The following is a 288,358-nucleotide window of genomic DNA, read 5'->3' on the forward strand; positions in this document are numbered from 1 at the left end:
GATGAGCTCATTGACAAGTTGGCTTCTGCCAAATATTTGAGCACATTTGACTTGACAGCTGGCTACTGGCAAATCAGGTTAGCTGAGGAGTCTAAAGCCAAGACAGCATTTTCTACCCCTAGTGGGCATTATCAATTTGTGGTGATGCCCTTTGGTTTGAAAAATGCACCTGCCACCTTCCAAAGGTTGGTGAATCAAGTCCTCACTGGGTTGGATGACTTTTGCGCAGCATATCTGGATGATATTGCTGTCTTTAGCTCCACCTGGGAGGATCACCTGGTCCACCTGAAGGAAGTGCTTGAGGCTCTGCAGAAGGCAGGCCTCACTATCAAGGCAACAAAGTGCCAGATAGGGCAGAGTAAGGTTGTATACCTGGGCCACCTTGTAGGTGGAGGCCAAGTTCAACCACTGGAGAGTAAGATCCAGACCATCAAGGACTGGTCCCCTCCAACTACCCAGACTTAAGCATGGGCGGAAAATCCGTTTCGCTCGCGGATTTTGCGGATTTTCGGTAAATTCGCAATCCGCGAGATTTGCGAATCTCCCGCAAAATCCGCAAATCCGCGAGCAGCGGATTTTGCTCGCACTGTTCGCGTGAGTTCGCGGCTTCCCAGTACAACTTCGCGCCCCGCGAATAAGTGCAAAATTGCAGAAATACGATCTTAGCAAAACTGAAACTACTTACCAGGTTCAAAAGTTCAGGCTCATCATTAGTAGCCATTTCCTGTAGTGCTTCCTGAGGGGCCCCTCCAGAGTTCAGTTGCCAGTTGCAACTATTATGTGACCCTGCTCTGAACCTCAGAATAGTTACACATATGCCACAAAGGTCCTGAATTACAGCTAAGGGAGACAAGCAGGAGCCAGGCTGGAAGTTCAAATCCATTAATCAGCCCCTAATTCATTATTGTCAGTTGGGGCAGGGCAGGTGTTGTAACTAATTTTGCAACAATGAAAGCACTTAGCAAGTGCAAAAGATCACTAATCAGGAAGCACTAAGGAAGCAGGTGCCAGCTAAAAAAATATTCTGTGACACATTAATCAGCCCCAAATTAATTCAGGTCACTTGAGGCAGGGAAGGTGTGCTTGCGTTGCCACAATAATGTACACTGACTGGACAACCAGAGGGTGCTGTGATGAAACAGAGGGTGGCATGGGTGGGCCAGAGGGTGGCATGAGTAGTCAGAGAGTGGCAGTGGTGACAGAGAGTGGCAGTGATGAAGAAGAGTGTCCCAAACAGGCTGGACACGTAGAAACAACAAGTTCGCGAAACTTGCGACCCGACAGGTAAGTTCGCAATTTGCAAAATTGTACAAAACCCTCGCGAACTGGCAGAAACCCGCGCAAACACAAAAAAAAAAATCCGCAAATTCGCGAGAATTCGCGGATTTTGCGGATTGCGAGTTCGCAAATCCGCAAAATTCGCGAACGCGAGATTCGCAAAATTCGCCCATGCTTACCCAGACTCAGGTCAGAGCTTTCTTGGGCCTGACTGGGTACTACAGGAAGTTTGTTAAGAACTATGGGTCCATTGTGACTCCTCTTAATGATCTGACATCCAAGAAGATGCCCAGAAAGGTTCAGTGGACAGAAAACTGTCAAAAGGCATTTGATGACCTGAAGAAGGCCATGTGCTCTGCACCTATCCTGAAGAGTCCTGACTACTCAAGAGAGTTCATTGTCCAAACAGATGCTTCTGAGTTGGGAGTGGGAGCAGTGCTTTCACAGCTTAATGTAGATGGCCAGGACCAGCCCATTGCTTTTATTAGCAGAAGGCTGACCCCCAAAGAAAAACGTTGGTCAGCTATTGAGAGGGAGGCCTTTGCCGTGGTGTGGGCCCTGAAGAAGTTGAGACCATACTTATTTGGCACTCACTTCAAGATTCAGACCGACCATAAGCCCCTCTTATGGCTTAATCAGATGAAGGGTGAAAACCCCAAACTACTCAGGTGGTCCATTTCCCTACAGGGGATGGACTTTACAGTGGAGCACCGCCCAGGGACTGACCATGGCAACGCAGATGGTCTCTCCAGGTACTTCCACTTAGAACATGAAGACACAACTGGTCAAGGTTAGTCTAATGTCCCTGCGTTTGGGGGGGGGGTTGTGTAGGAAAGTAGGGTCTGCTATCCTATGGTCACCCCAAATTTTTGCTTTTTGCTTCACTGGTTTATGACTTACTGTGGCTGTAGGCCTGCTAATCAGACCCACAGCCTGCTGTTCTCTCTCTAAATTACAGCCAATGCACCCTAGGTGCATTACGAATTGGAACTGGTTCACCTTATTGGCCCCTGTAACAGTGTACCCTAGGTACCCAGGGCATAGGTGTTTCCAAGGCCTACCAGGGGCTGCAGCATGTATTATGCCACCCCTGGCCTGGCCTCCATATTTGACACAACTGGCTGATCACTCAGCTGGGGTAAGTTGGTGTAATCACCTCTTACTTAGATATAGTATCCCTATATCTAACCTTAAACTGGACACATATGTTCCTATCAGCCACTCCTAGGGAAGGCCTCATCAATCCTGGAGGCAGAGTGCCTGGAAATATGTGAGATGGGGCTCTAGCATGAGCTGAGCCTGTCTGCAGCTGTCGGGAACCACTCCCTTAGCTGTTCCGGGATATTGCCATACCATATACTCTTAAGTGCATTATAATCCTCGCGGTTATTTGCTATCTTTGGTTTGGCTTTATCAAAACATGTCGAGTAAGGTGTCATACGAATTGGAATACTATCCCCTCGACAGTTCTGTCGACGGGGATAGCATTCCACCCTTCTAGAGGGACACGACATGTGTGTAGCCTTAACCCCGGTTAAAGTTAACCAGAGCCTCAGCATCACAAAATGGATGCTGCCACCACAGACACAAGTCTGGCCTCCTGCTGCTGGGAGTCCTTCCAGCGAGGGAGGCTTGGACAAAGGGTTTCCTGCCTTGGGAGGTGCGAGCACCACCCCAGACAGGGTTTTGTGTATTGGGTAGGACAGGGCTGAATAGATTGAGACATGCCCGGGGCACACAAGGTGTCCCCGTGCATAAACCAGTCCAAACCGGTCCTGGGACTTTCCAGACCCAGGCCTGGCGAGGAGCTGGACAAAGGAAAGGGGGTGTAACCGCCCCCCTTCCTGGTCCCACCCAGAGGAGGCACCTAGTAGGTGATCCACCCCTCAGATTGGGAATAAGAGTGGGAGCAGTGCCATTGCACAGCAGATCATCCTGAAATCAACTTTAAACAAAGAAGAAGACTGGACTTCGACATTCTGCTGCACAGAAGACTGAAGAGAATCTCCCTTGTGGCCTAGGAGTGGCCACCCTATGAAAGCAGGTACCAACCAGCGAATCGACGTCTGCTTTGCCGCCGCCTCCCGCTAGAGCCCGAGCCCAGAGCCTGACAAGACCTAGACTCCCAGACTTTTCACAGCCCGATCCACAGTCCCTGCAAAGAAGGGACCCGTGGAGGCACCGAGAGACGTGGGACCGGACTTCTTGGTAGACACCCGAAGAGCTGACTGCGCAGCATCAGAGGCATCCTCGCCGTTGTGCTTTGGGGACTGAGAACCCCCACCACCGAGCAGCCCTTGCACCGAAGATCAGCCCCCCAGCATCTCCACGATCTGCGTGGGGCCCTTTTGCAGTGTGCCACTTGACGCGCCATCCCGGCCACTAGCCACGTGGTCAGCGGCCATCTTGGCGACGAAACCGAAGAACTACACTGCGGGTCTGGGTGCTCCAGACTTGCCCTAGCTCCTATAAAAAGGAGCACCCGCTCTGACCTTGCTGGTCCGAGTGATAAGCCTTTTTTGACTCCTGCGTGGCTTGCATTAGCCAAGGTCTGTTTGCTCCGATCAAGTAGCCGACACCGCCAACAGCGAGAAGCCTGCGTGGGACAGCTCGTGACCGACTCCTGGACGTCCTCGACCCCCGGTGTCCACGTGGCTGCAGAGAGAAGCTACACCTCAACGCCTGCTTGCACCCGACATCGCCTGGTTCCAATCTGGTTCCACGGTAGTCACTGGCTAGTGACTTTGAACATTGTCCCCTCTGCGTTCAGGTCTTCACAACTTCAGATCCACCCTTGGATCCACCGGAACTCTTCACACGAGCCGCCTGCAGCATCTTCAGCTCCAAGCACCATCGACCAGCGTGACGAAACCCGACACTACTTCGACCCTATGCACCCGCTTCCTGTGGGTGAGGTAACTCAGCTCCGCCGGTGTTCCTACACTGGTACACATCTCTAGGGCCTGTGTCTCACGTTTCAGCTTCCTAGGTCACTTGGAAGGTTCCGAACTAACTAACTTTGTACTTTTTACGCACCATAGACTTTGCATTGGTGAGTGCGTGCACTTTAAACACTGCACCCGAGTCCCGCGGGCCTTTCCCGACTTAGTCACTGCTAATCCCGATCAGCTCCAGCGATTCCCAAGGCCCTAGGCCTGTTTCCTTTTAGATTGGTAGCTCTTATACCACTTTCTTAGTATATGGTTTAGGTGGCCCCTAGGGCTCATCCATATTGTGCAACTTTTGTGTATTTTAAACTGTCTTGTGTTTAACGCTTGTGCTTCTGTGCTCATAAAGAGTCCAGGGGATACTTTTAGTTAATAAATCGATATATATTTTCAATATATATCTGTGTGGTGTCCTTTCATTTGGTATTCAAGGGGGTTGTGTATGGTAATACAGCTGGCTTCACATGCCTTTCAGAGTTTAGCCTAAGACTGCTTTGTCCACGTTACCACTAGGATAACTGGTCTATAAGGTTGACTTACAACCAATCATCATAAGGGTTGCTTGGCATGGTACAAAGTGATCACTAGAATTAGTGAGCATTATATACCAGGCCAACTTCTCACACCAAGGCTCCCACCAGATCAGGCAGGATCTGTGTGGAGCAGGCCGAAGCTCATACAAGAGCAGACAGTGTCTGTCTGAAGCAGGCCTGGGCCCACACCAGAGCAGGCAGTGTCTGTCTGAAGCTGGTGTACGCAAACACCAGAGCAGGCAGTGTCTGCGTTGAGGAGGCCGAGGCTCACACCAGAGCAGACAGGGTCTGTCTGAAGCAGTTCTAAGCTGGCACTGGAGCAGGCAGGGTCCGCAGGCAGTGTTTGTGTGGAGGAGGCCGAGGCTCACACCAGAGCAGGCAGTGTGGAGGAGGCCGAGGCTCACACCAGAGAAGGCAGTGTGGAGGAGGCCGAGGCTCATACCAGAGCAGGCAGTGTGGGGGAGGCCGAGGCTCACACCAGACCAGAGCAGGCAGTGTGGAGGAGGCCGAGGCTCACACCAGAGCAGGCAGTGTGAAGGAGGCCGAGGCTCACACCAGAGCAGGCAGTGTCTGTGTGGACGAGGCCGAGGCTTACACCAGAGCAGGCAGTGCCTGTGTGGAGGAGGCAGAGGCTCACACCAGAGCAGGCAGTGTCACTCTGAAGCAAATCTAAGCTGGCACTGGAGCAGGCAAGGTCTGTGTGGAGGAAGCTGAGGCTCACACCAGAGCAGGCAGTGTCTGTGTAGAGAAGGCAGAAGCTCACACCAGAGCAGGCAGTGTCTGTTCTAAACAGATCTAGACTCGCACCAGATCAGGCAGGATGTGTGTGAAGCAGGCCTAGGCTCACACCCGAGCGGACAGGATGAGTTCAGAGCTGGTCTAGGCTGGCACTGGAGCAGGCCTAGTCTGTGTGAAGGAGGCCGAGGCTCACACCTGAGTACGCAGTGTCTTTGTGAAGCAGGCTGAGGCTCACACCAGGCTAGCGAGTGTCTGTCCGAAGCAGGTCTAGACTCGCACCAGAGCAGACAGGATGTTTACTGAGCAGGTCTAGGCTGGCACTGGAACAGGCAGGATCTGTGTAGAGCAGGCCTAGGCTCACGCCGAGCAGTCAGTGTCTATCCGAAGAAGGTCTACTCTCACGCCAGAGCAGGTAGTGTCTGTCAAAAGCAGGTCTAGGCTCACTTCAGAGCAGACAGTGTCTGTCTGAAGCAGGTCTAGGTTCACACCAGAGGAGGGAGTGTCTGTCAGAAGCAGGTCTAGGTTCACACCAGAGTAGGCAGTGTCTGTATGGAGCAGGTTGTGTCTCACACCAGAGCAGGCAGTGTCTGTACAGAGCATGTTGCATCTCACATCAGAGCAGGCAGTGTTGGTCTTTAGCAGGCCTACGCTCACACCAGAGCAGGCAGTGTCAGTGTTGAGCAGACCTAGGCTCATGTCAGAGCAGACAGTGGCTGTCCGAAGCAGGTCTTGGCTCACACCAGAGCAGGCAGTGTCTGTATGGAGCAGGTTGCGTCTCACTCCAGAGCAGGCAGTGTCTGTCCCAAGCAGGTCTAGGCTCACACTAGCAGTATTCAAAGCAGGCCGGGGTACACGCCAGAGCAGGCCGTGTCTGTCTGAAACAGGTCTACGCTCACGCCAGAGCATGCAGTGTCTGTCCGAAGCAGGTCTAGGGACACACCAGAGCAGGCAGTGTCTGTGTGGATCAGATTTAGGTCCCACCAGAGCAGGCAGTGTCTGTCCGAAGCAGGTCTAAGCTCACACCAGAGCAGGCAGTGTCTGTGTGGAGGAGGCCGAGGCTCATAGCAGAGCAGGGAGGGTCTGTGTGGAGCAGGTCGAGGCTTACACCAGAGCAGGAAGTGTTTGTGTGGAGGAGGCCGAGGCTCACACCAGAGCAGGCAGTGTCTGTTTGGAACAGACCAAGGCTCACCCCAGATCAGGCAGGATCTGTGTGGAGCAGGCCTAGGATCACACAAGAGCAGGCAGGGTCTGTCCAAAGTTGGTCTAGAGTCACACCAGAGCAGGCAGGGTCTGTCCAAAGCAGATCTAGGCTCACACCAGAGCAGGCAGTGTCTGTGTGGAGCAGGCTGCGCCTCACACAAGAGCAGACAGTGTCTGTCTGAAGCAGGTCTAGGCTCATACCTGAGCAGGCAGTGTCTGTCTGAAGCTGGTTTAGGCAAACACCAGATCAGGCAGCGTCTGTGTTGAGGAGGCCGAGGCTCACACCAGAGCAGGCAGTATCTGTCTGAAGCAGGTCTAAGCTGGCACTGGAGCAGGCAGGGTCTCTGTGGTGGAGGCTAAGGCTCACACCAGAGCAGGCAGTGTCTTTGTGGAGGAAGCCGAGGCTCACACCAGAGCATGCAGTGTGGACGAGGCCGAGGCTCACACCAGAGCAGGTGGTGTGGAGGAGGCCGAGGCTCACACCAGATCAGGCTGTGTCTGTGTGGACGAGGCCAAGGCTCACACCAGAGAAGGCAGTGTGGAGGAGGCCGAGGCTCACACCAGAGCAGGCAGTGTGGGGGAGGCCGAGGCTCACACCACAGCAGGCAGTGTGGAGGAGGCCGAGGCTCACACCAGAGCAGGCAGTGCCTGTGTGGAGGAGGCAGAGGCTCACACCAGAGCAGGCAGTGTCTGTCTGAAGCAAATCTAAGCTGGCACTGGAGCAGGCAAGGTCTGTGTGGAGGAGGCTGAAGCTCACACCAGAGCAGGCAGTGTCTATGTAGAGGAGGCAGAGGCTCACACCAGAGCAGGCAGTGTCTGTTCGCAACAGATCTAGACTCGCACCAGATCAGGCAGGGTGTGTGTGAAGCAGGCCTAAGCTCACACCAGAGCAGACAGGATGAGTGCAGAGCAGGTCTAGGCTGGCACTGGAGCAGTCTTTGTCTGTGTGGAGGAGGCCGAGGCTCACACCTGAGCAGGCAGTGTCTGTGTGAAGGAGGTCGAGGCTCACACCTGAGCTGGCAGGGTCTGTGTGAAGGAGGCTGAGGCACACATCAGGCTAGCCAGTGTGTGTAGGAAGCAGGTCTAGACTCGCACTAGAGCAGACACGATGTACTGAGCAGGTCTAGGCTGGCACTGGAACAGGCAGGATATGTGTGGAGCAGTCCTAGGCTTACGCCGAGCAGGCAGTGTCTGTCCGAAGCAGGTCTACTCTCACACTAGAGCACGCAATGTCTGTCCAAAGCAGGACTAGGCTCACGAGAGAGCAGACATTGTCTGTCTGAAGCAGGTCTAGGTTCACACCTGAGTAGGCAGTGTCTGTATGGAGCAGGTTTTGTCTCACACCGGAACAGGCAGTGTCTGTACGGAGCAGGTTTTATCTCACATCAGAGCAGGCAGTGTTGGTATGTAGCAGGCCTTCGGTCACACCAGAGCATCAGTGTCTGTGTTGAGTAGACCATGGCTCATGCCAGAGCAGGCAGTGTCTGTCGGAAGCAGGTCTAGGCTCACACCATAGCAGGCAGTGTCTGTATGGAGCAGGTTGCGTCTCACACCAGAGCAAGCAGTGTCTGTCTGAAGTAGGTCTAGGTTTGCACCAGAGCAGGCAGTGTCTGTCCGAAGCAGGTCTAGGCTCACACCAGCAGTATCTGTTCAAAGCAGGCCGGGGTACACGCCAGAGCAGGCCGTGTCTGTCCGAAACAGGTCTACGCTCACGCAAGAGCAGGCAGTGTCTGTCCGAAGCAGGTCTAGGGTCACACCAGAGCAGGCAGTGTCTGTGTGGATCAGGTTTAGGCCCCACCAGAGCAGGCAGTGTCTGTCCGAAGCAGGTCTACTTTCACACCAGAGCAGGCAGTGTCTGTGTGGAGGAGGCAGAGGCTCATAGCAGAGCAGGGAAGGTCTGTGTGGAGCAGGTCGAGGCTTTCACCAGAGCAGGTAGTGTTTGTGTGGAGGAGGCCGAGGCTCACACCAGAGCAGGCAGGGTCTGTGTGGAGGAGGCCGAGGCTCACACCAGAGCAGGCAGTGTCTGTGTTGAACAGACCAAGGCTCACCCCAGATCAGGCAGGATCTGTGTGGAACAGGCCTAGGCTCACACAAGAGCAGACAGTGTCTGTCTGAAGCAGGTCTAGGCTCCCACCAGAGCAGACAGTGTCTGTCTGAAGATGGTCTAGGCACACACCAGATCAGGCAGCGTCTGTGTTGAGGAGGCCGAGGCTCACACCAGAGCAGGCAGTATCTGTCTGAAGCAGGTCTGAGCTGGCACTGGAGCAGGCAAGGTCTGTGTGGAGGAGGCTGAGGATCACTTCAGAGCAGGAAGTGTCTGTGTAGAGGAGGCAGAGGCTCACACCAGAGCAGGCAGTGACTGTGTGGAGGAGGCTGAGGCTCACACCAGAGCATGCAGTGTGGACGAGGCCGAGGCTCACACCAGAGCAGGCGATGTGGAGGAGGCCGAGGCTCATACCAGATCAGGCAGTGTCTGTGTGGACGAGGCCGAGGCTCACACCAGAGAAGGCAGTGTGGAGGAGGCCAAGGCTCACACCAGAGCAGGCAGTGTGGAGGAGGCCGAGGCTCACACCAGAGCAGGCAGTGCCTGTGTGGAGGAGGCAGAGGCTCACACCAGAGCAGGCAGTGTCTGTCTGAAGCAAATCTAAGCTGGCACTGGAGCAGGCAAGGTCTGTGTGGAGGAGGCTGAGGCTCACACCAGAGCAGGAAGTGTCTGTGTAGAGGAGGCAGAGGCTCACACCAGAGCAGGCAGTGTCTGTTCGAAACAGATCTAGACTCGTACCAGATCAGGCAGGGTGTGTGTGAAGCAGGCCTAGGCTCACACCAGAGCAGGCAGGATGGTGCAGAGCAGGTCTAGGCTGGCAGTGGAGCAGGCCATGTCTGTGTGGAGGAGGCCGAGGCTCACACCTGAGCAGGCGGTGTCTGTGTGAAGGAGGTCGAGGTTCACACCTGAGCAGGCAGGGTCTGTGTGAAGGAGGCTGAGGCACACACCAGGCTAGACATTGTGTGTCAGAAGCAGGTCTAGACTCGCACTAGAGCAGGCACGATGTACTGAGAAGGTCTAGGCTGGCACTGGAACAGGCAGGATCTGTGTGGAGCAGTCCTAGGCTCACGCCGAGCAGGCAGTGTCTGTCCGAAGCAGGTCTACTCTCACACCAGAGCACACAATGTCTGTCCGAAGCAGGTCTAGGCTCACGCGAGAGCAGACATTGTCTGCCTGAAGCAGGTCTAGGTTCACCCCCGTAGTAGGCAGTGTCTGTATGGAGCAGGTTTTGTCTCACACCAGAGCAGGCAGTGTCTGTACGGAGCAGGTTTCATTTCACATCAGAGCAGGCAGTGTCGGTATGTAGCGGGCCTTCGGTCACACCAGAGCATCAGTGTCTGTGTTGAGTAGACCATGGCTCATGCCAGAGCAGGCAGTGTCTGTCCAAAGCAGGTCTAGTATCACACAATAGCAGGCAGTGTCTGTATGGAGCAGGTTGCGTCTCACACCAGAGCAAGCAGTGTCTGTCTGAAGTAGGTCTAGGTTTGCACTAGAGCAGGCAGGGTTTGTGTGCAGCAGGCCTAGGCCCACACAAGAAAAGGCGGGGCGGCCTGCTCTGGTGTGTGGAGTGTGTGGAGCAGGGCGAGGCTCTAGCTAGAGTAGGCAGTGTCTGTTCAAAGCAGGCTGGGGTGCACGCTAGAGCAGGCAGTGTCTGTCCAAAACAGGTCTATGTTTACATCAGAGCAGGTAGTGTCTGTCCGAAGCAGGTCTAGGCTCACACCAGAGCAGACAGGTTCTGTGGGAGCAGGCCGAGGCTCATGCCCAAGCAGGCAGTGTTTTTCCGGAGCAGGTCTAGGCTCACGCTAGAGCAGAGAGGGTCTGTGTGGAGCAGGCAGGGTCTGTGTGGAGCAGACTGAGGCTCACACCAGAGCAGGCAGGGTCTGTCCGAAGCAGGTCTATTCTCACACCAGAGCAGGCGGGTCTGTGCAGAGCATGAGGTGGACAGAGGCAGAAGTATGAAGGAGGTGCCTAGGTGGGAAGTGACTCACTGCAGTAGAAGGCTTATAAATTGAATTTATAATGCTTGCAACACTCAAGACCAGTGCACAATAATCTAAGATCCATGACAGCCTTCCTATTTCCAGTCTGATAAAGGGGGCAATAGTTTCTTCTTTACGTGCAAGATGAAAGGCCTGATCTTCCGAAGAGAAACACATGTCAGGATGTTATTTCTGCAAATGTGACGCATCAGCAAATAAGGAATTAACCCCACATATCTCAGATCACAATCACTCAGGAAACTTCCAGTCATTGGCACATTGCAGCTAGAGCCATCTCTGCGTATCATCATTCTCAGCGGGGCACTGGATAACACTCTCACGCGAGACTGACATGTGACTGATATGGGTCTGATATGCAGCTGACACAGGGCTGATATGTGCCTGACATAAGGCTGACGTGTATTTTTTAATTTTTTAATTTTTTACTGAAGTCCTTTAGAGATATTACTGATCAAAAATACAGAAATCACAATTCATCATAAAGCATATCACGCCTGCAGATACAATCAATAATAACAATTACTTCCATCCTCAATATCCCATATATAAAAATTAGTCAAAGTAAAATCCCCAGATTTTATCAACTTTTCTTACTCCCCCTACCCGCAATGCATACATTTGTTTGCTTTTTCTGACTCTCCTCATTTTCTGTAACCATTCCTGCATGGATGGGATCTGTTCTGACCGCCAGTTCTGCAATAGCAAAGACCTAGCCACTGCCATTGCAAAATACACTAATTTAGCTAGCTGGTCAGAGATCTTGAGATCCGGATCAGAACCATAAAGCATCAATTTTACATTTAAGGAAATCATAATCTTATAATAGGTGTGGAAAAAACAAATATTTCATCCCAGAATACCTTGATTTTTGTAGAGTGGACCATTACATGGGACCAATTGGCCGGAGCATGTTGTAGACATCTAAAACAGTTAGGTGAATGATTTGCATACATTTTAGAAATGGCCGCAAGTGTATGGTACAATAACCATTTACCAAAAAATAACCTTCTACGTAGTGTGTTGAAATTAAATTTGTTAATAGTCCGCCAGGTGTTCAAAGATAATACATGATTTTCTTTTTCCTGTCTTTTTTTAATTGCTTTTTGGCTTAAATCCTCCTCCCTACTCTGCGCTAAACAGCGCTTCCAATCCCCGGGTTTCCTTACACCTTCATTCACAAAAAGGTCGTTAACAAATTGGGCTCTCTGATTAAACTGTGTAGCATCCATTTGCCCCAAAAATGTATAAATCATAGTATAAGACCCGATCAACATAAAGTTCCTGTGGATTAAATGTGCCATCTCTATCAGGGTTATCCATAATCCATTTCTTAAAAAATCGATTACTTTAGTAAATCCTGCCCTGGCCCAATTTTCCACTATCTCTGACCCTCTTTTAATCCCTATTAACGAAAATGTACTGGATAGCAGGGTTGTTGAATTAAACAAGGGAAGAGAATATCTTTTAAACATAGGGCAACGTTTTTTAAAAAACCATAGCATTGTTTTATAGCGGATTAATTTGGGAGATTTAAGTACCTGCAGAGGGGGAGGTATCTGACTTTCTAGGAAGATTAAAATCGAAAAAGAAATTTATAAATACGTTTTGGCCTTGAGTTTGGTTTTTAAATCTCGACAAATACTGTGCGAAATATGCATGATAATAGTCCCTAAGATTTGGCAAAGAGAGACCTCCTTGATCCGATTCCTCATAGAGAGTGCCCATTGCGATTCGGGGTGTTTTTTTCACCCAGACAAAAGCTGAGAACAAAGATTCTACCTTAGAAAAAAAAACTCCTGGCAAAAAACAAGAAATAGTAGAGAACAAAAAATTAAATAAAGGAAGAACGGACATTTTTATCAAAGCAACCCGGCCAAGAATCGACAATGGCAGTGAGTTCCACCGTGCGAACATTACACGGATCTTTTGAAGAAGGGGGTCAAAATTAAGCCTATACAGATCATTGACTGAAGCTGAAAAAAAAAAACAAGATATCTTTTAGGTTTAGTATTCATACAGCAACTTATATCAGAATGCAGTTCTGGATCTCTACCTCCACATACCCAAATTTCCGTTTTCTTTTTATTGATCCGGTATCTCCCCAAAGCTTCAAATTCCTCAAAAATCTGAAGTAGCCTAACTGGTGATTGTAATTCGGGTTTAATTAACAGCATAATATCGTCACCGTATAGTTTGATCTTAGCCATTAAAGGGACAGGTGGGAGAATATGTGCGCAATTCCGGATTGCAACTGCTAAGGGTTCGATAAAAACGCAAAAAGAACGGGTGATAATGGGCAGCCTTGCCTTGTGCCACGCTTGACCAAGACTGACCCAACCATTACCGTGTTTATGATGACATTGGCTTTGGCACCAGAGTAGAGATTCCGAATTAGGTTTATAATTTTATCTGGAATAGAAAAATACTGCAAAATAATAAAAAGTGTATCCTAAACCACCAAATCAAAAGCTTTTTCAGCATCTAATAACAAAATTAACGTTGGAATCCCTCGTGTCTCAAAATAATCTAAAGCTTCAATCAAATAATGCGTGTTTGTGATCAGTTGCCTACCTGCAATAAAACCATTCTGATTAGGATGGATCAGATCTGTTGATATTTGGTTAAAGCGCATAGATAGTAATTTTGTAGCTATTTTATAATCGGAATTTAATAAGGTAATGTGTCGATATGAGTTTGGGTCTTTGGCTTCTTTCCCCTTCTTCAAAAAGCTCACCAAAGTTCCCTCCCGAAATGAATCTGGTATTGGGCCCCCTTCCAGCATAGAATTCAGTAATTGCAAAAAAATATTGGAAACGGCACAAAAAAAGACTTTAAAAAACTCAGCGGTCAGACCGTCTGGGCCACAGGCCTTGCCGTTTGGGAGATCCTTCACTACCAACTCTATTTCTTCCATAGAAAATGGACTCGCCATTGTCGATTGTTCAGTTTGGGAAAGGGAAGGCAATGTGTACTTTCCTAAAAAGTCTGTTAACTTTTGCTGGTCTATATTATGTTGCTGACTGTAAACTGTATTATTATAATGGGTAAGCATTATCTTCCCTATCTCAGCCGAATCTGCTGTGTCTATATGGGTCACTGGGCACCTTAGACCTCTGATCAAATTAGCGGCAGCTTGCTCTCTGACCTGCCAAGCTAAAAACTTCCCAGTAAAATTACTCTCTTCATAACTTTTCTGGGATTGTCTACGTTTTCTGAATCTCAGCGAGGGGTTGCGATATTTCTAAATAAGAACATCCATGCTGAAATTATACACACAGAAGAGGGCGGCTCAGGGCGTTGGTGTTGGGCTACATGTAAAATCCAAAATAGACAGAGACCCATTACTTGTGTAAGCTGTTATGTGCCAGTAGATGATAACGCTAGAGCTTATGAAGATCTTTACTGATGGCGGCAGGAGATATTGTCATCGGAGGAGATTTTAATGTCCTTATGAACTTAACCTTGGATTCAACTACTCAATCAAGAAAGCAGCTCAAGCCTAAATCACTGAAAACTATTCTTAACTATAAAATAACACTAGACCTTTGCGTTAAAAAAAGAATACACATGCTGGTCAGGCAGATTTAAGTCTTCCTCTAGGATTGATTTTTTTCTTGTTTCTAGACATCTTAATTTGCATCAACAGAGGACTCTTCATAACGGGTTCTCTGATCACGCAATGTTAGTCACTGAGTTGGTTTTAGGGAAAAACGTAAAAACTCCTAAACGCTGGGTGTTCAACAAAACATATTTGAACGACGAAATATGGGTCGCATCGTTGAAATTAGAGATCAGAGATTTTGCTTTTCGTAATATTGAAACAGCCCCACTTAATATTGTTTGGGATGCCTTAAAGGTTTTCATTCGTGGCGTTGTTATAGGCAAGGATGAAGCCTCACTGACAGCAGCTAGATCCAATAAGAACTCGTTGGAACAAAGAATACAAGTTTCAATCGATTTGAGGCAGGTGAACCTCTCCAGTAGTATTCAACAACAATTAAATGAAGCAAAACGGGAACTGAGTTCACATTTTTTTACCCAGAGCGAGGAGTTTTTCGTATAAGGCTGAGGTGTATGACACATGCCTGTAATGCAGATGGCAAAGTGCCCACATGTGGCTGACTGTTCCTGACATGTGTCTGACATGAATCTGACAGGAGGCTGACAAGGGTTTGACATGCTGGTGACACAAGGCTGATGCACCTGACATGTGTCTGACATGATGCTGACACATGGCTGATAAGGGTTTGACATGCTTGTGACACAAGCCTGATGCACCCGACATGTGTCTGACATGAGGCTGGCACTTGGCTGACAAGGGTTTGACATTCTGGTGACACAAGGCTGATGCCCCTGACATGTGTCTGACATGATGCTGACACATGGCTGACAAGGGTTTGACATGCTGGTAACACAAGGTTGATTCGATTGATATGTGTCTGACATGAGGCTGACGTGCATGAGAAGTGTCTGTAATGGAGACGCACAGCGCTCACATGTGCCTGGCATGTGGCTGACTTGTGCCTTACAGGTGTCTGGCACGTCGCTGACAAGAGTTTGACATGCAGGTGACACAAGGCTGATGCGCTTGACATGTGGCTGACATGAGGCTGATTTGAGGCTTACACAAGGCTCCTCTAAGGGTAACCTAAACTTTTCATAGGCATACATATCAACCCTCCCGGTTCAGACGGGAGACTCCCGAGTTCAAGGCTAGTCTCCGCCTCCCGATTCCTGCATGAAAAGACTCGGTTCATCTGTGTGCTCAGCTGCCAGGGCCTGGCATTGTCTAATCCAGTGTGTGCACTGCCAGTATCCTGCCCCTGCAGGCCAGTGCACGCAACACTTGCATCACACCCTCTCTACCTGCCATGGCGTTTGCTCCATGCTTCCAACAGGAAAGAAACAAATCATATATGTGCCTTTCTATTACCCGATGGTGCAGCAGCAGACTTGCAGGGCCCATACATGACAGTGACATGAATCAGGCTTCAATAGAAGTCAATGTGGGACATACATTCTCCAGATTCTTTTTTTGGATTCTCCTGCTTTTCTCTTCTATAATGTTGGCATGTATGCATGAACCCCATGTGGGGCTCACAGGAGGCCTCGCTCTGGGCTCGGGGTCATGACAGGGTTCTGCTAAGGTGTTCCATGCAGTGAAAGCACAGACAGGACTGGCTGCACCAGTCGGTGGCCCTGAGCATTGACATGCCAGCCGTCTATAACAAGCCCTTCCCTCCCTGGAAATGAGAACATTTTATCCCCTTGAGATGCGTTTGCTTCCAGCTTAAATATAGTTTGCAAATAATTAGGAAAAGTTACACCACCCACCGCAGGGTCTATGTGTATAAATGACACCATGAATGCACAATATATGAACTTCCGTTGCACTGTCAAAACAATACACTCTGTGTTAACTGTGTGGAATGAAATCCCAAGTAAAACATGCATGAATGTGATCACACATGAATGAATAGAAGAAATGAATACATGAGTGTAATGAGGGGCACATAAGCAAAGAAAAACTGCAAAGCACCACAATCTGCACCACTGTTTGCTGTGCTTCTCCCTAGGTTCTGTCTTCGAGGCGCTTTATTCAGTGGGTTTAAATCCTGCATCTGAGCATCCTTCTGAACTTAGTAAACATCACCAGATCCAAAGCTGAAGTGGGATCTCCAGCCCACAAGGATAGGGCGCAGGGTTCATTTATCAAAAGAAAACCATGCGCAAATGAATAGTTTTTTTGTCCAGTTAACGGGGTCACTAGATTCTGGTGCTTACGCGAGGGGTGCTCGACACAGGTTGTATGAGGCCAGTTGGGGGCACCTAGCTACTTTTAAGAGTCAGTTGTCAGAAAGTGGAATCTCTGTGGTAACTGTCTTCTACAGAACCCAGCACAGGTCTGCTGAGCGCCCTCCATTTAGCCGCCTGTATCTCAGAAATTCACCCTTGATACAGATTTGAGCACTGGAAGCCACTGGGCCTTGGGCACCAACTGACCCATGAGGTCACCAGTTGGACTTTTAAAGAGCCTTTTTGCAGCCTCCTGCTCCCTTTGCCAAGGACATGGGGCCCTCAGCCTGCTGTGTCAGCCGCCCTCAGCCTGCTCTCTCCAGCACTTCTCCCCCACCAATGGACTGCACATGAAGCCGGGGCCACCTGTGGTTTCTTTCTGATGTCAATCTTCTTGTTTTTCCTGCAGTTGTCTAGCCGCACCTGCTTTTCTGGATCCCCCCTTGGGGTTTGGGCGGTCCGCACCTTGATGTGAGTGGCTGTGGCTCATTTCACGCAGGGAGGGCAGTGGTGGATAAGACCATGCGGGAGCCACCCGCTTGGGGCTCCACGCCTTCCAATAAATATTTTGACTTGTGTTTGTCTTTTGCTGCCTAAGGTGAGTTCAGATGTTTTGGGAGCGTTTTTGGAGTGGGCCATGCCACCTTCGAGGTGTGCTGGAGGAGATTTGGTCAATGGGGCCGAGTGAGAGTGGACCAGGCCACCCGCAAGCCGCACCCGGATAAAGCTGGGCCGCTTCAGCAGGGGCGTGGGCTCGCTCTTGGTGGACGGTAGGTGCTACCACCGCACTCGTACCCAGATCTTGCTGCCAATATCTCCAATTGTCACCAAACTGCGTCAGGACCTATTGCCGACCGACCAGCTAGCTGAGAGAGCTCTTCCTCTTCTGTAGTTAGGGGACGCTGTTCTGGATCTGGGCCCTTCCCCCCACTGCTCTAGGAGAGGTGGGAGGTGCTTGAACAAAAGGCTCCCCATAAAGAATATGCAAAAGGAAACAAGGACTTTTGCAGGAAGTGGCCCACTGTGAGCCAAGGTTATACAATCTGGGAGGACAAGAACAAAAACCACTAAGGAATGGCAACAACTGGTCAAGACACTGCTCAGAAGACCAAAGAGGAACCAGCTAACCATAAAATATTGGATACAGGCCTATTACCTCTCAAGGAAAGTACAAATCAAGACAAAAGATACCAGGAAGTGGTCCTGCAGAGATGCTCCCAAACAAACAGAGAGCAGGACGAGCAGATATAGATCAATGTAAACTTACACCACAGCAACAAAAAGTACCAAATGTCAAAACAACAACCTGAAAACTCAGGACCCTGATCGTTCCTCTCACTGCAGCTAAGAGTTGAGGACCAAATAAAATACCCAAATGACCAGATCTTACTAACAACCGAATATATATCGCAAGGTCCTCAAGAATACCTGAATGGAGGAAATGTCCTGAGCCTGATGGCAGCTCTTCCATCTGTCTTTGTGGATCTGCTGTCTGTGGAGCTTGTTAGCCGGGGGGGATAAGAACCGAATCGAAGCAACACTCTCGACTTGGAAGACCGTGGAGACCATTGAATTCATTTAAAACCCAGCCCCAGAGTACGAGGCCTGGGGCATAACACGGGCAAAACCTGTAAAGCCATGCTACCCTGTGCCCCTACTATAGATCTGATAATCACGGTGTAACTCCAGTATACTCCAGTTTACAAAGTGCAAGAGGCAAACTGAGGGACAATGAGTCAGAATCAAAAGCACAAGGGAAGATTCAGTTCAAAGACAGTGGGCCCCGGATGTCACCGCGATGAGAGTGACCCACTGACAACAGCAGAATATCCCAGCAGTCATCTCTAAACCTTTTGTCGCGGAGCATTGCAGGCGCAAAGCACGAACTGCAGGATAACTAAACACCGGATTACTGGGAAAACGACTAACTTGTAGCCCTTCAAGAAACATGGCTGTTCACCCAGTCCAAGTAGCAGGTCACGCCTCCATCATGTGAAAGCAGGAAGATCCAATCGATATGGTTGACCAGAGGATGGCCTCGCCGTTCACATCTCCACTGCATTGAACATCGCGTCTGCCCAAATGCCAACCACAACAATAGACATGCAAAGAGTAACAAGCATTTGCAATGCAATAGGTCTCGCATTTACATGAGTTTGAGCTATTGGCATTGTAAATGACAATGCCTTTTATTTATGTTTTGGTTTTTAGAACCTAAGTCTAAGGCATTGCCATTAACAATGGCAATAGGTTATACTCTTGCTAATTCGAGACCTATTGTTCTGAACTACAGTGCGCGGGGTGGGGAGAAATACATCGATGCTGCTTTAGATGCACTCTAGGTGTTGGAAACGGATGATACTACACCTCTTTTTCCGAGTAGAGTCCACGTCTGGTGAAGCAATGGAGTGAGGGAGTAATAAAAGCATCACCTATATGGAATATCGATAAGAAAAGCATACGAGAGACAGAAGCACACACGGGAGCAACAGAGGGCCGGGGGGTAGGTATTTAGCAGGGTGAGAGGCACACGAGCCACAAGAAAGAAAAATACTTATAAGGTGCCAAATGCGAGACCTATTGGCCATGCCAGTGCTTGTTTATATTCTTTTGTGTTTCTGTTCTATGTAAATTCAGACATTAAATGCAGTAATTGTGTTCCCCATCTGGACTTTTATTAGATTAGGTATATCAAACATAGGTTCAGGTGGGGTAGATACAAGCCAGACTTTCAGTGTAGGCACATATAATACAATAAATCTAATGGAGCTCAAATAGATAGTTAACTTTTAATCTGAAATCTGGCATGGGTTCAGTCCTCCACATTTGATGGGCACCCTTGTTTTAGCACAATTGAGCATGAAAAAAAGTCAGTAATCAGTTATCTTTGTTTTATCAACTTCAAGAGGATGAAAGGCTGGATCAGACATGAATGATCTGTGATATGAAAGTTACTCACAGATTTCTGGAGCAGGCAAACTAAACCACAAAATAATCTTGCTGAAATTAGAACTTGTGACCTATAGACTGCATACATCTGTTCAATATATGCAGAAACAATCAAGCTACTTTATGAGTGTATATAAACCTGTCAATAACAAACTTCGCACAGATCTCAGCAGCGAGCACATTAACACACTGGGCTATCTAACTGGCATTGAAACACATGAAAAACAGATTATATACAGATCACTGCAGCATGCTATGTTTTCTTTGGTAGTGAGTAAAAAAAAATCATGCCCCCAAAGGAGTTTGTGATAGTTGTATGACCCTACAGTGTGAGCGAGTGTGCATCGCGGGTTCTTGTCATATGGCCTATATGAGTAGGCTGGCAGTATGCTGGACATTGATCAGGGAAAGAAGTTAGATGTTAAGGGAAGATATTTAAATGCTCGCTTTCTACCTGAGTCACTTCATGGGCTACTGAACAGAGTCAACATTCGGCTTGACAAGAGTTGAGAAGACAGCTTTAGGGGAAAAGCTACTCCCTCAAGAGACATTGGAAGGTCATGGCCATCTTGCTATTGTGAATAGAGGAAGGCAAGGTATTCGAGAAAAATGGTGCAACTCACAATAAAGCCTAATTCACCAGACTCCAATTTCACTGAGTTGGGTAACACAATACACATCTGTTATTCAGAGCCTTGATGCCCATGGGTGAATGTCTGCTTTAAACTACATATTATGTGGAATGTGAATCCGTTCTAAGTGTATTACAGCATGCACCAGGTTGTTTTTAAGTTTGTTTCAGGACATACTTTCTCTTTTCATTTTCTGTTCATGTGTCCACTCAATAGAGTCCACTTCTGCCTTCCTTCAGACTAGGCCCTGTTTTGGGCCTAGGCCAGAAGGTGCAAACACTGGCCTTTTTCTGCATCCGACAGAACAAACCTTCATTCGACCTCCTTGTATTTCCCATGGCCCTTAATCTTTTGTTTATAGCACATTCAATGAGACCTTGTGTGCAATGTTCAGCAATAGGCCATGATCTAGGCTCCGAGACAGAAGGTAAAATATATTATTTATTCTGTGTCATTAGAGGTTCTGTTTCACAAAATGCCTCCATTGTGAATCTTCAAGTGAGGGAGAATTTTAGATATGCTCTTTCTTTTTGTCATTATAGTTTCTATTACTGACCTGACCAATCCCACTTGGATTTTGTACTAGAGTTCCGAAATCAGAGAACCAGAGCCCAGGATATGGTTGATGCCATGTGCAATATACTGAGACTGAAAGTAAGCATTCGGTTTTCAGACATGCAGTGTTTCCAGTCCATATCAATGTTATTGGCCTTAAAACCCTTTCAAGGCTTCATTTACAATCAATTTCTCCAAATGTTAGCCCTATGATACCAGCAAAGCAATATTTGGTGAAAGGTTGAGATACTAGCAAAGCAATATTTGGTGAAAGGTTGTGAGAAAAGCAAAGCAATATTTGGTGAAAGGTTGAGATACTAGCAAAGCAATATTTGGTGAAAGGTTGTGAGAAAAGCAAAGCAATATTTGGTGAAAGGTTGAGATACTAGCAAAGCAATATTTGGTGAAAGGTTGTGAGAAAAGCAAAGCAACATTTGAGTAAAGGTTGTGATACTAGCAAAGCAATATTTGATGAAAGGTTGTGATACTAGCCATGCAATATTTGGTGAAAGAATGTGATCTGCATTGTGGCTTTATTTTTTGGGATGCCGAGGCCCAATTTTGGTCCCTGCCCAAGTCTGCCCCTGGATATTTGATAGACGACGTCAGTGGGCCTTCTTTACTCCGAGCTCTGCCACCCCAAATCTATCAGTGCTCCCATGCAATAGGTTAAACCTTCTGGGACTGCTCTAAAGCCAGCCGGGGCCAGCTGCTACTCACAGGGCCACCACGAAATGGCTCCGCATGTTCCTTCTTGCTCCTTTCCAGTCATTTGTTTGCCTCGATGAAATTTTTAATGACATTGGTGACACATAGCTGCCAAGGTTTCAGATTGCTATGTGTGACATTTTCTTAATTTCAGTGTAATTATGAGTGACATTTCAACGAATATGAGTGACATTTTCTCGCGAGCCATAGCAAGCAATGAAGACAAGAGAAATATATACATTTCAGAAATTACACTCGTTTGAGCAACAAGGAACTCTAAAACGAGTCACATCATAATCCACAAGCTGTATTACTGAGCAGTGCGCCCCGGTCCTGCCCACTACCTGCCAAACCCTGCTGGTGGCACCATCACCCTACTCGCAGTTTGTTACACAGAGATACACTACAGGCTCTTCTGACTCGGTGATGCTTGAGGCACAGAGAAGTTTCGTTGACAAGCACCAGTGGCTCTCACAATCACCTGACTCAGGTGCGAGCAACTACTAACGCAGCTTACAGTCAGTGGGAAGACAGACTGCTATGTGATGTAAAGTCAGTTCTCAGCTGTAACAGGGCAGACAGGTGGCAGCTCAGAAAAAAATCATGGCTGTGGCACAAGAAAAAAAATTAACTATATCAGGGGTATTGCCAAGCAGGCCTGCGCACATGAACAACAACAAAACAAATAAAGATGCACAGTTAAATTCGGCCTGAAGCTGAAACTTGCACTCCATGAAAACTTCTCAGAAAACGAGCTACTCAACGAGTCTCTATATCGCCTCTGCAACACGTTATGAGATAACTTGCAATTCGAGCCCGCAAGCTGCCCAGATGAACAGACTCTGAGTCCCCTATACACATTTGTTTTCAGAAATATAATGGGATATATATCCTCTTCAACTGGTTCTCCTTTGTGTTCATGAAGGGCAGGTATGAACCATTTATCAGTTGTGCACCCTCCAACATCCGTTATGTTTGGGATTTATGTACCCCTGTGCTTAGTCCCTTTAAAACAGATTGCATGGTTTTAAACAGAAACAAATCTCCATTCCAAAAATTCCACCATTCACGGAACTTCAGGAAGCGTACATTCCGTTCATCCGATCATTGGTATATTCCATACCTTCTCTGCTGCTGTCCGACTTCAGCAAACCCTGCTCAATGCAGACATTCTTGAACCCCATATTGCTGCACAATTCTGGAGGCAGAGGGCAAACGGCCACTCTTACAGTGCCGCCCCTGACAGCCTAAAGTGACTTTGAAGTGCTATTATACCAATGTGTGCAACGCAGCGGGATTATGGCGTGGCCTAGAGCCCCAGCGTATGATGGCAGCTGCGGTTCTGGGAATCCGGTTTTCGGTTACCTGCGTGTTTTGGATGGCTTCGTCAACGGCTCCCCACTGGCTTGGGGCGGGAGGCGCCTTGCGTGCCCTTGGTTTAGTCATCTGACGCCTTTGCACTTTCTTGGCCCAGCACGCCCCCTTTCTATAAATAACCTGTTCAGACCAGCAGGCACCCGTCGGGAGGCTGCCAAGCCGAGAGGCCAATTAATCAAGGCTATAATGGCGATCAGGGGGAATGGCACGCTCTGTTCCCGCGTTCACAGTGCACAGTGCTGAGGGTTGAGCGACTTGGACAACGAGCTCATGTCCTAACAAGTAATTGACAGTCCTAAAACATGCTGCCCTAATTATCGCGTGCTCTGCAGCTTTTATGCCTAATGAACGCGTGGGGCCAGTAATACGCCTGCTCAACACGTCTTCCGGACAGGAGCACTCACCTATAATTAACGCCCAGCAGGTCTTCCGGAGAGGAGCACTCAAATTCGATTTAACGTGCAAAAGCTGTCCATGGGAAGCGCATTCACATACCAGAATCGGCTCGTGGGAAGCGCGTTCACAGAGCAGATTCTGCTCGTGCACTGGTCTGTCTCACTTGGCAGGCATCACAACCACAATAGGTCTCTCTGGCGAGACCTAAAAACTGAGTCAAGCATTCCATGCGTCGAGCTCTCTCTCTCCCGCCTCGCCTACAGCAGAAGAGATACTACTTATCACTAAAGTTGTTTTGCAGATGGGACAATAACAATAACACTCCTTGCCAAGCTCCCCACCTGGCATACGCTCTCAAATGGCATGACATTGACTGTTACATGACGCCATTAAGAGCTATAACGACCTTTCTGCTTCAACCCTGTAAATATGTAATATGTATTAATGTAACCCTAATCGCTTTACCTTTTCTAAATATGTAATTTGTAATGAATATGTTATTTAATTATATGTAACTCTCACCACGAGTAACCGTAGTAGCTATACGTATTGTCACCCACTGACCATATTACTCAAAATTTCTGATGTAAGGTTTTTTCGCTGTATTGACAAGTGCTCTGACACCTCTGGGTAATGTCCATGTTATATAAAAAAAGCATAAATAAATGAACAAACACACAAGAGTGAAGATCATGCAGAATGCTGTGAAAGTGGTCTGATCAGTGCAGAGTGCTGTGAAAGTGCCCTGAGAGGTTCAGAATGCTGTGAAAGTGCTCTGAGAGGTGCAGAGTGCCGTGAAAGTGTTCTGAGAGGTATAGGGTGCTGTGAAAGGGCTCTGAGAGGTGCAGAATGCTCTGAAAGTGATTTGATAGGTGCAGAGTGCTGTGAAAGTGCTCTGAGAGGTGCAGAGAGCTGTGACAGTGCTCTGAGAGGTGCAGAGAGCTGTGACAGTGCTCCGAGAGGTGCAGAGAGCTGTGACAGTGCTCTGAGAGGTGCAGAGAGCTGTGACAGTGCTCCGAGAGGTGCAGAGAGCTGTGACAGTGCTCTGAGAGGTGCAGAGTGCTGTGAAAGTGCTCTGAGAGGTGCAAAGAGCTGTGAAAGAGCTCTGAGGGGCGCAGAGTGCTGTGAAAGTGCTCTCAGATGAATGGTATGCTAATTACTTTGCAGTCCTTTGTGATAGTGGATGATATGAAAAATCTGTACCACTACCATTGCATCCTCCTTCAAGCGCTTTCTTACTTTCAGAGCACTCTACAGAATCATGATGGTTCTGGATCCAGAGCTTAATGAAAAATACAAAAAGTGAACACAGACGGGGTACTTACTGCATGGATTTTTGCCTGCAGCTGAGTTCTGCGCATCACTTGTGTCATGTGAAGTCTGTAACTCAGACCTTTGTTTTTGTTAATGCATGGAATTACCATCACTGAAGATGTTGACCCTCTTCTGATATCTCCTGACATTGTCTTTTTTGTTATGTCAAGGGATGCGGGGGATGGTATTGAAATACAGTACCCTGCCTTCCTTTTACTTATCTTTGTATTTTTACCACTCGTGTATTGTATCATCAATATCAATCATCCATACTTGATACGTCCACGCGTGTTCCGCTTCTTACTTTTCACACATTCACAGTTCTATCATTAAAAAAGTATAAGGAATGGATTATTTATAAAAAGTATACAATATGCAAGAGTGGATCAGAACATGTGTGCCTCACTGCACTACACATTACAACACTTGTGCATATATGTGCTTTAAATGAACCCTTTTCTTTGGAAAAATATTGTACAGAAGTGCACCGTGGTTTTCCTTCATGAAACATTGAATTGAACATAAATGTTTTTCATATGTGCGCCCTTTTGCAGTTTTTTTCCCATTGATTCATTTTTGTATTGATTGTTTTGGTATAAGATTTGTTCTGTGTTTGCTTTGGATTTGTCGTCGTCCACGGGGTTTGGGTTACTGAGATAGAAAGCTCTGCTACAAATGTTCTCTGCTTAGTGCTTTGTTGCACAGTGGCCCCATATAAGCACTACACAATATAGCTGGATGGAGTTTTTAATCATCTTTATGCTTGATGTGTCTGAAGTGGACATCTCTGTTTAAGCAGCTAAAAACAGCAGTGCATGACTCGGCCTTTCATCATTCTGAGGTCATTGAGTAGAAGAGGTGTGGCGCAGCGGCCAGTGTGCCTGACTATGGGGTTCATGGTTCAATCTCCGGTGCCGGCAGTTGGTTCGCCTAGCACCATGTGACTCTGGGCAATATCTCGCTTAATCTTCCCGACGGCCCCCAGCGCCGTGACACCTCTCCGGAGGTAGCTGTGCGCTTTACAAATGCTGGTATTTCATTTGGTTTCACTGCGATGAGTGGCTTTGGAAGCGGGCATGCATAGCACCCACCATTCAAGCGCTTGAACCCCATTGGCGTTGTGCTGTGCTGTATCAGAGTGCGACGCTGGGTTGTAGCAGGCAGCAGTGCCGCTCTCAGCGCAGGCAGCCACCACAGACAACGCAGAAGTTGCTGAGGAAGGCGTGGGTCTCTGTCTGACCCCTGAAGCCGGCCTTGTTTACTTTGCAGTTACACGAGTTGCTGTTATCCTACAAGAAGTAACTGGCTGTGAACAGCCCCCGGTGTGTGTTCAGCATCAATTCCTGCATGTTTTTGGGAGGCGGCTGCGGGCTGGAGGCGGGGGCTTCATGCTTGTCGCTGGCAGTCACAAGCTGTCGGTGTGAAGTTGTTAAGGTGGCTGCGTGGGTTGGGGTTGTGCTGCAGAGATCTGTTTGCACAGTCCAGGCCGCGGTTGTCAATCCTGGTGAGCTCTCGTCTACATGAGGTTGAGGCATAGGTATCTTGGCTTGGATGGGGCTAAATTTCCAAGGCAGTCCGGATTGTTGGTGAAAGTGTTAATCGAAAAGACAGCTCTTCGTATAAACGTTTACATGGACATAGTGAAAACAGTAAATATTGCCCTGTTTATGGAATAAAGTCATATTACAAACGTTTAGTGGCACTGTATCAAAAAACATAAGAGGCGCATTACAGTGAGTGAACACTCCCGCTGTAGCGCACAATGTGAACAGATTTGCTTCTCGGCACACTGCGGAAACGCTTATTATAATATCCTGTTTCTGTTTAGAGCGCCTGACCCTTCCCTGTGGTATTCAAGCCCTGTACTAATTAATTAAGCAAAAGGGGGTGGTGATGGACAGAGTTTCTGAATTAAGCAGAAGCGCTTAAAGCGTGCAGGAGGTCGTAGGTTTGCCACCCTCGCTCCCTGCTTGTGGAACTCTCTCCCGATGGAGTCCCGGAATTGTCAAGACCTCCTCTCTTTCCGGAAAGCCTTGAAGACCTGGCTTTTCAGACAAGCATTTTCATAACTCTCTCCCCTCTATGTTCATGTTATCACTGATCAAAGCGCCAAGCAACCAATCGGTGATAGTGCGCTCTAAAAGTACTTTAATAACATAACATAACATAACAGAATACTCTCACCCAGTCAAGAGATCAGGGCTTGATCCAACACCGTTTTTTAGCTCACTGCACCATCCCAGCTCAGAACCTGGCTATATGCAAATGAGTCTGTCCCTGGCCCAGTGCATCATGGGAACAGGGCAGACCAAACTACCAAGCCAATTCTTTCACTGGAAAGGAAACAAGCTTCCGGGGACCGGTTTCTGGCATTACAGCCGTCTTCCGCCCGGCTTGCTTGAATCCTGATGGTGCAATGAGCAAGGGACTCACGTCTGAGTATACCCTTCCACGCTTATGGTGGACAAAACAGTTAAGCAAAAGGGGGTGGTGATGGACAGAGTTTCTGAATTAAGCAGAGTACTCTCACCCAGTCAAGAGATCAGGGCTTGATTCAACACCGTTTTTTAGCTCACTGCACCATCCCAGCTCAGAACCTGGCTATATGCAAATGAGTCTGTCCCTGGCCCAGTGCATCATGGGAACAGGGCAGACCAAACTACCAAGCCAATTCTTTCACTGGAAAGGAAACAAGCTTCCGGGGACCGGTTTCTGGCATTACAGCCGTCTTCCGCCCGGCTTGCTTGAATCCTGATGGTGCAATGAGCAAGGGACTCACGTCTGAGTATACCCTTCCACGCTTATGGTGGACAAAACAGTTAAGCAAAAGGGGGTGGTGATGGACAGAGTTTCTGAATTAAGCAGAGTACTCTCACCCAGTCAAGAGATCAGGGCTTGATTCAACACCGTTTTTTAGCTCACTGCACCATCCCAGCTCAGAACCTGGCTATATGCAAATTAGTCTGTCCCTGGCCCAGTGCATCATGGGAACAGGGCAGACCAAACTACCAAGCCAATTCTTTCACTGGAAAGGAAACAAGCTTCCGGGGACCGGTTTCTGGCATTACAGCCGTCTTCCACCCGGCTTGCTTGAATCCTGATGGTGCAATGAGCAAGTGACTCACGTCTGAGTATACCCTTCCACGCTTATGGTGGACAAAACAATTAAGCAAAAGGGGGTGGTGATGGACAGAGTTTCTGAATTAAGCAGAATACTCTCACCCAGTCAAGAGATCAGGGCTTGATCCAACACCGTTTTTTAGCTCACTGCACCATCCCAGCTCAGAACCTGGCTATATGCAAATTAGTCTGTCCCTGGCCCAGTGCATCATGGGAACAGGGCAGACCAAACTACCAAGCACAGGGTCAGACTGATTTGCATATAGCCATGTCTGAACTGGGGTGGCAGAGTGGGCTAAAGAACGGTGATGGATTAAACCCAGATCTTTTGACTGGGTGTGAGTGTTTGATTGATTCAGATGCTCCGTCCATCACCACCCCCTTTTGTACCGCTTTTGGCCGCCATAAGTGTGGCAGGGTATGCTCAGACGTGAGTCCCTTGCTCACTTTGCCACTGGATTCAAGCAAGCCGGGCTGAAGACGGCTGGAATGCCAGAAACCGGTCCTCGGAAGCTTGTTTACGGTCCAGGGAAGACATGGCTTGGCAGTTCGGGCTGGACTGTTTCCATGAGGCACAGGGTCAGACTGATTTGCATATAGCCATGTCTGAACTGGGGTGGCAGAGTGGGCTAAAGAACGGTGATGGATTAAACCCAGATCTTTTGACTGGGTGTGAGTGTTTGATTGATTCAGATGCTCCGTCCATCACCACCCCTTTTGTATAGCTTTTGGCCGCCATAAGTGTGGCAGGGTATGCTCAGACGTGAGTCCCTTGCTCACTTTGCCACTGGATTCAAGCAAGCCGGGCTGAAGACGGCTGGAATGCCAGAAACCGGTCCTCGGAAGCTTGTTTCCGGTCCAGGGAAGACATGGCTTGGCAGTTCGGGCTGGACTGTTTCCATGAGGCACAGGGTCAGACTGATTTGCATATAGCCATGTCTGAACTGGGGTGGCAGAGTGGGCTAAAGAACGGTGATGGATTAAACCCAGATCTTTTGACTGGGTGTGAGTGTTTGATTGATTCAGATGCTCCGTCCATCACCACCCCCTTTTGTACCGCTTTTGGCCGCCATAAGTGTGGCAGGGTATGCTCAGACGTGAGTCCCTTGCTCACTTTGCCACTGGATTCAAGCAAGCCGGGCTGAAGACGGCTGGAATGCCAGAAACCGGTCCTCGGAAGCTTGTTTCCGGTCCAGGGAAGACATGGCTTGGCAGTTCGGGCTGGACTGTTTCCATGAGGCACAAGGTCAGACTGATTTGCATATAGCCATGTCTGAACTGGGGTGGCAGAGTGGGCTAAAGAACAGTGATGGATTAAACCCAGATCTTTTGACTGGGTGTAGTGTTTGTTTGAATCAGATGCTCCGTCCATCACCACCCCCTTTTGTACCGCTTTTGGCCGCCATAAGTGTGGCAGGGTATGCTCAGACGTGAGTCCCTTGCTCACTTTGCCACTGGATTCAAGCAAGCCGGGCTGAAGACAGCTGGAATGCCAGAAACCGGTCCTCGGAAGCTTGTTTCCGGTCCAGGGAAGACATGGCTTGGCAGTTCGGGCTGGACTGTTTCCATGAGGCACAGGGTCAGACTGATTTGCATATAGCCATGTCTGAACTGGGGTGCCAGAGTGGGCTAAAGAACGGTGATGGATTAAACCCAGATCTTTTGACTGGGTGTGAGTGTTTGATTGATTCAGATGCTCCGTCCATCACCACCCCCTTTTGTACCGCTGTACTAATTAAAGAAATATGGTTCTCATTATATTCACAACAAAGTGACATAAAAATTGGGAAGAACCTTCCAGGACTCGAATATCTCACTTGAAACAGGCGCTCCACCGACTGAGCTGTCCGGTCGGCGTAGCGTCAATGCCGCCATGCGTGCTGAGTGAGCAGCGTGATGCAAGCTCTCCTGGACACTGACTGAGATAAATGCAAGTCCCTATATATCACTGACCCCTCAACAACCCGTCAACACCTCCAGTCTGCGTTCACCATAAACTCGGTCTGCCGACCTTTGTTGTGTCCGAGGTCAGAGGTTAAAGATTAGAGGCTCCCATATCCTTCCACTGTAACCGTAGCCAATAAAAGGACAAAATAAGGGAGATCTGATCGTAAAGGAACCAAAAATGAGAACGTAAACAATCCGTGTGTTAACGCGTTCTAATTTGTTCTGTTTGCTTTGGATTTGTCGTCGTCCACGGGGTTACTGAGATAGATAGCTCTGTGGGTAAATGTGCCAGCCTGCTGCACAAACCTGCGTGCTACATGTATGTTTCAAGTTCTAAGTCTGGGGTCGCCCACATACCTTTTAACCGTACATGGTCTGGTGAAAGGAGTGGGGTTTTTTTAATTAGGTAATTGCAACACTTGGGTTTTACAGCGCCAAAAAGCCACAGTACCGTAACAACATGGCTGTGTTAGCACTCTATTGTTATATATATATATCAAACTTTAGGCGATATATGCTCTATTTAGGTAAATGTTAGTATAACTAAACATTGCATGTATGCACTGATGAAAGCAAATCAAATGTAGTAAAGGCCTGTGTCACTGTGCAGCACTTTACAAAAATAAAAAAAAGACAATATTCCATCTGCAAGTGAAAAGCCGATACATGTTCCTTTAGATGCACTTTTTGATAGCAGGCAAATGGTGTTTTCTTTTAAAGTCTTTTACCGCAGACTAAGAAAAACATCTTACGTTCCCTAATAAATGGTGTCTGGTAATTCCCTCAAAGGCAGGGCTGTAAAATGTTTCAGAAAGGAAAGAAGAAAAAAACGTATTGTTTGTTCTTCGGGAACTCAAACCAGAGGCCGCCTTATCAGAGCGGAGAGAGTTGTAAATATGGTATTAGCCCTAGGCCAGAGATAACAGACAGGGGAGGGGGAGCGGGGCTTTGGTTTAAGCAAAGAGACAGGGCGGTGCAGAGACGGCTGCACGGGGAGGCCTGTCCCTGGAGCGTGCTGGACCTGGGGCCGGTGAGGCATTCCTGCCTCAGGTGCCCACACCTGAGCACACTTCTGCAAGAGGAGGGCACTGGAGAAGGTTAGGGGCATTTTGAGGGGCTTCTGCTGAAATATTGTACTATAATCGTATTTATATAGCGCGTATTGCATCTGACGAGGCGCTGAAGCGCTTTGAGGCGCGTAACTCCGATTACTACTGTAATCTAGAATGTTTAAAGCGCTTCGTGCCACACTAATGTGGCTGCGAAGCACCCCACTGGCTGCAGGGTACCGATATGCCCTTTTTGGAGTGTATGGGTGATGTTGTATTGTTTGTACTGAAACCTACACCTTAGGTTCTGAGCGCGTGCATGAGGTCTGGAGAATGCACTGAACGTGGTGCACCGAAACGGGACCAGTGCACAAGCGTGAGGTGTTGGGAGCCAATGGAAGGCTAGACAAAAGCCTCCCCCCTTTGTCTGCTTTAGCCAGACCCAACCACTGTGTGGTTGTTACACAAAGAGCCATGTTTCAGATCCATAATTCACTCCAGGTATGCCACAGTCGTCGACTTTTTCCATATTTCATATTAATTAGAGTGTTCGTGTGAATTATGGATTTCAACCAATGTGGAAGCTAGAAAAATAGTTTCTCCACGTGAATTCCTACTCACAAGTCTAGCATGCTCTAAGAGTGGAGAGACTCTAAAATATTCATATAAGAAATATGGGATCTAATTCACTTTGTGTTCTCTAATCAGCGCTAACCCTGGGCGGAGTTCGCGGAGTGGGGCTTCGCGGAGCTACGCGAAGTGGGCGAGAAACTACGCCCACCTCCGCACTCCGCGTAGCCCCACTCCGCAAAACCACTGGCCGCCAGCCCCGCCACCCGCCTCCCTCCCGCCCTCCCTAAATACTTTAAAATAAAGGAATGCAATAATTTTAAAAGCACTTACCTTGCCGCCGCTGCCCGCCGCGTCCCCGGGGCTCGCTATCTTCCGTCTTCTTCAATAATGCGCATGCGCGGGCGGCCGCGCATGCGCATTTTCTCGTGAAAATGCGCATGCGCGGCCGCCCGCGCATGCGCATTACTGAAAAAGACGGAAGACGGAAGATAACGAGCCCCGGGGAACGCGGCGGCGGCAAGGTAAGTGCTTTTAAAATTATTGCATTCCTTTATTTTAAAGTATTTAGGGAGGGCGGGAGGGAGGCGGGTGGCGGCCAGCTACGCTCCGTCTGCGGAGCGTGCGTAGTGCCGCCTGGCTCCGCCAGCTCCGCAAAATGCGGAGTAGGCGGCACTACGCACACTCCGCAGACGGAGCGTAGCTGGCCGCCCACCGTTAATCAGCGCTTGATCCATGAAGACAATCAGAATCCTCGGTGCAATCAGCTGCCCATTGTTGTAGTCTGGCCTTCAGTATAAAACAAGCTGAGGATCGCCGGGCGCGAAACAGCGTGGTGGGAGCGCACGAGACGCAGTGCCGTGAGCGTGCACATCGGCTGTCCCGGCACAAGCTGAAGATCGCCGGAGGAGATAAGTTTACCTCCGAGTCTGCCTGCTGCCGAGACTGACCCGCAGCGAGGACACGTGGAAAGAGCCCGGTGAGTGTGGGGGTGGGGGGGGAGAGAGGGAGGGGATGTGTGTGTGTGCCTGTGTTTGTGTGTGTGCGCCTGTGTTTGTGTGTGTGCCTGTGTTTGTGTGTGTGCCTGTGTGTGTGTGTGTGTGTGTGTGTGTGTGCGCGCGTGCGTGCCTGCCTGCCTGTGCGCATCCACGGCCCCGAATCGCCGCGCGTGCCCCGGTCTGTCTCCCTTGAGAGACATTTCGACAGCAATAGGTCTCGAGAGCAAGACCTAAAAATGGACCATGGATCTAACAAAGCAGTGAGTACAATCATCTCATTAATGGTTATGTGCACCCAAAGCGAGAGAACAAAAAAGCCTTATTCAATAAATTGACAACTGCGATAATGGAAATAAGGGTTGAACACCCAACATGGGAAATAATTAAAACTGGTGATTTTAATTCAAATGTAATACACACATTAGAGGACATGATAATCTAACAGTAGCAAATGCAATATGGGCAGTACAACCTCAAGAACATGCAACCATTAAACAACATGATTTAAGTGGACAGAAACTAGTGACAGGCCTATAACATCTTCGTATGAGATTGTTAAATGGACAAACTCAGCAGGATAGACCCCCAAACTGCACATATCACGGCGCGTATGCCCGGACCATAATGGACTATGCATTTCTTACTCAGACACTGCTTGCCAAAACAAAGGAATTTTCTATCAAATAAACCACCAAAAGCGATCACGCATATCAACATCTTGAACTGACAACTTCCCTACCAAGGCACACAACAGCTCCACCAGAGGCCGGCCAAACAACAACGATCAACCTCAAATGGCTAAGATGGTCTAGTAACTCACTCCCTGAAATAGCTATCAGGGAAAGGAATTGATAACAAACTACGAATCAAGGGAGGGCTCGCTAGTAGAAGCCTGAACTGCCTTTCTAACAAATAAATCTACTAAAGGATGCCCCCATAATAAACCAACCTGGAAGATCAAGGTACAGTCAGTACAAACCTCTGGGTACAAACGCGAGGAGCCTAAGAAAAGACCTAAGAGGTGTAATTAGATCTATAAGAGTCACTGTTGTGTCTAAAGATACATGGGAAAAAATTTAAAAACCTCAAGAAGCAATACAAAAAGCAAATCTGGGAAGACAAAAGAAAGCAATCAGAAAAAGTTTGGTCTAAACGTTTATTTAATGCAAAAAAATCGTTACAGCGGCCAACAAAAGTGACACATTTCTGGGAAAATCCAACCATTCCTTAGCCATGGATCACAGCATAACAATATACCTGTAAGAACTGGGACCTCCAGTTCCCCGGGGGGGTAGCTTGGCTCAAGCAGGTAGGCAACCAGGGGCTTACGTGTAAAGTAGCTACACAACACACTCATCCACTGAGATAATAAGTGCGCGCAATAATGGAGACCACACCAGTACTTTTGATTAAAATCAATAGCTTTTATATAGGATTAGGATCAGGGCAATCAATACATCAGCATTTCCTAGATTATTTCACTAAAGCATTTTCATCATGGGAGCACAGGTAGCAATTCAGTAAATAACATAGCCTGTCGCAATAACCTTTTCATCAAGTAAAGTGGATACTTTCATTAATCATGAACCCGCATTTCAGGCAGTAAGAATGTGCATTTCATCCTATAAGAATAAACAGTTCATTAAAGGTAAATATTTCATTAAATTCCTTCCTCCAGAATAACCATTTCATTGAAGTAGTAAGGGGGTGAGTCAATAAGAATTATAACACATCCCCATAAATATTCTCTGCAGCCCGGCCCAGCAAGTAATTCAGTACAAGGCAGTCAATTAACAGTTCAGTTGGCAGGCATACATTTTTTTTCTAGCAAGTAGTTAACCAACAGTTCCCTATGGAGGAATAACCAACTCATTAAGTACAAAGAACAAGGCACCAGGTAAGTTCACGCATTGGCCTTCAGTCTAGGTAAAAGTTTTCAGTTAGGCCACATTCACCAGTGCATCAATATGTGAACATTTAACTTTACCCCCAGGCAGGGGTTGGTTCTTCCCGTGTTGCCCTCCCAGTGCTTTAAGGGGCCCTGGCCCCGGTCCGGTTTCAAGGGGGCCCAATGCAGGCTCAAAGGCACAGTCTTAGTTCTCCCGGGGGGAGGGGCGTTCCCAGGGCCTCCTGCTACCACCCTGGAGGCCCCGCGTCCATGCGTGATCACCGCCCTCCTCCCCCGGGGGTTACCTGACAACTTCGGCCTTTTCGGCCCTTGCGGTGGTGTCGGCAGGGGAGGGCTCTAGTTCCTCTCCGAGAGCCCTCCGGAGTCTGGCAGGCCTCAGGGGATGAGGGGTCGGTCCGGGGAGGCCTGCGCTCTTCTCGGGCCTCCCTCTGGCCCGGGGCAGCTTCACTCGCTCCGCGCTGGGGAAGGAGGGGCTCTTAGCGCTCACGGAGCCCTCCCCAGCACTCGAACTCCCTGGCCCCGGGCTCGCGATGACGAGAGTGGCCCGGGACTTAGTCAGGCAGTGGCCGCGGCGCCCAAGGGGCGTTTCTAGGAACGCCTCGTCCCCACTACGTGACAAGGGGAAGAAGGCCTCAGGCAATTGCGTCAGGCCCGCGCGGCCTGATAGGAATCACGGCGGCCCTCTCCTGACACCGGGGGCCCCCGTAACAGATCAGACAAGGGGGGCTGGAGGCTCAGGCAATCACGGCGGTGAGTTCAGCAGCGCGCTTTCTTCACACAGCGCTGTGGGGGCAGTTTCGGTCAGATTAACACCGGGGCATATAGCGCGCCTCGGGCAGGCTGGCGCTCTAAGGGAGTAGCACCTCGGGGCAGTTTACTCGACGGTTGCAAAGGGGGCAGATACAGCGCTAGATTGAGGGAGCGCTTGACAGGCAGTCCAGGTAGATAGGCCGGGGAGCCAGGCAGGACAGTGCAGGCCCAGATGGAGACAGAGGGGCGTAGGAGTGGCACAGCACATTACCTGGTCGATCCCCCAGCGGCACGGGTAACACCAGCAAGTAAGCTTCTCGGCACTTGGTTGGTTCTGCGCCCTTATGATGTGGTTTCTTGAAGAGGGGGGGGTTTGAGTTGGAGGCTTGGCAAGTTTCCTCAGATCACTGAAGATGGTACCTGGGTTCCCCTCCCGCCGGGCCAGATCAGTGGGCTAGCCTAGGATACCTCACTCTACTTGGGAGGCAGCACCGCAGCCCTATCACTCCCAGAGGCATAGGTCCCTGACTAGGCTCTACCGCCTATATCTCCTGCGTGGGTCCCCCAGGTCAGTGATGCCCCAACTGCTCTGACAGGAAAGTTTTCCTCCCTTTCCTTATATAGCGACAGTTGGCAGTTGGCAGTGGCAGTTGGTGTCACCTCCCCTGTTCTAGAAGGTTACAGGAGCTTCCCTCATTCTAGCTATGGGCAGGCTGGCAGGCTGGTATCGCAACATTGTTTAAGGGTTCCAGCCAGCTCCTGGCTACTAGAGTGCGTCTACAAAGACCACGCTGCAGTAGCAGGGGTCAGTGGCAGCCATGTTAGGGGAAGAGAGCACCTGCACCTTAACATTGGGAAACAATGGGAAGGTGCCCAGAGACCTAAGGTCCAACAAAAAGAAGGTGGGAAAAATGAGGCAAGGGCGAAAGAAATAGGGAAAGACCACCCTAGGGCTGACAGGTCTAACAATACCCAACCCCAACAAGGCGAAATGCTCATACTACATCTTTAGAACTGGTTGGCTAGGCAATGTGTATGCATTAAACCAGGACCAGGTTGGCTTCCTAGAGTCTTTCTCCGCCTCATTGGCTCTCCACTTGAACAGTCACCTTATCTTGGGGGTGACTTTAATTGTGTTGTGGATGTTGGATCTGACCACTCCCACCCCCCCCTACCGGGGACCCAGCCACACCGTACGGCAGTGGGTTTCCGTACCTGAATGTCCCACTGGGGCCTCGAAGATACATGGAGACTGCAGGATGCCAGGGACAGGGAATACTCCTTTTTTTCACCAGTTCACCAGGTGCAATCTAGACTAGATGCATTCCTCTGTTCCCCGGCCTTTAATAGTTCTGTCTCCCACTCCGAATACCTGGGGCGTACTTTGTCGGACCATAGCCCACTACTAATATCACACCAACCACCGGGGAGGCGTCCCCCGATCCCCTCATGGAAATTGAATCTGTTGTTGCTCAACGATGCCCTCTTCCGGAGCTCGTTACTCACACTTATCAAAACATACTTCCCTATTAATGCTAACACAGCCTCCTCACCCCAGATGGAATGGGAGGCGTTCAAGGTGGTTGTACGGGGCCACTGTATGGGTCAGGTGTGTGGGGCTCATAGGGAACTTCATCAGGAACTCCTGGAATTGGAGGGGACTATTCACAGACTGGATAATCTACAGGTGACGTTGCAGGAAACACAAAAACGTTAAAATGACACACTGGGCAGGTGAGGTGCTACAACTACAAAGATTACCTAGATAAAGTGCAGAGGGAGGAGGGAAGGGCGGGTCGACTGCTGGCGAGGCCAATCAAACTTGAGCCCCTTGCTCGATGTACGACGCTTCTTGGGCCCCCTACAGCTCCACACATTGGAGGCTGAGGCGCGGGAGGAGCTGGGAGACCCGATCACTTTGCAGGAAGTCAAGGCTGCCATCGCGGCGTTGGTGCCTGGTAAGATGCCGGGTCCTAATGGCCTCCTGTAAAAAAGTGGCTCTCTAAATACTGCAAAAACCACAGTTGATGGACAGAATGCAGAACAATGTCATACATTCACCCCAGTACAGAGATCTGGGCCTAAATCCATTGTTTTTTTGCACTCCACACCACCCCAGTTCAGACATGGCCATATGCAAATCAGCCTTGACCCTGTGCCTCATGGGCATAGTCCAGCCCTAACTGCCAAGCCATGTCTTTCCTGGACCGGAATCAAGCATCCTAGGACCGGTTTCTGGCTATCAGCCGTCTTCAGCCAGGATAGCTTGACTCCAGTGGTGTGGAGAGCATGGGACTCACGTCTGAGCATACCCATCCCACTCGGGGTGACAAATGCAAAAACCACAGTTGATGGACAGAATGCTGAACAATGTCATACATTCACCCCAGTACAGAGATCTGGGCCTAAATCCATTGTTTTTTTGCACTCCACACCACCCCAGTTCAGACATGGCCATATGCAAATCAGCCTTGACCCTGTGCCTAATGGGAACAGTCCAGCCCAAACTGCCAAGCCATGTCTTTCCTGGACCAGAATAAAGCATCCTAGGACCGGTTTCTGGCTATCAGCTGTCTTCGGCCAGGATAGCTTGACTCCAGTGGTGTGGAGAGCATGGGACTCACGTCTGAGCATACCCATCCCACTCGGGGTGACAAATGCAAAAACCACAGTTGATGGACAGAATGCAGAACAATGTCATACATTCACCCCAGTACAGAGATCTGGGCCTAAATCCATTGTTTTTTGCACTCCACACCACCCCAGTTCAGACATGGCCATATGCAAATCAGCCTTGACCCTGTGCCTCATGGGAACAGTTCAGCCCGAACTGCCAAGCCATGTCTTTCCTGGACCGGAATCAAGCATCCTAGGACCGGTTTCTGGCTATCAGCCGTCTTCAGCCAGGATAGCTTGACTCCAGTGGTGTGGAGAGCATGGGACTCACGTCTGAGCATACCCATCCCACTCGGGGTGACAAATGCAAAAACCACAGTTGGTGGATAGATTGAAGAACAATGTCATACATTCACCCCAGTACAGAGATATGGGCCTAAATCCATTGTTTTTTTGCCCTCCACACCACCCCAGTTCAGACATGGCCAAATGCAAATCAGCCTTGACCCTGTGCCTCATGGGAACAGTTCAGGCCGAACTGCCAAGCCATGTCTTTCCTGGACCGGAATCAAGCATCCTAGGACCGGTTTCTGGCTATCAGCTGTCTTTAAGACTAATACAAGGCTTCCCCCATTGAGAGGAAGACTCCCCGGTGCACTGCACAATGTAGACTACACAAGTCTAAAGTTTTATAGCAGTGTTCATTCAAAAGTTCAATCCACAAAATTCAGTAGCTTTTCATATTTAATCCATATACATTGTACTTCATGTATAGATCATCAGTTTCAAGATGTGTAAAATATACATAATCCACCAGATTATAATCCAATATTCAATAATCCCAATGCATTTTGGGCTAATGTGAAGCCCTTCCTCAGTGGGCTAATGTGAAGCCCTTCCTCAGGGGATAGCTCTACAAACAAAGGAAACAACGTAATGAGGCCAAATTCATGCACATACCAAGATTGCAAAACCATCAATGTCAATAAAGCAGCTCAAAGTAAAAAGACGAATCTAAACCAAATTACTGAAAAACACAAAGACCAGACTACCCAAAATAGATACCAGAGGTAAGAAAAGGCATAAAAGTGAAGGTCAAAGTTAACGTGTTAGTCCCCATGTCTAAACTGGGGTGGTGTGGAGTGCAAAAAAACGATGGATTTAGGCCCAGATTTCTGTACTGGGGTGAATGTATGACAATGTTCTGCATTCTGTCCATCAACTGTGGTTTTTGCATTTGTCACCCGAGTGGGATGGGTATGCTCAGACATGAGTCCCATGCACTTCATACCACTGAATTCAAGCAAGCCGGGCTGAAGGCGGCTGGAATGCCAGAAACCGGTCCTCGGAAGCTTGTTTCCGGTCCAGGGAAGGCATGGCTTGGCAGTTCGGGCTGGACTGTTCCCATGAGGCACAGGGTCAGACTGATTTGCTTATGGCCATGTCTGAACTGGGGTGGTGTGGAGTGCAAAAAAACGATGGATTTAGGCCCAGATCTCTGTATTGGGGTGAATGTATGACATTGTTCTGCATTCTGTCCATCAACTGTGGTTTTTGCATTTGTCACCCCGAGTGGGATTGGTATGCTCAGACGTGAGTCCCATGCACTTTACACCACTGGATTCAAGCAAGCCGGGCTGAAGTCGGCTGGAATGCCAGAAACCGGTCCTCGGAAGCTTGTTTCCGGTCCAGGGAAGGCATGGCTTGGCAGTTCGGGCTGGACTGTTCCCATGAGGCACAGGGTCAGACTGATTTGCATATGGCCATGTCTGAACTGGGGTGGTGTGGAGTGCAAAAAAACGATGGATTTAGGCCCAGATCTCTGTATTGGGGTGAATGTATGACATTGTTCTGCATTCTGTCCATCAACTGTGGTTTTTGCATTTGTCACCCCGAGTGGGATTGGTATGCTCAGACGTGAGTCCTATACACTTCACACCACTGGTATCAAGCAAGCCGGGCTGAAGTCGGATGGAATGCCAGAAACCGGTCCTCGGAAGCTTGTGTTTGGTCCAGGGAAGGCATGGCTTGGCAGTTCGGGCTGGACTGTTCCCATGAGGCACAGGGTCAGACTGATTTGCATATGGCCATGTCTGAACTGGGGTGGTATGGAGTGCAAAAAAAAGATGGATTTAGGCCCAGATCTCTGTACTGGGGTGAATGTATGACATTGTTCTGCATTCTGTCCATCAACTGTGGTTTTTGCATTTCTCCATATACTGGACCAAAGTAAGGTACAGTGTGCACAGAGTCCACAGTCCCCAGAGGTTTGGCAGAGGTTAAAGTTAGATTTAACCTTACTCTCTAAAGTGGTAGCTTGGTCGAGCAGTAAGGCAGTATCAGAGGACAGTGTAAAGCATTTCCTGTACACACTCAGTCAGCAAATGGTCTCACACACTCAAGAACTGAACTCTAGCTCAATTGTTTTGTATATAAAAATATATAGTTACTTTATTTTAGAACCACAGTAGGTATCATAAAATAATTTATCAGAATGAGATGTTGCAATTGAATACTTTCAAATAGCAGTTGACTTTTAAATGCAATAGTTACAGTTGTTGCAATATGCAACACAAGTTTAAACACAAAATAACATTGAGCTCAATGGAAGTTTTTAAGTAAATGCAATAAAATCAATTTACGATAGTTTCTCTAACTCAGGGCTTGTCCTGGATTCAGCCCTGGTGCATTTCCTGTGAACAGTTGAAAGAAATTGTTTTTGTTACACAGGCGATTTTTAAGGAATATTTGTAAGTTTGGAAATTCGACACTTAGAAGAAATTCTGGTAAAAATCAGACAATGTATTTCTGTGGAGGAAAATTGGGTTAACAGTAAATCACAATTATAATAACTTTTCAAGTTCAGTGCTGTGCTGAAAGATACAGCACTAGCATCTCTCCTGATTGCAGGTGAGTAAATTCGTTTTTGAAGTTCGCACGATTTTTAAAGAATATTTGTAAGTTTGAAAAATCAACACTTAAAAGAAATTCTGAGTGAAACCCAGCCAATGTTACCCTATGGAAGAAATCAAGTTATCGGTCTTTGGGTAAGTACTCGGCTGGCAGAGTTAAGGTTATGGGGGTAGACTCAAGGGTCTCCCAGGATCAGGTAAGTACAGTTGTTACACCCTCAGCGGCACAGGGACAGCCGGGTGCAGAGTGAGTAGGCCCAATGTTATCCTACGGAGGATAGGGGGCCTTCGGTTGGTGGCTGCTAGCAGGCAGGGCACGCGGCTGTGGGAGCTGAGCTCCTGGTCACTTACTCAGGGCAACTGGGGAAGTAGAATATGATAGATGCTGCACTCCCAGTGGCGGCTTGGTGCAGGGTGTGTTTGGGCCTTCGGGCGCCCAATGTATTTCAATGGGAGACTTGGAAGTTAAACAAAGGCTGCAGGCTCGGGGACGGAGATTCTTCTGGTGCGACCACCACTTCAAGAGGTTAGTTGGGATCTTGGAGGATAGGTAGACACCCAGGAGTTGGGCACAGGGGGCCGAGGAGCACCGGGTGCAGTGGTGTCTTTTGGTGTCGGGAAATCTTACCCTAAGCTGGTCGCGGTTGGAGGGGTCCCTTGTGGTGAGTCTGCAGTGGTCGTCGAGGAGGGTCCTTGGGCACTGGATTAGTGGTCACAATCGCCGGGGGAATGTCCTCAGGGTCTTTGTTCACTGAGGCACGGGCCGGGCTCAGCAGGTGCAGACTGTGCTGGATTTGCGGTTTCTTGGCTGGCACCAGAGGTTGTTGCTGTTTGAGCAGAACCACTGCTCATGGGAGTCCCAGTCTTTGGATGAGCAAGGCAGGCAGGTCCTCTGGGGTTTTCGAGGTTGCTGTCCGCAAAAGACGCCGGGGCTTTAGCAGGAGCAGGTTCAAGGATCGACAGGCCTGTAGGGCTGGGGCCAAGTCAGTTGGTGTTGTCCTCTTGTTAGTAGCTCTTCTTTCTTCTTCTTCTTCTTGTTTCAAAATCAGGATCTCAGGAAGGAAGGTTCAGAGTGCCCCTAAATACTTAATTTAGGGGTGCTAAATGTAGGGCAAGGGCAGGGACCAATGGGTCCCTGTCCTGGGGTGAATATACCCCCTATCCTGCCACTCTCCAGTGGGAGGGGGCAGGAGCCTAGCTCTGATTGGGTAGGGTTCCCCATCCTCAAGATGCCGGTAGCCCGGAGTTGTGCTTCACCTCGCCTCTCCCACCTGAGGGGTGGGGTTGGCTGAGGCTGGCACCCCCTCTTTCCTTCCTTTGTTTTTCCCGCGTGTTTTCCCGCCAGAGTGGGGGTCAGAACCAGTGGGGGCCAGTTGCTGAGTACAGCAAGTGGCCTGGAGAAGCTCACAAAAGTGACATGCCTTTGAAGCTTCCCCTGCCCATCCTCGGGAGGAGGCTTGGCACCTCGTCCCAGGATGTGCATAGTTTCAGGCCCCCTAGAGTGGCAGGCTCTTGGCCCAGGGGTCCTGAAACATGTCTGGTGGTGGCAGCCTCGGTAGCCATGCAGTCAGGACACTGGGAGTTGGTTAGATTTCAGGGGGCATCTCTTAGATGCACTCTGTCGTGCATTTGGCATTTGGCATTTTATGGCAGCTGCCTCTTGCCATAAAAACATGCCCATCTTTGGAATCCTTTAGAAAGGAAGTAAAAACGTGGCTGTTCTCTGTATAACTTTAGACACCATTCATGAGATAGAGGATCTATCATAGCGCCAAGACACCCACGGGCATTCGCGCGCTTAACAAATTGACAAATCAAATCAAATCCCACACTGGCATCAGTGCGGGGTTAATGTGCTGAGAAGTTTGATATCAAGCTTCTCAGTCTTCAGTGGAGCCATTATGGTACTGTGGAGTTCGTAATGACAACCTCCCAGCACCATATACTCTTAATGGCATCACTGCACTTACAGTGCCCGAGAATGACCCTGGGTACTGTAGGGGAACAGGGCTCATGCACCTGTGCTCACACCACTGGCATAGTGCACCCAGCCAGAGGGGTGACTGAGGTATGCCAGGGCAGTGTGTTTGTGGGTTTGGTACAAAGGAATGTGTGCCATGTTGACTCTCTGTTTAGTTCTGCACCAAGACACTCAGCCTGCAAAGGCAGTGTGTGTGTGTCAGGGTACAGGGCCCATAAGGGTGGCACAATAAGTGCTGCAGGGGTCTTCTCTGGTCACCATGCCCAGGGACTGACAGATGGCCAGAGATGCCAATTGGGTTGAGGTTTCAACACAGTTTTAGGGAAGGAACACAGGCCCTGGGCACCTGATTGGCAGGAACCCAGGGCACACTCAGTCAAAGTACATTAGCAATTCAGCAAAAAGTGGGGGCATACCATGCAAGAAAGATGGCACTTTCTCACACCTCCCGGCTGAGTTCTATCAGCGCTTCGCCGACATGCTAGCCCCGCACCTGGTTACGTTATTTGCGGAAGCATATGAGGGGGGGGCGGGTTGCCCGACTCCACCCGAATGGTGCTTGTGATCCAGCTCCCAAAGTCCAAGAAGCCAGAGGCTGGAGTGAGGGAGTACAGGGCTCTCTCCAAGCTTAATCTGGATTTTAAGATCTTAGGGTAGGATAGGATAGGATGATATTTATAAAGCACACTAAAACCAAAAGGTTTCAAGGCGCTGGGCGAAACGGAGGAGAGAGTAGCAACAATCAGCTAAAAGGCAAAGAGCCAGGTCTTCAGAAGCTTCCTTAAGGTAATGGTGATAGAAGGGGGCAAATAATTCCAGAGATTTGCAGCCGCCAGTGAGAATGAGCGGCCACCCCATTTGGACCTACGGAGTCTGGGAGAGACAATTTTTTTGATGAGTAGGGGATCTGAAGGCTCTGCCTGGAGTGTACCATTAGAACAAGGTTTTGAGATGTGGTGATTATTTGCTATGCATAGCCTTGTACGCCAAGTTCAGAGCCTTGAAGGAGATGCGCTTCCTGATCAGAAGCCAGTACAAGGCACGGATTCCTTAACTGGCGGACTGGTGTTTCGGGATGTTGAGAATAAGTATAGCTGCAGCATTTTGACCCACCTGAAGCTTGTTCAGACAACCTATGCTAGCATTGAGGTATAATGCATTGCAGTAGTCTAACGGGAGGTAACTAGTGCAATGATGGTGGGCCGATGTAGCTCCGAGGGAATGTACAGCAGCACTTTCTTCAAAATATTAAGAATGTAAAAACAAGTACTAACTGTGCAATTCACCTGGGCGTCAAAAGACAGGCCCTTGTCAAAGAGGACTCCAGGATTTTTAGCCATTTTAACTGAAACAGGAAGGGGACCGCAGGTTGCAAAGTACTGGCGGGCAGGCTACTCCCCCATATGAAGTCCCTCATCCACCCAGTCCAAGATGGAGTTATTACATTACACAGCCCTTCTTATAACCTTCGCAGGCTCTACTCTATACTTTACCATGCGGAATCTCCAACACACCGACGGGTGGCGGTTCTGTTGGTTGACTTTGAGAAGGCTTTCGATGCGGTGGGCTGGGAGTACCTATTTGAGGTGATGCTGCATATGGGTCGGGGGAAGTTTGGGTGCAGTGGGTGCGGCTTCTTAATCGCTCGCCTTCTGCGAGAGTCAAGACAGGTAGAACTATTTCTAGGCAGTATAAGACATTCCAGGGGTCAAGGCAGGGGTGTCCCTTCCCCGCTCCTGTTTGCCCTGGCCATGGAACCACTGGCATAAAGGTTCCACCTGGGGGGGAGGGGCAGGGACTGTCCCTTGGTGGGCAGCGGCACTACGTCTCTCTATATGCGTGTACATGTTGCTATACCTGACGGAGGCGGTTGAGTGTACTGCTGAGGCTTTGCATAACCTGGATGACTTCGCTCGGCTCCCGGACATCAGTGTCAATAAATCCAAGACAAATCTGTTCCTGATAGCGGGTACCATACCCAGACCAGCGACCCAGACCAGCGACGTTGCCAACCGACACTCTCTGGGCTCAGCGCACCTTTAAATACCTGGGCATTCACATTTTTCACAACTTAGATGACATAGAGTTCGGGAACCTGGGAGGGGCGCATAGCTCACTTCGCTCTTGCGTACATTTCTGGTGCATGTTACAATTACCCATCACGGCTCAGACCACCCTGTACAAGATGGCTATGCTGCCCTGGCTGTTGTATGTTTTTGTAAACCTGCCGGTTTTGATACCGAGCAGCTGATTCCGCCCCCTGAATACCCTCTTGCGGGATCTGGTGTGGGGAGACGGTTACCCTAGGATGTCTTTAAAAACTTTACAACGCCCCATGTTGTAGGGTGGACTAGGGGTCCCAAATTTCGAATTCTATATATTGGCAGCCCAGCTGTCGTGGTTGGCACAGTGGGTGGAGGGAGTAAACGAAGGGAGAACTTGCCTGTTGGACCCGGTGTCTAGCCCTAAACTGGTGAGGGCGAAGATATTGCTACCGGCAACACCTACCCCTTACTGCTCCTTGCTGGAGTGCACAGCTTTCCAGAGATGGAGAAGATGTCATGGGGGAGGGCGGCTTCCCACCAAGTACTCTCCCATGCTGCCCCTAGTGGGGCTCCTGCATGGCAACCCACAATCTATATTTACGAGCGACCAACTGGTGCTCTGGTCAGAAGCTGGACTGGACAATGTTGGGGACTGCTATCTAGACAAGGCACTGATTCCATTTGCAGAGCTGGTTGACAATTGCGGGCTCCCCCAGGGTCAGTTTTTACAGTATGAGGCACTAACACGCAAGTTTGCACGCTTATGTGACAGATGGAGGGAAGAAGGAGTAGTTTCTTACCTGTAACTCCAGTTCTGTAGTAGGGGTATCTCTGTTATAGTCATAATCTAGTGAATAGTCCCGCCCATGTGCGTGGACCCCGGAGCAATCAAAAATAATCTCTTAAGCTGTCTTCAGTGTAGTCCTGCATAGACACTTAAGAGAAAATCAACCTGTCCTTTCAGCCTACTAATTTCAACCACTGGCTGTCCGTCTTGCTGGAGGATCCGACACTAGCACTCCTCGCAAAATATCTGATGAGGGGTCTAGCGGATACCAGTTTCTACTTTCCAAAAACCCAGATGACGAGGATCCGCCAATGGGTGGGCTGATGGGTATTTTCATATTTACCTCTCTCCTTTGGACTTTTTCTATACACAATAATTAAGTGTTGAGTATTTCTACAGCATCTTTACAGACCCTTGGCATCTTTCTTGTGCTATGTAATTGTTCAGTTGGGGGACAAGATGCAAGCAGGTCTATAAATACTATTTCCCCTTGGACCCTCTTCATATTTTGTACTTGGTATAACAGAGATACCCCTACTACAGAACTGGAGTTACAGGTAAGAAACTACTTCTGTAGTAGGGGATGTCTGTGTATAGTCATAATCTAGTGAATAGAATGGCAAGCCCATCCCCACAAACAACCCGGCGGTGGAGGAAAAAGACAACACCACTACTGTGCAAACAGATTTCTCAACTAAGCCTGCCCAACCTGAGCATCTGCCCTGGCATCAGAGTCCAGACAGTAGTGCTTAGCAAAGGTATGGACCGACTTCCAAGTGGCAGGCCTGCAGATCTCTGCAATGGGAAAATTTCAAAGCAAAGCTGTTGTAGCTGCTTTGCCCCTGGTAGAATGAGCCTTAGGCTTACCCCCTAAGGTCTTGTTCGCTTTCAGATAACATAGCTGGATACATGACACAATCCACCTAGAGATGGACTGTTTAGAAGTAGCCAGACCAGTCCTGACCGACCCATAGTTAACAAACAATTGGTTGGACCTACGAATCTCCTTGGTCTTATCCAGGTAGAATTTCAACACCCTTCTGACATCCAGGGAATGAAGAGACCGTTCCGCTGGAGTGGAAGGGTTCTGAAAAAACGTTGGTAAAGTTATAGTCTGATTAACATGAAAATCAGAGATCACATTAGGAAGGAACTTAGGGTGAGTACGCATGACAACCTTAGCAGCATGAAATACAGTATAAGGTTCCTGGCAACACAATGCCTGAATTTCACTCACCCTGCGGGCCGATGTAATGGCCACGAGGAATGCAGCCTTCCACGACAGGTGCTGCAGTGAAGTCTTGTGAATTGGCTCGAAAGGTTCCTTCATCAACCTGGACAGCACCATAATCAGCTCCCACGAAGGCGAAGGAAGCCGAACAGGAGGGAAAACCTTCTTCAATCCTTCCAAAAAATCCTTTATCACAGGAATCTGGAAGAAGGATGTTTGCGAAGGGCATTTCCTGTATGCAGTCAATGCAGCGAGGTGAACCTTAATGGAATGGAAATTAAGGCCAGAATGAGCTAGATGCAGAAGGTATGGAAGGATGACATCCTCCTTGCAGGTCGTCGGATCAATAGTTCTTAGACGTGCACCAGATACAGAATCTCTTCCACTTGTAAGCGTAAGAAGTCTTGGTGGAAGGCCTCTTAGCCTCCTTCAATATGTCCATGCAATCCTCAGGAAGATTCAAATGGCCATATTGCATCTCAGGAGCCATGCTGCCAAACTCAACGATGAGAGGTTGGGGTGCACCATCTTCCGCCTGAACTTTGTGAGAAGGTCCAGCCGACACAGCAGCTGCCCGTGTGGTAGGAGCGACCGGTGAAGCAGGTCCGTGAACCACCACTGTCTGGGCCATTCCGGAGCGATGAGGATCATTCGCGCCATGGAATGGGACAGCTTGATGAGCACCGCCGAAATCAGGGGAATGGGTGGAAAAGCGTACAGAAAGCTGTTCGTCCAGCTGATCCATAACGCGTTCCCCAGAGTCCCTGGTTGGTAATACCTCGAAGCGAAGTCGCTGCATTTTCTGTTTTCGGCGGGGGCGAACAGATCTACGTCTGGAGTGCCCCACATGGCGAAGATGTCGTCGAGCACCTTGTCGTTTATGACCCACTCGTGGTTTTCTTGGATCAACCTACTGAGGGCGTCCGCCTGAACATTCTGCACACCTGGCAGATTAGTCGCCGTTATCGTCAATCCTCTGGCTAGCAGCCAGTGCCAGTTTGCCTGCGCTAATAGGGACAGGGTGCACGATCTTCAGCCCCCCTGCTTGTTGAAGTAATACATAGTGGTCGTATTGTCCGTCTGCACAAGCAAGGAGTTTTTCTGGAAGGACGGATGAAAGGCCTTCAGTGCCAAGTGAACTGCTCTGAGTTCCAGGAAATTGATGTGATACGTGGACTCCTCCGGAGACCCCATTCCCTGGATCTGTAGTTGGTCTGAATGCGCTCCCCATCCCTGAGAGACACATCCTTCACGATAGTCTGAGTGGGAATGTCCTTGTGGAAAGGAATCCCTCTGAGGAGATTCTCCGCTGAGCACCACCATCTCAGGGACTGTCGGGCATGAAGCGACAACCGGACCCTGTCGTCCCAGCACCCTCTTTTCTGGTCCCACTGATCCTCCAAACATTCCTGCAGCGGCCTCATGTGTAGGCGCGCATGTGGAGTGAGGAAGATGCGAGAGGCCATCGACCCCAGTAGAGAAGACACCGTCCTCACTGTTGTAGATGGAGCAGCTATGAGAGCCTGAGCCTTCCGAAGGATCGATAAGCGTCTCCTCCGAAGAAGACACGCTTGCTGACAGCGTATTGATGGAGGCTCCCAAGTAGTGGAGGCACTGGACAGGAATCGGGACAGACTTGGACATATTTATGCGCAACCCCAGCTGGTTCAGCAGGACGGCCGTCCTGTTGAAGTGCAATTGTGCTTCCTGGAAGGTGGAGGCCTTGATCAACCAGTCGTCCAGGTAAGGGTAGACAAACACCTTGGTCTTTCTCAGGAGTGCTGCCACCACAGCCATGCATTTCGAAAAAGTCCTGGGTGCAGACTTCAGTCCAAACGGTAGTACGGTGTACTGATAGTCATTGGTGCCGACGAGGAAGCGCAGGAACTTCCGGTGTTTCTGTGCAATGGGCACATGGAAGTACGCATCTTGCAGATCTATCGCGCAAAGCCAGTCTTCCCTCTGTAGCTGAAGATAGATCTGGTGCAAAGACAGCATGCAAAACTTTTCCCTGCGAATCCATTTGTTTGCTTGTCGCAAATCCAGAATGGGCCTGAACTCGTTCTTGTCCTTCTTCTGCACTAGGAAGAAACGTGAGTAAAGACCCTTTCCCCTTTGAGACAGAGGGACGTCTTCTATCGCCCTTTTTCTTAACAGGATATCGGCCTCTGCCTGGAGCTCGCGCAGTTGGAACTGCGAGCAAACCGGTGGAATTGCTGGAGGCGGGCTGGTGAAACAAAGACTGTATCCATTGCAAACAATATTCAGCACCCACTTGTCCTGAGTAATTTTTCTCCACTCTGCCAGGTAATGTTGGATGCTTCCCCCCACCGGAGCGGGTAATGGATGAGGAGGAAGTAGCACCTCACGGCCTAGACCCAGCCGGGCCTTTGGGCATCGAGGAGGACTGCTGGCCGCCTCTGCCTCTCTGTGGCATCTGAAAAGGCCGCCTCTGGTACTGCTGCTGCTGATGTTGCTGCTGGCCAGTTTGACGACCCTGCCCCCCTGCCCTGTGCACCAAAGTCTTCTTCTGCTCCTTCGGCTTCTCCACCCGACGGCCGTCAGGGTTTCAGCCTCCGCCTTCATGCGGGCCATCTCCTCATCGGCGTGTTTCCCAAACAATGTCGCCCCAGAGAATGGCAGGTTGGCTACCCTCTGCTGGGCCTCTGGTTTCAGGGACGTCAGGCGCAACCAGGCATGACGCCTCAAATTTATCTTATGGCAGTAGCCATTGGCAGCCAAGAGCGAGGAATCCGCCGCCGCACTGATCACTTGATTGGACACCAACATGCCCTCGTTGATGATCTCCTGAAAATCCTCCCTCTTGTCCCTAGGGAGATGATCCAGAAAATGCTCTAGGGAGTCCCACAATGACCGGTCGTATCGTCCTAGGAGAGCCATAGCACTAGCGGCTTTCATGGACGTAGCCGCCGTACTGCAGACTTTACGACCCGCAGAATCCGTCTGCCTACTCTCTTTATCGGGGGGAACCGTGGATGATGGAGTAGTAGCATGTTGTTTCCTGGCTGCCGTGACGATCACCGAATCTCGGACCGGGTCCGATCTGAGAAAAGCCGGATCGGAGTCAAGTGGTCTGTATTTCTTTTGCAGCCGTGAGGGGGCGGATCTTGTTGATGCCGGCGTTAGAAACAATTCCATCGCCGGTTCTTCCAGCCCCGGCACCAAGGGCAACAGGGGGCGAGACAGCTGCCGCTTATGTAGGGTCTCGAAGATCACTGACGTAGAGGGTGTAGGCACCGTCAGGGTAATACCCAGCTTCGCCGCTCCTCGCAATAACACTTCCTGAAACAACACAATGTCGTCCACTGGCGACACTCTTGTGTGGGGGGAGTCTGACAGAGTGGGAGAATACGCCCGAGCACTGGACGAATCCGTATGACGGGATCTCGACCTGCCTCTTCTGTGACGACGCCGGGACCATGTAGATGAACGACAACCACTCCTAGAGCCGTGTCTCCACCCGGATTGTGATCTGGAGAGTGATCTGGACCTCCGAAGCCTTGGACGCTCCACCGGCCTGGTCCGGAGTGGAAGCTGCGGAGGCAGAGCCGGAGTCTTCGGCTGTGGCGTCCCCTTAGGTGGTGAAGGGAAGCGCAGCATCGAGACAGACCTTGGAGGAGGCCGTAGCGGAAGAGCCGGAGGGCCATGAGAGTAGTCTTCGGAAGAGGAGGACGAGGAGAAAAAGGAGTCTTCAGAAGTGGAGGAAGAAGTGGTTGAGTGGGATTCTTCTGCTGCAACGGAGGCGTAGGCGACCTTGGCCGAGAAGGGGAGTACATTTGAGAGGACTCGGAGTCGGAAGATCTAACCACTCTCTTCTTCTTTGCAGGCCTTCGCGATGAAGCCCGAGAGGCAGACCTTCTACTAGACGAGCGCCGGCGATGCCGCAAACGGGGGCTCGTAGAAGCAGAGGACCGGCTGACAACCGAGCCCGGGGACGCCGTTCTTGTCCTGGATCGCCTCCTGGAGGTTCACTTCTCCTTTCTGGACGTCGACTTCTTCCTCGACGTCGAAGGCCTTGATGCAGACACATCCCTCGACGCCGACCTCCTTTTCCTCGACGTCGCGTGCCTGCTCCTCGTAGTCAAACTCCTCATAGACCTTGACGGCGAACAGCAATGTCACCTCGACGGCGAGCACCGGCGCCTGGACCCATTACGACGTCGATGACTCCTCGACGTTGATGTAGTTCTCGACGTCGACCTCGTCCGAGGTCTCGACGTCAGCCCCCTCAACGTTGAACGGCGACGCCACTTCGACCCAGAGCCCTGGGTAGACGGGGAGCACACGGTGGTCAACCCTCTCGACGCCGACGTCGAGGCCATTGGCGTTGACGGAGATCTGTGCCGTTTTCTGGCCTTCTCTTGACTGGGGAGCCCCCCCAGAGGCCACAGCAGGGGCAGAGGATTCAGATCCAGTCCTCCCATGCCCAGACCCACCTTGATCCTGAAGTTTCCTCAGCTCCAGGCCTTGGAGCCGGATCCTCTCTCTGTCCCTCTTGGAAAAGGACTGACAGATCTCGCAATCTTCAGGGACATGGGATGAAGGGAGACAGAGGATACTCACTCTGTGGACGTCCGATTTGGCCTTCTTCCTGGCACATTCAGGGCACCTGTCGAGCAATGCAGGCATTTTCTACAGAAAAATGGCACAAAACTGGCAAAAAAAAACAGCAAATGGAAGAAGGAGTAGGCAGACGTCGAGTGAAACACTCTAAACACTTGAAAGGTGTCAAAAATTTGAATTAAACCCTGAAAGGGAGAGCTCAATGCTCCAGGGTCCTGCTAGCAGGAGCCGGAAAAAAGAAATGAAAGTAAAAGGACTATTGCTGTGCATCCTGGGATACTGAGGGTCTCTGGAGAGTTCCTTAAAGGCACAGTATCCCTTTTCCAGACACATAATGGCAGCCTATGGAGCTTGTCTGTCCATCCCTTCCTCTCTATTATTCCAAGGATTTTGTGAAGGGGAAGTTTCTCTATTGGTGAAATTTAGCAGACTGTGTTAAATGTGATATTGGTGGAATATCCTTTGCATTTCTAGTTGAAGTACTGGACAGTGTAGCCTTGTGAATATAGGCTGCATTATTGTCTTTGACTGCACTGAAGACAGTTTAAGAGATTATTTTTGATTGCTCGGGGGTCCACGCACATGGGCGGGACTATTCACTAGATTATGACTATACACAGAGATCCCATACTACAGAACCTGATACACACCCGGTCCTCCATGCTTTATTCACTTTTGGCACTGTGGGTCAGTTGGTGAAATGGCTCTATGCCACACTAATAGAAGCTTCCATCACCCCCTGGACGGGTTGCGGGCACGATGGGACAGAGCCCTCACTGACTCTGAATGGCACAAGGTTTTGCGATACCCAAAAAAGATGTACCAGAACACCTGTTTGCAATATATTCAATTCAACTATACACATATGACCTACATGATGCTCAACCGGCTATATGGAGGGGTAGTGCGACAATGACACAAGTGTGCTTATCCAGATGCATATTTTAGTCATATGACCTGCGAATGCCAAGGGTGGCGTCCTTTCTGGGAGCCAGTGTTGGGTAAAATCAAGGGAGTACTAGGAAGTGTGTTGGCTTCTGCAATGCAGACATGTTTACTGGGCCTCTTTCCCAGGCCGTGTAATTGCATAGTCGGGAACAGGTTGATTCACCTTGCGCTAGGTCTCGCTAAGTGCAGGATAGCGATGGAGCGGAAATCTGCGAGGGGGCCACAGTTAGCGACTTGGAGCAGGGAGGTCATCGCATGGGCCAGAGCAGAGGGCAGAATATTAAGTTGGGAGGAGGCTAAGGGAACGAGAAAGCACCCAATTGCTGAACAGTGGAGAGAGGCTCTGGCCGAGTGGGAGAACCCAGTAGGCTCCAGTAGTGAGGAGGGGAGGCTGGACCACGGATCCCAACCTGGTGGCACTGAACAAGACGTGCTCCCAAGATCCCCGGGGCTCCAATATACAGGGGACTGTGCAGGGGCTTCAGCCTGTTTGGGGCCAGTTAACCGGACACGGATGGAATGCTTGTTGTGGGGCCCCCCTCCCGGACCGGCCCGCGGTTCATTCCTGCTGCCACTCCCTTTGGGTTTTAGTGTTTTAACACATACACACCACTCCTTTGCACAAGTTACCTGTTTTTATCTTGTTTTTTCTTCTCTTTTTCAAATTTTTTGATTTTCTCCTTTCCATGGCTTGAATTCCATTCATAGTATGATATGAATACAATAACGAATGGTATATATATATGATGGATCAAGACTTTGACGGCTATCCGCGTACTAGATGTAATAAAATTGTAATAGTGGAGCAAGCACAGGTGAATGTAACCAGTATTTGATGATGCAAATAACCTTTCAGGCTGCTGTGAATAGCGCAATGGTTACTAAGTTGGGCACCAGGCGACCAACACATCAGCATTATTGTACCAAAAGTAGCTTGGATCACTGGCAGTGCCAGTGAACCAATGTCTGTAATTTTGTACTGCATAACTTGGACCCTTTTGATACTTTGGCCTCCTTCTTTTCCTTTTTGTATCCCGTGCACATTCATGGAGTAGGTGTGTGTGCTGTGTCCACAAGAGGCACAAGTTACACATGGGTGCAGTCCATTGGCCCCAACACATGCAGGAAACCGGCAGTGGCATAAGCACCCTGCCTGTTGGAGAGTTGTTCTTGCACAGTGTTGGGGAAGTGGAGATACTGCATTGTCAGGCTGATGATGGCATCCAAGACAGTGGGGAGGAACCTGGAGAAGGATGCCTGGGAAATTCCAGCCACTCTGGCAGTGGTCGGCTGAAAAGTCACTGAGGCCAGCATGTGCCACACAGCAAGTAGCTTTGTCCATGGAGGAATGTTTGTGCTACGCTAGGATTTGGCCTGCAGCCCTGGTGCAATCTGTGTGAGGAGGCGGAGAATGGAGACCCTTTTTAGCCTGTAATGGGCTCTGACGTCCTCTGACCGCAGGTGTATGATGGTGAATCTCTGGCTGTAGACCTGCTCTCTTCAGTTGCGCTGCCTCTGTGGAGGTGGTGGTGTTCTTGGTGCTCTGAGTTGCAGTATCAGAAACTCCATGACGTCGTTGAGGTTGACAATGATGAACTGGGATTGTCTTCCTTCAATACAGGTGTGTTTGCACCATTTTTAAGACCAGATAAGTATTGACGTTAGAAAACTGCTGCTTTTTTTACTTAGCTGCAGGGAATCATTGTAAATGTTGCGTTGTGTGTTTTGCAGGAGTTTTTACAGGGGAATGCCTACCTTGCATCTCATTTTCGGTAAGTCATGCTAACAGAAGTGGTGCTTTAGAAAAAATCATGTTTACTCTAGAAAAATGCTGCAAACTAGAGATAGGGGCAACTTGTAAATACAGCGATAAACAAATCCTTGTAAATATGCACTAGGTGAGCCTGATAGTCTGTCACTATCATTTCTGGGACAAAGGTAATAACAGTAGTTTGCGGAAAACAGGAATAACTCGAGAACCACAGGCCCCTCATGGCCAAACTCAAGTTACAGCCAATCTTCCAGGTCCAAATCTTTTTTCCCCTAAATGTCTGTATCGCACCCTGTATCACACCCAGGAGCTAATCGTACCATCTGTGTCACCCCCAGTGGTCTAAGCACACCGTCAGTGTCACGCCCAGCAGAAAAAGCGTACCATCTGTGTTATGTCCAGCAGTCCTAGTGACCAACACCTCTTACTGTTTTGATATACCCATGCTGCTGGTAAACTGGGAGCATAAAGAAACCACTTTAGACTAAAAAACTAGATTGAGGTGTCAGCTCTGACAATATATACAATAAATATTTACCTTTCCTAGCGTACTGACTATCGAAAAAGGGTGACAATCACAGCATCGCCTCCAAGGCGGTCTTGCGAGAACTCAGCTAGAAAATATAAGATAGGTAATATGCCAGAGTTCTGCTAGTGGCATTACTTACTTGTTGAGCAAATGTGAATCAGTTCAGGCACGGCCTCGACCTTGCCATGACACAAAGCGGCCATTAGATAATGTGTCCAGATACCCGGCATGGGGAATGCATGATCAATGTGTGGACTGTGTCTTCCTAACTTTATGTGTGCTTTATTGGGGACAATCTCCCTGGATCATTGTGGTGTTGCTGCGCCTATGTGTAGTTTTGACCTGGGATTTCCTGTTCTTGTGTTTGTCCGCTAGCTACGTGCTACCCCACCTGTGATCTGTCAATCAATGACCTCGAGGCCTGGGTCTCAGGGTCGGCCGAACTATGTATTTCTGAGTCAGGGTTGAAATCAAGTTCACATCGGGAGAATTGCTATTTCGTTTTTTTATGCAAATGTATCATTATTCACATTGAGATCAAACTTTTCAACATTAACACTCGTTTTACAGCAACAGTAGTTCAATAGTGCAGAATTATGGAGGGGATTATAGGGCCACTTCTAGGGCCTAATGACGAGTGGCCCTTTCTTTTTGGGCCACTATGCAAGCTGCTGTTCGACCAGTAAACACATCCTTGACTGAACTACTTGTAAAAAAAATGCAATATAAGTGCAGAAATCACACACTTGCATGCTCTCTCTCACACACACACACACACCCTCACAGACACGCATGCTCTCCCACACACCCAAACACCCACATACTCAGACTCACACAAATGTTTTCTCACGCATACACACATGCTTTCTCTCTCACACAACACACTCACAGACATGCATTCTCTTTCACCCACACACATGTGTGCGTGCACACACACAGACACACAAATGCATGCTCTTTCACATACACCCTCACCCCCCACACAGACTCATAGACACACATGCTCTCACACACACCCGAACACATGCATACTCACACACTCACGTTTTCTCTTTTTCTCTCACACACACATGCTTTCTCTCTCACACACAACACACACACATACATGCATGCTCTTCCACACACATGCATGCTCCCTCACACACACACACACACACATACAGTGCACAGTGACACATGAGTTATGTTGGGATGTTGTCTAGGACCTCACCACTTACACACTCTTTAGGATGGAGAGATGGTTATTCTAGCCTGTAATCTTCACCTCATCATCTCCCACTCACGCGCAGATTGCACATTGCTGCAGTCAGCACTTTCTAAGTGGAGTTTCCTGTATCTGTTTTCTAGATTCCTCCCTAGTGGCTCAGAGATGCAGCTCTGCTCATACCCAAGTACCACTCATTGCTTCCTGCTCCTCTGAATATCCTGAGCATCAGTAGAGGCTCCAATGGCATCGAGGAGGGCTCAGAGAAGGAATCAGACTTCTTCTACAGGCACTCTTGATGCAGGTATGCAGGACAGAGGTGAGTAAAATTAATCTGGTTAGTGTCATAAGCTGGGTCTGGTGGCTCAGTGGATTAATGCATCCACTGCAGGGGACTGTGTTTGACCTCATGGTCACAGGTTCAAATCCCGGTGGGTCCTCTCAGACTTTCATTCATCTGAGGTCCATAAAATGAGTACCATTGAGTTGGGCAACAACTCAATGGTACTCATTTATTCAGCACCAAGATGCCTAAGGGTGAACGTGCGCTTTACAAATATATTTATACAGTCTGAACATGGGAGCTGAAGAACCCCTCTTTTATACAGAGGTGTGTCTGATGCAGTCTGGCCAGAGTACAGGGATTATGATCTGCACACGGTCTGTGCAGGACAACTGAAGGAACCACACTTAATGCAGCACACACAGCACAGCAGACAGATGTGATGCGTTGTTTTGCAAAGGAGTGAAGGAAAAAACTTAGCCGGACTGTATCTGCTAGGACTGGCATGTGGCCACCGCGCGACGACAGCCTTGCACTATGGTGCAGGGTGGGTTTGTGCTGTATAGTATAGGATTTGTACTGGAAGTAGACCCTTCTAGTGTGACATCCTACACTTAGCCAACCTAATGAGGATCCCACGAGTGTGGACGCGTGCTGCGCTATGTAGCACATGGGAAACCGAAACATTTCCTCTTTTCAGCGCTTGCTTCAAGGAAGCATAGGCTATGATGCAAAGCCTGGTCTGGATATCTTACTAGATCAGGCTTTTCATTCAAAATATAGGTGTTTGTGCTGACCCAACTAACTACACCCTACGAACGCCCCTTGGTGCAAAGTGGTGCAAATTGATGCAAAGCAGCGTTTAGAGTTTTTTCATCTGAGAAACGAACATCTTTCCAGCACAAAGTACCTGTTCAAGTGGAAAGTAACTGCCTGTGTGCTACTTTGCATTACGTTGAGTCACTTTGCAATGTGGAAAGGTGTTAATAAATCAGTACTTGAGTGTAACTATCCTATCTTGTTACCAACTGACATTGTCATTGGCCCAGCTTTGGCACACAGAGGGACCACAGTCCCGATCTGGCACCAAGTGACATTTACTAAGCTATTGTGCCACACACAGGAGGAACTGGCCAGTGTTTGTACACACTGGGAGTTAATGACTTGTGACTGCTCTCACTGATGGCATGGTGAGGGATCTTCGCCCCAAGTGCGAACATAAAGATAGTGCTCGTAAATGTCCTTTGTGAATTCCCAAAGTTGTAAACTCAGACATCTGCTCTAAGTTTAGACCAAACATCTACTTTAACCTTTGTGAATCGGGCCCTTAGTTCTTGATATTAATCTGCACATGTATCGAATCCCCAATACTGCTTACCATTACATCATCAAGGTATGCATATGTGGGGTTAGAACAGTAAATCTACTTCCCTGCATATGTTCACCTTGATGATATATTGGTAGATGACAATTTGGAATAGATATATGTGCAAGCCAATATTTCCATATGTGATATTTTGATATAAAGCCACTGGCAATCAGCGACCAGTCTGGACAGACAAGACAGCGGCTTATTCTTCAACATGACTGAGAGGCATTGGTCAGCACTGCAAACACTGAGAGGCAACGGTCAGCATTGCAAACACTGAGAGGCATCGGTCAGCACTGCAAACACTGAGAGGCAACGGTCAGCACTGCAAACACTGAGAGGCAACGGTCAGCACTGCAAACACTGAGAGGCATCGGTCAGCACTGCAAACACTGAGAGGCAACGGTCCGCACTGCAAACACTGAGAGGCAACGGTCAGCATTGCAAACACTGAGAGGCAACGGTCAGCACTGCAAACACTGAGCGGCATCGGTCAGCACTGCAAACACTGAGAGGCAACGGTCCGCACTGCAAACACTGAGAGGCAACGGTCAGCACTGCAAACACTGAGAGGCATCGGTCAGCACTGCAAACACTGAGAGGCAACGGTCCGCACTGCAAACACTGAGAGGCAACGGTCAGCACTGGTACATACTAAGAGTCAACAGTCAGCATTGCTAAATACTGACAGGCAATTGTCAGCATTGGCAGAAACTGACAATCAGTGACCAGCATTGGAACACACTAAGAGACAATGACCAGCAATGACCAGCATTGGTACACACTGAGAGGCAATGACAAGCATTGGCACACACTGAGAGGCAATGGTCAGCATTGGCAGAAACTGATAATCCATGGCCAGCATTGGCACACACTGAGTTTCAATGACCAGCATTGGCACACATTCACAATCAATGACCAGCATTGGCACACACTGAGAGGCAATCACAAGCATTGGCACACACTGAGAGGTAATGGTCAACATTGGTATAAACGGGGCAGCTATAGTCAGCATTGGCAGACTGAGTAGGTATATGTAAAGGTCGATATTTCTGTATTTGATATTTTGATATAAACCACTGACAATCAGTGACTAGTCTTGAACACAATGAGATAGTGACTCATTCTTGGTGGACACAGAGAAAATGGTGGATGACGGCATACATTGAGTGGTCATGGTGAACTTGGGCACGCTTTGGCCTGCTTCAAAAGTTTAACTTGAACTTTTTTTGTGTAATTTCACTTTTTGTTTGGTATTCACAAACTAGGAGTTTAGTTTTAATAATAGTATTTTTACAACTATGGTGATTTCACACTTGTGGTGGAGACAGCGCACATAAAAAGACAGACCTAGGGGGTGGCCGAACTGGCCAACATGACGGACGCTCCCTAGCAGCGCTCAACGTGGATTCTCCTCTAATCCATCTTTAATCCTGCCAAATGGTGGCCAACTGACACCCAAAGCACAGCTCTGGCCCCATCGGAACAGAGCCACAACTGAGGCATTTTGAGGCGGGGGTTGTGCCTCGTCGATCGTGACACTACAGACCTGCATGGATAGAGAGAAGAGGTTGTCTGGCTCTGGGCACTCGGCGAACTGACGAGTTCCAGGGGCTGTGGTGGCTCATCGTGATTGGGGCCTATCGGAATGCCCTTCGGGAGGTGCCCTTGGCTCATCTGTCAGGCCTGGCGGTCCCCCCCTTCATTCAGTACCTGAATACAGGTCTGGCCCATTGGGGCCCCACCGCAGATCGAGGCCGGGAGCCTGCTGGTAGGAGCTGGTGTCCGTGTCACTTGATTTCCCAGGGCTGTAGGTCGGCGCTGGTGGGTGCCGATCCCCGTCTAATTAACTGTCACCAGCACTTCCCTTTCCCCCCTTCCTGAAGACTGCTGCAGCCTGAAGTTGTTCTGAACCCCCCCCACACCCCCCTCCCCCCGCCCCCGGCCTGGAATCGTACAGAAGTGTCATTGATTTCTGCAGTGCAGCGGGGGAAGGGCGTGTAGTGGGCCCCCACCTGAGGAATCCCCCGACCAGGTGTTTGGGTCCTGGAGGGCCCAGAAACTTGCTTTACCATCTGCGTCGCCTGTGCAGCCCACCACCAGGTGCTGTACCTGGGCACCCCCTGGGTGGAACTGCCTGCCTACTGCTGAGCCTGGACCATGGCTTGTAGGCAGGGTGAGGTCCCTCTGGGTTTTCCCCCTTTTTCTGCTGTGCATAGTCTTCAATTATCCTTGCGATTTCGATTCGATTTGAAAGCTTTATTCGATCATTTAGTAAACAATCATAAAAGCACACAAAATATTACATACATCACCAATACAAAATTATTAAAAACAATTAGGATAAAATACAGGATTCAGTACGATTTCACGAGGGGTGGAATAACAGCGGCATAGCAGCAATTTATACAGGAAAGGGTATATTCACAATTAGAATTCCATGCTTTTCCTAGTGGACACTGATTTTAGGATGAAGGTCGCAGTATAAAAGCAGACATCCGGAACATCGAGTGCAAATAAAAGCCTCATAGCAGTTGTTACAGTGGACACAGAGTATTTCTTAAAAAGGGGTTTAAGATAAGCGATACGGAGGTGCAAATACAAAGGGCAGATTAGCAAAAAGTGCAACGTGCACTGTTTAGTGGTTCCGTCACATGGACAGGGAGTTGACGTATGTTTTTTCATCAGGGGGAAAGCCACCAGATTATGGACAATGCCTAATCTCAACCTGGTAAGGACAAACTGGTGAGATTGATTAGTAATTACTTTCAGGTACTTGGAAAAGCCATAACCTGCCAGGTTGTTAGAATTGTAAAATAAATGTGAGGTAAACTGGTTACTGGCTTCTCTACGCAGTTTAGCTTTATCTCCCAAAAAGACAAGTTTGAGCTCCTGTTTTGAGATGGTCGTGGCCCTTGCTGGGTCCACGAAAACATCCAGATCAAACAGGTCTTTATATGAAGACAAAACATATTTGAGCCAAGGGATCTGGCTAAATTTATCCAGGCGGAGGCAGTCTTTTATTATTCTCCTAGTGAAGCCTGTTTCGTCCTTGGCCCAGATGGACCTCCAAGCCATAAGGGGCCTCAGTACTGTTAAGTCAGTCAGATATTCCAACCCCACCTCTTTGTGAACGAGCTCATTTGAAGCCGACGTTGGAAGACAAAGAAGCCTCTTTAAGAAGACATTTTCGGCAACTTGCAATTCCCCATGTTGGCAATGTCCCCAGACACCCGAGCCATAGAGTGCCACTGAAGCACATCTATGTCGGTAAACATTTAGCATGTCTAGTGGACGGCGACTGCCTAGTTTAGAAGCAAATCTAAAAACCCCTGAGGCCCCCTCACCCATCTTGGCCTTAATATTTAGGATCTCTGGGGCCCAAGTGCCACTGCTACTGAAAGTAATTCCTAGGTAGCAGAATTTATCCACCACTTCAATTATGTGATCCCTAAACTGGAATGGTCTCAATTTTTTCACCCTTTTCCCGCATGTCATAATAAAAGTTTTAGAATTATTGATTTTAAGTTTCCTCCCCTTAATAAAATCGAAAAAACAGTTCATTAATCTCTGCAGACCTACTGGTGTTCTGGAAAGTAGGACAGTGTCGTTTGCATATAGCAGTACCGGGATCGCTTGACCCTCAACTTGGGGTGCATCAGCTTGAACCTTCTTCAGGTCGGAGTCCATGGCATTTATAAAAAGGGAGAAAAGTAACGGGGCTAAAACACAACGTTGCCTGATTCCTGATTTGACCTTAATCTTTTTGGTACATTCCCCCGCTCGGCCGAAACGGATCTGGGCTGACAACTTATTATATAATCTGGCCAGGAAGTAAATAATTGCAGCAGGGGCTCCCATTTCGAGCAATGTGGACCACAGTAAAGCATGATCCACCAGGTCAAAAGCACTGGTAAGATCTGCGAAGCAGAGGAATAAAGAGCCCTGCTTGGCTTTGGTATATTTGCCAATAATTAAGTCTAGATTGATACACTGCTCGATAGTGCCAAGGCCCTTGCGGAATCCGAATTGGGAATCCGCGAGGATACCATTAGCTTCAGCCCACTCCTCCAAACGTAATAAAAGGACCCTGCTCATTATTTTTAACGATGAATCAAGAAGGGAGATAGGGCGGTAGTTCTTAGCCTCTCCTCTATCTCCCTTCTTGTAAATCGGTAAGATTATAGACTCACCCCATGTAGATGGGGTGCTTTCCTTTACAGATGCTGGTGGGTGCCGTCTAATTAACTGTCACCAGCACTTCCCTTTCCCCCCTTCCTGAAGACTGCTGCAGCCTGAAGTTGTTCTGAAAAACACCCCCCCCCCCCCGGGCCTGAAATCGTACAGCTGTGCCATTGATTTTGACGGGGAAAGAGCATGTAGTGGGCCCCCACCTGAGGAATCCCCCGACCAGGTGTTTGGGTGCTGGAGGGCCCAGAAACTTGCTTTACCATCTGCGTCGCCTGTGCAGCCCACCACCAGGTGCTGTACCTGGGCACCCCCTGGGTGGAACTGCCTGCCTACTGCGTGCCTGGACCATGGCTTGTAGGCAGGGTGAGGTCCCTCTGGGTTTTCCCCCTTCTTCTGTGCATAGTCTTCAATTATCCTTGCATTCCTTGCTGAACAGGTGGGGTGGTGCCCCCCCCCCCAATGGGAGGAGTCTGTGGAGTCACCCACCTTTCACCCATCATCTAGGACCCACTGTGGACCTAGGACTTTCTTGGTGATGACATCCTGGCTCTAAACATGTGTCTCAGTTGGAGGTCCCCTGGACTGGAGATGGGGAGAGTCCTCCCCTTGGCAGTCCTTTCCCTTAACGGTCTCCTGGGAATTTGTAATGTAATGTAATGTATGTGGTCTTGTAAAGCGCACTGCTGCCCTGAGGCGTCGTGGCGCTGTAGACCGCTGGGGAACCCGTCCTGGCTATCCCTGTGAGATGGTCCCTACTGGGTATCTCCAAGGTGAAACCAGGCATCCACGGCAAATGTGGGGGGCCGTTGTGGAGATGAGGCAAGCTAATGCCCAGAGTTGCCGAGTGTGATCCCTGGTTAGAGTAGGAACCGAGGCGAGAATTATCGAGTCCGCTGACCCTGGTCCACGACCCTGCCGCGTCGGGAATTGAACCCTGGTCCCGGGCCGTTCTCTGCTTCCGGGTCTGCCGCCTCTAACCAGTGAGCCACACCACTCCACAGTGGGGATTCCTGGCCCTCATGGGGATGCTTGAGGGCCAAACTCTCAACTTGGTGGTTGCAGCTCTTCTACCGCCTGGGGTTCTGATGGAGAGTGTGATCCCTCTCCCCTGAGCTATTGCCAGGCTGAGGTGAGGCCTCTTATCCGTAAACAACGGCTACGACCAGTAAATCAAGCACACCAAAATTGGAATTACTGGTTTTGTATTTACCTCTCAGTATTTTTCACTTTTTCACTCCAATCTTCGCAGTAGCACTTTGCATAAGGTCCTGAAGAATGCTGTGACACCCTTTCGGGTCCATTAGGCTAAATCATGTAGTCCTGGTTTCATCTGTCACATGCAGTTACATATTTTTCATGCTGCAGGTGCACTGTTTTTAATCCTGACACTAGGAACTAGCAAAAAAAGGTTTTTCGCTCCTGGTAGTTAGTTTAGCATCACTATCCCCACTTTTTGGAAAGAATTTGTCTGCACTGCACCCTTTACCCAACTGGTTTAGTGTCTTCTCATAAAAAACATCCCTGAGCTCCTCCTCACAGTGAGGGGGTTGTAGCCCTTGGCTTCCCAGATGATGAAGCATGCCACCTCGGTGGGATTTTGTCCAAATTAAGGACTCCCCCACTAGTTCCAGGAAATTATTATTATTATTATTATTATTATTATTATTATTATTATTATTATTATTATTAATAAATTACACTTGTATAGCGCTATCTACCCGGAGGCCTCGTAGCGCTCATGACTGACACTTTATTAGCGCGGGAGCAGGGCAGATCAGTGTGCTTTTGCATACAAGTGTGTTTTGAGGGTTTTCCTGAAGGAAAGATGGTTAGTGGTTTCCCGAAGAGATAGGGGGAGGGCGTTCCAAAGCCTGGCCGCGGTATGTGAAAAGGAGCGACCACCCCATCGAGCCTTCTTGACTCTGACGGAGGTGGCCAGCTGAAGGGAGCCAGAGCGGAGGGAACGCACAGGAACGTAGGGGGTGACCAAGGTCTGCAGAATTGCGGGACCAGTGTGATGGAAGGCCTTGTGTAAAATATCGCTGTCTCTTTCCTGTATAGTTTGGCACCGTAGACCCGAGGATTTCTTTTGTTTATTTGTCAATGTATGAGGAATGAATCCTCGCCAGTCTCGAAACTTCCCTTGGACCCACTTCTCATCTGTATATTGAGGTTTTATGCTCCACATGTGGCTCACACTATCTTCTTCCATGATCTATCAAGGGTGCTTTTCGGCCTCCCACAAGGTCTGTCGATAGTGGGCAGACATTTTAATGCGGTCCCTGTCCCAGAGTGGATACTACTGGACCTCCGTCGGTGTCCAGGCGCTCCGGAGCCTGCCGCCTAAGTGATTAGGCTATGGCGCTGGGACTCTGGAACGCATGAAGAATCTGGTACCTGAGACGACGCAAATACATGCACACGTCAGCTGCACATCACTCTCATTACCGTATTGACCTTGTTTTTCAGCCTGCCCTTGACTGCCATGCAATCTCCCATATCCAGATCCTTGCCAGGGGCATATCAGACCATACCCTAATTCTTCTTCATCTTGGTTCCCCTTAGGGAGGGTCTCTGGCCTATGTGGTGGCTTAATGGCTGGTACCTACAAGATATAGACTATGTGCATGCTGTAAGTGTGGAGCTACAAGCATACTTCCACAATAATAAAGGCTCTGTGGCCACCACTGCTACTCTCTGGGCAGCCAGCAAAGCCACGATATGTGGGTTCACTAAAGGACGCATCCGTGTGCAGGAGCCGGCCTACTCTCTGCACATTACCCAGCTTGAGGCCTGAGCCTTCGGCCTTAAGGCCAAACTTGCAACCAACCCTGAGATAGATACCACCCAATATCTGACCCTTCTCCATGAAAAAATTTCCCTCCAATCAGTAGAGGCCGCAAAGCATCTATGTCGTGCCATAACGGCCAGAGTGTATGGATGGGGGGACAAAAATGGGAAGTTAATATACTGGTTGGCTTCCCACCACCAGGTAAACAGAATCATGCTTGAGTTTACCGACGAAGGTGGGGCCACCCTTTATTCCCTCCCTGAAAAAATGAAGGCGTTTGCCTGTTACTATCACCAACTGTGCACTGCCCCCCAAAGGGATCAAGCTCTGTCCACTCAGTTTATTGATGATGTTCCCCTTCCCTGCCTCTAACAGACCAAGATTTCAGCTCTCAACAAGCCCTTTAACATTGAGGAGCTCGGGCAAGCCTTGTCGGCTGTGGCCCTGAGGAAAACTCCTGGTTCTGCCGGGTTCCCGGCAAAAATGTTACCTGCCATTTCGAGAAATTCTGACTCCACAACTTCCTGCCTTTACAAGGAGGTGAGAAAATTGGGTGCCTTTCCAGCAGAAATAGACACCGCCACAATCTCAGTGATCCTCAAGACATAACCTCTGTCCACTTTGTGTGTCTATTGTCCCCTAATATCTTTAAATAACGTGGTAGTTAAGATCCTGGCAACCTTGTTTGCTATCAGCCACAAGGAGGTCCTATCCACTTTGGTTCATCCTGACTAGTGTGGGTTTATGCCTACTCGAAGCACGAGACATTGTCTTCGGAGGCTTTATGTGGCCCTGGCCCACTGTCACCGCCTACCGACAGACTTGGCATTGCTTCTAATCGACTTTGAAAAGGGATTTATAGCACAGAGGTAGTAGACTGCAACAAGAAGGTGAATGTGGGAGAGAGTTGTCCAGATCTTATTCCATCATTCTCTATCACTAAAGGTAAAGCTACCTTCTTGAATTTTATTTCTCCCATTCCTATGGAGGACTCTCTTCTAGCGCTAAGTCGCCTCAAATCAGGCTTCCCTTCGGATCCAGGTGCCTCCTTTATTTTATCCCGCGGGGGGAAGCCATTAACTCGCTGGTGAGTCAGCTACTTAATACCGCCCTCTCCTCAGGTACGGTGTCAGTAAAATGGAAACAGCGAAAATCGTACAGCTTATAAAAAAACACTCAGGTGGACCCCACTGATCTGACCAATTACAGACCAATCTATCTCTCCTTCCAGTCTTTTCAAAAGTGCAGGAGAAACATGCCAACCAACAGATATCTTGGTACTTAGAAAGCAATAACTTGCAAAATGCTAGCCAATCCAGTTTTTGCCCCAACTACAGTACTGAGACAGCTCTGCTGGAGGTAGTTGATTCCATACGACTCAGTTTGGAAGTGGGTGAAAAGGCAGTGCTGGTTTTATTGGATCTATGGGCAGCGTTCAGTATGATCTTTCACCACATCCTCTTAGCGCGTCTCCACTGTGTGGGAATTAGGGGGCAGGCTTGGCAGTGGCTCGCAACTTTTCAGGAGGAGAGAGGACAAGAGGTTTGGTGTCACCCTTTATCTGCCAACTCCCGTAAACTAACTCACTCGCTTGCAGAATCTTTTGGGGCAAAAATCGTGTCACATGCGGATGACACCCAACTACTCTTCTCCTGGAAGAATAAAAAAGGGTTTCCCATGCGATAAATTCTGTAACTGTCTCACAGCGAGGTTCAGGTGACTGTCCATGAATCAACTTATATGAAATGCTTGGAAGACTCAGCTCCTCTTCCTCAGTTTAGAGGCTGAGATATCATGGCAGTCTTTATGGCCATCTGATGCCCCACCTAACCCCGACCCACCCCTCTATCTCAAAATCTGGTGGTGAAAAACCTGGGCTTCAAATTCAATGGACAACTGCTATTTCGAACCCAAGTTCATTTGGTAGTGGGTACTTGTTTTGCCCTACTCCGCTTACTTAGGAAGTTCCTGTATCTCCTGTCCTTTACGGCTAGGCAACAAGTGATTCAAGCCCTGATAACACCACAGCCTAGCTACGGGAACAGACTCTACACAGGCCTGCCCAAATGCCTGATTGATAGGCTGCAGTTGGTCCAGAAAGCAGCGGCATGTACTATTTTTGGGCTCCCCCGTAATTCCCATACTACTTGTCTTCTTCAGAGTCTTCGCTGGCTCCAGGTGAGGAAGAAGCGTACTTTGAAGACATTTGGCCCGGGCTCTCTACAAGATGGAATCAAGTTCCATGCCTCCCAGAGGAATCCCCATTCTGAAAATCATTGTCTTGCCAAAGTTCCACGGATCAGGAAGGCAAGGTCAGGGGGCAGATCTTTTTCCTTCCTGGGCTCTTCTCTCTCGAACAAACTTCCACTGACACTCAGATGCATCAAGGCGACATCTGTGTTTTGAAAAAAACTTAAGACCTGGCTCTTTTTCCGTCCCTAGGCTCGGCCCTCCTATTTTCGTGCCATGGTCCAAACTCCATGTTGAAACCCTACAGTGTAGGTTCAAATTAACAGCATCCTCTCCCATGCTTTCCCCATAAACATTATTCACAACTGCGATTGAACCTCTAGCTCGGCTCATGTTATGTTAATATTTTTATAAATCACTCGATTACCCAAAGGGCGTCTGGGCGCTAGCTGAATGCCTACCAAAAGAAGAAAGATGCTTCACACCCTAAGGAGATATTAAGCCAAGAAAAGCCAAGTTTTCAATAACTCACAAAAAGCTAGAAGATTGGGCAAGATTTTGATGTCCAAAGGAAGCCTATTGCAGGCCTTAGCTGCTCCTACCACAAAGCTCCTGCCACCCCAGTACATACAATCAAACCTAGGTACATTCACCAGTTTGGAAGAGGCTGAATGAAGGGATCTGCCTGGGATATACCAGTTGAAACTGTTCTTCAGGTAGGTTGGTCCTTGGCCATGTAATCCTTTAAATGTGATTTAAAAAAATGTGCTTTAAAGACAATTCTCTTGTCGGACCGGAATCAATGCAATTCTCTAATGAAGCCAATGACAAACTAGTGTTTGATCATTTTTTGCTGCTGCATTCTGCAGCATCCACAACTCATTTAGTACAGATTGATGAGCATTGAGATACAGTCCATTGCAGTAATCAATCTTTGCCATCACTAAGGCAGTGACAGCTCATTTGTGCAAATGGACAGCATTGTACGGCGAGATCTTCTTCAAGAGTTTAAGTGTGTAAAGAGCCGCAGATGTGACTGCATTCACCTGGTCAGAGAGAGTTGAAGTAGCGTTAAAAATTCCTTCTCATATTTCTTCTGTCCTAACAGGCACAGGGAGAGGGCCTAGCTCGGGTGGCCACCATGAAGGAGACCAAAAAGATGGGTTGGCTCCAAAAATCACAACTTCACTTTTGGCTGAGTTTCATTTAAGGTGGTTTTTGGCCTTCCATAAATTGACTACCTGCATACCGGATTCATGTTAAAATATCGATATCAAAAATATCGATGAAAAAATATCGATGTAGAAATATCGATAACAAATGTAAATGTAAATGTAAACGTGTTTCGATTTATATAGCGCACTTTAACCCAGGGGCCTCAAGGCGCTTGCTTAGGGAACCCGTCCTGGTATTCCCCTGTGAGATACCCCTGCCAGGTATCCAAATATCGCCTCCCTATACGTAAAAAGGTAAGGATAGTAATATTGACTCAAAAATATCGATGTAAAAAATATAGAGGTAAAAAATATAGACTTTAAAAATTAACATAACTTAAATTAAATTAATTAAATATTATTATTATTATTAGCAAATTAAATTAATTTTAATATGTATTTGAACTAATTATAACAAATAACCTAAATGTAATTATTATAAACACAAAAAAGTGTACATATACATATATTTACTTAAATACATTTTATTAACTATTATCTTTATTTCATTTAAACTTTATTAATTATATAAAAATAAAATAAAAACATAAATAATAAAAAAATACATACATTTAATAACACAATAAAAACATTAATAGTTAAAACATTAGATAGCGGGAGGGTAAAAATTACTATTCCCACTCCAGTGAGTGCCACAGTAGGGAAAGCGCTGGATAGCGGAGGGGTAAAATTTACTATTCCCACTCCAAAGAGTGCAACAGTAGGGAAAGCATTGGATAGCGTAGGGGTAAAAATTACTATTCCCACTCCAGTGAGTGCAACAGTAGGGAAAGCGCTGGATAGCGTAGGGGTAAAATGTACTATTCCCACTCCAGTGAGTGCAACAGTAGGGAAAGCGCTGGATAGTGTAGGGGTAAAATCTACTATTCCCACTCCAGTGAGTGCAACAGTAGGGAAAGCGCTGGATAACGTAGGTAAAAATTACTCTTCCCACTCCAGTGAGTGCAACAGAAGGGAAAGCGCTGGATAGCGTAGGGGTAAAAATTACTATTCCCACTCCAGTGAGTGCAACAGTAGAGAAAGCGCGTGATTCCAAAACAATAAAAAATAAAAATATCAACATTTTCAATAAATTTAATTTCTAATTTTAACATAATTAATATATAAATATAAATATATTATTATTAACAAAGATAAAAAAAATATTTAGCACTATAAAATCCACAACAAATACCTAAAATTAATTACACAATTACATTTAATATTTACTAATTCATTAATGAAAATTATTTTTTTAATATTTATTCATTAAACAATTAATTACTTACCAGCTTTCACACCATTTACACATATATACACCACAACACACACCTAAAATTAATTAAACAACTACAATTAATAATTACTAAATAATTAATAGAAATTAATTTTAAACTGTTTAATAATTAATCGATAAAAAATTAATTACTTACCACCCTACACTCCATTTACATCAATATACACCACAACACACACCTAAAATAAATTAAACAATTAATATACTTAATTATTAATTGACTAATCGAAATTAATTAACAACTAATTATTAAACTACAATTCATTATTGAATTAACACATTAATTAATAAATTACTTTTTCATAATTAAATTACTTCCCACCCTTTTCCCCTATAAACCCACAACCCGCTACGGAACTAATAACGCAAAATTAAACTTAAAATAAATTAATAAGTAGAACATTTTTAAAACATATAATAAAATGACAAACAATTCTTATTAAAAACACTAAAATACATAACATTATAAAAAAAATCGATATTTTAGTAAACTATATTTTTGTAAACGATATTTATTACAAAGATATTTACTTACCTGTCAGTCGATATTCTTGTCATCTATATTTTTGTTGTCGATATTTCTTCCGACGGATATTTCTGCAGCGAAATTTTTGTCCCACGATATTTCCCAGTCGATATTCCTGCTCTGCACCCTGCATACCGTCCTCAAATCTGCTGTTGCCACCTAAGTCCCTTAGACCCATGGAAATGACGATTTGTGTATCATTGGCGTAGGAGGTGAAGGAGAAGTCAAAAGATCTTATATGCTCTGTCAGAGGAGTAACATATACATTGTATAGGGTCAGACTAACTGATGATCCCTGTGGTACCCCACATGGCTGGGAATATATGGATTATGTAAAGTCACTGGGTTTAACCACTTGTTCCTGTTGCTAAGAAAGTCGTTCAGTAGTTCCCAGGCTCCTCGAGATACTTCTATCCCGCTAGGATGATCCATCAGCAGCCCACAATTAACAGTATCAAAGGCTGCTGATAGATTGAGCAGGACTAGAGCAGCTCTACCTACTTGGTCTAGAGTCACCTGAATTTCTTTGGTGGCTTTAATGAGAGCCTTTTCCGTGCTGTGCTCCGCACGGAAACCAAATTGAGTGCAATACAAGCAGTTGTTCTGGATGTGCGCAACTAATTGAGAATTCATCACTTTTTCAGTGGCTTTCACTGGGAGGGGCAAAAGAGAAATAGGACAATAGTTTGCTGCAAGCTGCGGATCTAGAAAAGACTATTTATGGAAATTAAAATCTCCTCACTATAGACTATTAGATCATTATGCAAACTGTCTGCCGCAGATAGACTGCCTATATATGGGTGAAATTTGCTCATGGACCGGGGGGCTGGTATAAAGAATCCCTCTAAGGGCTTGTGTTTTTGATATTTCAACATGAAAAGAGGCTGCTTCACAGATAGAAGATGCTGATGGAGAGCGATGAACAATAAGGTCAGACCGATATATATATTATTGCTAAACCGCCCCCCTGATTCCCGGACTGTCTCTGTGGAATCGCTGTGAGTATTTCTGAGCTTGAAACAGCATCCGCCCAAGTTTCAGTAATAAAGATAATCAAGGGTTTCTGGGTTTCAACAAACAGATTAAAATCTAGGGCATGCTTAAAGAAGGACCTCGCATTGACTAGTGCGCATGCTAGCCCTGTATTCTATTGTGGCGGTGAGGGGTGGGCTCAGATGAATCGTGATTCGTGCAGCTGCACAGTTCCCTGGTTGGAGGTGGAGTGACATAGCCTTGTATGCTGATGATGTTCTGCTCTATCTCGCAAACCCAGCGCGGAGCGGGCCCACTGCCTTCACCTCTTGCGAGGCTTTGAAGCAGCATCGGGTCTTTGGGTAGATCCCATTAAGTCAATATTGGTGCCACTAGCCCCCTCCCGAGACTGTTTCGATTGGCAAGACACCATACCCATCCGTTGTCTCTCCTTTAAATACCTAGGCATATGGGTCGCCTTGCACCCTGAGCTGGCATGGTCCCTCAATACAGAGCCATGGTGTGGAAGGTTCAAGCGGCAGTCTGTTCCGCTAAACGTAATGGGATGTCTCACCCTCTACGAAATGATGGTGCTGCGCCGTTTCCTCCACATCTTTCAAAACGAGTTGCTCTCCCTCTCGTGGAGCTGGTTTCGATCCCAAGATAGGATTGCAGCCTCCTTTCTATGCCATAGCTCGAGGGCCTGTATTGCGTTCACTTATTGTCAATGAGGTCTCTACGACGTGGTTTAGGGATGGCTAACCTCTGGGAGACATGGATAGGCCACTGGAAGACGACAACTGACGCAATGCCCTGATGACACCAAGAACTACTGCGATGTCTTCCAAGTTATACCTGCTTCAGACCTACTAATTATATGGAGCCTATCTCTCCCAAGTTCAGATGTATCAGGCGAAATTTCTCCCCGACCCCTCTGGTCTTCTCTGTAGGGAGGCTCCTGTAGACTTCTATCATGTGGTTTGGCAATGCTCCCAAAACCAAAAGTAATGGTCTCACGTGGTGAGAGAAATGACTGACTATATGGGATGGGCGATCCTACTTTCCCCTTTAATTCTCCTGCTGGGTGTCCTGGAGGGGAAACATCACTTACAACGCATTTATTACAACGCACTACCATTACAACGCAAACCATTACAACGCATTGCGCTGGGGGGCGCTCTAGGATAGGGAATATATTTAATTTACTATCCAACACCTTCCCTACTATCCACGGGGACTGGAGTTGGAATAGTAAATTAAATAATTCACTATCCAGCGCTTAAAAGCACTATGCGTTGTAATGGTATGCGATGTAAAAAACGCGTTGTAACAGCAGGCGTTGTAATAGCCTGCGTTGTAACGACACCAATCCGTCCTGGAGGGTTCTGGAGTCACGACGGCGGCCCGCTCCTTCTTGGGGACTGCCCTGGCAGTGACCAAACGTGATATCGCTGCCCAAAGGAGATCATCTTCTCCACCCACTCTTACCCAGTGGCACCGGTGGGTGGATTTGTGTGCCCTGCAGGAGAGGTCAGTAGACAAGGCAGGGGTTGCCCCCTTAAGCACAACCGAGAATGGAGGAAATGGTTGGGTCAAAAACTGTATGGTTTTGTTTGAGGGCGAAGATGCTACAGCCAATGTTCTTGTCGCTTTACTGTGGTATACCTTGCCACCTCTGTGTAAATGCCTTGCAATTATATGATGCGACCTTCCTTGCTGTGCACAATGTGTGTTGTACTGTTCTTTTATGCATACACATAATAAAATCAGTTTATTAAAAATAAAAGATAAGCCTATCTTATCAATTTATATGCAATGTTGTCAGTTTCAGTCTTGGCACGTACCGAGACTCAGGTACCAATTTTGGCACACAATGAGACTCAGGGATCAGTCAGTGACCAGTCTTGGCACACACTGAGACTCAGGGATCAGTCAGTGACCAGTCTTGGCACACAATGAGACTCAATGTTCAGTCATGGAACACACTGTCTTTGGCACACACTGAGTCTCAGTGACCAGTTTTGGCACACTCTGAGGCTCAGTGAAGAGTCTTGGCTCACACTGAGACTCAATGACCACTCGTGGCACACACAAAGACTCAGGGACCAGTCTTGGCACAGAGGGAGACTCAATAACCTATCTTGGCACACACTGAGACTCAGTAAATAGTCTTGGTTCATACAGAGACTCAGTGAGCAGTCTTGGGCACATACTGAGGCTCAGTGAATGGTCTTAGCACACACCGAGACTCAATGATCAGTCTTGGCACACACCGAAACTCAGTGACTAGTCTTGGCTCACACTGAGTTTCAGTGACCAGTCTTTGTACACACCGAAACCAAGTGGCCAGTCTTGGCACACACTGAGACTCAGTGACCAGTCTTGGCACACACTGAGACTCAGTGACCACTCTTCAAACATACCGATATTCATTGCAATAACTTGACACACATTAACTGAGGCTATAACAAGTTGTCCTATGATTTTGTACTCCAACTACAGGATGGTGATCCACTCCTAAATGAAAGCTAAATGCAGAATATTGTGATTTCCTTTCCAGGTCGCCGGGAGATCCCTCGTCTAAGGACACAGGTTATAACCCTGGGAGTGATGGTTGCAGTCTCCACATTCATAAACATCGTGCTCTACCGTCTGGGTAAGAAGCGTGGAGTTGACTTTCAGACTCCCTACGACCCCCAGTGACACGTGGAAGAGCCTCTCTGCCAGAGACTTGATTAGAAAAACTGCAGATGAAAAGAAATCAAAGGTCTTAATTCTACATTGTAACCACGGGATTACAGTTTTGTTGTCTGGCCTCCTCAGTGATGTCTGACTTAAAATCTTGCCTTAAACATTGGTTTATATTGTACTCACACAGGCATGAGGTGAATAAGATATCCCAAGCGAGAACTAACACAGGCTGTGGTGACAGAGCTATCCCAAGAGAGTAGTTGCACAGGCTGGGGTGAATGAGATATCCCAAGAGAGTATTCGTACAGGCAGGGGTGAATGAGATATCCCAAGAGAGTACTCACAGAGGCTGGGGTGAATGAGATATCCCAGGAGAGTACTCACACAGGATGGGGTGAATGAGATATCTCAAAAGCGTACTCATGCAAGCTGGGGTGAATGAGATATCCCAGGAGAGAACTAACACAGGCTAGGGTGAATGAGATATCCCAGGAGAGTACTCACACAGGCTTGGGTGAATGAGATATCCCAAGAGAGAACTCACACAGGCTGGGGTGAATGAGATATCCCAAGAGAGTACTCACACAGGCTGGGGTGAATGAGATATCCCAAGAGAGAACTCACACAGGCTGGGGTGAATGAGATATCCCAAGAGAGTACTCACACAGGCTAGGGTGAATGAGATATCCCAAGAGAGTACTCACACAGGCTAGGGTGAATGAGATATCCCAAGAGAGTACTCACAGAGGCTGGGGTGAATGAGATATCCCAAGAGAGTACTCACACAGGCTGGGGTGAATGAGATATCCCAAGAGAGTACTCACACAGGCTAGGGTGAATGAGATATCCCAGGAGGGTACTCACACAGGCTGGGGTGAATGAGATATCCCAGGAGAGTACTCACACAGGCTGGGGTGAATGAGATATCGCAGGAGAGTACTCACACAGGATGGGGTGAATGAGATATCCCTAGAGAGTAGTCACACAGGCTGGGGTGAATGAGATATCTCAAAAGCGTACTCATACAAGCTGGGGTGAATGAGATGTCCCAGGAGAGTACTCACACAGGTTAGGGTGAATGAGATATCTCAAAAGCGTACTCATACAAGCTGGGGTGAATGAGATGTCCCAGGAGAGTACTCACACAGGCTAGGGTGAACGAGATATCTCAAAAGTGTACTCATACAAGCTGGGGTGAATGATATATCCCAAGACAGTACTCACACAGGCTGGGGTGAATGAGATATCCCAAGACAGTACTCATACAGCATGGGGTGAATGAGATATCCCAGGAGAGTACTCACACAGGCAGGGGTGAATGAGATATCCCAAGCAAGAACTAACACAGGCTGGGGTGAATGCGATATCCCAAGCGAGAACTAACACAGGCTGGGGTGAATGAGATATCCCAAGAGAGTACTCACACAGGCTGGGGTGAATGAGATATCCCAGGAGAGTACTCACACAGGATGGGGTGAATAATATATCCCAAGAGAGTACTCACAGAGGCTGGGGTGAATGAGATATCCCAAGAGAGTACTCACAGAGGCTGGGGTGAATGAGATGTCTCAAAAGCGTACTCACACAGGCTGGGGTGAATAAGACATCCCAGGAGAGTACTAACACAGGTTAGGGTGAATGAGATGTCTCAAAAGCGTACTCATACAAGCTGGGGTGAGTGAGACAACCCAGGACAGTACTCACACAGGCTGGGGTGAATGAGATATCCCAAGACAATACTCATACAGCATGGGGTGAATGAGATTTGCCAGGAGAGTACTCACACAGGCTGGGGTGAATTTGATATCCCAAGAGAGTACTCACACAGGCTGGGGTGAATGAGATATACCAAGAGAGTACTAACACAGGCTGGGGTGAATGAGATATCCCAGGAGAGTACTCACACAGGCTGGGGTGAATGAGATATCCTAAGGGAGTACTCAAACAGGCTGAGGTAAATGAGATATCCCAAGAGAGTACTAACACAGACTGAGGCGACTCTGCTATCCCAAGAGAGTACTCACACAGGCTGGGGTGAATGAGATATCCCAGGAGAGTACTAACACAGACTGAGGCGACTCTGCTATCCCAAGAGAGTACTCACAAAGGCTGGGGTGAATGAGATATTCCAAGAGAGAACTCACACAGGCTGGGGAGAATGAGATATCTCAAGAGAGTAGTCACACAGGCTGTGGCGATTGAGCTAGTACTCTCTTGCGAGAGCTCAGTCGCCCACACCTGTGTTAATAATCTCTTGGGATAGCAGCTCCTGCCTGCACTTTACACTACACCTCCGTTGTTGCTAACATCTGCACTGCTTTGGGTCTCACTAGCCCCTCCTCCTAGTTTCAAACCCCAGCCACCTTTTCATCTTGCATGGAGCAGAACTTTGCTCTGTTAACCAGGCCCTAGTGGTCATATGAAATAGCACAAGTATAGAAGCAGAAATAAAGGAAAACCGAACATATGCCACCACACAGGCGATACGCCATACACCATGAGATAAAGATACACAAAACAATGGCTGTAATGAGGGCTGAGGAGCCTGTCAATGAAAGACTCAGCAAGTAATGGCTGAGGGCAGCTGACCTACTGACCTCCTTCTGTGGATTGCTGGTTTACATTCTGCTAGAAAACTAGAGTTTCCATAAGCCAGACCCACAACTGGAGAAGAGAGAGAAACAGGAGGGGTGAAGGTCTTCACATGGACCTAAAAACACAGTTAAAATGAACATTAGCTATGCCAAAAGGCCTGTTTTGATATTTAATTAAAAGTAGAGATTGATAACTTTGTTTTATAGTGGTTCTTAATAGTGCAAAGCTTGTAATTGGAAGGTGGGATACAGTTGTATAGTAGAAAGTCACAGGTGTTTGAGAGCTGTGTTAGTTTAATATTTCAGGGCAGCCATTGCAAAAGAACATTTATCATTTAAGAGACACTTTTTGTTACTTCTTCTTCAATGTTGTCAAACTCATCATAAAAACACAAGGATACCCCTGTAGTGCAGGTGTAGGTTACACACAATATAGAGGTGGCGGTTAGGTCTGGTAGGTTTGGCGCACAGGCAGGTGAGGTGTAGTAGATTGGCTAGGTTAGGTTAGATATGTATGGTAAGTATGTATGGTAAGCATGGGAGATATGATGGGTTAGGTTCCTAGAGTAGGTAATGGTAGGTTAGTTATGGTAGATAAGAGAGGTTAAGTATTGTAGGTTAGGTATGGTATGGTAGGTGGGAGGGTATTGTAGGTTTGTATCTGGAGACGGTCTGTGTGTCCGGCAGGTAGAGCTGGTAAACTAGGTTAGGTATGTGAGATTATGTATGAACTGTAGGGTAGGTATGGAAGAGTACGTATGGTAGATACAGTAGATAAGATATGCATGGTATGTTTTTAAGGTAAATATTGTAGGCTAGCTATGCTACATATAGTAGGTAAGTAGGTTAGATTTGGAAGTAGGTTTGGTAGATAGGGAGGTAGGTAGGTAAAGTATTGAAGTAATATTAGCTAGGCAGGTCAGATGGCTATGGAAGCTGTGGCTGGTTAGGTGTGGTCGATTATGTATGGCAAACAAGTAAATGCCTAGAAAGCCCCTTTCTGAGGATGTTATGTTATGTTATGTAAAGGTATTTGTAAAGCGCGACTACCACCTGACGGTTTCTTGGCGCTGTGAACATGTGAGGGCAGATCGGAGGGGGGCTTAGTTGTGTGCTTTATGAAACAGATGGGTTTTGAGAAGGGACCTAAAATGGGGGTAAGAAGCAGTAAGCCTAAATTCTAAAGGGAGTGCATTCCAGAAGGATGGGGCCAAGAAGGAGATACTGAGCCCACCATGTTTCTTGCGCTTAAAAACAGGGATATTAAGTAGGGCAAGATGGGAAGAACGAAGATTATGGGAGGGAACATAGTGGTGAACAAGAGAAGAAATAAAAAGAGGGCCAAGGCCAGCTAGGGCTTTGAAGATGATACAGCCTAGTTTAAAGTAGCAGCGTTCTGCTACCAGGAGCCAGTGAAGGGTCTTCAGCAGGGGGCGCACATGCTGGTGCCTGGGCTGATAAAAAATTAGCCGTGCAGCCTGATTCTGAACCAGCTGAAGGCGGTTCAATTGATAGGTGGGAATGCCAACATAAAGAGAGTTGGCATAATCAATTTTAGAGATGACCAACGCCAAAAGGGTCAGGGTGAGGGCATAAGTAGTGAGAAAACGGACAATTTTACGGATTTTACGTAAATGAAAAAAACTAGAAGAAACTACAGCATTGATCTGGGGCTTCATCGAAAGATCGTTACTGATGATCACCCCAAGACTTTTTGCTGAGTTTGTGGGGAGGGGGGGAAAGCCCAAACTTGTTGGCCAAAAGTGAGGCCTCCAGGGGTTAGAGGCACCCCCGATAAGAACCAGCTCGGTCTTATCGGGGTTAAGTTTGAGGTGGTTTGCCCCCATCCAGTCACTGATGTGACATAAGGTAGACTGAAAATTATAAACAGATTGTTCTGAAGAGTTAATATCAAAAATCAGCTGGATGTCATCCGCATAATTGAATGCGGTGACCTTGCTGTTTCGTAAGGACTGGATAAGAGGGGTCAGGTATAAATTAAAAAGGATAGGAGAAAGAGAAGAGCCCTGTGGGACACCACATGTCATTCCAACTTTCTCCGCGGAGAACTGGGAGAGACGGACAGCCTGGTAACGGTTGCTCAAAAAGGAAAGGACCCAGTTAAGGGCTGATCCCTGAATGCCGGCCTCCCTGACACGATCGATCAGGATCTTATGTTCGACCGAGTCAAAGGCGGCCGACAAATCCAGGAGTACCAAGGCCTGACTGATGTTAGAGTCGGCTCCCCTCCGCAGCTCCTCCATCACTGAGAGGATGATCGACTCAGTGGAGTGGGCGGGTCTAAAGCCCACCTGTTGGGTATCGAGGAACTGCGAGCGCTCGATAAAGAGGCTCAGGGAGTTGGTGACATGGGACTCAAGGACTTTACTAAGATAAGGGAGTAAAGAAATAGGGCGAAAGTTACTCATAACTGAAGGATCTGCGTTGGGTTTTTTGAGGATAGGTACCACCTCGGCAACTTTGAAAGAGCTGGGAACCAAGCCCAGTTTAAGGGAATTATTCAGGAGTGTCAAAGGGGGGGAAGGGCAGGCAGAGAAAGCCTCGCGCAAAACATGAGGGGGACAGCAGTCGGTGGGGGAGCCAGAAGCCACTTTATTCAGAAGAGTCAAAAACTCATCTTCTGTGATCGGGGGAATCTGAGTAATCAATTGGGGATTGGGGATACCAAGAGTGACAGCAGGAGTGAGAGGGCCAGGGGTGGCAGGGAGGCAAAAGCTATTTTTAATTTTTCTAATTTTTTCAATGAAAACCTGATTGAGGGAGTCACAGAGCTCCTGGGAAGGGAGGGGTCTAATGGTGACCGTATCTGGATGTGATAACTCCTCAACAATAGAGAAGATGTCTTTGGCTTTAGAAGCTGAATCAACAATCTTCTTTGAGAAATAGACAGTTTTTGCTTGCAGGATGGCTAGTTTATACTCTTTGAGCTGGGTCGTGAATGCCGACTTTTTATCAGCGGCATAATCTCGGCGCCAACACCGCTCAGCCTGTCTAAGTCTAAGCTTCAGTTCCTCAGAAAACCATCTTTGTGCGTTGTGAGGGCGTTTGAGTCTGACCTGTTTGAAAGGGGATACGGTGTCGCAGGCTGATTCAAGCCAACAATTTAGGCCAGAGGCCTGGGCGTCTAAAGAGTCGCAGTCAGGGGGTGAGAGGCTCTAAGTAAGGATACAAATCCGCTAAGATCGGCTCTGTTCCAGTTCCTGGCTGAGAGATTACCCTCAAGTGTCCGAGTGATGTTCGACCCAATGGTAAAAGAAAAAGTGATAATAAAATGGTCCGACCAAAGGCAAGGGAGAATACAGGGATTGGAGATATCTAGGTTGACAGTCCATACCTGGTCCAATATGTGGCCTTTTACATGGGTAGCCAATTTAAATTGTTGGGAACAATTGATGCCCGTCAAAAGATCAGAAAAGGCCAAGGAACACGCACTCTCTTTATCATCGGTAGGCCAATAGTTAAAATCCCCCAGAATTAAAACTTTGGAGTTGTTGATAACCAATTGAGAGAGCATGTCACCGAACCTAGATGGAAAGTTGGGCATATGCTGAGGGGGCCGGTAAACCAGAACAGAAATAAGAGGTAAAGCTGGAGATTCAAGTTTGAGGACAAGACAATCGACCGAAGGAATATCGTCCACAGCCAGTGACGAGAAACGGGTGGGGTGCTTGATGATAGCTGCCTCCCCACCACCCGGTTTGCCTGAGACCCTGTTAGCCTGGAGAATGTAGTAGCCTGGCGGGGTCGCGGCAAGGATATCCGGGAAGGATTCCTCATTGAGCCATGTCTCGGTGATAAATAACAAGTCGGGTTTGTCAGAATCCAAAAGTTGAAATATTTCCAGCTGATGCTTGGGCAGGGAGCGAGTGTTTAAATAACATACAGTAAACTCAGAATTAACAGTCTTTTTAGTGAATGAGGGGGAGGGATCCGGACACGACGAGGTGCATAAAGAGGGTTCCATGGCCTTAGGAGAAGCGACCTCAGGAAAAGCCCGTCTCAAACAAAGCAGCCCCAGTGAGTTAAGTGTGGACTGAGTGGTAATGCTAAGGGGCCAATGGGCATGCAAGTGGGTCATTTCGAGGGTCGAATACCTGGCAGAAAGGGCAGAGTGAAGTGCCCCTTGCCCCGGCCGGCCGCGGACGGGCGCAGACGGGCTTACCTTAAGCGCACCTTCAGCGTGCCGTCGGCGCGCCCGCTGCGCTCGTCCGCTGCGCGGCCGAGTAACCATCTCTCCCATATAGGGACCCAGGAAGTGACGCAGCAGGGGGGAGGAGTTGCGTCTCTCCGTTCAAGCGGCACGAAATCGCCGTGACGGACCAGGGACCGATCAGGTAAGTGCAGAGGGGGAGAGGGTATTTTAAAATACAAGTTAGCACCAGAACACAAAATAATACAAGACACTAAAAGTTAGACGGTTTTTAAATCAACCGTGCTAACGCTCAAATTCAGTTAAAAATTGAAGCATGACTCGCCAACCAGCGTCTGGCTCACACTGCTCACACCAGCGCGGCGTTCTGACTGGCGGCTTTGTAGGCAGCAGGGGGGAGGAGTCGCGTCCCTCCGTTCAAGCGGCACGAAATCACCGTGACGGACCAGGGACCGATCAGGTAAGTGCAGAGGGGGAGAGGGTATTTTAAAATACAAGTTAGCACCAGAACACAAAATAATACAAGACACTAGAAGTTAGACGATTTTTAAATCAACCGCGCAAACGCTTACATTCAGTTAAAAATTGAAGCATGACTCCCCAACCAGCGTCTGGCTCACACTGCTGGATATGTTGTCTAGTGTGTGTTGTGCTTTTTCCAAAATGTGTAGTCTGTAGTGTGAGCTCGTGACGTGAAGTTTTGTCAACCAGTTACAGGTGTGTGGAGCTAAAGTTGTGTCCCCAAAGAAGAATGTTAGAAAAGGAGAGAGAAGATAAAGTTGTAAGTACTGAAAAGTCATTCAAAGCAGCAGTTTTCATTGTCGAGACCTTTGACCTAGAGCGAGTTTTCCCACTGAATGCTTTTCACTGGATTTGTAAGAAAGCCTCTGTGGAGACCTCTTGAACAAAGGAGCCATCAATCCAACAATAGGAAGTAAAACAAATGAGCGCTCAAGGGCGATCAGTAAATAGAACAGTGTCTTAATGATAGGACAGCATTGGAACTTCCAGCACCTAAAAAGAGATACATCCTTCCTGTCTTGTAGCCCGATGTTTTTGGAAATGAGACTTGCACAGACAACCAACCACATCTGACACCTCCATGTGCAGCCTATCAGTTCATCGTGGACTAATCCAAGCCTTGGAAGCCTGAACCTGTCCTGCCAATGATTAGTTGTTTCTCAAAGCAGCCATGAGAACCCATTTATTTCCACCATTTAGATGTTCATCAGACGCTGTCTTGTAGTTAGAGCCCCATGGGCACAGTAGGTGTTTGCGCTCACATCTTGCACACGTGGGGCACTTTGGTATTACAGAAGGTTACAATGATGCTTGCCTGGCAACTTGTAGATCACGGATCGTGCCAGTGCACATTTTGCCCCAGCAATCCAATAGGAGCTGTCCCTCATTTGCATGTAGGCGTGTCCCAAAGCACGTGAGGAAACACTTTGACCCAGATATACTAAGATTATGCAGTGGGGTTGTGTCATTTTTTGGGAGCAGCCCGACGCAAAATCTATTTTGGGATTTAGACATCCACGCAAATCCCAATTTGTGTGACTTTGTAAAAAAGAAAGTAACAACAAGCTGCATATAGCACTGCCTTGTGTTACCTTGCATCAAGTAGACTTTACATGGGTCGTGCTTGGGCTTTCCAGTGCATCCTCACATGTAGTCTGATCCAAATCCATATTTACAAAGACTTCTAAACATGAGTTTGCAGCAGAATGGTGCAGCTACCTGAGGCTGGTGTAACAAGTAGAAATATTATCATTGATTCTCGTTATTTCCTCTTTGCAGGTGTGCTGCATTCTACAGTACAAAGAGGAAATAGCCCCAAACAAAAGTTTGTGTGCAGGAAGGGATTCCTTCCTGGCCTGCGGCTATGTTTGGTCCACCATTGAAGCACCTCCTTTATCTGACGTGTTATCTTTATAATATCCTCGAAGGACCCTGAGATTTGCAGACACTGACTGTCTAGATTTTCTTGCCACGGCCTTATCCGCAAGCGGACGTTGGGACTGAGGAGAATGCAAGAGGGAAACATCCCTAGAAGCGAATTGTACTTTCGAACTGAAGTAGACCTTTTCTACGAGGAATAGACCTGCTAATTTGAGAATCTACTCTTGCCTTTCCTGCTGTAGTGTAGTCCCTATATTCCCAATAGGCTCTGCGCATTGGAATAATATATCATATAGATATAACATAGTTCTGAGGTCAGTATGTCTCTATCGAATATACTAAACTTGATAGTGAGTGCCAGCTAGCTCAGAGGTCACTAGAAGCTTTCTCGAATATACAAGAAGGGATTAGTTTCTGACAACCACATAACCATGACAACTTTGTTTCCCTAGAACTGGAACAAATATCTTCAGAGGGGTGGAAACAATAGATAACTATTTTACTCAGTCACTCGTGCATGCTTAGTTTCTACAGAGTTGCAGAGAAAATAGAGAGACGGGCGTTTCAATGAAAGGGGTTTATTGAACAGTCTTCTTTCTCATGCAAGAGAGGTGAACTGCTACAATCGTTAGACAGAATGCAAAGTATAATGCGTACAGCGTGAACAGTAATATTAAATAATACTGTAATAGCATTTTATGGTTTCTAAGTCATATAAAAATATATACATAAATAACACAGGCTAAAATACTCAACTGGTGCTTCTAAAGTACGCCTACCCCAATGTTCCTAACCTAAGTCTAGTACGAGGGAAGAAGTAAGTATGGTCTTTAGCATAGGTTTAGTTTTGCCAAGAATTTGCCAAAGGTTTCTCTAGGGTCTAATCAGCTCCATACCTTAGAATGAAGGAGGTTTGGTATCTCTGTCTCTGACTCGATTTCCCAACACCCCGCAAGGGGAGTCAGAAACACTGGAGCTGGAATCTCAGCAGAGGAGGACAGCTTCCGATCAGTGCGTCAGCTGGAGAGTCGGCTTCCTTTGGCAGTTGCTGTAGCGAGCTGCGTCAGGCAAGTAGGTAGTCGAACTGCACTGAACCACACCATGCTTTGCCATAGCAAGTGAAGGTATATTTATACCTTGAAGGTGTTTAGGAATACCACCTTTGACGTAAAGTCGGGCATATGAACGACATGAATAAACCCCTAAGGAATAGATGTTCTTGCATAATAAATGAGTTCTTGGAGAAATCAATATCCAGGCAAGGGGAAGTCCCTTCTGCTTAAGAGTCTGGTTTTCCAAGAAATCGTTGTGACGTTTGGTGAACGGATGGAAGTAGCTATGCCTGTATTTGGGTAGCATGGGCTATGCCTAAATAAGGGCTTGATTTCTGTGCCTATATAAGGGCAACACAAATTGTACCGATATAAGGGCAATATAAGGGCATGAATTGGGAAAATTCATTCAGAATCTAAAACGCTATACAACACTGCAAGGTGAAGGCCTTCGCCTGGTGAGTGTCCAAGGTTGCTCCTAAAAAAGTTCTGACTCTTGAGGGAATTTTGCCGAGACTTTGGAAGGTTAATGGAGAGACCCAAGGACTGGAAGAGAGAGAGTCATCTCTGAGTATGATTGTTTGCCACCACCAAGGATTTTGCTTTTATGAGACAATCGTCCAGATAAGGGTAGATTAAAATCCCTACCTGTCGTAGGTGAGCCGCCACAGATGCCAGGATCTTGATGAGCACTGAGGGCGCTGAACGAAGACCGAATGGTAAAATTCGGAATTTATAATCCATGCCAGCCACTCCGAAGCATAATAATTTCCTGTGCTCAGGGAAAATGGGGATATGAAAATAAGCGTCCTGAAGTTGTAAGATAGTCATGTAATCTTCTTGATTTACTAATTGAAGGACCTCCTGAAAAGATAACATATGAAAGGTTTGCTTTCTCAGGAATTTGTTGAGGCAACGAAGGTCCAAGATGGGACGCCATTCTCCTGATTTCTTTCTTATGAGGAAAAACCTTGAATAAATCCTGTTCCCCGCAGTACACCCAGTATCACTTTGATAGCTCTTTTGTGCAACATTATCTTTATCTGAGACAACAGTTTGTTTAGATGAGAGGGATGAGGACCTTGGGGTCAGTATATCTAAAACCCATCTTTCTGTTGTTATTGTTGACCATTCGGGGAGGAATAAGGGAATTCTTCCACCAAATTTGCTAGGATAGGTGGGAACTGTGGCTGGCACTAAGCGTTTGTTATTTATTTATTTATTTATTTATAAATTTATAAAGCGCCTGGTGACCCGGAGGCATCCCCGCGCTATAGAGCTGTGATATCCCAAGAGGAGGGGGGACCGGAGGATTATTTGGGGAATAAGAAAGTTTTTAGTTTTTTCCGGAAGAGGGCGTGGCAGGGTTCCAGACGCAAGTGGCGAGGCAGTGCGTTCCAGCCTGAGGAGGCTTTGACCGAAAAGCGACGGCCACCGGTCCGAGCCTTCTTAAATTTAGGGACGATGGCCAAATGCTCGTCGTCCGAGCGCAGTGCCCTAGGGGCTTTGTAGGGGGCGACAAGGTCTTTCAGGGCGGCAGGGCCGGCACCATTAATGAGTTTGTGACTGGTGCACATTGCCTTAAACTCAACTCGTTGGCGGACAGGGAGCCAGTGCAGGGCCTTGAGGGCTGATTTGGCAGAGGCTCTGGGGGGGAGGTCCATTATAATCCTTGCCGCGGCGTTTTGTGCCCGTTGGAGTTTGGCTAAGGTAAACTCCGGTGCACCGAGGTAGACGGCGTTGCTATAGTCGAGTCTGGCTAGGATGAGCCCTTGAACCAGCAGTTTCCTGGATATTGGAGGAAGGAGAGGGAGAATTTTTCGGGTTGACCGCAGGAGGCCAAAGCATGATCCAGCGGTCTTGGTTGCCTGGGTCTTCATGGTGAGGCTTGGTTCCAGCCAAACGCCTAGCGTTTTGACTTCTGACTTTGGAGTGGGTATCTCACCAAAGGTGTCCGGCCACACCGAAGCGGGGATTGATGACCATTTGTTGCCCAGGAGCATAATTTCGGTTTTAGAACCGTTCAATTTTAGGGAAGATTCGCACATCCAGGAGTAGATGTCTTGGAGGCAGTTCCGCAGGCTGTCTGGGTGTTTGTCCAGCTGGGAGAGGGAGACGACAAGTTGGGTGTCGTCAGCGTAGTTGACAATTTTGATCCCATAGGGGGTCACAACGTCTTCCAGGGGGGCCATGTAAACATTAAACAGGGTGGGACTAAGCGAGGACCCCTGCGGGACTCCACATGTGAGTGGAAAAGGGTCTGAGCGAGAGTTGCCGTCCCACACCTGAAATGAACGGCCTGATAGGAAGGAGTTAATCCAGGCGTGTGCTGAGCCCACAATTCCTGCCCTGGCCAGGCGATGTAGAAGGACACGGTGATCCACCGTGTCAAAGGCGGCACTGAGGTCCAGGAGGATCACTGCCACTGATCCTCCTGAATCCAGAATGCGCCTTGATTCCTCAATGACGGAGAGGAGGGCTGTGTCCGTGCCCTGGCCGGGCCTAAAGCCAGTTTGAGATGGGCGCAGGATTTTGTTGGTCTCAAGGAATTGGGAGAGTTGGGAATTAACTAGTTTCTCCGCCATCTTGCTGATGCAGGGAAGGAGTGATATGGGTCTATAGTTAGACATATTGTCAGGATTCAGATGGGGTTTCTTTAGCAGGGCTTTGACAACCGCATTTTTCAAGTTGGGCGGCACTGTGCCTTGGCGCAAGGAGATGTTAATGAGATCCCTGATGGTGGAGGCTATGCTGGGGGCGGCAGCTTTTAATAGTCTGGCCGGGGCTGGGTCAAGAGGAGAGCCGCTTTTCATTTTGGCTAACGTGGCGGAGACCTCAATGAGGGAGGTTGCTCTAAAGGAGGACAGCCGTGGGCTGTTGATACAGACCTCAGTATCAGTGGAGATGTGGGGGGTGATGCTGGGGAGAGAGTCCAATATTCGCGAGATTTTAGAGTCGAAGAAGGAGGCAAAGTCATTACTTCTGTCTGGGGGGGCATGGGAAACGGTGGGTGCTGATGGAATGTTGAGGAGTTCTTTGACAATCAGGTACGCTTCTTTTGTGGAATTGGTGGCGTTTTGTATTCTGTTGTCATAGAATCCTGCCTTAGCAAGTTTGAGAGCTGATTTGTAGCGTCTAACTGCACTATTGTAGAGGTCTTTGTTACTGTGGAGCCAGTCCTTTCTCCACTGCCTCTCGGCCTTTTTGCACTCTTTGCGTAGATCCCTGAGGTCAGGAGTATACCAGGGGGCCTGGCCTTTTATCCTGTTTTTGATCTCCCGATTTTTTATGGGGATAAGATTATCGAGAGTGGAGGATATCCAGTCTCTGACTTGGGAGTCGGCGGTGGAGGGGTCCTCAGAAAGACTGGGGGTCGAAGCGTCCAGGGCTGTGGACCAATCCTCCACCGAGAGTCTGGCCCACGCTCTGTCTCTGGTGAAGGTGGGGGGTTTTTGAGGCTTTTTGAAAGCTCCAGGGAGATGGGTCGTGACTAGAAAGTGGTCCGTCCACGGGAGGGGTTGAGAGTTAATGAAAAGGAGGGAAGGGATGTTGGAAAACACCGGGTCGAGAAGGTGCCCTTTCGTGTGAGTTGGTTCAGAGTTGGCGAGAAGCAGACCCAAGGCCGCTAGGTCGTCAATAAAGTCGGTTGCCCCAGTGTCAAGGGGATCCTCGAGATGGATGTTTAGGTCGCCTGTTATAAGGAAGTTAGGTGTCAGGTGTGCCGCGGAGGAAACGGTTTCCAGGAGGGCGGCTGTGAAGGGGCCAGAGTGGCCGGGCGGCCGATACACCAGAAGGCCTGACAGGGAGTTCGTCGAAGACAGCTGAATCGTGAAGAGGCAGCTCTCTGAGTCTTGGATCGCGCAGTCTTTGGATCGACAGATAAAGTGGTCCCTGTGGATAATGGCTAATCCACCTCCTCTACCTAGGGGACGGGGTTGAGACATGATGAGGAAGCCCGGGGGGAGAGCTAGGACGACGTCAGCGTTGGAATGCTCCGTAATCCAGGTTTCTGTGAGGAAAAGTATGTCCAGTTTAAGGTCGACAATAAGATGGTTGATAAGCAGGGCATGTTTGGGAAGTGATCTGCAGTTAAGGGTCGAGATTTTAAGGACAGGGGGAGGGACGGGGGGTTTTGGAAGGGAGAGATTGCCTGGTTTGCATTTGTCACAGCGGCGAAAAGGGACAGTGGGGTCGTGTAGTGCCAGGCATGAGCTGTTTTTAGTGGGTCTAAGGCTGAGGAGCTCTCTGCGGGAATAGCTTACCTTAGAGGCGGCTGGGACAGGCATATAGTCTGGCCCTAGGCCCGGTCGTGCGCGGACGGGCGCAGACGGGCTTGCCTTAGGCGCGCCTTCGGCGCGCAAACGGCGCTCCCGCTGCGCTCGTCCGCTGCGCTGGAATGGCCGACACATTTGTAGTAGATGTTAAGGGCGTGGCCTCGCAGTGGGCGTGGCTTCGCCTTCGACCGCGCTGGCGGTGTGGGCGTTTTCCTCTCAGGCAGCGTGGGCTCGCTGTGTTTTGGAGGGTCTAGGAGGGCAGGCTGAGCGCTTGACTGCAGCGCTTCTGCTCAGGGGAGCTTCGTGGTCAGTTACCGAAATTAAAAACAACAGTAAGTGAAAAATAGTGGTGACAGAGTTAAAATACAATTTTTTGATGCAGCGTGCTAACCTCCGGCTTTCCGCCTCAGAGGGAGTATAATCAGAAGTGGGTGTTGCGCTCTCGGGAGCGTTTAAGTAGTCCGGTGGGCGTGGCCTCGCAGTGGGCGTGGCTACGCCTTCGACCGCGCTGGCGGTGTGGGCGTTTTCCTCTCAGGCAGCGTGGGCTCGCTGTGTTTTGGAGGGTCTAGGAGGGCAGGGTGAGCGCTTGACTGCAGCGCTTCTGCTCAGGGGAGCTTCGTGGTCAGTTACCGAAATTAAAAACAACAGTAAGTGAAAAATAGTGGTGACAGAGTTAAAATACAATTTTTTGATGCAGCGTGCTAACCTCCGGCTTTCCGCCTCAGAGGGAGTATAATCAGAAGTGGGTGTTGCGCTCTCGGGAGCGTTTAAGTAGTCCGGTGGGCGTGGCCTCGCAGTGGGCGTGGCTTCGCCTTCGACCGCGCTGGCGGTGTGGGCGTTTTCCTCTCAGGCAGCGTGGGCTCGCTGTGTTTTGGAGGGTCTAGGAGGGCAGGCTGAGCGCTTGACTGCAGCGCTTCTGCTCAGGGGAGCTTCGTGGTCAGTTACCGAAATTAAAAACAACAGTAAGTGAAAAATAGTGGTGACAGAGTTAAAATACAATTTTTTGATGCAGCGTGCTAACCTCCGGCTTTCCGCCTCAGAGGGAGTATAATCAGAAGTGGGTGTTGCGCTCTCGGGAGCGTTTAAGTAGTCCGGTGGGCGTGGCCTCGCAGTGGGCGTGGCTACGCCTTCGACCGCGCTGGCGGTGTGGGCGTTTTCCTCTCAGGCAGCGTGGGCTCGCTGTGTTTTGGAGGGTCTAGGAGGGCAGGGTGAGCGCTTGACTGCAGCGCTTCTGCTCAGGGGAGCTTCGTGGTCAGTTACCGAAATTAAAAACAACAGTAAGTGAAAAATAGTGGTGACAGAGTTAAAATACAATTTTTTGATGCAGCGTGCTAACCTCCGGCTTTCCGCCTCAGAGGGAGTATAATCAGAAGTGGGTGTTGCGCTCTCGGGAGCGTTTAAGTAGTCCGGTGGGCGTGGCCTCGCAGTGGGCGTGGCTTCGCCTTCGACCGCGCTGGCGGTGTGGGCGTTTTCCTCTCAGGCAGCGTGGGCTCGCTGTGTTTTGGAGGGTCTAGGAGGGCAGGCTGAGCGCTTGACTGCAGCGCTTCTGCTCAGGGGAGCTTCGTGGTCAGTTACCGAAATTAAAAACAACAGTAAGTGAAAAATAGTGGTGACAGAGTTAAAATACAATTTTTTTGATGCAGCATGCTAACCTCCGGCTTTCCGCCTCAGAGGGAGTATTATCAGAAGTTTTAAACAATGAAAAATGCTCGATCTTACTGCTGCTCCCGGCTGTGCCTCAGGAGATTGCAAAGCTATCTGCGCGCTATCGGTTCAGCACGTTTTTATACCTTTGTAAAGGGGGCGTGGCCTCGAGTGGGCGTGTCCAATCAGGGCAAGGGGAGTACAGCTGGCGGGAAAAACGGCGATTTCGCCCTAAGCAGCGCTCGTTTCCCAGCAAGAGAGAGTTCCTGCACACAGTAATCGTGTGTCAGGCAGGGTGAGTGGGTTAAAAACAGAGTGAATTTTACAGTTTTAAACAATGAAAAATGCTCGATCTTACTGCTGCTCCCGGCTGTGCCTCAGGAGATTGCAAAGCTATCACTGTTTCTTAGTGTTCTCTCTGCCTCTAAAGGCAGTCATACCTCTATAGTGCTTGTAGGAACCTGCAGGAGGTTGCTTGTAGGACTGCTGTTGTTGTGATGATGATGAATATCGAGATTGACCTAGATACGGTTGGTACTGTGTTTATTGATTATAACCTCCCCGAAAGGAGGACGAGCCATGTCCTCTGGCTCCACGAAAAGGCTCTCACTTGAACTGCATTGTGCCTAGAGCATTTGCAGTATCTGTATCCTTTTTAACAGCTTGTATCGCTCGTCAATGTGGTGACCAAATAAGAATTCAACATCCTAAGGCATACCGATTATTTTTGTCAGAACTTCTTGTGGGAAAGAAGTAGCTCTTAACCAACCCCGTCATCTCAGGATCCCCACCCCAGCCAATTGACGGAAACCTCCACAGCGCAGTCAATAATCTCAGCAGATGTCCTTTCTCCCGCCTGAATAATTCTCTTTGCCTCAGCCTTCGAGTTCTCCGCAACCTTTCAATAAAAGGCAAAATGTCTGACTACATTTGGCGGTCGTACCTGCTCAGAATAGCAAGAGAGTTGGCCGCTCTAACAGTGGTTGCTGGCATGGTGGAGAGTTTTTTACCAATAGAGTCAAGATGTCTTCCGTCTCTATCAGGATGAGCAGACTGGGTAGAAGCAGGATTTCTGGTATGACATTGAGCAGCTTGTGAAACTACCGAATCCGGCTTAGGTTGTCCTATAAAGCAGGCAAACAAGTTGTCCGGCGCCTTATACTTTTTCTCCAATTTAGGTAAGACTGCTGGAATTGAGGCTGGTGTTCTCATTACATTTAGGCCTTCCGCCCATATAAAATCACCTATGGGGATTGAGTGAATCTGTCTTTTGGTCTGTTCCTTAGAATCGTAAAGAAAACAATCAGCTTGTTTGGTTACCATGGGAAGCTGAAACCTTTTTGCCGCTCTCTCTCCATAAGGGTATGAAAACCCCCTATATCTTTGGGTGGCGAATCTAGCAGCGGTAGGGTGGAAGGAGAGGGTGTTTGTATTTGGTAGTCGTCCCACTCGTTAGGTAGTGATACCTCGTCCAGTGTGCCCATCTCTCTCTCTTTATCAGTGGTATGATGCTCCTGATCTTCGTTGACGGAGCTTCTTTTTGAGGAGACGGAACCATCTCTAGATGTTGGTTTTTATTTTAGAGGCTGTAGAAGGAGTAAAGGGCACAGATTGACCCTTGTGAGAAGCTGACTCCTTTTTAGAAGAAGAGGAAAAAGAAGGCTGTTCATAAGATTTTAAAGTGTGGTGATGTTTCTTCAGCACCGTAACACCTTTAGGGGACACCAACTCTGCCTCACTTGCCCTCTTTTTAAAAGCAGTAGTTTTGAGGGAGGTATCACTGTCCTCAACAGACAGAGGATTGTCTTTCGTTTTCAACTTCTGTAGCCACAGAAGACGACGTCCTTCTCTATTTCTCAGATTCTGTTGAGAGAAAGTTCTGCAAATTTTACAGTCTCTCACCTGATGATCAGGGTGAAGGCAGTAGATACACTTCTTTTGGGGATCATCCGAATGAAGTCTGAGTTTCCCACAAGAGTCAAAATGCCTGAAAAGAGGTCTCTGAAGAAGACATGCTGATCTGAAGATGAGAAAAAGTGTAGTAGGCCAAAGAGAACGTACTGAGCAGAGCTCAGGGAGACTCACTTCACACGACTTGTGGTAGAAAATCTGAGAGCCTGGAGCCTCTGTGGAGAGGGTCCCAGGGGTGCTGTCGTCTGACTGGCTGGAGGTTGGACCACTCCTAATGACTAGGACGAGATATTAAAGTCAATGTTTTTTCTCTATTAACTTTAATGCTTTTTATGTACCGTGGTACTCCCAATTTGACGAATAGGAATGATTCAAGCATGTGAATCTATGAACGATACCCTAGGACTGGAGAACTGCGCCACAGCTTTGAAAATATAGCACCATTCTGCACTCTGCCCTTCATGCAATGCAGAGCAGCAACCTCACTTGCCACGCTGCGCTGCGCTGCGTTGCGTGAAATGTTAATTAAAATGTCCCTGTTCCCCTGAGCCTGTGCAGTATTACAAACTTGGTGCAAAGAGGCGGAGCACAGTCACTGAGCCCACAAGAGTGCCCCTTGGAAGGGGGAATGGGAATCCTAGGGACCACCAGGCATCCCCTGCACAGTGAATCCAGCGTTATCCAGAAAGGCCCGCCCTGCGGATAGGACGCACACAGACTCCGTGCGCGCTGTTTGTAATACGGATCTAGATTGTCATTGATTCTGGCTGTTTATCAGATTCTTATGATCTTCAAGAAAGACGGTTGCACAGTGTCTCAGCTCTACACCCTTCATTGGGGCAGATTCACACTTTCCAACAGTCCTCCTGGAAATGTTCTGTCAATTTTGAATTACAGCCATGGAAAGGGGTTTCATCAAGTGTAATTGGACAGAGCATACAATTCTGGATGGAAATATCACCTGGCATGAGAACAATTGATCTCTCTTTATTTTCTTTGAAAGGATGTGTCTCCCTTTGGAAGCCCCTTCACCCCAGCAGTTTTGGAGGCTTTCCCTCCCCCCTAAGGGAGAAGAGCAAACCATCTTCTAATTTAACGTTCAAAGGACAGGATTTTATCCAACAGAATAGAGGAGCCATCCTGATAGCCTCCTGTCTGTCACATTCAGAGATGACCCCCGGCCAGCGGTCCAGCATCACAGCCTTCCATTCGAGGTCGCAAGGGTGGTGGACGGCTGCTGTTAGATTGGACTGCCGTCCACAAACGTTAACATTAATTTGTATTTTCAAAAACAAACTCCTAAAGTGGGAGTTTGTTTTTGAAAACCCAAAAACCAAGGATCCCCACACCGTGGGAGTTTTCTGGCAGAGTGTGGGGGACATTATTGTTTTCTTCTGTTCCTCACTGCCAGGTTGGGGAAACAAGCATTAGAAATGCAATAGGTCTCGCAGCATTAGAGTTAGTGCTTTTAGAATTGTTTATGGGTTTTTTTGTAAATCTTTAGCATGAGGTTGAGGGTGAGTGAGGGTGAGGGGTTGAGGGTGAGTGAGGGTGAGGCTGAGGGGTTGAGGGTGAGGGTGAGTGAGGGTGAGTGAGGTGTTGAGGGTGAGTGAGGGTGAGGGGTTGAGGGTGGGTGAGGGGTTGAGGGTGAGTGAGGGTGAGGGAGTGAGGGTGAGGGTGAGTGAGGGTGAGTGAGGGTGAGTGAGGGTGAGGGTGAGTGAGGGTGAGTGTGGGTGAGGGATTGAGGGTGAGGGGTTGAGGGTGAGTGAGGGTGAGGGGTTGAGGGTGAGTGAGGGTGAGGGGTTGAGGGTGAGTGAGGGTGAGTGAGGGTGAGGGGTTGAGGGTGAGGGGTTGAGGGTGAGTGAGGGTGAGTGAGGGTGGGTGAGGGTGGGTGAGGGTGGGTGAGGGTGGGTGAGGGTGGGTGAGGGTGAGTGAGGGTGAGTGAGGGTGAGGGTGAGTGAGGGTGAGTGAGGGTGAGTGAGAGTGAGGGTGAGTGAGAGTGAGGGTGAGTGAGAGTGAGGGTGAGTGAGAGTGAGGGTGAGTGAGAGTGAGGGTGAGTGAGGGTGAGTGAGAGTGAGTGAGAGTGAGTGAGGGTGAGTGAGAGTGAGTGAGGGTGAGTGAGTGAGGGTGAGTGAGGGAGGGTGAGGGTGGGTGAGGGTGTCACAATTTTTCCGTCTTCCTATTCCTGCTTTACCCCTTGTGTGCAGCCATGTCCTAAGGCAGAGTAAGTGCAGGGGAGAGTGGGTGTGGACGAATTTATTTGGCATGTCTGCAGAGCACATTACCTCCTGCACCTCGTGTATATGGAGAGTGCAATCTGTTGTCACTAAATGTGCTATTTGATGGTAAAAATGAAGTGTGCTGGGGCAGCTGTGTGCCAAAGGCTCCTAAAGAGCTTCAGATGGATATATTTGCTTTTGTGCGGTGCTTTTGCAGAACGGCAACTGTTAAACCAACAGGTTCCCAAACCTTTGACTGCGATTTCTTCAGAAGTGCTGGTCCCTTTGTGTTCTGTTTTCTTACGTTTCAGTGTTTGCAGCACTCTGTTTCAGTCAAGTAATGGCCGTCAGCCAGGCAGGATTAGATGAGGCCCGGGGGTGACATTCCTGTGCGGTTTGGGGTTTAATCGCGTCATTGTTGTCTCCATCGCGGCCATCAGAAGCACAGATATTTCTGCTCGCCATTGGAGCCGGCTCCGACATGGAGATCAAAGCAAGGTGGGGGGAGGAAGCAGAGGGGGCGCCCGAATGCAGCATTGTAACACGGCGGGCAGGGGAGGGGGCGGGCAGGGGAGGGGGCGGAGAGGGGAGAGGTGCGACACGGCAGGAAGACGGAAGGAAGAGAGGGGAGGGGGTGGAGAAATGTAAGTGCAGGGGAGAGTGGGTGTGGACGAATTTATTTGGCATGTCTGCAGAGCACATTACCTCCTGCACCTCGTGTATATGGAGAGTGCAATCTGTTGTCACTAAATGTGCTATTTGATGGTAAAAATGAAGTGTGCTGGGGCAGCTGTGTGCCAAAGGCTCCTAAAGAGCTTCAGATGGATATATTTGCTTTTGTGCGGTGCTTTTGCATAACGGCAACTGTTAAACCAACAGGTTCCCAAACCTTTGACTGCGATTTCTTCAGAAGTGCTGGTCCCTTTGTGTTCTGTTTTCTTACGTTTCAGTGTTTGCAGCACTCTGTTTCAGTCAAGTAATGGCCGTCAGCCAGGCAGGATTAGATGAGGCCCGGGGGTGACATTCCTGTGCGGTTTGGGGTTTAATCGCGTCATTGTTGTCTCCATCGCGGCCATCAGAAGCACAGATATTTCTGCTCGCCATTGGAGCCGGCTCCGACATGGAGATCAAAGCAAGGTGGGGGGAGGAAGCAGAGGGGGCGCCCGAATGCAGCATTGTAACACGGCGGGCAGGGGAGGGGGCGGGCAGGGGAGGGGGCGGAGAGGGGAGAGGTGCGACACGGCAGGAAGACGGAAGGAAGAGAGGGGAGGGGGTGGAGAAATGTAAGTGCAGGGGAGAGTGGGTGTGGACGAATTTATTTGGCATGTCTGCAGAGCACATTACCTCCTGCACCTCGTGTATATGGAGAGTGCAATCTGTTGTCACTAAATGTGCTATTTGATGGTAAAAATTAAGTGTGCTGGGGGAAACAAAAAAGAAGCCGGAGGGAAGAGAGGGGAGGGGGGAGGAGAGCGAAAGGATCGGAGACACGGCGGGTAAAATAAAAAAAGCCGGAGGGAAGAGAGGGGAGGGGGGAGGAGAAATGCGACACGGCGGGAAGGGGAGGGGGCGGAACGGGGGCGGAGAGGGGAGAGAGAGAGTAGGCAAGGGTAAACAAACACGGACGTGCACGCGCCCGTGACTTTTAAGGTCAATGCGCATGCGCATAAGCTTAATGCGCATGCGCATTGACCTTAAAAGTCACGGGCACTGCAAGGAATCGCCACGATTCCTTGCAGTTAGATAAAGAGTCGATGAGCCCCTATAGTCTCGCTTGCTCGATGCGCATGCGCATCGACAGGCGAGACCTAAAAACAGGGGGCATTACTCTGCCCCCCTCAATAGTGCAGCCAGTCTAATGCCCTCCTCTGACGCCCCATGCCCAGTGGGCCATCAGAGGAAAGTGTCTGTCAATGGAGGCAACAGATGCTCCGTCCACAGCAAACCTCTGGCCCCACTTCTGTACATTAGGCGCGAGGAAGGAGCGCTAGGCTATGATACAGGCCATGTGTATATATCTGAGCACGTGCACTGGTGCAGCTCGACTTACTTTCCTGTGATTATCACCAACAAATGTTTCACTTCTTATTTAAAAAGCAGAGGAAGGCAGCTACATTCAGAAATACAGAATTGTGCATCTTGTGATGGATAATAAACATAAAGGGGCACATTATCAAGCCTGTGCGCTAAAATTATCGCCGCTTTATCGGCCGAAAACGGCCGATAAAGCGGCGATAATTTTAGCGCACAGGCTTGATAATATGCCCCAAAGTTCCAATAGCGCATCGAAGCTAAACAGCACACCCTGTACAGCTCTACTCGAGGGTGGAAAGTGCTGCAGAAGTGCTTGGTTAGTGTCATTGGAAGAAAATTAGGGCCCGCAGTTTGGACTGGAAAGGAAATTCACCCCGTCCTTCCTCACGTGACCCCTCCTCTTTGTTTTCTCTCCCGCTCTCTCTGTCTTCCCCGCTCTCTCCCTCTCTCCCTCCCTCCTCTCCACCTCCCCTCTCTCCTGGTTCTTCCACCCTGCAGTGGAGAGACACGTATTCTACAGCCCCAGGGCGCAGAGCTGTGCTGGTCTCCGAGAAGATGGTCACGGGTCTTCCCAGAATGCTCCAGTCTCTCTTCTGAAAACCTCTCTCTGCCTCCATCCAGGTAAAAGGTTTTTCATTCTGTTTCAACATGTTCTGTCTCTGTGTCTCTCTCAAGGTAAACAGGTTTAACTCCCTTGTTTCAGTGTGTTGTGGTCCATGAAATCCTGGACTGACCTTCATGTGTTTGGGTTCAGCCTTGTCAGTGTGCCTCACTGTGGGAGGGTAGATGCTGAAAGTCAGGGCGCTGGGTGAAGACGCAGGGATGATTTAGACCTGGGTAGTGGTGATAAATGTAGACCGAAACAATGTCTGACTTTAATGTAGTGTCCAAAAGGACATTTACAAAAAAGTTATCTCTTTGGGAGCTAATTTTCTAACTCTATCTCTCTGTACCTGTCTCTCCCTCCTCCCCTCCTCTATCTCTCTATACCTGTTTCTCCCTCTGCTTCCCTATATCTCTCTTTACCTGTCTCTCCTTCCTCCCTTCCTCTATCTCTCTATACATGTTTCTCCCTCCTCCCTTCCTCCCCTCCTCTATCTCTCTATATATGTTTCTCCCTCTGCTTCCCTATATGTTTTTTTTACCTGTCTCTCCTTCCTCCCTTCCTCTATCTCTCTATACCCATCTCACCCTTCCCCCTCCCTCTATCTCTCTGTACTTTTCTCTCCTTCCTCCCTTCTTCCATCCCTTTGTGTCTGTCCCTCACTCCTCCCTTTCTCTACCTCTCTGTACCTGTCTTTCTCTCCCCCTCCCTCTCTCTCTCTCTGCCTGGCTTGCCCTCTTCCCTCCTTCTGTCTCTCTTCTCCCTCCATTTCTCATTACCCATCTCCCGCTCCTCCCTCACTCTATTTCTCTGTACTTGACCCCCTTCCTCCCTTCTTCCATCCTTCTGTTCCTGTCCCTCACACCTCCCTTCCTCCACCTCTCTGTACCTGCATCTCCTTCCCACCTCTATCTCTCCGTACCTGTCTTTCTCTTCCTCTCCCTCTCTCTCTACCTGTCTTGCCCTCTTCCCTCCTTCTGTCTCTCTGTACCTGTCGGTACCACCTCCCTTCCTCTCTTTCTCTGTACCTGTCTTTCTACCCTCCCTCTCTCTATCTCTCTGTACCTGACTCTCTCCTCCCTCCATCTCTCTGTACCCGTCTCTCCCTCCTCCCTTCCTCTATCTCTCTGTACCTGTCTCTCCCTCCTCCCTCTATCTCTCTGTACCTGTCTCTCTCCCTCCCTCTATCTCTCTGCTCCGTCTCTCCCTCCTCTGTACCAGCTTCTCAGTACAACCTCCATGACAGACAAGGACGTCTCCCTGGACAGAGCTGCCCCTGGGTGAGGAATGAGCCTGGAACAGAAGACTCCTCTTCCTGGAGAGATTTACAGCCTCATCTGAAAGAGACTTTGTGTCTCCACAGAGGTGGGAACATTTTACTTTGCAACTTTCTACAAGCACATTTGATTTTTGAATACAAATATAAATTGTACCTTGACATTTACAATTAATTACAATACTTGCACAGAGCACTGATTTTGCTTTGAATGTGTGTTTTTCAAGTCTTTGCCTTTCATACTTTGTAAAACACTCGTGCTCTCGGACTGACCAAAATGAAAACACTGAAAACAATTAAAGTTAACTTGTCCCTACACCATTTGTGAAAATGCACACTCGTGATTCCAAGGAGACAGTGAAAGATGGAGGCAGAGCACGGGGGTGGGAGGGTGGGAGGGGGATGAGATGTAGTGGAGAGAGTGGATGGGTTTACCTGGTGCTTTGACTCCTGCTGGCCAGTTGTGTTCTATAAGCAACACAACAACGGCTCCAGTGGGTAAATATAAAACACTTATAATAAGTATTTGTGCTCAATGGCAATGTGGGTGGTGAGGTGGACGTCGAATAAAGGAGCTGTATACACACGGGGTCAGTTTGTTAAGGCATTTCCATAGTTTATACACACATAGACAATAAACGTTATTAACATATAGTATATAAAACATTTACATACACAGTTTATCAAGTGACAGGGTGTCCCAAGTGAATATATTAGAGAAACGACACTTCTATAGTGAAAAATAAATAGCATATACATTTCTGTTTTGTATTTGGTTTTCATCAGAAAGAGGCGACCAAAATAAAGTATCTATAATAAATATACAATAATTGGAAATATGGGCAACTATTGTACGTGGTCTGTCTCTTTTTACCTGTCCACGACGTTTCGACCCTTGGTGGATGTCGGGTCTCTTCAGGACTTGTCAATGTGGGGACACCAATGAAGTATAATGTACGCCAGTTGCGTTCAGCACATTGTACATGTTTGGTATCTGTGTTTGGAGAAGAAGAAAGGAATAGTAAGAAAGGCAGAGTAAGGGGAGAGACAAAAAGAGAAACACTCTGCCATCAACGCTGTCACAGGCAGGCCCAAATACAACCACACACGCACACACACACACACACACACACACACACACACAGACACAGATCCACATGTGGGCAGACACATATGCAGACACCCAGAACCGCATACATACTTACATACTCACACAGAGACATGAGGATTTACGTACACAGACACATGCATATATATATATATATATATATTCACTGAAAAAACAAAGGTTAAAGTAACGTAAGAGGTGAATATGTCAGTTAACATTTATTTTTTATTTTTTTTAAAACCGATTTTATTGTCAGATTGCACATATTTATGCAGAGCCCTGTAACCCAGGGATAACTGCAGGTGAAAATAAACAGTACATCATCTGAGTGGCAATCAACTTTTCTTATGCAGGTACATACAAATTATCAAAGGGTCACAAACAACTGAACACCCCCCCTCCCCACTATCCCTGCCACTCCAGCTCCCCCCCAGGTTCTACCCATACGTAGTGATCAAAGCATAGGAAAAACACACCATCTCAGTATATGCACACCCTCCTCCCACGTTCCCATGACCCCCTCCTCGGAACTATCCGTGCCCGTCATTCCACACACAGAAGATCCTCCCTCTCCATCGGAGGTGCATGTCACAGCCCCCTATAATTCGCCCAGCGCTTCCAAATTTTATAATGTGACCCCCTAGCTACGAAGATTGGCTGCTCCAAACCCATACAGTAGTCTAACCCCTTCTTCCAAATGACCACCGACGGGGCTTGTGAATCCTTCCACCCTTTAGCGATGTCTCTTTTGGCCAGTGTAAGGGCAAGAAGCCTCAGGTGTCTCTTGTAGAGGTTGCCCCCCACTCCCTCCATAACATGCAGTAGGGCAAACTTCGGCGTACGGGGGAGCATCCATCCCAACACATCAGACATACAGGCCAGGACGCCCCTCCAGAACCGAGACAGGGATTCACAGCTTGTTGGACTTGGCCCTTCTGGCAGGTCCCCCCCTGAAGTTGTTGCTTGTTATATGTAACCTGGGGATGGTGATTTCCCCTCTGAGTGCGTGTGGTGAGAGAGAGAGACCTGCCCTCCCATAGGAATGCATGGGGAATGTATGTGTCCCTGGTAGTTCCTGATGCGTGGGGTATGCAGGGTCGAGTTTGGTATGTGCAAAGTCGTGAGAGTGAATGCTGCACAATGGTGTATGCAGCATGAATGTGTCTAGTGTAGAAGTCCCAGTTTTAGAAGTTGGCATATTTGTGGAATGTGTGTCTGCCGTGTGATTGGCTGAGGCAGGCTGGTGAGCCTGGCTCCAAGAATCTGGGAGGGTCTGCCCCGGTGGTGAATGCAGTGTTTAGCATGCTGATGTGAGGAGAGGAGTGAGCCTGGGCCTGCTTGTGGATTGACTGTCTGGTTTGAGTGTCCTGAATGAGGCTGGGTTTTCCCCACACAATGCTGGCTCCACCCCCTGGGGTGCGTCTGATGTCCCTAGCCTGGCCAGTGAAAAGAATCCCCCATAACCAGTTCCAGCTGGTTCTCTCCCTGCCTGCCCCTTTAGACAAAGGATGTTGTGTATAAAAAGGGTGCTGTGACACTCTGAAAACGTTCTTGTTCTCAACTTGAATCTACCAGGGGCTGCTGCTGCTGCTTGGGCTCAGGGTTGGCTTGCCTCCCTGGGCCCTGCCCTACTCCTGGACTGCTGATGGCCTTCTTCCCTTCTAGGAGCTGCTGTGCTCCACCTGAGGTCCTGGACTATTTATGGACTTTGCTATTTCTCCTCTAGCGCTTGGGGAGCGCTGTTCTTCCTACCTAGCGCCTGGAAGCGCTGATTCCTGCCCTCTAGCACTTGGAGCGCTTTATGTTCCCTTATAGCGCTGGGAGCGCTGTATTCCTGCTCTAGCGCTTGGGAGCGCTGGATTCCTCGAGCCGGTGCCACCCGGCGTTTGCCCCGTCCTGCGGAGGGTCTACACCCCCAGCGAGTGCCTACCTCGCTATCTGCCCTTAAATCCTTGAGGGAGCCTGGCCCTCGCCATTTCCCCCGACTGCACCGCCGCTGGCCCGGGACCCCTCGTGATGTTCTTCCCAGGCCGCGCTGGGATTGGCTGCCAGCCCGGGATGTGCTGCTGACATCTCCCCGGGCCGCGCTGTGATTGGCCGGCGGCCCGAGGAGCTGGTGAGGCGACTGGAGCGAGCCAAACATGCAGGGGGTGGCGGGAGCCTACTCCGCGCCCCTGCGTATCCCCAGGTGAACTACCGATTCCCCCCCGGGGCCCCCAGGAGCGAGAGGGAGCCCTGGAGAGCGAGGAGAGACCGGCGCGTCTGACCGGTGAGTGACGAGAGGGAGAGGAGGAGCGTCGGGGCACATTGCTGGTGCCCGCCCCTCCCCTCCATTGCGAGCGCTTGGGCGCTCAGAGGCTCGTGGGGCCACGTCTAATGCCGAGTCCCCCGAGAGGGACTCCGCCTGTTGCTCTGAGCCCGAGTGGCTCTTTCTTGGCCCGTGGGGCCCCCCTGTGATATCGAGTCCCCCGAGAGGGACTCCGCCAGCGTATTCAGGAGCCCGAGAGGCTCAATGACTGTCCAGTGTTTTCCTGAGCCCGGAGAGGCTCCACCTTTTAAACTTATTGCGCCGAGCCTGCGAGGCTCAGCCCCAGCCCCCATCATGCTTCCTGAGCCCGAGTAGGCTCCAACGTGTCCTGTGCCCCCGAGCCCCCAGAGGCTCCACCATTGCCCCCTTGTCCCCTCGAGCCGGTGAGGCTCTGCCCAGCATCTATGTTCTTGAGTCCTCGAGGCTCCTCCTGGGCGCAATTATTCCCCCGACCCTGCGAGGCTCCCACGATGCTCCTCAGCTGCCCAGCACTTCGTGGGCAGCTGCCACGTTTAGGTTTATTATTGGCTACCTGCAGCCTGCCCTGACATTGAGACTTTGGGGGCGTCCTTGCCCCCGGAAGGCCAGTTGGCCTGGTGAAAGTATGTACTAATGTTCATGTGATTCCTTAGGGTTATAGCGTGTTGCACCTCTGAAGGTGCTCCTGATGCGTTGTGTGCTTTATCCTTTGTGTTCCTTCTTAGAATGTCCTATACCTCAGAGATGTTGCTAATGGTTATAGTGAGTCCTAATACCAGTTCTAGGAAGTCCTTGATCATTATGTGTCCTAATGTCAGTTCCATCATGTGCATATTCCTAGCAGTGGCCCTCCTGGCCCTGCACTGTACATAGTCCCTTGTAAACCCTGCCCGTGCCCCTGGCACCTTGTAAAGCGTGTGTTCCTATGTGTACTTTTTAATACAAAGACTATTCTCATATATACCTTGTGTGGAGTTCCTTTTGTGGGAGGCCCGGGATGTTGTTGCTGGTGGGTGCGTGCGCAAATACTTTACACATGACCTCCGAGATAGGCCTGACTGCTCGCGCCGCGTTACCTAAATGGGTGAGAAGGGGTTGTCTTGGCGTGTGACCCCCTTGCCCTGACATAGGAGTGGTGGTCTCTGACTGGCTGTAGCGCAAGCCCTGGCCGGCCGGGGGTCCCATTTCCTACACAGCTCCATACTGTATGAAGAAACGTCCTGTCCTCCCTGTTACAACGGAGACAGACCGGTGAGGCCACAGCGGAACCCTTGTAAAGTACACTCTGTGTAAGTATTCAATCTGAATAAGGCGGAGACGCATTGCTATGGCCGCACCCCTGGTGGCGGCCAGTGCCTCCCTCCAATCCTCCTCCACAAGCTCGCCTACATCTTCCTCCCATTGCTCCTGGAGTCTCTGCAGTGTAGGGAAACAGTGGGTGACCAACGCCTGATAAATGCGGGATATTTTCTTTGTGCCTAGGTCTCCCATGAATAATCTCGCTTCCAACGGACTAAACTAGGGGAGGGCTTCCAGCCCCTCCAGACTGGGTGTTAGTGCATGACAAAACTGGAGGTATCTAAAGAACTGGGAGCGAGGCATGTCAAATTCCTCCTGGAGTTCATGAAAGGACTTGAGAGTCCTACCCCTCAACACATCCCCTAATGTCGAGATCCCTATATTTTCCCATCCCCTAAAGCCCTGCAGCGCCGCCAGATTGGGCAGCCGCCCATTGTGCCTTAGAGGAGTTTCTCAGGTCAGGTTATTCCACCACCCCATACGGCGCAGAGCCTGTCACCAGATGTGAAACACCAGCTGTGTGGCCACTGGTAATTCACGCCGTATCGACGCTGTATATAGAGTGATGTGTAGCGTATGGGAACCCATCAAGTACCGTTCCATAGCATACGCCAGGTCTCCCCTATTGCCATACCACCATTAATTCAGGACCAAAAGATGAAATGCCTGGTAATAGGAAAGTATGTCTGAAGTCGCTAGCCCACCGCAATACGTGGAGAGGAAGCACGTGTGTATGGCTACAGGGACAGCCCCACCCCCCCCACAAGAATTGCCCTAAGACAGAGTTTACCTGTCTGAACCAACTGGGGAATATAGGATACGGGCGATTTTGCAGCTGATACAAGAGGCGGGGGAGCGCCACCATTTTAAAAATCGCCAATCGCCCATAAATAGTAAGCGGCATCAGCGACCAGACTTTAAGATCCGCTTGGACTCGTTCCCAGATCGACGCCAGATTCTGAACCCATGAGATGCCCAATCACCCACTCGTGCCTGCTCCCCCAGCACCCACAACATGGACTTGCGAGGACTCATGTAGATCCCCGAGGACTCGCCAAAAATCTGCATTATTTGCAGGAGACGGTGCCCTGACCTGTCAAGGTCCGTAAGAAAAAAGAGAACATCATCCGCATACAGTGCGATCCTATCTGACGGCCTCTGTGTCCATTCAAAGCCTTTCAACTGTGCATCCATGCGCACCCACGTCGCCAGGGGCTCCATAGCCAAGGCGAATAGGTAGGGCAGAAGGGGTTGCCCTGCCGAGTGCCGCGGTGAATGGGAAAGGGGGACGAGATCGCTCCCGTCCGGCGGACCGAAGCCGTCAGATCAGTGTAGAGAAGACGCAAATATGACAAAAAACGAGGCCCCAGATTGAGCCGTGGCAACAGCGCAAACAAATAGACCCAACTCAGCGAGTCGAACGTCCTATCTATGTCCACGAGGAGAAGTGCTGCCCGGGTCCCCGTGCCTAGGATCGCCTCTACCGCCACGTGCACCCGTCAAATATTGTCCCTGTCTGAACTGGGGTGGCAGAGTGGGCTAAAGAACGGTGATGGATTAAACCCAGATCTTTTGACTGGGTGTGAGTGTTTGATTGATTCAGATGCTCCGCTCATCACCACCCCCTTTTGTACCGCTTTTGGCCGCCATAAGTGGGGCAGGGTATGCTCAGACGTGAGTCCCTTGCTCACTTTCCCACTGGATTCAAGCAAGCCGGGCTGAAGACGGCTGGAATGCCAGAAACCGGTCTTCGGAAGCTTGTTTCCAGTCCAGGGTAGACATGGCTTGGCAGTTCGGGCTAGACTGTTCCCATGAGGCACAGGGTCAGACTGATTTGCACATAGCCATGTCTGAACTGGGGTGGCAGAGTGGGCTAAAGAACGGTGATGGATTAAACCCAGATCTTTTAACTGGGTGTGAGTGTTTGATTGATTCGGATGCTCCGTTCATCACCACCCCCTTTTGTACCGCTTTTGGCCGCCATAAGTGTGGCAGGGTATGCTCAGACGTGAGTCCCTTGCTCACTTTGCCACTGGATTCAAGCAAGCCGGGCTGAAGACAGCTGGAATGCCAGAAACCGGTCCTCGGAAGCTTGTTTCCGGTCCAGGGAAGACATGGCTTGGCAGTTCGGGCTGGACTGTTCCCATGAGGCACAGGGTAAGGCTGATTTGCATATAGCCATGTCTGAACTGGGGTGGCAGAGTGGGCTAAAGAACGGTGATGGATTAAACCCAGATCTTTTGACTGGGTGTGAGTGTTTCATTGATTCAGATGCTCCGTCCATCACCACCCCCTTTTGTACCGTTTTCACCACCCCCTTTTGTAGTCGCCCTTTGAGGCATGAAGCCGGCCTGATCCTGGTGCACAAGTGTCGTGATATGTGGAGAAGTCTGTTAGCCAGCTCCTTGGCAAGAACTTTGGCCTCCACATTCAAGAGGGAAATTGGGCGATAAGAGGCATGCTGTTCTGGGGGATGACCCAGCTTGTTAAAGACCACCACTTCTGCATGCCTCCAGTCCGGGGGGAGCCTACCCCGTTCCCTGGCCTCCTCCAAAGCCGCCCAATAGTGTGAAGCTAGCTGTAAATGATATTTCTTGAAGAATTTACAGGGGAATCCATTCGGACCCGGGGTTTTCCCCGAATTGAGCTCGCCCAGGGCCGTGCCCAATTCCTCCTCCGCGAAGGGAAGCTCCAATCGATCCCGTACCTCGTCCGATACCGCCTTGGGGGGCAGGTCGGCTATGAAAGTATCTACCGTATATTCCGTCAGGCACTCCCGCGGGCATGTAGATCAGCATAATACCCAGCGAAGCTCTCTGCCAAGACACGGGGGTCCGTAATCGGGGTACCCATTCCGTCGAGCAGCCCAGGTAGAGTCTGTGCATGGAAGGCCCCTAGAAAGAGCCGGTGCGGGATTGTACCAGACTTGTCCCCCCACTGACATATCATGCTGCGCGTTACGAGCCAAATCTGTCGTGCCTCATCTATCTGGAGGGCTGCGTATGCCTGTTGTGCTAGGAGGAGCTGACCTATACCGCGGCTCCCATCCGCCACCCGACTCTGATGCTCTAGTTCCTCAATCTCCGCCTCTGCATGCACCATTTTAGCTCTACGCTGCTTTCGAGCTGTCGCACACCAAGCTATATCTACCCCCCGTAACGTGGGTTTCAGAGCCTCCCATAGCATCACAGCACTAGAGACGGTGCCCACATTCCCAACCAAGTAATCAGCAATCGCCTCACTCATATGTAGTGCAGTTCCTATTTTCCCAATAGGCCCTGCGCATTGGAATAACATAAACAGTAGTTTCGACGTAGAAGTGCGGATCTTCCAGGCCTCTACTGACTATGCTAAACTTAATTGGGTTTGTTACCAACTAGCTCAGATGTCACTGGAAACCTTCTTGACTGAATAGGAAGTGATCAGCTTCCCTGGTACAGACAAGAAGGGATTCAGTTTTCCAACAACCGTGCAACATGACAACTTTGCTTCTCAGATAAGAGTCAATCTCTAGGGTCGTGTGAAACAATAGACAGTTATTTTACTCAGTCAGTTGTTGTGCAGATTACTTTCACAATATTTAGAGAATAGAGAGACGCGCGTTGTCAATAAAAGGTAACATTTATTGAACAGTCTTTCTTCTCATACAAGAGAAATGAATTGCCACAATTGCAAGACTTGGTATTATAAAAAGTACGTACAGTAAAATGAGTATTGCGAAATAATACTGTAAAAGCATTGATATGGTTTCTTAGCCATACAATGGTTTAAAAGGAATAAAACATATATACATTCATATATACATTAGGCTAAAATACTCAACTGGTGCTTCTAACTACGCCTACTCCAGTGTACCTGACCTAAGCCTAATACTTGGGAGGGGAGTAAGTAAGTAGCTTTAAGTTAAGTTGGTTTTGCCAAGGTTTGCTTCAAGAATTCTCTCTAAGGGTTTAGTCAACACCATACCTCTGGAATAGAATGCTGGAGGTCTGGTATCTCCTTCAGGGAACTCGATATCCCAGTCACTTGCAAGAGTGGGCTGGAAACGCCGGAGCTGGATTTTCTCGGCAAGAGAAAATACAGCGTCTCTCTCAGCGCGTCGAGGAGGAGGAGGGGCAGCGTCCGCGGGCAGCTTGCATCTGCTGGGCTCTTGCAGGGGACGGCTGTTCAGCTCCTGTGTTCACCACACCATCGTTCGCTCGTTAGCAGCGATAGCAGTAGCGATAGTGTCAGCATTAGCTTGACAGTGATAGCTTCGGCATAACAGCAGCATTTGCTTAAGGCAACGTTGGTAATATTTATACCTGAAAGGTGCCTTGTTTGACGTAAGTTTTTGGACATAAGACATCAATAAAGATGTCACTAGGAAGTGATCGTCTATCAGTGCTCATTAGAGTTCTATTACTAATCAAAACATAGCAAGTGGGGCTTTCCCAGGTTGCTGAGTTTTTATCTTGTTGAAGAACTCGGAGTGTTAATCTAGGAATCTTAGATAGTAACGTCTGCTATGTCATTGCACTAATGAGCTGCAAAGGAAGTTGCAGAGGAAGCGATGGTGAAATGTGGTTCTGTTCGTGTGAGGCCAGAGACGAGTTTCTGAATATTGCATTTGATCGGTTATGCCAATATAGGGAATATATGGATTTATAACCGTATAGGGCCATAAGGTCACAGTATCGATCAGGGTCCTAGATTAGAACGCGACACCCACTCCACGAATTTATGTCCATCAAATTACTAAAACTAGAGCAATAAGATGCATGTGTAACATTGCCCACCCCAAAATACATATATGCATTTGAAATAGGTGTATTTGAAATACGTGAAAATATAGGTACTGTACTTCTTTGAAGCATAGAAATCATTCAAATTATAGCATATGCAATCAATGAACGATTTTGCAAAAAGAATTACACATGAAATATCTCTGAATACAGAAAAGAAGGGCGAGATAATTTCATCACATATAAATGCATTGCAGTAAAATGAGCTAGAGGCTGGTTGAAAGTTATTATGTCTCTAGATTTACCTAAATAGAAGTAGAAGCTTCTGTTCTTTATGAATAGTTTTACTTTAAGCAAAGAATTTTCGTACCAGAAAAAGGGGAAAATATTATGAAAAATAGTTCAATCCAAAAAATATTTCCTTGTGAACGGGGGAATAGAGTTCCAACGCTTTTAGCAGTTTTTGTTGTTCAAAACTGAAGGCCAAATTCAGAGTTCATGGGAACGCTGTGTGTCGGAATGCTTTTCTAAAGTTATTGTTTCTGTTCGGGTGAGAACATCATATCAGACAGGCTCTCAAAAAATTGGTCTACAAAATCAGGTGACAGTTCGACCAAATTTGATAGTGCTGTAACTTGGCAGGTGTGAGAATGATTGCTGTCATCAAAGGCTGGATCAGCAATGTTCACAGAAGGTCGTACCTGGGTGATGTTGCTTTTGTCACTCGCTCCACTGTTACCACCTAGTCGTAGCACAGGAGTCTCAACGAATGCCGTCATCAGGATTGGTAACGCTGGGGACAACACAATGCGTGAGCCGTTATCGGACTGAGCAAAGTATCGATATCCATTGGTACTGCTGATGGAAGTGCAAGACAGGTGTCCAACACGCACTCATCTCCGCATAGCATACATCGTAGTACAGGTAAGATGCAGGTTTGCTATATAGGTCTGAATGAAAGGAACCAGGTCATGTTTAGATCTCTCAGCCTGGCCAATCCAAGGACTCTAGTTATTTTGTCCCAGTAGCGCACTGCTAGGATTGTTTCTTCCATTCCCATAGGAGTCATGTCTGAGCTGTGGCTTGCCATATCGGAGTAGGAGGGTCAAAAATAAAATCCCTGCTACAAGTCCCAAAAATAGGGGTATGCTGCCAAAGACTGAATGGACAAAATTGGGAACGATTCCCAGAATTGCTTGAAATGGTGTTAGCAGTCCCGTAAAAATCGTCTTAAATATGCCTGGGATGCCTATGGCACTAGATATGTTAAGGAGTTGGCTCAGCATTTCTACGAAATGCACGGGGCAATTTGTTGATAAAAGGTCATGAACCTCCGTAGCTGTCCTTGCAACTAGGAGATCATACGTCTCTTTTGATTACGTGATGGGCACTGTTATCTGCAAAAGCACAGACTTAATTTTGCTTAAAGTATCAATTCGTATAGAAGAGAAATTCAGACGAGGCCAGATGGGAGTCTCTATGTCTCCAGGGCCGCTCGGAAACAATGCTTGCATACAGCATTTGACAATGGAAGTTACGCTTACGAGATAGGCTTTCCCTGGCAAAAGGCCACAACATCTGTGATCCGTCCTTAGAATGTAACTCCCATTCTCGAGTTGCATAAAGAAAGGCTCTATCTGCGTTGCAGGTGTGACAAGCTGGTGGCATGAAAGGTTGTTAGAATTACCTTCACAGGCTCCGTGTAAATTAATACCCTGGCACAAAAGTATACCGCTTAGTGAACGTTTACAGTTTTCACCACTAAGAAATACATTTTTGTTGCTGTCACTATAGCATGAATGTGTGTATGGTAATTTCCTAATCGGAAAGTTGTTATCGGTATTGTGATAATCCCGTGTATTATCCATTCAATGACAGGACTTTCTGACATTGTCAAAGGTAATCTCTCAAGTTTTTCGATGCTCAGGATTGTATAGTCTGCTCCTTTCTATGCCAAGCTGATTTGTTTATCAGTAAGGTTAAAGATGGAAAACAATGACGTTGTGTTGATTAAACGCCAAGGCACATAGCCTGAACGAAGATTTTGCAGCGTCCAGCCTAATTGTACAATAGAACGTAATTGCGACTGGCCATGCTGTAACATTAGCAAGTCTCTGTCTATTATATCAAAGGCTAAGGATACAATATTGTCCAACGAATATATTCTGGAGGACAGAGTCATTAACCCATTGTCCACTACAGAAAGTGATTTTTCCAAATTAATACGATCAATTTCTCGTATTTTTTCAGCTGTTTCAATTTGTGTGACTTTCCAAGCCTCGTTGTATGCAGCATAGATACTGGTCGCTATGAAACGCTTTTGACGCTGTTTGCGTGGTCCCATAATAAAATTGCGCAAATCAGCACCATCTTTAAGTAAAGACAAGTGTTGCTTAATTTCAGCCAGTGTGGATGATCCTAGCCATTCGAGGCAGAGTTTCCCTACACTGTATGTTGTTACTATCCCTGGATGTTGTCTCTGGGAGTATCTAGGGTCTTGTCTGGTCATTTTTAACCCCTGTGTTTTGTTCAGGAATCTATCTTGACAGTTGTTTGTGTCAGTAGGCCAGATTAACCACTTTTTCCAATCAGGATGTGTTCTGTTTAAATGTAAAATTTTAGATACGTCTATCTCAATATCTGTTGTTGTATTCTCAGGTATTGGCTTTGGAATAGACGGTTTGTTAAGGTCTTTAATCTTAGCTAGGCCAAGACAGGATGTTTGGTGAATTGTGTCATTTAAAAACCTCATTTGTTCTGGTATCATGCAGGTCCTGAATAATGCTTCTAGGCCTTGTACCTGCCACTCTTTTGTACCCCAGACGGTTTTTGTTTCAATGTTATTTTTCCAAAAATCAAAACCAAATGTCATAATTTTTTCATAAAATGCTTCTGAAAATATCAGTTTAGTATTTGTCAGCATTGTTTTCAATCCTGTTTTATCTAACAGTTTATAATAAAACGTTTCTGCATCACTGGTGTTAAACCCTGAGAAGTACTGAAATTTCTCAAAGAATGTTCTAGAACTGCTTTTAGGTGGTGTAGCACAATGTTCTCATTGATTATACTTAAAAACATTTCTAGGCTGTGCAGATTTATGCAAGTAATGATCGCCATAATGTGTGAAGCAGAACATCTGTTCATAACTAGACGAACCTTGTAAATAATCATGTTCTGTGAATCTAGCTGACATTACTAAATCAGACATCATGTTATTAATACTTTCAAAGTCCCAATTATCAGAGAATGTACTAGGTTTTACAAAGTCACTTAAGGAAACCTTGAGTTGATGAGGATACTTCAGGATCTCGACCGGACCATAGATCTCATAATCTAATCAGTTTTTTCCCATACTACCCCACCAGGTATTGGAATGGCTGTGACATTCACTGTTGACAGTTCTCTTTTCTTCACGTGGGATGATCTGTGTGGTTTGAGGACTAAGTTGATGTTCTGACTTGCTGTGTCCATTGTATTGTAATACATTTTCCTAAAATTAAAAATAAAATTAGGCATAGTAGGAGTATAAATACCCCTGAAATAATCCAATGCTCAATCAATGGTGCATCCAGATATACTTCTTTGATTTGTTGAAGGAGTTCTGTTGCTTTTTCTTTAAAAGTCTTTTTTATTTCTGGCATCACTTCGGGGTTGCTTTGATCCTCGGAAAAGTTGTCGAAGTTGATGAAATAACCAGAGGCAGTTCTGTCAATTGTTGGGATTGTTCTTTCAATTTGTCTTTCGGTAGCACATTCAGATGCCACGTCATTGTAGACTGGTGTTTCTTGACGAACTGTTTCAATCTGTGTTTCAAGAGGCACGAGTTCCATGGCATTATTGCATAGTCCCTCTCTGTGCACTGCAGGTTGATCGAATGTGATTAGTCTTTCAGTTTGAACCTCTTGGATTGTTGCAAGTTTGGGTATTCTGTTATTTCTTGGGAGTCCACTGGGCCTACTGTTGATTATGGGCCACATGCTTGTGGTTTTACCAGGTCAATTGATACAACTCTGTTCTCCTTTTTACCAGCAAGGGGCGGTAGTACTACTGATCTTGTTCCAGTGACTGCCAAGACAGGTACTGCTTTTCTGTAAGAAGGCCCAAATTCCTTCTTCACCGCTATTTTTTCTCTGACTAGATCCCCAATCTTTGGAATCCAGACAGGCCTTTCTGGGGCTGTTGCTGGTGGTGCCTCGTCAGTGGTAGCTGGCTGTTGCTTTAACTTTATGTTGCTTAAGGATTTTCTTGTTTCATTCAAGTCCTGTAAAACAGCCAAATGATCTTTGATGTCAAAGTCTTTTTTCTTATCTTGTACCACTGATACCTGACTATCTAAGTCCTGAACTCGCATTCTAGTTCCGAACAATAGTTCGTATGGGCTGAAACCTTTTAGAGAATTTCTTGGCAAATTATTAAGACTGATCTGGACACTTATTAAATGTTTGACCCACCCAGCACCCGAACCTAATATCTTCGCTGTTATAGATTGCTTTATGTCCCGTTTTTTTCTTTCTACCACACTGTTCCCTTCGGGGTGTGACGGACAAGAATACCGCAACCCAACTCCCATGCTGGCCATGGCCTCCTTATAAGCTCGAGAGCTAAAAGCAGGACCCTGGTCAGAATGGAACATGGCAATTGCGTATGTGCCGATAAAGACTCGCAGATCTTTTATAACCGTTCTGGCGTCAGCCGAGCGCTGGAGGCCACATTTTTAAGTGTGTTTAGCCTTAATGATGTACAATGGGACGCGTTTCTCTTGTTTGATTGCGCAGATAGATCGCCTTATGCTTTCTATTAGGGCTTCTGACACTACACTGGCCGGTTCTCCACTGCGATCTCTATTGCAGTCTTCACAGTTTTTTGCAAATTCATGAATATCTTCACTCATTTCCGGCCACCAGTACTCTGATTCCAATTCTCTCATAGAGTCCCTGATTGTTTGGTGTCTCAGACCCAACCCCATATGAGCTTCCTGTAATAGGAAACCTCTCCGGTTCCTGTTTGGAATTACTCTATCCCCCACTCCAGGGATTCGAGCAAAAGGAACGGAGTTTGCATCAATTACGTATGCATAATTGAGTGGATAGTTCACGGGTAGTGCTGTACAGTCGCCTTTTACGGACGTTTTTACTGCCAGCATGGTTTCCCCGTCTATGTATTTTTCTGCACGCTTTTTTGTGGCTACGGAAGCCGGTTTAGTTGCTTCCGCTGTGGCTGTATTAGCCAATGAATTCCCTGCAACGTGAACGCCATCACGTTGATGACTCAGAGTGTGTATCACGTGAGTCTTTTGTAGTTGTGTCATCTTTGTAATCGTTTTCAATCCAGCTCTGCAACTTATTATTGTAAGAGTTGACGCAAAAATGAGAATCGCACACGATAAGTGTCGGGAATTCACGTTCTGCATTTTCAAGCGCCATCTTTAAAGATCTGATTTCAGCTCTCTGAGCCGAACAGTTTCTTACTGATTCAGTTTTTGTTATTTTTTGGTCTGAATTTACCGCACAGCCAACGACCTTTAACAATCGCACAGGCTGCATCGTAGGATTTGTTCTCTACGTTGAAATGCTGTACAAATCATCAGAGCAAAATGGCGTCCGAGTCGGACGTGTGAGTTTGTTGCTCCTGCCGGACCCCGCAGAGATAAAGGCAATGCGGCGAGAAGACTGAAGTTTTGTTAATAATTAGTTAAAAACCTCTGCTATTGATGACTTGGACCCTTACGATGCTACAAGGAATAGTTTTTACCTGGATGTGGCGGCGCTTTGGTCAGCAAGTGCGTTACTCTCGGTTACTGCCCCTGATCAGACACCTAACTCAGCGCACCTGGTGGAAGGCAGTTTCCCGCTCGAAGCAAGACAGAGCGGCTTTCGTTACTACGGAGCTCGGAGCGACGGAGCTCGGCATAGAGAGAGGTGCTTCGAGTGGTGTGTGGAAACATAACGCTATTTCGCGCGGTTTGGACGAAATGCGGCTGAAGGGAAGGAGGGCGCGAGGACAGGGCGCTATTACTGAAGTGGCTAACGGAGTAGAAGCGGCGGCGAGCAAAACGCCAGAAACTACGGCTGTGACCACGGCTGAGACCGACACTGCTGGATCAACTCCCCCTCCTCTATCTCCCGCAGTGAGTACGAACTGTGCAGCGTTAGAGAAATTAACGGGGAGAGAGGGGGAGTTAAGTGTTCGGAGAAAGATACCAGGAATGTTTACCGCTTTGAAAACAAAAGTGGTGGATACAATTGTTTCAAATGTCTCAAATGTTCAGCAAACAGCTGCTGCAGGAACAGAGGTCTTGATTACCGTGTCTGGGGAAAAAGCTCCTGATTCCAGCCCGGCTCCAAGTTCAACAGCCGTAGCTTTGGGAAATGAGAAAGGGTCTTTGACAGACTCCAATACATGTGTGAGCGGCGGCAAAGACTTGAATTTAGTAGATATGACTGCACAAGCACAAGCACAATCGAATAAAGGGCCTTTATGTGAAGTGCTACAAGAGAAAGCGGGCAGTGCTGAGGCGACTTTTCCAATTGCGGGAGATACTGATTCTGCAGACTTCTTTTCTCTATCAGAGCACTCTATGTCCTCATCCGAAAGTCTGGTTGAATTGTATGCGACACGCATGAGTATGGAGGACGATGGCCCAGACGATGAGATAGAGGAAGAAACCGGCTGTAGTCCTCATAGTAGTTCGGATGAGAATACGGATAAAGAGTTTACAGGCGCAAGCACTGTTCGGCGGCTTAGATTGGACAGAAATGATAAAGAGCCCTACTTAGAAGGCGCAGTAAATGGAAATAAAGATGTGGAGAGCTTTGTGGACATATCATTAGATCTGATATATCAAACCATGATGCAACACAGGGAAGAGAATCGAGAAGACAGTATGAAAGTTCAAAACTCTTGCAAGAAATTACAAAATTCGGTCAGGAGGTTGGTCAAGTCACATAATGAGTTTGTCACCAGAGCAACTGAAGCTGAAGCGCGTATATCTTCATTGGAAGATGAGATGGGTCAACAGCGGAAAACTATTGAATTACATTTAGCGACCAAAGAAGATATTAATTGGAAACTCACAGACATTGAAAATAGAGCCCGCAGAAATAATCTAAGATTCTTGCAAATTTAAGAAGGGAAAGAAGGATCTGATACACAAGGATTCATAGTTTCACTGTTAAAATCTGCTATGTCACAGTCTGGGAGATGGGATTGGGACAGAGAGGTTGAGAGGACCCATCGATTTCCGTTTAGGGTAAATCCTAGAGATAAAAAACCTCGTGCAATTCTAGTATTGTTTAATAGTTTTCAAGCTAGAGATGAGATTTTCTTAAAGGCTCGCCCTGATAAAAAATGTAAAGGTCTTGATTGTGAATTTTTCGTTAGACCTGATTTGTGTAAGCAGTCTGTTGAATTACGGTGGCAGTTTAGACAACTTATGGCTCAGTTTCAAGGCAAAGGTGCGCAGGTGTATTTAATGTTTCCTGCAAAACTCAAAGTAATACACAAAGAACGCACCAGATTTTTTACCACTGAGCTTGCCGCCAAGGAATTTTTGCTATCAATCTGATATTGGTCTATGAGATGTAAATGTCTAAATAATCTGGATTTCTGAGGTTATTTCGCCGGCAGTATTGATTTGTAGTTTATCCATAGGATTTGTGAAAACTCTGTCGGGGGGCGGCAGGGGAGGGGGGACAAACTTTCATCACAGGACCATTGGTCCTAAAGCCTCAGCGAAGGGGGGGGTCAAGGGGGAGGGAGAGGTGAGAGGGGGGGCTGTTTTGGGGGGGGTAAAGGCACGGGAGGGTGCAATTAAAAGGGGGAAAAAAAAGGAACACGACTAGTGATTGCTGAAAAAACAGACACAAGATACAATGAGCAGAAATTGAATTTAAACATGTTATCATATAATTTTCCTTTTGTAAAAAAATTGATTAAATCACCTTGGTTGAAACGCATGGATTTAATATGGCGGGAAATTTCTTAAGGATTTGCTCTCTGAATGTATCTGGTTTAAATAATTTAATAAAAAGACATAAAGTGGCAGCGGAGTTAAAATATATACAACCCGATGTGGTTTGCATACAAGAAACGCATATCCCATGGAGTAAGAGGGATCTCCTGAAGGATTTAGGCTATAGATTTGTATCAGTCTCCAAACAATCGAGTATGATACGTGGGGTGGCCATTTTGGTTAGAGACATCTCAGTTACTGTTGGGCGTAAGTTGGAAGACAAGAAAGGATGTTAGGTCATTGCTGAATTAAAGCTTGGCAACAGACAGGTTACGTTAGTCTCGGTATATGGGGCTAATCTGGATGACCCCGAGCCATTGATAGAGATCAATTTGGAGTTAGTCAATTTCCAACATCCGATAGTGATCTGTGGGGATATCAATATTAATCTGAGCACCAGCGCTTTAGGAGATCCACAAGCAATTTATAAGGGACGCTAGCCCAAGGTTTATAGTGCCCTTAAGAATTTGTTAGAAGATCATGGGCTGGTGGACACTTGGGGGGTGCTAAGAAATAAGGACTGTGGATATACATTTTATTCTTATCCACATAAAAAATTAGTAAGATTAGATTATTTTTTTTTACCACAAAATTTAATTGAAGGTACGAATATTAGAATCTACCCCCGAGTTTCTTCGGACCATTCCCCATTAGTGATAGACATACATCACTTACCCAAAATGAAGATACAAGCTAGTTTCTCATACGATCGTAAACTGGGCGTAAATACTGAATTTATCACACACATGCAGGGCTGGATTCAAACCTTTTTTGATGAAAATCGTGGTACGGCTAGTATCCCTGTAGTATGGGATACATTTAAAGCAGAGTTTAGGGGAGAATGTATTAATTTCGCATTGGGCCACCGCAAGAAATAAAAAAAGGAACTAGATACGTTATATGAAGTGCTGAGAAACGCGGAGATCTCTTTAACCAGAAAAATTGCTTTGGGTAATGCTGACTTGGCTGAAGAGGAAAATGGGGTCATTAAAGCTAGGTCCAATATTTTGGGGTTTTGGGATAAAGAAATTGCTAGAAAGTTTTTAACTTCTAAAATGACAAGCCACGAATTCGGGGAAAGAATAGGCCAGATCTTGGCGACAAAACTCCGAATGAAACATTCCGCTGAACATATAAGTGCAATGGAAGATTCTCATGGCAATTTACATTATGATCAAGAAAGTATACTGGGAATTTTTCAAACTTATTATGAAAAACTTTATGCTAGGGAAGACATTACAGTGCCTGATGATCAATGGTTTGATAGGATGGTGATTGACTTGAAAGTACTAGACCCTGGAACAGCTGATGAACTAGACCAACCCATAACACTGGGGGACGTGGAAATTGCAGTGAACAGTTTAGCATTGGGTAAAGCTGCGGGGCCCGATAGGTTGCCTGCTGAAGTTTATAAACGTTTTTTGTATAACATCAAGGATGAGCTACACCGGGTAATTTTATCTGCTCAAGGTGGCAATCCCCCTGCTACATGGGCCGAAGCAACAATTGTAGTGTCTTGTAAAAAAGATAAACCTACTGATAGGGTGGGGTCTTATAGACCTATATCCCTGCTAAATGTGGACAATAAGATTTACTCAAAGATATTGGCTAATCGATTGTCCGGGGTAGTGTCATCTTTAGTGTCCAGACATCAACACAGGTTTATTCCTAAAAGTAGCACCATTGAACACATCAATAAAGTTATCACCACATTTGATTTGGCTGCGGTTAATAAAAGAAAATTAGCGCTTTTTCTATTAGACGCGGAAAAAGCGTTCGATCGGGTGGCATGGGAGTACCTATGGATCTTAATGGATAAAATGGGTTTTGGTCAGAGATATATTAAGGCTATAAAAACACTCTATCTCCAACCCTACGCTAAGATATCTACTTTGGGCGGACTCTCTGACATGATTAATATTACCAGAGGGACCCGGCAAGGCTGCCCATGTTCCCCCCTTTTATTTGCATTATATATTAACCCCTTTATTGAGTTACTAAGTCAGAATAGGTTGATTACCCCCTTTAAAGTTGCTGATTTTTCTTTCTCCGTCTTCGCTTATGCGGATGACATAGCAGTAGTGACGGATAGGCCGGAAACTGCTAGTCTGGAAATTGAGAGGTTAGCCAAAGAATTCGGCAGGGTAACGGGATATAAACTCAATGCTTCCAAAACACAAATACTCTGTTCCGGTGCTATAACTTGGGGGGATGAAAGGGTGGTTGATGAAGTTACTTACTTAGGAATACGTATTAAAACGGATATGGATGAGCTGGTTAATGCTAACTGGAGTAATGTTTTCCATAAGATTAAAACCTCCTTGGAGAAATGGGAGCGGCTATATTTGACTATTATTGGTAGGACCAATGTCATCAAAATGAATGTCCTTCCGAAAATTCTTTATTTATTCCGATCGATACCCCTGGACTTTCCGAAACCCAAATTACAGGCTTTACAATCTCTCTGCGGTAAATTTATCTGGAGTCCCGGGAAACCCAGGCGGGCAATGAAATATCTTACCTTACTAATTGAAAGGGGAGGGTTGGGGGTACCTGACTTTTTTTTGTATTATGTAGTATGTTTTTTGTTAAAAATGAGATTTTTGTTAATAAGAGATGCCAAGGAGGATATACATAATCACCCCTCTATATTTGAGATTTTGATGGGGTCACAAACAAAACAAGTGTTTTTCAATGAAATCGATGGCAATTATTACAAAAGGACACGATTCAAGGTTCTTATAAGTGCTCATAAAGTTTGGAAATGGGTGGCCCGTCTTATTGATGTAAGGAAAGTCTCATATTATACTCCATATTGTTCGGTTGGTTTCTTACCCATGATATTCTCGGATGGAGTGGCTCGGAACTTGCAAAAAAAAGGGGTATTTAGGTTGGGAGATTTTTTTTCAAGTGCAGGAGAGTGCAAGTCGTTCTCAGAAATGAGTGAAGAATTTGGGTTATCCAGAAATTATTTCTTTAAGTTCTTACAAATACGAGATTATTTTAACAGACATAAAATTTCCCTAAGGGAGCATAAAATTATAGAGGGTATAACACAACAAGTTAAGATAGGTGTTCTCTATCGTATGTTTTTGGAAGAGAAAACTGATTATCTGGATAAAATACAAGGAAAATGGAGGGAATTATTGGGAGACAATGATATTGAAGTGGGAAATCTGATTTTGATGTCTAAAGATGTACTGATGTCTGCTAATTTAAAAGCTCAATTTTTCTTTGATTTATACTACACACCGGTTCGAATGTTAAAGTGGGGAAGAGGTCATGATGGCAAATGTTTTCGCTGTAAAATGGATAATGCAGATTGTATACATATTTTTTTTTCTTGCCCCATATTAGGGAAATGTATTCAAGATATTGAAAATTTTGTCTCTATTATTCTAAAGGTTAATCTAAAAATTACTCCTTCAATGATGATTTTAGGAAAGATTCCTGAGGATGGTCAAAATAAGGAAGTTATTGGTTTTCGACAATTCATTTTTGTTATAATGACAGTAGCTAGATTATGTATTGCGGCAGAATGGCTTCAAGAAAAACCTCCATTATTTCAACAATGGCAAGCTCGGTTATATAAATTGTATAAGTTAGAATGGAGTCTCTTTTCGTTATCTGAATCAAGAAGGAAAAAAAGATTGGGATGGAAAATTTGGGGGACTTTTTCTGATTTCTATGAGACTTAAAGAATTAATGTTGTGGTTATATCTGCGTGTATCTTTTACTGTATAGTTTTCTCTATTTCTCCAGGGTTGGAAATTTGTTTTGAACTTTGAAATATGTATTGTGTGATGATTATCTTGTGTACTTTGTATGTTCATTTTTTTTTTTCTTTTCTCTGTCGTGTTCCAATAAAAAAAAAAAAAGAAATGCTGTACAAATCTATCTGTATAGATTATACAGGCGTACTGTGGGAGAGGCAGAAGTTCGATTGGCAGAGGATATTCTTCTTCATATGTCAATTCATTCAGTTCTTCGAATTGCGGGGCGAAATAGTATTTCACATCTTCCGCTCCCAGAGAATCTACACACTGTATCCATTTCGGATCCAGTGATACTGTAGGCAGGTTTACTGGGCTGAATAGCGCCTCGAAGGCAGATTCCGCTGTGAGGATATTAATCCTTTTGCCGTGTGCTAGTTCTCGTTCATTTGCTAATGCAATTTCTACTGCTTTCACAGTATTTTCTGTGAGACTGAATGTTTTTTCTGCTTGTGTGTACAAGTGAGATTTAATTGAAATTGGTACCTTTTCTCCCTCATTAGAGGTCAAGTACGTGAATCCGCATCTTCCTGGGATGACTCGGATTACAAGATTGCGTGTGTTGTCACGTGTATCTAATTTTGTTTTTGCTAACATGTCTGTTTGCAGTGATCTCAAAATTTCTGTGTGTTTTTGAGTCCAATTGATTTGTTTAAAATCAGGTTTAATTAGTTCGTAGAGAGGTTTAACCCTCTCTGCGTAATTTAGAATGTAAGTTCTTCCGAAATTCAGAAAGCCTAGAATCGATTGTAAATTCTTCCGCGTTTTTGGAGCTTGGAGTACAGCGCACTTCTCTAAGAAGTTGTCCGCTAGGCTTTTTTCTTCACTTGATAATTCGTATCCTAAAAATAATACTGTCAGATGGGCAATTCGAGACTTTTTAAAGTTGAATTTGTAACCCTCTGCTGCGAACCCAAGTATAATGGTGTTCACTCTTTTCAAGTGAGTCTCCAAGTCGTCGTCTGTGAGATAGATATCATCTACGTAAGATAATGCCTCATCATCATATATTTGTAGTAACTCTGTTACTCTAGCTGAGAATAGTCCTGGGCTGTTCTTGAATCCCTGTGGGAGCCTACAGAAATTTTTCTGAGACCCCATTACTGAGAAAGCGGTCAAGTACCTACTTTCTGGTGCAATGTTTTGACAAAAGAAACCATTAGATATGTCTAATGTCGTTTTATATTTTTTCCTAACTATGTTGTTCATTAGTGCAGCACTATGCGAATTTTGTACTGCAAAAGTTTTGCAACATGCATTAAGGTGTCTGTAGTCCAAAACTAGACGATATGAATTGTCTGGCTTGGAGACAGAAAACAAAGGATTGTTCATTTGAGAGGGGCATGTTTCAATCACCCCCTGGTATTCAAGTTGATCTAAAATCTCCCTGACTTGTTTTTTAGCTTCTTGCTTAATGGGATACTGCCGTTGGGCAGTTGGTTCACTTTTTAACTGGATTTTGTGAGGAGGAGAGTCCTCATCCCATCCTACATGATTTTTATATAATGCTGGTGCCTGGGCTACTGCCCATTTCCTTGCATAAGTATATTTTTTGTGAATCGGAATGTGATTCGAGAAGGCAGGCATAATCATTTCTTCGCCACGAGGGCACTCCCTGACAAACTCTGGGGGCCAATCTTTTTCAGCTAACAGAATATCATAGCCTTTTGAGAGTTTATCCCAAAATAGACCCTTTATTTTCCTAGTCTTATCACCCTCTATACGCAATGTTATTTCGTATATCTTATGGGGCTCGCTAAGTCTGGTGTCGGCAGTTTCAACCTGAATGTATTCATTCCTGTCCACTGTCTCCAGATGACTCATCAGGATCTTGCGGGCTTTAGTGATTTCTGCTGCACTGTCTAACATTGTCTGTGCCCACTCCCCGTTTTTCAACTGTGTCCTCAGTATTCTCAGCATGGTTGATTACTCTAATACTGGCTACCTTCTTTTTTGGAAATTGAGATTTTGTACTCTGAGCAGGTTCCTTGTCTTTGGACTTGGTGTGCTCTCCTGGGTCTGACCATCCTCTTCTTTCCGATTTCTGCGAAAAAGATCGAGAGGGACGTCTATCAATACTTTGATATCTATCAGGCTTCTTCAAATTATCCCTATTTCTAAGGTTATATCTTTTCTCAGAGGGCTCCCTCTGGGGAGACTGGTGTTCTCGAGTCGGAGTTCTTTTCCTCCGTCGAGGAGACCTTCCTCTGGACTGGAAAACTTTTTCCTTGGGAGTGGATTGTTTATTTCCATCCCAGCTCTTTTTAGGAGTGTTTGAATTATTTTTAATAAATAATTTTTCAGTATTTTCGAGCAGTTGGGGCTTTACTGGTTTCCCACCCAAGCTGTCTCTACCTAATTCTTCATAGCATTTCTCTATGATTCTGGCAAGCTCAATTAGTTGATCTGTTATATCTGTTTCCTTCAACTTCTGGCGGATCGCCACAGATGCTGCTTCTCCTTTTATATTGGCTAGTAACATAGCTGAGACCTGCTTGAAGTCTTTCAGTAATTTCATACCAAGAGTTAAAGCAGGTTCTGGACCGTATTCATTTTGAATCTGTTTTAGCACTTCTGGTATTACCGCCATAGACGGAACACCATGTGTTTTTGTGTAGATGGAAGCAAAGACTGTACCCCAAGTGTCACAGTCCTCTATGTGTGGTGCGACCCCCATAGGAAGGCAGATGGTCAGGATCCTGTGTTTCTCAATAGGGGTAGTATTCGGAAATACTGCCTCTATTTGAGTGATTTTCTGCGCTAACCAGAAAGGAATTTGTTCCCGTTTTATGGGTGTTTTACCAAGACATGACTGTATGTTCTGTGGTGTAATTTTATTAGTGTTCCCCTGATGAGGGGTCAGCTGTGGTGTATTAACAGCTGTTTGGACTGTAGCATTCTGCATTACATATTGGACTAATTGCCTATGTATTTTAATTAATGTTTTTAGCTGTACTAACAGCTCTTCTTTTGACATTTTCTCAATGTCCGGATGTGGTGTGTAGCTGGCTAGAACCGGCCACTTTGCTCCTGGTCTACCTAGTCGACCGAGCCTGGTAATATGATCATTATGTTTTAGGGCGCCATTAAACCTGAGCAGGTGCTCTTGGAATTTTAATGGGATTTCAATCTCCTCGAAAGGAGCGTACTCTCCCGGTGGCTCCTCTATTTTATAATAGTGGAACTCATGTGTTGCAGCGTTTGCCGCTGGAAATTTTATCCATGAATAGAATACCTCTGTCTGCAGATATTCGTGTGCCTCTATCACGAAGACGACTGTGCCACCTTGTGTGGTCAGTCCATTTTCTATAAGCTTTAACGTTATAGATTTTCTTAAATGTGCCGGGATGATTATTGCACCCGGTTCAGTAGTCCCGTCGGGACCCTGCTGAGTCGCATCTGCTGCGGCATCAGTTCCGCTGTTTTCTACTGATATTTTATTGTCAGGAAAGTATTTTTTGCAGAGCAGGTCTCCAAGGAGACAAAGATTAGGTGCACAATATTTTGGAACACTGTATCCTTCAACGTTGAATAAACCAGAGCTTTACATAGGAATCTCTTCCTACTAAGGTCGGGCGGATTTTAACCTTTCACCCACTCCAGACGTCTATTGGAGTATTTACGGGAGAAAGGGGTCTGTGTGAAAAATGCACGACTGAGTTACTCTAACGTCTTGCGTTAGTTTATCGCCTTATCAAACGTTTGGGCGCCATGTAGTGTAGTTCCTATTTTCCCAATAGGCCCTGCGCATTGGAATAACATAAACAGTAGTATCGACGTAGAAGTGCGGATCTTCCAGGCCTCTACTGACTATGCTAAACTTAATTGGGTTTGTTACCAACTAGCTCAGAGGTCACTGGAAACTTTCTTGACTGAATAGGAAGTGATCAGCTTCCCTGGTACAGACAAGAAGGGATTCAGTTTTCCAACAACCGTGCAACATGACAACTTTGCTCCTCAGATAAGAGTCAATCTCTAGGGTTGTGTGAAACAATAGACAGTTATTTTACTCAGTCAGTTGTTGTGCAGATTACTTTCATAATATGTAGAGAATAGAGAGACGGGCATTGTCAATAAAAGGTAACATTTATTGAACAGTCTTTCTTCTCATACAAGAGAAATGAATTGCCACAATTGCAAGACTTGGTATTATAAAAAGTACGTACAGTAAAATGAGTATTGCGAAATAATACTGTAAAAGCATTGATATGGTTTCTTAGCCATACAATGGTTTAAAAGGAATAAAACATATATACATTCATATATACATTAGGCTAAAATACTCAACTGGTGCTTCTAACTACGCGTACTCCAGTGTACCTGACCTAAGCCTAATACTTGGGAGGGGAGTAAGTAAGTAGCTTTAAGTTAAGTTGGTTTTGCCAAGGTTTGCTTCAAGAATTCTCTCTAAGGGTTTAGTCAACACCATACCTCTGGAATAGAATGCTGGAGGTCTGGTATCTCCTTCAGGGAACTCGATATCCCAGTCACTTGCAAGAGTGGGCTGGAAACGCCGGAGCTGGATTTTCTCGGCAAGAGAAAATACAGCGTCTCTCTCAGCGCGTCGAGGAGGAGGAGGGGCAGCGTCCGCGGGCAGCTTGCATCTGCTGGGCTCTTGCAGGGGACGGCTGTTCAGCTCCTGTGTTCACCACACCATCGTTCGCTCGTTAGCAGCGATAGCAGTAGCGATAGTGTCAGCATTAGCTTGACAGCGATAGCTTCGGCATAACAGCAGCATTTGCTTAAGGCAACGTTGGTAATATTTATACATGAAAGGTGCCTTGTTTGACGTAAGTTTTTGGACATAAGACGTCGATAAAGATGTCACTAGGAAGTGATCGTCTATCAGTGCTCATTAGAGTTCTATTACTAATCAAAACACATCAAGCGGGGCTTTCCCAGGTTGCTGAGTTTTTATCTTGTTGAAGAACTCGGAGTGTTAATCTAGGAATCTTAGATAGTAACTTCTGCTATGTCATTGCACTAATGAGCTGCAAAGGAAGTTGCAGAGGAAGTGATTCTGAAATGTGGCTCTGTTCCTGTGAGGCCAGAGACGAGTTTCTAAATATTGCATTTGATCGGTTATGCCACTATAGGGAATATATGGATTTATAGCCGTATAGGGGCATAAGGTCACAGTATCGATCAGGGTCCTAGATTAGAACGCGACAGGCTAAAGAACAGTGATGGATTAAACCCAGATCTTTTGACTGGGTGTGAGTGTTTCATTGATTCAGATGCTCCGTCCATCACCACCCCCTTTTGTACCGTTTTCACCACCCCCTTTTGTAGTCGCCCTTTGAGGCATAAAGCCGGCCTGATCCTGGTGCACAAGTGTCGTGATATGTGGAGGAGTCTGTTACCCAGCTCCTTGGCAAGAACTTTGGCCTCCACATTCAAGAGGGAAAATGGGCGATAAGAGGCATGCTGTTCTGGGGGATGACCCAGCTTGGTAAAGACCACCACTTCTGCATGCCTCCAGTCTGGGGGGAGCCTACCCCGTTCCCTGGCCTCCTCCAAAGCCGCCCAATAGTGTGAAGCTAGCTGTAAATGATATTTCTTGAAGAATTTACAGGGGAATCCATTCGGACCCGGTGTTTTCCCCGAATTGAGCTCGCCCAGGGCCGTGCCCAATTCCTCCTCCGCGAAGGGACGCTCCAATCGATCCCGTACCTCGTCCGATACCGCCTTGGGGGGCAGGTCGGCTATGAAAGTATCTACTGTATATTCCGGCAGGCACTCCCGCGGGGCATATAGATCAGCATAATACACGGCGAAGCTCTCTGCCAAGACCCGGGTGTCCGTAATCGGGGTACCCATTCCGTCGAGCAGCCCAGGTAGAGTCTGTGCATGGAAGGCCCCTAGAAAGAGCCGGTGCAGGATTGTACCAGACTTGTCCCCCCACTGACATATCCTGCTGCGCGTTACGAGCCAAATCTGTCGAGCCTCATCTATCTGGAGGGCTGCGTATGCCTGTTGCGCTAGGAGGAGCTGACCTATACCGTGGCTCCCATCCGCCACCCGACTCTGATGCTCTAGTTCCACAATCTCCGCCTCTGCATGCACCATTTTAGCTCTACGCTGCTTTCGAGCTGCCGCACACCAAGCTATATCTACCCCCTGTAACGTGGGTTTCAGAGCCTCCCATAGCATCACAGCACTAGAGACGGTGCCCACATTCCTGACCAAGTAATCAGCAATCGCCTCACTCATATGCCGACCATGGTCTTCCTGCTGCAAGTGCCACATTGACAGGCGCCAGCGAAAGGGATGCCTCCCCCTGCCAATTCTAATATCTACGGAGATAGGTGAATGATCCGCGAGGCCTCGCGGGAGGATCGCAGCCGACTCAACCCTTCCGGCCAGCGCCCTAGGGACAAAGAGGTAGTGTAATCTACAAAAGGATTTGTGCACAGCAGAGAGGAATGTAAACTCTCGGCGATCCCCGTGCATGTGCCGCCACGTGTACACCCAATCCAACCCAGCCACCCAATCCCTCAGCTTCGTAGTGAGGCCCACGCTCGGGCCACCCCCCGGCCGGAGTCTATCTTTAGCATGATCGAGAACATCCTTCCAGTGTCCCCCCAATTACCGACATCGCGTCAGGAATGGTCGCCCAAATCGTGAATAATTTCTCGGCCAGTGACCACTGTAGAGGGGGCGGAGCATAGACGCAGCCCAGCACCAGAGGGTCCTCCCCAACCATACCCCTAAAGAACAAATATTGCCCCTGTGTGTCCGCCCACTGTTTGGAGTGGATATAGGGAATTCAGTGATGCACTAGTATGGCCACACCCCGGGAACCCCTCACAAACCCAGCATGGAAGATCTGCTGGAACCCATATCGCTGCAAGCACAAAGCCTTGGTACCCAGTAGATGAGTTTCTTGTAGCATAAGTATATCATCCCCCGCTCTCGTCGCCTGGCGCAGCACAGCTCCCCTCTTGAACTTATCTAATAGACCCAGCACATTCCAGCTGAGGATCCGAAGAGTGCCATGGGACCCCGCGACCTTATCCATACGCGTCCCCATCATGGAACATCCAGAGTAGTCGCGCGGACATCAGGCCATGCGGGCATGCCCCGAACAGGTATACGAAACCCCTTGTGGTAGTGCGACTCCTACCCAACCAGAAGAAACCCCCCCACCAAAAAACTGACCCCCTACTCCCCGCAACCCCACTAGCTTAAAACCGTTGAAGTACCTGTTGCGGCAACGTTGGCCCCCGACCCCCACCGTGGGGCCCGGAGTCCCGCATGCCAATGGATCACCACCCTACACACCATAGCACCCAAGTCCACCCGCAGAAGGACCAAACTAAGGGGGAATCAGTCCTCCCTAACATTAACATTTTTAACTAAAAAAAACACAGAAATTCACCAGTTATAGTACGCAGACCTATGTCTAAATTTCACCCCCTCCATGCACTGCTTATGATCTCACATATGACATCACTCGGGACAGGGTCTATGACATTATTTATGACATCACTGATTATATATCAAATTAAATCATTGATGACATCACAATGACATTATCCAATGGGTGTGTTAGTATGTTTTATAGTTTACATAGTGGCGGGTAACTACCATATTACTTTTCTACCTTATTTTGTACAGCCTGTGTCCAGCTAATGGGTGTAATTGTACCTACTTTCACCCAACAAAGGATCCTTGATCTGTTAAAGTCATTGTACGTGGCACGTTCACTCCCGTGCACTAAGGTAAAACCGCCATGGGGTTCACTTAGTACAACTGTGTGAGAAAAGATGACGTCCCTATCTTGATGTAAGTGATAGTGCCTCACAGTAAACCTCACCTTAGCAGGCAAGTTCAATAATGTAATACTCTAGCTGGAGAGACCACTCTTTAGCTCTTTACCGTACACAGATCAACTCATACATTTGCCAATTTGAAAACATCATCAAGAATGTAATGACTATCATTCCTGCAAATCCAAAGATTAAAGCCACATAATAATTGCTCTCAAAACCTGTCCATTGCCTTCCAGCACAACCAGCCTACTTCAGCTTTCCACATGCACTGCTCCACAACTTATTTCTTTTGGCATGCGTGCAAATCCCTATTGATACTCACTTCGTCCTTCTTCAGCCACCTCATCTCCTGGAACCAGGATCGGGTTGGGACTTGGTCAATTAAAATCTCTGGGAAAACTGTCTCAACCATGAAGGTGCAGTATTCTGTTCTATAAAAAATTAGTTTATCAATTACTGGTCAATTCAATCGGAACCATCCTCTGCAACCAGATCTGTCAATGTGCAACCCTATGTTAAATGATCATGCCAAGAGCACACCACCGGCTAGGACTGGGAACGGTGCAGTCCTGATGCGGACTCTGGTGCTCCCCGATTTGACTGGTCAATAGTATAATTGAGATCAAGTACAATAATCTGTACTGAAGCATTCTAATGAGAATGGCAGAGACATTCAATAATCAGTACTGAAGCATTCTAAGGAGAGTCACAGACAAGATGTAGCCTTCGGCCTAGAGCGATTGACCTCGAAGCTGGGGAACCAAGTTCGAGTCTCGACAGCGACCCTCACATTCTGTAAATCTGGGCAAATCACTTAATTTCCCTGTGCCTAACAAAAATGAATGTAACAAAACTGGTGCTCATGTAAAGCGCTCTGATACCTGAAGTCTTGGGTCTAGCTTGATCTATATAAAACTCAAAAAAAAAAGAAGGGTAGTTGTATGAAAGTTTATATAAAGAGATTATAGGCAAAGAACACAGAATAGGCCATCAATAAATTAGCATAATTCATACTTATGAATTCAGTACAGTTCTATATAAAATCGGACATAGATCTGCCTCCTAAAGGTGGGAATTAGTGGCTTCTGGGGTGTAATAAGGTGTATGCAGTCTAGTCTTTGGTGGGTGGAGTTAAGGGGCTACAGGAAGAGGAGGAGCGGGGACAGGAAAGGGGCAGTTAGAGTAGGGACTAGGAGAAGGAAGGTTGCATGTAATAAAGCTCTGTGAAATGCTAACTAGTGTCGGCCTGTTTGTTACATGGACGACGTGACAGCTGGCGACGAGGGTGGGATGGTAGTGCTGCAAGTGTGCTACCCCCTGAGCAGCGATTTGTGTGTTGCATAGCTCATAGAAGTCGCGACGATCGTGCCCCACCCCCACCTTCTTCTCCTGATAGTGCGGGCCGTGTGAGCACGAGGAGTTCCGGCCGAGGATCCCCGATCGGGAGATCGTGGCAGACATGGCTCTGAGAGCGCGGTGTACGCGCTGAAGCCTGGGTGCCCACCCCAGCTTCCAAAGTAGATTGGCGGGAAGACACCGAGGACGGCAGCTCACCCCGATCCCACCTGGGTCTGAGAAGTCGCTGAGGGCTCGCCAGCATAGAGGTGCAGTGGTCCCGGCCTCCGCGAGCGTCCTGATGCCGGCCATCCGGTGCGATGAGTGAGCACCAGCATTTAAGTCAAATTGAAAGCCTAAGAGAGCCAAATCTCGGCGAAAATGAGATCTGCACAGCGGCGGCCATTTTGGAGTCAGGCAGTATTGCGCCAGTCCCCTGTTACAGATGATAAGCGGCCATGTGGAAGTCAGGCGAGCAGCAAGCACAAGCAAAGGCAACAGTAAAGACAAACAAGCACATGCAAATGCAAGAGGTGAAATGAGAAAACAAGCACAAGCAAACACAAGAGTCGACACAAACAAGCATGAGCCAATGCAAGAGGTGAATCAAATAAACAAGTGCAAGCAAATGCAAGAGGTGAAATAAGAAAACAAGCACAAGCAAAGGCAAAGACTGATAAAAGCAAGACAAAGAAACACAAGCAAAGACAGAGGGATAAAGAAATAAATCACAATGGCGACGTCACCGCATAGAAATGTCGCGGGTACAGCGGCGACCACGCCAAATACAATAGGCGTCTCATATTTGCGTGCCCCAGAACCTCTGGCCCTGATAGCTGGAGGTGGCATGGGCGGTTCGAGGACTTTGAAGATTTTATGAAAGGATCAAAAGTCACGGATGAAAATGAAAATGTAATTACGTTGCGCAATCTGGTTGGGAAAGAAGTTGGCAAGTTAATCAAGGAATTGCTGACTGCGGAAACAGGATCATATGCCAAGGTGCGAGATGCTTTGAATAAAAAGTTTTGACATCAGAGAAATGTAGATTATTAAAGGTACACGTTGAACCTAGCCTGTCAAGAAAAGGAAGAACTAATGAGTACGTTTATAACAAAGCTTCGACGACTGTCCCGTTATTGTGAATTTGATACTTTTTCCACGGAGGATGCCATTAGACTGCGAATCATTGAAGGATGCCAGTCAGAGACCCTCAGAAGGCGGCTCTTACGGAAGAGTCATACTTTAGACGAAATCGAAGAGATGACCTGAGTCCATGACCAAGCAGAGGAACATTTTTGTAAAGGTCTATAGTCAAGTGAAAAACACAAAATGATGAACAACAGAATAATATAAACATCAATGTGTACTAATAGATAAACTCACCTTTGTGACCTACCTTGCCATATTGCATTAATCACTTGTTGTGTCTTATGTTTGTCTATTAATGGTTTTTAATCTCTATGAATTATATACAATCTCATATAGAACTATGTTATGAAATGAAAAAAGATACATTTGTACACTAAGAATATTTTTTTAAAAAACGAAAAAAAGAATCTTTCTTACTAAATAAATATATATAAAATAATGTTTATACTCCAGTGAGTGGTGAGTTTATCTATTAGTACACATTGATGTTTATATTATTCTGTGGTTCATTATTTTTGTGTTTTTCACTTGACTATTGACCTTTACAAAATTGTTTAGTTTCCCTACGTATAGCAAGTGTATCACTTTTTTTTATATATTGGGGTCCCCTTCTTTCCAAATTGCAAGCAGAGGAACATGCCAGAAAAATGGAAGCAGGACGTGTTGAGAGGCAGGAACAAGCTTATTGCTTACAAACCAGTGCCACTCGCAGACACTCTCGAGATCGAAGGCGGACATCCAGACCTTCTTCCCGCCAACATTATGCAGGGCGCAGATGCCATGAGTCTGGCCGTGGAGACAAGAAACGAGACCGCCCCCTGAGGTGTTACACGTGCGGATATGACTTTCCACACACAGATGCTTGTCCGGCGCTTGGACAGCAGTGTCGAAAGTGCGGAAGAGAAAATCACTTTGAGATTGTTTGTGGGGAGTATAGTAAAGACAGAACGAAAGAGACAACGAGATCCTCTTGCCCCGTCACAAAGCAATATCATGCAAAGGCAGTTCAAGATCGGCCAGAGTCATCCTCTGCCTCCTCACACTCTAGCAGAGAGTCTCGCAAGTCACAATGGATGAGAAGACCTCCATCCAGAGAATCCAGGTCAGCATCTCCAACATCGCTGTACATTGATGAATATGCCAGTCTGTTCGCTGATCCAGACCAATTGAAGAAATACCCCAGATTGGACATATGTTTGGGAACCCATGCAACCAAGTTTGTACTGGACAGTGGGGCATCACTGAACTATATCCCCGTAACCGAGTACAACAAAATGCAGCCGCCACCCACCCTGAGCCCGGCATATGTCAGAGTGTACACGTGTATGTCGAAGAAACCTCTCCCATGCCTGGGAAAATTTGCAACCACGCTCAAGCACAAAACCACATCGGTGCTGGCCTACATACATGTCATTGAAGGACCGGAAGCTGACTGTCTCCTCAGCTTACCCACTGCTGAGCGTCTTCGGCTGGTTGAAATTCCTAGCCCCAAACTCTAACCCCGGGAATAACCCGGCCGTGTGTTATCAGGATCCAAATCTTGGTACCAGGAACAAACTCCCATTGCACCAACCGAATCAAGATTTTAGCTTTATGAACGGCCCTTCCCAGTGCCACCAGGCCCTATTCCCAGGACACCCGATACCACACCCATACTTTCCCATTATGCCCCTGCACAACCATAGCGAGAGGCCATATCTAAGTACAAATTTAAACCAGAACTTGCCTCAGAACGAGTTGAGGTCCATATATAACATCCCAGCCTATAACCGGTTTGAACATGCCTTCTCAAATTTATAAGATCAGGACTGACTGGGGAAAAGGAGAGGTAACATTGGATGTCAAGAAAAAAGTAATGACAATGAGGAACATTTATTACCAACACTAGCCAACACAACCCAGGAAATAGTAGCGCACCACCACACTGCCACACCTATAGCTACACAAGAGGATGTATCTCCTACAATAACCAACTCTAGGCGGAGTATAGTTATGAGTGCTAGGAGCAAGTCAGTTAGCCACACCAACCACTGTGACTTGTCAATCCTTAGCTGGAACGTAGCAGGGTTAGAATCAAGACTGTCAGACCCACAATGGGTCCAGCTATTGGATGGCAAAGATGTATTGGCATTTATATAGCGCACTACTTACCCGTAGGGTCCCAAGGCGCTTCGACCGCTGCGAAACCCTTCCTGGCTTCCCTGAGAGATGGTCCCTTAATGGGTATCTCCAGGGTGAGACCAGGCATCCCCGGCGGTCTGGTGGGGCCGTTAGTGAGGATGAGGCAAGCTAATGCCCAGAGTTGCCGAGTGTGATCGCTGATCAGAGTGGGCACCGAGGCGAGAGAATTATCGAGTCCGCTGACCCTGGTCTAGAAACCTGCCGCGCCGGGAATCGAACCCTGGTCCCGGGCCGTCCTCTGCTCTCGGGTCTGCCGCCTCTAACCAGTGAGCCACACTACTTCACAAAGACATTATCATGTTTCAGGAGACATGGGCTGTTGGGAATCTACATATAGAGGGCTACCATTGTTTTAGTGTGACAGCACCTAAGCCTGATTTAGGACGCACAGTGGGAGGCTTGTTCATTGGGATCAAGATACTGGCCGTTGGTACAATCAGAAACTTATCAAGAGGAAATCCGAACATACAGATCTTGGGGTTCAAGCGAAAGACCCGGATTTATTTAATTAACTTTTATAATAACGGTTTTTATTCTGTACCCAAAAAGAACTTTGAAGCACTCTCTGAGACCTTACGAAATCTTGAAACCAGTTTAGAAACTGAGGAGGAGATAGGGATTTTAATCGGGGGGACTTTAATGCGAAAATCCCAAAGAATTGCTGGACTGAGGATAGAAATCACTTAGATCAAGCTGAACAAAGGGGCATTGAATTAGCTAACATATTAACTGAGCACACTCTTAGCAATGCTATGGAAACAAGTCACACTCCTAGCACATATCATGCTCCCACGTTCAGAGGCAGGGACTGCTTTTCCACCATTGACTTTATCTTTATGTCCCCCCATTTATTAGACCGCGTAACAAAATTCACCGTGATGGAAACATCATTTGGCGATCATAACCCCCTCACAGTGACTCTGCAACTAGGCCCTAGCCAGGTATATGCTAATTTAAATGGCGCAAGAGACATTACACCCTCGGGTGACGGTCTGCGATTAAAATGGAGGGGAGTTGACAGTGGGGCAATATTGGAAAGTGTAAAAAGGGAATATCCCCAGTTAATCAACTCTTGTTTATCCATGGATGGGAACTGTCACAGGATAATCGCTGACTTTGGTAAACTGTGTCTAGCCATAAAAACTTCTTTGTCAGCTCCATTGCCAAAGGAAGGGAAAGAGCCAAGGTGGTTTGATTCTGCCTGCTCACTAGCAAACAGGGAATTGCGCAGGGCATTAACCATTAAACCAAGGCGCATAACGGAGGTACAGGCAGCCAGGAAATGTTATAAACTTAAAATAGCCGAAAGAAAGGCTGCATTATTGACAGAACAGTGGGAGTCGCTGGTTGGAAGCGCAAACTTGAAAAGCAGTGGCCCCTTCTGGTCAGACGTCAGAAAAATGCGAGAAACGGGCAAACAATTAACCCCAATTAGCTGCATTATAACCAGCAGCTCCTGGGAGGCACATTTTTCTAAAATGTATGCCGCACCATTTGAGGAATCAACTAGCTTTGCCCCTAGACAGTTCCGCGGCTTAGAGATCGATCTCCATGAGGTGGAAATAGCTATCAAAGAGAGCCTTGGGAGCAAGGCCCCAGGTCCTGACGGACTGCCCATAATTAAGCATAGTTCGGATCTATGCGCACCAATTCTCCTTAATGTTTTTAATAGTCTGCCAACAGTACCCATGCCCACTACCTGGGCAACTAGTACTATAGTCCCAATCTTTAAAAAGGGCGAGAGGTCGGACCCAGTGAATTACCGTCCGATCTCCCTTTTGGACAATGCTTTAAAAATCTTGGGGAGAGTAATTTACAATAGGGTGGTAGAGTGGACCGAAGATACGGGTCTACTGGACCCGTGTCAGATGGGATTCAGGAGCAAGGTGGGGACGGTTGAGCAATGCCTGAATTTAAAACTGATAATTGATAAGTATAGCGTTGCCCGACCGTCTCCTATTTACCTTGCGTTTATGGATCTTTCATCCGCCTTCGATCTAGTGAATAGATCTAAACTATGGGCAATCCTTCTGAATTATGGACTGGATGAGGCACTTGTTAACTTCCTGGCCTACCTCCACACTGATCTCAAAGCACAAGTCAGGATTGGGATGGGTGGAGAAGTATCTGGACCTATCAACATTGGCAGAGGGGTAAGACAGGGGTGCGTCTTAGCACCCCTGTTGTTTATTATTTACATTAATGGTTTAGCCAAAACCCTAAAACAAGTGACTAGTGATGTACCAACAATCCAGGGGCAACCATTACCAGTTTTATTAAACGCAGACGATGCGGTCCTCATGGGCCGAACACCAAATGCCCTCCGTTTACTTGTTAAAAGTTTCGTCCAATACATGGAGGCTTAGATCTGCGTGTAAATTTTAAAAAATCTTTTATTATGCCATGTGGACCCGGGAAACGAAAGCTCAACACCATACATATAGGGACAGATAAATTAGAATCTGTAACTACATTCCCGTATTTAGGGTTGGTTTTCGCTGCGAATGGCTCAAGGAGTGGGCACTCGGCCCACGCCTTGGGCAAGTTCTCGAAAGCCACCAATACTATTTTGAGCTTGTCCCGTCCAAAGAAAATAGGTGCCACTAGAGCTATTTTAAAATTTTTTAGGTTACAGTGCTTACCGGTAGCTACATATGGGGCTGAGATCTGGGGATTGGGAAAAAATCCAAGTATCCAGCGAGAAGAAGGTCAATTCTGTAGAAAAATACTGGGTGCTCCAATCTCATCTTCCAAATTCATTTGCCATGAGGAACTAAACCTCCCCTATGTATGTGATTTTATTAGAACTAGACCAGCTCTATTCTGGATCTGGATCTGGAGGAATAATTCAGCCACTCTAACGCAAAATATTATAAAAGACTGCCCTCAATGTGACTATGGCATGGCGATCCCCTGGCTTGCGGGAGTCCTAAAAACATTGAGTGCCGTGGACAGGGGAGATATTTTCTCCGACCCAAGCAAGATTGAACCCAAAGATAAAATTGAGGTCGAACAAGCACTGTATGTACTTTATAACTCTGAACGAATGGAAAGGGAAACCCTCAAATCAACTGTTGTGAGTTATATGAGGAATGAATTATGTAGGAGACCACTCGCACCCTACCTCACTTTACCCATGACCAATTGGGAGAGATCACTGCTGTTTCGGCTAAGGGTGAGTTCAGTGAAATTCCTACTGGGCTTCCCCCTGGGTTATCAACACATTACAATCCATGTCCGTGTGATGGTATTAGTAAACAGAATGATTTGCACTTTCTATTCTTCTGCAAATGTTATTTAAAATATATTAATTGGTTTTTAACTCCTTATTTTAGAAAACAAAGACCCCTTTCAATGTTGCTCTCCCTGGACACAGATGAACTAATTTATCGCACTAGCACTTTTTTGAGACTTATAACACGTGTACGCAAAACGATGGAAAACCCCTAAATAGTCTTATGAGAGCTGTATTAGATTTTTTAATAATTATGAATTCTGTAATTTGGATTTGTTATGTAATTGAATTGTTTTAATGTGGTACTTTTATGAATTTTATGAAATTCGAATAAAGGTCTTTTGAACTTGAACTTTTGACCATGATAAATCTGAATTCATTCTTCTTCAGAGACACCAAGAGTACGGATTCAGTATGGAATGACAGAAAGAACTTAAAATTGACCGACTCACGCCTCTCTATCAAACAAAACATTATTTGTCTTTTGGACCAATCACTTCTTATGAACATCCCCAGAAAATAAAACCAACTGTCTAGAGCCATTTATTCTCACCAAAACACTAAGGACCTAATGCTTTATTCATAAATTGAAAAGCGGTCACTGCGCTAACCCTGCAACTCCTTTGAAATCAGAGAATATTTTTGCACTGCAATGGAATGTATAAATCCAACATGATACAAAAATGGCCCTTCAATAGGATTTGTAGAATCCTGCTACAATAATATCAATGAGGTAGGGTTCTTTTGGATAATCCGAGCCAAAGCATTGGGAAATCAGAGCTGGAAACCTACGAGGGGCAGCAGATGTCTGTCACTGCATTCCAAATCACAAAAGACCTCTTTTTTATTACCACCACGGGCCCCCAGATCGTCAGGGGCTGCAATAAAGAAATGTCATCATGTGAAATTCTCAAAGCCCTTCACTCTGCTCAGCCTGATTATATATGATCAGATGGGAATAAACAGCTAGAATCAGAGACCTGCTCACTCTTAGAGGGGGAACATTCTGGAACAGAAGTCTGGGCTTCTCTTTATGGACATTCGTTTGTACAAGAGCGGATCGCTGTTCATGATTTGTACAATATCTTGGATGTTAAACCCATTAAGATTAAAACCAAGTATTGTGGATAATCTCCCAATGTACCAAAGGAAGTAAGAAACCCTTGAATTATAATGGACTCCAAGCTGTCAGTGAATGCCCAAGTGGTAAGTTAGCATGATCAAGCTTTATTACCATGAAAACTCTGTGACGCATCATCCCCCACCTGGGATTTCCACACATGACATAGGCTTCTATCTCTCTTGTACTCTCCAAACTTGATTACGCCAATGGCCTCTACCAAAGGTCATCTATATCAACTATGAAAAGACTACAACACATTCAGAGCTCTGCCACCAGACTACTCCTACCTGTACAGCCACAAGCCCACATCGCCCCTCCCTTGAGGATCCCACATTGGTGACTGGTTGCTAGAATAACCATCTTCAATCTGCTTCGTCTCATGCGCAATACATGGAGAGGACCACTTGTCATCAGGAATAACATCAACAGATACATACAACAAAGGAACCGCGACTTCAGATTGGCACCTCGCCTCAAAATCCCAGCATTCAAGACAAGAAAAACACATGGGTGGAACATTTTTCTCTGTTCAAACATCCAAACTATGGAATTCATTGCCTCCAAACATAAAATCCACAAATAACTATCTTATCTTCAGAAGACTGCTCAGAAGTTGTCGTTTTCCTACATGACCAACATACTCAAAACACAAATGTACACCATATGCCTGTGCATGTAAACATGTATAATTTGAATATATGTATATATTTAGATGTGCACTTCTTTCTACAAAGATACATACTACCTAGGGTGAAGAAATATATAGATATTCTTATGGGTCTCCTTAACAAATGTATATATATATATATATATATATATATATATATATATATATATATATATATATATATATATATATATATTACCTACTGGCGGTCGCCAGTAGGTATATATAGTTAGGATTTTTTCACTATGGGATTTTTGAAAATTCTATGTCTAATAACTTTGGCGTTTGTGGACGGAATTGGCTGAAATTTTCAGGAAAATTGAACATTTTGTTTCCGAGCAGCCCCTGACAATTTGGGGGGGTTTCATCAAGGGGGGGCCGAGAAAAAAGGGGGGTCCCAAAACGCGTTTTTCCCATGTTAATTTCCATAGGGCGGTTGGCCTCACTTTTAGCTCGAACGGCTGAATGGATTTGCACGAAACTTGGCAAAATTGTAGGGACTGTTAGCCCGATGTGCCTTTGCTAGGTCTCAATATATGTGCTCCAGTGGATTTTGAGTAATTTAGGTTCAAAAAAAGATATATATCTGGGCGGAGCCTAACCACACATCTGATCTGATTGGCTGTCAGCACTTCATCCAAGAAGTGTTGGCAGCCATCTTGGGACCAATATACATGATAGCACCTCATTAAAAAGCATTGTAATTAATAGAGGGTTTTAGGACTTTAGTTACATTATAAATCATTTGTTGATGGTACCATACTCGTTTTAGGAATTGTGGTGGGTTCTAAGGTGATTTTACCATGTGAAAAAACCTTCTGCTGTGATATCATGAATATTGTTTGAAAGAAAACTAATATCTCATGATTTTCCCACAGTGGTTTGGAAGGGGATCTATAAGCTAAACTGAAAGCATATTTTCTGTAAATTCACATTATCTTTCTCAGTCATGTGAAAATGAAGTCTGACATTCTCAGTAAAACATGTACATCCAACAAGGACAGAGACTGTCAGTTGATTCCTTTGTGTTCTACTGCAGCCTCCTAGAGTGTTCTAAAGAACAACTAGAGCGCTAACAGTCCTACTTATTACAAAGGTATGGCACACCTGAAGCCATCTTGATTGGAATAAAGTGGTAACTCTTAAAACATTTAATTTAAAAAGAAACAACATGAGGGGGTATATTTTGCCATAGAAAGTATGATTAGTGCTGCAGAATGAAAAATTAGGGCACATTTTGAGTGACTTCTCAAATCCTTTTCTATTTCATTAAAACATTCTGACATGCAGTCTCCCAAAATGGCCACCAGAGACAAAAGAGCCCAAATATCACCCAGATGTAGCCCAAGTATAGCCCAATGACAGAATGTCCCAGAGTGTTCTAAAGAACAACTAGAGCGCTAACAGTCCTACTTATTACAAAGGTATAGCACACCTGGAGCCATCGTGATGGGAATAAAGTGGTAACTCTTAAAACATTTAATTTAAAAAGGAACAAAATGAGGGGGTATATTATGCAATAGAAGGTATTATTAGTGCTGCAGAAAGAAAAATTAGGGCACATTTTGAGTGACTTTTCAAATCCTCTTCTATTTCATTAAAAAATTCTGACATGCAGTCTCCCAAAATGGCCACCAGAGACAAAAGAGCCCAAATGTAGCCCAAATATCACCCAGATGTAGCCCAAGTATAGCCCAATGACAGAATGTCCCAGAGTGTTCTAAAGAACAACTAGAGCGCTAACAGTCCTACTTATTACAAAGGTATGGCACACCTGAAGCCATCTTGATTGGAATAAAGTGGTAACTCTTAAAACATTTAATTTAAAAAGGAACAAAATGAGGGGGTATATTTTGCCATATGAATTATGATTAGTGCTGCAGAAAGAAAAATTAGGGCACATTTTGAGTGACTTCTCAAACCCTCTTCAATTTCATTAAAAAATTCTGACATACAGTCTCCCAAGATGGCCACCAGAGACAAAAGAGCCTAAATGTAGCCCAAATATCACCCAGATGTACCCCAAGTATAGCCCAATGACAGAATGTCCCAGAGTGTTCTAAAGAACAACTAGAGCGCTAACAGTCTTACTTATGACAAAAGTATGGCACACCAGAAGCCATCTTGATTGGAATGAAGTGGTAAGTCTGAAAACACTCAATTTAAAAAGGAACAACATGAGGGGGTTAATTTTGCCATAGAAAGTATGATTAGTGCTTCAGAAAGAAAAATTAGGGATCATTTTGAGTGACTTCTCAAATCCTCTTCTATTTCATTAAAAAAATTCTGACATGCAGACTGAAACATGCACTTTGAATACCAGCAGCAGACGTCCCTGGTGAGCAGTAGCTTTACTACAGTGATCTAATGTGCAACTAGAGTGCTAACATTCAGAATTTATGGCAAATGTGTGACACATCTGAATGCCTTCTTGATGGAACCAAAGTAAACAAGCATTGAAAATGCAATAGATCTCGCCCTCGTTTAAGTTAAAGCCATTCTGTTTGTAATGAGGTGGCTTTTTAGCTTTGCTTTTATTAGTGTTTTTTCAACTTTCATGTAAATAACATGCATCTGTATGCATATAAGTATATGTATGCATACATTTATGTTTGTATTTATATAGATATACAGATGATATGTGTTTATATATGTATGTATATATATATATTCACTGAAAAAACCATAGGCTATAGACCATATATAGTTAGGAATTAGCATTTACAAAACCTTGAAAATTCACTGAAAAAACCATAGGTTATAGAGCATATATAGTTAGGAATTAGCATTTACAAAACCTTAAAAATTCACTGAAAAAACCATAGGTTATAGACCATATATAGTTAGGAATTCGCATTTACAAAACCTTATTTTGCTCACACAAAACCATTGAAATTCCATATATAGTTAGTTGCACTAACTATATATCGCGCACCCGCAATCCACTGCTGATGATGTCACATATTACATCATTCATGACATGGTCAGTGACATCACTGATGACATCACTGATGACATCTCAAATGACATCACTGATGACAACATCCAGTGACTGTATGTTTCTGTAAAGTTAAAATATGTCTTACATCTTGAAGAATGAGTGGATGTATAAGTGTCTGGATGAAGGATTTAGTAGGTGCATGACTGACTGTATGAGTGAGTGATTAAATGTGTCTCACTGAGTGCATGGGTTAGTGACTAAACTGTCTTAATTTGTGCATCATTATGTCTGTTGTTCTGTAAACTGTTGCATGTGTTGATAAGTAGCTATATGAGTAACTATATGGGTTATTGATTGGTTGCCCAAGTATTTGTATGGGAGACTGAGTGTGTGTGTGGGTGGCTGGGAGGTGTATGACTCTGTGCATAGATGTGTGAGCAGTTGATTCACTAGATGTATGGTTTCAAAAGTGCATGTGGAAACAGCTGTATGGGCGGTTGACTGTGTGCATGAGTGTATTGGTGAGTGAATGGATAGCTCAGTGCTACATGTCAAAGTAAGTACATATGTAAAACACAGTACATGTGAGAGTTGACATATATAAATAACTGTGCATAAGAGCCAGTGAATGTGTGAGTGGCTGTATGGATCATTGTGAACTTGTATCAGGGATTGTATAAGAGAGTAAATATGTGTTAGTATATGTTTGAATAAGTAAAGTTTGTATAACTGTATAGTTGAGGAAATGGAGGTGTGATTGATTCTCTGCATGACTGACTAGGTGTGTGAGTAACTCCATGGATGAGTGACAGTCTATGAGTGTCTGTTTACACTGATTGTATCTAAGGTTATATTAGAGTCTGAAGAGGTTCATCGTATTATCACATGAATGATATCATCAGTGATGTGATCAGTAATGTCAAATGAGATGTCATCAGTGATGTCATCAGTGATGTCATTTGAGATGTCATCAGTGATGTCATTTGAGATGTCATCAGTGATGTCATCAGTGATGTCACTGACCATGTCATGAATGATGTAATATGTGACATCATCAGCAGTGGATTGCGGGTGCGCGATATATAGTTAGTGCAACTAACTATATATGGAATTTCAATGGTTTTGTGTGAGTAAAATAAGGTTTTGTAAATGCGAATTCCTAACTATATATGGTCTATAACCTATGGTTTTTTCAGTGAATATATATATATATATATACATACATATATATATATATATATATATATATATATTCCAACACAACCCAGTTGTTTAAGAAATGATTCACTGGTGCCGCGGCCACAATTTTTAAACGGTATTTATTTAGGCATTCAGGCCTAAATAAATACTGTTTAAAAATTGTGGCCGCGGCACCAGTGAATCATTTCTTAAACAACTGGGTTGTGTTGGAAGATTTTGGGAGTGGCATCCCTGCCGTGCATGCCCGCCGTGATTGTGGCTTGGTTTTGCCAAAAACTACGTCGTGATATATATATATATTACTTTTTTTGATTAATACGAAGAGGTAGTTGTGGACCACTAACAGGAGAATTATCGCACCTCTAATATGGAACGTCAAGTCTGAATACAAATATTCTCTGTGTGAATCAATAATATATCTATTTGATAAACAAGTGGATGTGCTATCAGCTCCAGGCACCGGTGCAGGCGATGCAGACGTGAGGTCAGTTTGAAGACTCTACATCTCTACAAGGGAAATTATCAGGGATTTCCCTTAGAGTGAATAAGACACTTCTAATCACCGCGGACGGTTACGCGGTAACTACTTCTAGGTGGTGTTGAACTACGTCCTGTTGTACACAGATTAGTAAAGTACGGAAAGACGAGCCACTAGTGGCTCTTTCTGGACCGCGTTCTCTTGGCACTGCCATATGCAATAGGCGGGAGCAAGATACAGCTACAACTGGATGCATATTATAGCATTCGGAAACAAGGGAAAACTTGTCAGTAGTCTATCGATGCCATAAGGACTAACAGGAACATTGAAAAAACACTAAAGAAGAGACAAGGGACTAAGACTTATCTGACTCCCTACCCGTAAAATAAATCTCACTCAACAGAGAAGTACTAAAAACAATTTCCTAACCCCTGGGATCCAAGATAGGTTGGAACTACAAATCATGTAGTTGTCCACATGGGAACGGTAAATCTCATATCTACTCAGACCAAAGACAAACGAGGGGAAGACAAAAAATGTCTTAATACTGCCCTCACACACTTTGCAGTGTCATGCTTCATCATAGGGCCGCATCATACATCCAGGTGCAGACCAACACTCTGGATGGAGCGCAATGTGTCTTTTTTTTTACGAAGAACAGTGGTGAGGGTAGACAAAGTAGGAAAACGTGATAGAACACACAAAAAACACGTACAAGAATGTGATACAACTCAAAAAAGGGGAGGTCTATTCCCCTGTAAAACGGGACCAAACAGTGCAGTACATATACTTAAAACAACCAAAGGGTCAACATAAAATATTTTATTCTGTCTGTGAACCCCTGGTAGGATTAAAAATACACTCAGGGGTATAAAGGGGAGGTAACAACACCTATAGCGCCACTGCAGATACCAACATGTTTCTGCTAATATTATGCCCCCACAAGGGTCGCGCTGGCATTCATCAGGGTGTTGGTCCCTAGTTAGTGGTCTTCACCCAAAATTGGGTGTTTTACCTTTTTATTTGGTCTGTAGATCAATATCCAATTCTTTTATACTCTGCGGAATTTCCGAGAGGGATCGGCGGGGGACTGACGTGAAGACAATAGCCGGCGTGTCTCTTGTGACTATGTGATGGCAAGAGCACAGTCCATCTTAAGTCCTGGGTTCAGAGAAATTCTTGTGAACTCGTAAATTTGCTCCCTCTCGGCAACAACACATTCAGTGTTATCTCAATCACTTACATAAGTCCTTTCCTTTCCGGATTCATGCTGTTCATATTTGAACCTAAGAGTGAACCCAAACTGCCAGTAGGGACTGCTATAGGGTCACATTGAAATACTGGAGTATGTAATAGGGAGGCGTTGGAGAAGGCAGGGGAGAGCGGTGAGAGGAAGGAATGGAGAAAAATGAGCATGTAAGGAATGGCAAGGGGAAGGCGTTAAGATTCCACAGAGTTCCAAACCCATCAGGGGTGTGTGTCATTTATAAGTGTAAAAGCAAGTGATAGACACCCGTTTCCTCACTGTAGACTTGTAAGTCAGTTAGCAGCGACTTCCTATCCATGACTATGAGGTATCTGTGCAGTCCTTGAGCCTTCTCTCGCCTGAGGGCCACAGCCTCTGCCTGATCCGACTTGAGTGTTGGCTTGTACCAACGGGATATACCCAATAATGTCTGGGCTTTCCAATCCGTGGTTATGAGTCTGCGAGCTATCAACAATGCCAAACCAATGAATCCATCTGCAGCTTTTGCAGCTTTTGAGCACTTATAAAGCCCTGACAGTGAGCCCTCCAATGTGCACACATCTGTACCACCAATCACTTCTGTCAGTGCTGCGGGGACTGCCTCCCATAATGCTGTGGCCTCCGGGCAGCTCCAAAACATATGCAGCATGTCAGCTCCCTCTTGCTGGCACCTAGGACAGCTTGTGGATGACCCAAACATTTGGTGAAGCACTGCTGGGGTAAGATAGGACCTGTGTAAGATATTATGCTGAATGTATTTGAACTTAGCTTTCCAGAAGAACTTCCTAGGATATGTGAGTGCTTTTTCCCATTCTCTCTTTGTTAGTTCTCTCCCAATGCCCCTCTCCTAACTCCTATGGACCGCAGTCAATGGATATTCCATGGTGTATGCTAGAGTGCGAACAAACCATATAATGAGCCTGCATCCACCACACATTATGTAGAGTGCTCGTACCAGGGAGTGCTGATCTGGCTTGGTGTCTGTGATGCCCCAGAGTCTCTCTAGTGCAACCAACAGACTCCCATAAGTTAAGAAATGACCTGCCAGGCAGGGTGCTCCATCCTGGAACAGAGCTTCCAGCTTGCCTACTCCCACTACGTCCCAGGTCTCCATTCCCGCCCTGCCAGCATGTCACTAAATGTAGTGATAGAGCTCTCAATGGAATCTCAGGTAAGTATCAGGGAATACGCGGCATGAGTCGCAGACTGTGAGAAAAACGCTAATGCGCTATCTGCCTATTAGCATGCTGTGGGAGTCTTGCATGTGGCAGGAAGGTCTGTCAGGCCACTCGTTGTGCTCGGGCATTAGCGGGGAGACCGAGTTCCTCTGAGAGTCATTCTGCTAGCCAGTAAGCGGGTCACTGAAGCAGCGCTGCCAAATAATAATGCTCAAAGTTCCGGGCTCCTAAGCCCCATTTGTCCACGGTCAAGTGCTGTTTACGGAGTGCAACTTGACGCATCCACTTGTTCCAGATTAATCTCCCCAGTGCTGATTGTAGAGTGTGGAATGTGGGTTTGGGGACATGGACTGGAAGTTTGTGATAGTAGAGTGGACAAGGGAGCATCACCATCTTATAAAAAAGAAACCCTACCCTGTACTCTGAGTCCGGGTGTGGGAAAAACAGACAGGATTTGACCCAATCTACTCACAGACCAGAGGTGGCTCGGGATGCTTGCAGTATAGCCTGGACACCTGCTATACCCTCTCAGATGTCTCAAATGTATTAGCACATCATCCGCATATAGTTAGACAACATGAGTTTCCTCATTCAATAGGATGCCCCAAGCCTGGCCCTGCTGTCAAAGTCCCTAAGCTAAAGGCTCCATTGCAAGAGTGAAAAGCAATGGGGACAACGGACAGCCTTTCACCGTACTCCTGTTCACCCGGAAGGGACAAGAGATACAATGGCCTATTTTCACCCACTGTTGGTTCATTGTACAGGAGGCAGCTTAGCCCATGTAGTCATCCCCTAATACAAAAAGCAGTCAGGGTCGATTACAAAGAGTCCCAATCCACTGTATCAAAAGCTTTCTCCAAGTCCAGTACAATGCACACGACATTTGGGCACCGGACCGAAGAAAGCCCCATCACCCTGTGCAGGCTGTGTTTATTTAGATTGGTAGACCTCGCAGGCACAATAGCATTTGGTCTGGCTGCACCAGCCATTGCATGTGCTCATAGAGTCGACCCGCCATAACCTTACTCAGGCTCTTATATTCAGACCTCAACATGGACAGTGGACGATAGGAGGCAAGTTCCAAGAGGTCTTAAACGGCTCTGCAAGGGACATCAAGAGGGACTCATGTATTGGTATAGTTCAAGTAATTTTGCAGATAGGTGATGTTCATATGCCTTGTAGAATTTGATCAAGAATCAATCCAACCCCGGGGTCTTATTGGTCATTGTGCTCTGTATAGTCCCCAGATCTGCAAGGTGAGGGGTGTGTTAACCTCTTCCTTTGCAATAGGGGTAACATAGAAGCTGGCTCTTTATGTGATATATCACTAATCTGATATATCTTGTATAGAGTCCAGGGTATCCCTTTCTAGTAGACAGGGTTTTCTATGCAATCCCAAAGTGCTCTGTTAGGGGGTAGTGTGGTCGAGCAGCCTTAGGCTTAAAACAAAGAAGTGCGAGACATTTGCAAAATATACACACAATGATTAATGAATGACAACACGACTCAAGAAGGAGATCCACACCAATTTATAAAAATAGCAAGTATCTTTATATATATTAGGCATCAGAGAAAACCCGTTCAGATAAATACGTTTTCGGATATAAATTCTTTTCACTTTAAAAAGTGGACACTTTCAGAGCTCTGCAATGATATCCTATGGAAGGCAAAGCAAGTTTGGAATAAAGGTATAGTTCTTTGGCTTAGAAGACCAATCTCCGGAGTTAAGGTGAGTGGTGGCAAAGGTCCAAGCCAGCACCAGCAGTTACACCACCAGCAGTACACCACCAGCGGCACGAGGGCAGGCGGATGCAGGGTGCAAAACAGCATCAGGTGCCCAATAGGTTTTAATGGAGATCAGTCACTGTGAAAAGTGACTGCAGGCTCTGGCTAGGAAGTCAGTCGGGCTGAACCACCCTTGCGATATGGAGGGACATGATGGACTCTGGCTCCGGAGGGCTGAGAAACCTTGGTGGTACTGTTTACCCACTTCAGCTTGGGCCGGAAGCGACAGACGCAGTGGTTTCTTCTGGTATCGGATTTTAGCAGTTCCGGAGGTCTCAGTCTCAACTTTGGCGTTGCTTTTGAACAGGCCTGCTGTTCATGGGAGGTCTTGGTCTTTATTGAAGGCAGGCAGTCCTCCCAGGGTTTTGGAGGCTCGACAGATGCAGGATGAGACATCTTTGGTGCAAAGGAAGCGGAGAAAGCCAGACAGAAATCTGCTTCTCTGGTGCCAGAGGCTCCCCTAAATACTACATTTTGGGGCGTTAGGGGAGTGTAGTGTATTATCAAATGGGCTACTGACCCTTGGGGTCACTAAGACCCTTATATGACCACTTCCTGTGGGAAGTAGCCATAACCCTGTCTGTAAACAGTCCGAATATTGAGTTTTCATTGTCGACTTGCACTAATATCAAGTGTAAAATATTGTGATACAAAAATATCGACTGTCAGAATATCTTGGTCAAGAATATCCAGTCTAAGGTAAGTAATATCGCTTTTAATAATATTGTTTTAAAAAATATAGAAGTCATTAATATCGTTTGCAAAAATATGGTTGTTAAAAATATTGTTTTTTTAGTTAGTATTATGTATTTTAGTATGTATTTTAAATGTATGTGTTCTATTTTTTGTCTAAGTATTGCATTTGTTTTTTAATATATGTGTTACATTTTTAGAAGATATTAATTTTATTTTTATTACATTTTGCGTTTTAGTTCCGTAGCGGTTTGTGGGTTCATAGGGGCATAGAGTGGGAAGTAATGTAATTATAATTAATTTATTAATATTTTAATAATTAATATTTATGTCTTTAATATTTTATATAGTTAATTGTGGGAATTAATGTGTTATTAATTATTTATTAATGTGTTGTTAATTATTATTCATTAATTGGTAATTATGTTAATTGCCTAATTTATTTAGGAGTGGGTTGTGGGTTAATAGGGGAGTAGGGTGGGAAGTAATTTAATTATAGTTAATTGTTTTTTATTAATTAATACTTCTTTATTCAATATTTTATATTGTTATTTGTGGTAATTATTTTATTATTAATTATTTAGTAATTAGTTGTCAATTATTATTAATTAATTGGTAAATATGTTAATTGTGTAATTCTTTTAGGAGCGGGTTGGGGGTTGATAGGGGAGTAGGGTGGGAATTCATTTAATTGTAATACATTTATACTTTTTTTAATATAATATTTAATTAATTGTATTTTATTGTGCTAATTGTGTGTATTAATTTAATAATAATTATGTATATGTTGCCTGTTAATTGTTATCACTTAATTAATTAATTGGTAATTAATTATGCTAATTGTGTTATGTTTTACAAAATTGGTGGTGGCATTTATTGTGGAATATGGTGGGAGGTAAATTATTCATAATTAATTAATTATTTGCAAATTAATGTAAATTAATTAATTATTAAATATGCTAATTGTGTAATCCTTTTCATGTGTGAGTTGTGGGGTTTATAGAGGTAAATGGTGGACCTGCGAAATTCCATAATAAGAATGGTTCACAAGGGTCACATAGGAGTCACCAAAACAAGCATGAGAGCTAAACAACACTATTGGTGGGCCGACATTGACTCCCAAGTCAGAAATGTGGTGGATAGTTGCGAGGAGTGTTTGTTGTCGGACAAATACTAGAATACAGCATACTCCCCTCTGCATCCGACTCCGTTTCCCAGGGCAGCTTGGGAAAAAGTGGGATTGGACTTCTCAGGTCCTTAAAATGTGTTGTCAAATGAGATGAGGTACCTCATTTTGGCTATGGATTATTATTCAAAAGGGATGTATTATAAATTTGTGGAATAACCTGATACAGATCATACTATCATATTTTTGAAGAAGGTAGTTTTGCTGGGAGGGGCTCTTTGTGCTTCTGTACCCAGGTATAGGAGGGTTATTTGGGTAAACCCCATAGTGTTGCTACATTAGTTAGAGACAATGGCACACATTTTGTGTTGGATAAGATGCATACAGTTTTGGACTTGCAATATATAAAACACATCAAGGTGGCGTTGTACTCACCTATTTCTAATGGGCTTGTGGAGCGTGGTAATGAGATTCTGAAGGAAGGGATCCGTCAGCAGTCGCTTCCGGCTTGGATGTTGGAAAATTTCTGGAGGAGAAAGTGTGGAATTATAATACGTCTCCCCATTGCACCACTGAGATCACTCCTTTTGAACTGCTATGGGGCAGAAAGGCTCACTCAACCTTATTTCCTTCTTGGTTGGGAGGAAAAGGTCAGAAAATGTAAAGAAATGTGTCAGTGCTGGTGTGGTTGCAAACAAAGTTAAGGGAAAGCAATGGCGCATGAAGGAAAAGTTTGACAGGAAACACTGTTCGGGGGACAAAGAAATTGAGATGGTGATTGGGTAATGATCAAATAACCCTTTTAAGCTATGAAAGTAAATTCTGTATTTTCAAGACCTCTTCAGGCTAGCAGGGCTAGCAAGGGCGCAGCTTTCTTGCAATGAAAAGGATGGTGGAACAAGAGGCAGTTGGTGAAGGTGAGGCATGAGCAAGCCAAGATTATTAGTTGTAGGAAAGACTCTTTGGAGGTGCAAGATAATGGGTGGACTCATTACCTGCAGCCAGAAGTGAGGGTCGTGCCTGCTGCTGAGATCAAAAGGCCGGCCATTGGGGGGTCTAGAGGGAGCGCTCCAGCTGTGAACCCATCCACCTCTGGTCCCGGTGGCAGGGTGAGAAGAGCCCCGGCTAGGTTCACGGATTTTGTTACATACTGATTTGTTTTTGTGATAAGGGGGAGGTGATGTAGTGGTTTTGTTATATAATCACAATGTTACGTCAATGTTTTCAGAAGGTTAGTGTTTAAACAATGTTGGCCCGTGCATGGAGTGTGTGCTGGCTGAGGGTTCGATGGGCAATGTCAGTTGCTGATCGACCTACGTGCCGGAGATGCGCTCCATGTCGTGGGTGAAGTTTATGCATAAATACATACTCATCTTTCCTGAAGTACGGCTTCCGATTGGTAACTTCTTAATCACCACACTCAGGTCACACAGTGTGTCAGTTACTCTCGCTCATCTCTTTGCAGTGCTGGGGTCTCTGGGCTGGGCAGGGATGCATATGAGGTCACACAGTGCGTCATTAACTCTCTCTCACGGCTCTCAGTCAAGTTCCTTTATCAAGTACTTTATTGGCAACTCTGCTAAGCACAGCATAGATGATCACAACATGTCGCCGTTCCCTCATCAACTGTCCCTCCCTGGAACCCCACGCATGCACTCTTATTCTAAGAACACTCAAACATTCTAGCCAAGAATACTACAACACGAATACTACAACACAACACATCTTCCCCCTTAACAATAATAAATGAGCAAAGGAAAACTATATACAACATAATGGTAGAGCAAAGGAAAACTATATACAACATAATGGTCTACAACACAACACATCTTCCCCCTTAACAATAATGAATGAGCAAAGGAAAACTATATAAACACAGTTCACTCCCTATACAATTATCTTCTTCAGTTCTTACATCTTCCACTTCGTCTTCCCACAACAAATCCTAGAACATAGCTGCAGCCCTACCAACATCTTCCTCTTCCGTTTTTAAATTTTTTTACATTTAACAATTCGACTCTCCTTTTGCCACTTTTCCCACTTCTTAGTTTTTACCCAGTCACCTGCTTCAAGTTCTTCCACCCTTGTCACACTCTTTTTGTCAAAGTTCTTTTGGTACACTTGTAGTGCTTTTTTAATATTTCCCTTAACTCTTCCTGGTGACGTACCATCCATCCATCCAATGTCAACTCTCGTGAACGTTTTCCTAGCACTCATCATCACAAATGGACAAAACCTACCCTCTCCATACCTGCTCTGGACTGGAACAACAAAAATAATGGCAAACAAATCCCAAACCATCTCAGAACATTTTTCAGGTGACAAAAATGGTTTTAACTTTGTTAAACTTTTATCCGAATCCGCACACTCCTTGCATTCCCTTACTACTCTTTCCAACTCAATATCAACACCTGCCCACCAAAATGAACTTTCCACTCTCTTCTTTGTCCTAACAATTCCGAAAAGTCTTCATAACATGAATCTACTATTCTCTCCCTCAAAGTTCTAGGTGGTATGACTTTTCCTCCTCTGTAAACAAATCCTGATTCTACACTCAACTCACCTCTCACTTCCCGAAAGCTCCTTTCTTCTTCTGCATTCGGTTTCCCTTCACTCCAAACTTCAAAAACCTTCTCTTTTATTTTCTCCATCAACCCATCTTTACCATAATGCAGAAGCCACTCAATTGACTTCTCGAACTCTTCCTCCACCACAGCAACTTGATACCCATTCAACTCACTCCTAATCGGTAAGGACATTCCTTTTGTAGAATAAAGTTCTTCTGCTGGTGTCAAATTCCTTGATGCGAATCCAAAAACAACTTCTTTCTCCCCACCATAATTTTGTGTTAAAAACGCACCCATCCATACCGATGACTCAAGCCTCTCAACTATTCCTGAAGTCTCCAACCTTATTAATTCCTTTCCCAATTCATTCCTTACTGTAAACTGTTCGTTTCTTACTTTATAATTTACATGAACAGCATTCTCTTCCAATTTTATCTCATGTTTGAATTCCATAAACACGCCAATTTTTCTTGAGAACACATCACTATTCTTTCTCTTAATTTCTCCCGCTAAATCATCATCTTTAACTTTTTCCGCTAAATCATCATTCTCATCCAACACCATAACCTGTTCTTTTGCATTCGGATTTAGTATTATATCCAAGTTTGCCTGATCTTTCCATCCTAAAACATTAGGTCCATTTTGCGCAACATATATTCTTCCCTCTGCCACTTTCCTTTTAAACACAAATGTCACATCTCTACACCCCACCATTTGAATGCTTTCCCCAGTGAATCCTCTTGGATTTATGTCACTTTTCATTAGATCAACACCAATCTCCTTCACAAATTTCCTCCTCCATATATCCAGATTAACTATAGTATATGGCGATCCCGAATCTGCCACTAATATCACTTTCACCCCCGCCAATTCGATTTCACATTTGGGTTTACTTCTTCCTTTACTTTTTACATCCAAAATAAAATCTCTTATCATAAAAACGTCATCGTCTTCATCTGAATCATCTTCTTTAACTTGTTCCCTCAACTCATCTTCTCCCCTTGTCACATACTTTATCCTTGTAGTTTTATCTCTTCTAGAACAAACTCTTGCATAATGACCAATTAATCCACATACTGTACATTTCTGATCTCTTGCTCTACATGCTTGGCTGTTCGCTAAATGTGTATAACTTCCACACCTAAAACATGCTAAATTAGTTGTGCTTTCTCTTCTATATTCATTTTTTGTTGCTTGAAAATATTTCTTTTCCGTCTTCTCTTCATCAAATCTATCTTTCTTCTCTGCACCAACGCTGCTTGCTCTTATAGTTTTCCTCACAACACATACTTCTTCTCTATCTTTTCCTTTCTCTTCTTCTAGGGCTGCTTTTGCACATCTGACTGATACTTCAGCCTTTCTTACTACCGCTAGCACCTTATTCCGTGTTCCATCTCCCATGGTCTATAATCTTTCTTGCACCCTTTTGTTGTTTGTGAGCATAATAACTTGATCTCTTATTAACTCTTTTTCTATCTGTCCAAATCTACATTTCTCCGCCATTCTTTTCAATACGCTCAAATAATCATCAATCTTCTCATCCTGTTCTTGCTTCCTCCTGAAAAACTTGTATCTATCAATTGCCACACATACCGTTGGTGCATAATATCTCTCTAAGTCGTCCAACGCATTCTCATATACATCTGTTTCCTCTTCACCTCTTTCCTTCTTTTGCATCCGCACATATTGCCTGATTCCTTCTGGTCCTAAGGAATGTAGCAATATCCCTTTTTTTATTTTTTCGGGTGTCATTTCTTCATTTTTGATAGTGAACATATAATTATTGAAATATACTTTCCATTCTTGCCATCTTATTTTTGGTTCTCCAGGTTCTGTTAAAAATGGTATTGGTGGTGTTAATGTAAAAGTTTGTTCCGCACACATTTAGAGAAAGTATAAATTACGCTCCCAATAAACTTTCCTTTGTTTGTTCTTCCTTTTCCTTCCTTTTATTCTGCTTTTATTTACTTTACTGTTGCAATTACATTCTTTAAAACGACTTTTCAACCCTTTAAGTTTGTTCTTCCTTTTCCTTCCTTTTATTCTGCTTTTATTTACTTTAATGTTGCAATTACATTCTTTAAAACGACTTTTCAACCCTTAAACTGCTTTCTTGACGCTTAACAATCGTTTCCTTCCTTAAAACGAATACGAGTCTTCCCAACTCGTTAAAATGGCCGCCGACGTGGTGACGTCACACGCTAGCCAATCAGCGTGTGCGCATTCGCTTCTTTTATCCCGCGTCACAATCACAAAGACGCTGCGCGATCCACCTCTGCCGCTGCTGCGCGCAGTGTCTGACTCTCCAGTGCCAGAATCACCCTAACGCGCCTCTCATTGCTTCTGTTGCCGCACACGATTCCACGCGCCTCTCAGCTGACACGCGCTGCTTCGCAGTGTCTGACTCACCAGTGCCAGAATCACCCTCGCGCGCCTCTCACTGCTTCTGTCACCGCACGCGATTCCACGCGCCTCTCAGCTGACAAGCGCTGCTTCACACGGTAACACATTATTTTCCTCTTCTTCCTTTTTTAATTTAAAAGTTATTTACTTCTCACTCCGTCATTCCGCTCACCTACGTCTTCATCAATTTCACCCTCAGTTTCTCTTTCCAATTATCCTCGTCCTCCGTCTGTATCTTCTTTTCACTTCACTTCACTTCACTTCTTCTCTTCAAACTCCGTGGGTCCACGCAGAGTTGCCCAATCCTCCGTCGCCAAAATTGTAAAGACGGCTCTCAGTCAAGTTCCTTTATTAAGTACTTTATTGGCAACTCTGCTAAGCACAGCATAGACGATCACAACATGTCGCCGTTCCCTCATCAACTGTCCCTCCCTGGAACCCCACGCATGCACTCCTATTCTAAGAACACTCAAACATTCTAGCCAAGAATACTACAACACGAATACTACAACACAACACACAGTGTGTCAGTTACTCTCGCTCATCTCTTTGCAGTGCTGGGGTCTCTGGGCTGGGCAGTGATGCATATGAGGTCACACAGTGCGTCATTAACTCCCTCTCCTCCCTCTGCAGTCTTGCAGTTTTTGCTTTGGGCAGTGGCACGCCTGAGGTCACACAGTGTGCCATTAACTCCTGAGGTCACACAGTGTGTCCTTAACTCTTTCTCATCTCCTTGCGGTGCTGACATCTCTGGGCTGGACAGTGACACGCCTGAGGTCACACAGTCTGCCATTAACACACTCTCATCTCTCAGCAGTGCTAGGGTCTCTGGGCTGGGTAGTGATACATCTGAAGTCACACAGTGTATCATTAACTCTCTTTTCTCTCCCTGGAGTGCTTATGACTCTGGGGTAGGAAGTGAAATGACTGAGGTCACATAGTGTGTCATTAACTACTTCCTCTCTCTGCAGTGCTGGGGTCTCTGGGTTCAGCAGTAATGTGCCTCAAGTCACACAGAACGTCATTGACTCTCTCTTCGTTGTGCTGGGTCCTAGGGTTGGGCAGTGATACATCTGACGTCAAACAATGTATCATTAACTCTCTCCCTCTCTCTGCAGTGCTAGCGTCTCTGGCCTGCGCAGTGATATGTATAAGGTCACACAGTGTGTCATTAACTCTCCTCTCTCTCTGAAGCGCTGAATTATATGATTGAGACTGTGATATGGCTGCGGTCATGCAGTGTCTCATTACCTCTCTCTGTCCTTTCTCTGCAGTCCTGGGGTCTCAGGGTGGGACAGTGATGTGGATGAGGTCACACAGTGTGTCATCAACTCTCTCTCCTCGCTCTGAAACTCTGGGGTCTCCAGACTGGACCATTATACACCGCCTGTCTCACAGTGTGTCATAAACTCTCTCTGCTCTCTCTAAAGCGCTGGGATCTCCGGACTAGACAGTGATATGCCTAAAGTCACACAGTGTGTCATTTGCTCTCTTACCTCTCTCTGCAGTGCTGGGGTCTTTGGGCTGGGCAGTAATACCCCTGAGGTCACACAGTGTGTTATTAACTTTTTCCTATTTGTAGTACTGAAATCTCTGGGATGGGCAATGAAACGCCTGAGGTCACAGAGACTGTCATTAACTCTCAATCCTCTCTCTGAATTGCTGTGGTCTCTGGGCTTGACAGTGATACGTATCAGGTCACACAGTGTGTCATTAACTCTCTCCTCTCTGCAGTGCTGGGTTTTCTGGGCTGGGCAGTGACACGTCTGAGATCACACAGTGTGTCATTAGCTCTCTCTCCTCTCTGAAGTGCTGGGGTCTCTAGGCTGTTGAACAATACAAGGGAACCCAGGGCGCAATAAGCTAAGGACCGTGGGTAGATACTTATTTTCAAAAAACAGAGGTCCTTAGTAAGGAAGGGGAAATTCAGTTAATAAATATAGACTAAATAGAGCTATATTTTTAAGAATGCCCAGCCGGACACTTTAATTTGTTAATAGCAATAATACAAAACAGAGGGAATAAAACACAAAGTGTGATGAACGTGGGACACCAGCCGATGTCCGGCTAACACACTTGGGGAACAAACACAAGAGAAGGAATATTCAGGCAAAATCGGGTTATCTGACAATCAAAATTACAAAAAGATAATCCTCAGTATACACATATGCATGTTCAATTTGTGTGTTAACTATGCATTTAGTGCACTTGTTGTCAACGACGTTTCGAACCTCACAAATTATTGGTTCATCCTCAGGACAAAAATGATTGCCTAAAGAGTTGACAAGTAAGCTTGAAACCACAGTCGGGATAAGCTGAAAATCACTTTAACAAGGGTGGGTAATATTTCGAGTGAATTTCTAGGGGTGGAATCTACGTAAATATAAAGAAATCCAAGGGAACGATGCCTTGGTCCAAGGATCGGAAGTCAAAGAGGTGCAGGTCCACAATGGGGGTCCTTGCACAGTCCTTGCACAGCGTGAAGGCTGTCTAGAAATTCACTCGAAATATTACCCACCCTTGTTAAAGTGATTTTCAGCTTATCCCGACTGTGGTTTCAAGCTTACTTGTCAACTCTTTAGGCAATCATTTTTGTCCTGAAGATGAACCAATAATTTGTGAGGTTCGAAACGTCGTCGACAACAAGTGCACTAAATGCATAGTTAACACACAAATTGAACATGCATATGTGTATACTGAGGATTATCTTTTTGTAATTTTGATTGTCAGATAACCCGATTTTGCCTGAATATTCCTTCTCTTGTGTTTGTTCCCCAAGTGTGTTAGTCGGACATCGGCTGGTGTCCCACGTTCATCACACTTTGTGTTTTATTCCCTCTGTTTTGTATTATTGCTATTAAGAAATTAAAGTGTCCGGCTGGGCATTCTTAAAAATATAGCTCTATTTAGTCTATATTTATTATCTGAATTTCCCCTTCCTTACTAAGGACCTCTGTTTTTTGAAAATAGGGGTCTCTAGGCTGGGCAATGATAAGCCTGAGGTCACAGAACATGCCATTAACTCTCTCTCTCTCTCCTCTCCCTGCAGTACTGTTGTCTCTGGGTTGGAAAGCGACTGGTCTGAGGTCACACAGTGTGTTATTAACTCTCTCCTCGCTCTGTAGTGCTGGGGTCTTTGGGCTGGGCGGTGATACGCCTGAGGTCACAGAATGTGTCATTAACGCTCTGTCCTCTCTCTGCAGTGCAGGAGTTTCTAAGTTGGGCAGTGATACATCTGAGGTCACAGTGTGCCATTAACTCTCTCTCTGCAGAGATGAGGTCTCTAGGATGGGGAGTGATATTCTGAGGTCACACAGAGTATCATTAACTCTCTCCTCTCTGCAGTGCAGGGGTCTCTCGGTTGAGCAGTGATAGGTCTGAGGTCACACAGTGGGGTATATTTACAATAAAATTTCGGAGCGCGGTGTAACTCCAAAATTGGTAACACCACCCTCTCACATTTCTTAAACGCAGTGATGTGTCGTATTAACAAAAAAACAGCTCACCCCTGCATTTTCAATAGCGCTAAAAAAGCTGCCTAGCGCGAGCACAGGCACCCTTGCTCTGTATTGTAAGGGTGCCTGCCCTGCAGGGGCGATTGTTTGTGTGTAGGAAGGGACACCGCCCTGCACATAAACAATCTTTAAAGGCAAGTTGCTGTTTCTATGTGTGCTGCAGAATGCAGCACACATAGAAAGAGCAAAATATGAGGAGAAATGTTTAATTTCCCCTCGTATCGCCATTCTACGAACACCCATTGTATGACCCCTTTACGCTAAGCATAGCGTAAACAGGGGCCTTATTTATAAGGTGGCGTTAAGCCATGTTGAGTGGCTTGAAGCCACTTTGCAAATACGGAGAAGGGGATATTACCACCAGACCATCACTAAAAGTGATGTTCTGGTGGCGATATCCCTTTTTTAAATATTCCCCAGTGTGTCATTAACTCTCTCTCCTCTCTCTACAATGCTGGGGTCTCTGGGCTGAGCAGTGATACGTCTGAGGTCGCACAGTGTGTCATTAACTCTCTCTACTCTCTGCAGTGCTGGGTTTGCTGGGATAGCGGTGATACTTCTGAGGTCACACAGAGTGTCTTTAAATCTCTCTCCTCTCTCTGCAGTGCTGGGGTCTTTCAACTGGGCAGTGATACACCTGATGTCACACAGTGTGTCATTAACTCTCTCTACTCTCTCTGCAGTGCTGGGGTCTTTAAACTGGGCAGTGATACGTCTGAGGTCAAACAGTGCGTCATTAACCTTCTCCCCTATCTCGGCAGGGCAGGGGTCTCTGGGTTGGGCAGAGAGGTCACACAGTGTCTCAGTAACTCTAACACTCTCTACTCTCTCGGCAGTGCTGGGTTTGCTGGGCAGGGCAGTGATCCGTCTGATGTCACACAGTGTGTCTGTAACTCTCTCTACTCTCTGCAGTGCTAGGTTTGCTGGGATGAGCGGTGATACATCTGAGGTCACACAGAGTGTCTTTAAATCTCTCTTCTCTCTCTGCAGTGCTGGGGTCTTTAAACTGGGCAGTGATACACCTGAGGTCACACAGTGTGTCATTAACTCTCTCTACTCTCTCTGCAGTGCTGGGGTCTTTAAACTGGACAGTGATACGTCTGAGGTCAAACAGTGTGTCATTAACCTTTTCCCCTATCTCAGCAGGGCAGGGGTCTCTGGGTTGGGCAGAGAGGTCACACAGTGTGTCAGTAACTCTAACTCTCTCTACCCTCTCGGCAGTGCTGGGTTTGCTGGGCAGGGCAGTGATCCGTCTGATGTCACACAGTGTGTCTGTAACTCTCTCTACTCCCTCTGCATTGCTGTGATATTTGAACTGGGCAGTTATACGCCTGCGGTCACACAGCGTGTCATTAACTCTCTCTCTGCAGGGAGATTGAGGAGTGACACGCATGAGGTCACACAGTGTGTCATTAACTCTCTCTACTCTCTCTGCAGTGCTGTGATATTTGAACTGGGCAGTTATACGCCTGCGGTCACACAGTGTGTCATTAACTCTCTCTCTGCAGGGAGATTGAGGAGTGACACGCATGAGGTCACACAGTGTGTCATTAACCTTCTCCCCTATATCTACAGTGCAAGGGTCTCTGGTTTGGGCAGTGGTATGGCAGTGATACCCCTGAGGTCATATAGTACGTCATTAACTTTCCTTGCAGTGCAGGGGTTTCTGAGTTGGGCAGTGATATGCCCTTAGTCACACAGTGTGTCATTAACTCTTTCTCTGCAGGGATGCGGTCTCCAGATTGGGGAGTGATACGCTGAGGTCACACAGAGTGTCATTAACTCTCTCTACTCTCTCTGCAGTGCTGGGGTCTTTAAACTGGGCAGTGATACGCCTGAGGTCATACAGTGTGTCATTAACCTTCTCCCCTATCTCTGCAGGGCAGGGGTTTCTGGGTTGGACAGTGGTATGGCAGTGATAACCCTGAGGTCATATAGTATGTCATTAACTTTCCTTGCTGTGCAAGGGTCTCTGGGCTGAGCAGAGAGGTCACACAGTGTGTCAGTAACTCTCACCTCTCACCTCTCTCTGCAGTGCAGGGCTGGGCAGTGATACGTCTGCGGTCACACAGTGTGTCTGTAACGCTCTCTATTCCCTCTGCAGTGCTGGGATCTTTGGGCTGGACAGTGATACCCCTGAGCTCACACAGTGTGTAGGTAACTCTCTCTCCTCTCTCCGCAGTGAAGGGGTCTCTGGGCTGGGCAGTGATACATCTGAGGTCACACAGTGTTTCATTAACTCTCTATACTCTCTGCAGTGCTGGGTTTGCTGGGCTGAGCGGTGATATGTCTGAGGTCACACAGTGTGTCATTAACTCTCTCTACTCTGCAGTGCTGGGCTTGCTGGGCTGAGCGGTTATACGTCTGAGGTCACACAGTGTGTCATTAACCCTCTCTCCTCTCTCTGCAGTTCTGGGGTCTTTAAACTGGGCAGTGATACACCTGAGGTCACCCAGTGTGTCATTAGCTCTCTCTACTCTCTCTGCAGTTCTGAGGTCTTTAAAATGGGCAGTGATATGCCCGAGGTCACACAGTGTGTCATTAACTCTCTCTGTGCAGGGATGGGGTCTCTAGGATGGGGAGTGATAAGCTGAGGTCATACAGAGTGTCATTAACTCTCTCTCCTCTCTCTGCAGTGCTGGGGTCTTTAAACTGGGCAGTGATACGCCTGAGGTCACACAGTGTGTCATGACCCTTCTCCCCTATCTCTGCCAGTCAGGGGTCTCTGGGTTGGGCAGAGAGGTCACACAGTGTGTCAGTAATTCTCACCTCTCACCTCTCTCTGCAGTGCAGGGCTGGGCAGTGATACGTCTGAGGTCACACAGTGTGTCATTAACTCTCTCTACTCTCTCTGCAGTGCTCGGTTTGCTGGGCTGGGCAGTGATACGTCTGAGGTCACACAGTGTGTCATTAACTCTCTCTACTCTCTCTACTCTCTCTGCAGTGCTGGGATCTTTGGACTGGACAGTGATACGTCTGAGGTCACACAGTGTGTCATAAACTCTCTCTACTCTTGCTGCAGTGTTGGTTTTGCTGGGCTGAGCAGTGATACGTCTGAGGTCACACAGTGTGTCATTAACTCTCTCTACTCTCTCTGCAGTGTTGAGATCTTTGGAGTGGGCAGTTATACACCTGCTGTCACACAGTGTGGGATGTATGACATCACAACGCATGCTTTTACCACTCATGCTTTTACATCGCAACTTTTACAACGCATGCCTTTACAACGCATAGTGTTGAGGGGTGCTGGATAGTGAATAGTTTAATTTACTATTCAAACTCCAGTCCCCGTGGATAGTAGGGAAGGTGTTGGATAGTAAATTAAATCTATTCCCTATCATAGAGCGCCCCCCAGCGCAATGCGTTGTAATGGTTTGTGTTGTAAAAGTTGCGATGTAAAAGCACTGCGTGGTAAAAGTTGCGTTGTAAAGGATGTTTCCCCACAGTGTGTCATTAACTCTCTCTCTGCAGGGATGGGGTCTCTAGATTTGGGAGTGATACGTGTGAGGTCACCCAGTGTGTCATTAACCTTCTCCCCTATCTCTGCAGGGCAGGGGTCTCTGGGTTGGGCAGTGGTATGGCAGTGATACCCCTGAGGTCATATAGTATGTCATTAACTATCCTTGCAGTGCAGGGGTTTCTGAGTTGGGCAGTGATATGCCCGCTGTCACACAGTGTGTCATTAACTCTCTCTCTGCAGGGATGGGGTCTACAGATTGGGGAGTGATATGCTGAAGTCACACAGAGTGTCATTAACTCTCTCTACTCTCTCTGCAGTGCTGGGGTCTTTAAACTGGGCAGTGATACGTCTGAGGTCACACAGTGTGTCATTAACCTACTCCCCTATCTCTGCAGGGCAGGGTTCTCTGGGTTGGGCAGAGAGGTCACACAGTGTGACAGTAACTCTCACCTCTCACCTCTCTCTGCAGTGCAGGGCTGGGCCGTGATACGTCTGAGGTCACACAGTGTGTCAGTAACTCTCTCCTCTCTGCAGTGCTGGGGTCTTTAAACTGGGCAGTGATACACCTGAGGTCACACAGTGTGTCATTAACTCTCTCTAATCTCTCTGCAGTGCTGGGTTTGCTGGGCTGGGCAGTGATATGTCTGAGGTCACACAGTGTGTCACTAACTCACTCTCCGCTCTCTGCAGTGCTGGGGTCTTTAAACTGAACAAAAGGTTCAGGAAGAGAGGTCAAATGGATTATCCAACTTCATACATACAATTAAAATCGAAAGGAGAAAGAGAAGCCTATACATACATGAATTCAAAAAAGAGTTTTTTCAAATTTCAAAAACCATTATAGTTTATTACATATATTGAAAGTTAAAAAGAACAATTATGCTCAAGACAAGAATGTTGGTAAATAGAAAAACAAACATATCACAGACCAAACACGTGGCTTAACAAAAAACATTACATGTATAAAGGAACAACACAAACAAAAGTAATGTGTCCTTAAAGAATTATGGCCACAAAAAGCATTGACGGCGTTTTGACTGCTGAGTTACTGCACGGTCATCATCAGGACTTGAAGTCGCTTGAGCGTTACACAGCTTACTAAAAGGAAGACGGACAAATCATGAATTGATGGCTGTCAAAATAATTCCAGCTTGCGAAAGGCAAATTTTCGGAAGAGACACACCGTGTCCACAGATTGCAGTTCAATCAGTAAGTGGTGTCAATAGTCCACCCTCTAGTGCGCCCAATAAATCGGCTTACTGCAGATCTTTCCTGCCTGATGGTCCTGGTGATGACCGTGCAGTAACTCAGCGGTCGAAACGCCGTCAACGCTTTTTGTGGCCATAATTCTTTAAGGACACATTACTTTTGTTTGTGTTGTTCCTTTACACATGTAATGTTTTTTGTTAGGCCACGTGTTTGGTCTGTGATATGTTTGTTTTTCTGTTTACCAACATTCTTGTCTTGAGCATAATTGCTCTTTTTAACTTTCAATATATGTAATAAACTATAATGGTTTTTGAAATTTGAAAAAACTATTTTTTGAATTCATGTATGTATAGGCTTCTCTTTCTCCTTTCGATTTTAATTGAATGTATGAAGTTGGATAATCCATTTGACCTCTCTTCCTGAACCTTTTGTTAAGTATAGCAATTGTCTGTCCCTGGTTCAGGGTTGTTGGACAGCTCCTGTAGTTTGTAAATAATGGGGTCTTTAAACTGGGCAGTGATACACCTGAGGTCACACAGTGTGTCATTAACTCTCTCTACTCTCTCTGCAGTGTTGGGATCTTTGAACTGGGCAGTTATACGCCTGCGGTCACACAGTGTGTCATTAACTCTCTCTCTGCAGGGAGATTGGGGAGTGATACGTCCGAGGTCACACAGTGTGTCATTAACCTTTTCCCCTATCTCTACGGGGCAAGGGTCTCTGGGTCAGGCAGTGGTATAACAGTGATACCCCTGAGGTCATATAGTACGTCATTAACTTTCCTTGCAGTGCAGGGGTCTCTGAGTTGGGCAGTGATATGCCTGCAGTCACACAGTGTGTCATTAACTCTCTCTCTGCAGGGATGGGGTCCCCAGATAGGGGAGTGTTACGCTGAGGTCACACAGAGTGTCATTAACTCTCTCTACTCTCTCTCTGCAGGGATGGGGTCTCTAGATTGGGCAGTGATACATCTGTGGTCACACAGTGTGTCATTAACCTTCTCCCAGGGCAGGGGTCTCTGGGTTGGGCAGTGGTACGTGATACTGAGGTCATATAGTATGTCATTAACTTTCTTTTCAGTGCTAGGGTCTCTGGGCTGAGCAGAGAGGTCACACGGTGTGTCAGTAATTCTCACCTCTCACCTCTCTCTGCAGTGCAGGGCTGGGCAGTGATAGTCTGAGCTCACAGAGTGTGTCAGTAATTCTCTCTCCTCTCTCCGCAGTGCTGGGGTCTCTGGGCTAGGCAGTGATACGCCTGAGGTCACACAGTGTGTCAGTAACTCTCTCTCCGCAGTGTTGGGGTCTCTGGGCTGGGCAGTGATACATCTGAGCTCACACAGTGTGTCAGTAACTCTCTCTCCTCTCTCTGCAGTGCTCAGTGCTGGGGCTCTGGGCTGGGCAGTGATACGTCTGAGCTCACACAGTGTGTCAGTAACTCTCTCTCCTTTCTCTGCAGTGCTGGGGCTTTGGGCTGGGCAGTGATACGTCTAACTCACACAGTGTGTCAGTAACTCTCTCTCCTCTCTTTGCAGTGCTGGGGTCCCTGGGCTGAGCAGTGATACGTTTGAGGTCACACAGTGTGTCAGTAACTCTCTCTCCTCGCTCTGCAGTGCTAGGGTCTCTGGGCTGAGCAGAGATACGTTTGAGGTCACACAGTGTGTCAGTAACTCTCTCTCCTCTCTCTGCAGTGCTGGGTTCTCTGGGCTGGGCAGTGATACACCTGAGGTCACACAGTGTGTCAGTAACTCTCTCTCCTCTCTCTGCAGTGCTGGGGCTCTGGGCTGGGCAGTGATACGCCTGAGGTCACACAGTGTGTCAGTAACTCTCTCTCCTCTCTCTGCAGTGTTGGGGTCTCTGGGCTGGGCAGTGATACGTCTGAACTCACACAGTGTGTCAGTAACTCTCTCTCCTCGCTCTGCAGTGCTAGGGTCTCTGGGCTGAGCAGAGATACGCTTGAGGTCACACAGTGTGTCAGTAACTCTCTCTCCTCGCTCTGCAGTGCTAGGGTCTCTGGGATGAGCAGAGATACGTTTGAGGTCACACAGTGTGTCAGTAACTCTCTCTCCTCTCTCTCTGCAGTGCTGGGGTCTCTGGGCTGGGCAGTGATACGTCTGAACTCACACAGTGTGTCAGTAACTCTCTCTCCTCTCTCTGCAGTGTTGGGGTCTCTGGGCTGGGCAGTGATACGTCTGAACTCACACAGTGTGTCAGTAACTCTCTCTCCTCGCTCTGCAGTGCTAGGGTCTCTCGGCTGAGCAGAGATACCTTTGAGGTCACACAGTGTGTCAGTAACTCTATCTCCTCGCTCTGCAGTGCTAGGGTCTCTGGGCTGAGCAGAGATACGTTTGAGGTCACACAGTGTGTCAGTAACTCTCTCTCCTCTCTCTGCAGTGCTGGGGTCTCTGGGCTGGGCAGTGATACGCCTGAGGTCACACAGTGTGTCAGTAACTCTCTCTCCTCTCTCTGCAGTGGCGGGGTCTCTGGGCTGAGCAGAGATACGTGTGAGGTCACACAGTGTGTCAGTAACTCTCTCTCCTCGCTCTGCAGTGCTAGGGTCTCTGGGCTGAGCAGAGATACGTTTGAGGTCACACAGTGTGTCAGTAACTCTCTCTCCTCTCTCTGCAGTGCTGGGGTCTCTGGGCTGGGCAGTGATACGCCTGAGGTCACACAGTGTGTCCGTAACTCTCTCTCCTCTCTCTGCAGTGCTGGGTTCTCTGGGCTGGGCAGTGATACGTTTGAGGTCACACAGTGTGTCAGTAACTCTCTCTCCTCTCTCTGCAGTGCTGGGGTCTCTGGGCTGGGCAGTGATACGCCTGAGGTCACACAGTGTGTCAGTAACTCTCCTCCTCTCTCTGCAGTGTTGGGGTCTCTGGGCTGGGCAGTGATACGTCTGAACTCACACAGTGTGTGAGTAACTCTCTCTCCTCGCTCTGCAGTGCTAGGGTCTCTGGGCTGAGCAGAGATACTTTTGAGGTCACACAGTGTGTCAGTAACTCTCTCTCCTCGCTCTGCACTGCTAGGGTCTCTGGGCTGAGAAGAGATACGTTTGAGGTCACACAGTGTGTCAGTAACTCTCTCTCCTCTCTCTGCAGTGCTGGGGTCTCTGGGCTGGGCAGTGATACGCCTGAGGTCACACAGTGTGTCAGTAACTCTCTCTCCTCTCTCTGCAGTGGTGGGGTCTCTGGGCTGGGCAGTGATACGTCTAAAGTCACACAGTGTGTCAGTAACTCTCTCTCCTCTCTCCGCAGTGTTGGGGTCTCTGGGCTGGGCAGTAATACGTCTGAGCTCACACAGTATGTCATTAACTCTCTCCTCTCTTTGCAGTGCTGGGGTCTCTGGGTTGGGCAGTAATACGTCTGAGCTCACACAGTGTGTCAGTAACTCTCTCTCCTCTCTCTGCAGTGCTGGGGTCTCTGGGCTGGGCAGTGATGCGCCTGAGGTCACACAGTGTGTCAGTAACTCTCTCTCCTCTCTCTGGAGTGCTGGGGCTCTGGGCTGGGCAGTGATACGCCTGAGGTCACACAGTGTGTCAGTAACTCTCTCTCCTCTCTCTGCAGTGTTGGGATCTCTGGGCTGGGCAGTCATACGTCTAAACTCACACAGTGTGTCAGTAACTCTCTCTCCTCTCTTTGCAGGCCTGGTGACTCTCGATCCAGACACAGCTAATCAAGACCTGGCCCTGTCGGAGGATGAGAGACGTGTGAGTGATGCAAAAGGACCCCAGTCCCGGCCGGACAGTCCCAAGAGATTCACTGGCTGTTTCTGTGTGCTGGGGCGGGAGGGCTTCACCTCGGGGAGGCATTACTGGGAGGTGCAGGTGATGCAGGAGAATATGTCGTATGTGGGGGTTGCCCAAGAGTCTGTGAAAAGGAACAATGGTATCACAGGGTCATTTGGGAAGGGGGTCTGGGCTGTGCACCTGGTGCATAATGGCAGGACCTGGGCACTCACCTCCCCTCCCACGCCCCTGTACCTCCGCCAGAGCCCCAAGAAGCTGGGACTCTACCTGGACTACGAGGGGGGGCTGCTGTCCTTGTACAACGCAGACACCTGGGAGCTTCTCTACACCTTCAATGGCACCTTCACTGGGAGGGTTCACCCTTTTTTCATGGTCTACTTGTCAGACCTACTCCTGGTGTAACACAGCGGTCCGCCCGCTGGGCTCTCACCGGGTGGTGGGTTGGGGGTTGCACCCCTACTTCAAGCTACTGACAGACCTCTTCTTGTGGGTCAAAGCTCCACCCCCTCGCCCCCCTCGCCCCCCCCCCCCCATCTCAACATCAGTGAGACACCAATCTGAGCCCAGAGTGGAGGTGTGGAGGGTGTTGGGCGGAGGGTGGGTTTAGTTGGGGGTGGGAGTGGTGGGCTATGCATGCTGGATGGGTTGAGGGTGCAGCTCGACCGCCTCTCGTGACCTGGAAGCCCTTTCCTGTCTGCACGAGGGACTGTCACGAGGGACACGCGGGACTGTCACATGCATGTTTTTGTAACTTACTGGATGTACTTTGCTCCTTCTTGTCACTTGTAAACATCAGTATTGCTCGCCCGATTTCTTTTTTTTTTTTATTTCTGAAATTCTTTATTGTATATAGAAAAATATAATTTTACATACATGGAAGAGGCTTATACATGAGTTTGTACATTGTTCCATGTTCTGGAGGGCAGAGGTTTCATGAGCAGAGAAAGCAGCTCGCAGGAACATTACAGACAGTTGCTGCGTCTCCCTCCGGCCGTGGGTTTGTTTTGAAGAATAAAATTAGTTCTAAAATGTCTTTTCTGCCTGGACTCTGATCCCAACAAGGAGGTGGAAGGGTGTCCTGGAAATCCTAGACTGAGAGTCCGGGATGCAAATAAATCTGATGTCTCCTCTACGTAAGTGTGTGTGTGTGTTGCGTGTGTGTGGGTGTTCGTGCATGTGTGCGCGTCTAGCGCCAAGAAGCCACGTATGCTGCAGTGCGTTTTACCAATAATACAGGCTCAACGTGAATCCGAGTTTGACAAATTGCTTTTTGTACAGCGCTGCATTGTTGCGTCTCGGCTTCATAGAGCTGCACTCTGACATGTGGCCAGCTTCCAGGCTCCTCATTGGTGGCCTCATGTCCATGTGACAGTGACATCTGCTGCCTCTCCTTACAACTATTGCAGCAGTCCCTGTTCATACAGAGCCCATACACTGCTGCAAGCTTCCTGAAAAGCCACCGGGCTCCTTTTAATGCTTAGACTTTCATAAGTCAGGGGGGGGGTCAAACAGTCAACACTTACTCCTGCAAGTCTAGTTCAAGGGACACACGTGTCACTCACAAGAATGACATATCAGACTTTGGCCTCTCAGATACAGAGTGAGGACTGTAGAAATCTTGCTGTATATATATATATATACTTTGGCAAAGTAAGGTATAGTGTGCAAAGAGTCCAGTGGATCCCCAGAGGTATAGCAGAGGCTAGGTAAGCACCTACAGCTCTCTTGATGGTAGGGTGGTCGAGCAGTTAGGCTTATCCAGAGGGTGTGTTAAGGATTTATTCTATTCACTCAATCAAGACTGAAGGCCCACACCCAGAGACTGAATCCAGACCAATTAGCTATGTATTAAAAAGGTATACTTAAGCTTTATTTTACAAGCAAGCAGGACTTGGCACAGGTATGTCAAATATACTTTCAAATGCACTGGCATCAGTGTGGGTTTAATGTGCTGAGAAGTTTGCTACAAAACTTCCCAGGCTTCAGTAAGCCTTCATGGAGCCGTGGAGTTCGTAGTGACCAACTACCAGACCATGTACTCTTTATGGCTTTACTGCACACACAGAGACTGAATCCAGATCAATTAAGTGAGTATAAAAAAGGTATACTTACGTTATATTTTAGAATCAAGCAGGACTTGGCACAGGTAAGTCAGATATACTTTCAAATGCAAGACTTTACAAGGAAATTTAGTTGTGGATGAATCTGCAATCGTTACAGGTTGTTATTGGTTAAAAAAGCAGTCTAGATTACAATGTAATTACTTTTAGATGACATCAACTACTCGTGGTGGTATGCCTAGATACCACACAAGGGATCTCACAGTACACAGTAAGTTCGACTTTTTAGAATTTGCAGTATAGTTACCTTTTCTCCATACAAATCATCAACTCGCCAACATTTCAGGAACAAAAATTCATAACATTGGTTACTATGGGAGAAAAGTGGTTATCAGTTTCACAGGTAAGAACTCGACTCACAAGCGGGAGCTTTGGGGGTTAGGACCACAGTTAGACAAGGTCTAGGTTGGCACTCAAGTTGCATCACCAGCTGCACTGGGGAGGCCGGTTGCAGAATGTAGGGGCCCAACATTAGCCAATATCGCTAAGTGGGCCTTCGGTTTGGAAATGCTCACGGGCAGGCCACTTAGCTCTGAGAGCAAGGCTCCTAGGTTTAAGGTCAGTACTGCAGAGGCCAACAATTGGCACAGGAGCTACACCACTAACGGCACAGGGGCGGCCGGGTGCAGGGTGCCAGGAGACATCCGGGACCCTGTGGTTTCCAATAGAGACCTCCGGTTTGGCTAAGAGGCTGCAGGATTCAGTAAGAGGGCTTCCTGGAGGCGACCACCGACTGGAGAGGTAAGTTGGGTCTTGGGGGATGCCTGGCACCATCATTTGCGCCACCTAAGGATGGGGCGTTGGTTGCAGGGGTGTATCTTGGCATCTGGTTCTTCTTACCGGCTCCGGTCACGGTCGGGGACCCCACAGGTTGAGGCTGCAGGCGTCGGCTTGGAGCTTAAGGAAAGTCGGAGATCACCAGATCACCAGATCCCTGATCAGAATCGATGGGGAGCCCTCCTCGGGGTGTTGGGCCAGTCAGATTCGGGCCTTGGGCATCGGGGGCAGAGTGGTGCAGGACCGTGGAGCCACCTGGATCCGGATTCTGTGGATGAGTCTTGGTTTGAGCAAATCCAATACTCACGGAAATAGAGTTTGTAAGATGGGTGCACAGCAGGTCCTCTGGACTCTGGGGGGCTGCTGCTGCTGGAAACTCTGGGTTCTTTGCTGTAGGCAGGTCGGAGTCAGGACAGGCCGGTAGGGCTGGGGCCATAGCAGTAAGTGTCCTCTTCTTCCTTGGTCAGCACAGCTCTTCGGTCCTTCTTCCTTCTTCGAATCTGAGGAGGCAAGGTTCAGGGTTGCACCTAAATACTAGATTTAGAGTGGTTAAAGGGATGTGCAGGTTGGGACCAATGGGTCCCTTTCTTGGGGTACAACCCCTATTATGCCATCCTCCAGCGGGAGGAGGACATGAGCCTATGCCTAATTGGCTGAGTCTCCCATCCTCAAGTTGGCAGGGACTGAGACGGGTGCTTCACCTTGCCTCCCCCACCTGAGGGTTGAGGTTGGCAAAGGATGGCAATGGTGGGCACACCGCCCTATCTCACTTGGTTTTACCGCCAGTTCTCCTGCCTAAAGTGGAGGTCAGAACCAGTGGAAGCCAGTTTCTGGGGGCAGCAAAAGGCAGGGACAGCGTCCACTGGCGGCAGGCCTTTGAAGCTTCCCCCTTCGTGGCCCCAGCGGGGAGGAGGCATGACGCCACTGTCCAAGATGGCCTTTGTTTCTGGACCAGAGAGCGGAGGTCCTCTATTCAGGGGTCCAAAAACCTGTCTGGTGGTGGCAAATGGCAGGTAGCCATTTAGGAACCTCACCAGGGCTGGCCGTTTTTCAGAGAGTATCTCTAAGAACCTCTGAGTGCATTTTACATTAAATCCCACACTTGCATCAGAATGGGTTTATTGTGCTGAGAAGTTTGCTATCAATCTTCCTAGGCGTCAGTACAGCCATTATGGAGCTGTGGAGTTTGTAGTGACAAACTCCCAGACCACATATTCTTTATGGTTTTACTGCACTTACAATGTCTAAGAATGGACATAGGGGTTCAAACCACAGGAGAGTCAGGGTATAAATATTCACTCTTTTACCCCTAGTATCAATGATAATAAACAACAAAAGAGTGAAAAAAAGTATAACACCTCAAGTGAGAACTCCTATGAGGGAAAACGTGAAACCTGGTGAAACAACACATAAAAGTTAATTGTAAAAAGAACCCTCACTCACCAACCTAGTGGTGACATGCTTTATCATTGGGTTCCCACTGGAAGGACCTAGTGTCCTTCCAGTGTGCTTCAATGCCTGTTTACAGCGGAGCTGGTTCTTTTGTGTGTTGATGTGGCGAAAAAAACCAAATTGTGCTAAGTGAGTGCAAAAAAGGTTTAACAAATGCGTAGTTGTGACTGTCAACTACTTTACTATTAGTCCAACCCGCATTGGTTAAAAACAGGTGATATTTGGACTTATAGATAGGTTTCGTTATTTGGAAACCCTTAGTCCTATGTAAATTTGGTCGGTCAACATGTTTCAGCTATCAGAGCCATAATCGCTCAGCATTCGTCAGGACCATAAGTGTGATCCTCCGGCGGTGTGCACGCACTAAGGCGCACCCAACCGTGAGGATATTAGTCTGAAAAATTAAAAATTAAAAATGTAATAAGTTACTCACGGCTTTAACCGTATAGGCACACTCAGTAATTTACTGGGGCCAAGTACGGCTTTAAACGTATAGGCACACTCAGTAATTTACTGGGGCCAAGTACAACTAGCGCTTAATTTCCGCGCAGCATGGGCGGACACGGCAGGGGTTTTCTTCACGCCATACAATTGTCTAGCAGGCGACTCCCCTCTTGCGACCTAGCCTTTCAATGCCATTTCCCGAATGGACTTAGACACTGTAGGGGTAGAGGGTACATGCCACTGAACCCTCATTTGTGGTCTAGTGCACCCAGCTAGAGGGGTGATGTATCAAGGCCGTAGGCGGTGGGTGGTAGGCAGGGCACACAGGAATGTGTGCCATGTAGACACTTAACTTTCCTCTGCACTAAATCACGAAACCTGCAATGGCAGTGTGTAGGTGTTATGGTACAGGGTGTAGGAAAGTAGGATCTACTTTCATGGTTACCCCCATTTTTTGCTGGTGTCATACTGTTTTTCTGATTAGTCTGAGTGGGATCCTGCTAATCAGGACCCCAGTCATGATGCTTCCTCCCTAAATTGGCTATGGTGAGTACCTTGGTACATTCCCAATTAGCTGCTGGTGTACCCTAGTAAGTCTCTAGTACACTTACTAAGGGATACTGCAGGTATTTCTTTAAATTAGAGGGCCAGACAGCCAAAATTGCTAACCCTGCCTTCCCTTCAGAGGCTAAAACAGCCTCAGTATGGAAACTGATTCGCTCTCGGCACACTATTGATTCCATCTGGAGATTTGCCACACCAGTAGACCTGGGGGAGGATTAGGGACTTTCATCTTGGGACAGGCAGGATCTCCAGTTTGGTTTCGCTTCTGACTGCAGTGGAAACACCAGGCCTTTGAAGGATCAAAATGTTTCCCTTTGTACCCACCAGTAGGCTGGGAAGTGTCCTTGGGCCCATCCCCCTGGACAGGATTTTGGGGGCCTTTAGAAGACTTTTGCTTTTGTCTTTGGGTTTCTCACCCTCTTTTCCATGGGGGGGCTTTGTAACCCCTTTCTTTTGGTCATCCCCAGTGGATTTCTTGGTTACCCTGGTTTTGACCCAGTGGTCCACCTTTTTCCCAATTCTTGGGGAGAAATTACACCTAGCTCTACCAGATACTGATGCTACCTTTCATTGATGCAGTTACTTAAAATGTGTTTCTTCATAAACACATTATAAAGTCCTTCATAATTCTGCACTTTACTTCCAGTCAACCAGCCACCTAGTATTTTTACAGAGTAGTCTACAAACTCCACTCCAGGACTGACTCTGGGATTTCTGAGCACCCTGAATTTAATTCTAGACTCCTCAGTAGTGACTCCAAATCCCTCAATCAGGGTACCCTTCATGAGTTCATAGGACTATGCTTCTGCCCCAGTGAGGGTCAAAGTCTGTCCTTGCACACACAAGAGAACAGTTCCCAAAGGAGCGCCCCACCGTAGGATTTCCTCACTTTTCTAGCATCAGAAGCCCTATCAAAGGCTGTGAACCATTTGGTGATACCTCACCAGCTTTAAATGTAGGGACAATCTCTTTAGGAATTTGAGATCATAGCATCGTTCTCTTTCTTAGTTTTTAGTATTACTGCCACCATCTCTATCTCTCTAGAGCCAGGAGCCTAGTCTCAGCACTAGTCTCTTGGTCAACCTTGCTTAAAGGTTGTCTCCTTCAGTGAAGTTGTCTTCTCTGTCTTGTACAGAGTCTAGCCTACCTCTATAGGCTCTAGACCCTCTACTCCCTGGCTTGGAGTTGGGGAGCTCAAAGTTCCATTCCCCCTAAGTAGTTGAGATGGAGGATTAAATACCTCATCCCCCTCATTACCTTCCTCGTCTTCCTGTGAGTCTTCCCCATCAGGGGAGGGGTGGTCCTTTTCATGCCCTGCCTGAAACACCAGGAGTTCTAATCTGTTTGGGTTGGACCTTGTTCTTATTTGTCTAGCTTACAGAGACGCCTTGACTCTCTAACCCATGGGTTGGAGTAAGGGGAGAGATCCTCTTGGGGATGATTCGTATGCGCTCAATAAATACACAAAGTAAAGTAAAGTAAAGTGAAGGGGTGAGGTTGAACTCCTCAGCCATACTCTCTGGGTTCCTCATTATATTTCTAAGTGTTTTTTTTAGAAGATCTACAAAAAGAGTACTCCCCCCTGACTTCAGTGACTTTTAAGTTTAAAAAGAAACTACAGGGACTTAATTCAAGGCCCTGTCACGACTTTTAGCAATTTTGAAAAAATAGTCAATTGAAATGATTTGTTGAACTAAAGACAAATTTGGGATTCTTGGTGTGTGATCAGAGGTTGACTAATTTAGTCCAATACATGCAAGGCTGTACATCCCACAGCTGATCCATCAATGTAGGAAGCTAGCTCTGTATATACTATACCAAAGTAAGATATAGTGTGCACAGAGTCCAGTGGATCCCCAGAGATATAGCAGAGGCTAAATTAGGTAAGTACCAACAGCTCTCTTTGTGGTAGTGTGTGGGCGGACCGTGAGGCTGATCCAGAGGATTTGTTAAGCACTTATTCTATTCACTCAATAAAGACTGAAGGCCCACACCCAGAGACTGAATCCAGACCAATTAGCTATGTATAAAAATGGTATAATTAAGCTTTATTTTACAAGCAAGCAGGACTTGGCACAGGTATGTCAAATATACTTTCAAATGCACTGGCATCAGTGTGGGTTTAATGTGCTGAGAAGTTTGATACATATTTCCCAGGCTTCAGTAAAGCCTTCATGGAGCCGTGGAGTTCGTAGTGACCAACTCCCAAACCATGTACTCTTTATGGCTTTACTGCACTTACAATGTCTAAAAACGGACTTAGACACTGTAAGAGTACAGAGCCCATGCCACTGTACCCTCACCTGTGGTCTAGTGCACCCTGTTTGAGGGGTGGGTTATCTAGGCCATAGGCAGTGGGTGGCAGGCAGGGCACACAGGGATGTGTGCCATGTCAACTCTTCACTCTTCTCTGCACCAAAACACGCTGCCTGCAATGGCAGTGTGGGTGTTGAGGTACAGGAACTCTAAGGGTGGCACAATAGGTGCTACAGCCCTTAGAGGCCTTTCCTGGTCACAGCGCCCTTGATACCCATGATACCTTTTACCATACCTGTGGCCAAAAATGGCAATTGGGGGTACAAAGGTACAGCTTTAAGAAAGAACACAGGGAACCTGATTGGCAGTGACCCAGGGCACACCAAGTCAAAGTGCATCATGCGTCAGGCAAAAAGTGGGGATGTGACAATGCACAAAGTGGCACTTTCCTACAGGGACTCACAGCGTTGACAGGCCACTGTGTTAGGTTCTTCTCCAAGTGTCCAACACTGGTCTACAGTGCTTTGTTGAAATGACCACGTGGGTGGTCATTTTTATTCTAGATGAGACATTTATTAACTTTATTTTTCTACAGCATTACTTCACCAGTTGGTATTAGAGCGCCTTACATAGAACATTAACTGCATGTGCAGGATAAGCTTACAAAGAACACCAAGTAAAAAAATAGCAAGGTCAGCGGGAGGTCAGGGAAAGGAGAGGGAGCGAGTGAGCGGGTGCCCATGAGTTGGTTAAGTAACAAAACATCAAGCTAAGAAAACAAATTGAACCAGATGTGGCCACCTAGTATGTACTACAAGGAAGAGCATCTGAGATAGAATGACATCCATGGGCTCTGTCTCTGGTCCTTCCTCTACACGCTGAGCTGGTCTTCAGAGCGTCAAAAGGCAAACACTGGACATCCGAGAGCTTCTGTCAATTCTTTGAGACGGTTGCTTCAGAGGGGGAGGGACGTGAACAATTCTTTGCAGAGGGCATTTATCGTTTAGGTACTAACATCTCTAAGAGAACTATTTGTGGGTGAAAGTGCCACATGTGCGTTCCAGTGAGACATTTCCTGCCTCAGCACAAAGCACAGGATGTGGGTGTGAAAAAGCAAGAGACAAGAGACGTTTGGCAAAACAGGAACAGTTTGTTTAATTAAACATAGTGCCTGGAAGAATAGTTACAGGAACAGGGTCTGAGGACTGTCTCCATTTACAATAGGTCTGTGGCCTACGTTTATACAGTTCATCGTGGGTGATAAAAGTTTCCAGGAATTTATATATGGTGAGGAATGTAGACTGCTGCCTTTGGAGTAATAAATTAATTGTCTACTGATAAATACAGCTGGGCCTCGACCTTGCGTGGGCACAATATTGCCAGTCGGTTAACATGTCCAGATGTCTGCCATGGGGAGCACGTGCTCGCTGCGTGTTCTGTGTCCTGATTGGCTATATGTTTCTAACTCATGTGTCATCTGACTTTATGGTCACGCCCTCCCCCCAAAGACTGTACTAAACCCCTTGCCTGCATGCTAGTGAACTGCTGTTCGGCTGTCAGACACGCAACTGAAATTTCAGAAACCATTCTTAGCGAAGACATTGACATAACCTTCCTCACGGAAACCTTGCTCAATTACCACTCTACTTCCAGTATTGACTTACTTTCCCCCAGGGTTACTCTATCATCAGAAAATACAGGACAGAGAGAATAGGGAGTGAACTAGCGATTATTTTTAAAAATGAACTCCAACTTTCCCTTGTCAAAAACCCCGACCGCAATACCTTTGAATACCTTGAAACCGAACGTAAGTCTCAAGGTTCTCCCCCGATTCGACTGCATAATATATACCACCTCCATGGAGACCCACTTCCCTTTGTCAAGGAACTATCCAAACTTCTTAACCAATCTTCTCTCTCTAGCTCAAAAAATCTCTTCCTTGGAGATTTTAATCTTCACTGGAACGTGACTGATGACTCCTCAGTCAACCTCCTCACCAATCTTCTTGAGATCAATGAACTCAAACAACTCTGCTACTCTTCCACCTACGCCAAAGGAGCCACTCTTGACGCCATCATTAACAGCAACGACTTGGCTTCCCTCTCCAACATCATACCCATCGACTGGTCTGACCATCACCTCATTCTGTTCTCTATCGCAAACATGGACCCACCCCCCCCTAACCAACAACATTTAAGCCTCAAAATGGACCAGAAATCTTAATCGCATTCGCCCTGGTGAACTTGAATCTAAACTCCAAACACAACTTCTGCTCACCCCTCTCTTCCTAAATGCTAATGTACTCACCGAACACTTTAACAAAACTGTCATTGACGTCCTAGACCAAATTGCCCCGTCCAAACTTAAAACCCTAAGAAACATTCCATCTAAATCATAGTTCAATTCCAACCTCAATGACAAAAGGCGTGCTCTTAGACTCGCAGAAAGAACATGGAGAAAAAACCCTTCCCCCGCCCATCTTGCTCTCCTCAGATCCGCCAGAGCCACATACAAGTAACTCATTTTCACTGAAAAGGCCTCCTTCCGTACTCAACTCAATCGAGCGAAAAATCGACCCAGAGAGCTGTTCAACATAGTTCGAAACCAAACCTCCTCGGCCCCTCCAACAATGACAGCCAAAACTGACAGATGCGAAGAAATTGCTAACTTCTTTTCCGAAAAAATAGCCATTTTAGAACAATCCTTCCTAGCATCTCCCCCTTATCCACTATCTATCGATGACTCTATTTCTCAACCTCCCTCCCTATTAACTCCCGCCCCTTCCTCCCTCCTGCCACTACCCTTCCGCATACCAGCCTTTCTATCTCATAGCCTAAAACAACGCCTCTTGGCTCAATTTCCACTCCGTAAGGGAACTCGAAGTCTCTAACATCATCTCTAAACTTAAACCGTCCTCACACACCAAAGACCCTCTTCCCGCTAACCTTGATCAGGAGCTCAAGCACATCATTGCTCCTTACTGGACCTCTATCATCAACTCCTCCTTTCCCTCAGGATGTGTAACTCCCTCCCTCCAACTAGGACAAATCAGTCCCATTCTTAAAAATCCCAATGCTGACCCCAATGACCTGAATAATCTCCGCCCCATCTCCAACCTACCCCTCCTTTCAAAAGCTCTTGAAAAATGTGCCCTTCTTCAACTGGACAAACACATTGACTCCTTCAACCTACTCGACTCCTTACAATCCGGCTTCCGAAAAGGCTGCAGTACAGAAACTGACATACTAAGTATTGTTGACTACATCCATCACTCTCTTGACAACGGCAAGACCTGCCTACTCATTCTCCTTGACCTCTCTGCAGCATTTGATACGGTTAACCACCCTGCCTTACTTAATGCGCTCAAAGTTTGATTTGGCCTTAATGGCTTAGTACTTAAATGATTCTCCTCCTTCCTGCAACACAGAACACAACATATCAAAATCTACAATTGCCTCTCTAACCCCACACCCGTCTCCCTCAGTGTCCCCCAGGGTTCTATTCTTTCCTCCTCGCTCTTTAACCTCTCTATGGAACCCCTTACCCTCATTCTAAAACAAGCTGGAATCAACTACCACCTCCACCCCGATGACACCCAACTTTACTAAAAGATCAAATCCCACTCCGACGTTCTACACCTTAACAACACCCAGTCTAAAATCCAATCCAGGTTCTACTCCAATCATCTCAAACTCAACCCTAAAAAAACGGAAATCATTCTCTTCTCTCCAAAAAACAACCTTCTTCCTATCCAAACCTAGATCTCTGACCTTAATGCCCTCAAATGTCAGCTCCCCTTATCAAGCTCAGTAAAATCACTTGGCATCACCATTGACAATAGCCTAACCCTCCAGGCCCACATAGAAAACTCGGCCAAAGGAGCGCTCTTCACCCTACGCCATCTCAAGAAAATTAAACGCTTCATCCCAGCTAACGACTTTCAATCGGTCGTCCAATCACTTGTCCTCTCAAGAATTGATTATGGTAACGCCCTGCTCTCCGGAACCCCAAAAGTTCACCTAGCCCCACTCAAATCTGTGCTAAACCTTGCGGCCAGGCTAATCACTGACTGCAAATGCTTCAACCTCATCTCCCCAGCCCTTAAGGCCCTTAAATGGCTGCCCATCGAAGGCAGATCCACCTACAAGATGGCATGCATTACGCACAAAGCCCTTCACCAAAAGCCCCACTATATCTCACTGATAAACTCAACAAAGCAGGATGCACCTGACGGGTGAGAGGCACCAATGCCCTCCTCCTCGTCCCACCCCTTTCTCTGGATATGCTCCCAGCATATGGAATGCCCTCCCCAAAGACCTGCGCTGTAACCCCTCCTACATCAGCTTTAAAAAAAAAACTGCTCTTGCTCAAGAAATATTGGGGTCCATAATCCTTTCCTTCCCCTACTTTTTCCTCCCCTCCGCCTTTTCCTCTCCTTTTTCCTCCCAGCCTTCCCCTTTTTCACCCTTTTCATTCCGTACTCCCTCGCCTTAATTACTATCCCCTCCTTTGTCTATTTGTCTCTACCCCCATTCACCTCCCCAAACCCTCCACCCTACTACCTCCTAGCCCCCTCTCCATCTCAGGATACTATATAACTCGACCACTTGTACCAATTTATTTATGTTTCTGATCCCTCTCGCTGCAACATATGTTAATTTGTAGTTTTGCTACCTCTTCTCGTCAATCGAACCTAGGTGTTCTCCATGATTTGAACAATTGTAGTATGCCTGTATTATCTTCACTCATGTAAAGCACTCTGATACCCCCAGGTCCAGCCATCGCTATATAAAACCTTTAAAATAAATAAATAAATAAATGGTGTTTTAGGAGCACACATCCCCCCTCCAGCCATGTGTGCTGTATTGGGGCTAATCTCCCTTGACCATTGTAATGTTTTTGAGCCTATCTGTGGGATTGATCTAAGATTTGCTGTTCGTGCGTTTGTCTGCCGGCCACCCCACCTGTGACCTATCAATCAGTAATCCCTGGCATAGGTTTCAGAGTTTGCCTACCTACGTATTTGTAAGTCGAGACTGATGTGGAGTTCACAACGGGCAATGTCATTACTTAGGATGCATATTTCATTTTCATAAATTAATGTATCGTTTTCCATGTTAGTATAAACTTTTTCTATATTAATATTCCCCCTCTAGTTCATTTTTCAACTACACTATCTAGCTCATTTCTTTTGACAGTTTTTGTATTAGGGCCTGTTGTCCTTTATGTTTGCTTTTGGAAACCACTTCCTTCCTAGTTACTAGCATTTTTTCGAGTTTGAGGACTGTGGGGCATATTAACAAGAACCTCATTAAAATTATTGCTGTTTTAGCGGCACAAAACTGCAGCTAAAACGGCGATAATGGGCTTGCTAATATGCGTTATAGAATTCCAATAGAAGCCCAGGTAAGATGTGCAGGACAACTAACCTGGGCTTCTATTAGAATTCTATAACGCAAATTAGCAAGACCATTATTGCCCTTTTAGCGGCAGTTTCCTGCCGCTAAAACGGCGATAATCTTAACGAGGTTCTTGCTAATATGCCCCTGTGTTTTTACAGCAGGTGATCCCAATTGTACAGACTCACATGAAAATAGGAACACAATGAAAACTGGCAACAGCAATGTGCACAAACCAGAGTTCCACTGGGGGAGTTGGGAGAACCAATTCAAAAACCACTCCTGCTCAGTTGCACCTCCCAACTCACGCATGTCTCTTTGTAAATAGGGCAATGCTTCAATGGCAAGTGTCAATGTTCCATTGTCCATGTCATTCCCTGGGATGAACGTGCAGCAGGATGCACTGATCTTGGCACACATCCGTCCCTCTATTGCAGTCATTAGGTCTAATACATATCAGTGCAGCATCATCATGAGGCAGATCGCTTGCAGTTCTTCCTTGATCGAATTGAGGCGAAATCATTTTAAGCATCTCCCAACTGATAATTTGAACCCAGCAAGCATTTGCTTTTGTCTGCAGGGTAATGAATGGTATAGGCCCTCCTGTCGATATTTGTGCGTCTGTGAACTGTCTGAAATCTTCTGGATTGTCTTTGAACTGGGCCCAACCAAAATATTCTGTGGCTCTCTTTTCACAAGGTTGACACAGCAAAATTGGCTTTTTTCTTAATAGGTGCTGGTACAAGTCCGATAGTTCTTCTCTGGTAATGACCAGCGTTTGGGTGTGTATGGTTACCAGGGAACAGAGTCCGCGCCATCCGGGAACAAGCTGAGCATAGGCAAACTCGCTGCACTGCCAGTAATAATCCAATCAGCGTGGAGGCGCCCCATTGCATATCCAGAATGTGCATAATCACTCCGCAGTTAGCATTCACACTCGTTGGAAACGTTCCTTTACCTCTGAAACATAAGGAGTACAGTGTAAGTTTCCATACTATTTGGGGTTGCCCTTTGCCTTCTAGCCAAGTGTATCCACCCACTTCAATGTCCCAGATTTCCTGACATGGGGCGGTCATGCTCTCATTTAACCCTCCCCCATGCGACTCATTCCCTTTTTAATCCTAGAGCTGGATGGCCCCACATAGAAACTCCAAGTGGAAGAGGTTCCGGAGGCAGGTTAGCCCAGCACCATGTGACTCTGGGCAATAGCTTGCTTAATCTGCCCGACGGCCCGCAGCGCCGGGACACCTCCGTCGGAGGTAGCTGTGCGCTTTACAAATGTTGGCATTTATTTTATTATTTATGTCAGGGGACCTCTTGTTGTTAAAGAAGACTGCCCCAGATATGCTAAGTGCCACAAAGGGATAAAAACGCTCCCTAGCACACGTGGAATATCAAAGTCTTTTTTCAGTATATCAGTGTTTCACATTCATCAATCTTGCATTCACACTGTTGTAAATTAGTTATTGTCCACACTAAGCCATAGATTTGCATTAGTAATTATTCCATTTTTCACACCCATGTTAAGAATAATTTTCCACTCAAATCATATCACATCCCAAACACGAAAGGTTTAATAGTTTAAGCACCAATCACGGACAATGTTTATACTGCACTTGGTCTCTCCGTCTTACAATGAGTTCATAGACCTACTGAATACAGAGGTACATTATGTGTTATATAACAAATTCAAAGTGAATGTAAATATATACATATCTGCACGTTTCTAAGCACCTATATAATAGTGGAGTGGTGTGGCTCACTGGTTAAAGGTGGCAGACCCATAAGCAGAGATCGGCACGGGACCAGAGTTCAATTCCCAACGCGGCAGGGTCGTGGACCAGGGTCAAAACGGACTCGATAATTCTCGCCTCGGTGCATACTCTAACCAGGGAACACACTTGGCAACTCTGGGCATTAGCTTGCCTCATCTCTACAACGGCCCCCCACAGACGCCAGGGATGCCTGTTTTCACCTTGCAGATACCCAGAAAGGGACCATCTCACAGGGAAAACCAGGACGGGTTCCCCAGCGGTCATCAGCGCCAGGATACTCCATGGAGTCGCAGTGCGCTTTACAAGTACACCCACATTTACATAATCGTTTAACCACCACCTAAGACTCTTTAATTCACAGTACTAATGCAAATCTTTGGCTTAGTGCGGACAATAACTAATTTACAACAGTGTGATTATTTAACACTAAAACAGTAGGACTTTGTATTAGGTCCTAAAACAATATGGTATGTTCTTTTCTTTCACTTATGCAGCCTTGAGAAAGTCGTGGCTTACATTCCCAATACGACGAAACACGTGTTGGCTGTAAAATTCCAGGAATAAAACTTCAAAAGAAACTACCGGACCATATGAACAAGAATCTTTTCTGAATGCAAGATTGATGAATGTGAAACACTGATATACTGAAAAAAGACTTTGATATTCTACTTGTGCTAGGGAGCGTTTTTGCTTATGTGTAGGCCTTTGCCAGACTTAAAGAGGGTTGTGGTTCTCTTTACCCTTTAGCACCTTTTAAATAACTGAACCTTCCACACAAAGAGTGATATTCTGACTGGCTCCATAAAACCTAAAACAATACCACTAGCCGAGTATTCCTGCCACAAAGGGATGCAGGAGTGGATGTGTGTGTGTCATTGAGTTGGGGGTTTTGCTACCTCCAAGATTCTACTCTGAAACAGTATCCACCTCTATGGTGCCCTTTTTACGCATCCTGTCCAGCTCGGTTTGGATATCATTAGGTTCAGTGAAGAGGTATAACACAGTTGGGTTTGTTTCATATCAGGTCAAATTTACTACTACTCTGTACGGTTCTACCTTGTTGTATTGGATCTTGGCCCATATTTTGCACAGGTATCGGTGAATAAAGCATTTTGCTTTCTCGGAGGCTAACTCTTGGGATAAGTAAAGTCTGTCTGGGCCGACTGTATGCGGAATCAATTACCTTTCTGATGTTTGGGAGCCAACAGCGGTAATGTGCTGGTACCATGTGCTGTGCATGATGGGATGCTAGCATTCTGTTTAGTATAATTGTAGAAGACATGGGCGAGATCCCTACGCAAGCGCTGCAGTAGCTATTGAATAGACTTCTTTTTACTCTGCAGTTCCTCGGCAGTGAATAAGTGTGGAATCACCCATAGTAGACAGAGGGTACATAACAATGCAATAATACATAACTTTTCATTTGACATGGCAGGTCTTGGTATGGTTTCCCAGGGAGGCATCTGTGTTCCTGCAGTGGCTGTGGTTTCACTTATCAGTTCAAACAAACAGTTTGCAGTGTTAGTTCATAATTTTGAATGTACGCTTCTTGTCCGGGCTAGGATTTTGATATAGCAGCTGGGTGTTGGGGCACTTGAAGCTTCTATGGTTGACCTGTTTGGGTAAGAACTTGGTTCATTGTTACCTTAAGAACATTACATGTGCACCATAATCAGTTTTTTTCAGAGTTCCTGTATTCTTAGCCTAGGGTGTGCCTTCCACACTCCACTTGTCGCAATTTTAGTGAGGCACCGGTAGGTGACCCATGTTGGGTATCTTTTGAAAGTTTTGGGGGAATAAGGATGGTTATTGGTGATCCAGACATATTAATCTCTTCATGAGACATTAAGCACCCCCCTCGATTTATACCCGGATGCGTAGGTTCAATGAGCGTCACTAGCTTTCTAAGAACGTGTTTCACCTGGTGTGTTCATAGAGGCCCGTTGGTGTGAGTTGAGTCTTTCAGCTTACCTGAGTGCAGGAATATGTGATGAGGGGGCGTGTCACTATTGAGTGTTATTGTTGGTTACAATGTGCCCGATCTCACAGGTGATAAACGTAGTTTACAATGCGGTGTTTACACTGCACGATCTTTACCACGCTGCCATTACAACGCAAGTCGTTACTACGACATGCGCTGGATGGCGCTGTTGATTAAGGAATATTGTAATTTTATATTCCAACACCTTCCCTACTGTTACGTGGACTGGTGTTGGAATATAAAATTATAATATTCCTCAATCCGCGCCCTCCAAGGCAAGTCGTTGTAACAACTTGCGTTGTAATATCTGCGTTGTCAAGTACCGCGATCTAAAAGATCGCGTTGTACTGACATACATCCCTCACAGGTGTATGTATCTGTCAGTTCCTGGCATGTGGCGCATCACGTGACCCTCCCTTGTGGCGCCCGATATCTCACCCCTGCCTTTTATCTGGAAACCTATTTTGGGCTAACTTTGGGCTGTTTTTCTTTCATTTTGGGCATTTTCCTAAATCCCCCATGTTCTACTGCCTCATTTGTCATATGAGGGTGGGGGTTGAAAGCTACTCTGGGCCCCCCTTTTTACCCCTACCTATGCTGTCTTGTGGTGTCCGAGGTCAGGGACAACTGCTCTTCCCGGATGGTGCATGTGAAGTTTCGAGAGTTTGTTAGTCGCTATGCTTGATATGGAGGCAGTGCTTAATTTGAGCCTGTGGTTTCCGGTGCTCGGCACCCGCACATAATTGTCAACACCGGCGCTTATGACAGCCTGCCACAACTGATTCTGATTCAGGTTTCAAGATTCACGGATCACTGACATAATATCGAATACAAAAATATAGGCATTTAAAATATTGACTACAAAAATATCGAAGTCCTATCTACAAACAGGTAAGTACAAAAATATTGAATCCAAAATATCGTTTAACAATAATATAGTTAGTCAAAATATTGAATTTTTGTAAATGTCTTAAAAGTAATTTAAAATAAATTAAATATTACAAATAATTAACTAAAACATACTTAAAAATACTTAAATAACCTTAAAATTATAAAATAATTAATTTAAGTTAAAAAAAAAACTATTTTATTTTTTAAAACATAAATATATATACTCACATGATATTAATTAAAAAAACACAATATTTTTACCATAGGATAGCGTAGGGGTAAAAATTACTATTCCCACTCCGTTGGATAGCGTAGGGGTAAAAATGACTATTCCCACTCCAATGAGTGCAACAGTAGGGAAAGCGTTGGATAGGGTAGCGGTAAAAATTACTGTACCCACTCCAGAGAGTGCAACAGTAGGGAAAGTGTTGGATAGCGTAGGGGTAAAAATTACTATGCCCACTCCAAAGAATACAACAGTAGGGAAAGCGTTGGATAGCATAGGGGTAAAAATTACTATTCCCACTCCAGTGAGTGCAACAGTAGGGAAAGTGTTGGATAGCGTAGGGGTAAAAATGACTATTCCCACTCCAGTGAGTGCAACAGTAGGGAAAGCGTTGGATAGCGTAGGGGTAACATTTACTATTCCCACTCCAGTGAGTGCAACAGTAGGTAAAACGTTGGATAGCGTAGGTGTAAAAATTACTATTCCCACTACAGTGAGTGCAAAAGTAGGGAAAGAGTTGGATAGCGTAGGAGTAAAAATTACTATTCCCACTCCAGTGAGTGCAACAGTAGGGAAGGCGTTGGATAGCGTAGGGGTAAAAATTACAATTCCCACTTCAGTGAGTGCAACAGTAGGGAAGGCGTTGGATAGCGTAGGGGTAAAAATTACTATTCCCACTACAGTGAGTGCAAAAGTAGGGAAAGCGTTGGATAGCGTAGGGGTAAAAATTACTATTCCCACTCCAGTGAGTGCAACAGTAGGGAAGGCGTTGGATAGCGTAGGGGTAAAAATTACTATTCCCACTCCAGTGAGTGCAACAGTAGGGAAAGTAAATACTTCATATATTATTTAAAAATATAAATATATTAATATCTATAAAAAATTAATTAAAAGTAATTACCAATTTAATATAATATAATAATTAATCAATTAAAAATACAAATTAAAATTAATCATTACAATTAGTTGCCTATTAATACAAATTAATTAAAAATTCAAAATTAATTAATTAGCAATTAAAAATGAATTCACATTTAATTCAAAATGAATACCAATAAATAAATTTACATATTTAAATAATTATAATTAAATTACTTCCCACCCTATTCCCCTATAAACCCACAACCCGCTACAGAAAATAAATTAGTAAAATTAACATAATAATCAATTAAGTAAAATTAATTACCAATTAAAATGTAATTAATTACCAAATAAAAATTAATTAACAATGAATTCAAAATAAATACCAATAAATAAATTTACATACTTAATTAATTATAATTAAATTACTTCCCACCCTATTCCCCTGTAAACCCACAACCCGCTACAGAATTAAACTACGCAAAAATTAAATAACATAAAATTCATTAATTAAAATAAATTATAACATAAATACACACTTTTCACACATATACTAACATAAAAAACACTATAAAAAATTCGATATTATTAAAAATTCGATATTTTGACTTTCTATATTATTAAAATTCGATATTACATTACTTACCTTAAAAACGATATTTTTGATGACTGTATTCTTTCCATTCGATATTTTGTCCATTCTATATTTTGAAGTCGATATTTTGTCCATTCGATATTTTCTAATCGATATTTTGTCTGATTACCAATTAAAATATCCTTTATACCCTTAACACTAAAACATCAAGTTAAAACCAAAGTTAATAGTTACTTCCTACATATAATTTAATACAAATTTATAAAACACTTAAAAAAGTAAAAATCCTATAACAAAACATTTCATTTGGTGGCTCATAAATAGAATCCATTAGTGCCGACGCTGAGAGTATAGATAATTGTAGACAAATAGGTCTCATCCATTTACTTTGATGCAATAGTAAAGCGGGACAAATAAATAACACATAATTAACGTCCTGAATGAAGTTATTACACAGATTACAGATCGGGGAGGAACCATACCATTTAGACAACACATTATTTAAAGAAAGCATACCCTGTCTCAATAATAGCCAGAAGCGGCGCACTCCATGGTGCAGGTTCCAGAAAATATAAGCCTGTGCTTTATTTATCTCACAGGAATCTATAGACGGATGGATACCCCTCTTTAGGATGGAGCGTCCCTATCCCTAGTGAAACTTAATTCCCTGGTGGCCTATTTCAAGATGGCCATTGAATTGATATGGAGAGAGGGTGAAAAGCAGAGACTCATCCAATTGAAGCAAATCAACCACAATCTTAAAATTTTAAAGAACTAATGACTGTTCCTTCAGATTTTCTCATATTTCTTTCTGGATTAAAAATCTTAATATGCCAGGATCACCTTTTACCAGGCTTGCAACCCATTGCACTATCCCCGCAATACCCTGTACCCAACTGCTTCTTATACCAAATTCTAACCTTAAGGCAGCCACTGGGCAAGAAGAGTTGACTGAGGCTAGGCTCCTTAAAATTTGTCCTTCTGTTGTACTTAAAAAAAAATATTTCTCTATGTCAAGCAATTCAATACCAAGGTGGCAATGTCTGGCTACTTTAGAGATGACCACAACAATAGTTCATTATTAATGCAATATACATTAAAAATGTACTACTACCTGCTGCCTAAAGCCATTCTTATAGCTTTAGGGGCTTGAAATAGTCCAAATTGTCACACTTGTAGGAGTGTGATGGTTAGGAGTTGTGTTGTTACTATCTTTGGCAGCGCTTACAGGGACAATGTGTGGTGCAAGCTGCCATGGACTCCTGATGAGAACCCTGGCACTTATTTTTTACAAGTTAAGCATTGTATGGAGGTGAGCACATCCGGTGTCCTACCTTCATCTGGAGCTGCAGTAGACATTTAGATCCCTCTTCCCAGTCACCCCCCTTTCCCTCAAACCACACCCTGCTTCCACTCAGCACACTTGGACCTGCTGTCCCTAGCTGGTAGCTAAGATCTCTATGGTCGTGCATTGTCTAATGAACTGGCACGCCTCTTGTCGCTAAGCTGGAAGGGCATGGCACGATGACCGAACTTCAAAAAAGCAGAATAGTTCACAAAGCATAGGAGAAGGCTGGCTAAGTCAGTATTTTCTGTGTAACCTAAAACAATTTGAAAGTCAGGGCTTTTGACCAATAACTTAAAAAAAGTCTGCTAGGTTACGCTGAAAACAAAATCCCTGGAAGTGCCTTAGCAATTCCGGGGCGCCTGGTCGCGACATCATGTGAATGCCTTGCAGTTTTTTGGCTTTTTGTACATACACTGTCTAGTTTTTAGGGTTTTTACCATCCCACGTGCATGAGAATCCTGGTTCCTGTCCCTGAGGATAGCCACATTTTAGAACTGAAAGAGGGTCTCCATTGGGCAGAGGCTTCTAGCTCTTTGGAGTCGCATATGGAACTTTATGCCATGAAGAAAACCTTGGTCCAGGGCCAGATGCTTGAGAATGGGGACCTTTTGATTTGGCGATTGGATTCCGTCTCTATTGAGTTTGGAAGCAAGGACCTGGAAGTCTACTTTTTAATACATTCTCTGGGTGCCGCTGTACCCCATTCCTCAGACTGGCATCCCTCTGAGGTGCGGCCAGTCAACCCCACCCTGGTGAATCAGTAGCAGAGTGGGGCCTTGGCTCTCGGTTGCGCCCTAGGTAACCTGATTTTCCATGCTCCCATGGGGTCACTATTGATGTTGAACTTTAGTGAGGGTACCCGGACGACACAGCTCTCAGATGCTCTGAATCTCTGGACGCAAGTAAATATTTGAATCCCCACTGTTGTCTCAATTGCCCTTCTTTTGGTTTGGTATAGTTCCTTGGGGAAGACGTTAAGTGGGTGCTAATTATTCCTACTTATGCTGGGGGTTTATTTTGGTGTGCAATTTGGATCTGTGATTGCGTAAAGATGCTACGGCTTCATACAGTTACCCCTCCCTGCCATGGTATTTCTTTACCTGGCATCTGTATGTCAGGTGGCTCAGCCTGTGGCAATAATAGCACTCACTAGGGTCTGGTTGTTGCCAACCTTCCTGGCTTTTACTGCAATAGCTGGGTGGGAACCCTCTGGGATTTTGCGGTGGAGCTCCGCTAGAGACTGGTGCCATTTGCACAGTTGAGCCAATGCGCCCACCTCAAGGGCTTTCTTTTTCAATTTGTTTTGGACCAATTTAGTGGTATCTCTCTGGGCTTGTTGCTATTTTGCGATTTCCTTTTCTTGCCTCTTTTTGTGGTATTGTAATATACGGTCTTGTATCTCGTGCAGGGTTTGGTATCTAACCCAACTAATCTGTCCAGCCCACTCTGTACCTCTGTTGATAACCTATTTTTAAGAATATTGTAAAGGAATGAGACTTGTGGGCCCATATTGGTCCACGGCTGTCCTTTCTCTTGTCCGCATTGTTCCCTCATTCTGTTCAAGAAATCGGTTATAGTTTCCCCTGAATTCATAGTCTCTGCCATGAACCCTTGCACATCTTGGCAGTCAAGGAACATGTCTCTCAGGGCTGTGCATATCTGGTGCCTGTATGAATTAAATGCAGCCCGTCTGCTCGGTATCTGTTAGCGGAATTACTGGAATGTGAGCTCGGGTGAACACTACGTTTGTCTGCTCCCCAATAAGGCTACTTAGCAAGTTCTTAATGTCACCTATCGCTAGGTTGATTCCTGTTGTGTTGTTCTCAAAGCATGAAATCCATTTCCTTGCCCCATCCAGTAAAGATGTAACTTTGTCCTGTAGTGTAGTTCCTATATTCCCAATAGGCTCTGCGCATTGGAATAATATATGTTATAGATTTGACGTAGGACTTAGGTCAACTAGGTCTCTATCGAATATACTAAACTTAATTGTGTGTGTGCCAGCTAGCTCAGAGGTCACTAGAAACTTTCTCGAATTCACAAGAAGGGATTAGTTTCTGACAACCGCATCACATGACAACTTTGTTTCTCAAGAATAAGAATATATCTCTCAGAGTCGTGGAAACAATAGATAAGTATTTCACTCAGTCAATCGTGAATGCTTCATTTCTACAGAGTTGCAGAGAAATGGTGAGACGGGCGTTTTCAATAAAAAGGTTTATTGAACAGTCTTCTTTCTCATGCAAGAGAAGTGAACTGCTACAATCGTTAGGCAGACTGCAAAGTATAATGCGTAAAGCGAGAATAGTATTATAAAATAATACTGTAAGAGCATTGTATGGTTTCTAAGCCATATAAAAATACATACATAAATACACAGGCTAAAATACTCAACGGGTGCTTCTAAAATACGCCTACCCCAATGTACCTAACCTAAGTCTAGTACGCAGGAAGAACTAAGTATTGTCTTTTGCATAGGTTTGGTTTTGCAAAGAATCTACCAAAGGTTTCTCTAGGTTCTAATCAGCTCCATACCTTAGAATTAAGGAGGTCTGGTATCTCTTTCTCGGGACTCGATTTCCCAACACCCCGCAAGGGGAGTAAGAAACACTAGAGCTTAATTTCTCAGCAGAGTAGGGCAGCTTCCTGATCAGTGCGTCAAATGGAGAGTCGGCTTCCTTTGGCACTTGCTGTAGCGAGCTGCGTTGGGCAAGTAGGCTGTTCATCTGCTCCGAACCACCGTAGTTTGCTATAGCAAGTGAAGGTATATTTATACCTTGAAGGTGTTTAGGAATGCCATGTTTGACGTAAAGTCGGGTATATGAACGTCATGAATGAACCCCTGGGGAAAAGTTGTTCATTGTAAAACTAACGGAGTTCTTGGAGAAATCAATATTCAAGCACGGGGAAGTCCCTGACGGCTAAAGCTGGTTTTCCAAGAAATCGTTGTGACGTTTGGTGAACGGATGGAAGAGCCATGCCTGTATTTGGGTAGCATGGGCTATGCCTAAATAAGGGCTTGATTTCTATGCCTATATAAGGGCAACATGATTTGTACCTATATAAGACTTCTACTAAAACACTAAGTTCTAAACATAGTAAAACATATCTAAACATGACGTGTTAAAAACCCACCCAAAATACATAACAATGCATTGGTATTGGTTGTACACGAAAAGAGCATTTGTGCGGTACGCATTTTAAGCAATGTTTCATCCCACGCATATAGTTTTGACATTTGAAAATGCTTTCAGAATGAATCACGAAAATACATTTATGAAATGGCTCGTAAATACAGAAAAGAACAAGGTGCTGAGACCATTTTATGTCATAATACATATAACTGTTGGTATGAGGACAAGGTCAAATATTGTCTCTGGAGTTTTTCAAAGAAGTCTAGTTCTCTATAAGCATGGGCGAATTTTGCGAATCTCGCATTCGCGAATTTTGCGGATTTTCGAACTCGCAATCCGCAAAATCCGCGAATTCTCGCGAATTTGCGGATTTTTTTTTTTGTGTTTGCGCGGGTTTCTGCCAGTTCGCGAGGGTTTTTTACAATGTCGCAAATTGCGAACTTACCTGTCGGGTCGCAAGTTTCGCGAACTTGTTGTTTCTACGTGTCCAGCCTGTTTGGGACACTCTTCTTCATCACTGCCACTCTCTGTCACCACTGCCACTCTCTGACTACTCATGCCACCCTTTGGCCCACCCATGCCACCCTCTGTTTCATCACAGCACCCTCTGGTTGTCCAGTCAGTGTACATTATTGTGGCAACGCAAGCACACCTTCCCTGCCTCAAGTGACCTTAATAATTTGGGGCTGATTAATGTGTCACAGAATATTTTTTTAGCTGGCACCTGCTTCCTTAGTGCTTCCTGATTAGTAATCTTTTGCACTTGCTAAGTGCTTTCATTGTTGCAAAATTAGTTACAACACCTGCCCTGCCCCAACTGACAATAATGAATTAGGGGCTGATTAATGGATTTGAACTTCCAGCCTGGCTCCTGCTTGTCTCCCTTAGCTGTAATTCAGGACCTTTGTGGCATATGTGTAACTATTCTGAGGTTCAGAGCAGGGTTACATAATAGTTTCAACTGGCAACTGAACTCTGGAGGGGCCCCTCAGGAAGCACTACAGGAAATGGCTACTAATGATGAGCCTGAACTTTTGAACCTGGTAAGTAGTTACTTTCAGTTTTGCTAAGATCGTATTTCTGCAATTTTGCACTTATTCGCGGGGCGCGAACTCACGCGAACAGTGCGAACAGTGCGAGCAAAATCCGCTGCTCGCGGATTTGCGGATTTTGCGGGAGATTCGCGAATCTCGCGGATTGCGAATTTACCGAAAATCCGCAAAATCCGCGAGCGAAACGGATTTTCCGCCCATGCTTAGTTCTCTATGAATAGTTCTACTTCGAGCAGATTACTTTGTGCCAAAAAATGAAAAATACAAATTTGGAAAACAAAAATTAATCATAGGAAAAAGAGTCACAAAGTTAGAAACTTTGTTTTGAAAAAATGTAGGTCGAATTCAGAGTCTCTTAGAACACTGTGTGCCAAATCAAAAGTCAGTGTTATTGTTTGGAGAAAACATCAAATCTTCTAAGTCTGTAAAGAATTCGTCTACCATTGTAGTTGAAAGTTGGATTAACTCGTTAAGAAGAACAACCGCACATAGATGTGAATCATCGCCGTCAGCATTGTTCGCATTAGCAATGTTCAAATTAGATGGTACTAAGGGTGGGCGTAAAATCCGTTTCGCAGGCGAATTTGTGGATTTTCCGCGATTTCGCGATCCACGAATCTCGCGAAATTGCGGTAAAATCCGCGAATCAGCGGGGACGAATTTTCAGCCAAGCAAGGGTTACAGCAGCAGGTGCAAAAGTTGAACCTAATTTCTTTGTAACCTTTTACAAAAGGGTGAGAAACAAATTAACTTCAACTTGGACACCTGCTGCTAATTGCTTCCTGGCGCCTCGTTGCCTACTTGCAACTATTCTCTGACCCTGCTCTGACCCTTGAAGCAGGGTCAGAGAATAGTTACAAGTAGGCAACGAGGCACCTGTTCAAGGAATTAAACCTCATCAGGAAGCACTTACAGATATAAAAAACAGGAAGAAGAGAGAGGATGGCAAATACACCCATTTTGAGTTGTCAGGAGGGGTTAAACTAAAAGAGACCTTTACAGCACAATTTTCATATGCATTTTGCTAAAAATAAAAAGCTGTATGTTCTGTAGGGGCAACTCAGGAATCTGGCCCTTCAGAGATCCGGCCTCTCTTTCTTCCTCTCGTTCTCTCTCTCCCTCTCTCTTTCCCTCTTTTTCTCTCTCTTTCTATCTATCTATCTATCTATCTATCTATCTATCTATCTATCTATCTATCTATCTATCTCTCTCTCCCTCTCCCATAAACGACTGCATGGGTAACTTCGCTATGCAAGCGGCTCGCGAAGACGCAAAAAGCCCCGCGAACACGCAAAAAACCCAGCGAACACGCAAAAAAACGCGAACACTCAAAAAAACAAAAATCCGCAAATTCGCACAAATTCGCGAATTTTGCAGATCGCGAATTCGCTAATCTGCAAATTCGCGGATCGCGATTTTGCTAAATTCGCCCATGCTTAGATGGTACCTGTGTGCCTGTCGTTTCTCGTACCCCAGCAGTAGCATTTTGCATCTGTGGGATCTCTCAAGGAATGCCGTCATCAGGATTGGTAGCCATTGGGGACAACAAAGTGCATGAGCCGTTACTGGTCCAAGCAAAGTATCAACATCCATTGGCAGGACTGATGGGAGTGTCAGATAGGTGTCAGGCACACATTCTTCTCCGCATAGCAGGCATCGTAGAACAGGTAAGATGCAATCTTGCCAAATTGGTCTGAATGATAGAAACCATGAGGTATTCAATTCTCTTAGACAAGGTAGTCCTAAAATTTGAACGATGCGCTCAAGACACTTCATCGCCAGTAGAGAGATATCCACGGTGAACTGGGTGTCGTTTGTGGATTAACTTGCCATATCGCAGGAACAGGAGCAAAAATAGTATCCCTGCAGCTAGTCCCAAAATGAGAGGCAATCCTCCAAACACAGAGTGCACGAAGTTTGGAAATATTCCTAGGACTGCTTCAAAGGGTGCTAACAGTCCAGAAAAAATTGTCTTAAATACATGTACAATACCACTCCTATCAGACATGTTTAAGATATGACTTAACATTTCTCAGAAATGTATAGGTGTCAGGAATCTTGGGAGGTTTCCTCCTCAGAACTCCTTGGTGTCTACTACCCTCTCATTCAAAACTCAAAGAGTGATTCATCCTTTAAGCTGGAGCGCTAGTTGGCACCGCAGAAACTCCAACATGGCTGCCAACATTCTGGCACTGCAACAGTTTACTGATGTTTAACGTTCTAGTCTTTTTTAGTAATTTCAGTCTGGTGAGGTGTGCTCCAACATTCCACTGCGCACTTCACTGAGGAATCTACTTGAAGAGCACCTGAAAATCAAGCGTCGTGGAAGTTAGTCAGGGTAGAAGCGAATAGTCCGGGTTTAGCTCTGTCTGTAATTTCACAGGCTCTTAAAATAAGGTTAGTGTTGAAATAATAATATTCTTTCTGCAGTCCATAGAAAGTCTGGTTATAAATTCAATAACTAGTGACAGTTTATTTAACTTAAGAGGCAAGGAAAGGTTGTGTTCAAATTCAGTCTTGCCTAGCATTTAAAACATTTCAATTCCTCTGGTGATGAATAATTGTTTCCGAGTTTAATAAACGCAGGCGTGACAATTCAACATGCTGCTTCTGTTGGACTATTCTGGCACTCTAAAATAAAGAAATGTATAATTGAATTAAAGGCCTAATGTGAGCACATCTTTCTCTCGTGTTGCATTAGGCTCAGCTTCAGTAAAATGAAATAAAAAGATGAGCGCACATTTTCCTACGTGCTGCTTTTGAAGAAAGGCAGAAGATTAATGGGCTTCTGACAAACACAGTTCATTAGTTCAGAGAACTGAGTTTGCCTACTTGTAAAAAGAAGAGTTAATGCATGCAATATTCACTTGGCATCGCGTTTAACTCTCAAAAGCTTCAGAAATAATTCAGCTCCTCACAGAATACTTGATGCTACTGGCATTCAGTAAAAAATATAAATAAGCACATTGCAATTCCCGTTTTCTCACTTAAAGGTCAACCTAAATTAAACCATTACAGAGTCTTCTTTAATATAAAACATTATTTAAAGACTGGTGGATTTTGGTTAATAAGGAGAGAAACAGAAGACTTGGCTCAGCACCTCAGACCCCCCCTTTTAAGGTCTTCACATCTACTTGTTTAGTGAGTATAAAAGGAGGAAAATCCAAATTAGTAATTAGCAATTAAGAAAAGATTTATAAAACACACTTACCTTGTTTTCTCTCACGACTAGACTGAACAGTGATTGAAGCTGAATAACCTGTAAGGAAAATGAACAAGTGATTAGAGTGAAGGCTTCTTTTGGTAAAAAGCAAACTATTAAGAGAAGCAAGAAGAGAGGCAAGCTCCAAACTATTTTCTGGTAAGATAAGTTATTCATGTGTCTAACATAAACTAAGTTTAATGTAAGCAATAAGATTTAAGTTAGTACATGTTTTTAACCTGCGCCAGCAGAAGAAGAAGAACGGACGAAGCTGAACAGGCAAAGTTTTGGAGCAGTCTCTTCTTAAGCCCAACCCCTTTTCCCCCCTTAGTACTTACCTGCAAAGGAGTATACGGTATACCTTGCGGCGGCTTCTGAGAGGGGCATTTGGACTTAGCGGCATTCTGCTCCTGTGTGGTTTGTCTGTGAAAGAACAGCCTTTGACAGACCCTTGACAGAGTGAAGTGCCCACGTTGGTACAAACACCCAAGCAGAATGGCTGAAGGTCTGGATCTTAAAAATTTAGCCGAGATTTTGAGTAATATACAAAGGGACTTGCAGGCAGTGAGAGAGGAGAATAAGATACTAAGACAAGAGATTATAACCTTTAAAACAGGAGCACCAGTTTTGGGTACTAGCCAAACTTCTCCATCTTTTGCAACACAGAATCCAAACACTAGCGCTACACCCTTTGCTCCCACACAAGTCATCCACTTGTTATCCCCTGTAATTCCTCTTGCCCCTCCGGAGAGATTCAATGGAGACCCACAGAAGGCACACATTTTTTTGACCCAGTGTTCGCTGCATTTTATGTGCCGCCCAACTATCTTCCCCGATGCACAATCCCGTGTGGCGTTCATCCTATCCTACCTTAGTGGGGACGCGGCCTCTTGGTCCATGCCACTAGTGTCTAAAGATGACCCAATATTATACAGCTTAGATGACTTCAATAGGGAATTCCTCCGCATTTTTGATTGAAGAACAGCATCTCAAGCATCGGACAACGAATTGTTAGAATTAAAACAGGGAAACCGAGAACTTGTGGCTTATCTAGCCCAATTTAATAAACTAGTGGTCGAGACAAACTGGCCTGAAGATAAAAGAGACGCAGTATTCTACAGGGGATTGCGAGAAGAACTGAAGGATGCCCTCTCGCAAATTCCGAATAGACCAACCGACATCTCAGCCTTAGTGGATTTAACTCTAGAGATTGATTATCGGCAAAGTGAGCGAAAAGGAGAACGTAAAAGGGAGTTTAGACCTAGTGTTCCTCGTTTCGACAGAGTCAAAACTGACTTCACACGGACGGCAGAGAGTTCTACAGGAACTGAACCCATGCAAATTGGAGTAGTCAGAGGCCCACTTTCTAAAGAAGAAAAGGAGAAAAGAAGATTGAACAAATTGTGTTTATATTGTGGAGGAAGTGGACATTTTGTCAAGAATTGTTTAAAAAGACCAAAGTTGCCTACTAAGGAGAAGGAAAACTAGAAGCACCACAGGTAAGCGGAGTTGGACCTGTGGATGCAAATAAAATAACAACTCCAATTGGTCATCAGTTGGCAAATACGCTACAAGTTTCTTCACCCCATTTGGTAATGACTGTAACGCTAAGGTTTAGAGATATATTGTTGGCCGGAGTTATTGTTATCGTGGATTCTGGGGCAACCGGTAATTTTTGCGACCTCAAATTCACTGATCAGATTGGATTAAAAGCTATTAAAAAGGAGAAGAGTGAGAAGGTCCGAGCAGTGGATGGTACCGAGTTAACCTCAGGACCAATTACTTGCCATACCGAACTGGTACATATGACCACTACCGAAGGCCATCAAGAGACACTACAGTTTAATTTAATAGACGCCCCCCAATTTCAACTAATTCTTGGTCTACCATGGCTGACTGAACACAACCCGTTGATAGACTGGGGAGCCAGCACTATTCAATTAAATTCAGAATACTGTACCAAACATTGTTTTGAAGGTTCGGCAAATCCTACGGTAACAAGTCCGGTTACTCAGTTATGCACCAATGGAGGTTCTGTATGTGTGATTCAAACTACAGAAATACCAGAACCTTACCAGGATTTTGCAGACGTTTTTGACGAAATCAAAGCTGAGACTTTACTCCCCCATAGGCCCTACGACTGCAAAATTGACTTGGAACCTGGTGTGAACCTACCATGCAGCAGAGTTTATGCCTTAACTGAGAAGGAAAATATCTAACTGAAGGAATATTTAACGAAGAATTTGGAGAATGGTTTTATTAGACCATCCCAGTCCCCTGTCTCTTCCCCCCTTTTTTTTGTATCGAAGAAGGGGGGGATCTCAGGACTTGCATTGACTTTAGGGCAATCAACAGGATCACTGTCAAAAACCGATGCCCGTTACCCCTCATTTCAGTACTGATTGATCAAGTGAAGGAAGCCAAGGTTTACACTCGTCTAGATCTGCGGGGAGCGTATCATTTGATCAGACTCTGCGAAGGCGATGAGTGGAAGACAGCGTTCAGGACTAAATTTGGGCTCTATGAGTATTTAGTAATGCCGTATGGTCTTTGTAATGCATCTGCGGCCTTCCAGTACTTCATTAACGATGTATTAAGTGACTTCATTGATCAATGTGCCATAGTCTACATCGATGACATCCTGATTTATTCTAACACCATTGAAGAACATTGTCACCAGGTCAGAGCTGTTCTCCAACGTCTACTAGAGAACTCTCTATATGTAAAATTGGAGAAATGTCTATTCAACACTGACACAGTGGAATTTCTAGGCTTTGTGCTTTCGCCTAATGGAGTTCAAATGGACGAACAGAAGGTAAAGGCAATAACGGACTGGAAATCTCCTACATGTATTAAGGAAGTTCAAAGCTTTATTGGATTCTCCAATTTTTACAGACGATTCATTCATGACTTCTCATCTAAAATACTCCCTCTGACTCGTCTTTTGAAGAAAGGCGTTCCGTTCCAATGGTCTGAAAAGACGGAAGAGGCCTTCCAGTTGATGAAGAACAGTTTCACCACAGCGCCAGTGTTACTTCATGCAGATCCTTCTGAGCCCTTTTATTTGGAAACAGACGCTTCAGATCTAGCCATCGGAGGGATACTTTCTCAGAGGCATAAGGACACCGGACAACTGCATCCGGTAGCCTTTCGGTCACGTAAACTCAACCCGGCAGAATGCAACTATACGATTACAGAAAAAGAACTTCTGGCGATTAAGGATGCCTTTAAGGATTGGAGGCATTATTTAATGGGGGCTAAGCACACTGTAAAGTTGTTTACAGATCACCGTAACCTAAAGTTTTTGCTATCTGCTCGTACCCTCACACCACGTCAGTTACGTTGGTCTCTGTACTTTGCTGACTTTGACTTTGTTATCACCTTTCGTCCGGGATCTAAGAATGGAAAGGCTGATGTGCTTTCAAGACTCGATACAGAAATCGAACTCCAGTCATTGAAAATCAACAAATCATACCAGATGCCAAATTCATTGGAACTATTTCATTGGAACCCTTTGAGCATCATGTTCGGAATTTGATGTCGGAGCTGGATATGGAGACTTGGGCCACAGAAGACTCACAACGTTTCATCCGCAACGGTCTTCCTTACCAAGACTCCGCTCTGTATTTACCCACTAAGGAACTTCAGTTAAAAGCAATGCAGGAATGTCATGACAACCCGTTGGCTGGTCACAAGGGCATTTTAAAAACCGAAGATCTACTTAAACGAAAATTCTGGTGGCCATATATGTGCCGTGATGTTCGGCAATATGTTTTAAGTTGTGAACTCTGTGCACGGGGAAAATCGGACAGGCAGGCTCCCAAAGGGCTTTTACAACCTATGCCCACTCCCCCATATCCTTGGCACACAGTCTCGTTAGATTTGATTGTGGATTTACCTTCTTCCCATGGCTATGATACCATTCTTGTGGTGGTTGACACCTTTAGCAAAATGGCACATTTTGTACCCTTTAAGGGCGCTCCCACTTCCAAGCAACTGTCACAACTTTTCAATCAACACATAATTCGCCTTCATGGGATTCCAAAGGTACTCATTTCAGACAGAGGCTCCCAGTTCCTCTCACGATTTTGGAAGGCCTACATCAAAGGCCTTAATATTGACCATCGTTACTCCACTAGTTTTCACCCACAAACTGATGGTCAGACTGAACGCATTAACCAGGAATTAGAACAACACCTCAGACTTTATTTGTTAGACGAAGAGGGTGACTGGCCTGATCATTTATGGTCTGCGGAGTTTGCCTATAATAACGCCCTTAATGTATCAACAGGCTGCTCCCCCTTCTTTATAAATTCTGGCAGACATCCTAGTTCCCTTGCTAATTTTGACGATGCTAACATTCCTGCTATTCAAGATATTGCTAGACAATTAACCAAGATTCATCGCACAGTAACCCACAATTTGACGGTCGCCAAGGCTCGTTACAAACACTTCGCTGACCGAAAACGTAAAAAAGAACCTGAGCTTCATAAAGGTGATTTAGTCTGGTTGTGCACAAAAAATCTCAGACTCAAAGGTCCTCGTAAATTCCAACCTCGTTTTATGGGTCCTTTTCCAATTGAGAAAGTCATAAATCCAGTCACCTATCGACTATCTCTTCCTAGTACTACTAAGATTCACCCTGTCTTTCATGTTTCTCTCCTAAAACCAATTCACCCGGGGTTACGCAGGTCTTATTCTCCTGACCCTTTAATCATTCATGGTGAGGTTGAATACGAAGTTAAACGAATTTTAGATTCAAAATTCATCCGCAATGAACTCTTTTACCTCATTGATTGGAAGGGTTATGGTCCTGATGAACGTTCCTGGGAAAAGAGTACAGATGTCCATGCCCCCCGATTAATTAAAGATTTTCATGCCAAATTCCCTACCAAACCCCAACAGGAGGAAACCCCGTTGGGAGGGGGTACTGTCAGGAATCTTGGGAGGTTTCCTCCTCAGAACTCGTTGGTGGCTACTACCCTCTCATTCAAAACTCAAAGAGTGATTCATCCTTTAAGCTGGAGCGCTAGTTGGCACCGCAGATACTCCAACATGGCTGCCAACATTCTGGCACTGCAACAGCTTACTGATGTTTAACGTTCTAGTCTTTTTTAGTAATATCAGTCTGGTGAGGTGTGCTCCAACATTCCACTGCGCACTTCACTGATGAATCTACTTGAAGAGCACCTGAAAATCAAGCATCGTGGAAGTTAGTCAGGGTAGAAGCGAATAGTCCGGGTTTAGCTCTGTCGGTAATTTCACAGGCTCTTAAAATAAGGTTAGTGTTGAAATAATAATATTCTTTCTGCAGTCCATAGAAAGTCTGGTAATAAATTCAATAACTAGTGACAGTTTATTTAACTTAAGAGGCAAGGAAAGGTTGTGTTCAAATTCAGTCTTGCCTAGCATTTAAAACATTTCAATTCCTCTGGTGATGAATAATTGTTTCCGAGTTTAATAAACGCAGGCGTGACAATTCAACACGCTGCGTCTGTTGGACTATTCTGGCACTCTAAAATAAAGAAATGTATAATTGAATTAAAGGCCTAATGTGAGCACATCTTTCTCTCGTGTTGCATTAGGCTCAGCTTCAGTAAAATGAAATAAAAAGATGAGCGCACATTTTCCTACGTGCTGCTTTTGAAGAAAGGCAGAAGATTACTGGGCTTCTGACAAACACAGTTCATTAGTTCAGAGAACTGAGTTTGCCTACTTGTAAAAAGAAGAGTTAATGCATGCAATATTCACTTGGCATCGCGTTTAACTCTCAAAAGCTTCAGAAATAATTCAGCTCCTCACAGAATACTTGATGCTACTGACATTCAGTAAAAAATATAAACAAGCACATTGCAATTCCCGTTTTCTCACTTAAAGGTCAACCTAAATTAAACCATTACAGAGTCTTCTTTAATATAAAACATTATTTAAAGACTGGTGGATTTTGGTTAATAAGGAGAGAAACAGAAGACTTGGCACAGCACCTCAGACCGCCCCTTTTAAGGTCTTCACATCTACTTGTTTAGTGAGTATAAAAGGAGGAAAATCCAAATTAGTAATTAGCAATTAAGAAAAGATTTATAAAACACACTTACCTTGTTTTCTCTCACGACTAGACTGAACAGTGATTGAAGCTGATTAACCTGTAAGGAAAATGAACAAGTGATTAGAGTGATGGCTTCTTTTGGTAAAAAGCAAACTATTAAGAGAAGCAAGAAGAGAGGCAAGCTCCAAACTATTTTCTGGTAAGATAAGTTATTCATGTGTCTAACATAAACTAAGTTTAATGTAAGCAATAAGATTTAAGTTAGTACATGTTTTTAACCTGAGCCAGCAGAAGAAGAAGAACGGACGAAGCTGAACAGGCAAAGTTTTGGAGCAGTCTCTTCTTAAGCCCAACCCCTTTTCCCCACTTAGTACTTACCTGCAAAGGAGTATACGGTATACCTTGCGGGGGGTTCTGAGAGGGGCATTTGGACTTAGCGGCATTCTGCTCCTGTGTGGTTTGTCTGTGAAAGAACAGCCTTTGACAGACCCTTGACAATAGGGCAATTTGTGGTTAAAAAGGCAATTATCTCTGCAGAAGTCCTTGCAACTTGCAGATCATACGTCTCTTTGGCCGAGGTCAGTGGCACAGTTTTTTTGCAAAAGAATGGCTTTCATTCTGCTCAAAGTATCAATTCATACAGAAGGGATGTTCAATGAAGGCCAAAGTGGCGACTCCCGGTGGGTCTTGGTTTTAGGAAACAATACTTGCATACAGCAAGTAACCCTGGCTGACAGAGTTACTGGATAGGGTGTGCCTGGCAACATGCCAAAGTAATTGTGATCATTCAACATGAGGTAACTTCCATTAGAAAGCTGTCCAATAATTGGATCAATCACCGCAGCCGGTGAACCTTGCAGGTGGCAGGATAAATTGTTAGAGGAACCATCACAGGCCCCGTGTAAATTAATACCCTGACAAAGGAGACAACCGCTTAGTGCGTTTTAACCATTTTTACCACTAAGAAACACTTCTTTCTCCCCACTCCAACATCTGTGTGTGTATGGTAATTCCCAGGATGTCTTGATATATTCTTTACCCAACTTTTCATATATGCCTGCTGGTATATGTTTTAGGCAATACTGAAAATGGAAAATTGTAACAGGCAGAGTTATTGTTCCGTGTATTATCCATTCTGTGGCTGGTCTTTCAGCAACAGTTAATGGCAATCTTTCCAGTTTTTCAATGCTCAGCACCGTATAGTCTTCTCCCCTCTGTGCCAGTTTGATCTGTTTATCAGTGAGATTAAATTCTGAAAATAGCGACGTAGTATTGATTAAACGCCAAGGCACATAGCCTGAACATAGGTTTTGTAAAGTCCAGCCTTATAGCATGATAGAACGTAATTGCGACTGACCATGTTGCAGCATGACCAAGTCCTATTCCATGATGTCTATTGCAGAGGATACTATGCTGTCCAAAGAATATATCCTGGATGACAGAGTCGTTAACCCATTGTCAACTACAGAGAAAGTTTTCCCTAAGTTAATACAATCGATTTCTCGTATTCGTTCTGCAGTCTTTGCTTGCTTAATCTTCCATGCTTTATTATAAGCAGCATAGATACCAGCGTATATAAAATGTTTATGATGCGGTGTTCTTGGACCTACCAAGAATTCTCTAAGATCAGCGCCATCTTTAAATAAAGATAAGTGTTGTTTTACATCCTTACGTGTAGATCTATGTAGCCATTCAAGGCATAGCTTCCCTACACTGTATGTTGTTACTATTCCTGGATGCTGTCTCTGAACATATCTTGGATCCGGTCTATTGAATTTGAACCTCAGTGTTTTTTACAGGAATCTATTTTGACAGGGGTCTGTGTCTGTGGGCCAGATTAACCATTTTTTCCAATCTGGATCTGTTCTGTTGTGATGCAAAATAGTATGTACGTCGACCTCCCCCTCTGAAGTGTTACTGCTATCAGGTGCAGGTGTAGGTATAGACAGAATATTTAAGTCTTTTATCTTGGCTAACCCAAGACAAGACGTCTGTTGGACAGTGTCATTCAAAAACATTATTTGCTCTGGGATGATGCAGGCTCTAAATAAAGCTTCTATCCCCTGCACTTACCAATCTTTTGTGCCCCAGACTGTTTTCGTCACAATGTTGTCTTTCCAAAAGTCAAAACCTAATGTAGACAGCTGAGCATAAAAGGCTGCAGAATAAATTTGCTTGGTATTGGTCAACATACTTTTCATTCCTGTCTTATTAACATTTTAAAGTAAAATGATTCTAGATTGGAAGTATTAAAACCTAAAAAGTATGGAACTTTGCCATAAAAATGTTTTTGAGCTACCCTTTCGTGGCGTAGGACAATGTTCCCATTGGTTATACATTAATACATTTCTAGGGTTTGCAGATTTGTGCAAGAAATGATGACCATAGTGATTATAACAATGCATATGTTCATAATCTGATGAACCTTCTAAGAATTCATGATTTGTAAATACAGCAGACATTTCTAAGTCTGACATCATATTATTAACAGTCTTGAAGATACTAGATGAAACAAAGTCATTCAAGGAAAACTTGAACTGGTGTGGAATCTTCAACAACTCCGACGGGCCAAAAATGTCATAATCAGTTCTGTCCCAAGCTATACCCCCTGGTATAGGAACGGCTGTGATGTTCACTGATGACAAGTCTCTTTGTTCACAATGAGATGATTTCTGTGGCTTGAGGAGTAAGTTGATGTTCTTACTTGCTGTGTCCTTTTTAACATATCTTCCATTTATCAGCATTCCCAAAGTTATCACGAGAGTCAACCAAAGTAGAAGAAAAAGCACACCCAACACAATACAAAGTTCAATCCATGGTGAAACCAGATAAGTATTTTCCAGATGGTGAAAAAGGTCAGTTGCTTGTTCTTTACAAGTTCTTTTTACTGGCGTTGTTTCAGGCTCGCTTGGATCCTCGAAAAACGTATCAAAGTTAATGAAATAGCCAGAGGCAGTTCTGTCAATTGTTGTGATTGCATCACGATTCATTGAAATCACTGGAACCACTTGATCACTTGTTACATTTGTATAGTCAGATGCTATTTCATTGTAGACAGGTGTTTTCTTGATGTACTGTTATTTGGGTTTCAAGAGGTACAAGTTCCGTAGCTCTGTTGCTTAGTCCTTCATTTCGCACTGCAGATTTTTCAAAGGTGATGAGTCTCTTAGTTTCAACCTCTTGGATCGTAGCCAGATTAGGGTGTCTGCTACATCGGCGGAGTCCACTTGGCCTACTGCTTATGATCAGCCACATAATGTGGTTTTACCAGGTCGATGGACAGGAACCTGTTCTCCTTCCTTCCAGCAAGGGGCGGCAGTAATACTGTTCTTGATCCGTGGATGGCTAGGACAGGTACTGGTTGTCTGTAAGAATGCCCAAATTCCTTCTTGTCCGCGATCTTTTCTCTGACTAGATCTCCAATCTTTGGAATCCAGACAGGTCTTGCTGGGACGGTCGGTTTTTCTTCAGTGGTTGTTGGCTTCAGGAGTACGTTACTTTGTCTTTTTCTTATTTCATTTAAGTCCTGCAAAACATCCAAGCGATCTTTGATATCAAAGTTTTTTTTTTCTACCACTGAAGTCTGACTATCGAGGTCTGATACTATCATTCTGGTCCCAAAAAGGACATCATATGGAGTGATACGCTGGAGAGAACTTGTTGGCAGATTGTTAAGACTACGTTGGACACTTATTAGAGGTTTGACCCACCCGTCACCCGAGCCTAATACCCTAGCTGTTATAGATTGCTTTATGTCCCTGTTTTTTCTCTCCACTACCAAATTTCCCTCAGGATGGAATGGACTAGAGTACCGTAATGCAACGCCCAGATTGGCCGTGGCCTCCTTGTAAGCTTTAGAGCTAAACGCAGGACCCTGGTCAGAATGTAGCGCGCCGACTGCGTATGTGCCGATAAAGACTCGCAAATCTTTTATAACAGTTCGAGCGTCAGCCAAGCGCTGAGGCCACATCCAAATGAATCTTGTCTTAATATTTGTAGGATTGCATTTTTCCATAGGGACATCTGCATGTAGATAGTCTAATGCTGTCTAACAATGGTGTCTGTACTGGGCTAGCTATGCTATAGTCAGGTATCTGGCGGCATTCTGTGCTGCGATCTCTATTGCAGTCTATGTAGTCAATCACAAACGTGTGAATGTGACTATTCATTCCTGGCCACCAGTACGTCTCCCAAATGTGCTTCGTATATCAAAGCTACTCTACGTTTCCTGTTTGGAATCACTATACCCCTACTCCAGGGATTCGAGCAAAAGGAACAGAGTTTGCATCAATTATGTATGAGTATTTGAGTGGAAAACCTTTTGGTAATGTTTTACCACTGTCTTTGCTTGTGGCATTGACAGCTTGCATTATTTTGCCGTCTATTTTTGTTTTTGACCAAGTGATTGCAGCTACGGAAGCCATTTGCACAGCTGCTTTCGCGGCTTCATCAGCAAATGAATTCCCTGCAACGTGAACGCAATCACAATGATGAGTCAGCGTATGTATCACATGAGAATTTTGTAGTTCTTTTTGTAACTGAACTACTTGTTCCCAAAGCAACTTATGCTTGATTGTGCCACCTTTTGCATATTTGTAACCGTTTGTTGCTGTTTAGCCCTCATTTGTGCCGCCCCTGCCTTACCTGCTTTCTGGGGGCCGTCAACGCGAGTCCAGTGTCCTGACCTACGGACACCTGGGGGATGCCACTTCCCGGCTTCATCTGTGGTGCGCACGCCGCCAACGAGGAAATCAAGCGCCAGGAGGCGCTTAAAGGGACTCTCGGGCTCTCGCCACGCGGGACGCACGCTGTTGCTGTTTTTGCCCTCATTTGTGCCGCCCCTGCCTTACCTGCTTTCTGGGGGCCGTCAACGCGAGTCCAGTGTCCTGTGCTACGGACACCTGGGGGACTCCACTTCCCGGCTGCATCTGCAGCGCGCATGCCGCCAACGAGGAAATCAAGCGCCAGGAGGCGCTTAAAGGGACTCTCGGGCTCCCGCCTCGCGGGACGCGCGCGGGCGTGACCGGGCGAAGCCCGGGCCAAGGGCAGGGCCCGTTTGAGCCCGTTCGAGACAGTGAGAGGCTGGGCCCCCCCTCTAAGTTGCCGGATCCCAACGGTGGACGTGCTCTTCCACTAAGTGACCCCTAAGATTTGCACTTAGGCTCATTGTAATAACTTCTGCCTCCATTAGCGGCAATTAGATTGATTTAGCATGACCGCAAGAGAGGGAAGAGGGAGGAAAGGAGTGGGATTTGGGTACGTTGCGGGAACCCTTGACCAGTTCATAACCAGGGCCAGTTCTGTGCTTGAACACGAGATTGCTATCACAGAACAACGTCTTTCTTCGGACCCGGTGTTTTCAAAACGATCATCTCTGGGGGGGCATAATCAATGCGAGTTCCCCTGAAAGACCCTGCCAGTCGTGCATTGCAAGGGGCCCCCAGTTGGAGACTGTGAGTTTGGATCAAACCCCGATATTAATTAGCAACGAAGAAGATCACTTGAACCCCCCCTCACGGTCAGGAAGGACACTGCCAGAGACAATAAAGAACACTGTTTCGTGCAAGGCACAAGTCCACAGAGAGGTTACTCAATCCGCAGATTTTATAGAGGGGGGTGGCAAGAGAAAAAGAGGAGGCACACGTGGAGGCATACAGCAAAAGGAAAAGAAATCTAATACCGTTAAATCTAATAAACAGAGGGATTTGCCACATCCAGATACCTCAATTACTGAAGTGTCACAAGAAATTGTGCCTGCAGAAATTGCCCCTAGCACGGATGTTATCGGGATTGGCCCAGGGGGGCCGGAAGTAGCCCACTGGCATAGAATAGGTGCCCTTATTTCATCGTCCCTGGAGTGACTAATGGAAAGACTCTCATCAATTGAAAATAGACTGGAGAAAAATGAGGGACTGATAATGACCACTCTGGGAGGCATTGAGAATAAAGTATCAAATTGCGGCCATGTAAATGAGCCAGCGAGGGAGGGTGGAAGGGATCTTTCTGTATGCTCTGGTATCAGGGTAGCATCAACTACAGGCCCGGTCCCCCACCCGTTAGGCCCAGATACCTCAAGGGGAAGAATAGCGAGTGGAGGTAATGTAGTCCCCTTAGACCTTCAAGGAGTAAGCCACAGTCATGAAAGGGCTAGAGACAAGAATGAGGCAACAAGTCTGTGTTCCCACTTAGACCTACCCCCGCTTGTACACCTTATGTTATAGTTCTAACTGGTGTCCCTGAATTGGAAGATGGTAAAACTGAAACCCATCATCAACTAAAAAATTAAGATAACCCACTGGCTAAATAAAAATAGGCCATTGCCCCAGGATGTAAAGTGTAAAATCCTTTTTGTTAGGAGAGTCAGTTGGGTAGGAGCAAGGACAAAAACATAGCAGGAGATTGTGTTATTACTAATCTCAATGACCCCAGGGTGGTGGATCATGGCTGCTGGGGCCCTTGGACATCCTCAGGATCCTCTATCCAGGTCCGGAATTTAAGTTATTTTTACATTGCATCAGACTACACACCAAACTCTGAGCAATTTGATGCGCACAGAGCAAGGCTTGGTCAGCCAGGCAGGTAAAGAGGGGGGCGACAGGGGCGAGGAATTAAGTTTGGCTAGGAGCCCCAGGAGGGAAAACACACATGGCAAGCAGGCAGTGGCAATGAGGGAGGAGGGAGGGGTGGCACTCCCTTTATACAATAGATACGCACCACATCACTGGGGAAGACACCTTAGTGAAGTGGACTGACTGCAGGGAGAGAAACCAGGCCAAGACAAGGTCCCGAGTGTGGCTCCGCGGAACCCAAAACCACAGGTGGAGGAGCCGGCAGGAGTAATCACACCAAATAGATACCAGCTTGTCTGCTGTCATATAAGGACTCCCAGAACAGAGGCACTTCAAGGGTCTGTTAGCGTAAGCACAGATCCGGGCCCTGAGGCAGATACATTAGGGAGCACCATTGAACTAGCATCCGGGAATGTAGCAGGTTTGTCAGCCAAATTTCAGAATCAGGAGTGGCTGGAATAAATTAATACATTTAAAATAATCTGTCTCCAGCAAACCTGGGAGGTAGACCACTCTAATTTTCATCTAGTTGTGCATAAGTCATTTGGGATCCCGGCAAGTAAGTCCACGGCCGGAAGAGCGAGGGGAGGCGAGGGGAGGCCTCCTAATATTTGTATATGTGTGCCTGGAAGGGGGCTGGGTTGATCTAAAATGGAACTCAGAACACATGGTAGGCCTCAAAACAGGTGTTTTAATATAACCCTGGTAAATTTTTATAACTTGGGAGGTTCCAGAGTGAGAGAGTTAGACGAAAGATTAAATTACCTGAACGAGCACAAGCAGAGCACAATGGCTCCCATGCTGTTAATCGCGGGGGACTTTAACTGCCACTTGTGCCCAAATCTATTACCCATTAAAGAAGATTGGACCTCCTGTAGTTTAGGCGAGGGACCTCATTTTGAGCACACACTGGAGGGTTGGGAGCTGAGCAGGGTGATGAGCAGCCATAGTCTTGAACATACAATGGACCTAATGGTCTTTGACTCTAACAAGTTGGTCAGCCCCACTTTTAAAGGGAGGGGATGCAGCTCCTTCATTGATTTTATTCTGGTGTCCCAATTGTTAAAGAAATGAGTACGGGGATTTTCAATAGATTTGAGTGGTTTTAGTGACCACAACCCCCTAGCACTGTCCCTACTAGCGTCAAATGTAAGCAGGGCTTTAACGAGGGGGGCCGGGTCAATTGTAGAAAAGATCACTGATCAGGGTAGGCGCCTGAAATGTTTGAGAATTAATGGGGAAAGTTTCTAAAGGTCCCTTGTAAAAGAGGGTGGACAGCTTTTAGTGAAATGCCTAGACTTATCAATGGAAGGGTCACATCTAGTGGATCTATTTGAAGAAATGGGTCGCTTAATAGATGGCCTTTTAAAAATGACAGGACAGGCCAAATTAAAAAAGGATCCCAGGTGGTTTGACAGCGCATGTTCCTCTGCACAGAGAAAGCTAAGAGCCGCACTAAGAATGAACCCAAGGGACAAACAAAGGGTGCAGGCTCAACTATAAGCAGGCGCTAAAGCGACGGAAGAGGGCCCTCCAAATTCTAACCTGAGAAGAGCTGCTGAAAGGAAAGATTTAATTACCTTCTGGAAGATAATTAATAATCCCTGCTTCCAAGATGTAAACAGTCCACAGATAGGTTCTAATGTTCTCCGGGAGCAGTGGGTGGAGCACTTTAAAGGGCTCTACAATCGAAGGAACAGTGAGCCACTGTATATTGGTGAGGGGACGGGAAGGTGGAATGTAACACTGGAATTCACCCTAGATGAGACTATAGCAGGCATTATGGGTCTCACTAAAAATAAGGCACCAGGACCGGATGGGATCCAGCCGGACCTCTTTCTAAGTAAGGTGGACCTGTGGGCCCCAATCCTAACAAGAATAATAAATGCTGCTATAGCCACGAGGCTACCGCGTTCTTGGTCAAGGGCTACAATAGTGCCTATTTTTAAAAGGGGAATAGAGATAATCCTCAGTGTTACCGCCCCATTTCCCTTATAGATGTCACTGCTAATGTAATCCAATACTAGACAATATGATTGTCTGGTTTGGATACAGGAAACAAAGGATTGTTCATGGATGAGGTACATGTTTCAATCACCCCTTGGTATTCAAGTTGATCTAATATCTCCCTGACCTGTTTTTTAGCTTCTTGCTTAACTGGATACTGCCTTTGTGCAGTTGGTTGAGTTTTCAATTGCATTTTATGGTGAGGAGAATCCTCATCCCATCCTACATGATTTCTATATAGTGCAGGAGCTTGGGAAACTGCCTATTTCCTGGCGTATGTATATTTTAAATGAATTGGAATGTGATTGGAGAAGGCTGGCATAATGATGTCTTCAATGAATGAAGTGGTATGCACACCATTTTTTTTCTTTTATATTCGATTGCAACCGAATTTGTGTCATTTACTTTTGCCTTTGCGTGCAAACTGGATTGTGCCTCACCATCATGCACTTTGCATAAACAACAGCGATAGGGAGCGCGAACTCCACGCTCCACTCCAAAATGCACTGCAGTTATAGGATACTCGATCCGAATATAAAAGAAAAAAAATGGTGTGCATTCCACTTCATTCATTGTTTATAAATATATCGCCATACGTTGGTTTTGCACCCGATGGACTAAAATGTTGAAATTTTTAAAGAACTGACCGCGAGCAAAAGCCACATACAATTTAACAGCAAGTTCCTGGCAGTGTGGAATAAAGAGGTCGCTTGAAAGGACAAACACATGGAGTGCAGAAGATGGACTTATGACTTTAATACATATATTGTAACTGAGAGGAAGTAATGCATGTTGGGATTAGTAGTTTACAAGAAACATAGGGTGTGTTAAACACACTTTTTATTGTTAGCACCTGTAGGGTGGAGCCTTCATTAGGCCGATGGCTTAGCTGTTAGTGGGAGAGCTTGTTTTTGAAGCTTGGACTCATTCCTGTCTTGGGAGGATAAGAACACGAGAGCAGGTATACTCGGCGCACTGATAAGAGTGGGGTAGATAAATATTAAGCATGTTATGATGAAGAAAGCATTTGGCTTTTATTGAGCATATGAACATGTTAAACACTAAGAAATAGTGAGAGTTTAATACTCTTCGAAAAATACCTGGCATTATATTTTGTGTAACCATGAATATACAACCAAATAACAGAACTCAGTATGTTACATTGGCATTTAAATTCATCCTGGTTTTAATTGTGTTTCTTGAAGCAAAATAAGTAACCTAAGGCATCGAAGGTTGTGAACTGGGTAACTTAAATAATACAATGCATCTGTAAACAAGTTGTTAGAGTCAAGCTATGCTACATGTATTAATTCAAATTGAAGGGAGGTTATTAATATTAATGGACTTCTTTGTAATTTTCAGCTACCCCAGATGAAGGGCAAAAAATTGCCCGAAATGCATTGGGTTATGAATAAAGAAGCTGCTTGGAACTACTTGTTGTGTCGGATTCGTATTCACAAAGAAGCCTGGATTGGCGCATGTCGATACGTAAAGTTTCCAAAAAACGCAATTGGTTATATATGTGGATAATGAGCGCGAGAAAAAGTGAAAAACCAGATAAAACATTTTTTGATTAAAGCACGGATTAACATTTAAGATGGACAAATGGATTAATATGGGTTTGGATCGAGTATCCTATAACTGCAGTGCATTTTGGAGTGGAGCGTGGCGTTCGCGCTCCCTATCGCTGTTGTTTATGCAAAGTGCATGATGGTGAGGCACAATCCAGTTTGCACGCAAAGGCAAAAGTAAATGACACAAATTCGGTTGCAATCGAATATAAAAGAAAAAAAATGGTGTGCATACCACTTCATTCATTGTTTATAAATATATCGCCATACGTTGGTTTTGCACCCGATGGACTAAAATGTTGAAATTTTTAAAGAACTGACCGCGAGCAAAAGCCACATACAATTTAACAGCAAGTTCCTGGCAGTGTGGAATAAAGAGGTCGCTTGAAAGGACAAACACATGGAGTGCAGAAGATGGACTTATGACTTTAATACATATATTGTAACTGAGAGGAAGTAATGCATGTTGGGATTAGTAGTTTACAAGAAACATAGGGTATGTTAAACACACTTTTTATTGTTAGCACCTGTAGGGTGGAGCCTTCATTAGGCCGATGGCTTAGCTGTTAGTGGGAGAGCTCGTTTTTGAAGCTTGGACTCATTCCTGTCTTGGGAGGATAAGAACACGAGAGCAGGTATACTCGGCGCACTGATAAGAGTGGGGTAGATAAATATTAAGCATGTTATGATGAAGAAAGCATTTGGCTTTTATTGAGCATATGAACATGTTAAACACTAAGAAATAGTGAGAGTTTAATACTCTTCGAAAAATACCTGGCATTATATTTTGTGTGACCATGAATATACAACCAAATAACAGAACTCAGTATGGTACATTGGCATTTAAATTCATCCTGGTTTTAATTGTGTTTCTTGAAGCAAAATAAGTAACCTAAGGCATCGAAGGTTGTGAACTGGGTAACTTAAATAATACAATGCATCTGTAAACAAGTTGTTAGAGTCAAGCTATGCTACATGTATTAATTCAAATTGAAGGGAGGTTATTAATATTAATGGACTTCTTTGTAATTTTCAGCTACCCCAGGTGAAGGGCAAAAAATTGCCCGAAATGCATTGGGTTATGAATAAAGAAGCTGCTTGGAACTACTTGTTGTGTCGGATTCGTATTCACAAAGAAGCCTGGATTGGCGCATGTCGATACGTAAAGTTTCCAAAAAACGCAATTGGTTATATATGTGGATAATGAGCGCGAGAAAAAGTGAAAAACCAGATAAAACATTTTTTGATTAAAGCACGGATTAACATTTAAGATGGACAAATGGATTAATATGGGTTTGGATCGAGTATCCTATAACTGCAGTGCATTTTGGAGTGGAGCGTGGCGTTCGCGCTCCCTATCGCTGTTGTTTATGCAAAGTGCATGATGGTGAGGCACAATCCAGTTTGCACGCAAAGGCAAAAGTAAATGACACAAATTCGGTTGCAATCGAATATAAAAGAAAAAAAATGGTGTGCATACCACTTCATTCATTGTTTATAAATATATCGCCATACGTTGGTTTTGCACCCGATGGACTAAAATGTTGAAATTTTTAAAGAACTGACCGCGAGCAAAAGCCACATACAATTTAACAGCAAGTTCCTGGCAGTGTGGAATAAAGAGGTCGCTTGAAAGGACAAACACATGGAGTGCAGAAGATGGACTTATGACTTTAATACATATATTGTAACTGAGAGGAAGTAATGCATGTTGGGATTAGTAGTTTACAAGAAACATAGGGTGTGTTAAACACACTTTTTATTGTTAGCACCTGTAGGGTGGAGCCTTCATTAGGCCGATGGCTTAGCTGTTAGTGGGAGAGCTCGTTTTTGAAGCTTGGACTCATTCCTGTCTTGGGAGGATAAGAACACGAGAGCAGGTATACTCGGCGCACTGATAAGAGTGGGGTAGATAAATATTAAGCATGTTATGATGAAGAAAGCATTTGGCTTTTATTGAGCATATGAACATGTTAAACACTAAGAAATAGTGAGAGTTTCATACTCTTCGAAAAATACCTGGCATTATATTTTGTGTAACCATGAATATACAACCAAATAACAGAACTCAGTATGTTACATTGGCATTTAAATTCATCCTGGTTTTAATTGTGTTTCTTGAAGCAAAATAAGTAACCTAAGGCATCGAAGGTTGTGAACTGGGTAACTTAAATAATACAATGCATCTGTAAACAAGTTGTTAGAGTCGAGCTATGCTACATGTATTAATTCAAATTGAAGGGAGGTTATTAACATTAATGGACTTCTTTGTAATTTTCAGCTACCCCAGATGAAGGGCAAAAAATTGCCCGAAATGCATTGGGTTATGAATAAAGAAGCTGCTTGGAACTACTTGTTGTGTCGGATTCGTATTCACAAAGAAGCCTGGATTGGCGCATGTCGATACGTAAAGTTTCCAAAAAACGCAATTGGTTATATATGTGGATAATGAGCGCGAGAAAAAGTGAAAAACCAGATAAAACATTTTTTGATTAAAGCACGGATTAACATTTAAGATGGACAAATGGATTAATATGGGTTTGGATCGAGTATCCTATAACTGCAGTGCAGTTTGGAGTGGAGCGTGGCGTTCGCGCTCCCTATCGCTGTTGATAATGATGTCTTCGCCATGTGGGCACTCCCTGACAAATTCTGGTGGCCAGTCTTGTTCAGCGAGAAGAATGTCATAACCCTGAGAGAGTCGCTCCCAAAAGAGTGCTCTTATTTTTCTTGTTATATCTCCCTCCATCCGGAGTGTTACTTCATATAACTTATGTGGATGACTAACCCTGGTATCTGCAGTTTCCACTTGAATGTATTAATTCAGGTTCACTGTCTCCAGATGATCCTTCAGGTTCTTGTGAGCTATGGTGACTTCTGCTGCACTGTCCAACATTGTCTGTGCCCACTCCCCGTTCTTGAGTTGTGTCCTCTAGATCCTCGGCAAGTCTGATTTTTAGACCTGCTACCTTCTTTTTGGTGAATTGAGGTTTCTTGTTTTTCTGAACGTGCTGATCGTCTTTGGACTTCACACGTTCTTCCCTGTGTTCTGACCGTCCTCTTCTTTCGGATTTCTGTGACCAAGTCTGAAAGGTACGAGAGGAATGTGTATCAGTATCTTGATATCTATCAGGTTTTCTCAAATTCTCCCTATTCCTGAGGTTATACCTCCTTTCAGAGGGCTCCTTTTGAGGAGACCTACCTCTAGATTGAGAACGCTTCTCTTTAGAAGTTTGTTTGCTATTTTCCCACTTGTTTTTAGGGGGAGTAATAGTGTTTTTAATAAAGACCTTTTCAGGACTTTCTCACAGTTGGGGTTTAACTGGTTTTCCACCCAAGCTGTCTCTGCCTAATTCTTCATAGGATTTTTCAATTATTCTGGTAAGTTCTTGAGGTTGCTCAGTTACATCGAATTCCCTTAGCTTTTGGCGGATCGCCACGGATGCTGCTTCACCTTTAATATTAGCTAATATTATTGTTGAGACCTGTTTGAAATCTATCAGTAATTTAATACCTAGATTTAAAGCAGGCTCTGCCCCGTATTCATTTTGAATCTGTTTCAGTACGTCTGGTATAACCGCCATAGACGGAACACCATGTGTTTTAGTGTAAATTGCAGCAAAGACTGTACCCCAAGTGTCGCAGTCCTCCAGATGTGGTGCGATCCCCATTGGTAAACAGATTGTTAGAATTCTGTATTTCTCATGAGGGGTAGTATCAGGAAATACTGCTTCGATTTGAGTAATTTTTTGAGCTATCCAGAATGGAATTTGTTCCCGCTTTGTGGGTAATTTACCAACGACTGAATGTAGAGTCTGTGTTGTAATTTTATTTATGTTCCCCTGGTAAGGGGTGTGTTGTGGAATCCTTATTGCCGGTTAGACTGTAAGTGTCCGCATGACATAATGGACCAATTGTCTATAGATTTTAATTAGCTCTTTCAGTTGAACTAATAGTCCCGCATCTGACATTATATTAATTTCAGAATGTGGTGCATAGCTGGCTAATACCGGCCATGTTGCTCCTGGTCTACCTAGTGTACCGAGCCTGGTAATGTGATTTATATGTTTTAGGGCGCCTTTAAACCAGAGCGCATGCTCTTGGTATGTTAGTGGAATTTCAATATCCTCAAAAGGAATGTATTCCATTGGTGGTTCATCTTCTTTGGAGAAGTGAAATATTTTTGTTACTGGATTTGCTTCAGGGAAAACTACCCATGAATAGAATACCTCTGTCTGGTGATATTCATGTGCCTCTATCACAAAAACTACCTTACCACCTTTTGCTGATAGGCCATTTCTTATAAGTTTTATAGTGATGGCTTTCCTTAAATTTTCTGGAATGCTTATAGCATCCTCGTCGGCTTCATTAAAGTCTGTTGTGCCAAATCTGTAACGAGTGGATCAACTGCAGCTCCACCGCCCTATTATTATTATCGAGGGACATTTTGTTGACTGAAAGTTTGCAGAGCAAGTTTCAAGGAAACAAAGATAAGGTGCCCAATATTTTTGGAACACTGTATCCTTCAACGTTGAACAAACCAAAAACTAATACATAGGATTTTTTGTCCTACTCAGCTATGGCGGATATTATCCTTTTACTCACTCCAGATGTCTATTGGAGTATTACGAAAAAAAGGGGTCTCTGAAAAAAGCACGACTGAGTTACTTTAGTATCTAGCGTTAAATTAGTGCCTTACCAAATGTTAGGCGCCACGTAGTGTAGTTCCTATATTCCCAATATGCTCTGCGCATAGGAATAATATATCCTATAGATTTGACGTAGGACTTAGGTCAACTAGGTCTCTATCGAATATATTAAACTTAATTGTGTGTGTGCAAGCTAGCTCAGAGGTCACTAGAAACTTTCTCGAAATCACAAGAAGAGATTTGTTTCTAACAACCGCATAAACATGAAAACTTTGTTTCCCAAGAATAAGAATATATCTCTCAGAGTCACGGAAACAATAGATAAGTATTTCACTCAGTCAATCGTGCATGCTTCGTTTCTACAGAGTTGCAGAGAAATGGTGAGACGGGCTTTTTCAATAAAAAGGTTTATTGAACAGTCTTCTTTATCAGGCTAGAGAAGTAAACTGCTACAATCGTTAGGCAGACTGCAAAGTATAATGCGTACAGCGAGAATAGTATTATAAAATAATACTGTAAGAGCATTGTATGGTTTCTAAGCCATATAAAAATACATACATAAATACACAGGCTAAAATACTCAACTGGTGCTTCTAAAATAGGCCTACCCCAATGTACCTAACCTAAGTCTAGTACTAGAGAAGAAGTAAGTATTGTCTTTTGCATAGGTTTAGTTTTGCCAAGAATCTACAAAAGGTTTCTCTAGGTTCTAATCAGCTCCATACCTCAGAATAAAGGAGGTCTGGTATCTCTTTCTCTGGACTCGATTTCCCAACACCCCGCAAGGGGAGTCAGAAACACTGGAGCTGGATTTCCCAGCAGAGTAGGGCAGCTTCCTGATCAGTGCGTCAAATGGAGAGTCGGCATCCTTTGGCACTTGCTGTAGCGAGCTGCGTCAGGCAAGTAGGCTGTCGATCTGCTCCGAACCACCGTAGTTTGCTATAGCAAGTGAAGGTATATTTATACCTTGAAGGTGTTTAGGAATGCCATGTTTGACGTAAAGTCGGGCATATGAACATCATGAATGAACCCCTGGGGAATAGTTGTTCATTGTAAAACTAACAGAGTTCTTGGAGAAATCAATATTCAAGCATGGTGAAGTCCCTGACGGCTTAAGCTGGTTTTCCAAGAAATCGTTGTGACGTTTGGTGAACGGACGGAAGAGCCATGCCTTTATTTGGGTAGCATGGGCTATGCCTAAATAAGGGCTTGATTTCTATGCCTATATAAGGGCAACGTGATTTGTACCTATATAAGGGCATGAATCGGGAAAATCCATTCGGAATCTAAAATGGTACACAACAGTCCATAACCACTCTTTATCCATCTGAGTCCATGGCAGATATATGTCATCCCAAACGTGCCATCCTGTAGTAACAGATGCATTCTTTTTCCAGATGACTCTACAGGTTTCTCCCTAACATGGAGTTTCCATTCTTTTAGGCATTCTTGCATTAAGGGGAAGTTTTACTTGTGTCTCTTCCTCCATGTTGGATGCACTCCTCCGCTATAGCCATGTCCTCTGGCTCAAATGATCCTTCCTTCTGCCATATTAGGCCCCTTCCTCATTCCAGTGGGCTGGTAGGTGGCAGAATAGGTGTGCAAGGATCTCACATTTCTCTATTGCTACTGTCTCCCCCAGGTGTCACTAGTCTTGGGCGGCGGCGTCCTCCCCCGTAATTCCTACCTTCGGCTGTGCCTGTGTGAGGTAGCCGTCGCTGGACTCGCCAGCACCCCCCGCGGCAAACTCAGCGACTACCACGGGTGGCACAACAGCTTCCTAAGCCACTGCTTTGTTGTGCGCTCAGGTGAAGCAGTGCGCATCCTCATCAATGTTCCCTTCATATGCACCCAAAGGCGCCATCCTTTTTTTCCTACGTCTTGATTAGTACCAGGCTGACTTGGTCTCTTATTTTCGGGTCAGCCCCTCTCCTTTTGCAACCAATTGGGTAGGCTCTGATTCCTGAAAAAAGCGTCACATCTATTTCTGGCTCTGATTCTTCCCAGATTGGTGTCCTACCTACGGCCGCTTCCCTCATGTGAAGAGCGTGCTGCCCTGTGTTCTTTCTGTACTTCCTGGTTGTGTGCTCTTTCTCTTTCTAACCTCAGCTTATGTCTTTCTTCCTCACCCCGTCTGGTTTGCCTCCTTCGCTCTTTGCGCTGTTCTTTTTGGCTGGGCTTCACCTTCAAACCCGCTTTCTGTTGTCTCCTCTGCTACCTGGGCAAATCCTGTAGCCCACCTTTGTCATCAGTTATCGGGGAGGTGGAGTTCGCTTCCTCACCCCCTCTCACTGAATGACTATTGAGAACTGTAACACACCTCCCTGTCACTCGTGTATGTTCACCTGAACAAGTGGCAGTGTGTGTTTGGATTGCTGTTGAGATCCTATGAGTTGTACGTGATAGACGGGGTTGAGCTTTTGGGGACCTTTTGAAGGAACTGGGAGTGAGCTAGAAGTGACTGGGCTATCTGGCCTTCCGGCTTCTCCTGCTTGGGCCTGACTGCCTGTCTATCAGTGTGGGGGTCGTCGGCTCCTACTATTGCTGGCTTGAGTACTTCCATGCCTGCATGGGTGGGGGAGGCTCTGGCGCCTTGCTTGCTATCAACAAAACGAAGCGATTGCCAGAACTGAGCAAAATTTCAACACTATTTAATGGCCAGAACCTACGACGAACATATTCCCTCGCCATGCTATGATTTACTATGACTTCTTGAACTGTATTGTGACCATTGATTGTCTGACTGATACCCATTGAAATGTTTCAGTAATAATATTCTGTTAATGAATTTTTCGAATTATTGTGTATTTATTGTATTTGATATATATTTATAAAAAAACTTTTTCCAATAAAAAAGATATTTTAATGAAACTATTATCTTTATTTGTAACCGATGACATGTATTTTTGATATTCGTGAGTAAATAATTTTGTTTAGGTCCACTGTATTTATCCTGTTCCTAAATGTTCTTATTCACACCAACAGAACCTACGACTAAAACAGATAGGAAGCAGACATTGGTTCGGAGAGCGGGAAGGCTAATATTGCATCTCCCAGCAATCACGCCCCACATCCCACTATTCAATGCGGGACTCAACGTTACACGCCACACTGTAAGGACGTGGACGCTTTTTTCCGAGAGGGAAAGTCACCTTTTCAAGGTAACTATTGGGCGGGTGATTAATAATCATTCCGGGGCGAGCATGAAATTGTTCATATTAGTAGACAGTCTCTATCGTATCTCTAGGTCAGCCTGTAAACCAGGCATATGAATTGAGATATTTACTGACACCCCGACGTACCATGAAGGTGAGCCTCTTCTAGTTAATTTGAATCGGCACGCTGCGAGTGCTAATCGTACAGAGGTTAACAGCTGGCCATTTTCGAAAAGGAAATCCTGGTACCGGCAATCTTCTATACAGGAAATAAGTGCTGCAAGTGGTAAGCAAATTTTTGTCACGATCTCTAGGATAGTCCCTGACTTAGACATGAGTTTATATATTCAGTGTGTGTCTTGTATTTGTTTTTTCAGCACAGTAATTTCTTCATGAGTTTCAAGCAGCTGATTTGATCTGCTTAGCAAATAAGGTAGGCGGTTTGCACCTGGTGGTGCCTGCTTCTGTCAAACTGTGGTTGGAAGTACTTTGTTCTAAAAACTGTCGTTTTGTTTCTTTTTTATAGAGCTTTATGGTCCTGATGAGAACCCGACAAATAGTTGGGTTTGAAACGCGTCGACCTTTGTCTCCCTTGTCAAACAAGCCATGTTGTTGATCTATTCATTGATGTTATGATCCAGTCATTGGATGTAGGAAATGGTGATGACTTAGAAGCATTCCTATACCTTAGTAGGAGTTTATATGATTTATTTGGTTGTTTGATTGGTGGAACGTGAGTGTTGTGCACCAGAGTTCAAGCTGCGCAAAACTAATTTCTCCCGCTCTGGTTTGTTACCTGGATGGTATGGGTTCTTGGTAGTATTGTTTGGCTGAATGTGCGTGAGGTATGTTTGAAGGTCTGTTTTGAGTGCCTGTTGGTGTCTTGACGATTTTTTGGTGAAACGCAGTCTTGTGTACATAGCTTTCCCCTCTTTTCTTTGTATTCATTGTCGATGTACATGTAGATAAAATTATTGTTTATCTTGTGATTTGTAAAAGATTTGATAAATAAATAACTAAAGGTGCAAGTAATAAGTGCGGACCTATCTGTTATAGTCGTAGGTTCTGGCCATTAAATAGTGTTGAAGTTTTGCTCAGTACTGGCAATCGCTTCGTTTTGTTGTTATATTGACTCAGCTTTACTGAGGAGAGTCAAGTCCCTTTGGTGTTTCTTGCCTTGCTTGCTTTCAGCTTTGAAGTGCTATCACTCTGGACCTCTTCCAAGATGACCCATCGTTCTAGTAATGCCTCTCTCTTGTCTCTCCTTTCACTTGTATATTTAGTTTGTATGTGTGTTTTAGTATACTCAATTATGCTAGTGTCAGAGGTTCCCTCCTCAGGCTAGGGTAATATGTGTGTGTGCCATTCTTTGCAAAATGTATTACGTTTCTTTAACGGGTGGGAGCCTGGTCTCCATGTGTTCTAATGGAGAATCCGTGACAATTTTAGTGGTTTTGTGGACAAAATACGACTTAAATCTTTTTGGGAGTTTTCATTTATTCTAATTCTGGGGACAAATGTATGTGGAACACTCTTACAATTTTACTACATACTATGAGCTCAGCGTTAAACACAGATGCATCAAACAATTCATTTTGAACATTTCAATGAACGCAGATAACAATGCATTTGAAGGTTTGCAACATAGGTGAAAAAAGCAACAGTAAAACAGAATCGTCATGATATCAACGTTTGTGCAAAATACAGTTTGCAAGAGATAACAGCAGCCTCATCTGAAGTATTGAAACATAGGCAAAACAAAAGAAATTTAGGACAGTATCTGCATGTTGTTATGTTAATAGGATTTATATAGCTCATGGTTACCCAGAAAGGATTTCCCAGCACTTTACCAACTGAACAGATCCGAAAACACTCTGAAAAAAATAATTTATACTCCGAACAGTTAGAACAACCAGGTTTTTTAACTTATTCTGGAGCATCAGAAGGGAACGACAAGACCTCAGATCAAGAAAGCAGGAATTCTAAAGCTTTGGTCCCAGGAAATAAAAGGCTCAATCTCCTTGCCAGGACCTCTTGATTCTGGGAACCAGAGCCAGTTCAAGATTACTGGTTGTTTAAGAAGACACTAGACATCTGAGATAAATCAGAACTGAATTAGATAGACATTTCTGCACATAACATAGTGATTTGAATTGAACACAGCACTTAATAGGAAGCCAATACAGTTCTCAAAGTAGATTGGTAGTTGAAGAGAGCTTCGGGCATAGAGTAAAAGTCTGGCTGCTTTGTTTTACACCATCTGCAACCATCTGAGTAGGCTCTTCTTGACCCCTAGATAGAGAATGTTCCCATAGTCCAATCTGGATATAACTAGGGCCTAAAGACAGAGTAGCAGGGCCGGACTGGGAACGAGAATCGGCCCTGGCAAAGTGCTCGGCCGGCCCCCCTCCGGGAGGAGAGGGGAGGGGGGAGAGGTGCGACCGCGCTCTATGACAGGGCCGGTTTTCGGCCTTTTTTGTTACAGGGCCGTTTTTGCAACATAACAGCCCTGTAACAAAAACGGCCCCAGGGGCCCAAAACCGGCCCCCAACCATGCAGCCCACCGGGGAATTGCCCGGTGCCCTCAACGGCCAGTCCGGGCCTGCAGAGTAGAGCTCGAAAGACAGCCCAAGATTTTTTTAAGCCATCTTAGAATACCTGTTAGACCTGCCATCATTGGCGTGGGTTTTCCCTGTATTTTTGCCGTTCTCTCCTCTGTTTTTGCTGTGTTGGACTTCGTTTTGCTGGTCTAGATGCTTTGGTCACTTTCGCACTGCTGTTCAGTGCCAAAGTGCAAGTGCTCCCTGCCCAAATTGTTGTTATGGATTTGTGTTTCCATCATTGGCTTATTTGGTATACTGTTAAGTCCCTAGTACAGTGTGCTGTGTGTGCCCAGGGCCTGTTAACCAAATGCTGCTAGTGGACCTTTAACACTGGTTGTACCACGCACATATGCAGCCGGTAAATGTAACTCAGGCCTGCCACTGCAGTGTTTGTGTGCAACTTGGTAGTCATGTTGACCTGGCAAGTACATCCACTTTTTAAACGGGGGGTGAGAGTGCACACCTGTTTTTCCACTTTTCATCCTCGATATTCTTTGCACAATTTATCCATGTGCGTGCAAGCCCGGTTTTCCGTGATCTGCCCAAACACGTGCTTTGTAGAAACATTAAGAGAAAGAGGCGAACTGACGCCTCTGCCCGGGTGCACAGCGTTGTTTACTTTCTCAAAAAAGTGTCATACATTTTTCCAGTTTCTCAAAGTTTTTATTCACTTGTAATCCTTTTCTTTTCAATAAATCTTTGTAGTTACTCCAATCACATGAGAGACACTTATACACTTATATGTTACTCATATGCATATTTTTACTCGTAATTGTAAAAACTATCGGCAGGTCCGTTTGTCAAGGTATGTGCTTGTTTGAATAATTTACACGGGAGGGTTTACGTATTGTAGAAGTGTTTGTCGAATTTACCAATGAGCATTAAAGGGGGATTTTTGGAATATGCATATGAGTAACATGTGGTACTGTGGCAGTTGGGGAGAGAGTGTTCCGAGGTAAAGGTTAATAACAAATTCAGAGGGCAGACGTTGAGTGCAGGGCGAGTTACTTTTAATGGGATGTATTCTTTAAACATTTGAAATCCTATTCTTTGTTATGGTTGATTAAGGTCTAACAGGAATGTTTCAGTTTGTAGATAACCCCTGACGAAGAGCCAAGTATGGCTCGAAATGCATTGGGTAAACATAGATTGACCTATGAGGATGACTTATGCACACTCCATGCTTCAGAATAAGGCCTGGATGGGCATTTCAACAGCATTAAGGAAACAGTGTATAAGTGTCTCTCATGTGATTGAAGTAACTACAAAGATGTATTAAAAAGAAAAGGATTTCAAGCAAATAAAAACTTTGAGAAACTGGAAAAATGTATGGCACTTTTGTGAGAAAGTAAACAACGCTGTGCACCCGGGCAGAGGCGTCAGTTCGCCTCTTTCTCTTAAAGTACATCCACTTACCAGAGCCTAACCTACCCTTTTCTTGCATGTTTGTCACCCTAAAGATGGCCCAATGTACCCCCGTGGGTAGGGTGCAGTCTATGTGAAAGGTAGGACATGCCCTGATGTGTGTGGCATGTCCTGATAGGGAAATACTGCCAATTTTGTTTTTTACTATTGTAAAGCTATCCGTCCCATAGGATAGAATGGGAAGCTTGCTTATAATATCTTATAAGCATAACCGTCCATGGGAACAAGATAGGAAAATCAAGTTTGATATGCTTGAACTCAGAATGTTAAGCTGTATCTTTTAGTGACGTTGATTTTTTCAAACTGGGTTTCAAAATACCATTTTTGGGAAAGTAGGTATTATCTTGCAAAACCATCCATCTGCTAGGTTGTGCATTGACTGCCTGGCTTTGGAGTGACAGGGGCTGGGGATGTGCATTCTGTTTAGACAGCCACTTCAGTGGGTTAGGTGTGTCCTGCCTTTCCAGGGTGAGTCAGGGCTGGGCTGAATAGACCTGGGCTGCATTCAGAGTAGGGGGAGGAGATTTCTTTCACATCTGAATGGGTTTGTTCTGTCTTAGACAATTCTGTCTCCACCTCCTGCCAGGAAGCTGCACCAGAAAGGACAGAACTGGTTTTGGCTGGGCAAAGTGCTTCTCTGCCAAAGAGAACAAAGGATTTTGTATTATAAAAAGAGGGGCCCAGACCCCAGACTTTTAAATCACTTCTGGAAATCAAAATTAACCTTTGCCATTGGAGAAAAGCTGGAGAAACTGAGGAGGAATACTGCCCTTGTGCTGATTGCTGTTCGGGGTGGGCCTGCAGTGGCTACCTTCTGCCTAGGAAAGGAGAAGAACTTTGCAGTGTGCTGTGTCTCCTACTTGAGGCAGATCTCCAAGGGCTTGAAACAGAGCTTGCCTCCTGTTCTGAAGTCTCAGAGACACAAAGTCTTCACCCCCAAGTCCCATGAACTCCTTTGCTGGGAGTTCTAACCTGCTGAGAGGTGCCTGACAGTCTCTGGACATGTGGGTGTTGTTTTGGAACTGGATACTGCATGAACTGTGAAAATTGCATTGCCTGTTTCCGACGCATGGCAGCGGTGAAAGAAGAATTTTCCGACACATCGCCTCTGCCAAAGAATCAACGAGCACATGCTCTCTCCTGGAGTGTCTGCCGTGCGACAAATCCAGTACACCGATCTCCAACGTCTGAGATCACCGCATCGATTCTGACACAGTCTCGTTTGGAGAAGAACTGACGCATCATACTGGATCGTCGTGCATTGCATCGAACGCGGTGGGGAACGCGGTAAGAAACCGATGCATCACCTTCCCATGCAGTAAGAAACCAATGCATCACCTCCTCTCCACAAAGGAACCGATGAATCACCCAGAGCAAGGAACTGAGGAATCACCTTCCCTGAGTGTAAGGAACCTACATATCACCTTCCCTGAGACCCTTTTGGCTTGCATCCAAGGTGCTTTTTGTAAAAGTGTTGCGTCCCACATTTTCCTGAAACAGAACTGTTTCTACCTTTTAAAATATCAAATTTTTGGTACTGTATTGTGGATTTTTGTTGTTTTGGTCTTGTTTGGTTTAGATAAAGATTACTTATTTTTCTAAACCGGTTTGGTGTTCATTTGTAGTGTTTTCACTGTATTACTGTATGTGTTCACAAATGCTTTACACACTGCCTCTGAGATAAGCCTGTCTGCTCGGGCCAAGCTACGAAGAGGGTGAGCAGGGGTTATTTTAGAAGTTTATAACCCTTGCCCTGACTAGAAGCAAGGGTCCCTATTTGGGCAAAGGTACCTACCTCTGCCAAGCAGAGACCCCCATTTCTAACAATATCTAAATAAGTGGCTGCCACTTTTGTGATTTGGTGACTCATGGATAGCTCATTGTCCAGCCAAGCTCCCAAGTTCTTAACCACGGAGGCAGGGCTGGGAATGTTACCCATCACCTTTCGCCACAGATGAGAGCCCCAAAGATTCGGAAGGTTGCCCAGCAACATCACCTTGGTTTTGTCCCCATTTAACTTAAGGGAGTTGGCATTCATCCATGAAGAGATTTGCTAAGACAGCTATTCAATCCCTCTGCGCTGTTGTTTTCTTGGGAGGGCAAGGGCACTGCAACCGGAGTATTATCAGCATATGGCAGAATTGTAAGACTATACTTTCGTACAGTTCTTGCAGTTTCCAGCCTGCCAATATCTTACATAACGAATAAACAAGTTGGGGCTTAAAATGGAGCTTTGAGGGACTCCAAATGCAAGAGGGTGTGGCTTGGAGAAATGTTGATGAGAGTTGACCTGAAAAACCTGGTCCTGCAAATAAGATGTCAACCAGGCCAAAGCTGTACCCTGCACACCCATGGCCTTTAGTCTTTGAAGCAGTGTGGCATGGTTCACCATATCAAAGTCTGCACAGAAGTCCATAAGGATAAATGCAGCAGTACCTCCATTAGACAGTTGGTACCTAAGATAGTCCATCACCGCTAAAAGCGCTGTTTCTTTACAATGTCCTGCCCTGTTACCAGATTGCAAATGGTACAGCAGGTCATTGGACTCTGTGAACGGCATAAGCTGTTTGTTCACATGCTTTTCGAACACCTTGGATAGAATAGGTAATAAAGAGATCGGTCTATAATTTGACCAAGTGTGAGCGTCCTGGTTAGGTTTCTTTAATAGGGACTTGACAATTGCATGTTTCCATAGCTTTGGAACCACACCTTGGGAAAAAGAGATGTTTAAGAACTGGGTGAGTAGGTCCGATGGTTGAGATTCCAGTTTATAGCAAACTGAGGGAGGGCATGAGTCAAGAGGTGAACCTGACTTTATAGTGGACAGAAGACAGAAATGTGTTTGCTGATCCATAGGCTGGAAGGTACTAAGTACAAATGGCTCGGATGGCTGGTCAGTTTGATGGACACATTTTGATGTGGGGTAAAAGCCGCCTGAATGTCCGTTTTTTAAAGAAAGAAGCTTATTCCTCACACTGGAATTGAGGGAGAGGAACAGCATAAGTTATATTTGTAGTGTTTTTACCACTTAGAGAAGAGTTTTCTGACAGTATTGGGCTGCACTAAATTTGTCCCCAAAAAAGATGCCCTAGCTGCTCTTCAATTTTTATGGTACTTTTTAAAAGCCATTTTATAATTTGATTAATCCAATTTGCAGTAAGATTTACGCTGGGAGGGGGGGCATGGTCTCGCCGAGCAGCAAGACGGCCGCTCGCCGACAGGGCTTTGCCAGACGTAACATAATCCTTTAAAAAATCTTGCTTATTGAAGAGCCAGAGGTATCTGTATTCGCAGGGATCTAACAACGAGTGGGTTGTGCACAGGTGGAGCTGAATTCTGGGTTCGACTGACCAGCGACGCCGATAGGAAGTTGCAGTCCTGAGGCCTGGCCAAGATGCTCCGAGGTGCTGATGCGGCAACAGGTGGAGAATAGACCCTGAAGACGGGAGGAGCTACGGACTAGCAAGAGGGGTGCAACACTGAAATACAGGAGGGTAACCGGAGATGTGAATTTGGCTCTGTGCTGCACATAAGCTGAACGTGCATTGCCCACCCCCTTCGGCCCAGCTGCATGCCTGCGGTGGATCCCGGGCCGTTGCCCACATCAGACACTGAGCCCGATGCTGCACCATCCCGGAGGGGACAGGAAGAAGGGGGGATGCCCTCTTGGTAGCTCGAGGTGAGTCGGGGCCTCAACTCCCTCCGGTGGGATTAGTGGGCACGAAATAACTGCAGGGCTGTCTCAGCGAGATGCAAGAGGCATCAGTCCCTCCCCCGGACACTCAGCAGTGACTGCGAGGCTGTGCCGTGAGTGGGAGCTTGTGCTGGAGGGATCCAGGCCCGACTGCATTTCTCCTGTCCTGTGCGATACCCCCGATGACTTGGGGAGGGCCTGAAGAAAGGTCTGGCACTTGCCTGGCGAGGCTGAGTGGAGAGGGCGCAGAGGGGAATGTATACGCCCGCAATGCGATTGGCAAAGTACACCGTCCGTGAGCAACTCCGCTCTTCATAGTGTGTAAAGACACAAGTGGCAGAGAGTAATAATCTGTAGGTGGGAGCCTGAATACCTGCACGGTCCAGAAAGGAGGTGCTGCGACACACATATACAGTAAGTGTGTGAATCCTCCACCAGTCCCATAGCCCTGCTGGTCCTGGGGCTGCCCAAACTACGGGCTCACCAGGCACATGAATGCGGAGGCCGACATGGATATGATCAGGGACCAAGGGAGGAGGTGGATGGGCAAAATGATGACCGCCATTCTCTCCTACTAGACATGAAATCCAGCTTTAAAACTATCGAAAACACGCTGGATATACTCACCTCTCAACTGGACCAAGTCAAGTAGAGACACATGAAACCCAATTGGATCAGTTGGAAAACCGTAACTCTGAAGCCCACGAGTTCCAGGTCGAAACAAAGGACCAACTACCACAAATGGACAAAGTAGTTAATATTATCAGAGACAGAAAAGATGACTTGGAAGCCTGTTCACGCAGAAATAACCTTCGGATAACAGGCATTCCGGAGACAACAGTGATATCAAAGATGGAAACCTTTGTGGAAGAGCTATTGCTTGAACTGTTTGGCCCAGATCTCTCAGCCGTGTTCACCGCTGAGAGAGCCTACCCTACTTTGAGTCCTAGGCCTCCTGTCGGGGCTCCGCCCAGACCAATCCTGGTCCGACTGTTAAATTACAGAGACCTCAACACCATCCTGCGCCTGGCCGGAGAACAGGGCAACATTAGCCATAAAGGAAATCATATCGGGTCTATCCTGACTTCACAGCAGTGCAGGTGGCTAGACGGGAATTTGCACCTGTCAAACACATCCTGTTGCAAGCTGAGATTCCCTATTCCCTGTTATATCCAGCTAAATTAAAGGTGACATTATATTGATCTGTGCACCACTTCACAGATGCCAAGTCGGCCATGACATTTGCCAAGCATGTAGGGGGTCAAAAACGTGCTCTGTAGACTGCCAGGAGCTGTCCCTTGGACACTGGACAAAGTGATAATGGCTAACTCTTTTCATTATGGAGTGCCACAGAACGCTACTAATTCCTGACCATTCTGAAAGTATGTTCTTCTAAGTTTATGACGCGGCGGGACCAGGTCCTAGTGGAACCACAACTAAAGATGAACCCAGCGATTGTCAGGTTCACAGTTGCATCGCGCCGACCGCAATGGGAAAACTACATTTCCCATGAGCAGGCGGGGTCGCGCAGGAAGCATAACTCTGATTCCAACGCGCTTCCTGTTGCGCGTTATTCCGGACTCCTTGCTGCAGCCGGCGTGAGAGCGGTCGCCCTGCACGCCAGCCTTATCGTGTCTCCTGTTGGGCTCTCTCTCACCTAGGGCTCTTGGGGAGAGCTTCGGCATTCTGTCCGAGGAAGTGTCAGCGTCGGCGCCCTCAGGTACCGTGGTTCCTTGTCCCCGGCCGCTCTGGCGGTCAGCTGTTTTTGTTTGCTGTCTTCGAAGGGCTCGGAGACATTGCTGCCTTACTAGTTGGCAGTTCCGTACCCTGTATTTCGGATTTGGCTATTTGGTGGTGGCGGAACACGGTGGCGGTCGAAACCACGTGTTACCGTACACCCTGCATTTGTGTTTGGAACTTAAATAGCGGGGCGCTGTAGTGAGGTCAACTACGCGTCTGATGTAAATAATTAATTTACTCTCTTAATTTCTATGCAGATAAGTACTTAATCAATAATAACTCAATCGAAATGAAGGAAAACAGAGTCCGTGGTGTAAGAGTTTCTAAGGGTTTTATTCCTCCTAAAGGAATCAGGATATCATGTTCTGACCACCACACAGGATGTCAGAAGGGATAGATGAGCGCGCTGTCGTTTATTGACAATACATAGCTTATATACTTGATTTACATCATAATGTTCAATGTAAGAGTCGTAACAGCTGAGAGAAGACAAGATAACAGTATACACGTGGTGCTAGTACATCATCAAGAGGCGTAAACTAGGCGTGAACTAGGGTGTGTGCTAGAAACGTCACTGATAGGTGACGCAAGTGGGTGGCACCAAGGGGTGGTGCTAACAGAATGTTGCAATGTCAGCAGAAATCGGAAAGCTTGGATGCGCGCGCAGCTGCATGACGTGTGATAGACGGGGTGCAGGGGACTTGACATTTACACTGGCGGAAAGAGACAGAAGTCTGGCATGTCAGATCAACTTGTGCTTCTATCATATCTGATATCTGATGTTTAGGAACTAAGCTATCTGGGCAGAAAGGTCTCTAGAGCAGAAGCTATTCTATACTTGCTGTGAGTGCGTGTATAAGCGCCTGAGTGTCTGTATGAGAAGCGTGGGGGCATGGGGCCTTCCATGGAAGCATGGCAACAGAGGCTATGAATTACTTGCATAAAGACAGGTCGGCCCTTTAGCCCTGTAGCTGAGGAAGGATGTTTACTGAAGCTAGCAGGCTGGAATGTATCTTCGGGGAGGAAAACAGATAACTCGAAGATTATAGTCAATCTTGGCAGGCAGCAGGCTGAGCTGAGCACGGAGGGCCGCGCTAGAAGTAAGTCAGAGTTCACGGGTACGGGGGCTGCTTGGGCAGAGGCCCTCGCAGTCAGAAGCCAGAAAAGAGGCTCGGTGGCAGAGATTCGGGCCTACTTTCAGCCAGGCTGAAAAACGTAGGAGTACACTTCAAAAAGACGTTGGCATAGCATACTTAGGAACGGACCATCAAACCCATTCATGGTGGGTCTGAAAGAGGACAAGTTAACGTTGGACGCAAATGTATTTGCGTCTTCATAGCTGGTACAGGAGGGAAGTTACATGCACTTTTAACTCGTACATGGAGTCGGTGGGGTACTCGCTAGGGAACACAACATGACCATAAAATTTATATTACCTCATTCCCTCCTTGTTCCCTACGGACCCTTCATGATATATCGATCCTCATAAATCGATCAGTTTGTTCTTGTAACATTATATGTTCGTCTTTCTTTCTTTGACTGTTTGAGAGGCAACTGGAATGCTCAATGCAGGATGTGGCACACAGTCCACATATCGCTGGCCCACACTGCAGGCACAGGCAACAACTGAATACTATAACAAGGCCAATGCCTAGGAAGGATAAGATCTTCCATCCCCAAGCTGTTAACGTAGTCCAGAACCAACCGGACCAAGTCCAGGTGCCTGGATTCTGATGTATCTGATTTGCAATTTTATGTAAACGGGTGATAGCTTGATAGACAGATGGTGCGTTTTGTGGAATGAAAACACAGCAACTTGACCCGATGACCTTACAGGCTCCACCTCTATCTGCCAAGATGACGTCAATCACAAGGCGATTTTGAAGGACAACAGTCCGTATAGCAGACTGCTCCTCTGTTAAGTTACCTAGAGCGGAGGCAGTTTCGTTCACTACTGCTTCGAGTGTTCTCGTTAATCTGCGTATTAATTTACTGTTTTGGACAGGCCCTAGGAAGAAAAAGAATCCTTTATTGAAATCAGTGTACTGTTCCCATGCCGTTTCTGTGTAGTCGACAAGGGGAATATCTCTTTTGGGTCTATTCGGTGCTAGATTCGTATTTCTATGGTAATCAGGGGGAGCTAGAAAAACAGGTGGCAGGAGGAAGGCAATGTAACAGGTACCATCCCAATCTGGAGGCAAACGTATGTATGCGGTATGACCACAAACAAAGTAGGAATGACTGATAGCTTTAAAGGACGATTTACCATGGTCACTGAACTCGACCACAGTAGTGCATTTACTATGACCTACGTGTACTGAACCTTTCTTGCTAACACATAATTCACCTGTGACTGGTAGTACTAACATATGGGGCAGAACTGGAGTAGTTTCAGATTCAACAGTGAGGATCATAAGGCTAATTGTGTAATTACCTAATCCATATACTTCATTTTCTAGATCAGTTCCTATTCGAGTGGGAAGTCCCTCTTTATCAGGATAACAGACGTTGAGCAGGACTAAGTTCAAGTTTCCCCAAACCCAGCCCCCATCGAAAACAGCAATATCAGGATCTAAAGAATTAATTATTTTAAACCATGCTCCACAGGAGCCATTGTGAGTGAATGGGTACGGAAAGAGAGGCAGAGCTCCCTTGTAATTCTGGTAGGGAGGGAGTCGGCCACATATCCAACAGTCTGTAGCATTATTTGTCTGATGGGAATGGTGTAACATACTAATGAATGTATTGTTGCGCAGCGCAAGTCTGTAAGAGAGTTCATGTGCGGGAAGTTCACTAAAAGTGTGTTCAGCAGAGACATTGTAAGCAGATTGTTCACGCCTGAAAATAGGCCAGTACATAGGAAGCAGAATGCTGGCAATAATAATTAGAATACTCAGAATAAACATGATTATTAGTGTCACTATGCAGTGACTACGAAGTGATTTGCAATATGTTCTTCTCTTTTCCTCTCTCTCTCTAACTCGATCTAGGGGATACATGTCAGAAACTATTTAACCGATTCACCTAGGGGAGGACTTAAACAATTAAACTGTCTGACTTGCTAGATCGAAGCTTCATACGGTAAAGTTCTTGAGGAGTCTTTTCTCTTTTAGGCACAGTAACGTCTTGTGCTTCAACACAGTCTTTGGTGGGGGTGGACGAGTCAGAGTCCTGTTTCAGTCCGTTTTTTAGTTCATTGCATAGTTTGATGTGACTCGTGTGGACCCACCCCTTTCTCCCCTCGATTTTCACGGCGGTCCTGGTGGTAAGCAGAACGGTCTTTGGAGACTTCCAGCGGGGCTCCAGCGGACTTTTCCGGTCGAAATTCCGGACGAGTACCAGGTCCCCTGGACGGACCTCATGCGCCTTTACATCGGTGTTGTCAGGGAAGGCTGCGGCAACCTGTGAACGACATGATTGGAGTGCAGACATCAAGGAGGCAAGGTAATCTGTCAACATGTTACAATCAATATCAGTGATCTTTTTCGGAACGGGCGTCCCCCACATATTCGGCGGTCTGCCAAAGACCACTTCGTACGGGGATAGCCCTGATCTCGAGTGGGCGACCATTCTCATGTAGAATAGTGCCACGGGCAGGGCGACTATCCAGTCGACCCCTTTTTCCTGACAGATCTTGGCAAGACGGATTTTTAGTGTCTGATTATGCCTTTCTACAAGGCCAGCTGCTTCGGGATGTCGGACACAGTGGAACCTCCACTGATATCCTAGCAAGAGGGAAACTTGTCTCATCAGCTCGGACGAGAACGGCTGTCCGTTATCTGAATACACGACACGGGGCAAACCGTACCGTGGGAAGAATTCACGAACCAACTGTCTGGCAGTGGTCGGAGCAGTGTAGTCTGGGACTGGGTATGCTTCGGTCCAGCGGGACAGAGCACAAACAATTACAAGGACATACTTAAATCCTCTACAGCTATTCATCTGGATATAATCCATCTGGAGGACTTCAAAAGGGTGATCGGGAGGATGAAATCCACCTTGCTCAACAGGGACACTTTTACCTGGATTGAACTGACAACAGATCATGCAAGTACGCACTTTCTGTTTTGCTGCTGCTCGTAAGTGTTTGTTGTACCAGAGATTCTGTAAACTGTCTAACATGGCTTTCTCTCCAAGATGGGCAGGACTATGTGCTGTATTTATCATGACTTGAACCATTGAGTCGGGGAGAAACCATATAGATTTTCCCTTCGTCACCCAACCTTGATCTGTCTGAATCCCTCCTAGTTCAGTCCATTTCTTTATCTCCTCTGGAGTAGCATGTGTCTGGATATCAATTACATCTAGGGCGGGATCTCTAACTGCCATACACTGGGTCTGGACTATTGTCTTTGTCACATCAGTAGTCTGGGTGTGAGTCAGTGCTGTATGTTTTGCTGTCTGGTCTGCCAGGTCGTTACCCTGGGAAACAGAATCTGTGACTTTAGTATGTGCCTTACACTTCATGACTGATATGCCCGAGGGCAAATGTATTGCTTCTAACAGTGCTTGAATGAGGGGGCCATGTTGGATCTTGGCCCCATGGGAAGTCAGAAAACCTCGTTCTTGCCAGAGGACTCCGAAGTCGTGTACAACTCCGAAGGCATAGCGGGAATCTGTGTATATGTTAACATTTCTGTTCTTGGCTAGAATACAGGCTCGAGTCAGAGCGATGAGCTCTGCCGCTTGAGCAGACAGTGTGTCAATACGATGTGTTTCTTTAATTTCAGTTTCAGTGGTCACGGCGTACGCGGCCACTAATTCTCCTGTACTTGTTCTCATGCATGAACCATCCACATAAAGTGTCAGGTCTGGATTTGTCAATGGGACATCTGTTAAGTCTCGTCTAGGCTTAGTTACTGCATTAATTATTTCTATACAATCATGCGGAGCTGGATCTGTCATAACTGTAGGTAACAGTGTTGCTGGGTTCAGGATGCTGCAACGTCTGATTTCTATGTGTGGCTGGAATAGTGTTAATTCATAACCTGTCAGTCGTGCTATAGTTAAGTGTTGAGTCTGGGTTCTGTTTAACAAAACCTCTACAGAATGTGGTACTTGAACTGTTAACTGATGACCTAAAACAATTGAATCACTTTGTCTTATTGCTAACGCTGTTGCTGCTACTGACTTTAAGCACGCAGGGAGTGCTTGAGCTACTGAATCCAATGTACTAGAAAAATAAGCACAAGGCTTATGTGAACCTGCTTGGTCTTGAGTGAGGACAGACAACGCTGTGCCATCACGTTCTGTAACAAAAAGTGTAAACGGTTTGCTGTAACATGGTGTCGCTAAAACTGGTGCTTGGCATAAAACTTTCTTTAATTCTTCAAAAGCTTGTGTGTGTTCCTGAGTCCAAGGGAGGACAGTCGAAGTCGCTGCCTCCTGTGTCGTTAACTGGATGAGTGGTTTAGCTAGAAATGCATACTGGGGAATCCATTGTCTGCAGTACGAGGTGAGGCCTATGAAGGCCCGCACTTCCTTTTGTGTCTTGGGTTGCGGCATGTTCACAATTAACTGAATGCGATCGGGAGTGAGCTGTCTCCCCACTTTGGACAGCAAGTGACCCAAGTACACAACTTGCTGAACACAGAATTGTAGCTTCGAAGGAGACACCTTGTGTCCCTTGTCGGCCAGGAAATGTAAAACTGTCAGTGATGCTTTTTCACATTCGGGCTCACTTCGTGCGGTGATCAGCAGATCATCGACGTATTGTAGTAAAGCGGTGTTAACTGGCATTTGAATACAATCTAGTTGTCTTTTCAGTGCTTGACTATAGATGCTGGGGCTTTCTGTGAATCCTTGAGGTGCGCGCGAAAATTTGAAACTGCGTCCATTTAAACAGAATCCGAAGAGATATTGGCTCTCTGGATCAATAGGCACGCTGAAGAAGGCGTTCTTGAGATCAATTACAGTAAAGAACGTTGCTTCTGAATCAATAGCAGTCAAGAGAGATGATATATCGGGGACCACAGGATACTGTGGGATAATGCATTTATTCAATTCTCGAAGATCAATCACCAGCCGATATACTGGCGGTGCATTGGGATCAGTACGTTTAAGAATCGGAATGATGGGTGAGTTACAGATATTGGAGTCGGTCTCGACGACCACTCCTTGGGCAATGAGCTCTTCAATGATTTTCAGTAAAGCCGCTACAGCATCGGGTGGTAACTTGTATTGTCTGATTCTGGGTAATACAACACCTGTCTTGAGGGTAACGCGGTATGGTGTAATGTGCATACATCCTACATCAGTTGGGCCTTTTGCCCACAAGTAATCAGGTACATTTTTCAATCTGACGTCAAACTCACGAAGGACGTAATGACCCTTGAAATCCCGCAGAAAAAGTCTAACCCCCTCCGGGGAGCAGCATATTATAGCTCCTAGAGCCTTCAGTGTTTTAATTCCTAACAGATTTTCCGGACATGATTTTGTTAGCAACAGGTCTGTAACGCGTGATAATGGACCCACAGCCAGGGGAACTGGTTCTGATACTTCATTTACAATAGGTTGTCCTGAAAAACCAAGGGAAACATTTTGTGAGCCTGAGAGGGGTGCCCCTGGAACTTCGTCATGACTTATTGTAGTGCGACTTGCCCCTGTGTCAATTAAAAACTTTCTATCTTTCCCCAATACTTGACTGTGTACATAAGGACCTTCTTGATCTACAGGAATCTCGATAAGAGGCAAGCCACCTTCCCTCTCTAGGCTGTTTCATGTATATCGGGAATATTCGGGGTAAGCAGACTGGGCATACTGGTACATCTGTTGTGAGACTTGCTGAGTTGCAGCAATGGGCTGTGGCTGTGGTACTGCTACGGTCTGTGCTGTCTGTGCAGATGCATGCATGGGCTGTGTATTCTGTGTAGACTGATGCTGGTTATGGTCTTGTCTAGGCGGATGCGGTCTCTCTTTAGTTTTACCTGTCGCTATGTTATGTTTCAGAACTGCACATTCGTGTACGTAGTGACCTGGCTGCTTGCAATAATTGCATGTCCCTTTAACAGGAGCTGCAGCGTGACTTGTCTGGGTCGTACCTTTCCTGTGACTGTCGGATGGGACCGTCTGGGCTACTAACATTTTCATTTTCGTGTCTTTCATGCGCTTCTGTTCCTGATCTTGTTCTTCCCTAATTCTATTCTGGTGATATTGTAACATTTGTAACATCTGGGATGGCGTATTTGCTTGCCATGTACTCTCGACTTTATACACTCTATTTTTAACTAACGGTAGGGAATTCTCGACTAACTTTGATACAAAAAGATGTGGGTACGACTCGCTACTTGGCTGGAGGCCACTATTGATAATAAAACATTTCTCGAATCTTGAATAAAAGTCGCTAGTATCTTCATCATGTTTCTGTTTACAGGACGAGATTGCATCCCAATCCTCCTTTCTAGTTGTCAATAATCTGGGCAGGACCTGTACTATCAAACCTGGTAATGCTTTAGTTTTGTCCCCAAGGCCTAACCCTGGAACCCGTTTTTTCTCTTCGTCTTCTATTTCTGCCCAGGCAATCTTTGTGTCTCCCACCTCCCATTCCTTTTCCTTTAATTTCTCGAATATACCCGTAGGCAATAATACTTTCAACATTTTCATGATATCATCATATGTGTAGTCCCCCATTAATAACATGTCTTTAAGCTCTCTATGGAAACCTGCAGGGTCTTTATCATGGCATGGTACTAATTTCTTCATTTCTAACAGTTCTAATTTAGTCAGAGGCGTGTGCACATACACGCGTTTCAAAACCTTGTCCTCACCCATAACAGGGTGTACTTCTCGTAAGGGGTTCTGACTTTCAATACCACCCCCGCACTGCATATGGTACATTCTCCTTTCTGGAGGTGGGGCGGGGACATATTCAGGACTTACAAAGGTATCATATCTGCGTCGTTGTTCTAGAATTATTTGAACTAATTTAGTGCTTAGGCCTCTCCATCTATCCATCAGTAGTGCTTCTAGTGTCTCATGTAAGGGACCTGGATCGGAATAATGTTTTCTGTACTTAATGAGAAGGTGCTGAATCATATATACCCCTGCTAATTTCTGTTCGTCGGGGGAGAGGTTCAGAAATGTCTGTGCTACGGTGTCATCATTATATATGTCTGCATTTTCGGTCCATGATACCGCTGATCGGGCTAATTCTTGTTCATCCATAGAATTGAGTACATGGTACCCCACTCGATCTCGAAGCCGTTTATCAGTTTCCTGGAACTGATGCTCAGCAGAATTCGGATTCGTTAAGGCAGAGAAGAAAACTCTCTTGCTTTCTGGACGGATACCCTTCCTAAGATAAGTTCCCTTACCTACATATGCTATAGTGCTTGTAGTCGGTTCTAGTTCTTCAGATTCTTCTTCCTCCTCGGAGGGAACCTTTTCTTTCTCTTTCTCGTGTACTGCTATCACTGCTTTCTTAATCTTTTTATACATGGCCTCTATGCAATTTTGTCTGTCATGTTTTCCATCAGCTATATTTTGACCCCACTTGTTCAATGCATCTAATTCACTCTGATCTGTTCCGGGCCTGTCTCGTTCTCTTATTAGACAATTTATGAAAAATCGTAGTATCAGTGCTTGCATGTTAACTTTCTGTTTCTCCAGGGCATCCTTAATACTGTCGCGGTCCTTTCCCGTTTGAACGAACTCATATATTCTATCTAGGCGCTCCTTCATTCCTGCATAACATAACAAACTATCAGTAGCAGATCTTAACCGTAAAGACGCTAATATCATTAAGTCGTCCTGTCCAGGTTCTGGATCATATCTACAAACTGACATATTTTCTTTTAGTGCATCAAGACGGGATGAATTAGAAGAACGGGGGGATCTGTGCGTAAGAGGACTCTGCATACCTCTGAGATTTAATCTGTGAGTCGGTGGCGGGGTCTGGAGACCCGCGGTCGCACCTCCTGAAGCGGAAACTTGGGCATTATCTCTGTGTGTAGTCAGTATCTGAATTTGTCTTTTAGTAGGATCTGATTGAAGTGGTTTCGGCAGATCAGTTTTAGGTGAGGGAAGTGGCGGAGCTGGCGGAACGGAACTAGTCTTTTTCGGTGTCGGCTGAGAGTGATCTTGGGGGGCAGTACCACCCCCGGCCCTGTCAGTAGGCAGGGCACGAACAGGCAGATTGGTGTAAGCTGGCGCTACATCTTCGAGATATGAATTTAGGAATATGTCTTTAGTAGTCTTATGCATTACTTTAGTTGGAACTAATGGTGACGGCAAATTTTTCGGTATTTCTGAAATGGCGTCAGGGGTACCATCGGCCAAAAGATACATGTTGTTCACTTTGCCATTTTGGATACGATCTATTTGTTCTACTTTTACTCGAATTCCCTCAGTAACTAATTCGTTTTCTTGGGCCTTTTCTGATTCTTTAAGCCTGTCTTCTCTACGGAGTGCTCTATCAGCACGCTTACGTGATTCCTTACGCCAAAATTCTATGGCGTCTTTCTGAGATTGTCTAGCTTTCTTTTTCCGTAATATTTCTTCTACCTTTATGATGCACTCGGCATCCCATGTTCCGTTAACTGGCCATCGGTATCTTTCCTCTAGGTGCTTGGTATAATCTGTCCATAACTCTAGATACAAGATGGCGTCTATGCCATGCTTATTATACATGAAATTACCTGGAGTGTCCCTAGGGGGGATTGGAATCTCTTCCTCTAACATCCCTTTCCTAGTTCCTATCTGCTTTAATTTGTTAAAAAACGGCATTGTGCCTACTTGATACTGAAATGCTTGATCCTTAATACTTAATTTCGCCTGTAACTATTTAAACAAAAAAAACACAATAATGCACAAAAACAATCACATTCATACCACGACATTAATCACATGAAACATTTAAAGACATAGCTAACTTCCCCCTACTCTGAATGTACCGCTCAACGATACAGATACACTGCTGTAACAGTGCAGAAATTCGGAATACTTTATATACTGCTAAACAGTACAGATACACTGCCTAAAAACAGTGCAGACCGGACTTGCGTACCCAAACCCGTCTAGATACGACCCAGCAATGGTACTCACCGGGAAGCACGGAAAACAGAAGGCCTCGGAAAACTCGACTGGACTCGACTCGGAACTTCGGAAAACTTCGGAAAACTTCGGAAAACTTCGGAAAACTGGTGGGCCTCTTCACACCTCGGACCTTGCTTCCTTCGGCTGGGCTCTGGTCGGGATCCTCCGCACTCCTCACCGCCTCGTCTGGGCACTGATCGCAGTCTTCGTCACCTCCGTGTGTCAGAGGGGGATGCAGGAAATCCTGCCAGTACACGTGTGGTCCGTCTAACTGATGGCAGGGGACACGGATTGCAACGCACCTTCCGGCGCGTGAGGTGGGGGAGGGGTCCCTGTTCGGGCGCCAAAATGATGTAAATAATTAATTTACTCTCTTAATTTCTATGCAGATAAGTACTTAATCAATAATAACTCAATCGAAATGAAGGAAAACAGAGTCCGTGGTGTAAGAGTTTCTAAGGGTTTTATTCCTCATAAAGGAATCAGGATATCATGTTCTGACCACCACACAGGATGTCAGAAGGGATAGATGAGCGCGCTGTCGTTTATTGACAATACATAGCTTATATACTTGATTTACATCATAATGTTCAATGTAAGAGTCGTAACAGCTGAGAGAAGACAAGATAACAGTATACACGTGGTGCTAGTACATCATCAAGAGGCGTAAACTAGGCGTGAACTAGGGTGTGTGCTAGAAACGTCACTGATAGGTGACGCAAGTGGGTGGCACCAAGGGGTGGTGCTAACAGAATGTTGCAATGTCAGCAGAAATCGGAAAGCTTGGATGCGCGCGCAGCTGCATGACGTGTGATAGACGGGGTGCAGGGGACTTGACATTTACACTGGCGGAAAGAGACAGAAGTCTGGCATGTCAGATCAACTTGTGCTTCTATCATATCTGATATCTGATGTTTAGGAACTAAGCTATCTGGGCAGAAAGGTCTCTAGAGCAGAAGCTATTCTATACTTGCTGTGAGTGCGTGTATAAGCGCCTGAGTGTCTGTATGAGAAGCGTGGGGGCATGGGGCCTTCCATGGAAGCATGGCAACAGAGGCTATGAATTACTTGCATAAAGACAGGTCGGCCCTTTAGCCCTGTAGCTGAGGAAGGATGTTTACTGAAGCTAGCAGGCTGGAATGTATCTTCGGGGAGGAAAACAGATAACTCGAAGATTATAGTCAATCTTGGCAGGCAGCAGGCTGAGCTGAGCACGGAGGGCCGCGCTAGAAGTAAGTCAGAGTTCACGGGTACGGGGGCTGCTTGGGCAGAGGCCCTCGCAGTCAGAAGCCAGAAAAGAGGCTCGGTGGCAGAGATTCGGGCCTACTTTCAGCCAGGCTGAAAAACGTAGGAGTACACTTCAAAAAGACGTTGGCATAGCATACTTAGGAACGGACCATCAAACCCATTCATGGTGGGTCTGAAAGAGGACAAGTTAACGTTGGACGCAAATGTATTTGCGTCTTCATAGCTGGTACAGGAGGGAAGTTACATGCACTTTTAACTCGTACATGGAGTCGGTGGGGTACTCGCTAGGGAACACAACATGACCATAAAATTTATATTACCTCACGTCTCCGTTATATGTTGGATATATACATATACATGGAAACGAAGGATCAGGGTGTGTAGTGAAGGAACTACAGAACCCCCCCCTGGTCTTATGGTTCTGTCTTCCTGTGGATGTATTAGTTGACAGAATTCAGTGGTGGTCGCAACTACGTTTTCCTGTTTGGCATTTTTCATGCACTCACTCTTGGGTTGTTCTATAGAGAGCGGAGTGTTGTAGTTTTTGCTTCCTACACACTACCGTATCCTTATTTACTTTGTGGTTGAGCATCTTTACTTTCTGTGGATACCTTTGGACCCCCCTTGTACATTGAGTCCTATGACATATTCTGTGGTATGTTGTGAGTGTTGGGTTAAGTGTCTCAGTACGGTGTGTGTGTGTCTGTTAATACGGGACTGTGTTCATTTATCATATATCTATGTGTTCCCTAGGCCTTCCTCACAGATTATGACAGAAGGATTGTAGATGTTTTCTAACCAAGGTCGGGTTTTCTTTCTGCCCAGGTACTTATCCATGTGCATGCTTTATTAGTGAGACCTTATGAGAGTAGTTCTAAAAGCTAGCAAGCACTTGACTGAAATCTGTCTTGTTTTCTATTACAGGCGTCCTTTCCCTGCTGACCCTACCTTTACCCATCCCACATTTTTTATTTTAGTTAGTTATTTTTCTCCCTCACCTAATGGCTCGAACACCCTGTGCTTATACTTCAGGGTGTTGGTGACATTGGGAGATGGAACCATAATTGCATCGGCTGGATCCCGCGGACTAAACCTGACAGAATAACGCGCCCACGAACGTTGCACTGCCCGGTCCAGTTGTTGCAATATGGCCACCATGGATGATGTTCTGCAGGCACTGCTTTTAGTGCAGCAGGAGCTGGCCTCCTCTAAAGCAGAGGCAGCAGCGCTCAGAGAAAAAGTAGATAAGTTATCTAGGAATCCCTTTTCTACATCGGTACCCCAGGTACAAGTAACGGTTCCCCCCCCTATTCCTCTAGCTAGCCCGGAGAGGTATTCCGGGGATCCATCCAAAACTCAGGCGTTCATTACGCAAGTCATGTTACACTTTTCATGTAAACCTGCCTCGTTCCCTAACAACCATTCTAGGGTGGCTTTTGCGATTTCGTTCCTGACAGGGGATGCAGCCAATTGGGCTGTACCTTTGGTACGAAATGACGACCCAATGCTCTCCGATTGGGCAACTTTTCGAACTGAATTCGAGAAGGTGTTTGATCGAAGGGCAACCACCTTCAGCGCAGATAGAGAACTCCTGGAACTTAGGCAGGGGCGGTCGGATTTGATAACGTACCTTACCAAGTTCAACCGTCTGGTGTCAGAAACTTCATGGCCGGAAGAAAAAAGGATGTCCTTATTTTACCAGGGTTTGAGGGATGGTCTTAAAGACGTCATTGCCCAGATAGATCCCCAACCAACCACTTGTGTAGATATGGTAAACTTGACTCTAAGATTTGATGGTAGAATGGCAGACAGAGGAGGGGATAGGAGACGATGGGATAGGGGCCCCCACCCCGGTCGGAATGGAGTCCACGTAGGCCTCTGCCTTCTGCAGATGCACAACCTGAACCGATGGAAATTGGTGCAGTTCGGTCCCCTCTAACCAGGGAAGAAAAAGAGAGTCGTCGTGTTGCAGGTTTTTGTTTGTACTGCGGCAAAAAGGGACATTATGTAAGGAACTGTCCTTCCAAATCCAGAAACACTGGGTCATGGTCTCGTAATAAAAGTGTAGCCATAGCAGCGGGCAACGCTCTAGAAGAAACTGGTGCTCATGGAGGGAGAGACCAAAAGGAACCTCAGCCCTGGAAGGTGCCATCATTAACGGTGCTAACTCTACATGAGTCCGAATCACATATACTGCTGCCCATGAGGCTGGAGTGTCAGTTGCAGGTATACAATGTCATGGTTATGATAGACTCGGGGGCCACAGGGAATTTAATTAATAGCGGGCTTGTGACCTCTTTGTCTATAGACAGGGTACCCAGAGACTCACCTGAGGAAGTATTGGCGGTGGATGGTAAACCACTGATATCTGGCCTCATAACGGAACAAACTGAGAGGGTAACACTTTCTGTTGCTGTACCTGTCGGCAGGCATAGGGAAGAACTGGTGCTTAACATCATCGAAGCCCCTCAATACGAGATAATTCTCGGTATGCCTTGGCTTAGTCATCATAATCCCTCAATCGACTGGAAGGAGAAGTCGGTTCGTTTCTTGTCTGAGGAATGTAAAATCATATGGAAGAGGGCGTCGGGTTCTCTCCGTCTGTTCTTCCTTTGATGGTTGCAACGGCTGCTGAGAAAGACGTGTGTCTACCCCTGGAATATAGGGCTTACAGGGATGTCTTCAGCGAAAGTCAGGCTGAGAATCTCCCTCCGCACAGGCCATATGATTGTAGGATTGACCTAGTGGAGGGAGCCACCATACCATCCTGTAGGGTTTATGCATTGTCCGACCCGGAGACTACTCATCTGAAGGAGTACTTGGACCATTATGTGGATATCGGCTTCATACGCCCATCCAGGTCCCCTGCTGCCTCGCCCCTCTTTTTCATCAAAAAAGCCAACGGAGATTTAAGGGCCTGTGTGGATTATCGTATGCTTAACAAAAACACCATCAGAAATCGATACCCACTGCCCCTTATCTCTGTTTTGCTGGACCAAGTACGGTATGCCAAGGTTTTTACCAGATTAGACCTAAGGGGGGCATATCACTTGGTCCGGGTTCGCGAGGGGGACGAATGGAAAACCGCCTTCAAAACAAGATACGGCTTGTATGAATACACGGTGATGCCGTTCGGGCTGTGTAACGCCCCAGCGGCATTTCAATACTTTTGAATGATGTTTTGAAGGATGTAGTGGACATCAGTGCTGTGGTATACATTGACGATATCCTGATTTACTCAGAAAACGTCAAGGACCATACACAACACGTCATTGAGGTACTCCAAAGACTGAGAGACAACCGCTTGTTCTGCAAGTTGAGCAAGTGCGAATTCAATGTGGACAAGGTTGAGTTCTTAGGTGTCATGTTAAGTCACGAGGGACTGCAAATGTCAGATAGAAAGGTACAGGCGGTGCAGGAGTGGTCTACCCCTACCTGTGTGAAGGACGTGCAAAGGTTTTTAGGCTTCGCCAACTATTACCGCCGATTTATAGCGCGGTTCTCCCAAGTAGCAGTCCCCTTGACGAGATTGTTGCGTAAAGGTGTACAGTTCGAGTGGTCACCCGAAGCAAGCAGCATTCCAGTATCTAAAAGAGGCTTTCACGACGGCTCCCATCCTGGCACATCCTAGACCAGAACATCCTTATGTTGTGGAAGCGGATGCCTCCGACGAAGCTATAGGAGCCGTACTGTCTCAAAGGGATAAGGACACTGGACAGCTACACCCCGTGGCGTATCTGTCCAAAAAGCTAAGCCCTCCTGAACAGAACTATACCATCTCCGAGAAGGAATTGCTAGCCATTAAACGAGCATTTCAGGAATGGAGGCAATACCTGTGGGGGGCCAGAACCCCTGTCACCGTCTATACAGACCATGGCAATCTGCAGTACATGAAGACCGCAAAACACCTCACGCAAAGACAGATGAGGTGGATGCTATTCTTTGCGGAATACGATTTCACCATTACCTTTAGACCAGGGACAGACAACCTGAAAGCCGATTCCCTATCCCGACGAGACCAGTCGGAGGAGAAAGACAAAGGAGACGCTAAAGTGTCGATAGTCAGTCCCGAAAAGGTGATTTGCGTAATACAGGCCAATACCTTTTTGGACCTTGTCCGACAAGCCAAGAATCATGATGCCTGGGTCAGTTGGGCCACATGTGGGGGAAACCGCACTTTGGTGAAGGGGTTGCCTTTTCAAGACAACAGATTGTTTCTTCCCTCTCTAGCGTTGCGAAAAAAGGCCTTCATGTGGTGTCATGAGTCCACTTTGGCAGGACATCAGGGGGTGCAAAAAACTATGCGGCTCATGAAACGGCATTTCTGGTGGGACTCGCTTAACACCGATATCCCTGTATGGATTGGGCACTGTGAGACATGCGCCAGGGCTAAGAACACAACCGGACAGAAAAAAGGGTTGTTGATGCCGTTGCCTTCCCCTAGGAAACCTTGGCAGACAATAAGTCTGGATTTCGTCACAGGACTCCCTCTTGATCAGGGCAAATCGGCAGTGTTGGTGGTCATTGACAGTCTCACGAAGTTAGGCCACTTTATACCATGTGTAAACTTGCCAACTGCTGGGCAGACGGCTCAATTGTTGCTAACCAACGTCATACGATTACATGGAGTCCCAGAGGTTATAGTGTCTGACAGGGGCCCCCAGTTCATTGCGAGGTTCTGGAAGGCGTGGTGTCAGGCATTGCATATACAGTCTTCCCTCTCGACCAGTTTCCATCCACAGACGGACGGGCAAACAGAACGGTTAAACCAAACATTGAAAAAATATCTGCGGTGTTTTGCTGAGGATGCCCAGGAGTCATGGGTTTCCCTGTTATGGATGGCCGAAATGGCCTATAATAACGCGTGGCACTGTTCTGTGGGGATCTCGCCTTTCCATGCTACCTACGGGTTTGATGCACGCATCCTTCCTGTGCACATCCCGGAGGAGGTGTCTCGACAGCCTACGGTCTTGGGACAAGTACGGAAGCTCCGTGTTCTGCACAAAAAGGTCAGGGGGCATCTGGAGAAGGCTAAAGCAGTGTACAAGAAATGGGAGGATAAACATCGTAAGGAGGGCCCATCATTCCAGGTTGGTGATAAGGTCTGGTTGTCGACACGCAACATTCGGTTCAAGTTGCGTAGTGTGTTTCATCCACGTTACATTGGGCCTTATACCATTGTGAAACGTATCAACCCTGTTGCTTTCAAATTGAAACTGCCTGGTTCTTTGCGAATTCATCCTGTGTTCCGTTGTCACTTGTTGAAACCAGCTCATTCGGCACGAAGAAAGGCCACACCTCCGGTGCTCGGTGATGCAGGGGCTGAATACGAGGTGCGGTGTATCAAGGACTCCAAACTGTGCAGAGGCGTCCTTTGGTATCTGGTGTCATGGAAGGGCTACTCGGTGGAGGAAGATTCCTGGGAGCCTGTGGGGAACATACATGCCCCGGCGGCTATACGTGCTTTCCATCGTAGGTTCCCCCAGCGCCCTGGTCCTAGGAGGCGCTAGGGAAGGGGGGATGTACTGTCAGGTTCACAGTTGCATCGCGCCTACCCCAATGGGAAAACTACATTTCCCATGAGCAGGCGGGGTCGCGCAGGAAGCATAACTCTGATTCCAACGCGCTTCCTGTTGCGCGTTATTCCGGACTCCTTGCTGCAGCCGGCGTGAGAGCGGTCGCCCTGCACGCCAGCCTTATCGTGTCTCCTGTTGGGCTCTCTCTCCCCTAGGGCTCTTGGGGAGAGCTTCGGCATTCTGTCCGAGGAAGTGTCAGCGTCGGCGCCCTCAGGTACTGTGGTTCCTTGTCCCCGGCCTCTCTGGCGGTCAGTTGTTTTTGTTTGCTGTCTTCGAAGGGCTCGGAGACATTGCTGCCTTACTAGTTGGCAGTTCCGTACCCTGTATTTTGGATTTGGCTATTTGGTGGTGGCGGAACACGGTGGTGGTCGAAACCACGTGTTACCGTACACCCTGCATTTGTGTTTGGAACTTAAATAGCGGGGCGCTGTAGTGAGGTCAACTACGCGTCTCCGTTATATGTTGGATATATACATATACATGGAAACGAAGGATCAGGGTGTGTAGTGAAGGAACTACAGAACCCCCCCCTGGTCTTATGGTTCTGTCTTCCTGTGGATGTATTAGTTGACAGAATTCAGTGGTGGTCGCAACTACGTTTTCCTGTTTGGCATTTTTCATGCACTCACTCTTGGGTTGTTCTATAGAGAGCGGAGTGTTGTAGTTTTTGCTTCCTACACACTACCGTATCCTTATTTACTTTGTGGTGGAGCATCTTTACTTTCTGTGGATACCTTTGGACCCCCCTTGTACATTGAGTCCTATGACATATTCTGTGGTATGTTGTGAGTGTTGGGTTAAGTGTCTCAGTACGGTGTGTGTGTGTCTGTTAATACGGGACTGTGTTCATTTATCATATATCTATGTGTTCCCTAGGCCTTCCTCACAGATTATGACAGAAGGATTGTAGATGTTTTCTAACCAAGGTCGGGTTTTCTTTCTTCCCAGGTACTTATCCATGTGCATGCTTTATTAGTGAGACCTTATGAGAGTAGTTCTAAATGCTAGTAAGCACTTGACTGAAATCTGTCTTGTTTTCTATTACAGGCGTCCTTTCCCTGCTGACCCTACCTTTACCCATCCCACATTTTTTATTTTAGTTTGTTATTTTTCTCCCTCACCTAATGGCTCGAACACCCTGTGCTTATACTTCAGGGTGTTGGTGACATTGGGAGGTGGAACCATAATTGCATCGGCTGGATCCCGCGGAGTAAACCTGACAGCGATCACCACCAGCACAACACTCTCAATCATTGATTTCTGGCTCTTCCTCAAATGAACTGCTACCCCTCTCTATGGCAGGGTCGTATGACAGTGAACTCATGCCCCCAGGGAGAGCTCCCGTTTCTAGTCCTTATGTTTGTTGCTGGGGCACAGTATTGGCTTTGTTTGTAGGGAAGTGTTTTTTTGCACAACCTAGTTGGGGGTTGGTGTGGGTGGAGGGCAGGATTGGTCTGTTACTGTAGCTGTTCAGGTCGGAGCGTAACCACATCAACATGTACTAAGATACCTTGGGTCACATCACATCCTCAGGGAGTCACAGCTGCTAGGCCCATACTCATGCGAGACGTTGGAGCATGCTGGAATGTACAATGACATAGTGAAGACCGCAAAGTCTGGGCGTAAGCTTGTACATTCCCATGCACACCTCAGATTGATATGACGTTGTATAATTACCTTACCTGGAACATCCGAGGGTTAAATGATCATAGGAAAACCAGACTCATACCGTCCTATTTAACCAGGCATAACATAGACATCTGTTTTATTCAGGAGACACATCTGAACAGCCCCTCCTCTGCCAAACTACACCATAAAAGATGAGGAAGTATCTACTCCTCTATATTCTCTAACTATGCTAGAGGAGTAGCTATATTAATATGCTATGGACTTGTATGGACAACAACCGGACCGGAAGGGTAGTTTTGTCATTCTGGGTGGTATTTTAGGGAATGTGAGAATGACTATGGTGGCAATATATGGCCGAACGCCGACCAGCCTGACCTTTTCACTAGCATATGGGCGAAAATTAACATGATTGGATGCAACACCATCATCTGGGATGTAAAATTCCTGGGTAAATACACCCTAGATAGATGATATGGCAAAGGAGATAGATCCGGCAGAACCCTCGCTACTATTCTCCAAACGCTGTGTAATGCTGCATATATTACAGAAATCTTAGATAAAAATTGCGTGCCTATCAGGGGCCTAAGGAAACATTAGATCAACTCACACAATTTTCTTCCACTTTATATTCCTCCACCTCCTCTGCAGTTCCAGAAGACCTTCAGTCCTACCTAGACTCCATTGAACTGTTATGGTTAGAGAGGGCACATAAGGACTGTCTGGATGAGCCCTTCACTACCGACGATATTATGCAAGTCATTAATAGTCTGCCTTCCGACAAAGCCCTTGGCTCAGATGGGCTCACTACTGCCTTTTATAAATGCTATGCACCTCCACTAGCACCCTATCTCTTGACAGTGTATTAGGAGGCACAGGCCACTGGTTTTCTTCCTCCCACTATGTGAGAGGTGATCATATTGTCACTGTTAAAACCTGGGAAGCCCCTGAATGAGCAAGATTCGTTTTGCCCCTTTTCGCTGATAAATATTGATACCAAAATGTATGTTAAACTACTGGCAAACAGATTACAGCCACTGCTTCCTTGAATAGTTAGACCAGACCAATCAGGCTTTATCCCAGGAAGATCTACGGCACATAAGCTCTGCACCTGCTTTGCTGTACTGCACTACTTAGGTACCCACACACAGGCACTTGCAGCACTCCTAGATGCCACCAAGGCCTTTGACTCTTTGGAGTAGCCGAACCTGTTTGCTATACTGGCTGGGCTGGAAAGTAGCCCGACATTTTTAAAACAGATCAAACTGCTATACTCTGAACCCACAGCCAGACTTTGGTTAAATGGCCTGATCTCGTCCCGTTTCTGATTACTCGGGGCACCAGGCAGGGATGTCCTCTCTCCCCCCTACTTTTTGCCATTGCTATGGAGCCGCTAGCTGCCCAACTCAGGCAACACCACACGGCCAGGAGGCTGGGGTTTACTACGAGAGGGCTTATCATTTCGCTCTATGTGGATCACGTCACATTATACATTAAAAACCCAGTGGAAAACATACACGCGGTCCTTTGGGAAATTCTTAAATTTGGAGGGCTGTATATTAACTGGGCTAAATCAATCTTGTTTCCGTTGACCGACAAAACTACACCCTTTATGTTAGAATATCCCCTTAAATGGGCGGAAGGTCCCGTACGATACCAGGGGACCTGGCTGAGTCGTAGCGAACAGGTACAATGGAGTATGAATTATGGACAGGCCATATCCTGGCTGAAGGACAAGGTTGTTACTTGGTCTAAATTACCGCTATCCCTGCATGGGAGATTGTGGTAGCTAAAATGATTGTATTACCCGAATTCTTATACATGTTCATAAATCTCCTTCTCCCACTCACTCAAGCCTTGTTTAAATCATTGCGCTCTCTAATGATCGCTCTGGTATGGGCAGGGAAACAGGCTCGCGTTTCATGGCGACTTCTAACACTCCCTCTGGCCCAGCTCCGGACATTTCGCTATACGAAGGCCCAATTTCTACACTACTGGCTGCACCCGATCCCGTTTCAGCCTCATGTAGCAGTGGAGTCGGACAGGGCAACACTTATCCCCCAACAAGTAGCCATACCGACATCCTGGGAATGAAATAAACACGATGGAAGCAATGCTGTGGGCTTGGGAGGGGCTGCGGAATATAGCTCAGCGAGAGATACTGTATGCCCCCGCTGTACCTTTGGCATAGAATCCACAAATTCCTCCATTGGAAGATAAAGGGAATGTAGCTCTGGCGAGACAGTTAGGCATGATTACTTTTGCGGAACTATATCCAGACTATAACTTTTGTCCACCTGCATCAGCGCAGGAGGGGACCGCACCAAGTTTCTCTGAGGTGTTCCTGTAACATCAAATCCGTGCTACATGTCGCCAACTACACAACACTTTTCCCATTCCTCCACCTACACTACGGGCCCTTGAACATATAATAGGGGGACCCTCGCATCGCAGGCTTATCACGCGGCTTTATAATATTATGCAGAACACTCCCCCAGTGAATAAGCCAAAAGCAGAACTGAGCCCACCGGTGACGGATGAGCAGTGGGCGTTCTGCTGGGGCCAATTACAAATGTTGTCCCCTAATTACAAGTTAGGACTAATTCACTTTAAGTTTCTACACCGTTTCTACAGAACACCTACCCAACTCCATCGTATGGGGATCCGGCTGGATACCAGGTGCTGTAGATGAAGCGCTACACCCGCAACATTTCTACACCTCGCCTGGAGCAGCCCCTCCATCGCAAGTTATTGAGTAGTCATATTCAACAAGATCTATGAAATCCTGGGGTACAAGCTGAACCCACACCATTACTTGGTGTTACTGGGTTACGTGAAAGACACTCCTGTTGGGAGCCCATAAACTCCATACTATGCTGTTATCATTGGTGAAACGTAGGGTTGCCATGCACTGGGGGAAGCCGGATGCCCCATCGGTCAAGGCCTGGTTACAGGACGTCACCCTCTGTCAAAATCAGCTTTCCATATCCTGGGAATTAGGGCCTATGGCCTCCAGACCAAAAGATATCTGGGGTCAAGTCCTTGAGTGGCTACACACACTCCAATCAGACGAGGCTAGTCCACCCAACCTGGCAGATGTATATAGAACACATATGTTAGGTCTTGAGAACACGACAAGCTCCTTAACACACTCCTAACTCATCTCAAGACATGTTGGAGGTCTTTAGAATTCCAAAAGCTTTGCTCATGAAATATCTCGGACTTCACTAACGTACTTTAGGCTTACACTTCCTTTGGCAGCAGTAGGGTTGGATTTACCAATCAGCTCCAATGGTGGCTCGCCAAAATGTTTCTTGAACATGAAATACCTTGAGCAACCAAGAGACAAGAGGTGTTTGGCAAAACAGGAGCAGTTTGTTTAATTAAACATAGCGGCCAGGAGAACAGTTACAGGCACAGGGTTTGAGAATTGTCTCAATTTACAATTGGTTGGTGGCCTATTTTTATACAGTTCATCGTAGGTGATAAAAGTTTCCGGGGATCCATTTGTGGTGAGGAATGTAGGCTGCTGCCTTTGGAGTCATAAATTAATTGTCTAACGGTAAATACAGGTGGACCTCGACCTTGTGTGGACACAATATATCCAGTGGGTAATGTGTCCAGATGTCCAGCATGGGTGTGCATGTTCACTGCATGTGCTTTGTCCTGATCGCTATATGTTCCTAATTCATGCGGCATCTAATTTTATCATGTTTTAGAAGTGCGCGTTCCCCCTCTGGCCATGTGTGCTAAATTGGGGGAACAGCGTTTACAATGCAACTTTTATCACGCAGTACCTTTACCACGCAACTTTTACAGTAACGACTTGCGCTGGGGGGCGCTGTAGGATATGGAAAAGTTTAATTTACTATCCAAAACCTTCCCTACTATCCACAGTGACTGGAGTTGGAATAGTAAATTAAACTATTCACTATCCAGCGCCCCCAACGCAGGTCGTTGTAACGACTTGCGTTGTAAAACCTGCGTGGTAAAGGCATGCGTTGTAAAAGCATGCGTAGTAACGACATACATCCCTTAATTGGGGCCAATCTCCCGTGACCATTGTAGTATCACTGCGCATATCTGCCTATCTGGGGTTTTAATGGAGCAAAGTGAGCGAATACAAAGGAAAGGGGGAGACAGCTGTTTCTGACACCCACTAACTTAATAGATTATTCTGTAAGTTTAGGGGCTTCATATATAGGGGGGGGGGGGCAGCAACCAGTGTATCCGACCCCACATGTACTCACATACTCATGTGCACCGGAAGCATAAACTCAGGGGAGTGGGAGCCTAGTATTGCCTACCACATGGGTTTACCAGGGAGAGCTAGCTGGCAATGAATGAATGAAATAATTTATAAAGCGCAACGACAATATCCTGAGGTGTCTATGCACTACCCGAAACACATACAGCTGGGGGCACCATAAACGCTGTCACCTGTCTGTACGGTGCGATAGGCAAAGACTCCGCTAAACCACTGGACACGCTGAGAAACTACTGGGCAGAAGAGCTAGGAAGACCCCTAGAGGATAAGGACTGGAAGAACATAATGTATAGGACGCCCAGAGTTTCAAGAAATGCCTGATTTGGTCTGATTAGCTTTTACATACTACATTGGGCGTACATCACCCCGAGCCGGATTAACTACTACTTCCACAGAGAGGATGGGGAGTGTCCGAGAGTGTCCGAGGAGCAGGCTTCATACACATGATATTGAGCTGCCTGACCCTGATTCCTCACTGTCAGTGATGAACGAAAAAGTCCGAATTACCGACTGAGAGGTGCAGTGCACTTCAGCACATTGCCTGCTTTACTTGTTCCCCCATACACCCAAGACAAAGGTCACAAACAAATTTCAGGACTTGGCCTTCATATTAGCCAAGTGCGAAATTACTAGTAGATGGAAGACACCAAGCGGCCCTAGTGTAGCTAGATGGAGACAGGAACTGGAGAAAAGGGTGGGGTGTGAGGGCAGGATCCTGCTCAGGAATGCACAACGAGGACTGGGCAAACCTTAGAGAGGCCTGGGAGGCACTAGAAGAGGAGATGAGACACATTGACCAGAGGTCCGGATCCACAACACCAAGGACACACTCACGACAGGGGAGCCCCATAAAACATAACCAGGGGCTTTAGAACAGGCACCCGTAGATGAAACCACCTAAGATAAAATACGGAACATAGGAAGATACAAGTCCAAGATCACCATCTGAAAATGGGCAACCACACAATAGACAATAAAGGGTGGAACAGCTTGATGGGGGCAAGATAAACCGACGACCTGCAGTGAGGGCATGGGAGGGGGGAGTTGGAGGGGAATATTAAGAATAAGCCTGTTGTTAAACAGAAGTAGATGGATGTACTTAAGCAGATGTATATACAACAAGAAAGTTAGTAATGTAAAATAGATTGTACATGGTGGTATAATGCGCAAGAACACAAAAGGAAATGAAATATGTAAAGAAAAAAAATTGCAAACAGAGGTCAAAGCATCAGTCACATATTTCTACACAAGGACACAGTATCCCAGCCGAAGTGTAAGCCTAAAGTACGTTAGCTAAGTCCGAGATATTTCATGAGCAAAGCTTTTGGAATTCTAAAGACCTCCAACATGTCTTGAGATGAGTTAGGAGTGTGTTAAGGAGCTTGTCGTGTTCTCAAGACCTAACATATGTGTTCTACATACATCTGCCAGGTTGGGTGGACTAGCCTCGTCTGATTGGAGTGTGTGTAGCCACTCAACGACTTGACCCCAGATATCTTTTGGTCTGGAGGCCATAGGCCCTAATTCCCAGGATATGGAAAGCTGATTTTGACAGAGGGTGACGTCCTGTAACCAGGCCTTGACCGATGGGGCATCCGGCTTCCCCCAGTGCATGGCAACCCTACGTTTCACCAATGATAACAGCATAGTATGGAGTTTATGGGCTCCCAACAGGAGTGTCTTTCACGTAACCCAGTAACACCAAGTAATGGTGTGGGTTCAGCTTGTACCCCAGGATTTCATAGATCTTGTTGAATATGACTACTCAATAAATTGCGATGGAGGGGCCACTCCAGGCGAGGTGTAGAAATGTTGCGGGTGTAGCGCTTCATCTACAGCACCTGGTATCCAGCCGGATCCCCATACGATGGAGTTGGGTAGGTGTTCTGTAGAAACGGTGTAGAAACTTAAAGTGAATTAGTCCTAACTTGTAATTAGGGGACAACATTTGTAATTGGCCCCAGCAGAACGCCCACTGCTCATCCGTCACCGGTGGGCTCAGTTCTGCTTTTGGCTTATTCACTGGGGGAGTGTTCTGCATAATATTATAAAGCCGCGTGATAAGCCTGCGATGCGAGGGTCCCCCTATTATATGTTCAAGGGCCCGTAGTGTAGGTGGAGGACTGGGAAAAGTGTTGTGTAGTTGGCGACATGTAGCACGGATTTGATGTTACAGGAACACCTCAGAGAAACTTGGTGCGGTCCCCTCCTGCGCTGATGCAGGTGGACAAAAGTTATAGTCTGGATATAGTTCCGCAAAAGTAATCATGCCTAACTGTCTCGCCAGAGCTACATTCCCTTTATCTTCCAATGGAGGAATTTGTGGATTCTATGCCAAAGGTACAGCGGGGGCATACAGTATCTCTCGCTGAGCTATATTCCGCAGCCCCTCCCAAGCCCACAGCATTGCTTCCATCGTGTTTATTTCATTCCCAGGATGTCGGTATGGCTACTTGTTGGGGGATAAGTGTTGCCCTGTCCGACTCCACTGCTACATGAGGCTGAAACGGGATTGGGTGCAGCCAGTAGTGTAGAAATTGGGCCTTCGTATAGCGAAATGTCCGGAGCTGGGCCAGAGGGAGTGTTAGAAGTCGCCATGAAACGCGAGCCTGTTTCCCTGCCCATACCAGAGCGATCATTAGAGAGCGCAATGATTTAAACAAGGCTTGAGTGAGTGGGAGAAGGAGATTTATGAACATGTATAAGAATTCGGGTAATACAATCATTTTAGCTACCACAATCTCCCATGCAGGGATAGCGGTAATTTAGACCAAGTAACGACCTTGTCCATCAGCCAGGATATGGCCTGTCCATAATTCATACTCCATTGTACCTGCTCGCTACGACTCAGCCAGGTCCCCTGGTATCGTACGGGACCTTCCGCCCATTTAAGGGGATATTCTAACATAAAGGGTGTAGTTTTGTCGGTCAACGGAAACAAGATTGATTTAGCCCAGTTAATATACAGCCCTCCAAATTTAAGAATTTCCCAAAGGACTGCGTGTATGTTTTCCACTGGGTTTTTAATGTATAATGTGACGTGATCCACATAGAGCGAAATGATAAGCCCTCTCGTAGTAAACCCCAGCCTCCTGGCCGTGTGGTGTTGCCTGAGTTGGGCAGCTAGCGGCTCCATAGCAATGGCGAAAAGTAGGGGGGAGAGAGGACATCCCTGCCTGGTGCCCCGAGTAATCAGAAACGGGACGAGATCAGGCCATTTAACCAAAGTCTGGCTGTGGGTTCAGAGTATAGCAGTTTGATCTGTTTTAAAAATATCAGGCTAATTCCCAGCACAGCCAGAATAGCAAACAGGTACGGCCTCTCCAGAGAGTCAAAGGCCTTGGTGCCGCAAGTGCCTGTGTGTATTCATCTAAGTAGTGCAGTACAGCAAGCAAGGTGTGGAGGTTATGTGTATCTTCCGGGGATAAAGCCTGATTGGTCTGGTCTAACTATTCAAGGAAGCAGTGGCTGTACTCTATTTGCCAGTAGTTTAGCGTACATTTTGGTATCAATATTTATCAGCGGTAAGGGACAAAATGAATCTCGCTCATTCAGGGGCTTCCCAGGTTTTAACAGTGACAATATGATTGCCTCTCGAATGGTGGGAGGAAGAAAACCAGTCGCCTGTGCCTCCTCATACACTGTCAAGAGATAGGGTGCTAGTGGAGGTGCATAGCATTTATAAAAGGCGGTAGTGAGCCCATCTGAGCCAAGGGCTTTGTCGGAAGACAGACTATTAATGACTTGTATAATATCGTCGGTAGTGAAGGGCTCATCCAGACAGTCCTTATGTGCCCTCTCTAACCATAACAGTTCAATGGAGTCTAGGTGGGACTGAAGGTCTTCTGGAACTGCAGAGGAGGTGGAGGAGTATAAAATGGAATACAGTTGCATGAGTTGAGCTAATGTTTCCTGAGGGCCCCTGATAGGCATGTAATGTTCATCTAAGATTTCTGTAATATATGCAGCATTACACGGCGTTCAGAGATTTGTAGCGAGTGTTCTGCTTGGTCTCCTTCGCCATACCATCTAGCTAGGGTGCATTTACCCAGGAATTTCACCTCCTGTTATGCCGCTTCGAACTCTATAACCTTTTCCGTGAGTGTTGCCAAAAGACTCCAATTCTCGGTTGCATAGTATTGCAGTTTGTCATCTCTAATGCTGGTTTCTAAATTTGCAAGGGATTGTCGAGCTATGCATTTTCCACATCTTACGACCTTAAAGGCCTCCCATAGTGAGACCTGAGAGGGTACACACCCTATGTTTAATGCAAAATATTCCTCTGTGTCTGTCCTTATTTCTTCACGAAACACAGCATCTAGAAGAGCGTTAGTATGGAGTCTCCAGCTAAATGCTGATTGCAGTGGTCCGAGGATGGTCAGTTGTAAGTAGCAAGGGGCATGGTCTGATAATGTCCTGGGTAGATGTGTAATGTCCATCGTCCAGGTTGCTAAGTCTCTGGACACTATCCAGTAGCATAACCTGGACCATGGTGGGCCATTGTGTGCCGTAATGCAGGTGCCCTCAGTCGTGCCAGGGTACCATTGCCACTATATGTCAGGTTGCAATCTGATATGATAGTGTTGAGAGTTTTGCGACATATGAGGTCTAACCCTTGAGAGGCTCCCATTCTATCCAAGGCATCATCTATGATTGCATTAAAATCCCCTCCCCAGATGAAGGTATTGCTTTCAATCATGTTCATTTTCGCCCATATGCTATCGAAAAAGTCAGGCTGGTCGGCTTTTGGCCTATATATCCCCACCATAGTCATTCTCACAGTCCCAAAAATAACACCCAGAATGACATATCTATCCTTCCGGTCTATATGCGATTCAGTTGCTGTCCATACAAGTCCCTGGCGTATTGGTATAGCTACTCCTCTAGTATAGTTAGAGAATATAGAGGAGTAGATACTTCATCATCTTTTATAGTGTAGTTTGGCAGAGGAGGTGCGGTTCAGATGTGTATCCTGAATGAAAAAGATGTCTACGTTATGACTGGTTAAAGAGGACTGTAAAAGGGTAGGCAGATTTCAACCGATAACCTTTAAGTATTGCCCGGTGTTAGTCGCCTCTCATACCACTCGAAATTATCAAACAAAGAGGCAGGCACTGGAGAGTGGAAGGCAGAAAACAGAAGTCTATTCCGTCAGAGCAGAACACATCAAATCAGACAACAGGGTATCGTCTCGAGGTGCTCTAACCGCATCTCTGAGGCCTGGCCTCTTATACACAGGTTTATGGCTTTATTGCATGAAACACATTCTTGTTAATACTTTGATGTACGGAAAGACATCCTCGGAATCCCCGCTTCAAGCCCGTTCCCACACACATCTACAGTAGTTCAAGTTCAAGTTCAAAGACTTTATTCGAATTGAATTCACAATTCATAAAAGTATACACATAGAAATCACAATTAAAATTCCATCTTTTCATTCAGAATTAGACATTGCTAAAATTAGATTTTTAAAAATTGATAAAAAGTAGTTAAAAAGGATAAAACAATACAATCAATTTGATTACATATTAGTTAAAAATACTTAATTAGCTCTTGCTATCCCATGACGATGGTCCTTCTCACTCTTAAAATTGTGTTCAAGTAAAGGCTCACTATGCTGATGGTGGAGTCTTTTGGGGCCCAGATCGTTTCCTACGCCGATGACAGGCAGTTGCTTTTCACGTGTGGGAAGGATCAGGCTTTTGATGGGGAGAACATCCGGGGCTGCCTGGAGTCGGTCTTTAGCTGGTTCCAGTCGAATGGCCTTAAGGCCAATTCAGATAAATCGGAGGTGTTGTTTTTTGGCTGCTTCCTCGACCCTGATTGGCGGGCCATGTGGCCGACGGATATATGTCTCCCTGCCCGGGCATCGCTGGTGGCAAAGAATCTGGGTGTAAAGATGGGTAACAGCCTGACACTGGTGCCACATGTTCGTGGTCTAACGGGCACTTGCTTTGGGCTACTCAAGATGCTCCGGAAGTTTTTGCCTCTGCTCTCGGAAGAGCACAGAAAGATCACTGTGCAGGCCTTGGTTGGTTCCAGATTGGACTACGCTAATGTCCTGTACAGTTGTCTCCCGGACTATCTTGTTCAGCGGCTGCAGGTTGTGCAGAACGCTGCAGCTCGCGCTATTTTTGGCCTCCATAGGCGAGTTGGAGCTTCTGGTTTGTTGCAGTCGCTACATTGGTTGCCCATCCGGAAGCGGATCATGTGTAAAGTTCTGGCGCATAAAGCGCTTTTTGGCGTGTGCGCGAAATACCTCCAACGCAGGCTCGCCTTCTACCGCCCTGCCAGATCTTTGCGATCCGAATCTCTGTTCTTGGCTGTGGTTCCTCGAATTAGGAAGGCACGCACTGGAGGGCGCTCCTTTAGTCTGAGGGCTCCTTAGTTGTGGAACACCCTCCCTTTGGCCCTACGGTCCTCTACTAATCTGCTTCACTTTAGGAAGAGCCTGAAGACTTGGCTTTTTAACCTTTAGTACTTCTGTTGTTCTTTTTTCAGTTGTTCGCTGTATGGTGTTATGTTTTTTATTCTGAGCTGCCTCGATAAAGCACCGGGACACTCCTTTGGAGTAGCCGTGCGCTATAAAAATAAATGTATAACATAACATAACATAACATAACATGGTAAAAGAATCTTCTAAGGACCTAAATTTATCTTAGGCGTCTCTTGCTTTCCTTAGGCCCCAGGTTAACAGGAGGGGTTTTAAGATTTGTCGTCTAGAGTGGCTATATAAAGTGCAAAAAAGAGTGCAGTGTATGTTTGATTGGAATGAATTGTCATCACAGGGACACCGCCTTTTTACTCTCGCCCAGTCATTGCAATTCGGGAATGATACAAGTCTATAGAAGGTTTCCAGGCGGAAGTATGTCAGGAGCCTACGATGCTGTAGGGGGTGGTCTATTACAAGGTACAACTGAGGGCCCCTCTGAGGTGTCACTTCATCGTGGCTCATGACAGATTTTTTTATTCCTTTCACCCTTCCACCTTTGCAATTCCAAATGTTCCAGCAACATCTTTTTGAGCGTGGATCGCGAGAGCTGTTCCAGTGAGGCTGGGTCGGTAAAATATCCAGGATGACCAATCTCACTGACAAAGTTCTTAATGTAACTAAGCAATTTAATATTTTTATCCCATCACAACTTAAACAGTCCTCAATAATAGATCTATTCAAATCTGTGGCTGGGTTGGTCCAGACATTATGCCAAAGTAAAACAGGGGCTAGTTTTATAATGTCCGTAATGTAAATGAGAGCAACTTCGGCATGTAAGACATATATAGGAGTACTCCCCGGTGTAGCGGTTATAAATCGAAGGAACCTATTCTCGATTCGCTGTATCGCCTCCACTTGCTGCCAGCCCCAAATGCCCGCCCCATAGGTCCCATTAGCCACACATTTCGATTTATATATTTGGAGGAGCTCCCTGACTGGTCTGTTTCCTATTTTTTTTAGCAAAGCTCATAAGAGCACCAATTGCTCTATTAAATGCCATGGCCCTTGCATTCACAGCAGACTTCCCTGTGCCTTGCCTATCGAAATGAACGCCCAAATAACAAAAGATGTTGGCTAACTACACCTTCCTTTCATCTAAGGTAATTGGACATGGTGATCTTTGTTTGTTTGGGCCGCACGACATGGTAAACGTCTTCGAGACATTTACACGTAACCCTCTGGTATTCATAAAGTTAGTGAAGGTCTGTACGGCTTTCTGAAGACCCACCTTAGTCTGCGAGAGGATAGCCGCATCATCAGCATGAAGTAAAATGGGGATGGGTTTGCCTTTGATTACAGGATAATCGTAATACTGTTGTGTTAAGCAAGAACCTACTCCATTTATATAGAGGTTAAATAGCACGGGGGCCAATATGCAGCCCTGCCTTACCCCTCTATTAATCTTGAAGAGCTCAGTGCATTCCCCCCTCTGGCCGTATCTTACTCTTGCACCCGCCTCAGCATAGAGTTCTCTGATATAATCTATTATTTTGTTGTCCAGCCCAATGTCCCTCAAAGTCTGCCAGAGATTGTCGTGCAAAACGCAATCAAATGCAGAACTGAGGTCCACAAATGTCACGTATAGGTTGGTTTTCCTTGCGTGTATGTATTTGGAGATGGTTAGGGAGAGATTTAGCCCCTGCTCAGTTGTCCCCCTACCTCCCCTAAACCCATACTGGAAAGGTGATAGCACTTTTTGTCCCTCTAGTCAGTCCTGAATGCGAGCAAGAATGACCCTGCCTGCCATCTTCATAAAGCCATCTAACAAAGAGATGGGCCGATACCAGGCAGGATCATACCTGTCCCCCTTTTTGTAAAACGGGACCGAAATTGCCTCCTTCCATGTTGGAACAATACCTCTTTTGCCCATGCAATTCAGGACTCTAGTGAGTAAAGGAACCCACAGGTCTGGATACGTTTTGAACACGTCAATAGGGACAGAGTCTGGTCCTGGGGCTTTAGCTGAGCTTTCCCTTAAGGCTTTGTAGACCTCCTCTAAATTGAATTGAATATCTAAAGGGGACGGGGAATCTACAACTTCCGTAATTATTGCTGTTTCGGGGGAAGGTACAGACAGAACCGGAGTGCCATAAAAGGGCTTGGAAATGACACACCCACTCCTGAGCCGTAATGGCATTATCTAAACGAGGGCCATGGTCATCTTGGTAAAAGGGAGCGTTCACAGCCTTCCAAAGGGCAACAGTGTCCTTTTGTATAGCGGCTGCGTGGAGGGCTTCCCAAGCTTCAGCTTTTATATCTTTCTTTCTTCTAGCCAAGGCGACACAGTAGTTACGCCTTGCCATTTGTACCTGTGCTCTGTCTAGCAGGGTGGCATGCAGTGCTTGTTTAAGTTCCCTCAGTGCCCTGGAGCAGTTTGAATCAAACCACCCAGGGGTTCTCTTGACTATATTGCGCAGGTTTCTGGTCAAGAGGTGTTTAATTGAACAGCAGATTTTATTGAAGGAGTCCAAAACTTGTTCTTCGTCCTCCTCTAGGGTCAAGCACGTATTGTTTTCCTTTTGGGAAATGGTCACTAGATTTTTTAGGAAACTCTCTGGAATTACCTTCTCCCATTTAATGCAAAATCCATTACGCTGACCAAGAATGGGGTAAGGTCATAATTGCTTTGAATATTAAGGGGCGGCGTATCCAGATTTAGCTTAAAGATAACTGAGATGGGGTAATGATCACTGATGCCACTTATGAGGGTCTCCCATTTAGTACCTAGTGGGGCATAGCGTGACGAAAGTAAGGTAAAATCAATAATTGATTTTGCCCCTCTAGCGTTAAAGGTAGGTGTAAATGTTTTAGGCACGGAACAAGCCTCATTAATAAATACCATAGGATGGTCCACCAATAAGTTATTAAGCATGTCCCCTAGTTTTGTATGGACAAAGTGGCTTGACGCCCCTAAGTTTTCATCTTCCCAGCCACACACGCCCTGTAAACTCCTTGGACATAAGGGACAATTAAAGTTCCCTACCCACATAAGGGCCAAATCCCCCGGACAGCTATCTACGATCATCGTAAAGGTGCCTGACAAATTCTTGATTGTGCTTTCCACTTGTGCTATTGGGATGTTGTTATAGAAGTTGGACAATCCAAGAAGCTCCCAAGGACAGTAGGACCTGAATAGATAGACAAATATATAGACAACCCTCCCTTGTGTCTACCCATTTTGCTAGGAACTGCCGGAGTAAAAAAGGATTTGTATCCCAACAAGTGGGATTGCTCACTGGCCCATGTTTCCTGGAGAGCTATGATGGAATGGGTCATGGTTATTAAACGCCAATCTGCGTCATTAATTTTTGGAGCAAGACCCGCTATGTTCCACGATATTATACTGCCAGGAATTTCGTTACTAATTGGGAATGTTACATCCATAGGTGTCACAGGGGCCAGTTCCAGTAGAACACTAGGAGTTATCCCCGACAAATTAGCCAGTTAGGGAAGTCATGTTGTTTCTTTCCCAAGAGCTTGTATTTCAGGCTGAGGGACTATCACGGGGGAGGGTTCCTGTGTACTAATAATCTGTACAGGAGCCAAAATGTGTTTTTGGGAACTCAAATTATCTTTTTTGCCTTTTATCTTGTAAATTGGGAGCGTATTACCAGGGGGCCCCAACCGTCATTCACAGTCGTCCGAGCCTGAGAAGGCTTCAAATCTATTAGAGACTTCAAGGGGGTAAATGGCAACAAATGGTCCATTTCCCTAGTTCCTTGCGGGTGGTCCAACCCTCTAAAGTTATTCCCATGTCCCCTGTAAGGTACAGTGTTCCACCCAAGTACATTTTTTGGCATCATAGGGTTGGGAGCATGCCACATATATTGATTATTAAATGTTACAGGAGGGACCCCTAAACACATTGTAGGAGTCACCTGGGATCTTGGGTAGAAATAGGAACGATGGTTGTACCAGTAGTCCTTGGCATCCAATTTAGGATGTGTCTGACCGCACCTGGATCTCTGAAATTTATGATTATTAGATCATCCACTATGTCTTTCACTCTGCTCCCCAGCCAGGATAGTCGCCGCACGCGGACAATCTCACCATTGATGTTGCATGGGAGCGGTCTGTGCTGGCTAAGCCAGTGCATGGTTTTGTTTTTTAATTGACTGAAGCCTTCCCTCCTGCCGTCTTCTAAGGTGGCGACACCCGTGAGTACAACCACATAGGGGACCGCGTCTGGTGGTAATTCAACTTGGCAGCCTCTATGATTTTCTACTCTATCTGGATGCGCCCTCCCCCCTACCTACTGGTTATTTCTAATGGCGGTTGTTGTGTTAGCCCTCTTTGGGATTTCCTTAGAGGTATGTGGGCCGGGTTGATGAGCTGCTTTAGGTGGCTTTACCCCTTGATGACCACAGCTCAGAGAGTTGCTAGATGGATTTAGGTATTTTTGGATTGCAGGGGTAGAGGTTGGCGCTGCGGCTATGAAGGGTGAGGCTGGCTTTGCAGTATCTATCGATAGAACTGCTTTGTTAGTAATGGCCATTTCCAAGTCCCCCAGCCGTTGCTCCAACCTCTTCAGCCTCTCTAGTATGGGAGATATAAATGACCTGAGTAGATGTTCAATGCTGTTGAGAGAGACAGCAGACGATTGTTCCTTGGGCGTGCAATTTCTGGTAGGTATTGAACCGGGGCTAAATGCAGTCAGTGTAGGGGTATTTGTAGGTGGTATGATTTCGTGCGGTACGTCCTGACCTGAATCGGTGATTAGGGTGGCCTTTGTAGGAAGTGCAGGTGTAACAGTATCCTTTCTGCCCTTTCCAAAGTCAGAGTGGCTGGTCTTAGCTCTTTGTGGAACACCACCCCTCCTCCGTCTCTTATTTGGTGGCGGTCCAAAGACTTTGGGGACCTCCCGCTTCCCAGCCTTCTTTTTAGAATTCCCCACTGCTACCCGAGGAGTATCGGATATGACTTCTATGCCTGTATTAATGTCGCTAGGGGTTAATGTGTTATTTTTACCCACACTATTAAGGGCAGCCGATGAGGGGGGCGTATCTCGCAGAAGCATTGGGATACCCTGCGTAGATAACGGGTCCTCGTTTCCTGTTGTCAAGCCTACACCCGCTGGATTAATCTGAGATGGTACAACCATAGGGGATCTGGTTTTAATAGATTCAATAGAGCGACAACGCTCTGCCCTACGTTCAGCCAGTGCGCAGTCCCTTTCCATATCGGGGGCAGGTTTTCTGAAATAATTACCCAGGGTACCTTTGCTATTTCCCCCTACATCAGCCAGTACAAATTTTTCGGGAATAGCAGCCATGGGAGGTAAACAGGTAAGTATTAGGGTTATGTGGCAGGGCTAATGGTGTTTTTTAGTTACTTTGCTTTTCCAAAGGACAGCCTAAACTGGTGACAATGCAAACCCCTGGTAAATACCCCTCCAGCGCAGTTACTCAGCAGATGGATATAGTCCAAAAGGCGACCAGGCAGGAAGCCCTATAAATGTCAGCTGGGTATAATAGACTTTGTAGAGTATGGCAATAAAGAAACAGTTCCTAATAGTAGGTGAGATATAAGCACATAACATGGATACACAATGTCAAGTGCACGACAATCTTACTATTAGAGGTGGAGGGGGCAGGCGAAGGCATGAGTAGATGTAAGAAAATGGGCCCAGCCCGGCCTCCTTTGGCCCCCGAACGACCACAAAACGACCCGATCTTTTTAAGCGCCTCCTGGCGCGAAAAGCTGTCTCTGGGTGCCGCTAGGGCTGATGGGGGTTGTAGTCTTTTGCCCCGCCCAAGCTCCACTCAGCGGCCCGACTCCACAATGGTGCAAGGAGTAAGGCGGCGGGAGGCGGGCAGGCTGATCCACAGTGCGCAGTTCTCCTTGGGCAAAATTGAGTAGCAGGCAAAGCACAAAGCTGAAAGCACCAAATTCAACAAGAAGCCCCCACTCGACCGGGATGACGATCTTTTTAAGCGCCTCCTGGTGCAAAAAGCTGTCTCTGGGTGCCGCTAGGGCTGCTGGGGGTTGTAGTCTTTTGCCCCGCCCACGCTCCACTCAGCGGCCCGACTCCACAATGATGCAAGGAGTAAGGCGGCGGGAGGCGGGCAGGCAGATCCCCAGTGCGCAGTTCTCCTTGGGCAAAATTGAGTAGCAAGCAAAGCACAAAGCTGAAAGCACCAAATTCAACAAGAAGCCCCGACTCGACCGGGATGATGATCTTTTTAAAAAAGCTGTCTCTGGGTGCCGCTAGGGCTGCTGGGGGTTGTAGTCTTTTGGCCCGCCCACGCTCCACTCAGCGGCCCGACTCCACGATAGTGCAAGGAGTAAGGTGGCAGGAGGCGGGCAGGCAGATCCCCAGTGCGCAGTTCTCCTTGGGCAAAATTGAGTAGCAGGCAAAGCACAAAGCTGAAAGCACCAAATTCAACAAGAAGCCCCCACTTGACCTGGATGACGATCTTTTTAAGCGCCTCCTGGCGCGAAAAGCTGTCTCTGGGTGCCGCTAGGGCTGCTGGGGGTTGTAGTCTTTTGCCCCGCCCACGCTCCACTCAGCGGCCCGACTCCACGATAGTGCAAGGAGTATGGCGGCGGGAGGCGGGCAGGCAGATCCCCAGTGCGCAGTTCTCCTTGGGCAAAATTGAGTAGCAGGCAAAGCACAAAGCTGAAAGCACCAAATTCAACAAGTTTGGCAGAGGAGGTGCGGTTCAAATGTGTCTCCTGAATGAAAAAGATGTCTACGTTATGACTGGTTAAAGAGGACTGTAACAGGGTAGGCAGATTTCAACCAATAACCTTAAAGTATTGCCCGGCGTTAGTCGCCTCTCATACCACTCGAAATTATCAAACACAGAGGCAGGCGCTGGAGACTAGAAGGCAGGAAACAGAAGTTTATTCCATCGGAGCAGAACACATCAAATCAGACAACAGGGTATCGTCTCGAGGTGCTCTAACCGCATCTCTGAGGCCTGGCCTCTTATACACAGGTTTATGGCTTTATTGCATGAAACACATTCTTGTTAATACTTTGATGTACGGAAAGACATCCTCGGAATCCCCGCTTCAAGCCCGTTCCCACACACATCTACAGTAGAAGTCCCCACCCTGATCTCAGTAGGTGATGACTGTCGCGCAGCTGGACATTCCGCCGGTTCCCGGAATGTGTGCGGCTGATCTGATCTCATGGGGTGGGGGCTTTGATCAGTCGTAGATCCTTTGAAGAGGGGCAACTTCCTACTGTAGGGGGTAATAAACTGCATCCACAGGACCAGGTGATGGCCTAGGATCGGGTCGGACAATCGGGCACAGAGGAAGGGGGTTTATCAAAGGATGTGTGATCATGAAAGGGATGGAGGGAGGTATTAGCCGGGTATGGGATGTGGCTCCGAGGCAGGGCCGCGCTGAAGGGGTGGTTTATGGCCTAAGCATGTGAGAGCGGGGGCTGCCAGTGTGTGGGGGATGCTTGCGAGGTCAGAGAGAGAGAGAGAAACACGCTGGCTACCGGCAGTGGGCAGAGAGGCCATGGCATTCAAAATGGCTGCTACTTACGCGCACATATGAGCCTGAAAAAGGGACAAGATGGCGCTGATAATGTTTACGCCACAATCTAGATTTTAACAGGACTGTGTGAGTCTGTTTTTCCTATGATCATTTAACTCTTGGATGTTCCATGTATGGTAATTATACCACGTCATATCAGTCTGAGGTGTGTTTGGGAATGTACAAGGTTACTCCCAGACTTCGCGATCTACACTATGTCTTTGTACATATCAGGATGCTCTAACTTCTTGTATGGGCCTAGCTGCTGTGACTTCCTGAGGATGTGATGTGACCCAAGGTATATTATTCCATGTTTTTATTTTTTTTAACAGAGTTTTATATAGCGCGAACATGACCCAAAGGTATCAGGTATCAGAGTGCTTTACCAAGCACCAGTTGCGTTACATGAGGACACATTCATTTTTTGTTAGGCATGGGGAGATTAAGCAATTTTGGCCAGAATCACAGGATGTTCACCGTTCGTTGCTGAGATTCAAACCCAGTTCCCCAGATTCGAGGACGACTACCCTAGCCATTAGGCCACCCCCTCTCCCCATGTTGTTGTGAAAACGCTCTGACCTGAACAGCTACAGTAACAGCCCAATCCCGCCCCCACTTCCCTACAAACAAACCCAATACTGTGCCCTAGCAACAAGCATAGGGACTAGACACGGGAGCTCTCCCTGGGGGCAAGAGTTCACTGGCATGATCCTGTGTTGCAAAGTAATCCTGTGCCCTGGGTCCCCCCCAACTTTTTGCTGACTGATGCTGGTGGTAATTGATTTTGACTGACCCTGGGCTCTGCCTAACCAGGCTCAGGGCCAGTGCTGAGCTGAGTGGAACACTTTAGAGTACAACACCCAACATACACAAGGGTACACTATGGTATGGTGGGGTGCCCCTGTAATTGGCATGACCTACCCCATAGGCCCCTAGTATATAATAGGGCAGGGGATTGAAACTACCTAGAAGTCCCCAGTACCCTGAGGCATGGCAGTTTAGAGGCCAGCAGCTTTTTCTGCACCCGCATGGGTGCGCTGCTGAAGCCTGAGGTCACTTTAAAAGCAGCACCGGGTGCCAGGACTGCTTTTAAACAGTAAATTGTGCCCAAATTCGACCGTGATGCTAGGAACACTGGGTAAGGAGGATCTGCAATATTTCTGCAGCTTCAGAACCCCTAAAGTCTGCCCTAGTTCCACAGGGGGGGGGTCTGGTAGAAATTAGGGAAATACTTATAAAATATGTTTTTATAAGCCCTGGTGCTAGAAAACTGGCCCAAGTCATTTTCCCCATTGCACATCCAATGGCCCATAGGTTAACCTGGCAGGGAGTTATTCAAGAATAACTCCTGATAGGAAGGCGATAGAGCTACCTTTCCAACTCCTTCTAGAATGGTAGGGAAAATCCAACAATAGCATATTGTTGAATTTCTCATAAAGTGTACATACAAGAAGTTATAGGACTTTCTTGTTTGTATGTCCAAATTCAGCCTTCCAGTTGTCTGCCCTGGTTGGTCAGAGTTAAGTGGATTAGCCAGGCTGCTTTGAAGAGGTGATAAAGAACCCCTGGTGTTAACCACTCTGCTGGGAGGGCAGTGTGCTGGTCTATAGAAATGCCAGGCCGGGGGGTGGAGTTGTAAACCATGCTCTTCAAAGAAAGAGGGGAGGCCTGGGTTTCAGTTTCACTTTGACACTCGACCCAGAGTCAGGGTTAGGCTTAAGGAAGGTATGTGCAGATGGTTGGTGGGGAGTCAATGGAGATAAGCCATCCCAGAGGGTGTGTATAGCCAGCTCTTACCTCCTTGCTGGAAAGCCCGCCATTATGGATTTAGAAGATTTGATGCACTCTGGGACAAAATAATGCCACACTCTGCAGGATGTGGTCATAACTATGAGGAGTTACTCTGCTCTCATTGGTCAGAAGTGACCTGTTGCTTGACCCAGAGAATTTTGAATAAGTATCTGAGAGGGGCAGAGCCCTGCAGATCTGCTGCTTGAAACTGAATGAAGCAAGAAGTGCCCTGCTGAGAAGATTTTGCTGTGCAAGGAACTCTAATGCCTGACCTATGAGGACTGTACCATCTGAAACTGCAGCCCTGTGGATTATCTTGCTGGAAAGGAACTAAAGAGTGTACTCCCTAAAAGCTACTGGTTAAAGGAAGCTCAACTGGAACATCACCAACTAAATCTACACCTTGTAGACCCATCAGTGGATTTGTAAAGGTTTTGTACCAGTGGATTGTGGGAACTGAAGTCCTCAAATTCAAGGACCATCTTGGAGCTTCCAGACCCTTGGAGTAAGTTTGAGACAGGTTGGGACCTCTTAAGGAACTTCAGGAAGAAGTTTAAGAAGTTTGGACCAACTTTGAAAAAAAGCTCCATAGAGGGACCACTCAACCTGGACAGCCAGGCCGCCTGCCGTCAACCACGAGCTTGCCAAGCCAACCAGGTTCGTCCCGCTAAAAGCTCTATAGCATTGACTTCCAGAGATTGACCAGGACTAGAGAAAATCTGAAGTTGGTGAACCCTCACTGGATCCGGCTACATGAGGAGCATTGAGAGAACCCGCGAGAAAAGTTTCCAAGTCCGCTCTTAGGAAAGTCGACCGGGAGCAACCGCGAGAGCCAAGTCACCTGCCTTCCATCGTGTGTGGGCCTGGATTCCTGGTTTGGCCTGCTCAAGCAAACTTGAAATATTTTCTAAGTCTGCTCCAGGGAAGTCCACCTGGACCTCGTCACAAGTCAAGCCGGTGAACCCTCACCAGATCCGGATAGACTGGGAGCTTCAATGGGCTTCGAGAGAAAAAGCTCTAGAAAAGTTTCTAAGTGTGAAGGTAGAAACTTGTACTCGGACCTGCCAGGGGCAGAAGCCACTTAGGGCTCCATCCTGCCCAGCCTGAAACTATTGCAAGCAGATATCACAATATGGTGCTATAATCTTCTAAGTGCTAGATTTTATTAAATCTTTCAAATTCATATCTCCAGTTCCCTACATTGGAATTTTGTAGTTTTGGTGTCATTTTAAAGATAAAAATATTTCCTATTTTTATAAATTGGTGTTGGATTTTTATTATGTGTTGTGTTTTAAATATTTACTGAAATTGTGTTTTTAAATGCTTTACATACCTGTCTTTGAAGTTAAGCCTGTCTGCTCGCAGCCACGTTACCAAGGGTTGAGCATAGGAATAATTTTCTAAGACCTATGCTGGGTCCTATCATGTGTTAGTGGCCTTATTGCCAGTGGCACACCTACCTTTGCCCCTACCAATAACCCACTTTCCAACACCCTGCCATAGGGGGGGCGATGGCCGTTCTTTTGAGGGAGAGCCAGAAATCAATGATCAAAAGTGTTGTACTGGTGGTGATCCCCGGCTTCATCTTTAGTTGGGGTTCCACTAGGATCTGGTGCCGCCGCATCATAAGCTTAGAAGATCATTCTTTCAGAACGGTCATGAATTAGTAGCGTTCTCTGGCACTCCATTCAATCAATCAATCAATCAATCAATGGATTTATAGAGTGCGCTACTCACCCGGGAGGGTCTCAAGGCGCTGGGGGGGGGGTAAGTTACTGCTCGAACAGCCAGGTCTTGAGCTGCTTCCTGAAGGAGAGATGGTCCTGGGTTCGCCGAAGGTGAGTGGGGAGGGAGTTCCAGGTCTTGGCCGCCAGGTAGGAGAAGGATCTTCCTCCGGCGGTGGCTCTGCGGATGCGCGGTACGGTGGCGAGGGCGTGGCTGGTTGATCGAAGCTGGCGGGCGGGCGTGTAGAAGGTCATGCGGTCATTGAGGTACTTGGGGCACAGGTCGTGGAGAGCCTTGTGGGCATGGGTCAGGAGTCTGAACGTGATTCTCTTGCTGACGGAGAGCCAGTGCAGGTCTCTCAGGTGTCCGGTGATGTTGCTGTGTCGGGGGATGTTCAGGATGAGTCGTGCGGAGGCGTTCTGGATGCGCTGGAGTCTTTTTTGAAGTTTGGCTGTGGTTGCGGCATAGAGGGTGTTCCCGTAGTCCAGTCGGCTGGTGACGAGTGCCTGGGTGATGGTCTTCCTGGTTTCGGTCGGGATCCATCTGAAGATCTTGCGGAGCATGCGCAGGGTGTTGAAGCACGAGGATGAGACGGCGTTGACTTGTCTGGTCATCAATAGGGAGGAGTCCAGGATGAAGCCCAGGTTGTGTGCGTGGTCCGTTGGTTTGGGAGCGGTGCCCAGGGCTGGGGGCCAACAGGAGTCGTCCCAGGCGGAGGGTGATGATCCCAGGATGAGGACTTCCGCCTTGTCTGAGTTCAGTTTAAGGCGGATGCTCCTCATCCAGTCGGCGACGTTTTTCATCCCTTCGTGTAGGTTGGCCTTGGCGGTGGTGGGGTCGTTGGTGAGGTAGAGGATCAGCTGGGTGTCGTCGGCGTAGGAGATGATGTTGAGGTTGTGTTGGCGTGCGATGGCTGCGAGGGGGCTCATGTAGACGTTGAAGAGGGTTGGACTGAGTGAAGATCCTTGAGGAAGGCCGCAGATGACTTCGGTGGCCTCGGATCTGAACGGGGGGAGGCGGACCCTCTGGGTTCTTCCGGCGAGGGACGAGATGATCCATTCCAGTGCTTTCTCTCGGATTCCGATGTTGCTGAGGCGCTTCACTAGGGTGCGGTGGCAGACAGTGTCGAACGCCGCAGAGAGGTCCAGGAGGATGAGGGCATCTGTTTCCCCGTTGTCGATCTGGGTTCTGATGTCGTCGGTGGCTGCGATTAGGGTGGTCTCGGTGCTGTGGTTGGCCTGAACCACAGCACCGAGACCACCCTAGGGGTCGAGGGAACCATTCGTCTCGAGGAAGGCAGCCAGCTGTCTGTTGACGGACGTCTCGATGACTTTGGCCGGAAAGAAAAGGAGCGAGATGGGACGGTAGTTCTTGAGGTCGGTGGGGTCCGCCGTTGGTTTCTTCAGGAAGGCGGTGAGCTCGGCGTGCTTCCAGCTCTCCGGGAAGGTGGCGGTGTGGAAGAAGGAGTTGATGATGTCCCGGAGCTGGGGTGCGATGATGGCGTCGGCTTTGTTGAAGACGTGGTGTGGGCAGGGGTCGGTTGGTGAAAAGTTATTCATTATCACTTAGTCCAGGGCTAAGGGACAGCTCCTGGCAGTCTTCAGAGAACGTTTATGACCCCCCTACATGCTTCCAAGTCATCTTTTCTGTCTCTGATAATATTAAGTACTTTGTCCATTTGTAGTAGTTGGCCCTTTGTTTCGACCTGGAACTCGTGGGCTTCAGAGTTACGGTTTTCCAACTGATCCAAGTGGGTTTCATGTGTCTCTACTTGACTTGGTCCAGTTGAGAGGTGAGTATATCCAGCTTGTTGTCAATAGTTTTTACGCTGGATTTCATGTCTAGTAGGAGAGAATGGGGGTCATAATTTGCTGATCCACCTCCTCTCTTGGCCCATGATCAGCATCCACGTCTGCCTCCACATCCATGCATGTTGTGAGCCTTTTGTTTTCAAAAGATAGTATGGACTGTTTGGCATCATTTTTCCCTATGTTGCTAGATGGGGTAGCCCCAGGACCAGCAGGGCTATGGGACTGGTGGAGGATGTCGGATTTCTCCCCAACTGGACCCACACCACGGAAGCGAGGATGGCCCCACGCCTCTACCCCTATTCGGACCGCCTCACGCCCTTGATAAACCGCGTGGCAGCGGACCGAACAAAGGAAGAAGGTAGGAAAAACAAAACAAAGAAAGAGAAAAGCCCAAGCTCTTTCTATGTCACAGCTAGATGCTCCCAGCACAGGAGTTTAGGACAAGTCTTCTAACCTGCAGCATGAACAAGAAAAGACACAGAAAAAAGCACACGAGGTTACTCACAATCCCAGTGTCCTCATACCTGTATCCCCCTCCACTACCCTTAATACTGCCCAACACATCCCCTTCTTCCCCTTACCTGTGTGACATAGACGGTGCGTCCTTAAGGGAGATGTGTGAAGCGAAGTTCCAAATGCATAAGAACACCAACTCCCAGAGGCGAGCTTTTAAATCAACTTAGGGGAAAAAAGTCATAAGTCTGACTTAAAAAACCCCTAGATAAGGAATGCCTGCAATTCAGCCGATAATGCAGGAAAACTATCTCTAAATGTGGCCACAAAAACTATAACGCGTTCTCAATAACGCTAGAAGCAAAAACGCTTCTTAAAAAATATCCCAGCTGTAGCTAAACGATGTGGAACGGGTACTTAATAACCCGGAAATCCATACCGTCTTAGCACTCTCGAAAAACACGGAAGAGCTCCCAAAAGTGCCCAATCTTGCCAAGCGAAACGTCCCAAGAAGTCCAAAACTTCTAAATGCAGCGATATCCTCTCGTTGCACTCCAGACGCGCAAAGGGGGAAGCAGGCTCCAGATGGCCGGAGCGCGGAAACGAAGCCTCGTTCCGCACAGATCAGCTCTCTACGCCGACCACGCCAGGAAGGTAAGAACGCGCCCCACGGGACGAAATCCCCACAGCTGGCTCTCAGAACACCGAAGAAATCTCCAACAAGGAAAGAAACCAAGCCCCGATCTCCGGCACGGGCACCTAGTTTTGAGGAGTGAGAGGAGGAAGGGGGCGGAGGCTACCAAAGGGTAAACACAGAAAGAGGACACCGGAGCATTCAGACAACCACACAATAGAACTGAGTGAGAAAAGACTGCCTAATTCCTAACAGTACCTCCCCTCAAAGGCCTCCCAACCGGACGGGGTTTAGTCGGGTGACGGAGATGGAATAATCTGATCAAACGGGGGGCATGGACTCCTGCAGCTGGTTCCCAGGACCTTTCCTCAGGAGGATACCCCTTCCAATCAATCAGGTACATCAACTTCCCCTTTTTTCTCCTAGCATCGAGAATGGCATTAACCTCGTACTCCTCCTCACCATCCACTAGCACTGAAGGGGGTGGGGGCAAGGTCTGATCTGAGTGTTTATAAGGCTTCAACAATGATGTGTGAAATACCGGATGCATACCATATTCGTCAGGCAACTCCAACCTCATAGCCACAGGATTAATCACTCTCTCTATAGAAAAAGGACCCACATATCTTGGTTGCAATTTCCGGGACCCTTCCAATCTCAAGTTCTTTGTTGACAACCACACCCTGTCTCCCACTACATAGGAGGGGGAAGGTACCCGGTGTTTGTCGGCATGCCTTTTCATATCTTCTTTTGCCTTCTTCAGATGTTCCTGAGCTATGCCCCAAATCCTACCCAAAGCTATTCCTAAGGAATCGACCGCAGGCACTAGACCTGTAGGTTGGATAGGGATGGCCTTGGGATGGAAACCCATAGAACAGTAAAAGGGGGACATCCCTACTGCGGAATGAACGCTGTTGTTATATGCGAATTCTGCAAGAGGAAGAGCTACCACCCAATTACATGTCAAAGAGGTCAACAAACAACGTAGATACTGTTCCATCGTTTGGTTGATCCTCTCAGTCTGGCCATCAGTCTGGGGATGATAAGCCGAAGATAAGCAGATCTTCATATGCAAAGCTTCACACAACTCCGTCCAGAAACGGGAAACAAACTGCGCTCCCCTATCGGACACGATGGCAGACGGTAAACCGTGAAGTCTTACTATTGAAGACACAAAGACTAGAGCCATTTCTCTCGCAGTAGGCAACTTAGGTAAGGGGATGAAGTGGGCCATTTTTGTGAAGGAATCAACCACAACAAAAATCACGGTACACCCTGCCACCTCAGGTAAGTCTGTAACGAAATCCATACTAATTGTATGCCAAGGTGCAGGGGGAACTGGTAAAGGATGTAACAAGCCAGAAGGACTGGAGTGGGATGGTTTACTCACAGCACACACAGGACATGAAGCCACAAATTGTTGAACATCCTGAGGTAGTGATTCCCACCAAAACCAACGTAAACAGAACTCTCTAGTTTTATTGATTCCGGGATGACCTACTAAAGCCGAAGAATGACACCATCGTAACACGGTATCCTGCAACACAGGAGGAATGAACAACTGTGGGCCGTGATACAACAATCCTTCTCGAATGGAAAAGGAAGGAAGAGAAATCCAAGGGGTCAAGTCCATGCCTTTCAACTTGTCTTTGACTGAATCCAAAAAGTCATCCAAAGTAACACTGCCTACAACTTTCTCAGGCGCAATGAAAGACCCCAGGTCCTTATCAGTTCCCCACTCATTCTGTTTCACATGTATTCTAGACAAGGCATCTGATTTCAATTGTTGAGCGGCAGGCCGATACGTAATCATGAAATCGTATTCATTAAAAAATGAAACCCACCTCATCTGCCTAGGAGTCAACGCCCGCGCAGACCGAAAGAATTCGAGGTTCTTATGGTCCGTGTAAATGGTAATGGTATGGCGAGCCCCCCACAAATGGTGTCTCCACTCCTCAAAAGAGAGTTTAATGGCCAACAATTCCCGTTCTGCCACCGTATAGTTTCTTTCGGCGGGTAACAAGGTCTTAGAAAAAAAAGCTACAGGATGCATAAACCCCGTCTCTACATCTCGCTGTGACAAGACGCCCCCCACTGCACCCAAAGAAGCATCCGCTTCAACAAAAAAGGGCAAGGCTGGGTCAGGATGGACAAGTACAGGGGCTGAAGTGAACCTTTCGATCAATTGATCTAACGACATTTGCGCCACATAAGACCACACAAAAGGAACTCCCTTTCTCAATAAAACCGTCATGGGGGCAACAATCGCAGAGAAATGGGAAATAAACCGCCGATAGAAATTAGCGAACCCAAGCAACACCTGTACCTCTTTTACACATTTAGGGGGTGGCCAAGAAGTAATAGCCTCGATCTTGCGGGGATCCATTCTGATACCCTCAGCAGATACCAGAAATCCCAAAAATTCCACTTTGTCGGTATGGAAACTGCATTTCTCAGGCCTCACATACAACTGGTGATCTTTCAAGGTCTGTAAAACCTGGCGCACGTGAATCACATGTTCTTTCTCACAACGGGAAAAAATCAATATATCATCGATATAGACTATCACGCTCAAATCCAAATAATCCCTTAGAACTTCATTGATGAAGAACTGAAAAGCAGCCGGAGCATTACATAAACCGAAGGGCATAACACAATACTCATACAGACCGAACTTAGTCCGGAAGGCAGTTTTCCATTCATCGCCTTCACGGACTTGTATGAGATGGTATGCCCCTCGGAGATCCAATTTTGTAAAAACCGTCGCATGCTTCAGCTGATCTAACAACACCGGGATCAAGGGAAGAGGATACTTGTTCTTAATAGTCCCCTTGTTGAGCGCCCTATAATCTACACAAGCACGGAGGCCACCCTCACGTTTAGGGATGAAAAAGATAGCTGAGGAGGCCGGAGAGGAAGAAGGACGAATAAATCCCTTGGCTAACATCTCATCTATGTACTCCTTCAAATGACGTTCTTCTGGTTCGGACAAGGCATAGATGCGACAACATGGCAGAGTAGCCCCGGGAACCAAATCTATTCTACAATCGAATGAACGATGTGGAGGCAAATCCCTTGCCCGTCCTTTGTCAAACACCTCGGCAAACTCTACATAAGCCTCTGGTATCTTTTGCACATCACACCTCAATCCATCACCCACAGCACAGGTTAAAGGAGTCACCCAATCGGTAGCTACCTTGTAACAACCTTTCAAACAATAGACCGAATCAAGCGTCACTGTTCTTCGAAACCAATCTATCCTAGGATTGTGTGACTGCAACCAAGGCACCCCCAAGACAACTCCAAAAGAAGGGGCATCAATCAAATCAAATCCGAGATATTCAGAATGGCCATTGTCACATATCATACACAAGGGTTCCGTCTGTTTAGTAATAGTGCCAGAAGACAGCTCAGTGCCATCTATGGCCCTCACAGGTTCGGGTTGGTCCTTCAGGATCCAAGGCACCTTTAATTGTTCAGCCAACCGAATATCCATGAAATTGCCTGTGGCACCCGAGTCCAATAATGCGGAGACAGGAGCCCTATGACTGTTGGATATAACCAAGCAGACGGTTATCATAAAATGTTTAGGAACTCTTTTTACTATCCCTGTAATCTGATAGGATGGATTTAATTTGTCTATCGCAGATTCCTCTGGAGGTTGTACACAAGCTACCACTTTCTTAGAAGGAATTGATGACGGTTTAACAGAACAATCCCGGGCATAATGGCCACCTTGCCCACAATACAGACACAGATTCTGGGAACGTCTTCTACTCTTTTCATCGGCTGACAGCGGACCTCTAACTCCCCCTATCTCCATAGGTTCAGCATGTGATCGACCGTCTCCGGTACTCTTAGCTTCAGTTCTAATGGGAACTACTCTGGTCAATTGAAAGCGGCTTTTCTCACCTCTCCTTTCCAATAGACGATGGTTTAATTTTACTACGAGATCAATAAACTCCCCACAGTCCTCCGGGGGATTCACCACCTGTGAAACAACATCCTTCAAGTCTTCTGACAACCCTTGATAGAACAAAGAGGTTCTTTTATCCACGGGCCAATGGGTCTCAGATATCAAACGGTTAAATGTAGACACATAGGTCAATAAATCCTGTTTCCCCTGTCTCAATTTTAACAACTCAGCATCAGTGGCCTGCATAAACGCATGTTTCGCAAACAAACAACGCATCTGCTCCTTGAAAGCTCTATAATTATACAGGACCGGATCATCATTGTCCACCAAAGGAACAGCCCAAGAGGCAGCAGTCCCTGCCAAATAAGAAATGACAAACGCCACTTTAGAGGTGTCGTTTGGGAATGAAGCAGGACGACACATGAAGTGTAAATGACACTGATTCATGAAGACACTATATTTACTAGAGTCTCCAGAAAATCTCTCCGGGACGGCCAAGGGGACAGGAGTAGGAGTAGTAACATTCACAGTCAAAGGGGGATTACTAGTACCGGCACTCGCACCTCTATCGAAGTGGAAAGTGGCAGGCTGAACTACGGAGGGTTTTCCCATTCCCCACACTGGATCCTTACTTTTACCTACACTCATTTCCTGTCGCAACCCTTGATTCTCCTGTTGTAGTTCCTGCACTTTAAGTTGAAGAGCATTAACTGCCCCCATCAATTCCTGCATTGTAGGGGCCCTCTCCTCTAAAGCGTTCCCATCCTCATCCATTCTCGCTCAGGTGGCGTAAAGTTCGTGGGCTTGGTTTTCTGTCGGATTTCTCCCCAACTGGACCCACACCACGGAAGCGAGGATGGCCCCACGCCTCTACCCCTATTCGGACCGCCTCACGCCCTTGATAAACCGCGTGGCAGCGGACCGAACAAAGGAAGAAGGTAGGAAAAACAAAACAAAGAAAGAGAAAAGCCCAAGCTCTTTCTATGTCACAGCTAGATGCTCCCAGCACAGGAGTTTAGGACAAGTCTTCTAACCTGCAGCATGAACAAGAAAAGACACAGAAAAAAGCACACGAGGTTACTCACAATCCCAGTGTCCTCATACCTGTATCCCCCTCCACTACCCTTAATACTGCCCAACACATCCCCTTCTTCCCCTTACCTGTGTGACATAGACGGTGCGTCCTTAAGGGAGATGTGTGAAGCGAAGTTCCAAATGCATAAGAACACCAACTCCCAGAGGCGAGCTTTTAAATCAACTTAGGGGAAAAAAGTCATAAGTCTGACTTAAAAAACCCCTAGATAAGGAATGCCTGCAATTCAGCCGATAATGCAGGAAAACTATCTCTAAATGTGGCCACAAAACCTATAACGCGTTCTCAATAACGCTAGAAGCAAAAACGCTTCTTAAAAAATATCCCAGCTGTAGCTAAACGATGTGGAACGGGTACTTAATAACCCGGAAATCCATACCGTCTTAGCACTCTCGAAAAACACGGAAGAGCTCCCAAAAGTGCCCAATCTTGCCAAGCGAAACGTCCCAAGAAGTCCAAAACTTCTAAATGCAGCGATATCCTCTCGTTGCACTCCAGATGCGCAAAGGGGGAAGCAGGCTCCAGATGGCCGGAGCGCGGAAACGAAGCCTCGTTCCGCACAGATCAGCTCTCTACGCCGACCACGCCAGGAAGGTAAGAACGCGCCCCACGGGACGAAATCCCCACAGCTGGCTCTCAGAACACCGAAGAAATCTCCAACAAGGAAAGAAACCAAGCCCCGATCTCCGGCACGTGCACCTAGTTTTGAGGAGTGAGAGGAGGAAGGGGGCGGAGGCTACCAAAGGGTAAACACAGAAAGAGGACACCGGAGCATTCAGACAACCACACAATAGAACTGAGTGAGAAAAGACTGCCTAATTCCTAACAGAGGATTCACACTTCCTGTATATGTGTGTCGCAGCACCTCCTTTCTTGACCGTGCACGTATTCAGGCTCCCACCTATAGATTATTACTCTCTGACACTTGTGTCTTCACACACCAGGAAGACGGGAGTTGCTCACGGATGGTGTACTTTGCCGATCGCCTTGCAGGCGTATGCATTCTCCTCTGCGCACTCTCCACTCAGCTTCGCCGGGCCAGTGCCAGTCCTTCCTTCAGGCCCTCCCCAAGTCATCGGGATATCGCAGAGGACAGGAGAAATGCAGTCAGGCCTGGATCCCTCCAGCACAAGCTCCCACTCGTAGCAAAGCCTTGCACTCACCGCTGAGTGTCCGTGGTAGGGATTGATTCCTCTTGCGTCTCGCTGAGGAAGCACAGTGTCGGTGCCCTGCAGTTCTTTCGTTCCCACTAATCCCACCGGAGGGAGCTGAGGCCCTGACTCACCTCAAGCTACCAGGAGCACCCTTCTTCCTGTCCCCTTTGGGACTGTGCCGTGTCAGGCTCAGCGTCTGATGCGGGCAACGGCCTGGGATCCACCGCAGGAACACAGCTGGACCGATGGGGAATGGAGGAAGCGTGTTTAGCTCATGTGCAGCGCAGAGCCATATACACATCTCCAGCTGCCCTCCTATATTTCAATTTCACATCCCTCTTGCAAGTCTGTGGCCTCTCCCGTCTTCAGGGCCTAGTCTCCTCCCGCTGCCCCATCAGCATCTCACAGTGAAGTAGTGTGGCTCACCGGTTAGAGGCGGCAGACCCGAGAGCAGAGGACGGCCCGGGACCAGGGTTCGATTCCCGGAGCGGCAGGTTTCTGGACCAGGATCAGTGGACTCGATAATTCTCTCGCCTCGGTGCCCACTCTGATCAGAGATCACACTCGGCAACTCTGGGCATTAGCTTGCCTCATCTTCACTAACGGCCCCACGAGACCGCCGGGGATGCCTGGTCTCACCCTGGAGATACCCATTAAGGGACCATCTCTCAGGGAAGCCAGGAAGGGTTTCGCAGCGGTCGAAGCGCCTTGGGACCGGGTAAGTAGTGCGCTATATAAATGCCTATACATTACATTACATTACAGCGTCTCGGCCAGGCCAGTCCTCCGGATCCTATAATATTAATAAATAATAATAAAGAAATGTATAAAGCGCATGGTTACGCCATCTCGGCGTGTCCCCACGCTAAGTGAGAGGAAGGGCAGACAAGCATCAGCGGGCCAGGTGTACTATGCAGTGAAGCAGCAGTTTTAAGCAGCTTTCTAAATTTAGCTTCCGAGCTTTCTAGCCGAGGGTGATAAAGGGAGTTTATTCCAGTTCTGAGCTGCCAGGACTCGGAAAGAGCGACCTCCCATTTTCGCCTTCTTTACCTTTGGGACTACCAATTGGCCAGTCCCGCTGGATCTGAGAGACCTTCTTGGAACATACCTGGTAATCAGGTTCTCCAATATGCCGGGCCCGCGTTCTAAGAGATACGATGATAGGAAAGTAGCGTCTTAAACAGAACTCTTTTCTTGACTGGGAGCCAGTGCAATGAGTCAAGGGATTTTTTTGAAGCCGCCCTCCTGGGCTGCATAAGAGCCAGCCGTGCGGCAGCATTCTGCAGAACCTGTAACCTCCCTAGGCCCTTAGCCGTGGCTCCCAGATAGAGTATGTTCCCGTAGTCAAGACGAGATGTAATGAGAGCATGTATCATCGTCTTCCTAGCCTCTAATGGGAGGAGATCCAATGTTTTCCGCAATTTTTTTAATACTCCAAAACATTTCCCAACTCAGCGTCGGATATGTCCGTCATAGGAGAGAGTGGAGTCCACCCAAATCCCCAGATCTTTTACCTCAGTACAAGGTGTAGGGGTAGGGCCCAGACTCGGAGGCCACCATTCGAGGTCTAGCTTGAGGTGTCACCACTCACCACCAGTACCTCGGTCTTGCTGCCGTTCAATTTTAGGCAGTTCTTATCCATCCAGGAAGCAAGCTCCTGCATGCATGCTCTGAAATTGGATGCCACAACTTTTGGTGCCTGGGATAGGGAATCAACAGCTGGGTATCGTCAGCATAGGAAACAACATCTACTCCAAAAGCCTGTACAATCTCCGCCAAAGGAGACATGTATAGATTGAACAGGGTGGGGCTAAAGGCACAGCCCTGGGGTACTCCCTGCTCCAGTTTGATATCATTGGAGTAGTGTGGACCTTGTCTGACCTGTAAACTGCGCTCTACTAAAAAAGATTTGAGCCACCTAAGGGCCGGACCCGAGACACCGCCTCTGTTCAGACACTGTAGCAAGGTGTAATGTGCCACAGTGTCGAACGCTGCACTGAGGTCTAACATAATCAGTGCCATGGTGTGTCCTGCATCGGCTCCCTGTCTGATGGTTTCCGTGGCCGTAGTAGGGCAGTTTCCATAGAATGGCCCGCCCGAAAACCCGATTGTGAGGGGTGTAGGAGACTGGCGTCTTCCAAATGAGTCATAAGTTGTTGATTAGCCACCTTCTCTGCTACCTTAGCCAGAAATGGCAGAAGCGAGATAGGTCGCAGATTTTCTAGTGTATCATGACTCACATTCGGTTTCTTCAGAATTGGCAAAACAATAGCTTGTTTCCAATTAACTGGCAGCATGTGTAAGGTAAATGAGGTATCTAACACATGTCTGATAAACGGTTTAAGGATATCCAAGCTTTCCCCCATCACTTTAGGTGGAGCAGGATCTCTGGGAGAGCCGGATTTTACACTAAGGCATATACTCCTTAGGGACCGTGAAGTTGTTCAATCTCAACCCTGCCTTACTCTCTCCCAGCTGTTCTTCAAAATCAGCCCCACTAGTTAGATCTCCTGAGAAGGATGAGTAGATATTCCTCACCTTCTGTGAAAAGTAATTTGCCACCCGATTGCACTCTTCCACAGAGCCCTTGCTTGGTACAGTCGAACTAGCAAGGAAGGATATTTCTTTTTAAACGCAGTCTAACCTGGGCAATGCTCTCAAGCAGACTCGGTCGAACATGACCTGAGGGTCTGAAGGCCTATAGATCAGGATACCAGTCACCGAAATATTCGAGCCTAACTTCAGTGTGAACCGGCCAGCCTCACTATCACACACCGAAATTGATTCCATGGTGCATTCCAGTGGAGCCCTCATGATCACTGCTATCCCTCCTCCTCTACCAATTTCTTTGTCAATTCTAGTTTTGGTGTAACCGGGGGGGAGTGCCTCTTTGATATCTGGATCAGAGTTAGCTCCCAGCCAGGTCTCAGTGAGGAACAGGAGGTCGAGCTTAGCATCTACGAGCAGCTCCGGAATTTCAATGTTATGTTTGCTAATGGATCTACAATTTAGTAAGCCGCCAGAGAGAGACCCACTTCCCACTTGGCGAGTGTGGTTCAAACTCCAAATAAAGGAGCAGTGATCACACAAGCGTACTGCAACTTCCTATCAGCTCAGCTGGGCCTTTGAACCCAGACTTCCGCTCCACCGGTGCACAACCCACTCGCTGTTAAATCCCTGCGGATGACAGGTACCTCTGGCTCTTCAATATGCAGGATTTTTAAAGGAATGTGTTATGGCCAGCAAAGCCCTCTCAGCGAACATCCATCTTGCTGTTCGGCGAGACCCCGCCCCCCTGGCATAAATCTTACTGGGCCCGATTCACAGAACTAACTTAAGACAAAATCCTAAACTTACTACCATTTTGGAATTCACAGAAAGCACTTACTCATTTCGGTATTCACAGAAGGTATGAGTCCTAACTTTAGGACTCCTAAATGCCTTCTGTGAATACCGAAAGTCTTAAAGTTAGGATTTTTCTCAGTTTAGGAGTAGAAAGTTAGGACTCCTAACTTCTGTGAATACCGAAATGAGTAAGTGCCTTTTGTGAATACCAAAATGAGTAGGTGCCTTCGGTGAATACCAAATGCTATGTGAATTGAATAAAACAAATTATAAGATGGCTTTAAAACAGTACCATAAAAATTGAAGAGCAGCTAGAGCATCTTTTTTTTGGGACAAAGTTAGTGCAACTCAAAACTGTCCAAAAACTCTTCTCCAAGTGGTAAAAACACTTGCGGACCCTACAAATATAACCTAGGCGGTTTCTCTCCCTCAATTCCAGTGTGAGGAATTAGCTTCTTTCTTTACAAAACAAACAGATATCCAGGCGTCTTTTACCCCACACCAAAATATGTCCATCAAACTGACTGGCCATCCGAGCCATTTGTACTTAGTACCTTCCAGCCTATGGACTAGCAAACACATTTCTGTCTTCTGTCCACTATAAAGTCAGGGTCACCTCTTGACTCATGCCCTCCCTCAGTTTTTATAAACTGGAATCTCAACCATTGGACCTACTCACCCAGTTCTTAAACATCTCTTTTTCCCAAGGTGTGGTTCCAAAGCTAGGGAAACATGCAATTGTCAAGTCCCTATTGAAGAAACCTAACCTGCACTCTCACACTTGGTCAAATTACAGACCGATCTCTTTATTACCTATTCTATCCAAGGTGTTGGAAAAGCATGTGAACAAACAGCTTATGCCGTTCACAGAGTACAATGACCTGCTCTACCATTTGCAATCTGGTAACAGAGCAGGACATTGTAAAGAAACAGCGCTTTTAGCGGTGATGGACTATCTTAGGTACCAACTGTCTAATGGAGGTACTGCTGCTTTTATCCTTATGGACTTCTGTGCAGCCTTTGATATGGTGAACCATGCCACCCTGATTCAAAGACTAAAGGCCATGGGTGTGCAGGGCACAGCTTTGGCCTGGTTGACATCTTATTTGCAGGACCAGGTTTTTCAGGTCAACTCTCATCAGCATTGCTCCAAGCCGCACCCTCTTACATTTGGAGTCCCTCAAGCCTCCATTTTAAGCCCCAACTTGTTTAATCTTTATGTAAGAACATTGGCAGACATTACAGAAAGGTATAATCTTTCAATTCTTTCATATGTTGATGATACTCAGATTGCGGTGTCCTTATCCGCCCAAGAAAACAACAGTGCTGAGGGATTGAATAGCTGTTTTACGCAAATCTCTTCTTGGATGAATGCCAGCTCCCTTAAGTTAAACAGGGACAAAACCAAGGTGCTGTTGGTGGGCAACCTTCCCCATCTTTGGGGCTCTCATCTGTGGCCAAAGGTTATGGTTAATATTTCCAGCCCTACCCCCATGGTTAATACCTTGGGAGTTTGGCTGGATAATGAGCAATCCATCAGTCACCAAATCAAGAAAGTGGTAGCCACTTGTTTTGGTATTGTTATAAATAGGGGTCCCTACTTGGCAGAGGTAGGTACCTTAGTCCAAATAGGGACCCTTGCTTCTAGTCAGGGTAGTGGGGATAAACATCTAAAATAACCCCTGCTCACCCCCTTGGTAGCTTGGCACGAGCCGACAGGCTTATCTCAGAGGCAGTGTGTAAAGCATTTGTGAACACATACAGTAACACAGTGAAAACACTACAAATGGACGCCACACCAGTTTAGAAAAATAGGTAATTTTTATCTAGATCAAAACAAGAACAAAACAACAAAAATCCACAATACAGTACTAAAATGTGATTTTTAAAAAGGTAGAAACTGTTTTGTTCCAAGCAAATGTGCAATGCAACACTTTTGCACAAAGTACCTTGGATGCGTGCAAGCAAAAAGGGTTGCAGGGAAGGTAATACCTCGGTTTCTTACACTCAGGGAAGGTGATGCATCAGTTCCTTGGTCCGGTGGAGGTGATGGGTCGGTTCTTTACTGCTGTGCAGGGGAGGTGATTTGTCTGTTCCTTAGTGGATAAAAGGTGATGCATCGGTTTCTTATTGCGTGGTGAGGTAATGCTTCAGTTTCTTACTGCGTCCCCCTAATGATGCGACAGACTTGACGCTTCAACGCAATGCGTGACGTTCCAGTGTGCTGCACTGGTTCTTCTCCACCCAGGCCTGCATCAAAATTGGTGCAGTGATCTTGGACGCCGGAGATCTGTGCACAGGATTAGTCGCACAGCAGACTTTCCAGGCGCGAGCAGGAGCTGCGTCGATTTGTCCGCAGAGGCGATGTGCCGGAAAGATTCTTCTCGCACTACTGCGATGCGTCAGAAACAGGCAATGCGATGTTCACAGTTCATGCAGTTTCCAGTCCCAAAACAACCTCCAGATATCCAGAAGACCGACAGGCACCTCTCAGCAGATTAGAACTCCCATCAAAGGAGTTCAGGGTGACTGGGGGTGAAGAGTTGTGTCCCCGAGACTTCAGAACAGGAGGCAAGCTCTCTTTCAAGCCCTTGGAGATCTGCCTCAAGTAGGGGACACAGCACGCAGCAAAGTCCTTCTCCTATCATTGGCAGAAAGTAGCCATTGCAGACCAACCCCAGACAGCAAACAGCACAGGGGCAGTATTCCTCTTCAGTTTCTCCAGCTTTTCTCCTTGGCAAGGGTTCCTCTTTATTTCCAGACGTGATCTAAAAGTCTGGGGTCTGGGCCCCTCTTTTTATAATACAAAATCATTTGTTATCTGTGGCAGAGAAGCTCTTTGCCCAGCCAAAACCAGTTCTGTCCTCTCTGGTACAGCTTCCTGTAAGGAGGTAGAGACAGCATTGTCTAAGGCAGACCATGCCTATTCAGGTGTGAAAGAAATCTCTTCCCCCTACTCTGAATGTAGACCAGGTCTATTCAGCCCAGCCCTGAATCACCCTGGAAAGGCTGGACACACCTAACCTCCCCAAGTGGCGATCTGAACAGAATGCACATCCCCAGCCCATGTCACTCCAGAGCCAGACAGTCAATACACAACCTAGCAGAGGCACACTGGCTGGTTTGGCAAGAAAATACCTACTTTCTCAAAATTTTATTTTCAAACCCAGATTGTAAAAATCAACCTCACTAAAAGATGCATCTTAACATTCTGAGTTCAAGCATATCAAACTTGATTTTCCTATCTTGTTCCCATGGATAGTTATGCTTTATAATATGTTATAAGCAAAGTCCCCATTCTTTCGTATGGGACGGATAGCCTTACAATAGTAAAAAAACAAAATTGGCAGTATTTCACTATCAGGACATGCCACACACATCAGGGCATGTCCTACCTTTCATATACACTGCACCCTGCCCACAGGGGTACCTTGGGCCTTCCTTAGGGTGACTAACATGAACCAATTTCTTATCCAAACAGGTCAACCACAGAAGCTTCAAGTGCACCAAAACCTAACTGCTATATCAAAATCCTAGCCCAGACAAGAAGCATACATTCGAAATTATGAACTAACACTGCAAACTTTTTGTTTGAACGTGTAAGTGAAACTGCAGCCACTGGAGAAACACAGATGCATCCCTGGGGAACCATACCAAGACCTGCCATGTCAAATGAAAAGTTATGTATTATTGCATTGTTATGTACCCTCTGTCTACTATGGGTGATACCACACTTATTCACTACTGAGGAACGGCAGAGTAAAAAGGAGTTTATTCAATAGCTACTGCAGCGCTTGCGTAGGGATCTCTCCCATGTCACCTACAATTATACTAAGCAGAATGCTAGCATCCCACATGCACTACACAGCACCATCATGCACAGCACATGGTACCAGCACATTACCGCTGTTGGCTCCCAAACATCAGCAAGGTCATTGACTCTGCATACAGTAGGCCCAGCCAGACTTTACCTATCCCAAGAGTCAGCCCCCGAGAAAGCATAAGGCTTTATTCACCTATACCTGTGCAAAATAAGGGACAAGATCCAATACGACAAGGTAGAACCGTACAGAGTAGTAGTAAATTTGACCTGATATGAAACAAACCCAACTGCGTTATACCTCTTCACTGAACCTAATGATATCCAATCCGAGCTGGGCAGGATGCGTAAACAGGGCACCATAGAGGAGGATACTGTTTGGGTCGGGACTTCCCAGAGAAGGGAATCTTGGAGGTAGGAAAACCCCCAATTCAATGGCACAAACACATCTGCTGCTGCATCCCTTTGTGGACCGAGGGTGGCGCTTGGCATATCTGGGGCAGTCTTCATTAACAACAAGTGGTCCCCTGACATGGAGTTTCTATGCAGGGCCGTCCAGCTCGAGTATTAAAAAGGGAATGAGTCACATGGGGGAGCGTTAAATGAGAGCATGACCACCCCATGTCAGGCAATATGGGACACTGAAGTGGGCGGATACACTTGGCTAGAAGGCAAAGGGCAACCCCTAATAGTAGGGAAACTTACACTGTACTACTTATGTTTCAGAGGTAAGGGAACGTTTCCAACGGGCACAAATGCCAATAGCGGTGTGATTATGCCAATTCTGAATATGCAATGGGGCACCTCCACGATGATGGATTATGACTGGCAGTGCAGCGAGTTTACCTATACCCAGCTTGCCCCGGATGGCGCTGACTCTGTTTCTTGGTAACCATACACACCCAAACGCTGGTCATTACCAGAGAAGAACTATTGGTCTTGTATCAGCACCTATTAAGAAAAAAGCCAATTTCGCTGTGTCAACCTTGTGAAAAGAGAGCCACAGAATATTTTGGCTGGGCCCAGTTCAAAGACAATCCAGAAGATTTCAGACTGTTCACAGACACACAAATATCGGCAGGAGGATCTATACCATTCTTTAGCCTGCAGACAAACGCTAATGCTCACTGGCTTCAAATAATCAGGTGGGAGATGCCTCATGGTGATGCTGCACTGATATGTATTAGACATAATGACTGCAATGGAGGAAGGGGTATGTGCCAAGATTAGTGCATCCTACTGCACGTTCATCCCAGGGAATGACATGGACAAAGGAACATTGACACTTGCCATCTAAGTATTGCACTATTTACAAAGAGACATGCGTGAGTTGGAGGGTGCCACTGAGCAGGAGTGGTTTTTAGGTTTCGACCTGGCGAGGGCACGCAGTGCCCCGCCCAGATCGAAAACTTTTGTCAACAGTATGGATGTTCGGACCGCCTCTGTTTCCCATTGGCTAGCTCCATAAATGGACGCTAGCCATTGGGAGACAGAGGCTGTCAATCACGCTTTCCCGTGAAAACGCGATTCGGGGGCGTTTCTGTGTCTTTTTTTAAGTACCGCCCTCTCCTCTTCCCATTGGCTGGAATTTTACCTTCCAGCCAATGGGAAGGGGAGAGCGCGAAAAATACGCCCCCGAATCTGCCGGCCGGGACACCCCCGTGACGTCATTCCCGGGCTGCGCTGTGATTGGCTGCCGGGCCGGGACCTGACTTGTTTTTACTTGAAGTGACAGAAGAAAAAATGTCTGAGTAGCAGAGAGGATCAGGTTCTTTCTAAAAGGAAGTTTATTTCTGCTTTAACCTCAGCACATTGATGTGGAGCCAGTGTTTTCTTTTTCTTTAACACAAAAGTTCACTGTGAGCTTAGGACATCTTATCCCCTATGTGTTGTGGCTGAACTAGTCATCATAGACTGATGGAATTGGGGTTTTTAATACAAACACAGTGTTCGTTCTTGGAGCTAGAGACTTTAAAGTGGACATTGCACGTTTAGAACGTTAAATCTGGTACATCTGCCTTATTTTGCGTGAACTTTCATGATGTTTGATTTGAAGTTCCAAAAGGGAGAGAATCATGGGGGCGCTGTTTCTTGATTAGGGCGGCAGGGCTCCGCCCCGCCGCAATATCGGCCTCAGTTGCTGTCTGGTATTTCTTTTTACGTATGTGTAATTCATTATACCTTTGACCCTCGCTTTGCGCGACGGTCAGGCAAAGCTAGACACTTTTAAAAGGCACATGCGCCAGAGCGCATGAGCAGGTCATCGCAGGATTTGCATGGCTTACATGGCTTCAGCCCTGACCACCGGTGGCTTTCCAACATTGTACAGCACTGCCCCGGATGACGCCCTGCAACCTCGCTGATTGGAAACAGCCTGGGCGCTTTAAGCAGAAGCCCTGGGTTTCCGAGGCTGCTTGTCAATCAGCGAGGGTGCACTGTGTATTACTGCACCCCACCCTCCCATTTCTTAACTCGTCACAGTGTGGGGTGAGAACAAGCCTCTAAGGCCCACCCCATCCTGGGAAGAGCTGGGAAAGGTCTTTGGGAAACACGACGATTTAGAAAAGGGGGTGGTGATGAACAGAGTGTCTGAGTTAAACAGACCACTCTTACCCAGTCCAAAGATCAGGGCTTGATCCATCACCGTTATTTATCTCACTGCCCCATCCCAGCTCAGAACCTGGCTATATGCAAAACAGTCTGTCCCTGGCCCAGTGCATCATGGGAACAGGGCAGACTAAACTACCAAGCCAATTCTTCACCAGAAAGGAGACAAGCTACCGGGGACCGGTTTCTGGCATTTCAGCCTTCTTCGGCCCGGCTTGCTTGAATCCTGATGGAGCAGTGAGAAAGGGACTCATGTCTGAGTATACCCTGCCACACCTATAGTGGCCATAAACGATTTAGAAAAGGGGGTGGTGATGAACAGAGTGTCTGAGTTAAACAGACCACTCTTACCCAGTCCAAAGATCAGGGCTTGATCCATCACCGTTATTTATCTCACTGCCCCATCCCAGCTCAGAACCTGGCTATATGCAAAACAGTCTGTCCCTGGCCCAGTGCATCATGGGAACAGGGCAGACTAAACTACCAAGCCAATTATTCACCAGAAAGGAGACAAGCTACCGGGGACCGGTTTCTGGCATTTCAGCCTTCTTCGGCCCGGCTTGCTTGAATCCTGGTGGAGCAGTGAGAAAGGGACTCATGTCTGAGTATACCCTGCCACACCTATAGTGGCCATAAACGATTTAGAAAAGGGGGTGGTGATGAACAGAGTGTCTGAGTTAAACAGACCACTCTTACCCAGTCCAAAGATCAGGGCTTGATCCATCACCGTTATTTATCTCACTGCCCCATCCCAGCTCAGAACCTGACTATATGCAAAACAGTCTGTCCCTGGCCCAGTGCATCATGGGAACAGGGCAGACTAAACTACCAAGCCAATTATTCACCAGAAAGGAGACAAGCTACCGGGGACCGGTTTCTGGCATTTCAGCCTTCTTCGGCCCGGCTTGCTTGTCCACCATAAGCGTGGAAGGGTATACTCAGATGTGAGTCCCTAGCTCATTGCACCATCAGGATTCAAGCAAGCCGGGCCGAAGACGGCTGAAATGCCAGAAACCGGTCCCCGGTAGCTTGTTTCCTTCCCAGTATAAGAATTGGCTTGGTAGTTTGGTCTGCCCTGTTCCCATGATGCACTGGGCCAGGGTCAGACTAATTTGCATATAGCCAAGTTCTGAGCTGGGATGGTGCAGTGAGCTAAAAAACGGTGATGGATCAAGCCCTGATCTTTGGACTGGGTAAGAGTGGTCTGCTTAATTCAGACACTCTGTTCATCACCACCCCCTTTTCTGAATATTTTTTGTCCACCATAAGCGTGGAAGGGTATACTCAGATGTGAGTCCCTAGCTCATTGCACCATCAGGATTCAAGCAAGCCGGGCCGAAGACGGCTGAAATGCCAGAAACCGGTCCCCGGTAGCTTGTTTCCTTCCCAGTATAAGAATTGGCTTGGTAGTTTGGTCTGCCCTGTTCCCATGATGCACTGGGCCAGGGTCAGACTAATTTGCATATAGCCAAGTTCTGAGCTGGGATGGTGCAGTGAGCTAAAAAACGGTGATGGATCAAGCCCTGATCTTTGGACTGGGTAAGAGTGGTCTGCTTAATTCAGACACTCTGTTCATCACCACCCCCTTTTCTGAATAATTTTTGTCCACCATAAGCGTGGAAGGGTATACTCAGATGTGAGTCCCTAGCTCATTGCACCATCAGGATTCAAGCAAGCCGGGCCGAAGACGGCTGAAATGCCAGAAACCGGTCCCCGGTAGCTTGTTTCCTTCGCAGTATAAGAATTGGCTTGGTAGTTTGGTCTGCCCTGTTCCCATGATGCACTGGGCCAGGGTCAGACTAATTTGCATATAGCCAAGTTCTGAGCTGGGATGGTGCAGTGAGCTAAAAAACGGTGATGGATCAAGCCCTGATCTTTGGACTGGGTAAGAGTGGTCTGCTTAATTCAGACACTCTGTTCATCACCACCCCCTTTTCTGAATAATTTTTGGGAAACACGAGGCTGGCTGTCCATGATGTGCACCTCATAAAACCAAGCAACATGCTCGGATCCAAGGACAACTGGCAGTTAGTATGGCAGGCAAGTGTTTTAGCCATTCGGGGATACGGAGGGAAGTGGCCTAGACCAGGTTTTAAAAAGGCTAAACAATTCAGGTGCTAAGCACTGGGAGAAAAAAAAACACGGACCTCGAAATGTCCCCCTAACAGGACCTTATTTCGTATGTACATGTAAATCTATGAGAGGGGGTTAATTTAAGTTACAAACTCCTGCTTAAGAGGAGAGTGAGTGGGTGTGGGTACTAGCCCCCCGGGGGCGAGCATGTGTGTGCTGTGCAAGTATGTGTGTGTTTGGGTGTGTGAAGGACAGCTCTGAGAAGCATGACGTGTATTAAGTTAAACAAATGCAAATGAGTGATTGTCCTCTAATAACTACATTGACACCTTTTTCTATTTTCACGGTCCGCAGCTGCAGGACATTCACTGTGAAGTGTCAAACCAGCATGGTCGGACTCGGTGGCCTGTTACACAGACACTAGAAGCAACACTTAATGGCCGCTATATCCCGAGGAATTTACTAGGTGTAATTTTATCATAGCTGATAGAAACATATTTAAACCTATGAGCACAGCTTCAAACTTACTTGCATTTAGTGAACATCAAACCCATGTTTCATTTTATAAGCTACGTTAACTGTGTAAATCGAATTCTTTCTAAATACTTAAAAAAGTTGAAAGGGCTAAATGGCTTGAAACTAATTAAAAGATCACCTGCCTTAGCTTTTCTGTACTGGATCTGAGAAAATCCTTGCCTTTTGTGTGTGAAGATGAAAGCACGTAGATGAAGTGGCAGTATATATGAAACTATTGCAATATGAAACTAGCAGCAGATAGGATTTAGCTGCTGCCATCATGCACTGCGTCCACGGTGGAGGAGAGGTGTTTGTCACGTTAGCAGCTGACAGTATTATGATATGGTAAGCTGGCCCCTCGCCCTCTTTTGCGGCATACTAGAGGCTGTGGCAATCACATGCCTCAGACTGGCGCTCCAGACAAGTCTTGCCACAGTGAAGGTACTGCTCTACTGGTGCTGTGCATTCATCAAGTACGTGTTTGAGAACCCACTGGGACAATTGGCACGTCACCTTTAATGCTGAGTTGCACTTCTCATGAGATGGGGTAGCTTCCTGCTGCCTGCAGTCTCTGGACACCCTGGAGGTCAGTTGCGCACTGAAGGTATGAAATAGGTCTGGATGGCTGAGAACGCCAGTGCAGAGAGAAGGCTGGGGTGCTGGGTGAATTGGAAGGGGTGGGCAGGGGTTGTTTTTGATCTGGTGAAACTGGGCATAGTGATCAGGTTTATTTGCTTGATATGTGCGATATGGGTTGTGCCATGGTGGTGGGTTAAGCAAGCTGAGCTATTACTGTGCTCTGCTCTTTATTTCTAAACAGCACTCCTTAAGCAGCACTGCTCACTGCTAATGTTGTTTGCTGCTATTTTATATCCTAGTCAGAGAGTTTATGAATCCTTCTCAGGAAAATTCTGATGTTTTCTTTTTAACTTGAGCCAAATATTTATTCAGCCTTGTGTACTCATGCATATTCATGCATATGTCCTTTGCATATGCGTGTTTCCCATTACATTTTGTGCCTGAACATACATGTGGGATACAAGTTTGGGACAGCAATATTGTCTGTGGCCCTTTATTAGGACATAGAAATGTCTTTGTACAAGCATTCAAATGACTCTTTCATTTTCAAAAACCTTTCAGACCTCAAACTAAGTGATCCTCCATCAATCTACTTTCCATCAGGATATATTTATTTAGTGTAGCCAGTGTGATGAAATGGGATGGCAGAAACATATTCCATATAATCACCAAGTGATTTTGTGTTGTGTGTCTGAAACTTGTGACCAGTTCTGGCCTTTTAACTAAAACGGTTTGGCAATCTGGAACATGTAGTTGCCCGATTAGTGGATTAACCGTTAAGCATACTAGGCTAAATCTTGGTGCATTGAATGTTCTGGTGTGCAGGAGGTCACCTGCTGGTTTGGTGCTCTTTCACAGCGTGGGATCTCATTCATCTTCATTAGGCAATCAAGATTTAAAATCTTTGTTGCACATTATACCTTTTGTACTGCCACTCTTCCCTCCTAGTCAGCATGTTCATGGTGTGCAGAGCGCACATGCAGGGGCGTAATGCAGGCTCCGAGGGTCAGTGTGAGCCTACCCTTCAGAGAACCCCCCCAAACCCCTCTTATCAACGTCACGCTCGCTCGCTCGCCACATGACACTCCTCCATCACTTTTGCGCCTCACCACTTTCCAATGTCACCAGCCGCCACTGCATTTTTGTTTTTACCAAGGGCTACGTTTTCAAGTTGCAACATCTTCGTGCGACTAGGGATGTGGACTCTTATAAACGCAGTTTGAAAACCTGGCTTTTTAATGATGCTTTTTAGATTGTGTTTCCCTTGTGGCAAGAGTCTGTTACTGTACTTATAGCACTGGGACACTCGTCCGAGTTGCTGTGCACTTTATAAGTATGATTTGATTTGATTCGCTGAAATTACCCAGTCCATGCAAAGTTTTATGCATTGTGGGGTTAGGGGTTCTGAACTTCAGTCTGAGTCCAGCCCAGGGAAAGGAGGCAATGGAATTGCATAACCTAAGCTTTCTTTTCTTCTGTCTCAGTGTCGCCTAGTGGTTTCATAAGTCATTTCTTGTCTCTGTCTGCTGACACAGGTGACAGCCACACGTCCAGCGGCTTGGATTCGGTGGCCAAGACGGCAATTCGGCAGCTTACGGAAACTACAAATAGGCCGCCCAAAAAAACGCCTACAAAGCGGAGCACTTTGATTATTTCTGGTGTATCGAAGGTAGGAAAATGGTCAAATAAACTGACCATAAAAAAAAGGGTAGCATATGTTACATCTAATTTGCGTAGAT

The 288,358-nt window shown here is 46.2% G+C and overlaps 1 protein-coding gene across 2 annotated transcripts; it reads left to right on the forward strand.

The window, feature by feature from the left end:
- Nucleotides 1–55,590: 55,590 nt before the first annotated feature.
- On the forward strand, nt 55,591–163,630 carry LOC147725657 (zinc-binding protein A33-like). 2 transcript variants are annotated; one of them, XM_086964564.1, is made up of 5 exons: nt 55,591–55,723; nt 72,813–72,908; nt 95,243–95,365; nt 96,570–96,713; nt 162,727–163,630. In XM_086964564.1, exons 1-5 carry the CDS (start codon nt 55,663–55,665, stop codon nt 163,230–163,232), a joined length of 930 nt encoding a protein of 309 aa, XP_086820690.1. In that variant the 5' UTR covers nt 55,591–55,662; the 3' UTR covers nt 163,233–163,630. The 2 variants fall into 2 exon arrangements, with proteins under 2 accessions (XP_086820690.1, XP_086820689.1); XM_086964563.1 differs by having other exon boundaries at nt 55,615–55,738.
- Nucleotides 163,631–288,358: the final 124,728 nt, after the last annotated feature.

This window comes from Lissotriton vulgaris, chromosome 3_2 (genome assembly GCF_964263255.1).
Source record: "Lissotriton vulgaris chromosome 3_2, aLisVul1.2, whole genome shotgun sequence".
NCBI lineage: Eukaryota > Metazoa > Chordata > Amphibia > Caudata > Salamandridae > Lissotriton > Lissotriton vulgaris.

Excerpts from the sequence above, each read along its gene's own strand:
- LOC147725657 (XM_086964563.1), top strand. The coding sequence starts at position 55,663 with ATGGCATCGAGGAGGGCTCAGAGAAGGAATCAGACTTCTTCTACAGGC. Across the intron at positions 55,739-72,812 it reads TGCAGGTATGCAGGACAGAG|GTCGCCGGGAGATCCCTCGT; the intron begins GTGAGTAAAATT and ends TTTCCTTTCCAG. Across the intron at positions 72,909-95,242 it reads CATCGTGCTCTACCGTCTGG|TGGAGAGACACGTATTCTAC; the intron begins GTAAGAAGCGTG and ends TCCACCCTGCAG.